Consider the following 260,888-nt stretch of genomic DNA (forward strand, 5'->3'; position numbering starts at 1 on the left):
CTGATGGTGTTATGTAATAAATATTTTTTCAGATTACTTCGAAAACGTGTGCAGACTAAATCAGATACTGGTTCTTAGTCAGCAGTTGCAAGGCGATGTATATCAACTCAATAGGCATAAATATATCGCACATCGCATCGCCGTTCTCTATGTAAGTATGAAAAGCAACTCCCTACATTTTACAGGGTTGTGGTTTAATGAGGTTGAAATGGTCTCGTTTTTAAAAGAAATATAAATATATTCGTCTGTATGCACAAAAAAGACATGGAACAATTGAATAAAACCAATTCATATGTTGACAAAACCTGTATAAGATTGTGTGCATAATAATTGATTATATATATTCGTAAATGTTTTATGCGCACAGTTCACGAGAGATTTTTAATGCACCAGAATAGCAAACAGAAATGAGTTTTGAATCGTTTTAAAGTGGGACAATTCATCAAATCTCTAGGGGAGAAGGGGGTGCACAGCACATTGCATTCCTTCATTTATCTTGGAGTAGCTATTCAGATCAGTAGGGAAATACGTTGTAAGGTAGCACTCATTACACACAAAGTGCTTGCCACAAATGAACCACAATACATTGCTGATCTCGTAGAAGGAGCATACGCCATCACTTGAACTCCGGTCATCCTCGCAGCAGCGGGTTTTGGCGTACCATTGAACGAAGACGGTTACCGCATCGCGCGCTTCCAGACCCGCTTCTGCGGCCGTCTGGAACGCTCTTCAGATATTAGGAAGCCACTGGAGCTGTGCACTTTGAAATTTGGATTGAAAATGTATTTCTTTTAGAACGGCATTTTGTGTTTAGTTGTTCTTCACACCGATGAGCACGGTTGGCTACATATGGTGCGAAAGAAGTGAAACATCCATGCATGCTGTTTAAAATCCAAGCATTTAGGTCAGGCATTTTACATCAACTCCACGCACGTGCATGTGCTACCGATACGCATGGCTGCATTTTATAGTTCACATAAATTTATATATATAAAAATAACAGTACGGAATGATCAATAAATGTGTCCGTGCTTTTCAGCGAGCGATGCACCAGATGGGAGACGTCGCCCTCCTGGCTGCCTACAGGAGAGACGTGGAAGCTCGCTTCCCCAGAATTAAAGCTTGCCTCAGTGTGGAGGAGCCCGGGGAAGGCCCACCACCGACGCTCCCAGACCACCACGCCAAATGGTACGTCGCGCTGTTAAGGTGAAACGGTTGAACTTTTCTGCGCAAGAGTGAGTGTTGGGATCGGGGATCAGAATCTTGATTTAGACTCGGGGAGGAATGCGATGAGCTATGAAGCTACTTTTCACAGGTGTCCAGTATGGGCGAGTCATCAGGTTACAACAACAAACAATACAGGAGTGCACAATAGAGAACATGATAAGCATATTCTTGGTTCTTTCGGTAAAGTCACGTAGAAGGGAAACAAAATAATAAAAATATAAAACAATAAAATTCTCACGACGTTTCGATTGCAACACAAGCAATCATCAGCAGGTGGTTGCTTGTGTTGCAATCGAAACGTGAGAATTTTATTGTTTTATATTTTTATTATTTTATTGTTTCTCTTCTACGTGACTTTACCGAAAGAACCAAGAATATGAATCCCTGCAGTCACGAAAGCTTTAAATCAAAACATAAGCAATTAACTAAATCTAAATGAATAATAGATACATTAATTACACGAACAAAGTACCACATTTTTATAAAAGATATTTAATAAATTATTTATTTATACAAGTCCGATTTATCAAGATTGGGCAAGGCAGCAAAAACAACAACAAAACGGTCCCAGGCCACACCAAGATAACACCACACAGCAGGAGCCCCTCAATGAAATGGCACACGAATGGCCGTGCACACCAGGTGCTCTCTGCTGGAGAACCTCGTGTGTGGCGGAGGCCGAGCGCCCGGGTCGAGCTCAGGGCCACACGGCTGCGTCAGATTCCACCGATGCTGTCGAGACTTGGGGATGGCAAGGCGGGGCTCGCTTGGGAGCCGTGCCATAATGATCCCCAGGGGTTGGCACCAGAGGGTGGGTGTTACTGAGCGCCGTCTCGGCATACGCTTCCACACTTGGCTTTCCTGAATGTAACTTTGTTGTACTCTCAAAATGTTGAACATTCCGTCGATCATAAACTCTGCTGTTTGTTGCTGCTGTTTTGCAAGCCGGTTGCTCATGAATGGCCCATTCAGTAGAGGCTAGGAGGCCCTGCTCTGTCATTGTGCCTGTGTGGCCCAGCCCAAAGGATGTTCACCGAGCTTGGGAGGGATCTTGGAAAGGAAGTGCACGTGTTTAACACCTTCATCTACCTGCTGATAGTTGATAAGACATCTCGAGTGAGACCCGAGGAGATCGATGATTGATGTTGGGTCGCCGCGTCGGTGGCATCCGCCGCGATTTCTCACTCAGCTGAGCGAGCTGCGTGAAGGTTGCCATCTTCCACACCGTTGTTTCTTGAGTTAGAATATTATTTTAAAATATTATTGTATTTTTTTCATCACAATTTTTAAAGTACAAAGAGGCGTTGTGATTTATTTATTTATTTTATTATAATTTTTTACCGACGTGACTTTACCGAAAAAAACTAAAAGTATAGGCATCGTCATTTTTATTTTATTTTACTTTTATTAATTTTCATTTTTTTACCTACGTGACTTTACCGAAAAACCTAAGAATATCGTCATGTTTGTATTGCAGGCTGTTGCAGCTGACAAGTGGGCTGGTGAAGAGTCTCCTGTCCCTGCCCTACGAGCTCTCTGAGGGGCTCTCTCCAGCAATGGCTCTGCTCTCCCACACCTCCTGATGGTTCAACATTGGTTTTCTGGCTGCTGCAGTGGTGGCTGCCCGTTGTGCAATGCGAGACACCGGGTCTTATGCTTGTGAGAGGTAGAAGCAACACAAATGATAATGCCACTGCCCTCTGATGGACATTCACACTGCAAGTAGACAAATATGCATGAGATGAACACAACAAGCCACACAATTTATTTGTAAAATGGCTATGAAATTATTAATTGCTTGTCTTCAAATGGGGAAAAAGCCTCACCACTCATACTTGCAAACATAATGTTGGCATTGACATTGATAACACTGGGCAACAAAAAAAAAAATTCTGGCCTGGACTTTTGCAGCTGTGTTAGACTAATTTCAGGGTGCTGATTCCAAATCTGTTCTCAGATTTGCTCTATCACATAATTTTTATGCTATCGGCATACCCCATTGTCATTGATTTTACCCGAAATTAACTCTGTCACTTATGATTGAAAGTTGTTGCGAGTCAGTGACTGCTTTAGTGTTAAAATATGGTGCTGTATTTTTAGGATAGTTTGGTTATAATATCATTTTATGTAGATATCCACATTTATTTAATATTTTTCTTCTGCAGTTTGTATTGAAAATGCAATATTTGATATCTCAAAAACCTGACAGATTTGGAATCAGCACCCCAAAATTACCTTAAAACCGTTGGAATACCTTATGCCAGAAAAAGTGTGTTGACCAGTGTATAATTTGTCATTGTGGTCCTTTCACCACTTAGCGGGATTTATTTAAAACAAATGTGCGTGAAAGTGCTACCTCTAGGCCATGTAATACAGATTAGTGAGAGGAGATATGTATGAGCGTAGCCAGCAACTCCGTGCAGTTGCGCAGTCACTGCACGTTGCTGTGTTATTGTAAGTATAACATTTCCGAATTATAATGTAGTACAATGAGTTGCAGTACAAAAGCAAGTTTTAGATTGTGAGTTCAACTAGTTTTGCTAACGTTCCTTGACCGGTGTGTTGTGTGTGAAGGACTGGGTGTTTCTGTGTGAGTTTAGTTTCTTGTACAGTTGATAGAGTGCAGATCTGGCAGATTGAGAGAGTGGGGATTTGCCACTTAAAGAGGGTGCAGGTTAGACCTCTTAAAAGGGAACTGCACTGCATTAGTGTTGACAAAACCTCGACTTTAAAAAACGAGGGGCAATTGTGCATTACTTGAGGATAGTTAAATATATGCTTTGAATTCATTAAAAAGCATATTTTACAAATCCTGCCAACGTGTTAATAATGGTTTGTTATTTAGTATAGTTTAGTATATACGAATACACGATTTCGTCGTCAAAATTGGTGTATTTTTGTTCTTATAAAGGCCTACACGCACTGAATTTTAAACGAAATCTAAGGAATATAATCCTGTCACCAGTAGTCATTTGCACCAGAATTTAAGTAGATGGGATCCATCATCAGACCCCAGTACGTGCATGTGCACAGTAGCCGCAGTGTAAAATTGTTCCACTAGAGGGCAGCGTGGTGTTACATTGTTGCTATTTTTCTTAGGTTTTTTCGGTAAAGTCACGTAGGTAAAAAATAAAAATTAATAAAAGTATCAAGTGATACAGCTATCGTGCTGTGACTGTTCCACCTGAAGACGGAAGCTTGTGTTGCCTCCGAAACGTCGTGATTTTTATTTTTATTTAACTTTTATTAATTTTTATTTTTTACCTACGTTACTTTACCGAAAAAACCTAAGAATATGAATCCTTGCAGTCACGAAAGCTTCAAATCTAGAATTGTTGTTGCTCTCACAGTCGTATGTGGCCATTGGTTTTAAAGCTGTGAATGCACGTGCTCTGGGTGCTGGAAATTTCACCCCACATTTGAGAAATAATAAATTTGAGATAATGCAATGTTGAGGTGCAAGCTCCATGCACTGTCAGGCTTAAAGAGAGGGATGTGTGTAAAACTCTGTTCATGGAAAATAATGTTCCGTGCAATTTTGAGAAAATAACATTCTCCGACACTGATTTGTTAGCACTGATGGGGCTTTGTGTCTTACATTGATTGCACGGTATGACGCTTGTCATTTCCTTACAGGAGTGTTCTTCGGCTATGTTTTTTTGTGGGCCACTTAATAATATTAGCATGTGCTGGCGATGTCTCGCACAGGCATGACATCGTACAGTGTCGTGATGGACTGACATCCGTATGTGTGACTTCTAATCTGTCTTATCTCCAGGACTCGGCTCACTCGTTTATCTCGCTTTCGTCTCATCTTCATCTCTTGTCTACAACTCTATTGTCTCTTATCTCTCGTTTATCTCCTTCACCTAACTCATCTGTATTTCATCTCACTCGCTAATCTGCATGACACTGCTACGCGGTAGCATGTTTCTCGCCACTTCTTGCAGATGTTCGCGGCTCGGTTCCAGTGGCCGCCCTGATAAACACATTCCTGCGGAGGGAGCTGGTAGGAACGTTGGGTTAATCACCCAATGGTCAAGGTCAACGGCGGCGTGGCCTATTCCGCAAATATGCCCGACTGTGAGGGCGGGCACAAGCCGGCGTGAGTAGGTTAAACGTTGAGTTTTATAAGGGCACCACGGGGTGACCAGCCCCTCCCCACCCAGCCCCTCCCCACCCTCCCCACCCAGCCCCTCCCCACCCAGCCCAACCCTCCCCACCCAGCCCCTCCCTCTTCCCCCAGCCCCAACCCCTCCCATTTTTGGATGCAGGACGGACGGACAGAATAATCCCCTGTGGGCTGGTGTAACCAGGAGGTTCCTACCAGTGTCACTGTGGGTGTCATTACCGTGATGTCGCTTTACTCCGTCAGCGCAGTGGACGTTAGAGAGATCCCCCCACGTCATGCGCAAGAGTAGGTCATTATGTCAATTACCTGCAGATCGTCCAATTGGGATTGTACGTAACAATTGTTGCCCTCTTCTGGAACACTGTCCCAGGATACTCTTGCAATTGAGACTATCCTGGTTACTCTCTTCGAGTCCTCACCTGGTGAACAAAATTTACTTGAAATGTAACTTTGTCTTGGTGAGCGAAATCTCTCGCTGGGCCAGCCCACAGGCCACCATTTCGAGAATATTGCCTTATGCAACATTCACAAGTATTTTATCATCATATCAAAATGTCTTAAACTGCACTTGCAAATATGCAAACTGTATACTGTAATGTACGTATATTCCTAAACGTTGATAAGCTTAATGTAAACATCGTTGTAAACATTCATGTGTATATTTAATAAAATGTTTTATTATTATTATTATTGCCCGTCTGTTAGTGGCGCACAATCACGCTCATGAAGTTCAATTACAAATTAAAATTACCATAAAGTTGTGTTGCTCTTAGGGACTTGCCCAATAGTAAACTGGCCATTTGATGGTAGGTTTGCCCAAAACGTACAGGCAGCCCAGAGTACCAAGGATAACATATATTTGCAAATGTCAAAATGCATTTTGCCCTGACAGCAGGCCCCGTTGGCTTCCATCCTGCTAATTCAACATTTCTGAGAACCAACCCACTTGGGAAAGTGTTTCAGAATCCATTCATATGCATGAGATTTCTTCCTTGTTTTTGTTGAAAGGTAATATTGATTGAGCAGCCTTCAAACAACGTTCAAAAAATGCGCGGCAATTTCTAATTTTATGCTATCACTGTTGTGGGCCAAGTGCAGGTCTCATCCCAAGGCAATGCATTGACTGTAAAAAAAATATACAATCACTTAAAGTTACTGAATTATTTAATTCTTACACCTCGAGCAGTCAGAATCTGCCCATAGGTTTACAATGTCTCCCCCAATGTTCTACAAAAACGATAATATGAATGCTCTAGATAATTCCAACATTTTTTCTTATTAATGCTCCTTTGACCTGACCAACGTAATCATTGAGTTAAAATAAAAAGATTCACGCCATTAAATGTCTGAAAAACAATATGCACCAAAATATGATAATATATAACAAAAAAAATTATTGGAAATATAAATGTGACCTTTGCATGTGGAGCTACTGGGAATTTATTTGATTTTTAATACCATTTGACGACTCCCAAATCGCAGTCCTCATGCCCCCTTATCACCAACCACGCACGAGCCAAGAACCTCTTCGTTTGCTCCCTCCCACCACTGCCAATCTCACTGCTCGCACTCACCAATCTCATCATTTCATCTCGCCACTCGCTCGCCAATCTTAATTACCCTCTCAGTACTCACAAATCTCACCCCATGCATCTTCTCACCACTCGCCAATCTCGTCAATACCCTGTCATCACTCGCTAATCTCGTCACACCCTCTCCCATCACTTACTCTGACCCTCTCACCACTCATTCGCCAACCTAATAACTCACCACTTACAAATATCACCGTGCACCAATCTTGTCCATACCCTGCCACAGTTCACGACTAATCACACCCTCTCTGCACTCATCAATCTAGTTGCTCGCTCTCAACTCGCCCATCTGCACCACTCATCTCTGCGCACTTGCCAAGCTCACAACTTGCGTGGAGGCAGGAAATCGTGGAGTGGCTCCTTCACAACCTCAGCTCCGGTTTGGGACTCGGGAGTGTACCGAGTGACCCCAGCTGAGCGAGAATGACCCCAGCTCCACTCCAGTTGTAAAAACTCCACTTGCACCTCCAGGGCATCGGAGTCAGAGCTGGAATCTGTCTGCCCATCCCAAATGTGAACCAATTAGATACAAACAACGTACACGAATAGAAATAAGACTAGATTCTGACACGCAAAATGTGATGCATTTATCGTGAACGAGAAGAATCTGTGTTGATGAAGAATCGACGCTGATGTTACACATGTAGTGTTAATGTTATGCGGTACGGTACAAAACTGAGAGACTGGGTTTTTTCCCATCAAGAAATAAAATAGAGAACATCGTGTCTTCTTGGTTCTTTCGGTAAAGTCACGTAGAAGGGAAATAATAAAATAATAATAAACATAATAAAATACAATTCTCACGACGTTTCGGCCACAATGCAAGCAGCCGTCCTCAGGTGAAGAACAGGGCTGTTGGAAAGACAGCGTCCGAATGAGACGGACGCTGTCTTTCCGACAGCCCTGTTCCGAATTAGACGGACGCTGTCTTTCCGACAGCCCTGTTCTTCACCTGAGGACGGCTGCTTGCGTTGTGGCCGAAACGTCGTGAGAATTGTATTTTATGTTTTATTTTTATTATTTTATTATTTCCCTTCTACGTGACTTTACCGAAAGAACCAAAAAGATGAATCCCTGCAGTTACAAAAGCTTTAAATCAAAATCGTTACTTCTCTAAATGTGGAGTCGTGTTTTGACAACACTGGGCAACTATCATTTTCAAAGTCATTACACGTATCAAATTCACATCGCAACGGAAAAGAATAATGTTCCAGACAAACGTGGAGTTAAATCGAATGTGACAACCCGTAACCTCGTTTAGCAGTCCATTACATTTGTATTATTGTCATTGTATTACACATTTATATATTACACATACTTTTAATATCGTTGAATGGTCGGTGTGAAATCTTTCCACTAACAGCCAAAATCCGGGTATCGGATCTCAGCGCCTGGAAGCGTTAACGATAATATTTGCAGTGGCATTGAACACTCGTCCTGTGCAAGCAAAGAAGCCAACCCTTGGTCATTTGCCGACTTAAGTTTTTGGCCAGACGGTGACTGAGCCTTCGTTTAAATTAAACGCTCCCAAGTAATATGTACTAAACATACACCAAACGTAATAATGTGCTGCTTTACCACGAGACTTTCTTACGTGTTTTTTTTAAATTTTGCTCTTACTTTAACCGCTCACTCTCTTGTCCTAAACACGAGTGAGCCTATTCCATCGTCGTGTTATAGCTTTGCCTCTGAGCAAGTCGCCTTGTCAGCGCCCCATCTTGTCAGACCTCAGAAGCGAATCAGGATTTTTGAGCTCGCCTCGTGCTTGGATGGGCGACCACTACGCGTGGACAGGCGTGATGGGCTGTTGCCCCGTGGATCGAAGAGGACCGTGGAACAAAACACGTTGCAATGCACATCTATGTTCCCACATCTGCACCGGCCCACCTTTACCAACCTGCATTGGCCAGCACGGTGAAATATGGTCAAACAGCCCTCCAGACCAGCAAGGTGTACGGGGAGGGGGGTCAAAGGGCTGAACTGTACACTGTTTAAACCTTTAAGCAAGTGTGTCCTCCATCTACTTTGAAGAGTGCACCTTTATATTGACGCGATCTAACCCAACAAAAACCTATTATGGATAACACTTGCCCGCTTCACATACAGTCTTTGTTATTTATATTTCTCCGTGAAATCCCCGCTATAGACGTGGTTAAAAAAAATAAAGGCAGCTCTGAAGAAATCAGTCACCAGTGTCAGGATGATTTTTTTGTTGAAGTCAAATTGCGTCGTGAATGCGAGTAATGGCCCTGCTACTCGTGTACAATATTTATTTTCCTGAATTTGCCACAACGACGTATCGCAGTTCGTATCCTATGAACAATTGTGACAACTTTACGAATCTAAGTAACGTTCACAAATGGGTGGAAATTGCTCTGGCGTGTTATACGCAGCCGGTGCTAAGTGGTCACGTGTTGCGAAGGCTCTCGGGTTGAGCCCAGAGACCGCCCCGATTAATGCTGCGACCGAATTAACCGTGAATAGACTACGCGCCGTCTGCTCCACGACGGATGTTAACGATCATGTGGCGTTATTTGAAAAGGAGTAGGCCGTCTGTTTGCTGAGTCATCGTCTAAAATCAGTGGTTCTTAACCTTTACTGCAGCTTTGCGCCCGTTTGGTTCACAATCTTTAAAAAAAGATGTATAATGTTGTTAAATACATAGGTTTGATGAAACAAAGTAGTTGTACTTACGTGCTTAATTTGTCTTTCGATGATTTACCTTCAAAAAAAATCTGGCATTTCTGCGTGATGCACCCCAGGTTAAGAACCAGTGATCTAAATTTACCAAATTAAACAGCAATATATATGCAATTAATTGGGTGAAAATACGAAGCAATTTCGTTCCCGAGCCAACATTGTACTCATCTGTGAAACATATCATCTTCGTGATAGCCCCCTGCGCTAAGAATGGCACGAATACCAAATATGTGAATCACAATAAACGTCTCTTCTTGTACCAGGCCACCTTGCAAATTCCAGAGGCTTGAAATGAAATTGCATTCGAAACTTTATAATTGCAGATTTTATTGCATTCAACTTTTTTCCAAACAGTCTGCGCTGACCGCTACAGAAGCCTTCTCACAATAGAGCCATTCATAGACTACATTTAGAAGCATTAAATAGGCAAATTGTATTTCACGCAGAACATCGACCATTGACATCCCTGCACAAAGGGAACCAATTTTTCCCCCGGTAGCGATAATCATCGGTGGCTTCTCTTAGTCGAGACTGTCAGCCCGTGTTCCCATCACCATGCACAGGATATATGATGGACTTTGACGGGATAATTGCATATTCGCTGAGGAGCCGTGACTGTTCTTCACTCGGCCGTGAGTGGCACTGACTGAGCTCAATAAAAAAAATATACATTTTACGGTAACTTAATAGGAATGTAGTTACTCGAAGCCAGAATCTGTTGTGGCAACATTGAGTTTCATTCCTTTGCCCAGGTTTTTTTTTGCGGTTGTGCGGCGCAGTTCTCCGATGTGTTGACGCCGGCGTCGTACGGCACGGTGTGTGTGTGTCACGTGTGGCAGCAGCGCGTGTTGGGAGCTTCTTCAGGAACTGACATTAAAAACCGACACTCGAGAGACTCCCTCTCAGAAGGTGCAGCAGCAAAAACGTCGGACATTGTGCCAACCGAACCCGGTCCAACCGGAATACACATCGGAAAGCGATTGAGATTCATTCAGCAGTGGACGGAACATGACCCGTGATCAATAAAATACAAGTGACCTCGGATAGTGTCTGTAGCACGAAGCTACACGTGTACCAATATGTGGATATAGATGTCTCCCGGCCATATGAATGTGGAATTTTCACCCAACGGTTTCAGGGCTGCCAAGAGAGAGAGATCAGCGCTGCCCCGTTCCTCACCTCGGCAAGGCAAGGCTCTTCGACTTATTCAAATTGGCTGTTGGAAACAAAAACAAACGCGAAACGAAAGAATACATTCAGCGACGCTTGGAGGAAGCGACAATGCCTGCAGATGTTTGGTTAATGCACGGCAATGCAAGGGCTCTTGCGGCTGAGTGCTGGTCACCTGATCCAAAAACAACTCTGCTGAGAATCCAGTGTCGACAAACTTGCGGGGGGGGGGGGGGTAGCGGTTAGCGCGCTGCGCTACAACCCCGGAGACCCGAGTTCGATTCCCGCTCACGGCCAAACCAGTGACGGTTATCTGAACCGGTCCTGGGCCTCCCCTAGGTCTACTCAGCCTCAAATGAAAACCTGGTGCGGTGTGTAAAAACATCGCCACTGGGGAGACAAAGGCGGCCGGGCGTGGTGCTGGCCACCCACCCCCTCGTGTGCAGCTCCGGCCTTCATAGGTGCTCGCAAACAGCACTTGACCCAACAGTCTGTGAAAGCTACACAGGGGATCTTTGTCTTTTGAGTGCACTTACATGGGACACTACACAAAGTCATCATCACCGACATCTAATAATTATAATAATAATAATTATTATTGTTTAACGCATTCCATTATTAGTTGTAGCAATGCAAATCGGCCCGTGCGGAGATCGATGCTCAAGGTGAATTGTTTCACTGCAGGATCGCGAGAAATCGCTTCGCCTTAAGTCGGCCTTCATTCAGCAGTGGATTGACCAGAGCTGCTGCTGCTGATGATGATGACGATGATTATTAATCATTGGAATTTTTACAAAGTCATACATCTAGTGCACAAATACCTAAAGCATCTCGAGGCAATCTTATCAAGCAAATAGCGCGTTCAGGGCAAAATTAAACAATCCAAAATATCGATAAACAAAAGGAGTTGGGCAGATTTAGCAGCGGCACGATACTGGGACACAAATCAAAATCGGCTATCGGCAACCCCACCGAGACGATGATGACATTAAATATATTGGCCGGATGAAGAGCAACGTTTCAGTCTGTATCCAGATTCATTTAGCAAGAAAAATGGCTTCGGTTGTGCGGTGGATTGCTTCAATGCCTCCGTTGATTTTTTCGAGTTCAGAGCAGTTCATTGCCATTCATGCGGTGGATGGTCCGCTCAGTGTTTCCACAATGCCGTTGTGGTCCGTATGAATGCACTGTGATGTGTGTGTATGTATGCTAAACCTCTCTCGTACCGTACGAAGCCAACCGTGCTAAGAAATGAACTTTCAATATAGATCATGTAAAAGTGCACGTAGCTCCAGTGGCTTCCTAATATCGGAAGGGGAGAGCGTTCCAGACGGCCGCAGAAGCGCATCTGGAAGCGGTGACCGCGTCTTTGTTCGATGGCCAGCCACAAGCCGCTGCTGCGAGGATGACCGGAGTTCACGTGATGGTCGATGCTCCTTGACGTGATCATCGAGGGGTGCAACAACGGAGGCAACAACGCCTCTAAGTTATGTAGCCAGGGTGAGAGTAACGGTGGGGGGGGGGGTGCGTTGGACGGAGACGGAAGGGCAAAGGCTTGGGGTGAAACTCGGGAGCTATTGATAGCTAACTACTCAACAACGGCGGAAGAGGAGACAATGGATGGAGGCCTTGGGTCTGGTTGTGGAGAGGAGAAAAGATTCAGCGTTGGGGATAACCAGGAACTGGGGGGGGGGAGTGCATTCCATGCATCATGGGCAGCAGAGGACGTAGTTCAGGCTCGGTAAATACACATTTATACTATGAGATCTCTTTTACCAGTGGCAAAATATAATGGTAGGTTTTTACCCTTTTAACTGGTACAAAACTGACACCTTTATTCAAGGCATCATGTTTGCAATGACCACAACACAAGTAGTCAATAAAGCAAACAAAAAGAAGCAACTCTGATAAGGATAATAATGTGCACTGTCATTGAAGTTGATTGGCCCACACCCGAGACGGCTTTCTTTAGAGCATAGTCCCCATTGGTGTAGGGCCAGATGACACCAGAAGGCGTACAACTCAAAAACAGTGCAATATCAGAGTATTGAGAGTTCGGGGTAAACATTTACACTATGAGATCTCTTTTACCAGTGGCAAAATATAATGGTAGGTTTTTACCCTTTTAACTGGTACAAAACTGACACCTTTATTCAAGGCATCATGTTTGCAATGACCACAACACAAGTAGTCAACAAAGCAACCAAAAAGAAGCAACTCTGATAAGGATAATAATATGCACTGTCATTGAAGTTGATTGGCCCACACCCGAGACGGCTTTCTTTAGAGCCTAGTCCCCATTGGTGTAGGGCCAGATGACACCAGAAGGCGTACAACTCAAAAACCTACCATTATATTTTGCCACTGGTAAAAGAGATCTCATAATGTAAATGTTTACCCCGACCTCTCAATACTCTGATATTGCACTGTTTTTGAGTTGTACGCCTTCTGGTGTCATCTGGCCCTACACCAATGGGGACTAGGCTCTAAAGAAAGCCGTCTCGGGTGTGGGCCAATCAACTTCAATGACAGTGCATATTATTATCCTTATCAGAGTTGCTTCTTTTTGTTTGCTTTATTGACTACTTGTGTTGTGGTCATTGCAAACATAATGCCTTGAATAAAGGTGTCAGTTTTGTACCAGTTAAAAGGGTAAAAACCTACCATTATATTTTGCCACTGGTAAAAGAGATCTCATAGTGTAAATGTTTACCCCGAACTCTCAATACTCTGATATTGCACTGTTTTTGAGTTGTACGCCTTCTGGTGTCATCTGGCCCTACACCAATGGGGACTAGGCTCTAAAGAAAGCCGTCTCGGGTGTGGGCCAATCAACTTCAATGACAGTGCATATTATTATCCTTATCAGAGTTGCTTCTTTTTGTTTGCTTTATTGACTACTTGTGTTGTGGTCATTGCAAACATGATGCCTTGAATAAAGGTGTCAGTTTTGTACCAGTTAAAAGGGTAAAAACCTACCATTACACATTTATACTTACGCGATCTAACCTAAAACCCTTTATAATGAACTAGCGGCAAGTACCCGACTTACACACAGACATCGACCCACACACATAGAAACACATCGACTTACACGTACACACGCACATCTGGACTCACACAGACAGACATATAATGAATAGGTAAATACATAACGCCTTTCTTAGTTGTTCATGATATTCTACGCACATCTCAACACGGCCAGTTAACTTTGAGCTGATGCGGCTGTCTCTGTGCATGCTTTTAACTTAACTCGTCCAGAACATGCCCCCCCGATCTCATCAGATCGCAGAAGCTAAGCAGAGTTGAGCCTGGATAGAGCTTGGATGGGAAACCGCCGTGCATGGAACAGGAATAAGAGGCTGCGGTGGACCTACATCGTGGGGAGCAGAGGAAAGTTCGGTGACACGTGTTGTTGTGTCGTACTTATATGCTCCGGCGGCTCCATATGCTCTATATCTTTAGCGTGGAGAAGTTTGGTCCAATTAATTAATGTAACCGGCGTGGAGTGGGGAGGCCCTCATCCAGCAGTGGATTGACATCCCTGTATAGATATAAATATTGTTATTGGTCCTGAATTGTAATCGAGAAAAGCCCATCGTAACAGAAGGTGAGTGCCGCTGCTGCCGCGGGAAGTTCATGGACTCAGCTGCCTCGGCTACAGAGGCAGGATGAGGATCAGGAGGCGGTCCCGGTGACGATGAACATCAGGTGCAGATCCAAGCAATTGAGAACAAAACGAAGAAGCATGGCGAGGAATACGACTCCTAGGCCGCGATCATTTCGACACCATACGCTCGACCAGGACTCGTCAACACGCGGTTCCGGAGGCGAGGCGGCTCTTTCAGGGATTGCTTCGTGACGTTCATTAAGGACCCATCGTCTCGTATTCATCGCATGCATTGGAGCTTTTGAAATATTGAGGTGTTGTTTTATTTTTACCGAATTCGGAAGTCAAATGGCTCTGATTGTTATTTTTGTTGCCGAGCCCTGCGCTAGACAGACACGTAGCAATATAGACACGGCAGACAGCAGATATACATATATATATAAAACAATATGAAGTAATTTAAAACCCTGTGGTTTCTTTGAGGACCTCGGTTCTGGCCACCACGTGTGTGTGTGTTACCGAGAAGCTTTTGGCGCAGACCGTAGATTAAAGTGGGAAATCGATGACCCCAGGATGGAAGGGGGATCCGTCCCAGCATCGCGCGCACACGGATGAAGGATTTCTACGGTGTGTGTGCGTTAAGGATTAAAAACTCATTACGCGCATAATCACGGCTTAGGCACGTGGAGTCTGCGGTAGGGGGAGAGTCGGGGGGGGGGGGTGTGGAGACGGAAGCACGGGTGAACATTTAAGGAAAAGTAGAGAAGAAATTTAATGGTCCGATTAAGGCCAGACATTTTTAGAAATTTAAAACGGCGCGTGGAAGCTTCTGAGAGACGTGTTACTCGTTAGGGAGCGGTGCGCGTGTGCGCGTGCGCTTAGATGAGTGGACGAGGCCCTCTCGGTCATAGATTGTTACGTTTCATTTGTGCTCGAAAAGTCGCACTCAGTAGCATCACGTAACCTCGAGTGGAGGAAAACTGAGACGTGAGTGGTATCGGGATATAAAAAAAATGAATGGAATTTCGCCTTTTAAAATGTAAACTGTTAGCAGCGTTGGCACGCCGTGATTGTTGCCGCACTCGGCTTGCAATCCAGAGGTTGCTGGTTCGAATTTCTGCATGCATGTTGAACTTCTTTCGCGCCGTACGCAGACGACCGCGCTAAATTCTCCGCCCACCCAGCAGTAAGAAATGGGTGGGTGCACCGCAGTCGATGGGCAGAGCGCATGAGAGGGTACTCTCACCTCTTACAAGACGTCTGGCCTGGCTGGAAACGTCGGCCAATTGTTTGTACGTATGTATGTTGAACTTCTTTTGCACCGTACGTTGCCAACCGTGCTAATGGGTTTGTCCGAAATACCGTCTAGATCAGGGGTGGGGAACCTTTTTTCTGCCAAGGGCCATTTGGATATTTATAACATCATTCGCGGGCCATACAAAATTATCAACTTAAAAATGTGCCTGTTATTTTTTGTCAAACATTTAATTAACTCACCCCTAATATGATTGCTGGAACTGCTTCTCTTTGGTGAGGTGTGTGATGTTAGCTGGTATTGATGATGTTGCTACTCGCAACTGCTTTTCCAGGTTTGCTCCTAGATTTATTGAATTTCAAGTCCCACCTGCGGTTGCCTTGGCAGGGCCACACCAAATGATTTCGCGGGCCTCATACGGCCCGCGGGCCAGACGTTCCCCACCCCTAGTCTAGATAGAGGGGGTCTCTTCGACCTCCCCCTAATGGGGGACCATCCCACCAGCAGTGGCGTGAGCAGGGAATTGCAGGAGCTGCGCCTTTACCTTGTAGGTGACAAGATCATTATTGGCCCCCGCCCCCTTCCAACATAACACACCATCCCCCACCCACCCACCCACCCGCGCCCATCCGGCGGCGTGCTTTGTAAACATCTCGCAGCATTCATTAACAGATGACAGTGGCATCCGATCCTCCAAACCCCCCTTTGTAATTTGCCACCTCGGCGATAAAACGGCGTGACCCTTCAGGGCCCCAGACAAACCCCCCACCCCCCTTCTACCGTGGCTGTCGTCTTTTCAGGTGATGGAGACGACGATGGGGGTGGAGAGAATCCCACAAGACAATGGCATGAGCTCATCTCTTTTCTCATAAAATACCCAGATGTCAACGTTCGATCTTAAGCCTCCGCTTTAAAAAAACAAAACCTAAAAAATCTAAAACACACAGCAATCACGTTTCGTCGGCTTGACCTCCTGTGTTTTGATTTAGTGTGCTGATCTTAAAGGTGCATTGAAAAATTATAATACTCCGATTGATGCTCCTGCTGTTGTGGAGTGACTCATGCAGCCAGCTATGGCTGCAGGGTTTGGTGGTACATGTTGTTTATATCGTTTAATGTGAAAATTCCGTCACAGTTCCTATGATCACTGTTTCATTGCTTTCATGGCTTTATTTTGGTGATTTCGAAAAGTTTATTCGTTTAGCCATGTTTGTTTGTTGTAGTACGGAGTAAGACTGATGGCCTTAATCTAAGTTGTCTTGTGGTTGTTGTTGTTGTTTGACTTGCATCCCACTGGGATTTTTGCACACAACGTTGGTGTACAGTGCTTTTTCTGCAATATTTTGCTGTCTTTTCTTGTATTTTCTGTTTGCACTTAGTCACAAATTCACTTTAAGATGTTTTCTTTTTCATGTTTTTTTTTGTTTGTTGCGGTTGCACCCGATTCAAGAGCCGAATGGCTCACAGGGCTATACCTAATACATGAACTTGAACTTGAACCTCAAACGTCGCAACGCAGCGTCAGCTCGGACGCGAGTCGAACGGCGGCTGCAAATTTGCTCCAAATTTCGCGGTCGTCAGTCGGGGTGGATCCCTGTGCCCGCCGAAGCGACGGGCATCAAATGTCACGTGGAGTGGGGCCCGCGGTGGAGAGAGCGTCGGGTTTACCGGCCCCGTCGAAATGCGGCTCAACAGAGGTGCTGCCCCCATTCTGCCAGTGATGGCGGAACACGCGTGAAGCAGTAGGTCACGTGGGTTCGTAACAAGGCTGTAATTAATATATATTGGGGACATCCTCCCCCAATATATTGCTATAAAATAAATGTCTGTTTATATGATTGTGGTTATGGTTGTACTTTATTAATCCCTAATCTCTGCCATTACATACAATGAAACAAGAAAAGGTAAAAAAAGAATAAACAGAGCAATGTAATACAATACACTATTAGACATTATTGTAAAAAATTAAAATTAAGTCCATCCTATGTGTTAGTTATTTTTTTAATATTTTAGGTAGGAAATGGCAGGAAATTCGTTTTCAAATTTAGATTATTTTCTGGGGGGGGACCCCCACACCCCCTGGAACAATTGGTCCCTCCCAATGTTGACTCCAAGGCTCCGGCCTTGGTTCGTAACGTGTTTGTTTGGCGGACCTTCTGCAGCGTGTGTGTATGTACCTATGCTGAACTTCTTTCGCACCGTACGTAGCCAACCGTGCTACTTGGAGCCTGGCATCACCTCTGCGCGCACGGGATCTGTTTGCACCGCGTACGCGCGAGCGAGGGAGCTTGAACGCGAATCGACGACGTCTGCACAACACGCCCTTCATCGAACGCCAGCAGCAGCGGCAGCAGCATGCGGGCAACCTCGCACGGTCGAGGGAGAACGTGAGCTGCTCCATTCTCAGATCCTGAAGTGGCTCCTAGCGTGTGGAGAGCGAAACGTCGGACCTCGTGCCCAACGGCAGGCGGTCACCATCATCATGATCACGACCCATGGACAGAAAGCCCGTAGGTGTTTACTGCATACTTCGTCATTTTCTTGGTTCTTTCGGTAAAGTCACGTAGAAGGGAAATAAGAAAGCAATATTTATTTATTTGTTTTATTTCATTATGTTTCATTTTTATTATTTTATTATTTCCCTTTTATGTGACTTTACCGAAAGAACCAAGAAGATGAATCCCTGCAGTCACGAAAGCTTTAAATCGAAACTTAGTCATTTGTTTTCACTTTCCTCTCCGTCTTGTGTCAAAACGCTCAAGTAGCGGCCACATCTTTCTGGCCCCAATCTCTCACGTCGTCCTCACGCCATTCTCTGTTAGGTCTTCCTCTCCTCCCGGTCCCTTCCATGTTTTCTTTTTCCCCAAACAACACTTTGAACATTTTCCTGTCGTGGCCCATCCTAAAGCACGTGGCCAAACGGCGACGACACGCGGCACAACACGAAAACGCATCAGGGGAGTCCATTTTTGTTTTTGCCTTGAATTAATCTGCCGCACATCTTGCGGGGTTCCTGTGAAGTCAGCGACAGCAGCACCCCCTGGGGGCCACGTGAGGGCCACGTGGGGGCCTCGTGGGCCACGTGGGCCCCCACGTGCCCAGCGGAGCGGCGGTGGCCTCCACGAGACGCAGCGGCTGCATTTCTCTCGTGCCCGCTGCTGGATTGATGGGTCCCACGTCACCGAGACGAGGCCAACATCTCGACCGGGCTAATGGGATGGTGAAAATAAAATAGACCAAAGTCAACTAGAAAACGATATTTTATTTCATCAGGTAATGTCGGCTGAGCTGCTGGATGGCTCTCTTTCAGAAGCGACCTGGCTTTCACAAATGATTGCCCAGCGAGGTGGCTTATCACGTGGAAATTTAGAGCAGCCAAAATCCTCGAGACGCGTGTTTCATGAGGTCAAACGCGCATTCATTCAGTTGGTCAAACATCCCGATGCATGGCCAACCAGAAACAAGGTTCTTGAGATTAATTCGACGAGTCTTTCCTGGTTAAAGAAATACAAATAAGGATAGCCCACCATCCTACGCAGTTAGAGATGTGTTCTCCTCACTCCTATAACGTTTATCCGCAAACGCTGGTAGCGAGGAGTTGAAAAAGATCCTAAATGGCAAAGGTCAAAGCTGGAACTCCTTCATTCCAACGAACGCTTAGGACCTTACATTGAATTACAGCAGCTAGAAAGGGAGCTGGGGGAAGCAGAGCGCCACGCGCACACACACGTGCGCCCCTGTTGTACGTGTATACACCTACTACAAAGATCCCCCGTATAGCCTTAGCATGCTGTTGGGGCAAGTGCTGTTAGCGAATACCTATGAAGGCCGGCACGGCACACGAGAGGGTGGGTGGTCAGCACCACGCCCGACCGCTTTTGTCTCCCCAGTGGTACTCATTTGAGGCTGAGGCGACCTAGAGAACGCCCACGACCGGTTCATAAAAATCGTCGCTGGTGTTGCCCGTGAGCGGGAATCGAACTCGGGTGATCGGGTTCGTAGTGCAGCGTGCAAACCACTACACTACGGCTCCCCACACACACACACACACACGTGTACACATGCTGTATGTGAACACACACACGTGCACCCATGCTGTATGTGAACACACACACGTGCACCCATGCTGTATGTGAACACACACACGTGCACCCATGCTGTATGTGAACACACACACACACACGTGCACCCATGCTGTATGTGAACAGACACACACACGTGTACACATGCTGTATGTGAACACACACACACACGTGTACACATGCTGTATGTGAACACACACACACACGTGTACACATGCTGTATGTGAACACACACACACGTGTACACATGCTGTATGTGAACACACACACACACGTGCACCCATGCTGTATGTGAACACACACACACACGTGTACACATGCTGTATGTGAACACACACACACACGTGTACACATGCTGTATGTGAACACACACACACACGTGTACACATGCTGTATGTGAACACACACACACACACACACGTGCACCCATGTTGTATGTGAACACACACACACACACGTGCACCCATGCTGTATGTGAACACACACACACACACACACGTGCACCCATGTTGTATGTGAACACACACACACACGTGCACCCATGTTGTATGTGAACACACACACACATTACACGTGTACACATGCTGTATGTGAACACACACACACGTGCACCCATGCTGTATGTGAACACACACACACGTATACCCATGCTGTATGTGAACACACACACACGTGTACACATGCTGTATGTGAACACACACACACGTATACCCATGCTGTATGTGAACACACACACACGTGTACACATGCTGTATGTGAACACACACACACGTGCTCCCATGCTGTATGTGAACACACACACACGTGTACACATGCTGTATGTGAACACACACACACACACACACGTGCACCCATGCTGTATGTGAACACACACACACAACACGTGTACCCATGCTGTATGTGAACACACACACACACGTGTACACATGCTGTATGTGAACACACACACACAACACGTGTACCCATGCTGTATGTGAACACACACACACACGTGTACCCATGCTGTATGTGAACACACACACACATTACACGTGTACACATGCTGTATGTGAACACACACACACGTGCACCCATGCTGTATGTGAACACACACACACGTATACCCATGCTGTATGTGAACACACACCCACGTGTACACATGCTGTATGTGAACACACACACACGTATACCCATGCTGTATGTGAACACACACACACGTGTACACATGCTGTATGTGAACACACACACACGTGCTCCCATGCTGTATGTGAACACACACACACGTGTACACATGCTGTATGTGAACACACACACACACACACACGTGCACCCATGCTGTATGTGAACACACACACACAACACGTGTACCCATGCTGTATGTGAACACACACACACACGTGTACACATGCTGTATGTGAACACACACACACAACACGTGTACCCATGCTGTATGTGAACACACACACACACGTGTACCCATGCTGTATGTGAACACACACACACATTACACGTGTACACATGCTGTATGTGAACACACACACGTGCACCCATGCTGTATGTGAACACACACACACACGTGCTCCCATGCTGTATGTTAACACACACACACAACACGTGCACCCATGCTGTATGTGAACACACACACACACACACGTGTACACATGCTGTATGTGAACACACACACACACACGTGTACCCATGCTGTATGTGAACACACACACACGTGTACCCATGCTGTATGTGAACACACACACACGTGCTCCCATGCTGTATGTTAACACACACACACACACACGTGCGCCCATGCTGTATGTGAACACACACACACACACGTGTACCCATGCTGTATGTGAACACACACACACAACACACGTGTCTCCCGTGTGGGTGAGTCCTGCACCGTGAATGCGAGCCAGTGTTTAACCAGTGCGAGGAGGTGGTGGCGGCGACTGGTTTCCAACACGTTTAATTGAGGTGGATGCCGCCTGCACGGAGGGCTGTATGTCTGCACGATGGCTCGATCCCACGTGTATAATTACCCCGAGCCGTGCCGCTCGAGTTATTAACGATCGCTGGAGAGCGGCGATGCAACTGGGGGGTAGAAAATAAATCCAAACGAAACCTCCGTCCCAGCGATTTCCCAGCCTGATTGTACGAACGATTAAAATATTTTACTTTTGCACGATGAAACGTTTGCATCATTATTACAAAAAGAAATATTAATAACACAAAATAGGTTGATTGATTTGGGAGCAACTGCAAACCTCTTTTTTACATTTGAAATTGACATTTCACGCACATTTGGCTGCACAAGAAAGACATTTTTCGTAAAGAAAATGCTATTTTTTTTGTAACTGCGAGTTTCAAAACTCAGCACTCGGTAATGCTTCATTCAACACAATGGGTCTCACGGAGCGCCAAGGGAGTTTCTCTCCATCAGCAGTGGTAATGAATTTTTTTTGCTAATTTGCTGAATGCCACGGATAAAGCGTAACAGGTAATGATATATCCAGAAAAGCCTCAACCAATCCTCAAGGCTTTTTATTGCCAGGAGGCTCTTGCTTGCGGCATTTGGTCAATACCTTACTCATGAAGCATCTTTACACGTGGACATCGACACCACAGCGCCGAATTTACAAAGGCAACGAGCCCCCCTTATAGCCTTAACAACCCTTTGGGGCAAGTGCTTTTAGCGAGACTCGAAGACTCACACTCTAGACCGGGCTACAGGAGTACTGCTAAGTTATTGGCAAAAACCCTCCATCTAAACGACGGGGCTCTATCCAACGCGCGCAGAAATATTGGATGGAAAAAAATGAATCTTGGTTTTTGTGGAGAGATATGGTAAAAGCCGATCGAGTGTGAGCAGATACCCACACTTTACCCCACACTGCAAGGTAATGGTGAAATGTGTCCCGTATTTCAGCCACCACGAGTGCATGGGCGATAGCAGGAATTGGTACTATCAGCACAACTTTCATAGTATCACTTGTACTAACTGTATAGGACAAGGAAGAGTTAACTCTTTGACAACCTCACTCATTCCAAACGATCAACACACAATTCACAATTCTTGGCCACGTAAGGAAATTGAAACCGCTAAAGTTGGATCATCTCAGGTGGTACCGGGACGAGTCGAATGCCCCGGCTCTGGGCTCATCGACTCCACATGGTGGGATGTTGAATCCAGTGGCTCAGTGCGGTGTTTGCACCGCGGACACAATGACCTCGGTGTTTGGTGCAGTGAGACGGCTATCGTTCTTTGCAAACGCGTCCGCAGACGCCTGGCATCTTGGTGCCACTGCGAATGGACAATGAGGTGGACTGGGGTCCCGTGAGGACACGGGGCAGGCGGGGTTAAAGGTCGAAGGGCAGAGAGCAGGGAGCAGTGGGCAGAGGTGAAGGAATGGAGTAGAGCCAGGGGTAGTCTGTATCTTCTGGAATTTTTGGAAAATATGTTGAACGTTACTTTTATTATTGTTGTTGTGACTAAAAAAGACTGCCACGGACTAGAATGAATGTCTAGCGCAAACCAGACCCGTACGTTTCACAAATCACTGAAACAATCAAACATTGTATCTATAACAACAATAAAATATTAATAAAGAAAACTCACTTTTTTAAGACACACCTACACAAAGATCCCCCGTATAGTTTAAGCAGAATGTTAGGGCAAGTGCTGTTAGCGAGCACCTATGAAGGCCGGCACGGCACTCGAGGGGATGGGTGGCCAGCACCACGCCCGACCGCCTTTATCTCCCTAGTGGCAATGTTTACACACTGCACTAAATACTCATTTGAGGCTGAGTCGACCGAGGGGAGGCCTGGGACCAGTTCAGAAAAATTGTCACTGGTGTTGGCCGTGAGCGGGAATCGAACTCGGGTCACCGGGTTTGTAGCGCAGCGCGCTAACCGCTACACTACCGCTCCCTCCACGCACACATACACATACACGCACACCGGATGAATCAAATCTGTAAATGATGAGAAATCCCGTCACAACGGAAAAATCTACGCAGGCCGGAAAACCACAAGTCAATCGGTGTCATCATTTGCCAAAATTTATTGTTATGCTGTTCTTCAGAAACTGCTGATTGTCTATTGTATAAAGTAGCTAAGGCTGAGTGCTTTTCGTACACGTTTCTGTGAGTTGTTTGAAACCTACCGGATTAAGAAACGCGCCCCCTTGTCAAACAGTTTGCATTCATAGGCAGTGGGGGGCGTGGGGGGGGGCAGGGGGGGAATGCGTCTTATAACGGCAGAGAATAAGATAATCAGTTTGATTCAAAGTCTTCCACCTGAACAGAAACACATGCGACGAAAGAACTTCAGCCATTTGTGAAACAAAAGCGAAGGGCCGCCCCCCATGGGCCACGCGAAAATGTTAAATCCCTTCGGGGACCTTAAATGATTTCTTTGATACACACATAGGATTTAATTTAATTTCATCAGCGGTGTTTTTTTAAGTGGAATGTCCTGCAGGAGTGAGTCTCCTCCCATCGTAAAAGAAGCAGACGACTTCACAAGAAAGAAAACACTGCGGGGAAAAAGGCTCCACCGTTGCTTCCACCGAACATTGTCGAGGTTTTGGAATTGCAAATATGCTTCCGTTCAACAAAACAAAAAGACCTGCGAAAGAAAAATATCATTCGTAGGTCAGTAATCAATCATCATTATCAACCATCAATCATTATCCAGTTCAAATGCCGTTCAGGGAATCCCACTTTCGGTGTGGGCGCGACCGGCAGGGCACGTGTTTGTGTAGCTGATTTTGTTCTGAGCGGAGCCCAAATATCAAATTACATTTGCCCTGCGAGTTAACCGCATGTCAAACCACAGGCTAGAGATAACTTATCACGCGTACTGACATCTGCGTGCCTGACCAGGGCGCAGGGCTCCCGTCTTGCTCTGTGGCACGAGGTGGTCTGCCACAGCACCGCCAACACCACGGCACATCGCACGGCATGAGATCGGACAGTTTTTAAAATGTTTATGAAATAACAACAATTAAAGTTGACAATCGTTGTTGCCAGGCTCACGGCTACTGCTGTTGACAATCTAAATGGCTGTTGGGGTTTTTTTTCGGCGCAAAAAAATGTTCGTGACCTTTACTGCCAGGGTGTGCAGATTATTATTTATTTTGATCACGGAAAGGTCACGAAATAAGGTGGGAGCATTGCCACGCCGACAAATCAGATTAATTTATTTAAAGAAAAAAACATTTGGAAAATCCGTTTCATAACCGTTTTGTACGTAAATATTTAAATTAGTACAAACATAGAGAACAAGCAGATGGGTTCTTATACTTTTTTGCCATTTCGAATCGACTTGGATAGAACCGATTAAAAAATAATCTACAACGTAGGCGCCTTCCTCCCCGCCCACCTCATAGCCTCACACCACACGTGGAATATTACAAGTCTGTATTTTCAGCGCATTGTTTAACGAAACTAACTAAAGTAAATGCCTCATCGAATGTGTTTCACCAGCCGTGTCCAAGATTTCACGGACCCCGTTCCAACTCTCGCTTTGTGTGACCGTTGTGGCCTCGCTGCCGACATCGCAGCCTTGCCTGCCTCTGTCACCGTGAAGAGAAGCTAAGGGCCCCCCCCCCCCCCGTGTTTCCACTCAATCGTCCATCGGCGCCAGACGAGATACTTCTCTTTGGCGGTTCCAATGTCTTGATGTGGTGGCCAATAACGTATGTACTGTAAGCATGTATGTATGTATGTTGAACCTCCTTCGCACAGTGCGTAGCCAAGGGGTGTATGATGGCAGTGAATTACGTGATGAGTGAGTTCTCAAGTAATTCACTCTGATTAGCCGTATAAATATATGGGCGCCACTAAAGTGGTCGACCAATTTCTGCTCTGGCCCATGGATGATAGGCAGGTCTGGCTTTGTGCCCTCTAAAATGCCAGGCCATCCGTCGAGAAACGCTGTTCCGTGTGTGCCTGTCTCAAATCACTCGGCGCGTACGGGGGTGGTTCTGTTCGAGGTGCTGCGTTATGGTGGAACCCGGCAGACGTGGTGGAAAATTAAGACGATTGGACATTGCTACTGCACGCTGCTACTCGTCGAGCGGGAGGGGGGTAGCTGTGGGGTGGAAGGTGGAGGGGGTGGCCCTGGGAATTGAAACTCAGCACCGTATGAGCCCGCTGTGACTCTCCCTCTGCAGAAGAAAGCATCTGTGGCCTTGTTCAGCGGTTCGGGACTTTAAAGTCGTTGCTAGGCGGCAGTCCGACAGCATTGGCATCCAAAAAAACAAAGCGTTCGTTTAGGAGCAGAAAAAAATGTCCCGCTCGTGTTTAATCAGCTGCTGCTGCTGCTGCAGCAAGCCGAGCGAATTTATCAGCCTTTGGGGGCCCTAAGCAGAACACTCGTTTTGGGCCCTACGCTTCCCTCTTTTACGAGATGCGAGTAGATGGCAGAAGAGATATCTACAAGAGACAGAGGTCTGATTAGATGAGTGAAGGGACATTCATACGAGACAGAGGCAAGGGAGAATTTAATCTTGATTTGAAGCTTTCGTGACTGCAGGAATCCATACTCTTTGGTTCTTTCGGTAAAGTCACGTAGGTAGAAAAAAAATCAAAGATCACGACGTTTCGATCGCAACACAACGTCGTGATCTTTAATTATGTTTTCTACCTACGTGACTACTTTACCGAAAAAACCAAAGAGCAAGGGAGAATGTTTATTTTATTTTAATTGGCCTGCTATGTTTATTGTAATCTTCGGTCAGTTTCTTTTTTTGGGGCGAGGACCATTGAGCCAAGACGCGTGCACGTTTCTTAATTCGAGTCGACATTCGGTGCATCCTCATTACTATCCATGATTCTGGAGGGGGCCTTGAGCCCTCTTTCGGTCCTAATCTAATCTTGGCTCGTGCCCTGCTGCCACCACTGCCGCCACATCCGCCGTGATATGTAAAGGAACCAGGGACCCGCAAGTTGGAGGCAGAGGACGGCAGAGAGGGTTTGGGGCTACGTTAATCCCCAAACTCTCTCTCAGCAGCTCCCCTTTCCCAGCAGCCGCTGTTGAATTCACACACGTGTCGGGTAGTCCGCCCCCCACCCCCCCCCCACGAGCAACCCGATAGGCGGCTGGGGATTTTTTTCTTCCAGCAGATGTCTTCTCGTGCCGCCGCGAACAGACGAGTCGAGGCTTCCACAACCCGCTCCGGGGCGTGTACGATCGACCGCGACCCCGCGGCCTACGCGGCTTAGCTCGGGGCATGTGTTGCCGGAGTTGTTTTTTTTCACTACAAGCCATCTTACACGCCTTCCCATAACTCCCGTGGCAAAGGTGGGACACCTTTTATGTGGCGGTTCGGGGGGAGGCTCCCGGGGTCTTTCCCCGGGGAGGCCACGGTACCACCACCCCGCTGCGGCTTCACGTCTTCGGAGGTCAGGTGAAGCAGCGTCCGACCCCGGCTGATGTTCGCCACCGATGGCTGCCGGGGATGAAGCGAGTTGAGGTGGCCGCGGTGGCTCAGAGGTCAGAGCGCTCAGCCTGGTTTCGAATCTGAGCTTGAAGCTGCCCAGCCGTGGTTAAACCGGGGTTTCAAGACCAGCGAGTTGACGGTTTCTAATGACCACACAAACAAGGCATCACAGTATATAGTTTTTTTCTCTGAATGTGGCGAAATTGCAGCGCTGAGAATTAAGAATAATGGGTTGACTGCCGCGCAACAAACAATCTCAAAGCAGAGTGCGTTTGTGTGGGTGTGTACACGAGTGTGTGTACACGTGTGTGTGTGTAGTCAATGTGTGTGTGTGTGTGGGGGGAGCGGTAGTGTAGCGGTTAGCGCGCAGCGCTACGAACCCGGCCACCCGAGTTCGACTCCCGCTCACGGCTAGCACCAGTGACGAATACCTGAATTGGTCCTGGGCTTCCCCTAGGTCGACTCAACCTTAAATGAGTACCTGGAGCGGTGTGTAAACATCACCACTGCGGGGAGACAAAGGCGGCCGGAGCATGGTGTTGGCCACCCACCCCCTCGTGTGCCGTGCCGTGCCTCGCTAACAGCACTTGCCCCTACAGTCTGCTAAGGCTATACGGGGGAATCTTTGTCTTTGATCTTGGTGACACAAGATGAAACCGCTAACACCCCGGTCTCACTCGTGAATCGATGCATCGTTGCTCGCCTTACTCACGAGGCGCGCGCGCTCTCTCCTGTGTAAGGAGCAATGCGAATTAAAGGACACCGATACATCAATTAATCCCACAACAGCGCGAGAGAGGGCACGGAGCCGTGAAAGCTTCCAGCTTGTTCACAGCCGCGGTGTCAAGCCGACGTTCAGGCTGCTGTCCGAACAGTTGTTAAGATCCCATCCCACGTCTGTCTTCGGTAACAGGAGAGGACGTTAATTGTTGAGTTCCAGATGAAATTCCACTTCAGCTCAGTGAGATCTCTGGCGTGGAACAGCCAATTCATGAACATGTTGTCTTCTCTGTCGGGGTTGGATGTGCCTGTAAATGATATGCATGCGCCTCCATGGGTATTTCCAGTGCAGTTTGTGTTTTGATTCCAGTAATGAGCTCCATGCGGCTTTACACTCATTACCCCCCATCCCCCAATCCGCTTTGTTAGAATTCGATTACTCCTCGTGGGTTTAGCTACTGGAAAATCCTGCAGGGCAGCCCCTGTCTCATCGCTTCTCGGAAACTTGGCAGGATTGAGCCCTCGGATGGGTGACCTCCAGAACGTACCATCTGTAATCGGCGCGGGGCTGCAAGGTGGCCAGCAGATGGCAGCACAACAATGGATCATTAAATGTATCTGTGCGACGTTTTTCGAGTGTTATCCCATCTTTAGCATGCGATGCGATTGCAACGGTCAGCCCACCGGACTTGCAACCCAGAGGTCACCGGTTCAATCGCTCTGGCGCGGTAGTTGAAGAAACGGGTGGAAGTCTTTTTTTAAATCCTTTATATTAAGTTCGCTTGCTTGCTTAGGACCGTGCAAATCTTTCGGTCGTTTTTTAACCCACTTCCCGTGATCCAATCGAGCTGACATTTTCCACACAGACTCGTTGTGCGTGACAATTAATGTTCGTAAAAATGTTTTTCCAAAATTTTACACTTTTTAGGACAAAAATATTATATTTAATTACCAATTGCTTAATGGTGCTATGCAATCATCTGACCCATAGGTGGCAGTCATCTCAAGTCAGAGGACGAGAGGACTCTAGCCGCCACGCATATAAAGGATTTATAGTGAAAAACTTTGTTTTTACGGGTTATACTTGTTAAACCTCCCTGACTCTTTATCCGGCCAGCAGCGTACGTGGGTAACATCACAGTCAGTCGATTGCGAGGCCGCGCGTGGTGGGGAAAAGTGTGGGTCCTGTGGCCTCTTCCATCTGGGCCAGTGGAAAAGTAGGCCAAAATTACCCTTCAGAGGGACATCTTATCGATCCCTCTAGAGCAATGGTTCTCAAACTCGTTTGTCTACTTACCAAGTTGTTGAATTTTGTTTCAACCGAGTAACCCCCCCTTCTTGCCTTGCCTAATCCAACATGGCTCTGAGAAATAAATGTATGAAAAATGAACGTCAATATTTGAACCAATTGTCCATTTTTGTGAGGTATCATCCTAACTAGCTAAATACATAACGTCAAGCGAATAAAACTAAAATCAACGGAAGCACTGCAAGCATCACGTGATGTGTTCGCGCTCGCTGGTTACCCTTGTAAACCAACATTGTTGACGATCAATGACTTTAGAAAGGTCTTTTACATTGTTATCGGTTACCACACGGATTTAAATATGATCCTCGTCATTTTATATTGGCAGATGCATACGCGATTATTCACAAACGACTCTCTCGCGTACGAAATAATTTCAAACATTCTATAAATCACCTCGTGTAACCACCCCCCTGGGACATTGCCCCCACGTGGAATATCCCCCGGGGGTCCAGGTACCCCCGGTTGAGACCCACTGCTCTAGAGACTGTGTGGATTTACTTTAGAACACTGACTTAATATGTGCCTAGTGCGGCATTGTGTGTGTGTGGCGGTTACATCGTCCTCGGGCCACCGTACGGATTTACATCGTATCGTAGTTATTTTATATTGGCAGATTCATGCAGGACGTGATTATTCACCAGCGTCTCTCTCGTGCACGATATAATTTCACACGTTTATAAATCAGCTCGCGTAACCCTCCCTGGGACATTGCCCACGTGTACCCGCGCCTACCCCCGGCTGAGTTCCACCTCGAACACCCCTCCCGCTCCTAGTCGGGTGAGCGAATAATCGCGGCTCTGCAGATTTTACCTTCAAAAGTATTCTATAAATCATTTTCTACAGAACGTATATAATGTTCTTGCCGAGGCTGCAAGAGTTCAACGAACAAAAGAGAGAGAGAGAGAGAAAAAAAGACAAACGGTGATAATAATTTCAAGATGAGCGCGAGAGATTTACAGTTCTCAGCGCGAACTTTATTTTCCACGAGCCCCACATATGTACACACAGTTGAAGAGTGAAGGGGAGAGATAATAAATAATTGGGCACATCTGCTGCAAAGCGTATCCTGCAGTGGGAAAACCCCCACATCATTCAATCCGCCGCAAGCCACAGCCTCTGTTGTACAGCAGCAGCACCCCCTTTGCCTTACGCACAGCGACAGAGAATATCCCGTACAAGCGCTAATCCAACATGAGAAGTCGTGTCTTTATTTTTTAAACGATATGTGAGACACGCGATGAGTTGTTTGGTGATACTCCGTTGGCAGGGGTGCACAAGTTATACAAATAAACTCAACACATTCGTCAATAACGCTGCCTTAGACGATGATAGCAATGCCCCTTCGGCTAGAACGGCAAAAACACAAAAGACAAAGACCCCCCCATTCCCCCGTGTAGCCTTAACAGACAATTCGGGCAAGTGCTGTCAGCGAGCAGCACCTATGAATGCCGGCACGGTGGCGCACGAGGTGGTCGGTGGGCAGCACCACGCCCGGCCGCCTTTGTCTCCCCGCAGTGGTGATGTTTACACACCGCACCAGGTACTCATTTGAGGCCGAGTCGACCTAGGGGAAGCCCAGGACCAATTCAGGTGTTCGTCACTGGTGCTGGCCGTGAGCGGGAGTCGAACTCGGGTGGCCGAGTTCGTAGCGCGGCACGCTAACCATGACACTACCACCGTGGCGGCATCCACTTGCATCAACATGCTCGAGAAAGTCAATGGCCTTATGAGAATGTAACACCGTTATACATATAGATGTATTCATCTTTTAACGCCACAATGTTATCGACGAATGCGTTGCGTTTTTTTTAGATGCTGTATACACTGCGAGTGAGCAATGCGGGCGAGTTGTAACGCACGGCCACGGACACCGGGATCTCGAGTTCGACTCACAGCCACGCCGAGTGACGAGTCACGAGCGATGATGACTCATTCAGCAGCCTGATGAAGTGTGGTCAAACAACCTTCCACGACCCACAGAGGCGCGGGGCAGGCCTTCAGCCAGCAGCGGATTGACAAAGCGCTGTCAATTATTCGCTCTTGTTCAGCTGCGGTTGGGGGGATTTGATGGACCCTTGCCCGTTAACTGGGTAACTTCTTCGTCCTGTGGAAATCTTTTGCACAAGGACGGGCCTCTGTGAAGCGTTACAAGCGGGGACGCCTGTCACGAGATAATCTAATAATAAAGCGCGCGGATGGATTTCTTCAAATTTCGAATTAGAGTCAAAATCTTGCAGGGGAACCAAGAATTCATTCACGAACGTTGAACAGACACCCGGCGATACAATAAAGACGTTACACAACGAGGGCTATTCATTCATTCACACGTTCCAGACCGGCCCCGGGTTTAATCCAGGTCTCCTCCTCATGCGTGGCTGCCTGTAGAATCAACACCACATCTTGTACTCCAGAGTCGGACCCCCCCCCCCCAACTGGGCAAGGTTTTGTTCTCAAGCCAAGCTCAAGGAGCAGTATCGGCGGAACCCCTCTGCCAAAGTCTACAGCGGCGTTAACCGGCTGTGTGTGTGTGTGAGGGGGATTAAAAGTCAAAACCATGGGGGTGGAGTGGTGGTGCAGCAGAATCGTGCGCTGTGTTATGAACCTCATGACCTGAGTTGGGTTCCTCCTGGCCATGAGTAACGTGAAGTTGACCGGCGTGGTGAAGTATGGTCAAACAACCCCCCCCCCCCATGACAGAAAGGTGTCCAGAGGCCTAAGCCATGCATTGATAAATGCCCGCAAAATTGAATTAATGAGGAAAATGGTCAGTACACAGGACTTGAAATCCAGACAGCACAAGTTCAATATCCTGGCACGGCAAGTTTCTTAAATCCCCCCCCCCCCCACTTCTATCCAGTCCACCCAGCCGTATACATTGGATGCACCATAGTATGATGATCGGCAAGTCGTGTGCGGCGGGGTAAAGTGTGGGTAATTCCAACTTCAAGATGTCTGGCCAGCGTGCAAGTGTGGGTCACGTGACCTCTCTTAGAGGGGACCGTCTAGAGCTCCCTTTCACGAAGGCCGTTCCGCCAGCAGGAGCGTGAGCGAGCAGTTGCAGGGCTGCGCCTTGACCTTTTATATAAGTTATCTTGTGATCAGCTTAAGCCACGGTGCGTTCAATGCAGACAATACGTCATCATGTTTCGTACCATTTGTGACATTTTCCAGCGTGACGCTTCGATGTCTTGCGTTTGATTGAGAGCTGAACGATTAATCAGTAAAACAATAATAATCATGTAAAACGGGTTTAAAATAGATCAGCAACAGTACCAATTTTAAATAATAATAAAAATTAATAGCAACAACTCCCATTTAAGAAATGTCTAATCTACTGGTAGCATTTAAATAAAGTTTTAAGCATATACAAATGAGAAATAAATGCATAATGCGTACAATTTAGTTTTTTTTCAGTTTCAAAGGTCGCAGCAATTAGTAAATATGCTTGTACGTGCAATTATCTGTAATTATTTCACAATAAACTAGACGAACCCTAACAACTACGCCAGACATTCTTCTACAAAACACGAATGCTTATCTTTCAAAGTGATTTTTGTTTAGTTTTTATGACTTTCATATTCTAATAATATTATAATTGCTCTTAATTACATCCGGCTGTTTCTATTATTTTAGCCGGAAAGCAATGTCTCTAGACTCGATAGCTATCATTACTTTTAAGTTACTAGCAGACTAATGCTGGCTCTGCAGGCCTGGGGTGCTTAGCCACTTTGTGTCACCACAGGGACAGATGCCACTGGGGATGCCCGTTTGGATGTTTTGAAATGCGACGTGAGGCGCTTGTTGAAAGTAAAGCACTCCCCTTCTCTCTCTGAGACTCATCAGCTCTATCAAAACGAATCGTTCTTATCCATAAATGCACACTTACAAATTTTTTTTTTCTGTGAGCTTCAAATAACATAGTAATATTATACCGTGTGTTTCCCCCGGAATTCTGTTTTAATAAAGTAAAAAAAAAACTCCCCCATTAAAGTACGGGTAAAATATGAAACGTAAATTCAATAATCCAAGAGGCTTGGTGAATCGCAAAAAATATTGCGAAAATCCTTTCCTGAGAGCATCGAGGTGCCATACCCTGGCTCTCCAGGGGCAGGAGGTACAGCAAAATGCAGACGAAAATAATATGCGTGGAATAGTGTTCTCAATTCACTCTGAGGAGTGGGGGTTTTCTCCAGGTGCTCCGGCTTCTTTCCCACACGCATTCATTGGCCGAACGCACATCTTAACACATTCCTGCGGAGCGAGCTGGTAGGAACGTTGGGTTGCTCGGTCAATGGCCAGGGTCAACGGCGGCGTGGTGTATTCCGCAAATATGGTCGACTGTGAGGGAGGGGCACAAGCCGGCGTGAGTAGGTTAAACGTTGAGTTTTATAAGGACACCACGGGGTGACCAGCCCCTCCCCACCCAGCCCCTCCCCACCCTCCCCACCCAGCCCCAACCCTCCCATTTTTGGATGCACGACGGACGGACACAATAATCCCCTGTGGGCTGGTGTAACCAGGAGGTTCCTACCAGTATAAGACTGCAGACCTTGGACAATTGTTGTTGGCACTGGCTCACTATCTGACGACTGCCTTGCAGCTTGTCGATGCTTCCTCAGCGATCGCCAGATGCGATGTGCACAAATGACGGCGCTACATATAAAACGAAACATTGTTGCGATTGTGAACCAAATCCAAAACACTGACGGGGGAAACTTTTTTCCAGAGGATGTTTTGGTGGTTGGGCATCACTGCTCATGGGCACCGAGTCCATCGCGAGCAGGCAGAGAAACGTCGGAGAAAACGAGGGGGACGCATGGAGCCGCACGCTCGATATTGCCATGGCTTTTGCAGTTCAATCACGTGGCGCCTTATCTGCACCGCAAATGACCCACAACACCCCTTACAAGACACCCCTTCACCCCCCCCCAACCCCTGTGCACCGACTCTCAATGGGTTGAGTGTGAGCCGCTCCGGCAATGCGCCTCGGGGCTTCGCGAGTGAACCTTTGCGAGTTCACGCAACTTATCGCGTCGCCCGTCGCGCGCGTAACGCGAGGCCGCTCACGAGGGAGGACGACATCGCTTAAGCACTCACAATTGGCTGCAGGATTTTAAGCCTAAGACGTTGGCTGCAGAGAATCATTAGTTGCTCTCTGGGATTATCTTTTGACCAACAGCCCCCTCGCCCTCTCCCCCCCCACCCTGGCGCCACTTTGTGGTGGGTCAACAACAGTCGCACACATGTAGAAAATAGCCCCAGCCATGGGAACGTGGAATTTCCACCGCGAGCTCGAGGCTGCCGGCGGAGCTAAGCGCGAGCCCACGGCTCGTTGGAGTGAGCCGGCGGACGCTGCCCTGAACAACCATCAACTCGTGCTGGCTCTGTCAGGGGCCAAGCTCACGCTGCCGCTGGCTACACTCGACTGCCGGTCAGCCACGAGGATGCCACGCCGCTGACGACGCCGCCGCTTACCGCACTGCTCGAGGTGATGCGACTGGCACAGCTTACCTCACCGACTTATCCCGTCACCAAATCGTCTCGAAGTGCCCGATCTCATCCAATCGGGCAAACCAAACAGGGTTTTAGCTTGGAGAGTGATTATATTATTCGTCATCACGAAGCATGAGACGATAGCCCGTGGGTGTCGACTGCACGTCTCGTCATTTGTTTACACTTTCTTCTCTGCCTTGTGCCAATATGTTCAAGTAGTGGCCACGTCTTTCTGGCACCAATCGCTCATGTCGTCATCAAGCCATTCTCTGTGAGGTCTTCCTCTCTTTCCGGTACCTTACATTTTTTCTGAACAACAACAACACTTTAAATGTTCCTATTGTTGTCCATCCTACATGCGTCATTATTGCTGATTAATGGATTCCTGCGAACCCAATATTACAATGCTCATCTATTCCATGGTGATGTATGGAACCAATATATCCGATTATCCACATTATCACCCACGATTTTTCTCCCGTTATCCGTGGGGGCGAATTTTTCTTACAAATTGCGGATAATAGGAAGAATGGGATTGCTGGTATTTAGGAGGTTTCTCGGACTTTATAGCTTCGGCGGATAGCCGGAGTCACGGGTAATAGGGTCGTGGATTGGAGGAGCTCTGAAGAATATCTACTCAGGAGTGCAGATTTATTACAGCAAGTTAAAGGTGAAACAATAACTTTTTGAATGCTACCAATACGTCACGATGAAATGAAGAAGGTAAATGTCTAACTCGTGAGGCTGTGTATACATATAATACTATTTTTTTAATGTATTAGCCTATAGCGTGCGTGCAGTGTAACACACCGAGCTGTAGCACCGGCAAGTGAACATGCAGGCATGACATCTGTATAATCAGAAGTCTACGTTTCACCAGTCACCTTTTGCAAAGGCGTCCAATTATACGCAAAGTAGATTACAAACACACAAAACATAACCGCTCGCTTATCGTAATCCCTTCATATTCCAGTTGATAGAAACTTAACGCAAGGTTGAGGCACGTGGAATGTCTTTGGCCAAATCTGATTCTTGTGCGTATTTGGCATTTAAACATGAATATTATTCGGTTATTAACTTAAAACGAATAGTTAATCAGTACTAGTGTATCACTGTTGCTCACTTTCGTGAGTCTCCTTTAAAAGGATAGCGTATAGAATATATATTGTGTCCCGTGGTCAATGACGGAATTACACTTTAACTTTTGTGCATAGAACACATGTAAAAAAATATGTTGTCATGCTTAGAAATATGTTTTTGTTCAGACACAAAAATAAAACGTGCAATTCACGAGCGTTATAAATTGAGGAGGGCCATTTCCGACCTCGTCTGAATTATCCATCAGCCTCAACAACAAACATCCTGTTGCTTACATTTAGTTTCGAAAGCACATATTGAGAGTTGACACGTGAAAGATGGGTTTGATAAGAGAAAAAACATTCCTTTTCAAATATATTGCCCAAAAGTGGCCATTTTAATTGATCTCTTTTGTTATTTATTCTCCAATTAAATTCACTAAGGCATGCTGTATCGAGATATTTATTTTGTTTACCTGTCTACGAGGGAGAAACCACTACTTCATAAAAACAGACTAATTACGAATACCATCACATTATATGTTATACAATAGAGCCAGTAAAAGCCTCTAAGCCCCCCCCCTCCCCGCAAGAACATCTGCAAATTTAATCTTACGTCCCCCCCCCCTTATTTTCAGCATCAAAGGACTTCAGCCGCATTCATCAGTGACGTATTTTCTCTTCAAATAATTTATTTCGGAGCGCTAACCGACCCAGGCCGCCACCACCGCCGCCACACCTAACGCTGTCCGGTAGCCCCGCTCACCGCGGCAGACCTGTGCCTGTCGCGGCGATTCCTGCTCTTGATCTCTCTCTGCTTCGTCTTGCCGGCGCTGTCTCCGTCGAAGGCGTCGCCGGTCACCCCCGTCGGCCCTCCTCCTCCTCCGCCGCCGCCCCCCCCCACCGCCGCCCCGACGGGCCTCCCCTTGACCGAGCGCTTGCGCCACAGCTGCTCGCAGTAGCCGTCGGGGCCCAGCGAGGACGGCGCCCCCAGGAGCCTCATCACGTCCTTGTACCGCGCGCGCAACGGCGGCTTGCGCTGCGGCGGCGGCGGTCCGTCGCGCCGACCTTTGACCCGACCCCCGAGCTCGTCGGGGGAGTCCGAGAGGTCGCCGGGCAGGACGCGCAGGGCGACGCGCGTCACCGTCTGCGAGAAGGACTTCTCGCGAGCGCGGCAGTAGTACTTGCCGGCGTCGCGGCGGTGCAGGCGGCGGATGAGCAGGCCGTGCTCCGTCTTGGCGACGCGGTCGTCGGACTTGACCTGCACGGCGGCGCCGTGACGACGGGAGGAGAGGGAGGAGGGAGACCGATCGCTGGGTGACCGAGAACGGCCCCGTCGTAGACGATACAAGCGACGATAATAATAAATAAGCCTCCTATGAGAATAGGGTTTACCCTTTCTGGCAATAAAACACGTGCTAAGATGTTAAAACACCAAACTGAAACCTTTTTGCAAGGAGCCATGTCTGCATTAAGCCTCAAATAAGCCTCCTTTCATTACCTGTTCCACGCCTCCCCCATATGAAGTATAAATATATTTCAATATAAATCACATCGGCCATGCGACCTGCTGATGAGACAGTGAAATGTCGAAACTGGTCCAGCATTTTCTTACATTTTCTACTTGGAATGACAGATATGAGAAGAAAGGAGTATTGTCTGCTGGTTTATTTTGTTAATTTGCCCTCTCCACAATACGAATTATACTCTCCACGATGACATCAATGGTTATTTTCGTACACAGGCGCGCACTTTTTTCCACGCTTTCCAACATGCGTTTGTCCGCCAAAGTGTTTGGTTAGCGATAGTAAACTGCAACGCTTGCGCCAGCCACGGGAAGCTTCGCCCCCCTCCCTTAGGCCGCCACGAGACAACGGGGAGCCAGGGTAGCGGCTCCACTGAGTGAGGCACGGCGGGTAAACACTCGGATCCACGTAGCCAGAGGCTCCGTCGGCTTAGTCCCTCATAGTTGAGATGATGCTTCCGGCCATGTCGGATCTCCTTTACGGGAGTTATTGTGCCCCTTTCATACAGACGGACGGACGGACCGAGATGCGTAAACGCTTTTAACTTTAACTCGAATTGGCGCCGATTTTAATCAAATCGGCGCCAATTTTAATAAAATCGGCGCCATTTTTTGCGCAGTCTGTCACGCCGCTGCTCGATCTGCCCAACTCACCCTTTGTTTTTCTTTGGTTTGATTATTTACGTTGCCTGCATGTATATATATATACAGTATATACTGTGTGTACGAACTCCTTGAGTTCACATGGCGAATTTGTACAGCCTCTAATACTATAACAGGATGCTGGCAAGACGGTTAGCGCACTGGAACTGAAATCCAGAGGGCACCGGTTCGATCTTCCAGCGGCGGCAATCATTTTGAAGTTTCTTAAATCCCCCACCCAGCAGTACGAGCGGATGCCTCACAGTTAGTCGGAAGGTCCCGTGGCCAGTGAGGAAGAGTAGGCCAAAAATTCCCTCTATAGGAGCTTTCAAGAGGTCCCTCTAGTTTCGGTCTATTCTGCCAACAGTGCCGTGAGCAAGCATTGCAGGGCTGCACCTTTAACACAAAGAACGTTCTAATTATTATTATTATTTCTGGCCATGCAGGATGTGTTCGTAAGGAACATCTGCTGAACTGTGCTGTAAGCATTACGTGTTCCCCAGGGGTACAGGTCCCTCGGGAGCGCGGGTTTCTTGCAACGTAGCGTTTGGAAGACACTTTTCAAGCAAGACGCTGATCTTGCTCTGCTAATTTGCTCATTTATGTGCCCATTACAGCCACTTTTATTATTATTATTAGAATTATTGTTGCGTGAGTACTTAACTATTGTTAGAGATAGTCCAAGTGTGTTCATTTCAGGTCGCGTTGCAGGTTGAGCACTTCTACTCTCAAGAGGTCAACTCGTGGAGGGTGCACAGGCCCAGTCGGTAGTGCGTCGCGAAAGCCGGAGATTCTCAAGACGACGCAGCCCAACCCGGATATCCACACTTGGATTACAAGCGGCTACAGAAACTTACGCGTTAAATCGTTATAGATGGTTACATAAACATTGGATTGTAATGATGTCACGTCAAACTAAACAATGTTTATGTCACCAGGTAAGGCCCACTGAGCTATGTAGCTCTTTTTCAGAAGCGACCTGGCCACAAATGATAGCTCAACGAAGTAGCTTATCATTGTGTGGAAATGTATAGCAGCCAAATATTGTAAACGCACGTCAATTCTAAACGTGGAGGGAAAACTGGAGGACCCGGAGAAAATTCAGAGGGAGAGATAACACGCAAACTCCAAATATACAACAGGCGTCAGGGTCAGGATCCAACCCACGACCTCCTGCATACCAGGCGAGGTAATTAACATCTCGCCACAGTGGCACCCACATATTCTTTAAAAGGAATAATATATTATTAAGATAAATTATTCCTTTTGAAGCCACAGGGTTATTGATGAGCGTGCTGGGTCCTTGTTGCTGTGGTTCGTGCTTTCTCGATGACCTCACCTCTTCCCACACCTCTTCACGCGGGTGCTGGACGAGCCAAGTGGTGGACGCTTGCCGGGATTTTGGCCGGCACTCCAGGAACGTGGCGTTGCTCTCTACCCCAAACACCACTTTTTCCTCCACGTGTTCTCCCTCTGTGGATGAAGCGGAGGATTTAAAAAAAGAAAAAAAGTTTATTTTACGTCTCCCTTTGTCTCTGTATCATCCGGCTGGCGATGTGGTTTTGAGCTGTGATTAGAGGGCTTAACTCACTATTGGATAACATAAAATAAACTTCACACACACACAGACTGCTGTGTGTTATTGCGCACAAAAGAATACATGGTGACGGTATTAATCATAATCATCATAATAATGCCGTTTACTTTGAATGTAAATGAAAGGTCTACAGTTCACATAACGATCAAGAATCAACCCAGCCCAATCAGCCTACCTATCCACGCCGCCAACGTCAAAACACACACACGAGTGCCACTTTGTGCAACATCAACAACAACTGCCCCCCTCCCCCCCGTAGTAGCGTGGAATTACCACCGCTCCTGCCTCTGATCGCTCCAATGGAGATTCGCGCGCCACCAGCCCAGCGCTCGCTATGAGCTAGGGGACGCATTCGGTTGTTTAACACGAATGCCCTCGGGGTTGGAGACGCCCGGCAGGAGATGGAGCAACGAAATCAGCTTACGCGTAGCAGCTGCGATGGATTTGTTCCATCGCGAGATCCTGAGAGACAGCAATGGCTCGGAGAAGCCTTTATCCAGCAGTGGTTTGATCTTAGCTGCTGCTGATGATGAGGAAGTCCCAGTCGGTAGTCATTCGAACTAATCTGGATGGATATTGTACTGGGTCGACCCCAGAATGGGACTTGAAACACCTATGCTGTTGGTCATGAATCAACCCCACTCGAATCGCGGTGATTTTCGAACAGATTTCTCCCTTGCAATCGGTATTTACACCTGAAACTCATTAATTTTTTTGGGGGGGACACTAAACCAAATAAATAAATAAATTGCCAACTATTAAATGTTATAGACTTCAGTTTTGTTGAAATTCCAGTCTGATTGTGCAGGAATTCGCACACATTTTTTTTTCACGCCACGCTTTTAACATTCGGTAGGATTCCTTTGGATTTTAGGAAGAGGATTGTCCTCCGCGATTGTGCTGTGCTCCTGCCCAAGGGGTTGCTAATTGTGAATCATGGCAATGTGATTGCACCGTAATTTCTTAACAAAAGCGTTCCACGGCTTCCCCCGAGGAATAGGCGCGGAGTCCCGCGCGCGCGCATACCATCGGCGTATTTTCACCATTACTCATTTTCATGCAAAAGTTGCAAGACTGTGCTTGGAAAACACTTCCACTGTATAGGAAACATTTCCAGTGAAAAAAGTGTCGGGAAAAAAAAGAGGTATTTAAAGTATGCGCAGACCCACCAACGTATTTCCTTATTTATCGTAATTGCAAACAAAAACTCAACACATTCATCAATATTACTGTGACCTTAAAGGAAATAGAGCATATATACCAGGTGACGTTTTGGGCTATGGCCCTTCTTCATAACACATTGACGTTGCTATTCTTTAAGAGTTTTCGGCTGCTGTACATTCCACATAAATCTTGATGTGAAGCTTTCGTGACTGCAGGAATCCATACTCTTTGCTTCTTTCGGTACAGTCACGTAGGTAGACAAATAAAATAAATCACAACGTTTCGGGCACAACACAAGCGTCCATCATCAGGTACTTTCCCACCTGATGATGGACGCTTGTGTTGCATCCGAAACGTCGTGATTTATTTGATTTTATACCTACGTGACTTTACCGAAAGAACCAAAGAGTATGGATTCCACATAAAGCCACTTCGTTGAGCTATCATTTGTGATGGGAAGGTCACTTCTGAAAAAGCGCTACATAGTAGCTCAGTGGAGCCTTACCTGGCAAAATAAATGTAAAACAAAAGTTGATGGATGTGTTGCGTTGCGTTGTTAATCGTGATTGTGCACCACTGCCAACGCAGCACGCCCAATGAATGTGTTTAATATGTAAATAGCAGCGCCGTAAAAATGCATTTGTTGTGGGGGAGTGGTGGCGCAGTGCTTAGCGCACTTTAAGGAGCTTCATTTGGTGCCAGTCCAAGGTGACCTCATGACTCAAATGAGCTGCGAATCCTGTTTACAGCCCTGGGCCAGTGGTGAAAATTCTACATTCCTATGATGGGCGGCGGGGCAAGTAATATACCCACAGGACAACCACTGTTAACTTCCCCACAAAGAGGTCCTCGTTTTATCCATCCTGGAGAGATGATGGGTTGAGTCAACCCCACAACCCGGATTTGAACTCACAGCCTTCTAGTTGCGAGGCTCTCGCTCTACCCGGTCCGTTCATGAATTCTATTCATGTGGGGGTAGAGTGGTGGTGCAGTGGCTATCAAACCCAGCGACTTGAGTTTGAATTCCTAGCCATGGTGCTGTCTAAACTATTTTTTCTATTTAAACAATGTTTTATTTTAGCAGGTAAGGCCGACTGAGCTACATAGCTCTTTTTCAAAAACGACCTGGCCACAAATGATAGCTCATCGAAGTGGGTGGAAATTTATAGCAGCTAAATACTGTGAACGGCCTGGTTTTGATTCTAAATGTGGAGGGAAATACCCGGAGGACCCGGAGAAAAATCCACGCGACCACGGGGAGAGAGACGCGCAAAACTTGAAATACACGGTGTTTGAAAGAGATGGACCAGATTTGAAATCGCTATATCTCTGCAACCACGAACCGCCCATGAATGAAACTCTTACCACTAAAGAGGGCGGGGCATAGAGAGGGCGGGGCATAGAGAGGGCGGGGCATAGAGAGGGCGGGGCATAGAGAGGGCGGGGCATAGAGAGGGCGGGGCATAGAGTTTAAAATGATTACCGCTCGATGCCTCTCCCAGCGCACAAACAGCCGCTAGCCTCAGTCATTCACAAGACGCGCTGCCTCAACGTTGGATAGGTCGCACGGGACCCCAAGACTTGGCGCTACACTCTTGGCCCCCAAGATCCCCAGACATCACCACACCCTGCGACTTTTTGTTGTGGGGATACGTCAAAGACCCGTGGTGTTTTTGTGCCACCATTAGCGACTAATCTGGATGAACTCAAAAACAGAATCACGGCAGCGGTGACTTCAGTGGAAGAAGACACATTGAGAGGCGTTTGGGACGAATTCAACTATCGTCTCGATGTTGTCCGTAAAGGTGGAGGGCAAATAAAGCATTTATAAAATGGTTAGTAAAATTTGATAACTCATTAAACCATATGTAACTTTTTGTGTAATTGTAATATGTTGCCATCGTGAAATATACTGCTTTGAAATTGGGTCAATCTGTTTAAAACACCCTGTATACAGCAGGCATGAGGGTCACGATCAAACCGACAACCTCCTGTATACCAGGCGAGGTAGTTAACATCTCGCCACCGACCCCTGCCCTCACCAACCGCAACCCACACCGACCAGGGCGGTGAAGTATGGTTAAAAAATCCCATTGATCCCAGCATGGGGAGGCCTTCACGACGAAAGGCTGACCATTGCTCTGTCAACAATTCAGACCAAAAACTCTTTGACTTTGTCCGAGTTATAAATATACTGCAATTGGTAATGTTTAAATAATAGATGAAAGTAGATTCCGACAAAATCTAAGTTTGCAAAAATATCCTGTAGGATCTATATAATGTAATTTACGATTATCAACAGCGTCGTAGTTGTTTTAACAAGAAAGAGTAAAATGTGTGTTTTTTTTTATTTCGCTGGAAATGGAAGCTTTATGTATACTTCACAAGTTGTGTATTTCTTTCCGCTAGAAGAATAGTTCTCTCTAAAGTCAACATCGTCGATTGGGGGGGGGGGTCGGTGCAGGCGGGTAACACCCCCACTCCACTCGCAGCATTTGATATAAACAGCGGCGCAAGTATAAACGTAAGTATAAACAGTGCCTCAAGTATAAAATAGTTCTCATTCAAGGCTGCGGTGGCCACACAACGAGTCGCAGTGTTTGCCCTTTCCGAGGGGGCGGGGGGGGGCATTTCGTTGACATTTCGTTGCCTTTCGGTGTATTAACGGACGAGACCACGTGGCCAGTCTGCAGAGAGTGAGACGGAGGGAGAGAATCTGGCAGCCGTTCAGCAAAATATCAACGGCCACGCGCCTCGCTCCAACGCCGCCGCATTTACGGGGACACATTTACTGGGGGGGCCAAAGACGAAAAACGAAATAAAAAAAAAGGCACCTGATAAATAATTCACGGTAAAAAAGAAGGCGCAGCCCCTGCAATAGCTGGCTCGCGTGACCCGCTGGCGGAACGTGCCTCCGCTCGAGGCAGCTCCAGACAGCCCCGTCTCGGAGGGTACCCTCTGCCCACTCTTGCAGGCCGGCCAGACGCCTTGGAAGAGATGTGAGCACCCACGCGTTGGGCCACCGCACGCGCTCAACCTAATTGTGGTGAACCAATTGATGTCGCTGGGTGCATAGAGGCAGCAGGGTTGGTAGAGGGGGGTGGTGGTTTATAAAATCTGCTCCAATGGTTCAACCAGGGAGTCGCACCAATAGATTGTCAGGAGGTCGTGGGTTCGATCGCGACCTTGACTGCCTGCATACTTGGAATTTGCGTGTCTTTCTCCCCCGTGGTTGTGTGGATGTTTTCCCGGCTCCTCCTGGTTTTTCCCTTCAAATTTTGAAAGATGTGTTTAGAGTATTTTAGCTGCTGTTGATTTCCACGTGATAAGCCACTTCATTGAGCCATCATTTGTGGCCAGGTCGCTTCTCTAACAGAGCTGCATAGCTCAGTGGGCATTACCTGGACAAATAAAAAAAAACGTTTTTTATTTACTCTAAAAATATTTTAGTTTACTCTAAAAATATTTTCCAGCCAATCAAACCATTAAACATTCGCAAACCTGGACAAAATAACTCAAGACAAACCTATAATCATGCTTTGAGACAATTGATCAAATGTTACACGGAGTAACGCACTCAATGATTGTTTAATCGAACAATCTAATTGTATATCTATAGAGTGCCTCCACTCAAAGGCGCTTCACATAGTTTCAAAAATGATGACAGAATTTAATTATTTAGATGGCAGGGGCGTACGAGGTACAATGTATCCAGTTCATCAAATATGTGCGCGTAATAATCGTTTATTATTAATACAAAGATCTTTGTTTGTGGTGGAAAATACAAAATTGACGTGTTTTCCACATTGGAGATATTCTGTTTTTAGGGGAACTCGAAAAAGTCGCCAGATTTGGCGACAAACACTTCTGAGTTGGCAGCGCTGCAGAGAGACCCTGGGTGGTGGTGAATGTGTGTGTGTGTGGTGTATGTGTGTGTAGTGCAGTGTGTGGTGAATGTGTGTGTGGTGCAGTGTGTGGTGAATGTGTGTGTGGTGCAGTGTGTGGTGAATGTGTGTGTGGTGAATGTGTGTGTGGTGTAGTGTGTGGTGAATGTGTGTGTATGTGGAGTAGTGTGTGGTGAATGTGTGTGTGTGTGGTATAGTGTGTGGTGAATGTGTGTGTGTGGTGCAGTGTGGTGAATGTGTGTGTGTGTGGTGCAGTGTGTGGTGAATGTGTGGTGCTGTGTGTGTGTGATGCAGTGTGTGTAGGACGCACCGTTGAGATCCCAGCAGTGTGTGGCGGGGTTACCGTGACGCACGTCCTGCCTGCGTGCCCGCCTGCCCATCCACACGCACACACGCGGTCAGTCACGAGATCATCAATTACAGGAGTATGAACAGCGCACGTGTGTATGTGTGTGCCTTTGTGTGTCGTGGGGGACAAAGATAAGAGGAGTGGTCAGCGTGTTGCGCTACGAACCCGGCGACCCGAGTTCGATTCCCGCTCACGGCCAACACCAGTGACGATTGTCTGAACCAGTCTTGGGCCTCCCCTAGGTCGGCTCAGCCTTAAATGAGTCCCATCGGTTTGTAAAAATCGCCACTAGGAAGACAATGGTGTGCCTGCACGTGGTGCTCACCACCCACTCCCTCGTGTGCCATATCGGCCTTCATAGGTGCTCACTAACAGCACTTGCTCCAAATGTCTGTGAAGGCTATATGGGGGACCTTTGTCTTTGTTGGTGGTGGTGGGTAGCAAAATGCACTAAGATCCTAGTGAAGTGGGCTCAATTCCCAGCTGTGCATGACAACATTGGCGTTGATATATGGGTCTTCCCGCAAGTTCTCGCAGCCTGAAATAAGAACCCGGTGTGGTGTATCCAGTTTGGCAATGCAGATATGGAAAACACTATTTCTGTACTTTAAGAGAAAAACACACAAAAACAATATCAATACATGGGAGCACTGGAAAAACGTGTCCGTTGAAGTTGCCTTAACGACACGTGCTCCGCTAGAATCTGCATAAAGCATCATATCCATGTTCTCGTGTCTGTTGAGCTGGTGAATTTTCGGGCTTAGGACTTGGTGAAGGCTGTTTTAGTCTACGTTGATTTCGTTTCCCTTTGTAAAGTGCGAAACGGCTGGTTTAGTTTGGTATGGCTTTATCTTGACTGTTTGTGATCGTGTTTGGTCTGATCAACTCTGGCCTGTCCTGAGAAAATCTGATCCAGTTTGGTCTGGTCCTATCTCGTCTGTACTGTTCTGGTCTGGGCTCATGTGGTCTCAGCTGATTTTGCCTTATTGTTGATATAATGTCGGCTGTTCTGGGCTGAGCTAGTCTGATCTAGCCTGCTTTGGTTAGATCTGCTTTTCTCTGGTTTGATCCCATCTGTTCTGTGTAGATTTGGTTTTCTCTGGTCTAATCCAGCCTGTTCTTGTTAGATTTGGTTTTCTCTGGTCTATTCCAGCCTGTTCTGGTTTGATCTGGTTTTCTCTGGTTTGATCCTGCATGTTCTGGTTTGATCTGGTTTGATCTGGTTTTCTCTGGTCTGATCCAGCCTGCTCTTGTTAAATCTGGTTTTCTCTGGTTTGATCCAGCCTGCTCTTGTTAAATTTGGTTTTCTCTGGTTTGATCCAGCCTGCTCTGGTTAGATCTGGTTTTCTCTGGTCTGATCCAGCATACTCTTGTTAAATCTGGTTTTCTCTGGTCTGATCCTCCGTTAGTTCTGCACCACTCGTGGCTGGACTTACCGCTTAGCGGTGGGGAAGTATCGCGTGCAGGCGCTGCCGTCCCACGCGCAGTAGGGGTCGCGTGCCAGGCAGCACTCGGAGCAAGCACGCCCGTAGCTGGAGCAGCGATGCAGGGACAGCTGCGCCACGCCGGTGCGGGAACCCACGTACAGCTGCTGCTGCGCTCGAGACATGATGTAACGCTCGGTTAACCGCTCGAAGCAGGGTACACGCAGTAGCAGTGGCGGTTCGTGGTTGCAGGTTAAAGAGGGCGACAAAGTCCACCTCGGGGTGCTTCCGGTCTTGGGAGATGATGCGTGCACGTGGATTCGCTAAGCAACTGGATTGAGATGGCAGCAGCTTTGCAATCAGTGTTTACTCACGCAGAGACCCACAGACTGACATAGTGACCCATAGACTCGCATAGAGACCCATAGACTCGCACAGAGACCCATAGACTATCGTAGAGATCTATAGACTCACATAGAGACTCATAGACTCGCACAGAGACCCATAGACTCGCGTAGACACACATATGGACCCACTAAGAAACTAGAATGTGATGTCAGTGGATTTGTCATGGGCGTTTTCTCGCACAGAGACCCATAGACTCACACGCAGCGTCCCCACAGACTAACGCCGCGGTAGCGCCTTTGCCCGCTTGCCGCAGAGATTGTTACAGAAGAGCCCACCGGTCGCCCCGGTTAATACCGCGGGTACACTGACCATGCAATAACCATACATTGACCATACATTGACCATGCATTAACCATACATTGACCATACATTGACCATACATTAACCATACATTAACCATACAATAACCATACATTTTACCATACATTAACCATACATTGACCATACATTAACCATACATTGACCATGCAATAACCATACATTGACCATACATTAACCATACATTGACCATGCAATAACCATACATTGACCATACATTAACCATACATTGACCATGCAATAACCATACATTGACCATACATTAACCATACATTGACAATGCAATAACCATACATTGACCATACATTAACCATACATTGACCATGCAATAACCATACATTGACCATACATTAACCATACATTGACCATGCAATAACCATACATTGACCATACATTAACCATACATTGACCATGCAATAACCATACATTGACCATACATTAACCATACATTGACCATGCAATAACCATACATTGACCATACATTAACCATACATTGGCCATGCAATAACCATACATTGACCAAACATTAACCATACATTGACCATGCAATAACCATACATTGACCATACATTAACCATACATTGACCATGCAATAACCATACATTGACCATACATTAACTATACATTGACCATGCAATAACCATACATTGACCATACATTAACCATACATTGACCATGCAATAACCGTACATTGACCATACATTAACCATACATTGACCATGCAATAACCATACATTGACCATACATTAACCATACATTGACCATGCAATAACCATACATTGACCATACATTAACCATACATTGACCATGCAATAACCATACATTGACCATACATTAACCATACATTGACAATGCAATAACCATACATTGACCATACATTAACCATACATTGACCATGCAATAACCATACATTGACCATACATTAACCATACATTGGCCATGCAATAACCATACATTGACCATACATTAGCCATACATTGACCATGCAATAACCATACATTGACCATACATTAACCATACATTGACCATGCAATAACCATACATTGACCATACATTAACCATACATTGACCATGCAATAACCATACATTGACCATGCATTAACCATACATTGACCGTGCAATAACCATACATTGACCATGCAATACGCGATGCCGCCGCATGCTTCACAGCAGGCGCTCAAAATCCCGCGACGTCATTGGGCCGCGTGTGTAAGCGTCATTGGGCCACAGTTGAAAATTCTTTGCAGATCGCAATGATTGGCGAAGACCACGCACGGTAACCAACATTGCCTCCTCCGTCCGTGAAACACGGCGACTCCGTTATAGCCTTGCGCTACACGAATGGTGCGAATGGGAAATGTGCTCATGATTTTATTTGATCGACTTTTCCACCTTTACATGCACGGAGCTTTGAGATCCACTTTTTACGGGTGCCTTACACATCTAAATGAGTATTTATTAGTGGAGCGCTGACTGTTCAATACAATGGCCAAATCCTTGCTGCATCCCTTGACCGTCACGGTTATTGCGAATAAAAATAAGTTGATTACCGTGTTCCGGTTAAGGGATACAGAATAAATATTTTATTCTGTGCTAAAATGTTATCTTTTAGGGCTGAAAGCGAAATTATAAATACATATGGCACTTGCTTTTCTTGCTGCCTCTTAGGCATAAATGTGTCTGTTTTAAAAACGTAACCAAACGTTGAATTTTCACAGCATGAAATGTCTCAAGTGATGACAGATATTATTTGAGACAATACAATGCTCTTTCGACAGGGCTTCTTGTGAAAGCCGCCGAATAACACGATTCACATCCTGTTAACATTATCTTCATTTTAACATTACTGGAGACATCTAAAGCCCCAGTCGTGCTTTGGAAAATAACTCGGTTACATGACAATACTCTGCGTAAAACAGATCTCGCAGACGAGAGCATTATCATTCACTGCACTGAAATGTCTCACAATTTTTTTTACAACTACACATGAAGGATATTTATCATATTTGTCGCCTATTTTATTTTTTAAATGAGCTGCCCCTTGCTTCTGAACGGCACGTACGTCCAAGCAGTGCAGCCAAAAAACTGTTTTTCGTCAAGAGTGAAGGCCCTCAACAAATGTACGTGTTTAGCTAATCAAGCAGCCAACTACCGGCATGAATACAGCTCCAGCAACACCACGCACGAGAGCTCAGCCGTCGTGGATTGCTTTGCTTTAGGACGACAAAAACAGGCCCTGGCGTCCATTAAACCAATAATTGACACGCGGGGATTTGACACGTGACACCAGGGTGACTGTACTAATGTCTAGTGTCACGTGACCAGGGCGACTGTGCTACTGTCTAGAGTCACGTGACCAGGGTGACTGTGCTACTGTCTAGTGACACGTGACCAGGGTGACTGTACTACTGTCTAGTCACGTGACCAGGGTGACTGTACTACTGTCTAGTGTACGTCACCAAGGTGACTGTACTACTGTCTAGTCACGTGACCAGAGTGACTGTACTACTGTCTAGAGTCACGTGACCAGGGTGACTGCTACTGTCTAGTCACGTGACCAGGGTGACTGTACTACTGTCTAGAGTCACGTGACCAGGGTGAATGCTTGTTACTGTCTAGTGATGCTGGTGGTGGCGCTTGTGGAACTCACCCGCTTAGGCGATATTTTCAGAGACAAGATCGGAGTTGGCTCCTGCAATGTGTGCGCAACAAGAGGGGTTATGGAATAACAACAACAATAACAACAAAAACAACAACAACACATCGTCATACTGTATTAAAGCTGTGTTCGTGACTGTTTTGCCCCAATTGTTTGTTTTAATGTCTTGTCGGCTTGATGTCATGGGCAGTGGCTACTTCTTCCAAGTGTTGAGGCTCCGCAAACCCTTGCAGGACCAGCTACCTCCCCCCTCTCCCGACGATGTTGTTTGGGCTGAGGGGTTCTCGGTCCCAAAATACCTGATCCTGGGGGGTTGGATACCAGATGCCCATTCTTTCCTTTAAGGAGGTAAAAGGGCTTATACTGCTGCAAGCTACAAATTTGATCATATTGAAAGGCTGATTTAAGATGTGTGGTCTGCGGAGGCACTTTCTATCTCCTAAACAGCACGTGACCACCACTCATGAAACGCTTGGGTGTTACCTGACATGCTTCCAGAGAGGCCAGGATGGTGTAGGGGTGTCAGGGGAAGGATTCCCACCAATAGGAGGGTTAGTGTGAGGGGTAATCGAGGAGATAGAAGGGGAGAACGGACGGGAAGTAGGGGCCTTTGGCGGGAACGAGATTGGGACGGCTGGGGACAGGTGTGGATGGGAGAAAAGGATTAAAAGACGAACCCCCTGCAACCTTGTGTCGGCTCTCCTTTACAATGGTACTGATTCAGCTCCTGACAGTGGAATGGCAGCCTATCATCTCCAGCGATCACTTTCATGTTCTACGTGGACAACTCCACAGCGATCGCCTCGTGTGTCCGCGTTGAGGGGAGGGAGGGTCGGTCAGTCTTCTTCCTTTACCAAAATGGCCTTGGTCAGAGGAGGTCATAGATGGCTCCCCCATGGGACCTCCAGCACTTGATTATTTTAGTTTAGTTAAATGAAAGCGTGTAAATAAAAAAGAAGATGCACAGGATGATCCGTTTATAAATAGCCGACTAAATAGCTTTAATTATTTTCAATTTATAATTTATTAATAATTTTATCTTAAATTTTATTATTTTTATTTTTTGTTTTCTATCTACGTTACTTTACCGAAAGAACCAAGCAAATAGGTACTCTTTGGTTCTTTCGGTAAAGTCACGTAGGTATAAAATAAAATAAATCACGACATTTCGGGCGCAACACAAGCATCCATCATCAGGTGCAAAAGCCAAGAATATGAACCGAAAATATGAATTCCTGCAGTCACGAAAGTTTTAATTCAAAATTTATAATGGCCCCCTTTGAATACTGTAAGCAAATTGGGCTGGCTTTTGTTGGACAGAGTGTATTAAACGACTGAGATACAGATTTAAGGGATAGAATGTATGTATTTAGATTGTCGAGGGCATTGAAAGATTATTGGAAAAATAAGAATAGGTTTTACCCTTTCTGGCAATACTGCAGGTGTTAAGATGTTCAAACACCAAGTACCTTTTGCAAGGAATTCAGTCTGCATTAACTACACGTACACGTGGGTGAAAATGCAAACAAACACGCTCTGATAATTAAATATCCATTGTCTTTGAAACTGATTTGCCCATAGAAATATAATTTCTCTACCTTATTTTAGTGAAGTATCTATAAACGTATCACCCTCCACACTCACACGGATGAGTTCACACCGTAGTCACGCAGGCTACACACCTTGAAGACTCGCAGCTCTTCCAGGATGACCTCCTCCGCCTCCCAGCTGCTCTTACTGATGCTGATCGCCTTGAGCACCGTGCCAGCATCTTATACCAGGAAAGACGAAGACAAAGATCCCCCGTATAACTTGAACAGACTGTTGGGGCAAGTGCTGTTAGCGAGCACCGATGAAGGCCGGCATGGCGCACGAGGGGGTGGTGACCAGCAGAATGCCCGGCCGCCTTTGTCTCTCCAGTGGCGATGTTTACACACGCACACCAGATACTCATTTGAGGCTGAGTCGACCTAGGGGAGGCCCATGACCAGTACAGATAATCATCAATGGTGTTGGCCGTGAGCGTGAATTAAACCCGGGTGGCCAGGTTCGTAGCGTAGCGCACTGACCGCTACATGACCGCTCCCCGCACAGAGACACGCGCACACACAGGAAATATTTAACTACATTTAAAATGCGCACTTTATTTTCCATTCTTCTGCCCTATGGCAATATGAAGTTAGCAACTTTATATAGGTGTGGATATGGTCCGTGAATGGGAAGTGCAGGGGGCAGTGCTGGATCCATGGTCTGGCTACGCTTACTGCAGTCAATTTTTTGTATAAATACGAACATACACGCACAAAGCGAATGGCTACAATGTGCAAATGCAAGAGCTGAGTGAGAGAGACCCTTTCCTAACAGCCGCCTCTCTCATTTCCCCCACCCCCTTTGACCTTCCCTCTCTGTCCTAATAATCGCCCCCTCTCCCCGCCCTTCTTCCCCGTGTTGTATACAAGCGGACACGATGTCGCCCTCAATCGCTGTGCATCGCAGCCCCGATGACTCAGCGTCTCCATGGGGGTCACGGCGGTTCGGGACGGCGCGCCGCTGCTCAATCTGCCCGACTCGCCACCGTGGGCGCCGCGGTGGCTAGGAGATGTTAACTAGCTCGCCTGGTGTACAGGAGGACATGGGTTCGATCTCGACCCTGACGCCTGCCGTATATTTGGGGTTTGCGTGTCTCTCTCATCATCATCATCATCATCACGGTGGCTAGGAGATGTTAACTACCTCGCCTCGTATACAGGAGGTCATGGGTTCGATCCCGACCCTGACGGATGGATATTTGGAGTTTGCGGGTCTCTCTTTACCAGTGGTCTTGTGGATATATCTCCGGATCCTCCGGGTTTCCCTCCATGTTTCGAATTGACATGTGCTTACAGTATTTGGCTGCTATAAATTTCCACGTGATAAGCCACATCGTAGAGCTATTACTTGTGGCCTGGTCTTTTTTGAGGCTTTGTGGCCAAAGCCTCACAGAGTCTCAAAACTCTGTTTTCAAGAGGGTCCTGCCAAGTCTCCGCAGTAGGTGCGACGTTGTAATGTATAATGTTGCATACATTTCAAAACACTACCATTTGACACACAAACTATTTATTATACTGTACTGTCCTGATTATTAGTTTCTTTTTATGTCAAATTGTAAATTGCTTAAACTGACAAAATACCTCACCTAATGCCAGTCGTTAAATATAACTCTTTCTATGTTTTTGAAATAATGTAAATGTCACTGTGACAGAGAGGAGACCTTCATCCAGAGCAAGTGGATTCACCATGGCTGCTGCTGCTGCTGATGATGAACTCCTGAGAAATTCGTCATCATCATCATCACGATCCATGGGCAGATAGCCCCGTAGGTGTCCACTGCACATTCCGTCATTTGTTTCCGCGTTCCTCTCCGTCTTGTGCCAAGCAGTGGTCACATCTTTCTGGCACAAGCCTCTTACGTCCGTCGTCGAGCTGATTCTCTGTTCGGCCTTTGTCCGACACAACAAAAAATCGTATCCAACTAAAATGAACGCGGCCGACTCCGGCATTGCGCTCGAGCCAACTGCGACTTAAACACCGACGTGACCTCACTTGACCGCGCTGGAGTCGGTGCCAAATTCTGGCGCGCTGTCTGCATTGGCAGCCAGAAACCGCCGTCCCCTGCCGTGCGGCACGGAGGCAAAATCAACACGCGTCTCTGCGTGGTGGGGGGGCTGGGGGGCTGGGAGGGGGGGGCAGCAGAGGAGACACCGGGGCTGCAGACGGCACGGAGGGGCCCAGCGGAGAGAGCAACTCATTCATAGCTCCTCAACGGAACCAGTGTGGGCCCGAAGGAGGGGGGGGGGTCTGCCCAGTGCAATGTGAAAGCAGCAATCAAGATCGCGGACGCTTGGCCCGCCAACCCATTCATGAGATCGCTTGGCTGCACGTAAAGTGTAGCTGAATAATTCTAGGTAGAAAATATATACTCTTAGGTTTTTTCGGTAAAGTCACGTAGGTAAAAAATGAATAATAAAAATATCTAATAATAAATAATAGAAAAATAATAGAAATAAAATAATAAATCACGACGTTTCGGAGGCAACACAAGCTTCCGTCTTCAGGTGGAACCGTCACAGCACAATTGCTGTATCAAGTGAAGAGAAGTCCCAAGAGACCCGACCTTGTATATATACTGGTTGAGGGGGGAGGAGCCAGGATGGGCCGCGGGAGAGGAGTTGATGTGAGATGGTTAGTACGGCTGCTGCTGCTGGAACTGAGCCTTTGTAATGTAGATGGCAGAAGCAGATAAGCAAGTCAGGACTAAGCAGTCCCTTGCTATGCTGCTGGGTGGGTAAAACTCAAGGCAGGCCACCAGCGTGTGAAAAAAGAAGCTAAACATGATGAAACAAAACTGGCTGTCAATCAGTAAACTGTACGGTAACTAACGAATAGTACCTGTCAAATAAGATGGTCCAAATATGTGTAGTTAAATCTACGTGACTTTACCGAAAAAACCTAAGAGTATGAATCCTTGCAGTCATGAAAGCTTCAAATCTAGAATAGAAAATATATGTTTGAGGGATACGCTCCCAATTTTCCAGATTAATCCAACGTGAGGCTTAGATAGGAAATTTCGGACGACCCGAATTGTTTTTGTGCACGGGAGCAAAACCCACGACCTCCTGTGTACCAGGCGAGGCAGTCAACATCTCCTGGCCACGCGGCGACTGCTCCCCGCGTACCCGTGCCGAGGAAGAAGACGCTGTAGGGGCCGTCGTCGGCCTCCACGCGGTCCACGGCGATGGCGGTGACGCGGGCGGCCCCGGCGAGCGTGAAGGCCGGGCGGCCACGCGAGGGCCTCACGGCGTCGTGCAGGAGGGGGTGGGAGCGGGCGAAGGCCAGCATCTCGTCGGGGAAGTCGCGCGTCGAACGCAGCTGCGGCTCGTACGTGCGGCTCGGGCACTGGTGGAGGAGGGGCGCGCGCGGATGAGTGGAAACTGTTTTTATTGTGAACTGCTACGTTTGTTAATTAAGTACCGGCTTTAATTTGTGCGTGTGGATGCGGCCATGGTGTAAGTGGCCAGCAGCGCACATTGGATTTAAAACTATTAACTATTTTTGTTTTTCCAGGTGAGGTCCACTGAGCTGTACAGCTCTATTTCAGAAGCGACCTGGCCGCAAATGATAGCTCAACGAAGTGGATTATGATAATTGTTTTTTTACCCTTTTATCTGGAAACAAAACTGACACCTTTTTTACAAGGAGTCATGTTTGCATTGACCACAATACCTGATGTCGGAATGCAAACAAAAAACACAACTCTGATAATGTATGCACTGTCCTTGAAATTGATTGGTCCACACCCGAGACAGCTTTCCTTAGAGCCTAGTCTTACATGGTGTTGGACCAGATGACGCCCAAAGGCGCACAACTCAAAGACAATGCACCATCAGAGTTTGAGACTAGGCTCTAAGGAAAGCTGTCTCGAGTGTGGACCAATCAATTTCAAGGACAGTGCATACATTATCAGAGTTGTGTTTTTTGTTTGCATTCCGACCGCAGGTATTGTGGCCAAAGCAAACATGACTCCTTGTAAAAAAGGTGTCAGTTTTGTTGCCAGAAAAAAGGGTAAAAAACCAAATATCATATTTTGCTACTGGCAAAGGAGGTTCCAATGGTGAAGTGGCTTATCATCACGTGGAAATTGACAGCAGAAGCCAAATACTCTAAACGTGTGATGTTGATTAACTATATTATCAATGTGGAGGGAAAAACCAGAGGACCCGGGGAAAAATCCACACGAACACGGGGAGAGAGAGAGAGATGCAAACTCCATGTTTACAGCATGCGTCAGGGTCGGGATCGAACCCAAGACCTCCTGTATACCAGGCGAGGTAGCTAACATTTCGCTGCCACGGTGACTTGCAATGCAGAGGTCGCCGATTCGGCTTGACTCGATCTCCCGGCGCGGCAGCGGCAGTAGAAACGACGGTGCAAGATTCATCCCCCTGCCTCTGTGTCCACCCATCAGCATATTTAGGATAGTCGCATTTAGTCGATGGCCATGTGTGGTGGGGTAAAGTGTGGGTGCTCCAAGCCCCTTCTAAAGTTTTCTGGGCACGTGGGAAGCGACACGTCAGGCATGGTGCTGAACAACACGCTGTACAACCTGACCATGCAGCGGAGAGTGACTATCGGGACGAGATATAAACAAAAACTGTGCACTTTGTGTTGGCATTGTCCACTCTGAACCAAACCCATGCTCGCTGACAAATATTCCATCCACACATCAACACGCACATTACATTAAGCACGATTAAATTGCCTCGTAGCAGCTTTTGGCTGACCATCGAACAAAGACAGTCACTGCATCGCGCGCTTTCAGACGCGCTTCTTGCAGCAGTCTGGAACGCTCTTCCGCCCAATATTAGGACGCCACTGGAGCTATCCACTAAAAAATCTAGATTGACAACTAATTTCTTTTTGTATTTAGTTTGATGTCCTTCCCCCACACCTCCGATTAGCACAATTGGCTACATACGGTGCGAAAAAAGTAAAAAAAAAACATTCATACACACATACATGAACTCGCTAAGTCAGTCGTGATACATGTGTAGGGGTGTCAGAGGAAGGATTCCCACCAATAGGAGGGTTAGTGGGACGCTGACAGGAGAAGGGGGAGGAGTAAGCGAGGAGACATAAGGGGAGAACGGGCAGGAAGAAGGGGAACTTTGGCGTGAACGAGATTGAGACGGCTGGGGACAGGTGTGGATGGGAAAAAAGGATTAAAAGACGAACCCCTTGCAACTTTGTGTCGGCTCTCCTTTGCACATGCTTGTAATGCTCACCATGCCAGGCCTCGGGTAAGGAATCTTGCCCTGGTATTTAAGCCACTGGTGGTCTGCGCCCTCCCGATGAGAGAAGGGCCCGTTGAATACGGCGCGGATGTCAGGCATGGTGTATTCGCACACTGCTGATCCGCGGAAAACAGAGCTGTATGTAACCCACACACACACAAACACACAGACACACACAATCTCTTGTATCCTGAAACGACGAATCATGCCGGCATCAGAAAGGCTAGATTTTGTTGTTTAAATGTTCTGGATCATGCTCGGCTCATGAGAAAGTTAAAGGGCTCGGGCTACCTGTGTAGTGGGCGGAGCTACCTGAGTGGTGGCCGGAGCTACCTGAGTAGTGGGCGGAGCTACCTGAGTGGTGGGCGGAGCTACCTGAGTAGTGTAGTGGGCGGAGTTACGTGAATGGTGGGCGGAGTTACCTGAGTAGTGGGCGGAGCTACCTGGGTGGTGGGCGGAGTTACCTGAGTAGTGGGCAGGGCTACAGGAGTCATGGTCAGGGTTGGCATAGGAGTGGGGAGAATTGGCATTGGAGTGGGCAGGACAATGAGTAGTAGGTGGGGCCATTGTCACTAGTGGCCCAGTGAGTGTAGCTTTATAAAAGTGATTTGAAGCTTTCGTTACTGCAGGAATTACTCTTTGGTTCTTTCGGTAAAGCCACGTATAAAGAAAATAAATTAAATAATAGAGTACGACGTTTCGATTGCAACACAAGCAACCGTCATCAGGTAGAACTAAATTCGAGAGAGAGACAAAACACAGACACGGAGACCCACAGGCAGACACACAAGCAGAGAGAGACAACACAGACACACACAGAGTGTCTATGTTGTGTGTCTCTCTGTGTGTCTCTCTCTCTGCTTGTGTGTCTGTCTGTGTGTCTCCGTGTCTGTGTTTTGTCTCTCTCTCAAATTTAGTTCAACCTGATGACGGTTGCTTGTGTTGCAATCGAAACGTCGTACTCTATTATTAATTTATTTTCTTTCTACGTGACTTTACCGAAAGAACCAAAGAGTTTATAAAAGTGGGTGGAGATGACAGAGGGGAGAGCTAAACAACTATATATTTTATAGTAATAGGTTTTTACCCTTTCAACTGGTACAACAACTGACACCTTTATACAAGGGATCATGTTTGCAATAACCACAACACAAGCAGTCAAAATGCAAACAAAAAGAAACAACTCTGATAATGATATGCACTGTCCTTGAAGTTGATTGGTCCACACCCGAGACAACTTTTCATTATCATTATCAGAGTTGTTTCTTTTTTTTCATTTTGACTGCTTGTGTTGTGGTTATTGCAAACATGATCCCTTGTATAAGGTTTCAGTTTTTGTACCAGTTGAAAGGGTAAAAACCTATTACTATATTTTGCCACTGGTAAAGGAGGTCTCACAGTATATATTATTTTTATTTTACCAGGTAAGGCCCGCTGAGCAAGATAGCTCTTTTTCAGAAGCGACTTATACAACGATGGATGCATCTTTTTGTTTTTTACCACGGTGTCATATTTGTGCAGATGCAGAAATGTTCTTGGGAATCCCACGAGTGGATATCGAGCATTTTGCATCAAGTTCACTTTGGAATTCCCTCCCGTCATTACTCTTTTCGGAATGTCTCCTTCTTTCGTATGGCATGGGGGGGGGGGGAGCAAAAGTTTGTGTAGATACTGTCATCGTTGAATGTTAAGGTCCTTCAACTAATTCAAGGCGGCAGTAGACGCTGCACGGATTGCAGCGATACCGCCAGGGTGTGTGTGGATGCCGCAATTTCATATAGCCCTGCTTAATAAAAAAAAGTTACATTTCTTATCTTTTACAATTTTTATCGCGCTCTTTGATGCTGCCGTTTAATGTTTTGGGGTCTTTGGGCCTGTGTTCAGCAATGTGTGTCAAGTAACCAAAATGAAAACCGTCTCCGACTCGGCGAATCAAACTGTGGGTCACCAGGTTCATGGTGCAGTGCACTACCCACAATGCCACCAACTCGTCCGAATCCCTAAATCACAGGGTTACTTTTACAGATGAAGAATTGACCAAATCCCCCATTTCACGGGGTCCCGTGTCTCGTCAGCCTTACCTTGACGTGGTAAAGACTCCGTACAGAATGGGGGATTTCTCATCCTTCGTTTGAAGCAGAAATACGTCTTCTGCAACAACAACACCACCACCAAACCGATGAATAAAGAAACGGAGTAAAGCGTTACAGAAAGAAAAACCTCGCGTCGTTTCTCTCCCCGTTTAGTCGGCGCAGAGCCCGCGCCGTGGCAGGTCTCGACGGTCGTCAAGTTGTGAGTTTGACACGCGGTCGGTCGTCGACTCCGCCATTCACACCGTTAGGGATCGACACAATGAGCACTGCTTGTGTGTGGGGGGTACGGCTGGCGGGTGCTTTTGTGGGCAAGTCATCAGCAGCTATGGAAATATCGTTCCATAGGAACGTGGAATTTCCACCACTCGCTCATTGCCGTAGACGTGACACGAGCGTGGTCCCACGCGAAACCGAATTTCGGCTTCACTTTATTTTTTTTTAACGAGAAACGAAGCCGTTGACATTGGAAGCCCGTAATGGCAAACGCCCGACTTTTATTATCCCACACGGGGATTGCAAATTGGAACGTTGCACGACGCGCGGAGGCAGCGTTCACCCTGGGTGGTGTCAATCCTCTTTGGGGGGCGTGGGCGCTGAACAAAGCAGTGGGGTGGAGAGGGCTCATGTAAATGTTTAAGTAATTGTCTGTTTTCAACATTAAGTCCCCAACTAAAAAAAACGAGAGCGTCCCTCTCATTCGATGTGTTTCCCTCTGGCTCGTATTTTGCCTCCTGATCCTTTCTTTAACGTCTCGGTCCATTTCGTGCACACGGCAGTGACGGCACCTTGACACTTCTTCGTTTTGTGAAAGGTGCCGAATAAAGTTCCGATTATTTAATCATTGTTACATGATGTGTGAGAGAGAGCACAAGGTTGCTTGTAGTAGCGGGAGCTGTAAGTGACATAAAGACACAGACAAAGATCCCCCATATAACCTCAGCATACTTTTGGGGCAAGTGCTGTAAGCGACACACAGACAAAGACCCCCATATAACCTTAGTAGACTTTTTGGGCAAGTGCTGTCGGTGACACAAAGACAAATATCCCCCACATGTAGCCTCAACATGCTTTTTGGGCAAGTGCTGTCGGTGACACAAATACACAGACAAAGATCCCCCGTATAGCCTCAACATGCTTTTGGGGCAAGTGCTGCAAGCGACAGGCGTACGCACGCGCTCACTGCTGGACTCACGCAGCTCGTCGAAGTGCGTGTCGATGCCGTTCAGCCCCGGCACGGAGCACACGATCCGGGCCTTGAGGAACGTGGTCCACTTGTTGACGAGGCTTCGCTGCCCACCCACGTCGTTCTGCACGGAAGCGTAGCAGCACTTTGTTAAGGCACGGGAGCGTGGGCTCCGTGTTAACACGTGGCAGGGGAGAGTGGGCACCGTGTTAACACGTGTGATGAGAGTGTAGGCACCGTGGTAACACGTGGCAGGGGAGTGGGCACCGTGTTAACACGTGGCAGGGGTTCGTAGGCACCGTGTGAACACGTGACACTTAACACGTGGCACGGGACCGTGAGCTACAAAGTTATTTTTGCACAGACGTCCAGTAGAGCACGGGGCAGAGGGGAGGGGGAGGTCAGCGACAAACGCTCGCGAGAGCCCTCGAGTGACGTGCGCGGGGTCGTCACCTTGCACACGCGAGCCACGCGCGTGTAGATCGCCTTGTCCTTGCCCCCCGTCTCCACGGCGACCTCGCGGAAGAAGAAGTACACCTTGTCGTCGTCGGGGCTGCTCGTCTCGGGGATGGCGAACGCTCCCACGAACTTGGGCTCTAACCGGCGCGGAACACCCCGAGCCGCGGATTGAGACGACGAGGCACAAGCGCTGCGATCGACGCGCAAGGATCTCGGCGAGAGGGGATTCCGGCGAGCCCCTCTACGGGGTGTTTTTGGCCTACTCTTCCACGCTGGCCGGACGTCGTGGAAGAGGTGGGGGTAGCAGCACTTTAACCCACGGGCCGATCGTTGGTGTCCCGATGTACACTGCTGGTTCGGGCACAGGCGTTGTTTTAGCTGCCGCGCCTGGAGATCGAACAGGCGACCTCGCGGCTGCAAGTCCAGCGGTGCTGACCCCAAGGGGTCGGCAACCAAAACAACAACAAGAACCATTTGTGTTTTCCAATTGGGTAAAAAAATCAACCCTCAATATTTCAAGAGCCACAATGTTTTTGTTTTCTTCCCACGTGAACGCGAGACGGTGGCCCTGAATAAAATAACGTCACGAGGCAGTCGTCAAAGAGCCGCTGGTTGCCGAGCCCCTGTCCTGACCGATACACAGAGGCACCAACCAAATAATCGGCACTTAAGGGACACAATTGTCTCACGTCAGGCTTGGATGCAGATTGTCATTCTGGTGAGGGGGGGGGGGGATGGGGTGGAGGCGAGAGGGATGAACCCTCTCCTCCATTCCACTCCCAGAGACCCTGAAAATTGGTATTTTATGGATATTCACCATAGCAAATATGACGATCATATTGTTGCTGTGGTTGTTGTTGTTTTTGTTAATCTCGGGCCCTGTTTAGAAGTTTTAAATGTCGGCACCACCCCACAGGGGTTTACGTACGGTGCGAAAGAAGTCCAACGTACGTACGTACATGCATGCATAGCCCTTTCTCAATCCACTGCTAGATGATGGCCTCCCCGACCTGTGCGAGTCGTGGGAGTCTTTTGACCATCATCACGATTGTTGTAAACGTATTATTATTTATCTACACCGCGTTCCACACAGTTTTCAATCTTGATTTGAAGCTTTCGTGACTGCAGGAATCCATCCTCTTTGGCTCTTTCGGTAAAGTCACGTAGGTAGACTTTACCGACAGAACCAAAGAGTACAGTTTGAAATGCCCAGCGTGGCAACAAACAACCAAGCACTGACCGGAGGGTCACAGCTCGTGCATCCGGACAAATGACGGCTTACCCAACAACACAGGCCCTCCTTGACAATGATGCACTCCTAACAACAATGACAATCGCTGCGAAAACAAAGTTGACCTCAGCGAGGCTCGCACGAAGGTCAATCGTCGGGTCATGTTTTTGTTGCAAACATCCCCCCGGGAAACTGTTTTACATTTTTTTAGCCCGGGATTGCATCATCTAACCCAAACATACATTAAAAATAATACAACAACTAAACTCCCTTCCCTGCCTATGATTGGAGGGGAAAATTGTCAGCGGTGGGGGGTGGGGGTAGGGGGGGATGGGGGGTGATGGAGAGGACATAGCAGAGCAGCCAAACACCATGGAGTCGTTCGGCTCTTAAAGCGTGGCTTTAAAAATATACCAAGAACGGGCCCGGCACGGCCTGAGTCTGAGTTCAAATGTGCCATGAGAACGCCGCGCAAAAGTCTCCATCGTGACAGGCAACACCAGAGCAGGGATAGGGACGGGGGTTGAACGTTTCCTCTCGCGCTCCTGACCGTTGAGCCAAAGTTTCTCGTGCTGCTCCGTGCGGATGGCCGAGCGGTCCGGCCACTGGCTGAGAAATCTGGCGAAGGCGACGTCCTTCCCCATGAAGTCCCACGCGGCCGCAGAGAAGAGCTTCTCGTCTGCGGAGAATCACGCACGTGCACGCACACGCGCACACGAACACACACACGCACGCACACACGCACGCGCACACACACGCGTACACACACACATGCACGCACACACGCACGCGCACACGCACACACACACGCACGCACACACGCACGCACACACACACGCATGCACACACACACGGATCTCGCGGTCTGCCGTCTTGGATTGCAAAAACGCACGCATGGGGGCATTGAACGCTGAGTCAATGGGCATGCAGGCACAAGGGATTATTATTTCAGCAGGGGTCTCATCCACTTAACAGTTTGTAAAGGTTACATGGGGATCTTTGTACGTGCACTTATACATACAGATGGTTGACGGGAGCGGGCAGCATCTGTTCGGATATGACTCTCTGCTGACGTTAGCCGAGGACTGGGTGGGTGGTTGACCATACTTCGCCATGTTGGCCAGTACAGATTGGTGAAGGCGAGGTCAAAATCTGGTTCAGATATCCCTCACCAGGCCCGGGAATCGAACTCAGGTGGGCGGCTTCACATCGCAGTGCGACAACCGCTGCGCCACCACTCCGCCGCACGAATGAGCGGCTCGAACCGCGCGCATTTGTGAGCGGTCCCCACCGGCCATGATGGAAGCTGAGGGCTGGAGGGGGTCGAAGGGACACTTCCCCAGGCCAGGCTCCAGGCTGTGCGGCTCCAGTCGGAACACGGGATCCTGGGAGGAGGGGGGAGGGGGGAGGGGGGGTTTATGTTGGGTTAATATGGGAGGTGGATGGGTGGCTCAGGCAGACGCTGCTGTTAAGTATGGCACGGTGTGCTCATTGTCATCATCGACATTATCGTTGTCTTCATAGTAATCATTTTCGTTGTCATTTGTCGTTGTCGTCATCATTATTATTATCATCATCACTGCCATTAGCAACATCATTATCATCACTCCCGGTTGCGTTAACATCATCATCACTACCATTCGTGTCATCATCATCATTATCATCATCATCACTGCCACTAGTCTCATCATTATCATGAACACTGTCACAAGTATGGTCTTTATCATGATCACTGCCACTAGTCTCATCATCATCATCATTATTATCGTTGTATTCGACATCATCATCGTCTTCGTCATATTTATCAACAATCGTTAAACGTTCCCAAAACACAGCCCCTCGGAGCACGTTTGGAGGGGTCCGCCGTGAACCGGTGATGTGAGCTGTGCGAGAGTAAAAATGTGTCAAAAGAAAAAGCAGAACGGAAATGTTTCGCTCTAAAATAAACGTAAAGAGATCATCTGAATAACAAAGAATCAGGAGCAGTGAAATAAGGATGAACTTGTTAAAACAAAAAAAAATGGCATTAGGTTTCAGGCAACATTTTAAATAGTTAATGACAAGAAGTAACCGGGTCGATCAGGGGTCAGAACGCTGAGCCGTTACCTCTGAGAAATCTGGGCAGCCACCCGCGATGAAACCGTGTTCTCAAGCGGACTGCGTTCATGGTCTCAAGCCGTCAACTATTTGATTGCACCAAACTAATATAATTACATTAATATTTGTTCACCTAATCCGGCTTTTTACATCTCTGAGAATGAGCAAACTGATTGCAGCGCTCAGGAGACTGTGGCCCTCGTGTGGATACTCTCACTTCTATGCCTCTTTCCAGGCTGCACCGCGCGTCATTTGGCACGATGTCCAACGTTCCGCTCCACATCCTGGGAGCTTCTTCAGCAACCTAAGAATTCGTGTTGTTTTATTACCACCCCAGCACGTGGAAGGAAACGTCGAACAACTGCGCGGTACAATCCTAAGACAGAGCGGAGAGCTATGTAGCTATGTACGTACATATGTTGAACTTCTTTCGCACCGTACCTAGCCAACAGCGTTAATCGGAGGTGCGGGTGGAGGACAACAAACCAGACACACAAAGCGGTTCTCAGGAATTGAGTTTTCATTTCAAAATAAAAGTCCCCTTGTCGTATTGCGCTGCCCCGGTTGCTGTACCTCCACCTTCTGCCCGAGGTTGACGTAGGCGCAGATGGGATTGTACGCCCCGGTGCCGCACACGTACAGGTGCGTGCGGTTGTACGGCTGCAGGACGCGTACGAAGTTTGCACACTCCGTCTGAAATGGGAACCATTTTACACGCGCGATGTTGAGCGCGTTGCCGTATGCGAGCAGCAAAGTGGGTGGGTGCGTGGTGAATCGCTATCTTTTCCCTTGGGTTCAATGACTCTAAATGCGCCTTATCTTGTCGGCTGTCAGAATTCTAAGCAAGGTTGAGCCAAGTTGGCGCTTGGGTTGGGTGACCACCGCCCGGGTTTTTGCCAGGTTTGGTAAGCCACGAGGTGTGGTCACAATATGTTGGGAGCCGAATGCCACCCCCCCCCCCGTAAGTTTGTGAATTCTCTGTGGCTACTCCGGCTTCCTACCACATGCCCAACACGTGTGAATGGAATTTGGCCAAAGATCCGAATTCAGCACGTGCTTGAAAAAAAACAACAGTTCTGAGACTCTGGAAGGATTTTCTGGGAAAATAAATGGCATTAAATTTAATTACTTGGATATGCTAGGTTATTTCTGTAGCACAAACATAAAACAAAAACATTTAATATTTGTAAGATTGTACATCGGCATGTATATTTATTTGATTCATTAGCTAATAAAATAACAGCATGTTCGCTCTAATAAAAACAACTCAAACCTTTGCACATTATATCAGACTTTAATCTCCCAATGTTACCCGGTAATTTATTTGCAGGAGGTTGACATTTCTTCTGAGCTTTCATTTTAGATTTTAAGTTTCCCCGGTGAAGCAACTCACAAAGGGGTTCTTGCCAGCGTGGCGACACATCTCAGACTTGTCTCTTGAAGGTGGCCAATAAATCTGGAAGAAATGAAACGCATTTTATTTTGCACGCCATCGGCCTGCAACGTGAAGCAAGGCGATCTAAAGTTGATAATCGAGTATTCGGCACTGCGCAATTATCCGGCTTCTTCCAACGTTATCCTGTGGTCTTGAGCAGATCCGGCAAAACCGCTACAAAGGCTGAAACCACTCCGACGATCGGCATAACGTGCGTTACTAAAAAACGTAGCTATGCTTGATTTAATAGTGTATACGCTACATTATACACTACATACAACTTATACAATGAAGCACATGCATCACCCTATGCAGAGTCTGCAAGATTGGAGTGGTAAGTACGGTAAACACAGTACCTTTTTTAAGGAGGATTTACATTTTTGCCTATTTGTATGCTTATTTATGCCAATTTCATATCGTAAACAAATTGAAAACGCTAAACAAATAACAACACCTTAAAACATAATGTCATGCATAGAATGTGAAAAAATAAGCAATTTTAAATAACGTTGATGAGTGATAATCGATGACCTACTGTTGATAATAGATGATCGACTGTATGTTGAAAATCGATGATATACTGCAGTGACCATTGTGTTTACACGGAGCGGGTGTACATTTGCCAGTGTGAATTTGTTCATCATTGTCAACTGGTCCACAGAAACATGTTCGACTGTAATATTTCACTTCGTCGTAAAATACAAATTGACCAGCACGTTTTATGAAAGATCGCCAGCGTCCATTTAGCCAGCATCTTATTTTGTAAGAATGTAGTAAGCAAAAGGGGGGTGGGGTTTGCACACGCTGAACAATTTTCAAACGCGCACACAGCAGCACACATTTATCCTCAAACAAATCAACTTCAGTGAATATTTTAGAAACTTTAGAAACTCCTTTTTAGTTTTCTACACAATGTACTAGCTTGATACAAGGTGGTTTGGGCTGTTGCAGTTCTTTATTATTAAAATTTCCCTCCCTTTATTACTGCTAATCCTACATAATACACTAGCATAATATGACTTTGAGACCCCCACCCCCTACACATTTCACAAGGAGTGACTAATCCCATATCTGCATTTGTCATCAACATGCTAAATTCCTTTGTTGATGTGTAAACTCCTTTGTCAAGGCGCTCTCCTCCTCTCACCCAGCTTAAAATACGCTGCCAAGCTTAGCAGTGTTCATTGGGACGGTGTCTTTCCGACAGCTCTGTTACTTCACCTGAGGACGGCTGCTTGCGTTGTGGCCGAAACGTCGTGAGAATTATATTTAATAATGTTTTACTTTTATTATTTTATTATTTCCCTTCTACGTGACTTTACCAAAAGAACCAATAATATGAATCCCTGCAGTCACGAAAGCTTTAAATCGAAACTTCAGTGAACGTACATCAATCTCAAAATTATTTTTGGAATTTACGCAGTTTCACGGTTTTGCGATTGTATCATATGGCCGCCTGCAGTGAACGCGCGATACAATGAAAAAAAACGGACGCTCAATTATGTACGTGTTGACTTTGCAAACAAAAATAACTGAGCTCATTTTTACCGAGGGGCTGTGCCACGTCAAATTGTGCAAACAAAGAAGAATTTCTGGGGCGATTTCATAAAAAACAAACCAAGCACTACCCCCCCCTCTCTCTCTCACAAAAAATGACAAAGAGACTCCGTACAGCCTGAACAGACTGTTGGGGCAAGCGCTGTTCGCGAATAGCACCGATGAAGGCTACAGGCACTGTGACACACGAGTGGTCAACACCACGCCCCGGCCGTCTTTGTCTCCCCAATGGCAACGTTTACACACCGCACTCATTTGAGGCTGAGCCGACTTAGGGGAATGCCCAGGACCGGTTCAGATAATCGTCACTGGGTGTTGGTGGCCGTGAGCGGGAATCGAATTCGGGTGGCCACACGAGACACGCGCACACGAGACGCACACTTTTAGCGGTAATAAAAAAAACACATCTTGCTGGGCGCTGCCAAGTTTGAGCAGGGAGAGGCATCGTCGCACGCGGGGGGCAGGGGCGGTCACGACGATGCATGCAGCTCCCTTTTCACACCGGAATATTTCACACCGGAATATTCACACCGCTGGAGAGAGAAGTTCGCTCCGTGATGGCGCGGGGCGGGGGGGGCTGACCGACGGTGAAATTTGACGGCGTAAAGATGGCCCAGCCACACACACACATCTCTCTCTCACTACGAAGTTCATCGGGGTCTCGTAATCGCAGCCACGGCGAGGCCTGCGCTTTAACAATTAGCCGCGTCGATCTGCTCCCAGGCTCGAGGGCTCGTTATAGTTCGAGGGAGGAGAACCACACACACGCAAAAAAACCCAAACATGTTTTGGGAATGTGGCGTCCGAAGCCATTAGTGCATACCAGTAGTGTCCGTCCGTACGTGCGTGTGTGTGTGTTAGAGTGTTTAAGACTCGTGCGAATGCGTGTGTGAAGTGAATGTTCTAAAATAAACACACGTGCGCACGCATCTACGTGAGCGCGCGTCCGATTCGATTCTGTGTGCCCGGTTAAGACGTTTTTGTGTGTGTCCGTGTCCAGAGCAAGGGTCATTGTTGTGGTTGTCTTAATTAGGCCGTGCTTCGCTGATTGGGCTGTGTAGACAGGGCCGCATTGACTCAGGGGCTTCATGGGCTGCAGATCGGAGACTCCGTTCGGCTTTGTAACTATCGAAGCGCAAGTCTGCGGCGCGACAACACGTCCTGAGAGGGCCACTTGTGGCAATTTAAACATCCGTGGCGTCGCGACGCGCGCTACTACCTCGAGTTGCGTGCCGAAATGACAACAGTGGCGCCCGCTTTAATCGTTCGATCGGGGATTGTGCAGTTTCGCGTAACGCATTTCAGAACGCCTGACGCACAGCACGAGATTAACAGCGACTGCAAGCGTTTGGCTTCGGGTACGGGTGGTGGTAAAAAACGTTTTTAAGTGAAGGAAATTAATATCCCCCAAATACAAAAGAGGGAGCGACACCCCTCCCCCCCGACCCCCAATCCCATAACAGCCCCGCACCCCCCATCATCGAACTGAACCGGGCCCTGTTGTCTAGACTCGAGACGCCGTTCGCCTACCAGCCCACGGCGTGCAGTGACTCCGCCTGCACGTGTGGAGGTTTACTCTGGGATCTCTGGCTCCCCCCCCCCCCCCACGTGCAAATTTACCTCGGACGACCAAAAAACATCCCCAAGCAAGAGCAGCCCGGGCCTGCCCCCAGCCCCGCACGAGTCTTGAGTGTTCGTCGTCCGAGGCTTTTTCCTCTGGGCAAACAAACTAATCACATCAACTCATTCTCGTTACGTCGTGAGAACATTCGAATAGCCACTGTGGCACAGAGGTGTACACATCCACCCCCACCACCACCACCCTCACTCTTGTAACGCGCCACGGAAGGTATCCGCAGACCGTGCGGAACTTGCGGGGCTTGCGGGGCTTGCTCTCCCCACACGCCTGGTGAACATCGGATGGATCCCGCGCCAATGTGTACGTTGAAAATACGAACATCGCCCCCCCCCCTACCTCCTCTGCCGCGATGCGCGTTGTGACGAGCCTAGTGGATTGTTTCATTTCAAATAAAAAATAAAAAATGTTGCCACTATGGCAATCGCAATGGCCCAGCTGGGATGGGCACGCTGGTCAGATTGTTCTTCTGGTAATCACCTCGGCCCATCATCAATGCCCATCATCAATGCCCATCATCAATGCCCATCATCAATGGGCATTGGGATCCTAGGATGGAATGCGAATTATAAATTTGAATTATTATATTACGAAATAGGTGCCACTTTGTGTATGTCAAATGTGGGGCCTGTCCCCCCATCATACGCATGTGTATTGGACTGACCCTTATCAATTTACCACTGGATTTAGTTAAACCCGCGACTCTCATCCCGAGGGGTTTGTTTGACCATACTTCACCGCGCCAGTCGGTGATTGGTTGATGAAGGGTAGATCGATTGCTGGTTCACATATGGCTCATCGATGGGTGTTGGCCGTGGCCAGGAATCACAACTAACCACTGTGTCGCCCCTTCCCTGACACCACCCCCGTCACAGGAATGTGGAATTCCCTCCGCTGTCTGAGGGTCACCGGGAGAGGCACCACAGCTCAGTTGCAAACCGCCACGATCATAAAGACGGTGAGCTGCCATCACCGCCACTCAGAGCCACATTCAGTTCCAGGGGGCCCAGGGCTGTTATAGTTTAGGGGGCCCCAATTTTGTACATCGATTTCTGTCCCTTGACTGTTTCACCACCAACAAACACTCCGTTGTTGTTCACCCCTTGGCTGTTTCACATGAGCACGGTTCGCTACATACGGTGTGAAAGAAGTTCAAACGCACGTATATGAAGTGTGATAAGCGAATTGCAAAACGTAACTCAGAGTTAAAAGGAATTTAACTGGTCGTGACACACGTGGTCATGCTACGGCTTTAATGATCAAATTACACTATAGGATGCGTCACCGCTGCTCATTATAATCGTCATGATCCATGGGCAGATAGCCCCGTAAATGCCCACTGCATATATCATTTGTTTCCAATTTGCGATATGTCTTATGTCAACGTGCTCAAGTAGTGGCCACGCCTTTCTGGCACCAATCTCTTCTGTCGTCGTCGTCAAGCCATTCTCTGTTGCGTCTTTCCGGTTCCTTAACATTTTTCCGAACAACACACATGTTTAATTGTCGTGTTGTTGTCCATCCTCGATATATGTGTCCAAACAGTGCCTCATCACTGCAACATTTGGCCAAGACATTATGAAGCAATATATATAAACTATTTAAATTGAGGGACCTTGCAGCCACGGCCTTACTGGACATGTGTCAAAAAGAGCTTCAGAGCTCATCGGATTCCTCCTCCGGCAGTCGAGATAAAGATTGTGATTCTGAGCCGTGCACACAACGGTGGCATTTCAACAATAATCATCATCATTGTCGCCGCCATCGTCATCATCATCATCATCGTCCGGCCGGGGTGGTTGGCACCTTCTTAGGCGCGCGGTTGAGGTTGTCCAGCTGGAGCATGTAGAGGTGGTCCCGCGCGCCCACAAACAGCCGCCCCCGGTCCTCGTCCACAACCATCTCGCGGAACTCGGAGCTTTCCATCGCCAGGGCCAGCACCAGCGAGCTGTTGGTCGCCTGCAGCTCTGCGTCGTTGAGGTGGTGGGGCAGGGGGCGATTGAGTGGCGGAGGGGGGCGAGGGGGAGAGGGGGGTCATAAATATCGTCCAGCATTGATGGCACATAAACATCAAAGAGAAGCGTGGAGAAATACAGATCACCACCACACCTATCCCAAAACGCTCGCCACCCTCCCCCAGGTCCTGCAGACATGCGACCTCCAAGATCTACCGTGACAGCCTCCCACCATCTGGCCCCCAGTCTTCACCTTGGTGACCACTGCCTGGGTAAGCGGACCTCCTCCTGCCTGCGTGCGTGTCCTGCCCAACACATGCATCTTCTCTTTTTTGTTACTCTCCAAATAATGCCGATTTACAAGCGTGGACAGATGCGTGCTTTGAATTGCATTCCCAAGTGTTTGTAACCTTGGTCCAAAAAAGAAAGGACCGTGTCACTCTGCGTCTGTGTGCCGCCACCCCACCGGTCGATAAATTAATCTTAACGATTAGCATCGCCCGTTCCGGCCCACGGAGCGTGATGCAGGAGATGGAGCAATGGCATGGGCTCGCTCGCGATATGCCTGGTGGATCGCTACATTGCAGAACTGAAGGAGGCATGGGTGGTCGGCTTGGGGAATGATTCGTCCAGCAGTGGGTTGATCACGGCTGATGCTGATGGGGTTGAATATGGGCAATCAACCGCGATGATCCTGGGCTCTCAATTTGTCGAGGGGTGATGGTCTCAGCCCAGTCGTCTTTGACTATGTGTAATTATAAAATTGCCAGAGAGGGTAAAACTTGATCTTAATTTTGATACTGGCAAAAAATAGGTCCCGTGATATAAACGCATTACTTTACGGGGTTGTTTTTACTTGAGCAAACTCCAGCACTGCGGGCTATTTTCTCTCTCAAGTTCATTGCCATATGGGGAGATACGACTCCCAGTATGGATAATGGGTAATTGAAGGGACTTTATAATTGGTTTGTGTCATGTCAACATCCAAAAAAAACAAATTCTCTCACATGGGGTGGGTGCGGTGTTTTTCGTGGCATTTCTGAATGGAAATGTCTTGCGTTGCTTGAATGGTTCATGATATGGCACGGGTGGTACAACTGGAATATAATTGTTTTTTTTAAATGCAAGATACAACAATAAAATCACTCTGATCAGTGACACTGTTGTCAAAAAATTCACATGATCGATAATTTCGGGTGAAATTCCAAGATATTTCCTTGAAGCACTCTTTAAAACATTCTCAGCCCTTCTAAAAATGTACGTCCGCTCGCTTTTAAGCGGAAGTCAGCGCGGGGTTTGTTTCCTATAAAAGAGGGAACTAAAACAAAACTGCTGTCTGACATACCAGCCATGACTGACGGAATATAGATCAAGAATAGAAAGAGCGATTAATCCAAGGATAAAAACAACAAAGATCGGAACGAAATAAAACGAAGGGTTGATCTACGCCCGACCGCTGCCACGAATCTGTCCTCAGAACATGAGGGCCCTGAAATTAACGGCGAGGGGAAATACGCGGCCTTGCAGACGTTGATAAAGAACAGATCCCCGTGGGTGTGTGTGGGGTTGCCATGTGCCATGCTGCTCTCTTGAGATCAAAGGACGAGGAGGGAGGAGGAGGAGGAAGAGGAGGGAAAGACGGGGAAGGAAACCTCCTCTACATCACGGGGCTCGTCCCCTGCATGAGCCTGGGAGTCGCATACGTGTCGAGCGGAGAATAGGAGACGGAGAATGGAAAACAAAAAATATGAGACGGAAAATATGGAATAGAGAATGTGAGACAGATAATAGGAAATGAAGAAGAGGAGACAGAGAATAGGAAATAGAGAATTGGAAACAGAATAGCATTTGTTATAGAGGGGCCCTAAATAAAACAAACGCATATTTTAACACACAATGTGTAACTTGCATAGTAAAGTAATTGTATTTGTTCATTTGTTATACAGCCAGATAATATGGCAAATCGCTAACCTTGAACACCCAGTCGTTCATAAAAGTTGAAGGCGGTATAGTACTATTGTAATAGAGCAAGTGCAGAATCACTGAACCGGAATTGATAGCTTGAAAGCGTTTAGCGCGGGGCCCTTGGAAGTGCGGGGCCCGTAGCATTTGCAGCTACTTCTGCTACTGCGATGATCCGGCACTGCCCACCCACCCCACCGCCTCCTTCGCCGTACCAGCGAGAAGAAGCCTGCGGCTGTGTGAACGGACGGCGGTGCAAATTGCAGCGGTGGTTGGGGAGCAAAAAAAAATACAAAGAGAGACGTGACATGGGACAGGCGGGGGCGCGGGCGGGAGGGGCGGTCTGTTGAGGTCTTCCTCTCCTTCTTCTTTCGTGCGGCTGCTGATGTTGTAGATGAGCAGCCGACGGCTGCAATTGTCGCCCTGAGGTGGCCGGAGCGGCGGGCGTTGTCTCGCCGCGACGTCTCCTTTCCCCGTATTTGTGGATCGGGGGGGGGGGGGCATTGCGTTGTGTTACGGTTTCTGCTGGATGACCACAGTCGCACACCGCCCGGAGAGTTTGTTTATTTGTTGTCCACATTGAGGCATCAGGGTATCCGCATCTACTTGCCGATATGGTTTTGTGCGGTGGATGCGATTTTGGGTGGACCATGATGTCGTTGAGTGATTATTTAAGGGCCCTTTATACATTTAAACGATGACATTAATCACGCGGCTTCTGGGGTGGGGGGGAGGGGGAATGGCCTCGAATAGGGTGAAGGTATTTTTTGGCCTACTCTTCCACGCTGGCCGGACGTCTTGTAGGAAGTGGGAATACTCGTGGGAGTACCCAAACTTTACCCCAACACACGCGACCTGTCAGATCGACTGCGGTGCACCAATGTGTTATCCTGCTGGGTGGACTGAGGCAAGGGGATTTCAACTAAAGCTAAACATTGTTTATCTTAATTTTACCAGGTAAGGCCCACTGAGCGGTCTGGCCACAAATGATAGCTCAATAAAGTGGCTTATCACGTGGACATTTATAGCAGTACCCAAATGCTCTAGACACGCGTTTCTAAATGTGCAGGGAAAAACCGGAGGACCCGCAGAAAAACCACGCAATCACGGGGAGAGACACGCAAACTCCAAATATACAGCAGGCGTCAGGCTTGGGATCGAACCCCCGATCTACTGTATACTTGGCAAGGTAGTTAAAATCTCGTCATTATGGCGCCATAATTGAGGAAAGCTGCATCAATGTTTCAACTGCCACACCAGGAGATCACAGCGGCGGCGGCGAGGGTTGTCCGTTTAGTTGACAAAATAAAATCCCACGAATCGACGGACCTTCTTCAACGAAATATTTTCTGAGGAGGGGAAAAAACCCTAGACCGGTTTAGACCTCTCTGAGTGCCATCAGCAGGGTGTGTGAACCGCTTAGCAAATGCATGCTGCCAGGGTCACGTGATGTTCTAGGGAAGAGCCATCAGTGAGGGGGTCATTCAGTGCAGTCCAGAAAAAATACCATTACAAAATCTGTCTACACTGCCTTGCCAGACGGTGGGTTTATACATTATCCAATTAAACACACAAACAAGCATGAACATGATTACGCAGACAAAATAAACAACTCGATCCTGCTTGTTTTGATTCTGTTCGGGACAATTGGCCAAGGCGGCCACGTCACGATGTTGTGCTCTGTGATTGCTGTTGTTATTGTCTGAGCCTCCCCCCATGTCAACTTGGTCTGAAATGAGATACGTGGTGCGCGTGTAAGCGTCAGCACTGGGGAAACAAAGGTGGGCGAGCGAGCGTGGCGTGCTGTTAGGTGCTCATGAACAGCACTTGCCCCCAATGGTCTGAACGAGGCTATACGGGTGCTCTTTGTCTCTGTAATGAAGAGTGGCCCAGAAACTCCATTCACTCGATCCCTCCTTCCCCCCTTGCCTCCTCAGGGAGGTAACGCAAGCCTTTTTAAGTCGTTACCTTAATTTGATCAGAATATTTCGTGGGTTTTTTTTTGCTGTTGAGTGTTTCGTTATTTGATTGAAAATGGTAATTCCATTAAGGATGACGGTGATAATGATTCATATCAACAAGAGCCTTTATTTACCCAGCAAAGCACGGCCGAGTCTCAAGACGGGTCCTTAGGATGATTCTACGTTGGGATTGTATATATATTTTTTATAACTTCATTACCGTCTTAGGATTCAGGTGACAGGAAACTAAGTTAGTGGAGGAAAATCCACCGTGTATGTTGAACTTATTTCGCACCGTACGTAGCCAAGAGTGCTAATCGGAGGGTGGCCACGCAAAACTCCACACAGATGCATTAAATAATGCGTTGTTAATCTGTCATCCCATTGGTCAGCTCACAGCATAAGCCTACAACAGCTGACGTTTGCAGGTAGTCCAATCAAAGTATTAACTGGGCTCAACCCTGGTTCGACAATATCTATCATCATAGATTCTCAAATTATTTCATCTTGATAATTGGTTTTTTTACCCTTCTATCTGGCAACAAAACTGACACCTATTTTACAAGGAGTCATGTTTACATAGACCACAATACCTGCAGCCAAAAGGCGTCATCTGGTCCAACCCATGTGAGACTAGGCTCGAAGGAAAGCTGTCTCGGGTGTGGACCAATCAACTTCAAGGACAGTGAACATTATCAGAGTTATGTTTTTTTGTTTGCATTATGACTGCAGGTATTTTGGTCTAAGTAAATATGACTCCTTGTAAAAAAGGTGTCAGTTTTGTTGCCAGATAGAAGGGTAAAAAACCAATTATCATATTTTTACTGGCAAATGAGGTTCCAATGGTGTAAATGCTTATTTCATCTTGTAAGCACATAGATGATGATGATTTCGTATTGCCACTCAAGAGCAACTCATTAGAGATCCAATTCTGGTATGAATATTGACATATATATATACAAGTGGATAGACACAAAGGTGAAATCATAAATATACAGGCCTCTATTTAGTCAGAAAAGCTTCACTTCGCCCCAATAATGGTTTTCAAGAGAGTCACGCTGTTGAGCGTTTGGCAATTTCCTCTTTTAAGGAGTGCTGCTTGAACATTGCTGCATGAGTGAATCTCCATTATATGGGGCAGTGTACAGCATCATTGAGTGAGTGGGCAGCACCACACCTGCCCATCATGTGGAACTTTATCGCAGGCAAATACTCGAAAATATAAATACGTACTTAAAGCAGCCAAATACACTCCGCACAATGTACTCATTTAAGGCTGAGTCAACCTAGGGGAGGCCCAGGAATGGTACAAATAATCGCCACTGTTACTGGTGATTTGAACTCGGGTCGCCAAGGTTCATAGCACAGTGCGCAAACAACTCCGTTACGACTCCCGAAGACAAATACAAAGACAAAGATCCCCCGTATAGCCTTAACAGACTGTAGGGGCAAGTGCTGTTAGCGAGTAGCACCTCTGAAGATCGACACGGCACACGAGGAAGTGGGTGGCCAGCACCACACCCGGCCGCCTTTGTCTCCCAAGTGACGATGTTTGACACACCGCACCAGCTACTAATTTGAGGCTGAGTCGACCTGGGAGAGGCCCAGGAACGGTTCAAATAATCGTCACTGGAGTTGGCCGTGAGCGGGAAGCGAACTTGGGTCGCTAACACACACACATACACGCGCTAAAATCACATGAAGTCATGTTCCCTTTCAAGTCCTGCACTTAACGATCCCTGGATGTGTGACTGAACCCCCCTACAAGTCAAGCATCATTCCCATGTGTGGAGATCTCTGAGTGTCTCACTACTCCCAGCTTCGAGAAAGTCAATGCTCCAGGGTTGTCAGCGAATTCTACGATAAATCATTCCGTGGCAGAGTTGAGTAACGCAAAACAAGAGCGCATTAGCAGGGTGGCGAGCCTGGGTTCCATTCCTGACTCGGGCACCTTTTCTCTGCGGAGTTTTGTACATTCTGCCCCTGTTCTGCATGGATTCCCGCTGGGTTTTCTGGTTTCCTCCAACAGCTAAAGAGCAGACAACTTTGTTGTACACGATGCACAACCACGCTATACACTACTACACTACTACACACTACTACACTATACACTACACTATACACTACACTATACACTACTACGCTATACACTACTACACTATACTGTACACTATTACACTATACACTACACGATACACTACTACACTATACACTACTACACTATACACTACTACACACTACTACACGATACACTACTACACTATACACGACTACGCTATGCACTACACTACACTATACACTACACTATACACTACTACACGATACACTATACACAATACACTATACACTACACTACTATACTATACACTACACACTACTACACGATACACTACTACACGATACACACTGCATTACTATACACTACTACGCTATACACTACTACACTACTACAAACTACTACACGATACACTACTACACGATACACACTGCATTACTATACACTACTATACACTACTACACTATACACTATTATACTATACACTACTATACACGATACACTACTACACTATACACTACACTAAACACTACTATGCGATACACTATACACTACTACACTACACTATACACTACTACACGATACACTACTACACTATACGCTATTACACAATACACTACTATACTACACACTACTACACGATACACACTGCATTACTATACACTACTACACGATACACTACTACACTATACACTACTACACTATACACTACACACTACTAGACACGGATTCTAGCTCTCCCAGGGGAATTCCCAGGCGTCCCCGTGCCAGCCGTGCGACATCGTCCCGCCAGCGTGTCCCGGGCAGGCCCCGGAGTGTTCGCCCAGCAATTGATTTTTAGAGTCGCAGTGTTGAGAAAAACACGTGACGGGTTTATGTCCACGAGTGAACTGCAGTCGATTCACGTTCAAGCAAATCTGAAACTGAGATCGCGTTGAACGTCGAATGGCGATGGTCAATATCGTATCGTCAGAAAATAACCTTCGCGAGAATCCTACCCGAGTCTATGCAATTAACATGTTCAGGAGGTGAGTATGGCAATGTCACTCCTATGAGCAACTGTAACCTCTGGTTGCCCGCCTTGCAGGCCCTTGGCCACAAAACACGTGGCAGGGCCTTGGTGGTCCCTCTGCCAAGTACAGGCCGGGCTCAGGCTTGCTTAGCATCCAAAACTTGAGAAGATCAGGTGCGTGTAGGTCGACTGTTGGGCTCAGTTGAACTCTGTGGGTCGCATACATTAATCAAGCAATTAAGTAATCGACTAGTTGATTTCTTAATTAATTGATTAATTAACTCGTGTGTGAGCGCGAATTTCTGTCTCGCCGTGTTACTCGATTTGGGGCCATGCCTACGGCAGATTGTTAGCTGTGGATTTAAAAAAGGGAAATATAATTGCAACGATAAAATTGTCATTGGTTTACCCTCGCGTGCAATTTGCGTAGGTTTCAGGCTTCAAGGGCGCAACGCGCGGAGTTTTAAACACCGCGCGTTAAAAACCTTGAGCTTCACGACCCACAGCGGCGCGTCTGAATTAAAATGTTGCATTTATTGATTTTTACAACAAATACAAAAAATAAGATTCAGCGGCTCTGCGTTTGTGCCATAACGTACACGGAGGTGCGTCACGTGCTCTCAGTGTGCGGCTGCGAAACGATGAAATTATGGCCTTTGCTGCGGACTTCATTCCACATGCGTTTGCGTGTGACTTCATTGAGTTCACAACTTCGTAAGGTAAGAGGGCTTTTGGCTTTACGCTTCAAGAAGCGCCTCACCTGTGAAGCTACGCAGGACCGGTGCCGCGTTTGCTACCGCTAAGTTACAACAAAGAAGCCCTTTCTTGGCGTGCCAAAGAATTCCGTGCGACCCTCCACCCACCCACCCACCCACACCTCCCACCCCCCACACCACACACACACTGTTTGAATTAGTCAACAAAAAACACGCATCCCCATCGCGCGTGCCGCTTACATCATAATTGTCTGACCCCGTGTCGCGCGTCTGAAAAACACAACAACAACAACAGCGAAAACGAAAAGCGTGCAAAATGAGCGTGGAGATTGACGCGAGCGTGACTTTTACAATGAGATGCGGTAAGAGGAACTCACGGATAAGGGAACGCGCGCACAGGTTAAATTTGCATGCTCTCAAACACTGTGAAGAAAAGCCAAAGTGGACTTGGGTCGGAGCGAGAACGTCTGCGGAGGAGATGGAGCGACGACGACGAGGAGATATATTCTCGCGAGAAGCAGCTGGATGAGAAGGCCTCCCCTCAACGCGGCCGTCATCTCTCGCGATCCTCGCCATTCAACAATCCACCCAGCACGCAGCTACTGCTGCTGCTTCCAAGTCGATATCTCGTCATCGTCGTCAATCCATCTCCTCGTGAGCAGCAGCAGCAGCACGGGGTGGATTGCGGCCGTTTTTGGGGGACGCCTTCTCATCCAGCAGTGGACTGACCAAGGATGATGATGATGATGATGACGATGACCTCATACGGACACAAATCTCTGGACACTGCGCGCACACGTGCCTTGCTGCTGATCGTCAATGACACTGTGGCCTTTAATATAATTAATGATAACCGACGTTTCGGGCAATGGCCCTTCTTCACAGCACGGTAATGAAGAAGGTGCCATTGGCTGAAACGTCACCTATTATTTGGTGCGGTCAATTGCCTCTTTGTTGTTGCAGTTAATTGTATTTCTGCACCACTGCCGATGCAGCAGTAGCAATCATGATTAGTTTTTACTTCAACTAACCAAACGTAACGCAACTGCTGAAAAATGAAACAAAAACATCTGTGGTGGGGGGTGGGGTGGCGGGGGGGCTGCAACAACTCATATTTTTACAATGAGAGCCGCAAAATTCCTGACAAATGCTGTTGATGGCATCGCTCGCATTTCAACGGTGGCTATTGCTGCTGCGGCTGCTGCTGCTGCTGCAGAGTTTAATTTTCGGGCTGTGTTTCCCCCCTTCCGTGCTCCATGCATCCCACGGAGCGAGTCGCGCATGCGAGACCGAGACGTGCGTGTGGACGCGCGCGCGCGCTCGCAAAATAATATCCACTCGCTTGGACAATCTTGCCCGCCGTTAATTACTCGCCGCCAGATTAGTAACATAAGCTGCGGTAGAAAATGTGTCTTTTTTTTGTTGTCGCTAATTTCCGAACAAGAGAAATATTCTCCCAATGTGCTTTACTCGTGCAAGTAAAATATTTACGTTGCAGTTATTTATTTTCCTCCCCCTGCAGCGAATTAACTCATACGTTTACGTACTTATTATATACGTGAACACACTTATACGTGAATATACTTAAATATACGCAAACTGTCATACGAACATAGTAGTAGGTTTTTACCCTTTTAAACTGGTACAAAACTGACACCTTGTGTCAGTTTTGTACCAGTTTAAAAGGGCAAAAACTGACACCTTGTGTCAGTTTTGTACCAGTTTAAAAGGGTAAAAACCTACTACTATATTTTGCCACTGGTAAAAGAGATATCATAGTGTCATACGGACAATTACTGGCACCGGATGTTGCTGTCTTCCCGCTCTGCCTGTGGCTTCAATTTACGTGAGTTACACTCCGTAAAATAAAATAGCAATTATAATAATTACCTGCAATGCTTCATGATGCATTAACGCGCAATGGGGTTGGTTGTCCCCTCCCCCCGCTGACCAGATACATACAATGAGCCACAATGAGCACGATTGGCCACATTCACACTCGCTGTGCCGCACGAGCGCCACGATCCGTCGAGAGGATCGTGGCCCCACAACTTTCCCCCGGCCATTCATCATTGCTCGATTATTCGTGCAGTCATTCACGCTTGCTCGCACCTCATTACTCAGAGTAAATTGTCGGTGTTCCGAGACTTATTTTTTTGTAATGTAATGGCGGTGGCGTGGCTTTTTGTGAATAAAAGCTGTTTGTTGGAAAAGGTCCCCAAAGAAGTAGGTGATGTTATTTATTAATTTACTTTCGCTTTCTTTAAATATTTCAGCAGGATTTGAGTTTCATTCCCATGAAAATTACCCAGCTGTTTTATCTCATGGCTTGGCTTATTTAGCCTTCAAGTTACAGGTAATCACAGTATTGATACATCGATGTGTGGCAGTTGTGTATATTATATATATGAAACCATGGCAAATGTACACAACACACTTGTTATTCTTAAATCATATTCCATGTGGATGGTGAGTGGATGGTGCAGCAGGAATGATGTCAGTGTGCAGAGCCTTGAGCCAGCCCCACTGAGATCCTGGGTTTCATATCTGAGCAGCCACCCGTGGCTAAGCCGGGTGCTCTTCAAGTCTAACGAGGTTGATGGCCTTGGTCTAGAAAACCACTGTGGTGTTCCACTTCATTCAGCCGACCACCACAGTGCAGGGGAACCTGCCTTTAGAGAGCAGGGGACATGCACTGCCCGGGTGTGGAATGAGACAACCCGATTCAAATGACACCCAGCAGCGCTGACGATCTGCAGTTTGAAACTTCAGGGGGTAGTTTCACAACCTGTTGGGATCCTCCGCTGATGGGAGAAGTTCTAAAAGTAAATTTCTTTGCCTCGTAACACGACTCTGTTCAAATTGTATCTGGTGATATACGGGCAGTCCTTGACTTACAGACAGGTTTCGTTCGTGGGACTTGTTGGACTTTAATATCTCAGGAACTGCCGGTACATGGGGGGAGTGGGAGGAGGGGCAGTGGTTATCTCAAAGTGCCATGAACCCGGCAATCTGAGTTCGATTCTCGGACACAGCGAACGGCCAACATTGGCGAGGGCATCGCACCCGAACCGACCCGGGGCCTCCCCTAACCCCAACCTTCGCTGACCCAGCGCGGTAACGTACTGACAAGTCTCTCCCCTGGCCGGCACACGCCATGGGAAGCGCTTTGGAGGGAAGGGTCGGTGGATCACGCAGATTTGTGAAACTCTCAAAACTTTCCGGGATGTGAGGTGGACAGGTGATGGCAGTAGAGAAAATGTTTTTTTGTGTGTCAAATCCATCTCTGCGGATCTTTGCGCATTATTGCTTTATTTTCACGGGTGGAGGTTTTTTCCGGCTACTACAGTTTCCTCCTACAGGAAGAGACGCACTCGTGACAGCACGAGTTGGTAAATCACAAGCATCTGAAATTTGTCTAAAACCCTCCAAGGTGGCAGCAGCAGGACGCTCTGGAAAAATGTATTTGAGACCAAGTGAAACCCATTTCAGGATACATAGGTAATTTTTTTTAAAAACACGCTTTAATGGAATGTACCGTGCTAGTAATGGAAGAACTCCACGATTCCAGGAAGTGGCCCCGAAGCTTGCCATAACGTAAGGGACCGTGGTCAATTATAGCCAACGTCAGTTTACCGTGGACAATTAGACCCAAGCCGAAACATAACATTTAAAAAATAATGTTTTAAAATATGTTATTTTTATTTTTTATGATAGAATATAGTATTGTCATCAGCATGACATAAGTATACCAAGTTTGCAGTCAATACCACATTGGGAAGTGGGTTAAAATTGAGTTACAAGATTTGAGGACACAACAACAACGACAACAGCAACGACAACAGACAGAGTGAGTTAAATAAAAGCGTGTAATAAAAGGGAAGTATTCGCATTGCACTTCTACAAGGAGGGAGCAGCCTGAACGGTGGCCGAGAGTTTTCTCATCGTTCCGACCGCTGCTTGCCGAATGTACAACGACTCGTGGTGGGATAATATGTGGCCTGTCCACTTGCGTGTCTTCGCAGAAATCCGTCCAACGCGGCGGAAACCACGGCAGTGCTTCTCGTAACCCCGCGACAGCTGGAAGCACTGCGCCTGGGGTTCACGTAACAAGTGCAAAGTGAAGTCCCCCACCGCCTTTCCCCCTGCGAGTTCGTCTTAATGAGTGGCTGCGGGAGACATGTAATCTGCAGTCGTGCGCGCGGGCACGTGGGTTTTTTTTTGTTAAATCAAAATCATCGCGTGCCGTTTCTTGTCTCTGCACGCCCGGGCGGGGCCCCCTTCGGCTTCTGTTTTCTGTCGTGCTCTGTTACTTCGCCGCTATGGATGGAGGGGGCGGTGGGCACTTGAAACCCCCAATGTCGTTGCGCTGAATGAGGAGCAGCGCTTCAACAAACACATCGGCACGCTCATTCCTGTGACCCGCGTATTGTGCAAGCGGGTTGTACGTTATTCCACGGGCATTGTGTAATCGCGCACGCACGCACGCACACATGCGTGCACGTGCACACAGACAAAGATCCCATACCCCCGTATAGCCTTAGCAGACTGTTGGGGCAAGAGCTGTTAGCGAGCACCTATGAAGGCCGGCACGGCACACGAGCGGGTGGGTGGCCAGCACCACGCCCGGCAGCCTTTGCTTCCCCAGTGGCAATGTTTACACACCGTACCAGCTTCTCATTTGAGGCTGAGTCGACCTAGGGGAGGCGCAGGGCCGGTTCAGATAGTCGTCACATGGTGTTGGCCGTGAGTGGGATTTTAACTCGGGTCACCGGGTCTCCACCGCTGCGACCACACGTGCACGCACGCACGCGCCCCTTTCGTGAGTAATGTCCCCCATGGTGTCAAGGGAGCGTGCAGGTATTTGCAACCGCAAAGACTCTACGAGAATCGAGTCTGAGACCACGACCACCGCTGCCACCGCCGCGGAGACCTCACCACTCGGCGGCATTCCCTGGGCCCAGCCGAAAACATCGCACGGGAGGGATATAAAGGAGCGCAGACGGGGACAGGGAGGGGACCGCAGATCGTGACTGAAGGAAGCCCTCCGTGCAGCCTTCGCGAGAAGAAAAAATGAAGCCACGAACGGGGGACCAAGCGTGGCGTCTCGCGTGTCGAGGCAAGACGAGCAATAAATAAATAAAGTCCCCACTCGGCACGAGAAGTTGACTAATGTCCAGGGTGACGAGGTTAAACCGACTGCCGTCCCGCCCCCCCGGCCACACAGCTGTTAACGCAATACGGGGCCCGGGGGCTTGGCATGCTGGCATACCTTTGTAGGAGAGTTTGATTCGAGGGATGGGCGGCTTGAGGGAGCTTCCTCCGCCCAGCAGCAGCAGCAGCAGGAGGAGGACGGGGAGCAGCAACGAGGCGTGAAGCGTCGGGCAGGACCTGGGCCCACAGCTCCGGCGAGGCGTGGCCATTGTGCGAGAGGCTTCAGCCCCTTCGGCTGAAGGACAAAACGTGCAACATCGTCGGCTTATTAGTTGTTGTTGTTGTTGTCGTTTTTATTGTTTACCCGGCAGCTCTGCGATGTGTTTTAAAGTTGTGCCGGTGATGTTTCACGCCCCCCGGCTTGAGGTGCGAAACGTCGGACCTCACGCGGCTAAAGCCGAAAGTGCACGGGAGAGCTTCTTCAGCACATTCTGTTCCTAACTTGTGTTCTGACTGTGCTACGTCTATCGTGTCATAAGACAACAACAAAAATACACTCGGATATCTTGCAGAACGGTGCGAAATCAGTTCAACGTACATACACACAGAGCAGTGCGACCAGAAGTGGACATCACAGAACTACCCCTGATATCCCTTCAAGCTACCGCTGGTCCGCACGGTCGAGGGCAACGCTTTTCTACCCGCTCAGAGGGACGTCCGTCGCATGGGCAGTCAAACCCGACAATTTCAACGCTCGGAGATGGATTTTAGGCAACATTAAGTGCAGGAAGCAGATGTAACGTGGCGCGGTGTTTCAAGGCCGTAATTATAATATATATTGCGGGGGACACATCCCCCCCAATATTGAAGTATGCTCAAAATGTCCCCCCCAATATATTGCTATAAAAAATAATTGCTATGCTTTGCAAATAAAAACAACAATTTGCTAAACTTTGGCCACAATATCTGGACTTGTCTTCGTTTTAATCAATGCATAGATTTCTGTTTATCTGATTGTGGTTATGGTTGTACTTTATTAATCCCTAATCTCTGCCATTACATACAATGAAACAAGAAATGGTAAAAAAGTTAAAACAGAGCAATGTAATACAATACACTATTAGACATTATTGTAAAAAAATCAATGAAAAGTCCATCCCATGTGTTAGTGAATTATTTTAATATTCTTGGCAGGAAATGACTTTTCAAATTTAGATATTTTTCTGGGTTGGGACCCCCAGACAACCTGGAAGATTTGGTCCCCCCCAATGTTGACTCCATGGCTAGGGCCTTGCAGTGTTTGCTTGCGGTCACCGGTGACGGGACTGAGAGAATCCGGTTCGATTGCAGGCGGCTGAAACCTGGATTCAAACCCAGGTTCTCAGAAGTTCCGGCTCGGCGCTTCTGACCCCGGAGTCACACGGTCACCTCAATTTCTGTTCTCTCGTTAGCGTATTATTATTTCAAGACGAGCATGGGCAATTGTGATCAGCAATACAATTCTCACATATCTCGCATGCCACGTGACATTGTTAATCTCCAGTGAGTACCAAAGCAAACTTTATCCTACGAAGATTTAAGGTCCACGTATCCTGGGTAACATTTCGTAGTCTAACTCTACTCGGGAGTGACTGCGTGTGTGACGTCGCCATCAGTTGATGCTAAAGTCGCCCACCTTCCACTCGGCCTCATCACCCACAGAGGGGAAACCTCATCAACACGAGGTCCCCCTTGGCCTGAAGAAGCCTTACGTACATCTGGAGCTATGCACTTTCAAATCATCTAGATTGAAAACCTAATTTCTTTAGATCTGCTTTTTGTCTTTAGTTTGTTGTCCTTCCCCCGCACCTCCGATTAACGCGATTGGCTACGTACGGTGCGAAAGAAGTTCAACATACATACACCTACATCAGGCGAATCTGATGGCAGACGAGGCTTCACGGACCATGCTGCTGCTCTTACTGCTGCAGGACATTCTGCTGCTGCTGCTGCTGCCGTGCCAGCTGCAGCTGCAGCTGCTGTTACTGTTGCTGCTGCTGCGTATTAGTTGCTGCTGCTACACAAGCCCCCTGAGTCTGCATTAAAGTTGTTGGTGCCCAGTCACAGTCTGCGTGTATTAGATGTACCATCATCCTGTTACTCCTAATTCTACGCTGATCGGGTCGGGGAGGTGAGCGGAATTACGCCGCGACTGGCAAAGATGACGCACGCGCAGACACACCAGAATGAAGTTAAAATAAACTATTAAAACAAAAACATTTCATTACGTAAGGTTCTTTTTCAGAAGCGGCCTGGCTGTCACAAACGATAGCTCAACGAAGTGGCTTATCACGTGGAAATGTCTAGCAGCCAAATACTCGAAGCACATGTTGATTCTAAATTTGAGGGGAAAAAACGGAGGACCCTGAGGGAAATCCACGCGAACTCCAAATATACAACAGGATTTAGCGTCGGGTTGGAAACCACAGCCTCTTGTATACTAGGCGAGGTAGTTGACATCTCTCCATCGTAGCGCCTTAGATTATAATTCAACGTTGAACTTTTTTCGCACCGTACGTAGCCAACCGTGCTAATCGGAGGCGCGCAACTGAAATAAACTTGGACACACTTATCGGTGTTTTTTGTTTGTTTGATACCTCAAACGCCCCAAACACAGCACAATATTGGCTCCCGTGATAACAGCAGAACAGCTGAGCGACGGCACACATGGCGGAGGGAAGGAGGGGGGGTGTTTATATACACCACGTATGTTTGTTTTGCTTTGTTTCTGACACATTCAGGGCGGCCCCCAACTAAATAAGTTGACAGATTGCAGAGGCGCTGCTGGCTGGCTGTTTTTTTTCTTGTTGGGGGAAATTTGCAGAATCAGGGGTGTGGGGAGAGTGGTATTGTGGTAATGAGCGTAGATCGGCGAAGTAGTTCGTTGCGGGGGGGGGGGGGCGAATGTGGTTCTGGGCTGCTATTCTGGCAGCAGTGGTCATGGTTCTGACGAGAGGGTTTACCAGGGGTTAACGCTACACTGCGCCACGAACCCGGGGCGCCGAGTTCGATTCCCGCTCACGGCCAACGCCAGTGACGATTATCTGAACCGGTCTTGGGCCTCCCCTAAGTCGACCCTGTCTCAAATGAGTACCTGGTGAGATGTGTAAACATCGCCACTCGGGAGACAAAGGCGGCCGGGCGTGGTGCTGGCCACCCATCCCCCACGTGTGCCGTGCCGGCCTTTATAGGTGCTCGCTAACAGCATTTTCCCCAGCCCGTTCGGGGGGATCTTTGTCTTAATTGTGGTAATGAGCATGGGGCGCCGAGGTGGTGGGAGCGAATGTGGTCCTGGGTGGGTATTTTGCCAGCAGTGGTCACACTAATGGCGAGAGGTCTAACAACTGTTTCCAGGAAGAAAAAAAGCCATTTTAACCGAGCTCCAAAAACATTTTTTTTGCAAGCCCAGCATGGGGTCCCAGTGCTTTGAAACGTAACAGTTGCAGTCTTCACACATCTGCACAATAGAGTGAGCAAGTCAACGTGAGACGGCACGGTGTCTTCCCCCGCTCCGGTGAGCAATGTGATGAAGGTATCTTCAGGAAGTGAGGAAGAATAAGAAGCTCCCACCCAGCATGCGGAGCGAAACGTCGGACATTACGCACAAACAAGGCACCCGGTACAGCCTACAGAGCCATCAGGGAGCAATGTAGCACGAAGATAAAGATCCCCTTCTAGCTTGAAACAGACTTTTTGTGGAAGTGCTGTTAGCGAGCACCTATGAAGGCCGGCACGGCACACGAGGGGGTGAGTGGCCAGAACCACACCCGGCCACCTTTGTCTCCCCAGTGGCGATGTTTGCTACACACTGACCCAGGTACTCATTTGGGGCTGAGTCGACCTAGGGTAAGCCCAGGACCGGTTCAGATAATCATCACCGGTGTTGGCGGCCGTGAGCGGGGAATCGAACTCGGGTCGCCGGGTTCGTAGCGCAGCGCGTTAACCACAGCACCACCGCTCCCCACATAACTGTGACCACACACGCAGTTGGGAGCTTAAATCTCTTCATCGGCCAGTACACTTCAAGAGCCGTTGTAGAGAGATAATTTTTCTCGAAAATGTTTCTCTTGTCTCAATTTTTAAGAGAAGGAAAGTATATATCTACGTGCAATTCCATCACATCTGCCGAGCGCCGAAGTGTTTAATTATAAGGGGAATTAAATATCCTTGAGTTTATTATCTTGGCGTTTTTCCCTGCACACCTGCCACAAGACCGTAGCCCAGCCTCTGTAATACGTTTTTTTTATTATAGAGGTTTTCAACTGCGAGGGGCAATGCAGCCAAACCCAGCAGTTCATTTTTTCCAAATTCCCAAGCTTTCTGGGTGTTTCACATCCAGCCATCCGCATCGACAATAATCACCGAAATAAGCACAGCAGCTCATAGACGCTCACGACCACGCAACTCAGTCTCTATCCATCCGCCACGGAGCCCGTGTCTGATGTCGGCGTCGGGCACCCACGATGGCCCAACGGTTATGCCGGTTCGCGGAATGTCCCGTCGGTTTAAAACCTGCGCCGCCACACCAACAATGAATGTGCACAACAAAAATGTCAACTCATCGAAGACGCCTTCGTGTCTCTCTGCATACAAATTCGCACCCACCGATTGTACGTGTGCGAGTCGACATTGCCGAAAAAACGGTGATCTTTTTTCGTTGTTGCCAGGGCTCAGGCTCAATGCTTGAAACTTCGTGCAGCTTCTTCGCCCTGGTGGCAGGCTGCGCCGCGCTTTGTTCGGCACGACGCACGACGTATCGCTCCACGTGCCGGGAGCTTCTTCGGCTCCTGGACGGCGAAACGTCGGACATCATGCTGAGCTAAAGAGCACAGCTGCGACAACACCCACCCAGTCGTTACGGCCGCACTTTCCAACAGAGGGGACGGCTGAGTAAGAAAATACAACTGTGAACGATTTTTTAAATATTCTACCAGGTCAGGCCCACTGAGAAACATATATTTCTTTCAGAAGTGGCTTGGCCACAAATCATAGGTCAACGAAAGTGGACTTATCGTGTGGACATTTATTTCAGCCAAATACTCTGAATGCATATTGATTCTAAATGTGGTGGGGAAAAGCGGAGGACCCGCAGAAAAATCCACGCAGTCACCGAGGCAGAGATACGCAGACTCCAAATATACAGCAGCTGGCGTCAGCTTCGAGATTGAACCCACGACCTCCTGCATACCAGGTGAGGTCGTTAACATCTCTTAGCCACCGTGGCACAACGCTGAGAAACTGAGATCATGGTTGCCACAGCTTTCAGTGCTACTTTCCCATCAAACACTTAAACATTCACGTGCCAATTCTGCACAAGCACACCCTCATTATAATTCTGTTCTGAAACTGCTCACGTGTTAATAATCAGACGCCAAACTACGACTCCTCATCCTCAAATTTGTGTAATTGTAAGTAAGGCACACACACACACATTTAATATAATGACGAGCTATCATTATGCGCACCAGAGTGACACAGTAATGCCTGCAAAGTAAAATAATTGCTCTGCATACCCCCCAAGTCACCCGCTCGCAAAGTAGGTCCACTTCCCCCAAACATCGGTCCACTCTCGAGGAAAAGGTGAGGTAGAGACGCAGCCCTGCAACCGCTCGCTCACGCCAACTGCTGGCAGAAGGGCCTCTACTCGAGGGAGCTCTGGAGAGGCCCTCTAGAGGTGATTTGGCCTACTCCTCCACGCCCCGACCTGCCGATCGATGGGCTGTTTCCGCTTTGATCCGTTTGGGCCTCTCCCAAGACATCTGGGCCAGCGTGGAAGACTAGGCCAAAGTCACCAATCTAGAGCGGTGGTTCTTCACCTTTACTGCCGCCTGCACCCCTTTGGTTCTCAATCGTAATACAAAACAATGTTCATAAATACATCGGTTTGATGAAACAATGCAGTTGTACTCAGGTGCCAGTGCTTCATTTGTGTTGTCGATGATTTACCTTCTAAAAAAAAGACCTGACCGTGTCTCGCACCCCCAGAAAGGGCATCTCACACCCCCAGGGGGTGCGTGCACCCCCCAGGTTAAGATCCTCTACTTTCGATAATGACCCTCGTGGGTATGTTGTGTGGAGGAGGAACGCTAAGTGCCTTCTCCGGGCAAGGAGATAATGCTCCGCTGTGCTACACACAGGCCCGATGCGATGTACTTCCTTGTGAGACGTTGTTGCATGAAGATGCAATATGGATCCAAACTGCGTTGTATCGTACAAGCAATGCATTTCAAGGGCGCAGGTGACGCGGTGGTAACACCCGTGCCCCACAGCAAGAAATAGCTGGGTTCGATTCCTGACTCGGGTGTCTTTCTGCGTGGAGTTTGGCATGTCTCGACCTCCGTTCTGCAATGGGTTTCCTCCAGCCTCTTCGGTTCCCTCTCATGCACTAAGTACACACACACGCACGTGCTGGGCAATTATCTCCAAATTACTTAATTGGGATTACACACGGCAGCAATATCGCCTCGTTATGTGAAGAGCTTAGCAGGACCCTCCTGGTGAGCCTTTCCTCGTTAGACGAGCCTAAAATATATATATATACAAATATTGTAGAATATTGGCTGTCTAATTGCCTCTTGGAAACGAGTTCCCATCCGAACATCTGCACCTGAAATGATTGCTTGGAAAACAGAGGTTGCTTTTGCATCGTAATGCCAATTTCACCGGAGCACACGTCCAATAAGCACGGAGTTGAGCTCCATTAGGGATATACAGCGACACCAAGATGATGGTATTGATAACAATAATTACTTACAGAGCCTTTCAGCAGTCCATCCAGAGTTGGACAAAGGCCTCCCCATGGCATGCCAAGTCAGTGGTTTTTTTTGGCCATACTTCGCCATGTCGGTGATTGCAGTTTTGTTGAGGGGTAGGGGCACCCACAGGGACCACGTTGGATATCACTCACGACTGACCTTAGCCACGGTCAGCAATTAAACCCAGACCGTCGGGTTCTCATCCCGCAGCGCACTAACTACCGCTGCACTACTGCTCCCTCCCTCCCTTCATTGCAAAAAATTAAGGAAATTGATTTTTTTGTCAAGGCCCAATTACGTGCAGCAGGCCACACGCAATAGAAAACGACAAGGCCGGTGAATGTTCAAATACTTCCCCCTTTATATTCGGGGCAAAGCTACCTCAGCCTGGGGCTTCCATCTCAAGAGACTGAAACGGTTTCTAATGCAGCACTAATTAGTTTAATTAGTTTGGCTCGACTCTATAAAACAATATATATCGTTTGGTTTCAGGCAGCTGCGATGTTGATTGAGTTAACGCGAATCGGACATGTGACTATTTGGCCAAATGTACACAAACAGAAATCCCGCTTACTAATTTCGGAGCAAATTTGTATTCCCTGTCCGGGGAAACGCGGGTATTACGTCGTCACGCCACGAACGAACTATTACGGAGTCCGCTTTATGCCCTCGACTTTTTTCTCCGGGACCCGCTTACGTCGTAATTTAATTCATGAACAAAAAAAGTCGACCTTTTTTCTGGGGCCTCTCCGAGACAAATACTCGAACACGATTCAATTTCGCTCAGAATCCGACCGCTCTTATTTAATTGAAATATCGCGACCGTTTATTGTGGCGGGGGCAAAGTTATTCGCAATTCGACTCTTTTCAAAATGTTTACGCAGAATATGAAAACACGTTGCATGATACGCACACACACACAGCGACTGCTCACACTCTACAACGCACGCGCCAGACTCTTTTACCATTTTCGTTTTTATACCTTTTTTGCAATATGTTCTTGCATCACAATCCTCACTTTAGTTCCATATTTTAAAGATAATTTAGTTATATACTCGACATGATGTGATTCGCTGCGTTTGCTTTCATTAATTATCTATTTATTTTTGTTTAAAAGTTTCACCTTTGCTATGTTTGCCAAGGAACCGATGCTTTTGTTGATGAAACCCGATTCAAGAGCTTCTTAGCTCACAGGGTGCTTCAAAATAAACTGAAAGTAAACTGCAGAAAAGTGGTGCCAGTCGAGGTTTTGAGAAAAGGGTGAAACTGTAACTTGGATGAACCAAAAATCACACCTCGGATTCGTCTTTTTAAATCCTCTGAATAATAAAAGAAAACATAAAATGCCTACACAACTCGCCACCACGTGTCACTCACACTGCCTTATAACAGAAAAAAAAACCACGAGATTGACGTTTCAAGCAATGGCCCTTCTTCAGAGCGGCCAGAGAGAGGGGGTAGAAAGATCGACTGACTTACAGCGCGAGAGTGCATGGGGTTGCCTTGGTTTTAAATTTCACGATGCCACTCTCCCTGAAATATGTTAACGTATGTTGCTTTATATGGTGACAGTGGCTTGTAGGATTGTATTTATATAAATTGTCATGATAAAATAATGAATTTCACGATATTGATTATCGCAATATCAACTTCACTTACTTTTGGAATTACATTTGGCATTAACTAACATTCTGGATTTGTGCCTTGCTGTGCTTCCAACCACACATAAAGATTAGTCAACTGCAGTTCACTCAACATAAGCCTTGCCAGACTAGTCATCTAGTCATCGCAACTTTCCAACCTAAAACGCCGTTTTAAAGCGCGCATGCTGTCAGAAATGCATGGCGTCACAGATATAACCATATACTGTATAATCAATTTATCCATAAATAGTTTTACAAAGCACTGATTCAATGAGTGATACATATATATTTACCTATATAACTTGAATTTTGTCAAATATAACTCTTGTTATTGCGTTCAAATTTTCAACAGGAAATGAAAATAAACGAGACAAAATAGCAACAATTATCTCGATATGACAATATCATACTTTACTGACGCTTATCGTGGTTCTTATATCGTACAACGAATCGTATCGCCCTGTAGTGGCAACGCTACTGTGTCTATTAAATAATAAGCAAAGGCTCTATTATGTATTTTGTGTAATATCATCATCCGCTGCTGAATGAAGCCACCCGGCACCTGCCACTCCCTCATTATCCTTTTGCTATCGGCCGTAATCGCGTCGAGCATTGCGTTGCGTTCTGCCCCCCCAAGTCCAATTCCCAAATCCACGCCTCGTGCCTCTCTGCGTCTCTCAACGTTAATCCGCGCCCGCATCTCTCCGCGGCGATCGTGTTTCTCTTGGAAATAAATTTGGGCCTGGGGCTTGCGGGGGAGCGGTCTCTCCCCGATCAAGTCTCGACTGTAAACGCGAAAATGAAACCGAGATGTAAAACGTGGTTTTTAAACTAAACAAAAAAAAAGACTTTGCCGTTTAAAAAAAATGCAACAATTGGTACAATTGTAAAGGGCACAGAATTGCAGGAACACCGGTTCATTTCACGCGTAATCGAATGCTAATGGTCTGCAGTCACGTATGATTTCCCCGAAGAAATCGCTCATGGCCCAGTAACTTGGATTCGTTTTTTTTTGTTATGGCCATTGTGCAGTTTTACATTAACATTTAACAACAAAAAACGCCTTCACGTTTGTCAATATCACTGTGGCCGTTAAAGAAAAAAGTCTACGTAACGTGACTTTTGGCACAATTACCCTTTCTTCATTTGCACACAGAGGCGCCAGAGACATGGAGAAACTTAGGGTTTGAGACGATCTAACACTACAGGGCTTGTGATGAAAATTACATTCTCAAATGTTCCCTGATGACCAGTTTAAAAAAAACAGACACGTGACTAGTCACACTATTAGTAGCTATTGAGTAACAGACACACTCCTTCAATAGTCAACAAGTATGACGAAATAGACCAATTTATAATGAAAGTCAAATTATATCCACATTTGCTCATTTAACCTCGAGCTAGAATCACTGGAGGTGTATTTGTCTTACTTTCTAAGACAGTTCACAATCAAGGTTTGTGGGTTAGGTCGTGTAAGTATGGGGCCGTCCATAAATGACGTCACACGGCGTCACAAAAAGTCAGACCCCCCCCTCAAATATGACTTCACAAAGCTCTGCCCCCCCCCCTAAAAAAAAAAACATGCTTCAAATCGCTTTAAACTATTGTCATTGTAGTGCGTATTTAATGTACCGATGTACTCTGATGTTGTAGGAGAAAACATTTATTTAAAAAGTCTATTTAATTAAGTAGAACGTGTTGTCTATATTTATTTAAAGTGGCGCATGTTTTGATGTGACGTCACGCCACTTATGGACGGCCTCTATAAATGCGTCGTAACCCTCCACCACCCGACACGGCCAGCAAGGTTTGCCACGTAAACAACGCGCTGATTAGTTACTACTTCAGCCCACCGGTGTGTTGGAGAGTAAATCCACAACATTTAATCGCTGCGTTGTTGACGTGACAAACCTGACTGGCTCTGTCGGGTGGTGGAGGGTTACGACACATTTATACTTACGCGATCTAACCCAAAAATCTTTATTATTAATAGTATTGGTCGCGAAAGCCTGCTACGTGTTAAACTGTATAAGATAGTGTTTGCTACTCAATGTTTACTAATATAAAACTGCTGGTGCATTAACTCCAAACTTTGATCAACTTCTTTTTTTAAATGTCTCAGTTTTCCCAGTGTGCAGTGCGATCCCTGCTATTAAAAAAGGCCATTGATTGAAACGTCAGCCTTCGATCTATTTTGCTATTGTAAAGCATGTTAATAACCAATGTAGTGCATTTAGATATCATGTATACAATGTAAATGTTTAGTTTTTCAGACGGCCGTAATAATTGAATTTGTATAACAAAATTATCCTGAGGTAAATTCATTTGGGGGAAAAGAAATACAAATCACATAAATAATTATTTTCCACAGCCCTTTTGTCAATCTTCTTCTGTGTGAAGGCCTCTCTATGCTGTCGGTCTTGGGGGGTTTTATTGGCCATACTTCACCAGGCTGGTCAGTGCAGATTGGTGAAGAAAGGGGTCCACTCGAGCAGGCATCACTCGCCACCGATGCTAATAGCCGTGGTCAGGAATTCCACTCAGGTCACCCGACTCGCAATGTCACTTGCACAACAGCGCACTCGATCAGCGTCAAAGCCAGCGGATGTCACCGCAACATTGCAGCAGTAAAAAAAAATTTAATCGTGGAAGAAAAAAAAACACGTACTTAAAAAATAGTAACAGATGCGGCCGAGCCCGTGTGTACCTTTAATATCCTGTTCTCAAAAGTTTTTTGACCCAGCCCTATGTAAACACAGCGCCCTGTATGCGTTACAATGAAAACAAGCAAGCTCCCGTCGTTACGTCTCGCGCGGGAGAGAGCTCGCGGGCCACAGCAGCAGTAGAGGTAATAATCACGCGACGTGGACGACACGAGGTGGGTGCTGGTGAAAGTTGTTTCTGGGGCCACACGGCACGGGTACCCCCCCCCCCTACTGGGTGAAGGAGTCCCACAAAGGAGCCTTGGCACGGAGCCCAGATTGTGCCGGGCTCGTCAGCAGCATCAGTTAGCCCAATTCTCTCTGTCTCTCACACACACGCACACACACGCGCGTTCGCTCTCCACCCCATCTCTCTCTCTCGATCTCTCACGCTAACGGTGCACGTGCACGCCTCTCTCACTCTGCAAAGCTGCACTGGCTCGTCTTCGTTCCTCACACCTGTACCACCTTTACGGATGTTTGTTGTGCGTGTCGCTGTCTGTGTGGGCGGTGGTGTAGCGGTTAGCGCGCTGCGCTACGAACCCGGCGACCCGGGGTTCGATTCCCGCTCACGGTCAATACCCGTGACGATTATATGAAATGGTCCTGGGCCTCCCATAGGTCGACTCAGCCTCAAATGAGTAAAAATATATAAATGTGTCGTTAAACCCGCCACCACCCGACACATGCGATTAGTAAGGGTTGTCACGTAAGCAAAACGACACATATATATTTGCGCGATATAACCCAAATCACCCCATAATATTTAAACTTCCTAGATGTGACTCGCTAACAGCACACTACGTGTGTATAATAATAATACATCACTGCCATGTGTCAATCACAACCGTGTTGTTCATAGGGGTTGTTCGTCCGCTGGTCATTGCAACTTGGTAAAGGACCGTTTCATATGTCACTTACTAGTTGATGTTCACCGTGACCGGGGATAGACCTCGGGTTGCTGGGTTCATAGCACAGTGCGCTAACCACTGTGCCCACCACTCCACCCCTATGTGCACGTGTGCCATTGTATGCACGTGTTTTTGTGCACGTGTCTAGGATTTACTTTGCATATACGTGATTCTGCATGTCTTCTTTTTAACACACATGTGGTTATATTCGCGTGGATGAACATGTGTTCGCATGTATATCCTTACGTGGTGTGCAAGTTTCCCCTTGCAGCTCGTTGTACGATGTGCACGCACACACGTATTGGTTGTATATGCACGCGTGGACATGAGCAAAACGGTGAGCATATTGCCTTGCGCGCAGTCACGCTTTTCCCAGCGTCAGCGCACGTGTGTAACGTACGAATGGGTCTAAGTTTCATTCTTTGTTTTATTATTAACAATTTACGATGACGGGATTGTGCTGACCCATTGGGGCCCGGAGCACAGCTACCACATCGCGCACAACTGAAGTCGTAACTCTCAGCTGTCTGCCCGTGCTCCTGCAGGGAGAGAGAGCAAACCGTGAGTGCTGACGGGAGACAGCGTCTCGGGCCTGCTGTGGATTCATTCGTCGGGTTTGATGAAACACCTCATTGAGTTTAAGAGGTTTCAATTGTGTTGTTTATCTAACCCATTATGCACTTTACAATGACGTTATATATATGCATGTATGCACTCCAAACTAGCATTCACGTGCACATCATAATACCGTTGAGTAGGGGTGGGATCATTCACCCCCCCCCCCGCACACCCCCCACCGACTCCGTGGCGCGTCGTGTGCAGGCGGTGTAACTGCGCCATGGCCCACGAGTCGGTCGGGGCCCAGTGGCTGGGCTATGAAGAGGCATTGGAAGGAGGGGCCCCATTTTAGCATCAGAATATAGATTCTCTACTGGAGGAATCCGATGAGCTATAAAGTTATTTTCTCACAGATGTCATTCCTTGCGCCAGGGTCCCCGGGCCCATACACTTGGGAAATTGTTGCGATTGAGAAATGCGATTAACGAGTCAATTACTAAATACATGTTGTTGTTGTTTTACATTGCGGTAGATGGTAGCGCCTCTCGTGGCAGCAGTGGTGATATGAACCCATGACGTACCACATGTGTGATTTGAAAATAACAACAACCATTTTTACAAACACAAGTCCATGCATGTGTCATGAATTTCATCGATATCCATCGATGACTTGATGCATTGTCTCACCTCAAGGATCAATGATGTAAAAGCTTGTTTAACACGAAGGCGTTCGCGACCAATATCACCCATTATATAGGTTTTTTGGTTAGATCGCATAGATATAAATTCGTCGCTAAACCCGCCACCACCCGGCACGGCCAATTAGTAAGGTCTATTACGTAAAGAGGACATGCCAATCCGTTACGAGTACAGCACACCGGTGTGTTGGACAGTGAACCCACAACTACATTTACAATCCGAGTGCCATGACGTTTTGCCGGTAATTACAACCAGCATCATCAGGCGACAGCCAGAGCTGTGGAGAAATCCTCCTGTTTCGGTCTTACATAGACGGGGGATAAATGTGATGTCGTCGCTGGAAGGCAAAGTGCCTCCCCTCAATTGGGTCAGCGTTCGTCTATGCTTTCAGCACTGAGCCAGTGGTGGTAATTCCACATTACTTTGGTGGAGGCCAGTCAGACCGTAGCAGGACTACGATTACAAAACATTACGCTAATGTGCGTGTTTAAAATGTTGTTAAATGCACTTGTACCAGAAGTTGTTATTCAGATAACGAATACAAAAATATAGAGAACAAAAACACTACGAAAAGATGAATAATAAATAAAATGTTGCCTAATATGAAAACTAAAAAGCTAATGAAAGATACATAATCGTGTCCAGTGTGTTATATTCGACTTACAAGCTTAATCTCTTAAATATAAATGTATAATTATGCCAATTTGTGAATACTCATACATGATTCTGTTAAACACAATATGTAAAATAACGTATACATTAACAGATTAACATCGATACTTACTAATTTTGCGTGGAAGAATAGACATAAAAAAAAATTATATACATCTCGTATATCATAGGCTCATGGGATCACTAAATCCAATCGCGGAGCCCCTCATTCATGAAGAATCTAAATAAACCAATCCATTCTCGAAACGGAATTGAACCCCAAATAGCGAAAATTCGTCCCACATCGCCTCCACGCGTTTCTATATCCACGGACAGCTGATACATTTTCACGATACGTACAAAGCACATTTTACGTATGCACTTTAGCAAACGTTTGGTACGATGCGCGTACGTATCTTCAACGCAGCAAGTGGCACATTGTACGGTGACAGGTTGACATCATCAGAACCATGCCAAGCTGCCTTTTACAAATGCCAGCACCGTGACAGATGAGTGCATTGTTATATTCGTGCTTAAGAGCGGGAGGGAAGTTTTTTTTTCGAGGTAGAAAGTTAAGAAATAGAAAATATATAATAAGATTAATACAAAGCAATTCATAAGTCTTTAACGAGCCTTGCTTCCACTGCCGGCTAAGCACATGCTGCGTGCCGTAAGACGGGCCCCTTCAAGCCTTGAGCCTGCCTCTCGCGTCACGGCCAACATTGCAATCAAGAAAGTGCGATGCCAGCCAGGGCCTCGTCCTTGCACCCTGTGGAGCGAAACCACGACCAGCTGTTTGGACGGACTGGCTGCAGACCAAGGAAGCTGATAGCACGCAGGGCACCCCGTCTCTCCCCCACCACCCACTCTCGCTCTTCCCACTATTGTGGTGCCATCACGGCCGTTGTTTCTTCACTCACTCATGTCGACACCCAGGATGAACGAGAGCTGCAAAGGGAAAGCTGAGTTTTGTTTTGGCGTTCTTCCGTGGGTGCGATGAAGTTTTATTGCCGTGTAGACTTTCGGAACGTCAGCCACGCGATGGCGAGATGTTAACTCCCTCGCCTGGTATACAGGAGGTCATGGGTTCGATCTCGATCCTGACGGCTGCTTATGTATATTTGGAGTTTGTGTGTGTCTCTCTCTCCCCGTGGTCACGTGGATTTTTCTCCGGGTCTTCCGGTTTTTCTCTCCAAATTTAGACTCAACAACACGCGTTCAGAGTATATTAACTTGCAAACATTTATTCAGTTTTATATGATATATTTTTTTAATGCTAGCTGACAAAATGCATCTCTAAATGGGCCAGCGTTTCATAAAAAAGACTTGCCTGGATTATCTACTCAGTGTCAGCTTCGTTAAACCCCAACCATTCCCGCCCCACAGCAGCAAAGCCACGGAACGCAAGGTGCGTTATTATTATTACTTCAACGTTTTCAACCAACACCTCGAGCGCACGGTCAAAGAAGTACGCAGTAAAAAAAACAGACTACCTCGTGGCCGCCGAGGGAGCGACGCACCCCAGGCTTTCGGAAATATCTCGGGGGCGACTCCGAGCCCAAAAATATGCCCGTCTGAGGTCCGTGTTGCTTGCCAAGAAGGCACTTGAATGATAAGGGTAACGTTACAGAGCAAGGGTAACTTTACAGAGGAAACAGAGGGAGGGTAACGTTGCAGAGAAACAGAGCAAGGATAACGTCACAGAGCAAGGGTAACTTTACAGAGGAAACAGAGGGAGGGTAACGTTGCAGAGCGAGAGTGGGGTACGAGTGGAAAGTGAAGGTATGGAAGGCGAGGGATGCTTCGTGTCAATGGGGCTTAGAGTTTGAGACATTTTATGGAAATATTTATCCTGCGTACTGCTTAACATCGCAAAGTTATATTTGTTTTCTGTGCGCAACGTTTCACCAACGCAGCAGTGAAGTCAGCTCGCGTGCGGGTCCTGGGTCGGTCGTGGGAGATGGCGATGATGGGTGGGTGGGGGGGGAGGGGCGGCCTTCATCCAGCAGTGGATTTGTGATGGCTTCTAACGATGACGTTGATGTTGGGGAGCGGTGGTGCAGTGGTTAGCACACTGCACTACGAACGTGGCAGCCCAAGTTTGATTCCTGGACAATGCCAACGTTCAGGGGTGAGTTATATATCTGAGCCCAGTACCCAGGTGCTCTCAACTTCACTAACCCACACTGACCAGCGTGGTGAAGTATGGCTAATGGGTTTCATCCACCAGTGGCTTGGCAAAGAACTGAACATTATCACATTTTGTTATACATTGATATACATAGACAGTAGCATGTTTATTGTTTCATTATTGTTGACCCAGCTACATCTAATGTGTTAGAAAAAACGTAGTGTTTTATTTATACTGCAGTGGAAAAAGTAGCCCCACAATAGCGGCTGAATCTACACGCTATGGATTGAAAATGAAAAGGCTTCAAGAAATAGCAACACAATGATGGCGATTATGATCACTACCTCGTTGGGATAAATGACCATCCAGCAACTTGTTTTGTTATATGTGTAGTGGTGATACGCGCTGGGTGTATATGTCGTGTGCCAGCGCGTATGTACGGGTGTGTGTGTGGTGACGCGCGCTGACGGGGAGGAGCAGGCGTCAGTGCGCGGGTGGGGGTAGTGCTGCTGATTGGCTGTGTGCCGGTGACGCGCCCAGAGGGAGTGATCGGGTAGCAGCGCGGTGTGATTGGTCGGGGAGTGGAAACACGCGCTGAGCGGAACCGGATCGTAGGGATAGCGCGTGGGGATTGGGTAACTGAGGAGCGGTGCCGACGTTGAGGTCCGCATCCGCTCCGTCTCCCGGGAAGAAGGGGTATATAAGGTGATGCACAGAGGAGCAGGGGCAGAAGTGGAACCATCTAAGAATGAAGACGAAGGTGCAGAGATAGAGCCCGGAGAGGAGAGTAATGGAGAGTAATGGAGAGTAGAGGAGAGTAAGGTATAAGTGTGTAGCCAGCGAGAGAGAACGGTCTACACGAGCTGAGTAATGTATAGTGTGTAGCCAGCGAGAGAGAACGGTCTACACGAGCTGAGTAATGTATAGTGTGTAGCCAGCGAGAGAGAACGGTCTACACGAGCCGAGTATGCATACGGTGTAGCCAGAGAGAGAGGAAGGTCTACACGAGCCGAGTATGCATACGGTGTAGCCAGAGAGAGAGATGCAAAGTCTACACGAGGTGAGTGGAGAGTGTAGCAGAGGCGCAGAGTCTACACGAGGCGAGAGAGGAGTGTAGCCGAGGCGCGGAGTCTACACGAGGCACAGAGAGCCAGCAGCACAGAATCCAGAGTCAAGAGAAGCGCATTGTGAAGAAGAGAGGCCACGCGTTGTATTGTTACAAGTCAAGATTTAATAAAAGAAGTGTGTTCCCGTCAAGGAGTTTCCTGCCGTCATTTTCCAATACTTCATCTGGCGTCAGAAGTGAAACGGGCTTCCAAGTATGGAGACGAGGAAGACCCGTAGGACCCACGGGATTGACCGCGAGGAAGACCTGGACGACTCGGGGCCGCTGGTGGCGGGGGGTGAGGAAGAGGACTTGCCCACGCTGCAGGGTCCGTCGACGGCGCCGGCCGAGCGACCGGGGACAGACGCCGGGCTTCGTGAGGCGCACTCCCGACTGGCGGAGCTGCTGCTCGCCGCCGCGTCCATCTTGGCGGAGATCAGCTCGTCGGGAGGAGCGGGGACGGTGGGGGACATTTTACAAGGTCGCCCCGCAGATTCCCGCCAAAACGAATGGGGGATTCCCGCCATTGCGCCTGGGCCTACTTTTGGCGGGAACGGCGAGCGCCACGTGGTGGTGGGTTCCCAAGCGCGCGCATCGACGTCATCAGCGCGCGAGGGGGTCCGCCATCTTACGTCTGCTGCTGGAGCCGCCATCTTAGACACCGACGGACAGGCGGAGAGGAACCACGAGGCGGATGACTTCATTTTTCAGCAGCGCCTGCCCACGTTGTCAGCCTTCAAGGCGGAAGGCGGAGACTGGGGCCAATTTCAGCGAAGGTTTTTGGCGCATCAAGAGATGTCAGCGTGGTCCGATGCTACGGCGCTGCGGGCATTGCCCGCCATGCTGGACGACGATGCGCTCGCGGCCTTCAGGGCTGCACGGAAGTCGGACCGCTCCACGCTGAAGGATGCGCTGGGTTTGTTGGCCAGGGTCTACGGGCCTCCCTCTACGTGCCGCCATCAGTTCTACGCAAGACGGAAAGCGGCCACGGAGACCGCGCTGGCCTATCGCACGGCGTTGCTGGCTCTTGCTGATGCTGCGTTCCCTCGGATGGACGAGGAGGGCCAAGACGCGATGGTTTTGGAGCAGCTGCTCAAGTTGGCGCAGGACCTGGGGGTCCCTATCAACACAGCTGACGAGATTGATATTTCTTCTTTGAGAGTCGCCACGAGTATTCAAGCGCACGAGGCCCTACAACGGAAGCAAGGCGTTGGTTGCAACGCTGCTGTCGTCGCAGCCCCGGGTTTGGTGGTCGCCGAACCCCAAGTCGTCAGCCCACGAGAGGAGGCGTTCGCCACGGGACGACCAGGGGACTGGAGGCCGGGGGCCCGGTCGCCTCTGCGATCGGGCCGAAAGTCGGAGCAACCAAGATCTACTCTGACCCTCGTCACGTGCTATAACTGCGGCCTCCGGGGCCACGTGGCGTCCGGGTGCCGCGCTCCGCGGCAGCGCGCCATGGGAGCTCGGCTGGACGACGACCGAGAGCCCAAGTCATCTCTACAATCCCCGGCAAGTCGCGGCACCTCACACGCTCGGCCTGTTTATTCGGCACACATGGGACGCCGCGTTGCGGCGGAGGAGGGCCGGTTAAGGTTCGGGGATTCGGTTCGGCGAGGGGGGTTCGGCCGGGACCAGGGAGACATTAAATGGGCGGAATTGGGGCATAGAATTGTGGCTGCTTCGGCGGGTTCGTCCGTTGTTACGGGATCTATTGATGGGGTTGAGATTAGGGTGTTAGTGGACACGGGGGCATCGGCAACTATTATATCGGACCTCATTTATAATATTCTTCCGGTCCAATGTCGTCCGCTGCTTCCAGTGGATGTGCCATTTTACGCCGCTAATGGGGGATCGTTGGGCATTATCGGTCAGGTTAGGGCGTCCATTTGCATTGGAGATATCAAATTGTCGGGACTCGTTTTCGTTTCGTCTTCTTTGGCAGTTCCGTGTCTTTTGGGCACTGACTTTTTGGCTAAAATGCCCATTAAAATTCTTATCGATCAACGATGCATTGAACTGCCATCGGGTCGCCGGATTTCATTTTTGACGGGCCCTACTGACATTCGGACGGCGTGCGCTACGATACAAGCGGTGGCGACGCAGACAGTGCAAGTGCCCCCGGGTTCACAGATGTTGATTCCCCTCCGGTTGCGGAAACCATGGGTGAGGGAGGCTTCGGGACAGAGTATGCTTTTGGGTCCTTCTAACAAGGCTGTTGGGGGTCTTGATTTATCGGTGGCTCACACTTTGGTGCGGGCTGATAGGGATCCGTTTGTGATGGTTTTGAACGCGGGGTCGCGACCAGCTGTCATTCCGCAGGGCACCGTGCTGGCTCACGCGGCGCAGGTCCCTGGGGATGATGGGTTGGTTGCGCAGGTGGGCTCGAGCCCCGCGCGGAACGTTGAGCCAAGGGAAGACCTTGAGTGGGTCCATTCGTTATGTGCCGCCTCGGACGATTTGTCGGCGGCGCAGTTGGGTGCGCTGCGCGAGTTGCTCATTGAATTCTCTGATGTATTCAGTAAACATAAGTATGACATTGGGTGCACGGATTTGTTGCACCATCACATTGAAACGGGCGATGCGGCGCCGGTCAGGCTAAATCCCTTCCGACTGAGTCCCGTGGAGAAGGAACATGTTCAGTCGGCTGTTAACGATATGCTAGAAGCCGATATTATTTCGCCCTCCTCTAGCCCGTGGGGAGCGCCTATTGTGCTGGTTAAGAAGCAGGACGGATCCCTGCGATTCTGCGTTGATTTCCGTCGCCTGAATAAGATCTCTGTGGCTGACGCGTATCCGCTCCCCAGGATGGATGAGTCCCTCGATGCATTGTCTGGTGCGCGATATTTTTCGACTCTTGATTTGTTATCGGGGTTTTGGCAGTTGCCGCTCGACGAAGAGTCGAAACCTAAGACAGCATTTCGGACTCCAGGGGGGCTGTTCCAGTTTAACCGGTTACCCATGGGACTTCACTCCTCTCCAGCGACGTTTCAGCGACTTATGGAGCTGGTTTTGTCGGGCTTGCAGTGGGATACATGCTTGATTTATATGGACGATGTCATTGTTTTCAGTAAAACGTTTGAGGAACACCTCCGGCGATTGAGAGGGGTGTTCTTGCGAATGCGATCGGCTAAGTTGAAATTTAAACCGGCCAAATGTCACCTCCTTCATAGGTCCGTTAGATACTTGGGTCACATTGTCGATTCTTCGGGGATCTCCACCGATCCCGCGAAGACGGATTGTGTCGGTTCGTGGCCGACACCTACGTCCGTTTCCGACGTGCGTAGTTTCATCGGGTTTGCTTCTTATTATCGGCGGTTCGTTGAGCACTTCGCCACTATTGCAAAACCCTTGCACGCTCTAACGGCGAAGGGAGTGAAGTTCAAATGGGGACCGGAGGAGGAGGCCGCGTTTCGCTCCCTCCGGGACGCCTTGGTGGGTGCCCCACCCTTGTGTTATCCCGATTTTGCCAGTCCCTTTTTGCTGGACACGGATGCTAGCAACACGGGCATTGGGGGGGTGCTATCCCAAGTCGTTGGGGGTGTCGAAAGAGTTGTCGCCTACGGTAGTAGGGTGTTGTCTCCGGCGGAGCAGCGCTACTGTGTCACCCGTCGCGAGCTGCTTGCCATTGTTTTTTTTGTGCAGCAGTTTAGGCCATATCTTTATGGTCGTCACTTTACAGTCCGAACGGACCACGCGGCGCTACAGTATTCATTGAGGGTCGCCCAGCCCTCGGGCCAGTTGTCGCGTTGGTTGGAAGTCCTCCAGGACTATCAGTTTACGACTACGTACCGTAAGGGGTTGCGACACACGAATGCCGATTGCTTGTCGCGGTTGTTGCCTTGTGATGAATGCGCGTGTTTGTCGGGATCGGCGCGCTGTAAACCGACGCTTGCGGGGGAGATGGGGGCACTGGCTGCGACAGCGGGCGCACCGATCGGGGATGATTCCACTGCCTCTCAGGGTCGGGACTCGCTGCTCTCGCTGTCGCTCAGCGAATGGGGCCGCCTCCAGATGGCGGACAGCTCGCTGCTAGCATTGCGCCGCAAGGTTGGGGGTCCCGAGGGGGACCAGGAGCGTACCGGCTCCTATGTACTTGAGCAGGGCGTGTTATTGAAATGGGACAGTTTGTCCCGGCGGAACGCACTCGTGGTGCCTTCCGCTGTGAGGGGGAGGGTTGTCTTGGCGGCACACGAACGCCTCTTGCACTTGGGAGTTAACAAGACGCTTGCCCTGCTTCAGCGTGACTATTACTGGCCGGGAATGGGAAGTGATGTGGTGCATATTCTGAAGGGGTGCGTTGAGTGCGCCAGGCGTAAACCACCGGCCGTGGCAGCTAATCCACCGCTGCAATCTATTCAGGTCTCGCGTACCAACGAGCTCGTTGCACTCGATATTTTGGGGCCCTTCCCAGTCACGCCGAGAGGGAATAAATATTTGTTAGTGGGGGTCGAATACTTTACCCGATGGCCTATGGCGTGGCCTCTCGCTAACCAGTCGGCAGCGGCTGTGACGGATGCCTTCGTCCAGGGCTATGTCCTGGACAAGGGGGCTCCCGAACGCCTGCTGACCGACCAAGGTAAACATTTTTTGAGTAAATTGTTGCAAGAGGTGTGCGATCTGTTGGGTACCAAGAAGGTGCGTACCTCCCCGTACCACCCGCAGACTGACGGGATGGTGGAGAGACTCCACAAAACCTTGACTTCCATGCTGTGCCAGCAGGTGTGCGAGGCACATGTAGATTGGGACCTGCAGGTCCCGGGAGTCCTTGCCGCGTATAGAATGGCCCCCCATGCAGCTACGGGGTTTTCCCCATTCTATTTGATGTACGGTCGGGAAGCTGACCCGCCAATAGAAACGCAACTTGGCCTGTCCGCTCCACGAACTAATTCTAATTTGGCAGAACATATTAAGTTTAATATTCACAAGCTGACAGAGGCGAGGGAGGCCGCGCGGCTTAATTCGCGGGCTCGCCAAATTGCTAATGAACGGTTGCGGGCACGGAAGGTGTCCATGCACGAATGGAAACCAGGTGACAGGGCCTGGCTGCATTGCCCTCAGGCACCCTTGGCTACGTCGCCTAAATTGTTGAGACCGTGGAGGGGACCCGTGGAGGTCGTGCGCGTTGCACGGCCCCAGTGCGTTCAGATAAAGTGGGGAAAGCGCCGTTGGTACGTTCACCCCTCCCGACTGAAACCGTTCTCGCCTCCATATGGCCTCCCCTTGTGTCGTGATGGCCGGGCGTGTGACGTGACCGGCGACCCAGAGGGGGAAATGTCTCTGCCTGATCCACACGTATTTTCGCCTGATCTGCTCCCAGGTGTCTCGGAACTGACAGCTGCCGATCACCGGCGGCCGGATCTCCGCGGCGGGGCCGGCCCTTTCAGGCCCGTTCCGCGCCGTCTGGAGCAGCCGGAACCGCCGGACGGTCGTCAGTGTCCCGCCCCATACGATGGACCAGCCAGACGGACTCGCGCCAGGTCGTGCTACTTTGCATGACCTGCCTCGTGAGGAGTCGGGGCAGTTGGAGCGCCTCGTCACTGCGTGTAGTCGCAGGGACGTGGGGCGCGTTCGTTTCGAATTTGCTCGTATCGTGTTATTGTTGACTTTTCGGGTTCATTGTCAATCTGTACATAGTTATTCTTGTTGTTGTTGTTGTTGTTGTGTTATGTTACGGTGCACACTCGGGGGGTTACGGGGTTTTTTTTGTTGGTTGTCGTTTTATCGTCGCGGTTGGTTGTTGTTAGCAGCCGGGCCGGCTGCGAGCTATGTGGGAGGGGGTGATGTAGTGGTGATACGCGCTGGGTGTATATGTCGTGTGCCAGCGCGTATGTACGGGTGTGTGTGTGGTGACGCGCGCTGACGGGGAGGAGCAGGCGTCAGTGCGCGGGTGGGGGTAGTGCTGCTGATTGGCTGTGTGCCGGTGACGCGCCCAGAGGGAGTGATCGGGTAGCAGCGCGGTGTGATTGGTCGGGGAGTGGAAACACGCGCTGAGCGGAACCGGATCGTAGGGATAGCGCGTGGGGATTGGGTAACTGAGGAGCGGTGCCGACGTTGAGGTCCGCATCTGCTCCGTCTCCCGGGAAGAAGGGGTATATAAGGTGATGCACAGAGGAGCAGGGGCAGAAGTGGAACCATCTAAGAATGAAGACGAAGGTGCAGAGATAGAGCCCGGAGAGGAGAGTAATGGAGAGTAATGGAGAGTAGAGGAGAGTAAGGTATAAGTGTGTAGCCAGCGAGAGAGAACGGTCTACACGAGCTGAGTAATGTATAGTGTGTAGCCAGCGAGAGAGAACGGTCTACACGAGCTGAGTAATGTATAGTGTGTAGCCAGCGAGAGAGAACGGTCTACACGAGCTGAGTAATGTATAGTGTGTAGCCAGCGAGAGAGAACGGTCTACACGAGCCGAGTATGCATACGGTGTAGCCAGAGAGAGAGGAAGGTCTACACGAGCCGAGTATGCATACGGTGTAGCCAGAGAGAGAGATGCAAAGTCTACACGAGGCGAGTGGAGAGTGTAGCAGAGGCGCAGAGTCTACACGAGGCGAGAGAGGAGTGTAGCCGAGGCGCGGAGTCTACACGAGGCACAGAGAGCCAGCAGCACAGAATCCAGAGTCAAGAGAAGCGCATTGTGAAGAAGAGAGGCCACGCGTTGTATTGTTACAAGTCAAGATTTAATAAAAGAAGTGTGTTCCCGTCAAGGAGTTTCCTGCCGTCATTTTCCAATACTTCATATGTAAACATTACTTTTGTTTGTTATTTCAATTTAGGCCGTGTAAATTTATAAAATTGGTTATTTGTGTTCTCAATTCCCAGAAATGTGTTTGTTCCCTCCTTGTCTCTAAAATGTAAGTGCATTGAAGCGAACACTCGTCTTAAAAATCAGTTTGGCAGGTACGACGCTTCGATTTACCTACTTGAGCATTCGCTCGTGTTTAATTAAAATGAAAATAAAAGGTAAAATCTAATTTCACGCTCGACTGAGCGCGCACTTCGAAAGGCAATCGAGATGCAAAGTAGGAACTTTGTGATGTCGAGCCGACTTTCAAAGAGGGAGGCACCCTTTCAAAATAATCGTCTGGGCAAGGTGCCTTACAATTTCCGTTGGAATGCCACATTTAAGGGCTCCTGTACAACCAACGCGGCGCGGCTCCAACATTGGACTTTAAGGAGCCTATTGGCTGAAAGGGACTTTCACACAGAGGCGCCCAATTTTGACTTTAAAACCCAGAGAGGCTCCAGCACTGGCATAGACTCTCACAACAGGGAGCCTGGGGCTTGACGACTATGGTTACCCCCGTGGTAAAGACTTGGGTGAGTAAAGTTTTGTTTAAGTGGACTAAAATATAATCCTCTCCACCCCCACTCCAAGCGTGCGCTCTCAAGAATTTTCGCCAGGCTTATGTCCCACCTTTCACCACGTGTGCAGTGTTCAAAATATATATTGAAAGTTTGGGCAAACAACAACAACAACAATGTTGCTATCTAAAATTAAAACAACCACGACTCTTCCCCTCGACGTTTTCAAACAAAGACGCGTTGTTAAGCCACCGCCTACTAAACTGTTGCACCTGAAGCGTCTTTGTGTGACTGCAGTGGCACGCGTTCAAAGGGGCCACAACCTCCTCCGAGCCGCTTGCGTGCGCACTCTCAACGCCGTTCACGTGGGGCAGAGAGGGCTCGTTTCTATCCTCAGTGTGGATGCACGGGCGGACCGGCCTATGGCTCGATCGTTCAGCCGCAAATGTGGACGGGGTTGTCGGTGCCGATGAAAAGCATTGCACAGATAACCGACTGCGCTTGACTGCAAAGACACACAGTGCAGACGTGAGGCTCCTTTTGTGGCGTGTTACATAAAAAAAATCACGGTACACCAGTATACAACCTAACGTGTGTGTATGCCTTCTATTTTCCCAACAAATTAACTGTGGAAATAATTGTCTACTCAGGGAAGCCTCACTGAGTCCCAATGCTCATATTCAGGAGGATCCTGACTCGGGAGGTGTGGCCAGTCTTCTCAGTGGTAGCGCCACGGTGGCTAGGAGATGTCAACTACCTCGCCTGGTATACAGGAGATCGTGGGTTTGATCCCGACCCTGACGCCTGTATTTTTGGAATTTGCATGTATCTATCTATTTGGCTGCTATGCATTTCCACGTGATTTGAGCTATCATTTGTGGCCAGGTCGCATATGAAAAGGAACTACGTAGCTCAGTGGACCTCACCTGGTAAAAAAAAACGAGTGAAAGTTAGTTATAGTTAAAGTGGAGGGAAACCAAAGTGCTCGGAAATAGCGCGTGCATGTGTCAGGGATGTTGTGGGAAGGGGGGGACACTAAAAAATCCGCACAGATAGCTTCAAGTCACAGAAAGGCCAATTGCGTTTCGTCCATGTGTGCTGCCGCTTCCTGGCAATTCCTGGTGTGCCTACAGCGCCTGGTGTGCCTACAGCGCCTGGTGTGCCTACAGCGCCTGGTGTGCCTACAGCACCTGGTGTGCCTACAGCGCCTGGTGTGCCTACAGCACCTGGTGTGCCTACAGCACCTGGTGTGCCTACAGCGCCAGGTGTGCCTACAGCGCCAGGTGTGCCTACAGCACCTGGTGTGCCTACAGCGCCAGGTGTGCCTACAGCACCTGGTGTGCCTACAGCGCCAGGTGTGCCTACAGCACCTGGTGTGCCTACAGCGCCAGGTGTGCCTATAGCACCTGGTGTGCCTACAGCACCTGGTGTGTCTACAGCACCTGGTGTGCCTACAGCGCCAGGTGTGCCTACAGCGCCTGGTGTGCCTACAGCGCCAGGTGTGCCTACAGCGCCAGGTGTGCCTACAGCGCCTGGTGTGCCTACAGCGCCTGGTGTGCCTACAGCACCTGGTGTGCCTACAGCACCTGGTGTGCCTACAGCGCCTGGTGTGCCTACAGCGCCTGGTGTGCCTACAGCGCCTGGTGTGCCTACAGCACCTGGTGTGCCTACAGCGCCTGGTGTGCCTACAGCGCCTAGGTGTGCCTACAGCGCCTGGTGGTCAAGGCACTAACCAGGCTCAGGCCTTGCTTTGCTCACGACATCCGATGGGGTCGGGCACACTCAGGAGTAGTTTAGCCATAGACAACCAATAATTACGAACTTTTATATTTGTCTATTTAGTGCGCTTTGTGTTTGATATATCATTTGGCACAATGAGGTTAACTTTATAACAACAAGGGTGAGAGTTAAGAATGATACACGATGATTTGACCGTTTCAGATTTCGTCAAAGAAACTCCCGTGAGAGGTTTGCGTGTACAATTAAAGAAACTCCCGTGAAAGATTTGCGTGTACAATTAAAGAAACTCCCGTGAAAAGGTTTTGTATGCAATTAAATCAACTCTCGTCTGGGTATACAAATGCACAAGTGAATTTTATGGAGCCAGAATGTTCCACTGCTTCGAAGAAGATGATTTGGCTCTTCGTCGAACTATCCATCTCATTCAATTATTCCCAGAGCTACACGTTACATTCACTTCCTGTACCACTTCATTAGTCTGGAGCTCTCCGAGCTTTAATACGTCTTTAAGCAGAAATCATTGTGAGCACCCTCCTTTAATATATCTTTCTGGGAAGTTTTTGCAATATCTCCAAACTTATAATAAATCAGTAAAGTATTGAATCCAAGCCAACTGAAATGCCAGGAAATTCAATTTGAGGTCTCGGCTATAAAATAAATCAAATGTACCAGTTTAATAATCTTTGATGAAAGTCCATTAAAAGTTAGAGTTTTTTTCTAATCTACTTCATCATTTAGTCGTACACTCAGGAGAATAATAAATTGATTTACCACTTAAAAGTGTTTCCATAAGCATAAATCTCATAGCAAAGCACAGTTAAAAAAAACAACTTTTGTGCACCGACTCTCGAAAATTGAATACAGTCCCGCCGTGAAACCCCGAGGCATTATTTGTGTCCTTGTTTGTGGTGGCGACTCCACACATGCCTGTGGCCTCGTCAGGTGGCACTGTGGGTGCCGTGGGGGTTCCGGACAACCACCAACTTTGTCGGGCAGATAACGAGACAACCCCCCCCCCCCCACAACATTTTGGGGGCAAAAAACGTCAAGGCATTTTTGAGTCGGCGTTCTTTCTTCCCCCAGCACCACCCCCCCCCTCATTGAACAAGGCGACGCCAATGCCGACCAGGCTGACGACGGAGCCCCACGTACACAGTAGCGCCATGGCAGCAGGGATCACTGGCGACGCGTGGGACAGGATCCGGGGCCCACGCTTGCTTTGTTGACTCACTTCCAACCCAACTCGTTTCTCCATTGTGACCACTTTGCTCTCTTGTCCTTTCCTCTCTTGCTACTGTCTCCCGTGCCCCCCCCGCCCCCATCTCTTGCTTGGCTCTCCTCGAGCTCTTCCTTCAACCTCCTCCTCCATCGTGGCCAAGGGACTGCAGCAGAATCTCATTCGTCCTTTATGTACGTGTGTGTTTTTATCTTCTTTAGCACCGTACGTAGACAACCGTGCTAATCGGTGGTGCGGGGGAAGGACAAAAAAATAAACAAAAGTAGTTGTAAGTAAATTCGTTTTCAATCTAGATTTTTGGAAAGTGCATAGCGCGAGTGGCTTCCTAATATCGAAAGGAAGAGCGTTCCAGACAGCCACGGGAGCGCATCTGAAAGCGCGCGATGCGATGACCGACCTTGTTCGATGGCCAGCCACAAGGATGACCGCAGTACGCGTGATAGTTTATTAATTAAAAAGGTTTTTTGGGTTAGATCGCGTAAGTATAAATGTGTCGAATCCCTCCACTACCCGACAAAGCCAATTAGTAAGGGATTTGTCACGTAAACATAACGCCAAATAGTTACTAGTATAGTGTAGTGTGTAATGTAGTGTATAGTGTAGTGTATAGTGTAGTGTACTACTTGAGCCCACCGGTGTGTTGGAGAGTAAATCCACAACATTTACAATTTGAGTACGACATACTCTTTGGTTCTTTCGGTAAATAAATCAAATCAAGATGAGTACGACGTTTCGCTGGTAATTGCATCCAGTATCATCGGGCGATTTGCCAGAATAGTCACTGTTTATGCTCCTTGTGCTAATGCACGTCGCAGTCCTTGGTGTGATTGTGTTGCTGAGAAGCCTACGTACATTATGTATAAACATTAATACCAATACTATGATTAATACGCTTGTTTTTCCCCCAGGACAGACTCACTGAGTCTATTTCAGGAGGGTCCTTCTCAGTTTTCGCAGGGGGCTGGGAGGGCAGTGTGATGATTGCTACGGTCCACTCTTGCGAATGACGGCACGGGATATTTAAAGTCCATCGTGAAGCAGACGGCGCGTCGTCTTTGCCAGTTAATTCTCCCGGAGTAATGTGTGTATGTACGTTGCACTCATTTCGCATCGCGTGTAGCCAACCGTGCTGGCTGGGGCGGCCACTGGATCAAAACGTGATGGAGATAATGATACTAATAACAACAAAAATACTACACAGTAGCCGCACAAACAGCTGGCTCAGTACCCAGTCAATCGGCCAGTATTTGCGTAGATTTAACATCGTAGCAGCGTAGTAGATCCCTTATCTGTAACAATGTAGGGTGGGCGGCAAACGCCGCAGGAAATAACTCGACTGTGATTGCACCCAACATCCGTGGCCAGAACACTGGCATGCGATGCCCATTCGCAGTTCAGGTGGCGAGTCGCCTCGTGCCACACTGGCACGGCTGTTACCTGGGGGTGCTCCCTTCAAATGCGTTGTGAGACGTGACGATGAGACGGCCCCGGTGATTAGAAGGATGGTGGCACTCTACAAAACAAAGCATGACGGTTATCCAATCTGTAATGTCACTTGCAACCAGCAGGAAACTGCTCACTAGCGCAGTGAGCCTCACTCATTATCAGAAGGGAGAGAGGGAGCGCGGGCACTTTCCCCGATACGACATCATCAGTGTGTGAGGTCCGTCACACATTTGAAACCATTGGAGGTTTGGCAGCAGCACAATGATGATGATGAAGGGGGGGAGGGGGGTGTTTTCACTTGTTGTGTATTGTCGGGGGCCGCACTTCAGTGGCCCGCGGGCCTTGCCATGAAGAACGCTGCGCTCGCAGAATAACAAAGCAAGACAAAGATCCCCCGTATAGCCTCAACCGACTGGTGGGGCAAGTGCTGCTAGCGAGCACCTGTGAAGGCCGGCACGGCACACGAGGGGGTGGGTGGCCTTTGTCTCCTAAAGAGCGATATTTTACACACCGCACCAGGTACTCCTTGGAGGCTGAGTCGACTTAGGAGATGCACACGACCGCTTCAAATAATCGTCACTGGTGTTGCCGTGAGCGCGAGAATTGGACTCTGTTCGCCGTGTTGGTAGCGCAGCGTGACCCCTCCCCCAATGAACAACACAACTGAACGCGTGCGTCAGCATTCCGCACCTTCGTAGCGCGCGTCAATCGAGACACCAGAAAGACCGAGTTGGTTCGTTCGGGTTGGAGACCGCCCCGAACACCACCACGCGGCACGATGAGAATTACGCTTTTCAACAAATGTCTTCTTCTGATGACCGATTTTTTTTATTAGGCCGACGAAAAGCTAACTGACAGCGGATATTGAGTGACGGACAAACCCCTTTCGTATGCCAAAAAAAACCTCAATAAACGCATTTATATCAAGAATAAAATTCAGATTTTAAAAATTACGTGGCAAGATGCCCCCCCCACACACACACACCGCCTCCTCTCACCGCGGCCTCCCCCCGGCTCTAGACGCGAACAGCGGCCTCGAAGTCTTCTCGAGAAGTCGTGCCGCCGGATTTAATCACGAACCCGCATCATCGGCCGTCCGCCGCTTGGAGCGAATATTATTTGATAAGCCGCGGGTCCGGCAGCGCACAGCCCGATCGCGTCGATGAACTCAAGGGCGGTGGATCTTTCCACACCCCCCCCGCCCCCGTGTGAAATATCCAGGGCGGCCAGCTGAACGCGACCCACCAGCGCAACAAAATAAAATAAACTCAAAACTTCACACACGCCGAATCCCCGCCGGCGCGGGCGCGCGAGCGAGCGGGCACCCCCCGCCTCGCACCGCACGCGGAGCGGTTAAAGCAACGCGACTCGACTCTGTCAGGGCAGAGGAGTGGCGGCGGAGGAGAGCAAAGTGCAGGTTGATCGTGGCGGTGGCGGTGGGGGAGCGGTGGTGTAGCGGTTAGCGCCACGCTGCGCTAAGAAACGCGCCGACCGACCCGAGTTTGATTTGCTGCTCACGGCACAAACACCAGCGACGATTATTTGAACCGGTTATGGGCATCCCCTAGGTCGACTCAACATCAAATTGGTAGCCTGAGTGCGATGTGTAAACATCGCCGCTAGGGAGACAAAGGCGGCCGGGCGTGGTGTTGGCCACACACCCGCGCGTGTGCTGTGCCGGCCTTTATAGGTGCTCGCTAACAGCACTTGCCCCAACAGTCTGTTATGTGGATGTTTGTTCGTGTGGGGAGTGCAGTGGTTAGCTCCCTGTGCTACGGGGGAGGGGGGGCGATAACATAGGTACCGCTTTGTAGGGAAGTAAACAGCAGTTGCCCTACGAGGAGACTCGCCCTCGCCATAGGATCGTGGAAATTCCAGCACTCACTCAAAAGAGAGAGAGATGAGAGCCGCCTCAATTCTCACTTGACCAGGAATCACTTCGACCCGCTTGCTGTACTGGTACTACCCGACTCAGCAGCCACCACAATCGATCTCGCCATACATTTCCTCTTGCCTCTGATAATAAGCTATGAACTATTTGTATTTTACCAGGTAAAGCCCCCACTGAGCTGTATAGCTCCTTTTCAGAAGCTGCCTGGCTTTCACAATGATAGCGCAACGAGGTGGCTTCATCACCATCATCATCACGTGGACATTGATACAGCAGCCAAATGCTCTCAGCGCGTGATGCTGATTCTAAACGTGGAGGGGAAAACCGGAGGACCCGGAGAAAATCCACACGACCACGGGGAGAGAGAGAGACACGCAAACTCCAAATATACAGCAGCAGGCATCGTCAGGGTCGGGATCGAACCCACGACCTCCTGTATACCAAACATGATTCTGTGGAACCCACGGGTCTCCGTGTCGCATGACGCGTTTATAAGAAAAGTCTCTTTGTACAAACGTGCAGCTTTAAACACTTATAAAACATTTTTGACACCTCCCCCCTCACAAATAAAACACCTGTACACACACTGCGTGCTGTTTAATACGAGGTGGGGGGAGAAGGGCAGGCTGGCGATATTAACAAGGAAATTAAATAAGGCATCTGGTTAGCTGTATCAAACACAGTGCCTTTGTCAACTCGTGCTCATGAGATTGTGTGTGTAGTGTGTATAGTGTGTGTGTGGTGTGTGTAGTGTGCGTGTGTAGTGTGTGTAGTGTGTGTGTAGTGTGTGTGTGTAGTGTGTGGGTAGTCTGTGTGTGTGAGATTGTGTGTGTAGTGTGTGTGTAGTGTGTGTGAGGTTGTGTGTGTAGTGTGTGTGTGTAGTGTGTGTGTAGTGTGTGTGTGTGAGATTGTGTGTGTAGTGTGTGTGTGTAGTGTGTGTAGTGTAGTGTGTGTAGTGTGTGTGTGAGGTTGTGTGTGTAGTGTGTGTGTGTAGTGTGTGTGTGTTTGTGTCTGTGTGTAGTGTGTGTAGTGTGTGTGTGTGAGATTGTGTGTGTAGTGTGTGTGTGTAGTGTGTGTGTCTGTGTTGTGTGTGTAGTGTGTGTGTGTGAGATTGTGTGTGTAGTGTGTGTGTGTAGTGTGTGTGTGTCTGTGTGTTGTGTGTGTAGTGTGTGTGTGTGTGAGATTGTGTGTGTAGTGTGTGTGTGTAGTGTGTGTAGTGTGTGTAGTGTAGTGTGTGTAGTGTGTGTGTGAGGTTGTGTGTGTAGTGTGTGTGTGTAGTGTGTGTGTGTGTCTGTGTGTTGTGTGTGTAGTGTGTGTGTGTAGTGTGTGTGTGTGTCTGTGTGTTGTGTGTGTAGTGTGTGTAGTGTAGTGTGTGTGTGAGGTTGTGTGTGTAGTGTGTAGTGTGTGTGTGAAGTGTGTGTGTGTGTCTGTGTGTAGTGTGTGTAGTGTGTGTGTGTGAGATTGTGTGTGTAGTGTGTGTGTGTAGTGTGTGTGTAGTGTGTGTGTGTGAGATTGTGTGTGTAGTGTAGTGTGTGTAGTGTGTGTGTGTGAGATTGTGTGTGTAGTGTGTGTGTGTAGTGTGTAGTGTGTGTGTGTGAGATTGTGTGTGTAGTGTGTGTGTGTAGTGTGTGTGTGTCTGTGTGTAGTGTGTGTGTGTGTGAGATTGTGTGTGTAGTGGGTGTGTGTAGTGTGTGTAGTGTGTGTGTGTGAGGTTGTGTGTGTGTAGTGTGTGTGTGTAGTGTGTGTGTGTGTGTCTGTGTGTAGTGTGTGTGTGTGAGATTGTGTGTGTAGTGTGTGTAGTGTGTGTGTGTGTCTGTGTGTAGTGTAGTGTGTGTGTGTAGTGTAGTGTGTGTAGTGTGTGTAGTGTGTGTAGTGTGTGTGTGTGAGATTGTGTGTGTAGTGTGTGTAGTGTGTGTGTGTGTGTGTGTGTCTGTGTGTGTGTAGTGTGTGTAGTGTGTGTGTGTCTGTGTGTAGTGTGTGTAGTGTAGTGTGTGTAGTGTGTGTGTGAGATTGTGTGTGTGTAGTGTGTGTGTGTGTGTCTGTGTGTAGTGTGTGTGTGTAGTGTGTGTGTGAGATTGTGTGTGTAGTGTGTGTGTGTGTAGTGTGTGTGTGTGAGATTGTGTGTGTAGTGTGTGTAGTGTGTGTGTGTAGTGTGTGTAGTGTGTGTGTGTGAGATTGTGTGTGTGTAGTGTGTGTGTGTAGTGTGTGTGTGTGAGGTTGTGTGTGTGTGTAGTGTGTGTAGTGTGTGTAGTGTGTGTAGTGTAGTGTGTGTAGTGTGTGTGTGTGAGATTGTGTGTGTAGTGTGTGTGTAGTGTGTGTGTGTAGTGTGTGTGTGTAGTGTGTGTGTGTGTGTGTGAGTGTGTGTGTAGTGTGTGTAGTGTGTGTGTGTGAGATTGTGTGTGTGTAGTGTGTGTAGTGTGTGTGTGTCTGTGTGTAGTGTGTGTAGTGTAGTGTGTGTAGTGTGTGTGTGAGATTGTGTGTGTGTAGTGTGTGTGTGTGTGTCTGTGTGTAGTGTGTGTGTGTAGTGTGTGTAGTGTGTGTGTGAGATTGTGTGTGTAGTGTGTGTGTGTAGTGTGTGTGTGTGAGATTGTGTGTGTAGTGTGTGTAGTGTGTGTGTGTAGTGTGTGTAGTGTGTGTGTGTGAGATTGTGTGTGTGTAGTGTGTGTGTGTAGTGTGTGTGTGTAGTGTGTGTAGTGTGTGTGTGTGAGATTGTGTGTGTGTAGTGTGTGTAGTGTGTGTGTGTCTGTGTGTAGTGTGTGTAGTGTAGTGTGTGTAGTGTGTGTGTGTAGTGTGTGTGTGTGTGAGATTGTGTGTGTAGTGTGTGTAGTGTGTGTGTGTAGTGTGTGTAGTGTGTGTGTGTGAGATTGTGTGTGTGTAGTGTGTGTGTGTAGTGTGTGTGTGTGTGTGAGATTGTGTGTGTAGTGTGTGTAGTGTGTGTGTGTAGTGTGTGTAGTGTGTGTGTGTGAGATTGTGTGTGTGTAGTGTGTGTGTGTAGTGTGTGTGTGTGTGTGAGATTGTGTGTGTAGTGTGTGTGTGTCTGTGTGTAGTGTGTGTGTGTGTGTAGTGTGTGTGTGTAGTGTGTGTGTGTAGTGTGTGTGTGTGAGATTGTGTGTGTAGTGTGTGTGTGTAGTGTGTGTGTGTGTAGTGTGTGTAGTGTGTGTGTGTGAGATTGTGTGTGTGTAGTGTGTGTGTGTAGTGTGTGTGTGTCTGTGTGTAGTGTGTGTGTGTGAGATTGTGTGTAGTGTGTGTGTGTGTAGTGTGTGTGTGTGAGATTGTGTGTAGTGTGTGTGTGTCTGTGTGTAGTGTGTGTAGTGTGTGTAGTGTGTGTGTGTGTCTGTGTGTAGTGTGTGTAGTGTGTGTAGTGTGTGTGTGTGTCTGTGTGTAGTGTGTGTGTGTGTGTGAGATTGTGTGTAGTGTGTGTGTGTGTCTGTGTGTAGTGTGTGTAGTGTGTGTAGTGTGTGTGTGTGTCTGTGTGTAGTGTGTGTAGTGTGTGTAGTGTGTGTAGTGTGTGTGTGTGTAGTGTGTGTAGTGTGTGTGTGTAGTGTATGTGTGTGTGTGTGTGAGATAGTGTGTGTAGTGTGTGTAGTGTGTGTGTGTGAGATTGTGTGTGTAGTGTGTGTGTGTTGTGTGTGTAGTGTGTGTGTGTGAGATTGTGTGTAGTGTGTGTGTGTGTGTCTGTGTGTAGTGTGTGTAGTGTGTGTAGTGTGTGTCTGTGTGTAGTGTGTGTAGTGTGTGTAGTGTGTGTGTGTGTCTGTGTGTAGTGTGTGTTTGTGAGATTGTGTGTAGTGTGTGTGTGTGTCTGTGTGTAGTGTGTGTAGTGTGTGTAGTGTGTGTGTGTGTCTGTGTGTAGTGTGTGTAGTGTGTGTAGTGTGTGTGTAGTGTGTGTGTGTAGTGTATGTGTGTGTGTGTGAGATAGTGTGTGTAGTGTGTGTAGTGTGTGTAGTGTGTGTGTGTGAGATTGTGTGTGTAGTGTGTGTGTGTTGGGTGTGTAGTGTGTGTGTGTGAGATTGTGTGTGTAGTGTGTGTGTGTTGTGTGTGTAGTGTGTGTGTGTGAGATTGTGTGTGTGAGATTGTGTGTGTAGTGTGTGTGTGTTGTGTGTGTAGTGTGTGTGTGTGTGAGATTGTGTGTGTAGTGTGTGTGTGTTGTGTGTGTAGTGTGTGTGTGTGAGATTGTGTGTGTAGTGGGGAGCGGCAGTGTAGCGGTTAGCGCTACGCTGCGCTATGAACCCGGCGACCCGAGTTCGATTCCCGCTCACGACCAACACCAGTGACGATTATCTGAGACGGTCTTGGGCCTCCCCTCGGTCGACTCAGCCTCAAATGAGTACCTGGCGTGGTGTGTAAACTTCACCACTGGGGAGACAAAGGCGGCCGGACGTGGTGTTGGCCACCCACTCCCTCGTGTGCCGTGTCGGCCTTCATAGGTGCTCGCTAACAGCACTTGCTCCAACAGTCTGTCCAGGCTATACGGGGGATCTTTGTCTTTGTGTGTAGTGTGCTTGCGCGCGTGTTTGAAAGTTGATACGCCTGTAAGTCTGCCTCTACCGTTTGCTGCTGCAAGCAATTTGGATCAATTATTTAAAGAAAACTAAATTAAGACGAACAAAAATAAAATAATACTTCTCAAATCAGTGGGGAAGGTCTTGATTCCCTTTGAGTTGCTAACTTGCCTCTAAATTGGGCTCAAGAATTGACTTTTTGTGGTAGAAATTTTTACCTGCTTGTTGCTTGGTTGTATTGACACAATTACATACAGCAATGTAATGTGCCAGAGCATATCAGCATACAAGCGAATGTGCCGAGCATGTTTTGTGTTTAATCCGTGCGTATTCCCTTACCAATGAAGTACGGACCAAAACGTGGATACTGACAGAGAACATTTTAAGAAAAGTTCAAAAGTACGCAACGATGCATGGGAAGGTGCGTACTCGGAATTACGCTGAGATGCAATGGAAGTAAGACAAAACGTCGTTTGGTGGTGTTTTTCAAAGTATCGACACTAATTATAATAACAACAGGCCACGGTGTAACATCCAACATAAAAAAAATAAAATTATTTCCAATTAAATGACCAAATTACAGCTCATAATCCTTCATGGCTCAATATCACTTGAAGAGAAATACTGGCACTTGTCATGGGAACGCGGAATTTCCACCACTGACTCAGAGTCGTATCCCGCCCCTTTGCTGAGCAACGAGAGGGGGCGGTGTGAATGTGCGCCCCTCGGCCACAAGTGGAGGCAGTCGGCAATGACGGCTGCACCTTGCTGATGATTGCCAACAAGGTTGGATCTGGTCTACGGTTTGCATTGATGTCCTTCTACTGTACACGCTTAAACAAAACAACTATCTAAACCCACAACCTCGGCAGCTCTCTTCAGCTGGTGGGTCATCACCAGGCCAGGAGCAAAATTTGTTCATGTAAACGGTGGTTTTGCTTTGATATGCAACAAATGATGAGATCCCCGTTCAATCTTGCTTGATGAAGATGCCTGCACGCAGGCATTGTTAGTACTGTGTGTTGAAAGCCTCCACGCAAATGTTTTCATGATCGTTGAATTACTTATTCATGTTGAGGAAAATGCTGAAATTAACTTTTGTCCATTCCCTTGTTGAAACGTGACAGTACGAAAGAGGAATATCATTCAATAGACGTGTGGGTACGTGTACAAAGGAAGTATTGCAATGCTGCGTTGCTGCTTCCAGCTTAAATACTTCATGCTAACAACAATAATAAATCAATGGTGACCGTATTATTGTTTTCAAGATGACTACATCGTTCCCACAATGAGCACAGTTGGCTACGTAGGGTGCGAAAGAAGTTCAACATGACATACACCACGACTTGGGGGGAGGGGGCGGACAGCCCCGTGTCACTCAGACCAGGACAGAAACCCAACCAAACGAAACGCTCGTCATGAGAACTCTGTGGATCATTGCGCCGAATGACCACGCTCAAATGAGTCGTGACGAGCCGCGCAGGTAAGTAGCCAGCTGAGACAAAGGCTGCATTTGCACCGTGACATTTTACGAGCCACTACGCAAACAATGGAGTTGGTTTTCCCGGGTGGGCCCAGTGAAGCGGGCTCGGGGGACGGGGCATCGCCAGATCGCCCACCCTGTACCCCAACGGCACCTTGAATATTCCGTCCGTTCGTCCAGGAACAACGAATGGGGTTGAACTCAGCGACCCACGCCGAGGAGGTCACAGCAGGCGGACCGCTCAGCGATCGGGAACGCCCACTAACTCATGAGCTTAGAGTCAGCCAGACTCAACTATTTAAGATTAAGCTGCAATTGAAATTGAAGCTGCAATTTAGATTAAAGCTGTAATTTAAGACGCCTTCAAAGTGTGGTCGGTTGACCGTAGCCAGACGTCCTTTGATGTGTTCATTACAAATTCCACTTATTTAATTAGTGTCTATTGTTGGGGTTTTTTTTTCTTCCCCTTGAACGGAACAGCAGGCTGTTAATGTCATTGAGGTAGGAAATAGAGTTCGGTGCAAAAGGTGAAATATTGTAACCTGTGTGCTATTTCGCTTAGCTCCTTGGTACCACATCTGCTCCGTATAAACGTCTGCGGGTTGCAGCGGAGTCAATTGGGACGCAGTCAATTGGGACGTATTCATCGCCGCTCCTAACTGGGTTATTTGAGCGATTTCCTTTGTGAGCGGCGCGTAACGCGTCCGGATTCCACAACGGACTCGATATGCTGCAATAAAAATGAAGCGTGATCATCATCATCATTGTTGTTATTATATTCGGGTGAGTGGGGGGTTGTCGGGGTGCGCGCACTGCACTGTGAACCCTGCGACCTGAACTCTGTGGTGAGTTCCCCCCCCCCTCCCGTCACTTCCACCTCACGCCCTCCTTTCACCAACCTGCATTGACCTGCGTGGTGAAGTATGGTCAAACAACAACTATGACTGGAACAATGGGGGGGGGGGGGGTCTATCCAGTAGTGAATGAATAAAGATTTGAAAATACGTATTATTACTATGTAAAGTAATATTACAATGTTTGCTAGTATTGCATACACATGAATACATCCTATATATATAAAACATATAAAAATATCACGTGAATTTAATTAACGTACTATATTCTTCCGTAAAATGTAGTTATGTTTCAAAGTACTTCAATGAAACATGATTTCTTTTGTTTGTTATAATTACACAAATGGGAGAACAAGCACAAATAACATTATAATAAACATCTAAAGGGTTCAGATACAGTTCAGCGAGCGCAGAGAGCAGCAACGGCTACTTTTATAACAACGGCAATACTTTTCGATGGCTTTTCAATGGGTATTTTTTCCCCCAGCATTATAGTTGCGGGTACAAAACTCATTGAAATAGTTCTAGATTTGAAGCTGTCGTGACTGCAAGGATTCATACACTTAGGTTTTTCGGTAAAGTCACGTAGGTAAAAAATATAATTGAAATAATAATATAAATAAAATAATAAATCACGACGTTTCGGAGGCAACACAAGTCTCCGTCATCAGGTGGGACCGTCACAGCTAAATGTACTGTCTCAAGTGAGGCAAAATTCCAAGAGTCAAGCTTGAAAGCGATGGGTATTACCTTGTTATCGCGACATCTCTTGAAGAAGGCCAGCGTCTCGAGAAGCTGTGACTTCTTGTCTCGTTGTCTGTTAAAACTCTAACAGAGAGGTGAAATTCCTCTCCGTAGTGGGTGTTAATTCTAGATTTGAAGCTTTCGTGACTGCAAGGATTCATACTCTTAGGTTTTTCGGTAAAGTCACGTAGGTAAAAAAATACATAATAAATAATATAATTGAAATAATAATAGTAATAATAGAAATAAATCACGTCGTGATTTATTATTTTATTTATATTATTATTTCTATTTTTTATTTTAAATAGAGCAACTGCAGATTAGAGCTGGCCGAGAAGACTACTGAGAGTGTGGAGACGACGCACAGCAAGACACGGGAGGATTTGAGAACGTCTGAGACAAGGAGTGAAAGAGCGAGGATCCGAGAGAGAGCGGTGGTTGAGACGCGCGCGGTGGTTCAGATGACACGTGCAGAGTTTCAGACACACGCAGTGGTTCAGACACACGCAGTGGTTCAGACACACGCAGTGGTTCAGACGACACGTGCAGAGTTTCAGACACACGCAGAATTTCAGACACACGCAGAGTTTTAGACACACGCAGTGGTTCAGACACACGCAGTGGTTCAGACACACGCAGTGGTTCAGACACACGCAGTGGTTCAGACACACGCAGTGGTTCAGACACACGCAGTGGTTCAGACACACGCAGTGGTTCAGACACACGCAGTGGTTCAGACGACACGTGCAGAGTTTTAGACACACGCAGTGGTTCAGACACACGCAGTGGTTCAGACACACACGGTGGCTCAGACGACACGTGCAGAGTTTTAGACACACGCAGTGGTTCAGACACACGCAGTGGTTCAGACACACGCAGTGGTTCAGACACACGCAGTGGTTCAGACACACGCAGTGGTTCAGACGACACGTGCAGAGTTTTAGACACACGCAGTGGTTCAGACACACGCAGTGGTTCAGACACACGCAGTGGTTCAGACACACGCAGTGGTTCAGACACACGCAGTGGTTCAGACACACGCAGTGGTTCAGACACACGCAGTGGTTCAGACGACACGTGCAGAGTTTTAGACACACGCAGTGGTTCAGACACACGCAGTGGTTCAGACACACGCAGTGGTTCAGACACACGCAGTGGTTCAGACACACGCAGTGGTTCAGACACACGCAGTGGTTCAGACACACGCAGTGGTTCAGACACACGCAGTGGTTCAGACGACACGTGCAGAGTTTTAGACACACGCAGTGGTTCAGACACACGCAGTGGTTCAGACACACACGGTGGCTCAGACGACACGTGCAGAGTTTTAGACACACGCAGTGGTTCAGACACACGCAGTGGTTCAGACACACGCAGTGGTTCAGACACACGCAGTGGTTCAGACACACGCAGTGGTTCAGACGACACGTGCAGAGTTTTAGACACACGCAGTGGTTCAGACACACGCAGTGGTTCAGACACACGCAGTGGTTCAGACACACGCAGTGGTTCAGACACACGCAGTGGTTCAGACGACACGTGCAGAGTTTTAGACACACGCAGTGGTTCAGACACACGCAGTGGTTCAGACACACACGGTGGCTCAGACGACACGTGCAGAGTTTTAGACACACGCAGTGGTTCAGACACACGCAGTGGTTCAGACACACGCAGTGGTTCAGACACACGCAGTGGTTCAGACACACGCAGTGGTTCAGACACACGCAGTGGTTCAGACACACACGGTGGTTCAGACGACACGTGCAGAGTTTTAGACACACGCAGTGGTTCAGACACACGCAGTGGTTCAGACACACGCAGTGGTTCAGACACACACGGTGGCTCAGACGACACGTGCAGAGTTTTAGACACACGCAGTGGTTCAGACACACGCAGTGGTTCAGACACACGCGGTGGTTCAGACACACGCAGTGGTTCAGACACACGCGGTGGTTCAGACACACGCAGTGGTTCAGACACACGCGGTGGTTCAGACACACGCAGTGGTTCAGACACACGCGGTGGTTCAGACACACACGGTGGCTCAGACGACACGTGCAGTGGTTCAGACACACACGGTGGCTCAGACGACACGTGCAGTGGTTCAGACACACGCAGTGGTTCAGACGCGCGTCTCAAATGGATCCGGAGGGATACCGAATGTGACGTCACACGCGCACGGAGCAAGAACCAAGAGGAAGGACAGCGATGTGCTGGATTGTCGCGGGGAATGCTCTTCTCAATGTGCTGTGCAGTAGGTCCATTGGCCGAAACGTCGCCTACTGCTGCGTATACTCTTTCTTCTTTGACGAATGTGTTGAGGGTTTTTTTGTTGTGGCGTATTTCAGTTCGGCAAACGTAGGGTCAAATTCCAGCAGTTCCATCATCCCTTGAGGGTTGATAAAAAAAAATGAGTACCACCTGCAGAGAGGCTACACCGCTTGTTGGACTTGAACAATGATTGTCCTGTCCTCGGCCGTCAACGCCATCATCGACAGCAGCAGCAGCCGTGGTCAATCGACTGCTGGGATTGAGGCCTCCCCAAGCCTTCACCATCTCCCATGGCTCCACGGCGCAACGATCCGTGGAGCTCCTGTCCACGAGCTCACGCCACCGCTCCATCTCCGCGGCAGACGTGCTCGCGGGCCGCGTTCGCTCCGCTGGCTCCCGCTCCGTCGCTCCTTCTTTGCAAAGCGTCCCAGCGCAAGCCCCTTGGCAAGTGTTCTCTTCGCAGAACGAGACGAGACGTCTCGAGCGAGGTTGCAAGTTCTCGAATCGGCGCGTTTTTCTTCGCGTCTCTCGGTGCCATTCCGAAGCGGTCACCCACCCGGGCTTCTTTTGCGAACGTTCTAGCCTTTATAGTCTTTGGGTCTTTCGGTAAAGCCACGTAGATAGAAAAACAATAAAAACAAGAAAAAAATCACAATATCAGCAGCTCTCACCTGATGACGATTGCGTGTGTTGCGATCGAAACGTCGTGATATTGTGATTATTTTTTTTATTATTTTTTATTGTTTTACTATCTACGTGGCTTTACCGACAGACCCACAGAAAATGAATTCCTGCAGTCACGAAAGCTTTAGGTCAAGATTTTTCCAGCCTTTGTTTCATTTTGTATTCCCGACCCATATGTCGTAGCAGGAAAAATTAGCTCGCTAAACATGCGCTTCGTACGTATGTATTTACGTACCGTATATTGAACTTCTTACGCACCGTACGTAGCCAACCGTGCTCGTCGGAGGTGCGGCCCGTTGGGATGTTTTTTTGTAATGATTTCGTTCATTTGTCATCAACATGATCCATGGGCAGATAGCCCCCGTAGGTATCCACTGCACATGTCGTCATGTCTTTCCACTCGCCTCTCTGTTTTGGGCCAATGTGCTCGAGCGGTGTGCCTCGTCGTTCTGGCACCAACCTCTTACTTCGTCGTCAAGCCATTCTCTGTGAAGTCTTCCTCTATTTCCGGGTTTCCTTCACAATTTTCCGAACAACAACAACACTTTTCATTTTCCTCTTGTCGTGTGTCCAAAAAAGTGGCAGTCTCCTTCTCATCACTGCCCGCATCATCATCATCATCAGGTCTTCTTCTACGTGAAACCTTATGCTTACTTTCTCATAAAGATGTGGAATGTTTGCCCCTGGCCAAGGCCCACCAGCATTCAGCACAATTAATACAATGACGTGGAGTAAAAATGTATGTTTTTTAACAGTGATCGACGACTGAGTCATTCGTTGCTTGAAGGCCTGGCTGTGTTGCAGCGCGCTGTCTCCACACCGCGCCGGAACTGCGTACCTCCGATGAGCACGGCTGGCTACGTATGGTGCGGAAGAAGTTCAACATTTATACAAAGAAAAGGACAAACATCTCCTCCCCCCACAACTGGTGGGGCAAGTGCTGTTAGTGAGTAGCACCTGTGAAGGCCGGAATAGTACTCGAGGGGGTGGCCAGCACCACGCCCGACCACCTTTGTCTCCCCAGTGGCGATGTTTACTACACACCGCACCAGGTACTCATTTGAGGCGGAGTCGACCTAGGGGAGGCCCAGGACCGGTTCAGAGAATCGTCACCGGTGTTGGCCGTGAGCGGGAATCGACCTCGGGTCGCCGGGTTCGTAGCGCAGCGTAGCGCTAACTGTTACGCCACCATTGTTCCAGCCATGGTTGTTGTTGTTGTTCTACATGTATGTTGATTCGTATACATGAAATACCTCTTGCTTGAGACCGCTTTACGTGGGATTCAGATTCGCAAGAGTCTCACCGCGTGAGTTTGGGCAACAGCTTTAACCGCGGATTGAACCTTGTTAGCGAGGGTCACGTTTACGCACAGCAGGACTTAGAGCCTCAAAGACGTGCATCATTTGTTTCGCTGCGGCCGAAATGCAGACCTTGAGAAAGAGTTGAAGGGCTGCGATAACATGTTTCTCGCTTGAAGCTCCGCCATCGAAGCCAAAGGCCTGCGCACAATCCATGTCTGTCAGCAATAAATTCTGTCCACGTGTTTCCGTCGTTCGTAAAATTATATACAACTCGTGGGGCGTATTGACCAAGAGGGTAAGATAATGTTTAAGTACGCCAATAAAGTAATCGTGAATTGTGTGTATTGTAAAACTGCAGCCTTGTGTAATGAATGGGTTATATGCTATGTAACACTGTGTAACACGATTTTTGTTCCTGGGTACTAAGTGTTATTAATTGATAGCTTATGCCTCAAAAGTATATAAAATGGCTATTGTTCCCCACAAACTGTACTTTTGTGACCAGGACTTTACGTGAAGGAATGACACAAATGCACACCACGTTTTCTCATTGAAAATAGGTAAATTTCAAAATATCAATGTCCTCGTCACAAAAGCAAAGTTTGTGGGGAATAATAGCCATTTTATGTACTTTTGAGGCATAACCAATTAGAAAATAACACTTACTACCCAGGAACAAACATTTTTTGTGACAGTGTTATCCATGCGTGGTATGCGCTAGCGCGTCTTCTTCTTCTGTGTGACCGGTGTGGATTCACAAGCAACATCTCCAATCTCACACACAGGCGGTCGTGTCGGACCACCGCGTCGCGAGCCACAGATCGGTGTATCGCCGCTGCGGTGTCTCCTTCGCGTCTGTGCGGCTCGGGCTTTGCCTCGCGACCTGTTGCGCAGTCGCTTCTGGATGACCGCTAGTCGCTGATCGGGTTGGAATACATTGCCTGCGCGGTGGGTGAGCGCGCTGGACTTGCAATCAAGAGCTCCATCACTTGTCACCCCTGTCCACCCGGCAGTATGGATGGGTACACGCGGTGACGTTATTATGCTCGTAGAAACTGGGTCGGGGGGCGGCACATTTTAATTGCTCGCACCAGGGCACGTTCCAACTTCGCTACGCTGCCGCTAAGTGGGGCAAAGACGATGGAGACGGTGGGACCTGATAACCGCGAACACGACGAGACGCAGCACAGAGCAGCTGCGAGATTTGTTTGTATTCACATTGTGTTTAAACACCACGAAAGGGTTTTGTTGTTGTTGTTGTTGTGTACGGTGCTGTATGCAGTGTGACGATATCCATGATGAGCAAGGAGATTAGCATCAGACTGGGGGTCGTCAAACTTGCCAGGGGGCAAAGGGGGTGGCTGGCACCAGAGCCGGATTATATCCTCGTAGCAAAAGTAGCTACACATGTAGTAGCTACATGTGTATTAGTAGCTCCACACATGTAGTAGCTACATATGTAGTAGCTACTACATGTGTAGTAACTACGGGTCCCGCACTTTAAAGGGCTCCGCGCTAAATGCTTTCAAGCTATCGATTTCGGTTAAGTGATTCTGCACTTGCTCTATTACTATAGTACTATACCGCCTCCAACTTTTATGAACGACTGGGTGTTTAAGTTCAGCGATTTGTCGTATTTTCTGGCTGTATAGCAAATTTAAAAAATACAATTAGTTTACTGTGCAAGTATAACATTTGTGTTTTTAAATGTACGTATTTTTTTTTAGTTAGGCCCCCTCATAACATATGCTGCAGGCCCCGCACTAGCTTAATCTGGCACTGGGACCACGGCAATTAGTGAAATCGGCAGTGTCGCGTGTGGTGGGGTAAAGTGTGGGTACTCCCCCCTGGCCCAGCGTGACGGACTAGACACTAGACCAACGAACCCCTCTCTCGGAGTCTAGAGCGGCTCCTCTCTAAGAGCTCCGTCGAATCAAACCCTTCCACAAGCAGCAGCGCGAGCAGGCAGTTTCAGGGGCTGCCGCTTTACCTCGTGCTGCAGAAACGCGTACGCTAGCTCCACTTATTTGTTCTGTTTACAATTGATGTGCTGCGCTATTATATCGTGGGTGGTGTTGCGCGGATGAGCATTTGATATCGTTGCCTGCAGCTGCGTAGGATTTGAATTCGCAGTGACATCAGCGGAGGAGAATCACAGGCGAGCAGTCGGCTCAGGACGGGCTTCTAAATCTGCAAGCCGTCCGTGTGAACATCAGCTAATCTGACCTTTGTTTAATCGGGTGAATGCCCACTGAGACACGACGTCTCCTTGCTGAGAGACGAACATGAGTGCTGTATATTCAAGAAAACAACCGGATACTTTGAGCGCCACGGTGGCGAGATGTCAACTACCTCGCCTGGTCTACAGGAGGTCGTGAGTTCTGACGCTGACGCCTGCTGCTGTATATTTGGAGTTTGCGTGTCTCTCTCCCCGTGGTCGCGTGGATTTTTCTCCGAGTCCTCCGGTTTCCCCCTCCACATTTATAATGAACAGGCGTTTAGGGTATTAGGCTGCTATCAATTTCCAGAAGATAAACCACTTATTTGAGCTACTATGTTGTGGCCAGGTCGCTTCTGAAAAAGAGCGATATAGCTCAGTGGGCCTTACCTGGTATAGCAACTGAGCTGGGAAATATATTCAAATCCCATGTATATCTGCATGTTGACCTTTCAGATTCACTCCTGCGGGTCGTCTTGAATGCTCAATTAATCGACTACAGCGCAAACCGTTTTAAAGTTGGGACATCGTTTTGCAACACCTCAGACGTCGGAGGATACGCGCGACATCAAGAGCAGACCGCTGCGCGTCAAAAGGTCGCATTTGTGAACACATGTGTTCAATGCCAACGGAGACCAAGCTCAAATACTGCACGAGGTTCGGGTGGTGAATGGTCAGGGCAGATATACTATTCGGAGTCTAACTTGATATAAATAGTCAAGATGGCCCAGCTCCACTAATCATTGACTGCATTCAAACACTGAAACATTTTTGTTATTTTAAAAATTTTAAATAGTGCAAAATTCCCAAGCAGCGCTCCCGTATATATATAAAAACATATTCTTGGCTTACACAAAGAGACGTATTCATTTGGGTCACGACAAGCCACAACCTCGACGCAAGCAAGCGGCACTTTTGTTGTTGTTGTTTACTGCTGCTGCTGCTGTCACGGTGACTCAGAAGCACGCCCCTTGCCGAGTGGTGCCGACGTTCAAATCCACGGCACGGATTTGACTCCGTCCCTCCCTCCATACTCACTCCCTCCATACTCACTCACTCCCTCCATACTCACTCCCTCCCTCCATACTCACTCCCTCCCTCCATACTCACTCACTCCCTCCACACTCACTCACTCCCTCCCTCCATACTCACTCCCTCCCTCCATACTCACTCACTCCCTCCATACTCACTCCCTCCCTCCCTCCATACTCACTCCCTCCCTCCATACTCACTCACTCCCTCCCTCCATACTCACTCCCTCCCTCCATACTCACTCCCTCCCTCCACACTCACTCACTCACTCCCTCCATACTCACTCCCTCCCTCCATACTCACTCACTCACTCCCTCCATACTCACTCCCTCCCTCCATACTCACTCACTCACTCCCTCCATACTCACTCCCTCCCTCCATACTCACTCACTCCCTCCCTCCATACTCACTCCCTCCCTCCATACTCACTCCCTCCCTCCATACTCACTCCCTCCCTCCATACTCACTCCCTCCCTCCATACTCACTCCCTCCCTCCATACTCACTCCCTCCCTCCATACTCCCTCCCTCCCTCCACACTCACTCCCTCCCTCCATACTCACTCCCTCCCTCCATACTCACTCACTCCCTCCCTCCATACTCACTCACTCCCTCCCTCCATACTCACTCACTCCCTCCCTCCATACTCACTCCCTCCCTCCATACTCACTCCCTCCCTCCCTCCACACTCACTCCCTCCCTCCACACTCACTCCCTCCCTCCACACTCACTCCCTCCCTCCCTCCACACTCACTCCCTCCCTCCACACTCACTCCCTCCCTCCATACTCACTCACTCCCTCCCTCCACACTCACTCCCTCCCTCCCTCCACACTCACTCCCTCCCTCCACACTCACTCCCTCCCTCCATACTCACTCACTCCCTCCCTCCACACTCACTCCCTCCCTCCATACTCACTCCCTCCCTCCATACTCACTCCCTCCCTCCACACTCACTCCCTCCCTCCATACTCACTCACTCCCTCCCTCCATACTCACTCCCTCCCTCCACACTCACTCCCTCCCTCCATACTCACTCACTCCCTCCACACTCACTCCCTCCCTCCATACTCACTCACTCCCTCCCTCCATACTCACTCCCTCCCTCCACACTCACTCCCTCCCTCCATACTCACTCCCTCCATACTCACTCACTCCATACTCACTCCCTCCCTCCACACTCACTCCCTCCCTCCACACTCCCTCCCTCCCTCCACACTCACTCCCTCCCTCCATACTCACTCACTCCCTCCCTCCATACTCACTCCCTCCCTCCATACTCACTCACTCCCTCCCTCCATACTCACTCACTCCCTCCCTCCATACTCACTCACTCCCTCCCTCCATACTCACTCCCTCCCTCCATACTCACTCCCTCCCTCCATACTCCCTCCACACTCACTCCCTCCCTCCATACTCACTCACTCCCTCCCTCCATACTCACTCCCTCCCTCCATACTCACTCACTCCCTCCCTCCATACTCACTCACTCCCTCCCTCCATACTCACTCACTCCCTCCCTCCATACTCACTCCCTCCCTCCATACTCACTCCCTCCCTCCCTCCACACTCACTCCCTCCCTCCACACTCACTCCCTCCCTCCACACTCACTCCCTCCCTCCCTCCACACTCACTCCCTCCCTCCACACTCACTCCCTCCCTCCATACTCACTCACTCCCTCCCTCCACACTCACTCCCTCCCTCCCTCCACACTCACTCCCTCCCTCCACACTCACTCCCTCCCTCCATACTCACTCACTCCCTCCCTCCACACTCACTCCCTCCCTCCATACTCACTCCCTCCCTCCATACTCACTCCCTCCCTCCACACTCACTCCCTCCCTCCATACTCACTCACTCCCTCCCTCCATACTCACTCCCTCCCTCCACACTCACTCCCTCCCTCCATACTCACTCACTCCCTCCACACTCACTCCCTCCCTCCATACTCACTCACTCCCTCCCTCCATACTCACTCCCTCCCTCCACACTCACTCCCTCCCTCCATACTCACTCCCTCCATACTCACTCACTCCATACTCACTCCCTCCCTCCACACTCACTCCCTCCCTCCACACTCCCTCCCTCCCTCCACACTCACTCCCTCCCTCCATACTCACTCACTCCCTCCCTCCATACTCACTCCCTCCCTCCATACTCACTCACTCCCTCCCTCCATACTCACTCACTCCCTCCCTCCATACTCACTCACTCCCTCCCTCCATACTCACTCCCTCCCTCCACACTCACTCCCTCCCTCCACACTCACTCCCTCCCTCCCTCCACACTCACTCCCTCCCTCCACACTCACTCCCTCCCTCCATACTCACTCACTCCCTCCCTCCACACTCACTCCCTCCCTCCCTCCACACTCACTCCCTCCCTCCACACTCACTCCCTCCCTCCATACTCACTCACTCCCTCCCTCCACACTCACTCCCTCCCTCCATACTCACTCCCTCCCTCCATACTCACTCCCTCCCTCCACACTCACTCCCTCCCTCCATACTCACTCACTCCCTCCCTCCATACTCACTCCCTCCCTCCACACTCACTCCCTCCCTCCATACTCACTCACTCCCTCCCTCCATACTCACTCCCTCCCTCCACACTCACTCCCTCCCTCCATACTCACTCCCTCCATACTCACTCACTCCATACTCACTCCCTCCCTCCACACTCACTCCCTCCCTCCATACTCACTCCCTCCCTCCATACTCACTCCCTCCATACTCACTCCCTCCCTCCATACTCACTCCCTCCCTCCATACTCACTCCCTCCCTCCAAACTCACTCCCTCCCTCCATACTCACTCCCTCCCTCCACACTCACTCCCTCCCTCCATACTCACTCCCTCCCTCCAAACTCACTCCCTCCCTCCAAACTCACTCCCTCCCTCCATACTCACTCACTCCATACTCACTCCCTCCCTCCACACTCACTCCCTCCCTCCATACTCACTCCCTCCCTCCACACTCACTCCCTCCCTCCATACTCACTCACTCCCTCCCTCCATACTCACTCCCTCCCTCCACACTCACTCCCTCCCTCCATACTCACTCACTCCCTCCCTCCATACTCACTCCCTCCCTCCAAACTCACTCCCTCCCTCCATACTCACTCACTCCATACTCACTCCCTCCCTCCAAACTCACTCCCTCCCTCCATACTCACTCCCTCCCTCCATACTCACTCCCTCCATACTCACTCACTCCATACTCACTCACTCCATACTCACTCCCTCCCTCCACACTCACTCCCTCCCTCCAAACTCACTCCCTCCCTCCAAACTCACTCCCTCCCTCCATACTCACTCACTCCATACTCACTCCCTCCCTCCACACTCACTCCCTCCCTCCATACTCACTCCCTCCCTCCATACTCACTCCCTCCCTCCACACTCACTCCCTCCCTCCATACTCACTCCCTCCATACTCACTCCCTCCCTCCATACTCACTCCCTCCCTCCATACTCACTCCCTCCCTCCATACTCACTCCCTCCCTCCAAACTCACTCCCTCCCTCCATACTCACTCCCTCCCTCCACACTCACTCCCTCCCTCCATACTCACTCCCTCCCTCCCTCCACACTCACTCCCTCCATACTCACTCACTCACTCCCTCCATACTCACTCCCTCCCTCCAAACTCACTCCCTCCCTCCATACTCACTCCCTCCCTCCAAACTCACTCCCTCCCTCCATACTCACTCCCTCCCTCCAAACTCACTCCCTCCCTCCATACTCACTCCCTCCCTCCCTCCACACTCACTCCCTCCCTCCACACTCACTCCCTCCCTCCATACTCACTCCCACCCTCCCTCCACACTCACTCCCTCCCTCCACACTCACTCCCTCCCTCCCTCCACACTCACTCCCTCCCTCCATACTCACTCCCTCCCTCCATACTCACTCCCTCCCTCCATACTCACTCACTCACTCCCTCCACACTCACTCCCTCCCTCCATACTCACTCCCTCCCTCCACACTCACTCACTCCCTCCACACTCACTCCCTCCCTCCATACTCACTCCCTCCCTCCACACTCACTCCCTCCCTCCACACTCACTCCCTCCCTCCACACTCACTCCCTCCCTCCACACTCACTCCCTCCCTCCATACTCACTCCCTCCCTCCACACTCACTCCCTCCCTCCACACTCACTCCCTCCCTCCACACTCACTCCCTCCCTCCATACTCACTCCCTCCCTCCATACTCACTCCCTCCCTCCACACTCACTCCCTCCCTCCACACTCACTCCCTCCCTCCACACTCACTCCCTCCCTCCATACTCACTCCCTCCCTCCATACTCACTCCCTCCCTCCACACTCACTCCCTCCCTCCACACTCACTCCCTCCCTCCACACTCACTCCCTCCCTCCATACTCACTCACTCCCTCCCTCCATACTCACTCCCTCCCTCCATACTCACTCCCTCCCTCCACACTCACTCCCTCCCTCCATACTCACTCCCTCCCTCCATACTCACTCCCTCCCTCCACACTCACTCCCTCCCTCCACACTCACTCACTCCCTCCATACTCACTCCCTCCCTCCACACTCACTCCCTCCCTCCACACTCACTCCCTCCCTCCACACTCACTCCCTCCCTCCATACTCACTCCCTCCCTCCACACTCACTCCCTCCCTCCACACTCACTCCCTCCCTCCACACTCACTCCCTCCCTCCATACTCACTCCCTCCCTCCACACTCACTCCCTCCCTCCACACTCACTCCCTCCCTCCATACTCACTCACTGCCTCCATACTCACTCACTCCCTCCCTCCACACTCACTCCCTCCCTCCACACTCACTCACTCCCTCCATACTCACTCCCTCCCTCCACACTCACTCACTCCCTCCATACTCACTCACTCCCTCCACACTCACTCCCTCCCTCCATACTCACTCCCTCCCTCCACACTCACTCCCTCCCTCCACACTCACTCCCTCCCTCCATACTCACTCCCTCCCTCCATACTCACTCCCTCCCTCCATACTCACTCCCTCCCTCCACACTCACTCACTCCCTCCCTCCACACTCACTCCCTCCCTCCACACTCACTCACTCCCTCCATACTCACTCACTCCCTCCACACTCACTCCCTCCCTCCATACTCACTCCCTCCCTCCATACTCACTCCCTCCCTCCATACTCACTCCCTCCCTCCATACTCACTCCCTCCACACTCACTCCCTCCCTCCACACTCACTCCTTCCCTCCATACTCACTCCCTCCCTCCATACTCACTCCCTCCACACTCACTCACTCCCTCCACACTCACTCCCTCCCTCCACACTCACTCCCTCCCTCCATACTCACTCCCTCCCTCCATACTCACTCCCTCCCTCCAAACTCACTCCCTCCCTCCATACTCACTCCCTCCCTCCATACTCACTCCCTCCCTCCATACTCACTCCCTCCCTCCATACTCACTCCCTCCCTCCACACTCACTCCCTCCCTCCATACTCACTCCCTCCCTCCACACTCACTCCCTCCCTCCATACTCACTCCCTCCCTCCACACTCACTCCCTCCCTCCACACTCACTCCCTCCCTCCACACTCACTCCCTCCCTCCACACTCACTCCCTCCCTCCATACTCACTCCCTCCCTCCATACTCACTCCCTCCCTCCAAACTCACTCCCTCCCTCCATACTCACTCCCTCCCACCATACTCACTCCCTCCCTCCATACTCACTCCCTCCCTCCAAACTCACTCCCTCCCTCCATACTCACTCCCTCCCTCCATACTCACTCCCTCCCTCCACACTCACTCCCTCCCTCCATACTCACTCCCTCCCTCCACACTCACTCCCTCCCTCCATACTCACTCCCTCCCTCCACACTCACTCCCTCCCTCCACACTCACTCCCTCCCTCCATACTCACTCCCTCCCTCCACACTCACTCCCTCCCTCCATACTCACTCCCTCTCTCCCTCCATACTCACTCCCTCCCTCCCTCCATACTCACTCACTCCCTCCCTCCACACTCACTCCCTCCCTCCACACTCACTCCCTCCCTCCATACTCACTCCCTCCCTCCATACTCACTCCCTCCCTCCACACTCACTCCCTCCCTCCACACTCACTCCCTCCCTCCACACTCACTCCCTCCCTCCACACTCACTCCCTCCCTCCACACTCACTCCCTCCCTCCATACTCACTCCCTCCCTCCATACTCACTCCCTCCCTCCACACTCACTCCCTCCCTCCACACTCACTCCCTCCTTCCACACTCACTCCCTCCCTCCACACTCACTCCCTCCCTCCATACTCACTCCCTCCCTCCACACTCACTCCCTCCCTCCACACTCACTCCCTCCCTCCATACTCACTCCCTCCCTCCACACTCACTCCCTCCCTCCATACTCACTCCCTCCCTCCACACTCACTCCCTCCCTCCACACTCACTCCCTCCCTCCACACTCACTCCCTCCCTCCACACTCACTCCCTCCCTCCACACTCACTTCCTCCCTCCACACTCACTCCCTCCATACTCACTCACTCACTCCCTCCATACTCACTCCCTCCCTCCACACTCACTCCCTCCCTCCATACTCACTCCCTCCCTCCCTCCATACTCACTCCCTCCCTCCATACTCACTCCCTCCCTCCATACTCACTCCCTCCCTCCATACTCACTCACTCACTCCCTCCACACTCACTCCCTCCCTCCACACTCACTCACTCCCTCCCTCCACACTCCCTCCCTCCATACTCACTCACTCACTCCCTCCACACTCACTCCCTCCCTCCACACTCACTCACTCCCTCCACACTCACTCCCTCCATACTCACTCCCTCCCTCCCTCCACACTCCCTCCCTCCATACTCACTCCCTCCCTCCCTCCACACTCCCTCCCTCCATACTCACTCCCTCCCTCCATACTCACTCACTCCCTCCCTCCACACTCCCTCCCTCCATACTCACTCACTCACTCCCTCCACACTCACTCCCTCCCTCCACACTCACTCACTCCCTCCACACTCACTCCCTCCCTCCATACTCACTCACTCACTCCCTCCACACTCACTCCCTCCCTCCATACTCACTCCCTCCCTCCATACTCACTCCCTCCCTCCATACTCACTCCCTCCCTCCATACTCACTCACTCACTCCCTCCACACTCACTCCCTCCCTCCATACTCACTCCCTCCCTCCATACTCACTCACTCACTCCCTCCACACTCACTCACTCCCTCCATACTCACTCCCTCCCTCCATACTCACTCCCTCCCTCCATACTCACTCCCTCCCTCCATACTCACTCCCTCCCTCCATACTCACTCCCTCCCTCCACACTCACTCCCTCCCTCCATACTCACTCCCTCCCTCCACACTCACTCCCTCCCTCCATACTCACTCACTCACTCCCTCCATACTCACTCCCTCCCTCCATACTCACTCCCTCCCTCCACACTCACTCCCTCCCTGCCTCTCTTGGCTCGAGAGCGCGCGCGCATTCCAAGCCGTCTCCGCTCTCACTCCGTCTCATCGGCTTATTAAATCTGCCGCGTCGATTCCTCCGCCACTTGCGCCGCTGGCGAGCCCTCAAGGGTCCCTCGGTGAAGCGTGAGGCCCTCGAGCAGCTGAGGAGGGCGCGGTGAGAAAGACGCCGCCCCGCGCTCGCGCCCTCCCCCCACCCCACCTGGACCACCCCGAACAAACAAGCGCAGAGACAGGGACTCACGCGTAGACACGGACGCATGCGGAGAGCTGGGCAGGTGGACATAGGTAAGTAGGCGCACAAAAGTGGGTGCTCAAATAGATGGGGCGGGCATGCGCGTGTGCACTAGCAGACAGGCGAGTGGATCGACACGCTCCAGCGCAAATAAATGGGCTGACGGAGAGACGCAGCACAAACACAAACTGACGCGTGGATATTTATGCAGCGCCGATGGGTAGACGTGTGGGCAGCCTTTTCGCACGCGGAAAATCACAATCTCGCTCGCGTACACACACACACAAACAAAACAAAGATACCTGTATAGCCTGAACAGACTGTTGGGGCAAGTGCTGTTAGCGAGCACCTATGAAGGCCGCAACGGCACACGAGAGGGTGGGTGGCCAGCACCACGCCCGGTCGCCTTTGTCTCCCCAGTGGTGAAGTTTACACACAGCACCAGGTACTCATTTGAGGCCGAGTCGACCTAGAGGAGGACCATGACCGGTTCAGGTAATCGTCACTGGTGCTGGCCGTGAGCAGGAATCGAACTCCGGTCGCCGCGTTCGTAGCGCGTACTCGCGCACACAAAGACAAAGATCCCCCGTATAGTCTGAACAGACTGTAGGGGCAAGTGCTGTTAGCGAGCACCTATGAAGGTCGCCACGGCACACGAGGGGGTGGGTGGCCAGCACCACGCCCGACCGCCTTTGTCTCCCCAGTGGCGATGTTTACACACCGCACCAGGTACTCATTAATGAAGAACATCAGGACCCCGGCTAATAAGCGCCCGCTGCCTACAGAAACAAGCCTTAACAGGCGCCAACGCGCGGTGATTTACTGCGGAATAACAGCCGCACATAATTCCCGGTGCCACCGCAAGGCCCATTGCACTACAATATCTGGGCCGTACATCACGGCGAAGACGTCGGTGCTGCGTGCGTCGTCCGGAGGCCGCCGGCGGTGGGGCTGGCGATCGCCGGTGGCCACCCCCCATCCATCAGGGGGCCACTAAAAGCCACGGGGAGCCTGCCCCGAAATCCTCCCAGCGCTGAGGTTCTGGCAAAGCGACGGCCCGCGTCTAAAGCGGTTTGCGCTGCGAGTCGATGAATTGAGCGTTCCAGACGAGACACAGAAGTGCGCCTGGAAGCTCAACGTGGCATTTGAAAATGACTCCTGCAAGAATTGCCCAGATCAGTTGCTATAATCTACAACACTTTTTTTTATAAACATTTTTTTTTTGACCAGTTAAGGCCCACTGATATATGTGGCTCATTTTTTAAGAAGCCACCTGGCCACAAATGGTTAGCTCAACCAAACGGCTTACCACGTGGAAATATATAGTGGCTAAATACTATGTGTGTATATGTATGTTTAACTTCTTTCACAAAGTACATAGCCAACCGCGCTCATCGATGAATAAGTGTCTTCCCTTGTGGTGAAGGGCATGTGAATTTAAATAGTTTGTATGTGGTGGAGTATGCATGCCAGTAATATCGTGTATCCATGCCCAGTAACCATGTATATATCTGTGTGTAAGCAAAGGTTGCGCTGTGGGGAGCGGTAGTGTAGCGGTTAGCGTGCTGTGCTACGAACCCGGCGACACGGGTTCGGGTCCCGTTCGCAATCGAAAGATCCCGGGCCTTCCCTAGGTCGACTCAGGCTCGAATGAGTACCTGGTACGGTGTGTAGTAAACATCGCCACTCGGGAGGCAAAGGCGGCCGGCGCGTTTTGTTGGCCACCTTGTGTGCCGTGCTGGCCTTCGCTGGCGTCTCGGTTAACAGCACTTGCCCCAACAGTCTGTTAAAGGCTATACGGGGGATCTTTGTCTCTCGTCTTTCCAGGGTTGTACTGGGGGCGGTAATGGGTAGGAGTGGGGGGGGGGATGCAGGACTCAGGGGCCCTCACGTGGCCTCCAGCAACCTCTTGGCAGCCCTCTGCGTGTAAGTCACAACTGTTTTACAATAGCATGAATATAGTGATATTCACGGTTCCCACTGAAACTCATTTTCCAGATTGAAAACGCGTGTCTTTATAACTTATTTTTTGTGTGTTAGTTTGTTGTCCTTACCCCCCGCTACGTACAGTGCGAAATAAGTTCAACGTGCATACGTACGTACGCACCCCACTTGGCAGTACATTGAATTGTGGAGATTCAGGGTGTGCGATTCTATGCCCTTAATTGTTCTTCTGTTTAACGTCTAACATCGTCAAACGTCGCCGTTCTGACGTTTCCCACCCGTGCCGTGATGCCGATGGCGCAATCAGTCCCGTGCGCACGTCAGCAGGCCTTGATGTTCATTCCATAATTAAGTAATAGTCCTTGAAACCACAATATTTTTTTTTTAATTGATACCCCATGTGTATTATTGGGACAATTTAGATTGTCATTTTGAGGAAGGGCCATCATGATAAATTAATTGCTGCGTTATTAATGACGTATTTACGATACGGCTTTTCAAATTCTCCACTTGTTGGTAAATCTTTAGAGATAAAAACAATTTCAGCCATTGGAGGAGGTCTTTGAAATGCCAGGGGTCTCTCAAATCTTTTTTTTTCTTTTCTTCCAATGGGCAACACTTACCAGCAAATGACCTGCACACCCTTCGTAGGAAAAAGGGGAAGACAATCACCGCCGCCCCTCCTCCCCCTAATCTAAAGCACACATTCTCGCAGGCAGAAACCAGATGATTTGTGGTCAATTGATGGAACTCTGCACGTAAATCCAGGCACCGCCGCCTTCAATGGCACATGGGAGGACAACCTTTGAACTTTCGCTGCCACTTTCACGCTGGCGGCGCTGGCTGCAGATGTCGCAATGAAAATGTCGCTCTTTAATTGATGTTTTTTCTCTCCTCTATCTTCTGTTCCCTCCTCGTGCCCTCTCCCCCACTAAGCAGAGGCCCAGATGCTTTGTCATTCCGCACGCAAAACTGAAAACAAATCGCATTAAGAAGTCCATTTAAGGTCTCGGAGGAATTACAAAAAAAGCTACTCCGAATCGCCAGGGGGCATTTGTTGAGGTCCTGCGGGGCGCGATAGCGTTACGGCGTAAAGATTTGCCAAGTGGATGTCGCGTCACCGAGGAGGTTCACAGCTGGGGGTGCGAGAAACGTAGAAGCGTGCGCACTCCGGTGGCGTCGATGTTGACCCCTCGTGAACATTCCTGACGTCATTCGCAATGAACGGGCTTTCAAACAAAGCTTTCAATTTGCCGTAACATTAATCACTCAGACAAAAAGTAAACACTCCCGACTGCCCAAATTAAACATAACGCACGTATCAATTCGTCGATATTAATCGATTATCGCGTGCGTGGTAGGTGCGTCGAATTGTGCGTGAATGAACAAAATCAGAGTACGTGCAAACGATTTGCAAAATGTACACATCCGTGTCACATTGCGGGTACTCAAGTGAATAAGAATCGACACAACAACTGTGGGTAGCACGAAGGAGAGGCAATTCAAACGAGACGACCAAACAGAGACAACAGCAAAATAATACTGTTGTATCAAATTGTAATGCAGGATAATGACAATGTATAGATTCGCTGAGACTGTGCATTGGAGGCGCGGTATGAATAGTGAATGGTACCAACGCATATTTTTTGCTCATACAAAAAACAACATGAACTGGTAAAAAAAAGTATTTAGCTAATTATTCGCATCAATGATTTAGCTGTCACGGCATGAACAACAACAACAACTCATTTCCGTACGCCTTATTACTTCACACAATAAAAAACGGATTCAAGTCCCAAATGGCCTTGCAATGCAATGCTCACAAGACACTGGTCCAACATAGCATGTGCTTCTCATTACGACGACGGAGTGGCTAACGATTTTTCCAGAGTAAATCGTCCCAGGCTTAAGGAAATTGCGCTCTTGCGATGCCCAACCACCGTTAGAACTGAGCCCGACGACGCAAGTGCCGTCCGTGTAAATCAGCGCAAGCGATGCGTCTTTAATCGGACGTCTCCCCACGTCGAGGCGAAGCGGTGGGTGGTGGTGAAACCAAACGACGCAGGCGACGCACGCCACAGCGAGTTATCGTCGTGAGACGCCGTCGATCGCTCGGACTGACACGCGCGCACCGTCGCCCTCGATCGCAATCCCAAAGCATTCTCGATGCACGGTTTAGTGGTAGTAAAACAAGCAAAAATAATCTTGATTTGAAGCTTTCGTGACTGCAGGAATCCATACTCTTTGGTTCTTTCGGTAAAGTCACGTAGATATAAAATAAAATAAATCACGACGTTTCGGGCGCAACACAAGCATCCGTCATCAGGTGGACCAGCTTTTACTACGAAACCATGACGGACGCTTGTGTTGCGCCCGAAACGTCGCGATTTATTTTATTTAATACCCACGTGACTTTACCGAACAAACAAAAATTAGGGTATTCTATTTAATCTAGACCTTAGCTCGGCGGAATTTTATTTTGCACGCGAAATTGCTGTTGTGCTTAGACTTGATTTGCTACACTTAAAATATGTGTGTGTTTTTTTCATGGATATTCTGTGAACATAAAATTCTGTGAACATAAAATGGTTTGATGTGAGCCAAGGTAGCGCTTGTAAAAAAGAGGCGATGGTGTGTCACGTGTGTCATGGCTTTATTTCATCTGCCGGTTAAATAAAGGAGAGCCGACTCACTGGCGGGCAGTAGCACTGGATATTGTAATGATCTCTAAACAAGTCCACTGCAGTGCTTTACTAAATTAACATTCTTACAAAGTAAAAAGGCTCCATTATCTTCCTGCATATGCCAATGCGGCTAAAGGGATAAACATCAATGTCGAGGTCTGCTACGTGCGACGAGAGGGCTTCGGGAGACAGTCCGTGTCGTTTTGCTATTCCTCCTCCTTAGAAGGAGCTTTAGAGAATCTCTTTAAATTTCGATTTATAGCTTTCGTGACTGCAGGGAATCATATTCTTGGTTCTTTCGGTAAAGTCACGCAGAAGGGAAATAATAAAATATTAATAATAAAACTATTTTTATAGTTTTAATAAAACTATTTTTATTGTTTTATTTTTAGTATTGTATTATTTCCCTTCTTTGTGATATTTTTATGTTAATAATTTCCCTTCTGCGTGACTTTACCGAAAGAACCAAGAATAAGAATCGATTTAAATAAAACGTCCAGCCAAGAGATGGCATTTCCCTAGGTGGGCAAAACATTTTTTAGTTTCGTATGGTTTGGTACGTATTTTGAACAACCGTAAATATTGTTACATGAAGCAACCTGTTTTTAGTTAACTGCATTACGTTTATATACATACACTGTAAAATAAAAAGTAATGATATAGCAGTAGCAACACTATAAATGGACCATCAGGTTTATAGCTTTTATGCGATAGTATAAACAAGTTGTGTGCCAAAGCTATGCTCGCCAATTGGTGGTTGTAAATTTCAATCGATTATCCTCCTAAAAATAAAGTCGGTAGATGACCTCCTTTTAAAATCATATATGGAAGAAAATATTAATTCGAAAAACTGCCCACTGCTCTCTACACACATATATACAAACAAATATTGGACCATGGCCCAAATTTGGTCCATCAACCCATGAATCACTCGATTGGGATCAACCACGCAGCAGCAACAATCATGAAGAAGCAAAGTGCAAGCCGGTAAGACTGGCATGCGTAACTAAATAAATGTATGTCTGTATGTTGAACTTCTTTCGCACCGTACGTAGCCAACCCTGCTAATTGGAGGTGCGGGGCAGCACAGCAAACTAAACACCAAAGCAATTGTAAACAAATCAACATGATCATCAACTGCATTTCTCGTGAATGGATTTGGGCACGTGCAGAGTACGAGGGCTCCCTTGCTGTGCAAGTGGCTTCAGTCATGGTGGAGTGGCCTCACTAACACAAGCGGTGATCACGCTTCAACGGCTGCGATTATTTCAGAGGCATAGTCCAGCCAGACGAGTGCTCCTCACACAACAAGCGACGTGTCGGCAGGAGGGTGACTTGCCTCTTTTTTTCACGTCGGCGAGGAGTATTAACAGAACCGCTCACCCACGGGACAACGGCTAAGGAAGCGAGCGAGTGAACGAGTCAATGAGCGAGCAAAGTAACACACCGGTAAGTGAGCAAACAGGCAAACGAACGATCGAGCGAGTAAGCGAGCAAATTAACGAATGAGTGAGCGAGCGAGCGAGAAATGGAACAAGGGAGCGAGTAAGTGAACAAGTGGATGAGCAAGCGAACGAGCGCGTGAAAGCAAATGAGCAATTGCACGAGAGAGAGCGAGCAAGGCGAGCGGGCAATCGAAGGAAGCGGTGAGCGAGTGAGACTAGTTCTGGCGACCTGGCCACATACAGACCCTGCCACCCTCTACGCCTGCATCCATCACCGCTCATCCGGGAGTTTTGACAGCGGAGACATTCCCTCCACGCGCGTGCAACCGACGTTGAGTCAACACGGGGGCACCCTGCAAGCGCCTGCCATCAGCATCAACACTTGCCATTAATATTATTTGGGTCTTTGTGTAAAGTCACGTAGATCGGTTCAAAGAAAATAACCAAAAAATTACCAAAAATTACAAAAAACTACGACGTTTCGATCGCAACACAAGCGTTCGTCATCAGGAAAAAAACAGAGGCATTAATTAATACGGGCATTAATACGGGCAGAGAGCTGGTGTTGAGCTCTTCTTAAGCCCAGTGCTCAACAACCCCATGCAGCTCTAATCAATCACCCGCACTAGCAAGCTGTGCCTTACATATACAATATAAAAAGCAAGCTCCTAATTGTGTTTTCATTTCATCGCTGAGCGCCGGTGCTCAGCAGCATTATTCATCCGCCGCAGACGAACTGGGTACCCCCCTCACTGCCACCACTGCCGCCCCCTACTTCAGGGAAGAGGTCGCGTCGTGCGAGCGGTTCCACGACGCTCGCGCCACGCGCGGCATCAATCACGACGGACGGACGGACGACTCTGGAACAACGAGGCCCTTTCTTCTCGCCGAACCGGCGCGGCGCCGGCCATCGTGAGCTCAGCGCACCACGTCACCGCGAACTTCAATTCGCAGCCGCGTCGGAGTCAGGCTGGGTTAACTTAAACGGTTGAGCGGGCAAGCGTTGCCACTTGCACTTAAGTGGTTTTGTGAGCCCGTAAGGATGGCTGTCAGTTGTTTTTTGTTGGAGGGATGGGGGGTTTCAACGATAGTACGGGGGCAATAGAACCTGGGCAGTAACATTGTCCAAGAATGCTGACGCACGCGCACAGAATCTGAGTTTTCTCCCATTGTGATCTAGGAGATGTATGTGATGGATCGACGACAAGAGGGAGAAGGATAGTAGAAGTGGAGGAGGGGGAAAGAAAAAAAAGGATGAGATGGCGGGAATAAATCACGTACCGAGGAAAAAGTCAGATAAGGAATTAATCAACAGCAGGGGAGTGGGTACCCCGCTAAGCCACAAGTGGTCCTTGCATGAAGAGCCACTCGGTGTTCAATGTCGGCTGTGGTGATGTTGTGGCTTGTCACGGAGTTGTGTCACTGAAACCCTCTTTCCAATTCAATGACATCTACGTCATATGCTTTTTCTTCTTCCTATTTTGCTCTGATTACGTACTGCTCGAATGACGTATTGCTGGTACATCGTCTGAACGGAACCGAAAGAAAAAATGAAGTAAAATAGCTTGCGCACAATCGCTCCATTGTGTTGGCGTGTGCAGTAATTGGCCGCTTGCGCACAAGCGCTTCCACGTCCATCGCCCACCCTTTTGGCCTCGCCCCCCCTCCCTCCCGATACGTTCCTTTCATTGGCTACCATAGTCTGATGAGCTCCCCCCTCCCTCTCCCTCCCCCCTCAACTCGCTTTTAAGGGATTACGTCTTGAATCATTGCCTCACTTGATACAGCTAATCTGGCTGTGACGGTCCCACCTGATGACGGAGACTTGTGTTGCCTCCGAAACGTCGTGATTTTTGTTTTTATTTTATTTTACTTTCTACGTGACTTTACCGAAAAAACCTAAGAAGATAACTTTTATCGGTACTGGGGTTCCCGCAAGGCCATGCGGGAGGGTGTGTGGCACGGTTTAGCGCCAGCTCTCATACAGTGCGGATGAGTACAATGTCGTTAAAAACAATGGCGCTATTACGCCTCTCTAAATAAAATCAATACAGAGCCGCTTGCGCATTGTGAGATTCAGCGGTGAACGGGACACCCACCCTGCAACTTGCAGACGTCGTGGAACGGGAGAGGGTTCGTGTCATCATCCCTCACGGCACTCTTCGTCGTCACGAGGGGTGATCACAATAATGCCTGCGGAATCTTGACGACGACGACGCGATTGAAACTGCGGAGCAATTTCCAACGTAAACATACCGACTGTGCTGGACGTGGACGATTACGCCTGCGGTTTATTTTCATTTTATTTTAAACAGCATTCATAAAATGTACTGTTGAATGAAGGCCTCCGCGCACTTTCGGTAACGGGGCGTTGTTTGAGCGTCAACTCGGTCACGCTGCTGGTCCCTTCACTGGCCACAGGTGGCAGCAGTTTAGATAGCGCTCACCACGACATGTTAAACGTGACTGGGACTCAAGCTCATATCGCCAAGTGTATAGCCCAGGGGTCTGCAACCTTTAAGACATAAAGAGCCACTTGGACCCGTTTCCGAAGGAAAAAATAAACTGGGAGCCGCAAAACCATTGCAACATTTAAAACAAATATAACACTGCATATATTGTTTCTTACCTTATTGCTATATACAGCACCGTGCAGTCAGCTGTCAATCTGAATAAAAAAAGGACTTTTTCACTTAACAATGTAAAATATATTTTTGTAAATTAATAGCTAAATTACCTGGTTAATGGGATTTTTGCTCCTGAACCTCAGTGCACAGTGTCTGCACATCAGGGCTGTAAGACGTCACCTTCATTTTCACACAGGCTTGCAAGCTGTCATCTGTGAGGCGTGATCGATGTTTGTTTTTAATATAGTTCATGTTGGAGAAGACCTGCTCACATACATATGTGGAGCCGAAGATCGACAGGACTCCAAATGCATACTTTTTCATATTTATATAAGTGTTGGGGATGGCATTCCATGTTTCGAATACAAGTTTGTCCTGTTTGGGAAGGTTTTCAATATCACTCCATTTATGATTCTGAGCCAGAATGGCCTTCTGACGGGCAACATCCTCAAGAGTAGCGGTCAAGCATTTGAACTTGGACACCCATATATCTTTGTCGGCTATATCGGCCAGTTCCATCTCAAGATCAGGTTGACTTACACCTGCAAATGCAGTCATATTCAATAGGGATGGATCGATCGCCAGGGGAGTGACAGGGAAGGATAATGTCGTTTTTTCCTCTCTGAACTCACAGAATCGTTTCCCAAACGAACTTTGCATTGTGGTGATTGCAGACTTAAAATATTCCAAATTTATCGTATCATGACTTTGTTTGAACTCTCTCAAAGAGGGAAAGTGAGACAGTGTACCTCTCTGTAAATCTTTGACAAACACTGTCAACTTGCGCTCGAATGCCAAAACCTCCTCCAGCATGTGCAGGGATGTGCCTCCTTTCCCCTGAAGGGTTGTATTTAGCGTGTTCAGATGTGCTGTCATGTCTACCATAAAATGTAATTTTTCCAGCCACTCTGGCTGTTCCAGCTCAGCAAAGGTGAGCTCTTTGCTGCCCAGGAAGGTTTTTACTTCTTCCAAACATGTGACAAAGCAACGGCAACGTTATTGCCTGTCACCGGGCGGGCAGTGTGGAGCGGAGCGGCGACCTGTCAGCAGCGGCAACGCCAGAGCAGGTGTCACAGTGCGCCTCCTCCCCTCGCTAGCATCCGCCCCGGAGCCGCGGTCAAGGTTCAAAAGAGCCGCATGCGGCTCCGGAGCCGCAGGTTGCCGACCCCTGGTATAGCCTAATGCACTCAACCCTGCACGACCGCTCCCATCCCCACATCCTACACATAAAGATGAGTTCAATGAAATTGTGTTATTTTTACACAAAGTCACCGCGCCGTTGTGCTACGCGCGGTGCGCACAGTAGCATCCTGCAGCTAGTTTACCACTGCAGCCAATTTACCACTGCACCAGTTTACCACTGCAGCCAGTTTACCACTGCAGCCAGTTTACCACTGCACCAGTTTACCACTGCACCAGTTTACCACTGCAGCCAGTTTACCACTGCACCAGTTTACCACTGCAGCCAGTTTACCACTGCAGCTAGTTTACCACTGCAGCCAGTTTACCACTGCACCAGTTTACCACTGCAGCCAGTTTACCACTGCACCAGTTTACCACTGCAGCCAGTTTACCACTGCACCAGTTTACCACTGCACCAGTTTACCACTGCAGCCAGTTTACCACTGCACCAGTTTACCACTGCAGCCAGTTTACCACTGCACCAGTTTACCACTGCAGCCAATTTACCACTGCACCAGTTTACCACTGCAGCCAGTTTACCACTGCACCAGTTTACCACTGCAGCCAGTTTACCACTGCACCAGTTTACCACTGCAGCCAATTTACCACTGCACCAGTTTACCACTGCAGCCAGTTTACCACTGCACCAGTTTACCACTGCAGCCAGTTTACCACTGCACCAGTTTACCACTGCAGCCAGTTTACCACTGCACCAGTTTACCACTGCACCAGTTTACCACTGCACCAGTTTACCACTGCAGCCAGTTTACCACTGCACCAGTTTACCACTGCAGCCAGTTTACCACTGCACCAGTTTACCACTGCAGCCAGTTTACCACTGCACCAGTTTACCACTGCAGCCAGTTTACCACTGCACCAGTTTACCACTGCAGCCAGTTTACCACTGCACCAGTTTACCACTGCAGCCAGTTTACCACTGCACCAGTTTACCACTGCAGCCAGTTTACCACTGCACCAGTTTACCACTGCAGCCAGTTTACCACTGCACCAGTTTACCACTGCAGCCAGTTTACCACTGCACCTCAGAGACGCGTGAAGAGGCGTCGTCCGCTCGCGCTGCATGTGGCACCGTGCTAATCGCGAGGCTTTTTAAAATCAAATTTCCAAGGGGGATTCTGCGGTCAACTCATTATTTGTAAGCAACAACAAAGAGGTAAAGGTGCAGCTCTGCAATTGATCACTCAACGCCACTGTTGGCGGAAGCCCCACCCCACGAGAGGGAGCTCTGGAGAGGCCCCCCACGAGAGGGAGCACACTTCACCCCACCGCACGCGACCTCCCGATCGGCTGTGCTGCACTGACGCCTACTTCTGAGTAGACATCGTGGGTGGGTGGACACGGGTGGGTGGACAAGTGGGTGGGTTAGGTGGGTGGGTTAGGTGGGTGGGTTAGGTGGGTGGGATGGGGGGGGGGATTTAAGAAACTTGCCCCATGGTTTCTTCTACTGCCAGGAATTGGTGACCTCTGGATAGCAATTCCAGTGTGCCAACCATTACACCATGGTTGCACCAAGATGTTTTAGCACGTTAACATAAAATACGTAATTTTATTATGCATTATTATTATTTCTTATTTCTTATAATTTTTCATAAATAACTCATAATTCTTAAGAAATATTTATAATAAATAATAATACAATTACGTGTTTTTGTTTTAATGGGGCTTTTTAATCAAATTGGATTTTTCCTCAACATTTACATATTTCATAATACAAAATTATCATTGCGTGTTGTTTTGCTTTTCTTCTTATTCGCTAAAAAATATTTGTTTTTGCCGCAAGGCACATTCACCAACCCCAATGGCGAGTTTGCCTCATAAACGTGTCAGCGGTCACGTGTGCGGTGCTGGGGCACGCCACACCGGCGGTCGAACAAATCATGATCTCCTCCTCGATCTCATTCTTCCGCGACCTTTGTTGCGTGAGGCAGCCAGCAATCACTTACCCGGGTCACAACCTCCGAACCGTCGCCGGTAAACACGCGCGGTGCATTCCTACGCTGTTATTTTGGCAAATTATCAAAACCTCCCAGCCTGCAGACATTCTGGCTTCTTTATATCAAGTTGCGGGGTATTTTTTTGTGTTCGGGAGGTATCTTGGCAAATGTTCAATTTCGATTTTGTTCGTTTTTTTTGGGGGGGCACATGAAATATTATAACGTACATTTGAACTCAATTTCAAGTCACCCCCCCCACCCATTCATATCATCTTCTGATTCCCCCGTGATAAAAAACGACTTAAAGTTTGTTTCGCGGTATATCCTCTGCCAATTGTTAATTGTAATTGGTTGTCGGAATATTTAATTAGCTAAATGTAGTTTGTCATTCCTTACAGTTTAAAAACAAGAAAACCGACAAAAACCTCGCCAAATTCACCAAATATTATTATTAAACTAGGAAATGCCGCTATGAATGATGGGGTATTGTTGACCTATAACAAGCCCCAAAATGCCCAAGTCTGCCTCTCGTTGTAAGGGGCCGTCCATAAATGACGTCACGCGATTTTGGACGATTTTTGACCCCCCCTTCGTCACACGGCGTCACAAAAAGTCAGACCCCCCCCCCTAAAATATGACGTCTCAAAGCTCTGCCCCTCCCCCCCCCAAAAAAGAAAACATGCTTCAAATCGCTTTAAACTATTGTCATTGTAGTGCGTATTTAATGTGGCGCTGCACTCTGATGTTGTAGGAGAAAACATTTATTAAAAAGTATATTTAATTAAGTAGAACGCGTTGTCTATATTTATTTAAAGTTGCACATTTTGATGTGACGTCACATTTATCAAACCCCCCCCTCGTCACCCATCGTCACAAATGTCTGACCTCCCCCCCCCTAGGTGCGTGACGTCATTTATGGACGCCCCCTAAGTGTATGTTAAGTATACACAGAGTATGGTACACTGCTTGTATATGCAGTTGACGGCTCATATCCACCACACTTGTTTATGGAGAATGTAACAGACAAACAACTTTACATCTCAGCGGTTTGAGCAGGACCGCCTCAACCCACTAAATGCACAGCACACACACAGCCACCGACGGATCGCAGGACTGATTAGCGTCATCTCGAATCTTTACTATTTTTTCTACTGCTATAATCACGTTGCCGCGTGTGTTGTTGCTGGCACACCGATGTCATTTTCATTCTAGTTCGTAACAAATCTCTCAACACATTTGTTCATAGCGCTGCCTTTAAAAAGGTAAAGTGACGTTTGAAGTGATTTATGTATATAAAAAAATACCGGATTAGCAAAGTCCAACTCATCCACCAGAGCTCTCTGGCCTCTCCCTTCATGGGATCTGAAGAAGGACCGTTGCCTGAAACGTCAATCTTTTATATTTTTTCTTCTAAGGCCACAATGGTATTGACGAATGTGTTGCATATGTTTTAGATATTTGTGCTTGTGCACCGCTGCCAATGTAGCATCACCAAATAAACGTTTTAACTCAGAACATATCGCGTAACGCTGTGTTTACCGTTGTCGCTGTTATGGCTATGCATACAAAGATGCATATTTAATGCGTTCCAGTGAAAGTTGAAAGTGTTTACGCATTGACTCTGCCCGTCTGTCCATCCTTAAAGGAGGGGGCCACTCTGGCTCTCATGGACATGATGCATTTTCAATTAAACTAAAGTTTAAAGTTGTGTTGCTATCAGGGACTAACGCTATAAAAAAAACTGCCATATTGAATATTCGGCTTTTTCAAATATTGAGACTCAATCCAGAGCACAACGTCTCCTTTATATGCAAATATCCAGATGAGTTGTACCCTGACGGATGCCCATCAGCTCCCGCGCTGCTAAAATCCTTACAAAGGCAAACGCGTGTTGGAAAGAGTTACGCAATCAATGCATAGGCACGATTCTTTCCAGCCTCCTGTTTAAATATTACTTGCGCTAAGATTGGGACTCTTACCGCTTCATCTAAGAAACACAAACGGTATTTTACGTGCTCAACTACACTACGGGAGGGACACGTGTTGACAGTTTGTTTAACACGAAGTAGTCGGCTTTCGCGACCAATATTATCCAAAATAGTTTTTGTTGGGTTCGATCCCGTGAATGTAAATGTGCCCGTGAAACCCGCCACCACCCGGCACAGCCAATTAGTAAGGTGTGTCACGTGAACAAAACCTGCCAATTCGTTACTAGCACAAACACGCCGCAATCTTGGAGAGCAAACCCACAGCATTTACATTTCGAGTACGGACGTTTCGCCGGTAATTACACCACCAACAACAACAACCAGCTTCATGTTGACGATTTGTTTGTGACTTGAGGGCGGTGGGCAGATTGGATAAACAAAACTTGAACGTCAATAAATACTAATAACGGCGGGAATTAGAGCAGGAGAGAAACATTGCAAAATACCTCGACCCATTTCCCAATGGCCAAATGGCCAAATAAATGGCACACGGACCACCTCCTTGAAAAACTGCACGCAAAGACAAAGATTCCCCGTATAGCCTTAACAGACTGTAGGGGCAAGTGCTGTTAGCGAGCACCTAAGAAGTCTGGAACGGTACACGAGCGGGTGGATGACCAGCGCCACGCCTGACCGCCTTTGTCTCCCGAGTGGCGATGTTTACACACCGCACCAGGTATTTATTTGAAGCTGAGTCGACCTAGGGGAGGCTCAGGACCGGTTCAGATAATCGTCACTGGTGTTGGCCGTGAGCGGGATACGAACCCGGGTCGTCCGGGTTCGTAGCGTAGCGCGCTAACCGCTACACTACACACACACATCGGGCGTAAGGGGCATTTAGAAGGAAGCAAACGCACGGTTGTGCTGGTGGTGCCGAGACCCACGAGGTGTGTAAGAGAGCCCCCGCGTGTTTGTGATTATGGGGGGGGGGGGTGGGGGTGGCGCGAGACACGGGGGTCTGCGAGTGCGGGACAATGGCCAGGCAAGACTCCTCCCCGGGCGGGTCTGGGATCCGGGCTCAGACGCATCGCCCCTCTCACCTCCATCCGCGGGGCACAGCCAACACCGCAGATGCGCGCCTCCCATTGTGGGAACTCTTCTACGTAAATAAATAAATAAACATTGACAAACGTGGGGGGGGGGGGGTGTCCTTTTTTGTTTTTTGCGAACGCGGAAATATTTTTTGTGAAAAAAAAATACATCACCGTAGGTTTGCCTGAAGTATTAACAGACTTTTCTTTTTTTTTCCAGCAAGGTTTTTACGCTCATTCATTAGCGACGGCGTCAAATGTAGTTTGGGGAAAATTCTCTCACTTTCCCACTCTTGAGGCGAAGCTCGCCAACAGAAAGAGGTCACATTCTTCGATGAAATATCGTCTCGTGGTATCGTTTAATCTCACTCTGTGCACTTCCCCGTCGGTGGACAGGAAAAAACAAATCACATCGCCCACGTTGCACTTTCATAGCACCGGAGCTAAGTGCTTCGTGATGATTAAGACGGGGATGGATCGTGCGAAAACTCATTTGGAAGCAAGAGAGAGAGAGAGAGAAAAGCAAAGCAGCGAGCGGCCGACTCAGATTTCGTGGCGTCTCTTTGCGTAGAGTTCTGCCCATTCGTGTTCACTCTGGGGTAAAAGTTAAAGAAGCAACCCTCCACTTATTGGCTCATGGCACGGGTGGAAGATAGTCCTTCACGAGAGGGAGCTCAAAAGGGCCCCGTTAGATGGTGTCTGACCCACTCTGCCTTGCTGGCCAGACATCTTGGAAGGGGTTTTGTTTTTGCTTGATTTTGTTGGACAACTCCGAGATGACTTTACTGGTGTTCAAGAGCAATAGCTCATTTGAAAGGTCTCGTTCTCATTAAAAGGTGCGTACTGAGCGAGTATTTTACCGCTCCTTTGATTTGTGTTCAAAGGAAGATTTAAAAAAAAAATCCACGAGCTGTCTGGGTCACTCAGAGGTCAAATCACTGAGCCATCACCGCTGGGATGCTGAGTTCAGGTCTGGGCAGCCGCGCGTGATTATTCCGGGTTCTCGAGTGTGGACATCGGTGGAGAAGAGCTTCATAGCCCATCGGATTCATCCACTATAAATACATATTCTTGGTTCTTTCGGTAAAGTCACATAGAGAGAAAACAAAAATTTAAATTAAAAGCAAAAAACCCACGACGTTTCGATCGCAACACAAGCGGTCTTCTTTAGGTGGAGAGAAAAGAGGGGGCAAGCTTCCAAATGCAGCTGCTTATAAGGGATATACATACATATCGTGATCCTGAGTGGATGGTGCTCGGCCCGGTCACCAACGACTGCACACAACGGATGGTTTTTCGACTTAGCTTTACAACAAATTCCAGCTCTCAAAATGGAAATATTAGTTTGACTGCCAGACGACAGCGGAGAGTGTGGACAAAGCCTGAGAAAAACTAGATTCGAAGCTTTCGTGACCGCAGGAATTACTCTTTGGTTCTGTCGGTAGAGTCACGTAGAAAATAAAATAAAATTATAATAGAATACGACGTTTCGGTTGCAACACAAGCAGCCAGCATCAGGAAAAAATGAATGATAAAACACAGACACGGAAGCCTCGGCGTGAGTGATTTTCCCCACAGGGTGGGAAAAAAACCCGACGAAAGCTCAAGACGCAACGTAGCGCTGATCCCTACGACGCAGTGACCGAACTGCCCGACAGAGCAACTTTATCTCACGGGTGCGCGTGCAGCCATGATTTTGATTCACTCGGGCGGTGGATGGGGGGCGGGTGATCGCCGATTCCCTCGTTTTTCTTTGGCTCCACTCTTCGTGCTTTATTTGAGAAGGCGTGACATCTCAAATACAAAGAGGCGATAGACCGCTTTGTTTATTAAATTTCGAAGAGCCGAGCGCGTTGCGCTCACGTCAACCCAAATGTAGTGACTGCACCATCAACTGTTGAAACCCAAGTAGCTCTACCTTTCAAAAGCATCATGAATCCCATTGCACTCTGACTCGATTAAGCAAATAACACGTTACGATAATATGATAACAACAACAATAAAAGTGTCATTCATTTACCCGGCAAAGTTGAATCACAAGACTCCGAAACGCATGACGTCTCAAGACACTTCTTCAAGTTGGGTGCTGCACAGAGATTGTTGGATTGATTCCTCATTGAGAGGTTTTCATAGCGGGTACTATCAGGAGAGCATTTGCATGGTGGGTTTGGCGCTGTGCTACGAAACCAGCTACCTGAGTTCATATCCTAGCTGCGGTCAACATGGCATAGGACGTTTGGCATGGACCCTGGGCCCCCTCCTAAATTTTACCCCCCCCCCCCCCTCTTTACAGCCCAGTGCATGAGCTCCTCCAGCCCCGTGGCCCATTGTGCAGTTACACCACCTGCACACTCGATCGCTAAAACCATTCATACAAATCCAGGCTGCGGCATGCTGCGATGTGCGATTTATTCCGCCGTAGTTGGGAGGTGTTCAGCCTTCGTGTGGCTATGCGAGCCCCAGCCGTTTCAACCAATTGCCAAGCATGCCCGAGCATTGCGTCTTAAATGCCTCTGCTCCGGTGTGGGTGACTGCGAGTGGGATAATAAAAAAAAAGTGTGGGCATAGAGCCAGAGAAAATCACCGTGACCATAAGAGAGGCGATGTGGAGGGGGGGGACATTCCATTTGTTACGCCGGCTTTGCTCGCCGCTCCTAAGCGCTCTTCCAGGCGTCGCTCGCGTCTCCGTGAGTGAGAGGTGTGCCGGAGATGGGCAGGGAGATGCCGTGGGTGGAACTCTGCCCTGCAGGCGCCACCTTTCACTAGCTGCACGGGGCCTTTTCTTTTTTAAACGAAAGCGTTGAGAATCCAGCCGCGGATTGACAAATGCATTTGAGCTATCATTTGTGGCCAGATCGCTTCTGAAAAAGAGCTACATTGCTCAGTGGACCTTACTTGGTAAAATAAAAAAATAGATATTTTATTAGTTTTACATGTGGAGTTTAAACCCAGTTCCTGTTTTAGTTTGTACCTGGGAAGTTAATGTTCGTGGGGATAATTAACTACAACGTTGCATTCATAGCACCTCACAGGATAGCCACCCACGTAGCTCGGCAGTAGAGCAAGTGGCTAGCATTTGGAAAGTTTCTAGTTCCGATTGTGGTTGGGGATTGACTCAGCCAATCATCATTCCTCACAGGGTCCATTACATAAAACCCCCCACAGATTTTCAGGGCCCTCAAAATCCGTGGCCCCAGGCTGCAGCCCCCTAAAGCCACCCCGCCCCCCCACGGCGTTAATACGGCGCTGCCCACAACGGCGAGTGTGGGCAGAGTACGGGTGCGTTCGGAACGGCGAGTCCACGAGTCGGGTTGCATCACCGCCTGCACGGACGGCCGCTCCGTTTGAAGGCGCCGGGTTTGCTCCCTCGACTGCGCCGCGCCTCTCTCTGTTGCGGTTGTTGTTGCTTGTCGAGGAGGACGCGTGACGAGCTTAACGGAGCGTGCAGCAGCGGTGAGGTGGGGGGGGGGCTCCCTGGATCGCGTGACTTCGCACGCCTCGTGGTGCCGGGCGATCGCCGGCTCCTCTCGGTGGCACCGACCCAGCCGCGCTCGACACGGTTCGGTCGCGTCTCGGGTTTTAGCACGAGAATGGGTGACCGTATCTGTCCAGGCATCTGCTCGTCTTCGGTGAAAACATTCGCAGAAGAGCCGCAACTTGCTGCTCGCTGAGATGGCACTCGCAGATTATGAAGCTGATGATTTGCATGTTTGTTTGTACGGTGTCGAACTTCTTTCGCACCGTGCGTAGCCAACTGTGCTAATTGGAGGTGCGGGGGAAGGACAGCATAGAAATGTACAATGTTGCGCCCAGTTCTTCATATCAAATCAAACGTTGTACCGCGAATTATAATGACACGCTACATCTATCTTGTGATTATTGTATCCTCATAATTTGTGTAAAGCTGTTCCTCGGATTATAGGAACACAGTATACGGTGGTTCAATACTATAGGAGGATTATGGGTAGGCGTACTTTGTACACAGTTGGTTTGCTGCCTTACGCCAATGACCCCTACGCCAAGCCACCCCAGTCAGTGAAGCGACTCATCTGAAGTGAGCCTGATCTCGTGAAGCTAAGCAGGGCTGAGCCCTAGACAGTGCTTGGATGGGCAAACACCTTACTTGGGACAGTTGCTATAGGCTGCTGCGGGGCTGTGTGAAGCGGATATGGCTAACATCAGTGGCGAGTGATGTGAACAATTCACCAACCCACGCTGACCATCGTGGTGAATTATGGGCAAAATAACCCCCCCCGACCCACTCGCTACGGGGAGTCCCGCATCCAGCCCAGGTTTGACAAAAAGGGCTGGTACACGTACCATCACATTATGATTGTTATTATTTCTGCCGAAACATTTTGTTGCGTGCACAATCTAAGAAGAGAATCAAGCTACAGCTGGTACTTACACAGTCGCTATCTTCACGGGGTGGGCGGTGGGGGGTTTAGAAGCGCTACCCGTAACGAGCGTGGGTCTGTCTCGGGTTACAGAAACCTCCTCCGTCAGTCGGGTAGCAGCAGCAGCAGCAACAACAACAGCAACACAAACCGAAAAGCCACTTAGAAGGAGCTCACCGTCGTGTGAGGACGTTCGGAAACGACGGCGACAGTCGGGGGGGGGGGGGTTGTAGGGACCCTATCGGTTGCACGGGAGACTGAGCGGAGAATGTCAATCCCGTTTCGCCCGAGGTCCCCTGGCCGGCTACCGGAGTGGAATGGATTTTAATCGGTCCATCTGATGGCCAGACGTGAACCCGAGATGGCCAAGCCGGCGGGCGGTGGGTGTCCTCGGAGTGAGATCGCCCAAAGGCAACGGCGAGCCAGCGGCTCGCAGCACTGCCGCCGGAAGGGCCTCCACTTAAGAGGCAGCTCTGGAGAGCCCGCATATGGAGGTGTTTTGGCCTACTCTTTCATGCTGGCCCAATGCCTCGGAACAGGTGGGAGTAAACCCAAAACGAATTTCTCTGGAGCTGCTCTTTCTTTCAGATGCTGCGTCAGTAGCCGATGGGTGTGTTATAATGTAACTTTGGAGCGGTAGAACTGCTGTTATCCGCGAATATTAAATCAAGATATTTGGTGACATTTGATTGGCAGGCGGTACACGAGAATACATAACGACTAAAAAACTCAACACACCTGTCAATAACACCGCGGTGGTAAAAGGAAATATATACAACATGCAACGTTTTGGGCAATGGGCCTTAGTCATTGCACATGGATCCGATTTTGTTTTACGCAATAACGTTTCTACGATTTAAAACGAAACTAAACTATTTTTTATTTTACCAGGTGAGGTCCACTGAGCTACGTAGCTCTTTTTTAGAAGCGACCTGGCCACAAATGATAGCTCAGCGAAGTTGCTCATCACGTGGAAATGTAGAGCAGCCAAAATACTCTGAATGCATCTTTCTAAAATGTGGAGGGAAAACCGGAGGACCCGGAGAAAAATCCACGCGACCACGAGGAGAGAGAGAGACACACGCAAACTCCAAATATACGTCAGGCGTCAGGGATGGGATCGAAGCCACGATCTCCCGTATACCAGGCGAGGCGGTTAACATCTCGCCACCGTGCCAGGAACCACCAGAAACCATTCGCTCGGAGTCCGTCCGTCCATCCCAGCGCCCGTTCGTCGTGGACACGAGAGGCTGCGTGAACGCTGTCCGTCCCAGCGTCAGTCCCAGCGGCCTGAACCCGACACGTCTCCCCTCATTGTGATTTGTGTGTGTGTGGCTTTTTTTGCGTGCGCACGTTTTTTTGGTATTTTCCTGCCGTGGCATTTTTTTAACGAACCTCGCAGTTTAACTGTCGGTAGCGGCGGCGGCATAAAAAGAGAGCCGGAGGAATTTATAACGCCGCCTCGTAGCCGACGAAGTAAAGGTGCAGCCCTGCAATTGTCTTGTTCACGTCACTGCTCTAGAGACCCCCTTCCCTCCCCTCTTCTACGTATGTATGTTAAGACTTATTTCGCACTGTACGTAGCCGACCGCGCTAATCTAGAGGGTTTTGTAACTTACTCTTCCATAGCGGCCCGGCATCTTGAAAGAGGTGGGAGTACGAAGGCAGACTGTTGGAACAAGTGCTATAAGAGAGTAGCACTTACAACAACAAGAGCAGCCGCCATTCGCCAGTAAGTGGCGGTGACGTTCATCACGGTGTCTGTGCCAGGCTAGGTGCACTTTGAGGCCACGTGAAGTGTTGAAGGCTCGCTGACAGATCACGGGACATACCCAGGTGTAATGGTTTGGCTGACTGAGATGACTGGCTGATGCACCACCTGTGCCCACTACTGTGTCAACTTTCTGCACTATAGCCGCCTGGGCCTCCGCTCGTTGCTGTGAGCGTCATTCCTCTGCCCTCCGTTGTTGTTGGAGAGCGACTGCCTCCAACGGCCCAGTAGTAGCAGCGTCCTTCACGAGCTTCCCCCATAGCGGCCGATCTTGACACCGCTGGTATCGGTATTTGGCAAGTCCACTGAGCTCCACATCGTTTTGTACCGCATCAGCTCCATCTCTTTTCCAGCCCGTGTCGTGCCCATTTATCCCCCTCTATTCAGCCAAACAGAAGCTGCCTGGGCATGCGGTTGCTGGGCATGCGTTCTACATAACCCAGCCAACGCAGCCTTGCCCACCGGAGGTGCTCACTCATGGGGCTGTGTCCAGATCTACCTACGCTGTACCTCTCATACCCGACCTGCCGATCGACTCGCCGTGGTGAACCCATTTATAGCCCCCGTGTGGACAGAGGCGAAAGGGGAATTTAAGAAACGGACGCCGAGGTTTCAGCTGTCACATCGCGAGGTACAACTCGCAACCTCTGGATGGCAAGTCCAGTTGTGCAAACCATTGCACCAGAGCAGCGTCCCGTAGTAAATATACACACCATTACAATAGATGACTGCACGTGTTTTTACAACCCTTGATTATCGCTGGATGAAGGCCAGGTTGGCACCGAGGAGTTGTATGACCATACTTCACCACGCCGGTCAGTGAGTGTGCTGGTGAAGTCGGTGGAGCCCAGGTCGGGGGCAGACATTCACTCGCCACGCATGTCGCAAACGGTTGGGGTTCATGGCACACTGCGCTAACCACTGCGCCACCATTCCCCCCCCCCCCCCGCCGCACTTTCCACGAATAAAAGTCCAGCTTGGTAAAGCCTTGCTCACCCCGTAGGTGCTCCGCTAGGGGGAGCTCCAGACAGCCCCTCTACAGGGTGTTTTGTCTGACACAAGCACTGGCATTTATATTCATAAAAAAAAAATTTGGAATATGTCCAATTAACAAATTGACAAACATTTTGAACTAATACTTGGTTGAAATTGTTGCCTTGGGGCATACCACAAACGGCAACAGCCAGTATCCTAGGCCCGCTGGGGGGACATTACCCATCCATCGGTCATTTTAATGAATCACAGCTACGAGCACAACCCCGAAGCCGCGGACCCATCATAAATCCCGGCACGCCATCGCCACGACTCACCCTGGTCATCACTCCGAGGCTCATCGGGGGCTGAGTCTGGTTAGCGTTGAATGGGCGCAGTGGTGCTGCTGCCCCGTGTGGGGGGCCCGAAGCAGAAATGTGTGTTTGAACGCCCGACCGTTTAAGGTATAAATTCCGAGTGAGATGATATATATATACAAAATATGCACAAGAGACAACTGCCGATCGAGCGACATGAGAGAAATCTCGACAAAAATTAGAGCTGTATATTTAGTCGGGAGAAAAAATTAGAGAGATGGCAGACAAGATGGAGAGGAGAGATATTAATTGGCGTGTTTGTGTTAATTAGCTCGGTACATTCACGAGGATCTCAATAGTGAGCTGACATTTTATTCGCTATTATAAATGTTGACTTGAGGCTTTCGTGACTGCAGGAATTCACGTAGATCTACGTGACTTTACCGAAAGACCCAAAGAGTATTATATATTTATTTTTATCTCTTTATCAATCCAGGGACCCCCGCCCGATTGAGCGGATTGGGTTCCTGAGCTTTTGTGTGGTTTGTTTGGGGCCAAGCGCCTCCACTGAATGGGTGACCGCTGCAGAAAGGCACTCGCTCAGGGGGCGAGGGAGTGCCCCCCCCCCTCTCTCTCCCGGGTCGAGTTCAACCGATTTATCGACTTCCACCGAAGAGGGCCCCCGTGATGTGCGAGGCGCTACCTTTGACACGAGACTTTAAATCTCAGTCGCCGTCAGGAACTCCGAGATTTGCGTTCGTCTGATAAGAACAGAGGGCACCGACCTCGGCGTTCTCCCACCCCGCCCATTCAAACGTCACCGCGGTTCAACTTGCCTCGCCTCTCCTCCCCAATGCAGAGCTCACAGTGAGCGCATTGTTGGCGCCACGGTGGCGAGATGTGAACCACCTCGCCTGGTACGCAGGACGTCGTGGGTTCAATCCAGACGCTGACACCTGCATATTTGGAGTGTGTGTTTTCTCTCCGTGGTCGCGTCGATTTTTCTCCGGGTCTTCAGGTTTTCCCTCCACATTTAGAATAATGCGAATTAAGAGTCTTTAGGCTGATATAAATGTCCACGTGATAAGCCACTTCGTTGAACTATCGTTTGTGATCGCCAGGTCGCTTCTGAAAGAGGGCTACGTAGCTCAGTGGGCCTTACCTGGTAAAAAAAATTGTTTAAACAAAAAAAATTGGAGAGAGATCCCTACCTCCCCGCTTGTGATGTTTCTCTGTGAATGGGCGCACACGCAGCTTCATGGATGTGGTCTGGCGCAGCAATGAAATGAAATTGAATGGATAGAATAACATCGCGAATTATTTTCAGCTCTGGCGGTAAAATTAGCAGCGGCGCGTTAACCGCAGGTACCTTGGACACAAGAGACACTGAATACGAGTGAAATGAATAAAACGCAGGCCATTACAGAATTATGTTACGCAGTATGAGCCAAAGCATGATAAGTGATTCGCATGTTTAAGGAACATTGATGGCGCTTCGAGATGTTCCTGCATAAAGGTAAAAAATACAATCAGATGTCTCTATGCTCAAATAAGTGGTGTGTGTGTGCATGTTGAATCTCTTTCACAACCGGACGTGTTTCTTGGGAAACGTTGTGTTTTACCACTGGCACTATTCATGACTAGCATTGCACTTTTTATCATTCCTTACTTAGCTCAAAACTTTTCAAAGATACAAATTATATTTGAAATAATATAACTTCTTACCTTTTTTACATTTTTGCTTTGAATTATTCATGTATTCTTCTCTATTGTGTCTGCCATGGGAACGGGTGTTTTTTTCATTGATGAGCCCCAGCCTTTGAGCTGCTTAGCACATCAGGGCACTTCAAAATAAACGGAATAATCGACAGCCACGGTCAATTCACTGTTGGATGAAGGCCTCCCCAAATCAGTTGCCACGTATCGTCAGTAACCCCCCATCCCCCACCCGAAGATTCGCGTGAAGACGATACAATCGCTCCATCTCCACAATGGACGTTCTCTCGGGGGCGTTGGCTCCTTGGGCTGCCACTCCGGTGTCAGGTTCGCCCACGTGGCTATAATGGCCCCTTCAAGAGACGTGTCTTGCTCAAGACCACTCACTTTTTTATTTTTTAACCGTCAACATATTTACTTTAGACTGGAGGAATCCGATGAGCTATGAAGCTCTTTATTCACAGACGTAGGTAGAACCAAGGGTATGGATCCTTGCAGTCACGAAAACTTCAAGTCTAGAAAGATGTAGTTATGTATGTTGAACTTCTTTCATGTGCTACGGAGCCAACCGTACTAGTCGGAGGTGCGGGGGGGAAGGACAACAGCAGATGTCCCATAGGGGCAGGTGACAAAGTTACGGCAGCAGTACTAAAACAAGAGGAGTGTAGGAAAGGTAAGCGAGTCACGAGATAAACTTGCTCGCGACTGATGCCTGCCATGGCTGGGAATGCATCTAAGGGTCGCCGAGGTTCAAAGCACAGTTGCGCTAACCACAGCACCACCACTCCCACCCTAGGGCATCATAATTATTATTATTTTTTTATCGAAGAAATGTGGTTTGTTATACGGTGGCTGCTTGCAATGAGACGTTAAAACGATCAATCACTGCCGTTAATTGCTGCTGCCCACATTAAAGTGTCTCTCGGTGTACGTTTGTTTAAGCAGCCGGAGTAATGAGTTTATTACCACCCAAGGACTCTGACGTTCTCAGTTTGGCATTGACTAGGGCCCCGCCAATCCAAACGAAAGCAGTTTAACACGTGGTAGCCTTTCGCGGCCAATATCATCCATAAACCAAGGGGGTTTTGGGTTAGACCGCGTAAATATATAAATATGTCGTTAAACCAGCCAGATTTGGCTGTCGCCTGATGAAGCTAGTTGTGATTACTGGCGAAACTTCGTACTCAGATTGTAAATGTTGTGGATTTTCTCTCCAACACACCGGTGTGCTGTACTAGCAACAAATTGGCATGCTCTATTTACGTGACAAACCTTACTAATTGTCTGTGTCGGGTGGTGGCGGGTTTAACGGCACATTTACATATTTACGTGATCTAACCCAAAAAAACTTGCATTACAAACGAAAGCATTCATCATCAGAACATTTCGTGACATACGGGGGGTGGGGGCGAGGGAGCGGGGGGAGTATGCTGAACTTCTTTCGCACCGTACGTAGCCAACCGTGCCAATCGGAGGTGCAAATGGTTCGTCGTGCAGTCGAGAGAGAAATACGTACCGGGGGGAGGGTGGTCTACAAATAATCACAAATTGCATCGCATGACCATGCGTGCGACCTTCACAAACCTGTTCAAATTCTACATTTCACTTTGCGCACCCTAAAACCGGCACAAAAAAAGTGAAAACATGTTTACATCACGTTCGAGTTGAGAGTGCACGGAGCACAATTGAGACTGACGGTTTGCTGAAAGCGTTTTCGAGTCCCGCGCGTTGAATCCCGAGGTGGTTTGAAGTCACGCACCATATGTCGTCTGCACGATCATCTGGCCGATATTTGCAGTGCAGTCGACAGAGAAATGCATACAGATGCACTTCAAGATAGACACGCTGCGAGAGAGACAACCTCAAACAATCGTATGCCGAGAGGGACTGCTTTTTTTTTTAATATGATAAATCAACAACCAACGCAGAGTAATTGTGGACACAGAGACCTCGGGGATTCCGCTGCAGGGGTTAAAGGTCAGCGCCCCGAACGTGAAATCCAGAAGTCACCGGTTATGTTCCAATGGTCGCGACTTCCTTAAAACTCCGAACCCCCCCCCCCATCCAGCGGTATAATTGTGGTGGGGGTACACCCACGGTATATAGGATTTGGGGGGTGGTGGTGGATGGTTGGGGGGTGTAAATGTGTGAGTAATCCCACCTCGTCGCGAAGATGTCTGGCTTAACGTGGACAAGAGTCGGACAAAATCACTTCTCCAGGGGTTCTAACGAACTCCGTCTAGCGGGGGGGGGGGGTGCACCCTTCCGCCAGCAGTGGGATGGGTGGCCAAGTGAGATCGGAGAGGAATGCTCTCGCCAAATTTACCTAAATCAACAACAGCCACTGGATACAACAGGGACGCCGAACAAGCCAAGAACTTACGGTGGTGTCCTTTTCGATTTCAAAAAGCACATTTCCACTGTAAAAAATATATATTACCGTATAACAATTTGTGCACTTCCAATGGAGTGCATATGCTCTCTGCGTATCACACACATCTATTGCTGCTGTTATCTATAATAGTAAAGCTAAAAACGGAACTCATATTTTGGTTCTTTCGGTAAAGTCACGTAGATAGAAAATTAAATAAAAAGAAAAAAAATTCACGACGTTTTTTTTTCTTTCTCTCTGCCTGATGACGACCGCTTGTGTTGCGATCGAAACGTCGTGAGTTTTTTTTATTTGTTTAAATGTTTTATTTATTTTCTATCTACGTGGCTTTACCAAAAAGAACCAAATAATATGAATTCCTGCAGTCACGAAAGTTTTAAGTCAAAATTTTAAAACGGAAATATTTTTTTCATTTATGAGGTAAGGCCCACTGAGCTATGTAGCTCTTTTTTCAGAAGCGACCTGGCAACAAACGATAGATCAACGAAGTGGCTATTCGCGTGGAAATTTATCGCAGCCAAATACTCGACACGAGTATAGTTGTTTCTAAATGTGGAGAGGAAAACAGATAACCCGGAAAAAAAATCCATGCGACCACGGGGAAAGAGACACGCAAAATCCAAATATACAGCAGCAGGCGTCAGGTTCGGGATCGAACTCACGACCTCTTGTATACCAGGCGAGGTAGTTAACATTTCCTAACCACCATGGTGATGATGATGAGAGAGAGAGAGAGGCACGCAAACTCCAAATATACAGCAGCAGGCGTCAGGTTCGGATCGAACTCACGACCTCTTGTATACCAGGCGAGGTAGTTAACATTTCCTAACCACCATGATGATGATGAGAGAGAGAGAGAGACACAAACTCCAAATGTACAGCAGCAGGCGTCAGGTTCGGGATCGAACTCACGACCTCTTGTATACCAGGCGAGGTAGTTAACATTTCCTAGCCACTGTGATGATGAGAGAGAGAGACCGCAAACTCCAAATATACAGCAGCAGGCGTCAGGTTCGGGATCGAACTCACGACCTCTTGTATACCAGGCGAGGTAGTTAACATTTCCTAGCCACCGTGGTGATGATGATGAGAGAGAGAGAGAGGCACGCAAACTCCAAATATATAGCAGCAGGCGTCAGGTTCGGATCGAACTCACGACCTCTTGTATACCAGGCGAGGTAGTTAACATTTCCTAACCACCATGATGATGATGAGAGAGAGAGAGAGACGCAAACTCCAAATGTACAGCAGCAGGCGTCAGGTTCGGGATCGAACTCACGACCTCTTGTATACCAGGCGAGGTAGTTAACATTTCCTAGCCACTGTGATGATGAGAGAGAGAGACCGCAAACTCCAAATATACAGCAGCAGGCGTCAGGTTCGGGATCGAACTCACGACCTCTTGTATACCAGGCGAGGTAGTTAACATTTCCTAGCCACTGTGATGATGAGAGAGAGAGAGACACGCAAACTCCAAATATACAGCAGCAGGCGTCAGGTTCGGGATCGAACTCACGACCTCTTGTATACCAGGCGAGGTAGTTAACATTTCCTAGCCACTGTGATGATGAGAGAGAGAGAGAGAGACACGAAAACTCCAAATATACAGCAGCAGGCGTCAGGTTCGGGATCGAACTCACGACCTCCTGTACACCAGGCGAGGCGGTTCACATTTCGCCACCGTGGTGTCCATAATGGGCAGCATTGGTGTACCGAAGCTCAGTGAAGTTCACAAGTTCACTTCCCGAGTAAAGCCCATTGAGCTCGACAGTTCTTCTTCTTTCTTTTATTATTATCAAGGGCGACTGAGCCAGCGACAACGAGCGGCAGCAAAGCGCTACGAACAAGAGTGAATCCACCGTCCGCGCGCGCTGGGAACTCCGTTCGCACCGTGCGTGGCCAACCGCGCCCGACGGAGCTGCGTCTGTCCCACCCCTCGGTCTGTTACAGAGAGCACAGAGGCAATGGTCGAGCGAGACACTTTGAGACAGCCACGCGAATAGGGCCCTCGCATATTTATTATTTTGATCTTTGGTTCACAACCGAAAGGGCAGTGTCGGTGTAGAATTACATCACGTTCAACCCCGGTTCTGCGACCGCCCGCGTGTACTGCGACGGCGGATAACCGAAACATTCCTTTCATCCGAGGTCCGATAAAAAAGTGCACATACCGTGTAATTGTACCATAATTAGACAACCCTCCTGCCCCCCAGCTAAGCCCAAATACAACATCACATATCTGGAATTGTTACAATTCCTGGTTTTAAGTGGAAATAATCAGGGGCTCAGGAGAAAACGCAGCAGTTATAAACAGGAGGGCGGAGGAAATGTCAAAACGCTGCGTTACAAAGCCGATGGACTCTAAGCCCAGACGTGCTATCCAAATGTTACATCCAATTCCCCCCCCATAAATGAGGACTTTCCATTCCACTAAGCCTCAATGTGACAGTTGTTACCAAACTGTATACATAAAATCATCCTACGTTTATATTCATACGCACAGACAAAAATATATATTGCAGTAATCGTATAGGAGCCTAAACAATTATGATGTCTACATGAGAACTTTGGAGGAGGAGAAAAAACCCTCCTGTCATACGTTGGCATGTGTTTGCAGAAGAGCAAACGTATCCTGCATGTGAATTATCATTCTTTTAAGATATATGAAAATAGAGGCATTTCAGCAAAGTGTCAGCGCACGCGCGCGTGTTTTTTGTTCATCTCGAATTGAGCACACGCAGTACAACAAAACAGTAGCAGAGCGCGCAGCGTGTAACTTCTCTCTCGAGCCACCTCAGGGTAATAAAATGATCCAAACTTCCAACAAGCCATCGCGATATCACCCGGCCGCCAACACACACCACGATGCCATCCACAACCGCGGTCCAACGAAGTTGTCCTTACCACGTGTCTCAACTGCTCACACCTTCTCTTCAGAGGAGCGCCGTGCCGCCACTGCTTCAAGGCACCATCGGAGTACTTTTGCTTCTGTGGGTTTTATTTCTGTATTCTTATTATTAGTATATCCCCCAGCCCCCTCTCAACCCCGCAGCACCCTCCCTCCCCCACCCCCCGTTTCCCTACCGCTACACAACTCTCATCACCACTGTGGAATTGACGCTCGAGCCGTCCTATCGCGGCTCGCCGCAGCCTCGGTTATCGATGGATCCGCGGGTGGGTGGAGGTGCTGCTCGCTTGCGTTGGCGGCTCACGCACGCGCACACACGCGCGCACACACGCACACACGCGCGCAACCCCTTGTGCCGGCTTGCCGGTTCGGCGCTCGCGACTTTTTAAAGAGTGGAGCCAGAAAGCGCGTGGACGTCAGTGACGGCGTGGATTGCAAAGGGTGTGTTCGGGGCTTCTGGCGATGCTCGTGTGGGTGGGTGGGGTGGGGGTTGCGTGGCTGCTGGCTGGGTGGGTGGCTGGCTGGCTGGCCGGGTGGGTGGGTGAGCGAGTTCAGGCGTGTGCGTGACTCGTCGTGTTTACGAACTTTCGTGAGCGGTTGGCTACGTACGGTGCGAAATGCGTCCTACGTACGTGTGCGTGCGAGTTGCGTGACAGCATCTTGAGCAGTGGCCAGTGATCGATGCCACTGCTCAATGGACACAGCGACCTGAGTTCAACTTCCAGTCGTGCCTTGCCATGAGTGGCGAGTTTGTAACCCTTGGCAGACTGGTGGGGAAAAGTTCTGTTAGCGAGCACCTATTAAAGCGGAGGTGGATTGTGTGGCTTGCGCCATGTGTGCCTGCCTTTGTCGCCCCAGTAATGCTGTTTAACACATTGCAACTGGGTATACTCGCTTCAGGCTGAATCAACCTAGGGGAAGACCAATACATATTCTGATTCCAATTATCACTGACATTAGTCACGGCTGGAAATGTAACTCAGATCACTGGATTCAAAGTGCAATGTGCACACCACTGCATCACCACTACCCACGCATACATACTTAAACCTACACGTGTACTGATATAGATCTCTGCTGGTTTAGATAACATAGTTAAACATTTTAAGGTGTAACAATAGTGAAATGGATAAAGTATGAGGTTATGGATTTTTGGGATTGGATATATTCAAGCCGTACAGTCATCATAATGCTAGACGCATCAATAATAAGTGCTATTTAAAAATACTTTTTTAAAAACACGCTTTAATGAAATGTACCGAACGAGTAATGGCAGAACTCCACGACTCCAGGAAGTGGCCCCGAAGCTTGCCACAACGTAAGGGACCATGGCCAATTACAGCCAACGTGAGTTGACCGTGGACAATTAGACCCAAGCCGAAACATAAGATATAAAAAAAGATTGCTTAAAAATATCTATTGTTCATTTTTAACGATAGAATATAGTATTGTCATCAGTATGACATACGTATACCAAGTTTGCAGTCGATACGACATTGGGAAGTGGGTTAAAATTGAGTTACAAGATTTGAAAATACGACAACAGACAGAGTGAGTTAAATAAAAGCGTGTAAAAAGAGGAGTCTCTTTAATGCTTTTAAACAAACCCACGAATGCTTCATAACCCCCACAGCGTGGCCAAATATTAAAGACAGATAAAGTAGTGTACCTACAAGACGCACACAAAGGCCACACTGCACAACTTGAGGGGCATTGAAATTCCATAAACAATTCACACGCATGCACAGCGCTCGGCATGCACGTTTTTGTAACATCATCATTGGAAGCATGTACACGGTGAGTTAATACCTGAAGAAGATATTGTTTGCAAAACAAGGCGACCGTTGGCGCAGGTATTTCCACACAGTTGCCATTTTTTTCTCTTCTTCTCCAAGGTCCATATCATAATACCTCCGGCTGGGGCTACGACAAACCCTGACACGGAGCGATGGCACGCGTGCAATTCCGCGCAATCAAAACATTTGCCAAATCGCTGGGGGTTATATGCAAGGAAAATATATCAAATGAAATGCCACGGGCTCGATAAAAAAAAAGTACGTGAAAAAACATTTTAGATAAGAAGCAAAAAAAAAACCCACACCCACGCTCCCACACACATTGCAGCACAAAAACCATGAGATTAGAAACACTTTACTGACACGCAGCGTCGGTTTTTTTGGGTTTAAAATTTTTATTTTAACGACAAAAAACTATTTAAACAAGTTTTGCTCACTGAGTTTCTGTCTTTCAAAGCTCAGACTGCGGATGCGATCGCCCCCTCCACCCTCCGCTTCGATTGCCATTAAAGACTTCAGGAGAACTCTGCAATCAAAACCAGCTCCGCGTATTTTCATCAGAGAAAATAACCGCCCCTTTGTTTTTCTGAGACATTTTTAATCATTAATCACCGTTTCTCTTCAACGATTAACCGAATGTATTCGAAGAAGCGCATTACGTTCGATTATTAAACCACGGATACGCATTTGTTTGCGGAGGCATGACGTTTCTTTTTGAGAAATTATAGATTGTAACAAAAAATAAACATCTTAAAGTGGTTATGGTTACTGGAATCGAAACCCGCTTAAAATGAAACCGGGCCTCTTTGGAGAGGTCTTGTTGGCTCAGATTCTAGACGCATAAATATAAAACGCAATTGCTAAAATTGTTTAAAAAAGGCAATGAAAAGAAATAATAAATACTCTGCAATGCATATATATGCCCACTGCGCACGTTCATAGTTACTTAAGTAGATATGCCACGTATGTAGCAACATATACACATGCCACGTGTATCCACAGGCCCACAGTAAGTTCGGTAACGTAGCGAGCGGTCGTGAAGAGGCTCACATTCTGTTTCAGTTTCAGTTTTTCAGTTTAATTTATTTGGTATAGCCCTGTGAGCCATTCGGCTCTCGAATCGGGTGCAACCGCAACAAACAAAAAACAAAAACATGAACAAGAAAACATCTTAAAGTGACTATGCGCAAACAGAAAAATCCAGGAAAAAACTGCAAAGTCTTCCAGAAAAAAAGCACCGTACACCAACGCAGTGCAAAAATCCCAGTGGGATGCAAGTCAAACAACAACCACAAGACAACTTAGATTAAAGCCATCATTGTATTTCCGTACTACAACAAACATGGCCAAACCACAAACCGTTTTCGAAATCACCAAAACAAAGCCAATAAGCAATGTAACAGTGATCACAGTGAGCGCAACCTTCTTCTATACGACAGGAAACACAACTTTGATGATTATTTTTGTATTTTATTTTACCAGGTAAAGGCCCACTGAGCTATGTAGCTCTTTTTCAGTAGCGACCCGGCCACAATTAGTGACTTATCACCGTGTGGAAATGTAGGGCAGTTAAATACTCTAAACGCGTGTTTCTAAATGTTGATAGAAAAACCGGAGGACCCAGAGAAAAATTCACACGACCACAGGGAGAGAGACACGCAAACTCCAAATATACAGCAGCAGGCGTCAGGTTCGGGATCGAACCCACGACCTCCTGTATACCAGGCGAAGTAGTTAACATCTCCTAGCCACCGTGGCGTCTCCAGACCAGACTACACAACCGTTTTCAATCTTGATTACGGTGGGGTTGGCACGAGAATGACTGCACGCAAGCTATATCTCTCTCTCTGTCTCTCTCTGTCTCTCTCTCTGTCTCTCTCTCTGTCTCTCTATCTCTCTGTCTCACTCTGTCTCTCTCTGTCTCTCTATCTCTGTCTCTCTCTCTCTGTCTCTCTCTCTCTGTCTCTCTATCTCTCTGTCTCTCATTGTCTCTCTCTCTCTGTCTCTGTCTCTCTGTCTCTCTCTCTCTCTCTGAACGGCACAGATCAAAATAAAGTGCCCTGACATCCTGAGCCAGGCAGAATTCAAGCTTAGGTACGATATATATGTGTGTGCGTGTGGGTTATTATGTTCATTTGAACAAATCACATATGACTATTGCTTTTATTTTTACAAATGTTCAAACTGACTCTCATTAACGTTAATGCACGCATTACTTTTCTTTTGAAGTGAATTTAGGACTTTTTTCATTAAAGATTACAGCTGTGTAATATTTGAACGTTAATAAACAATGCTTGTTATCTCGATTAATGAAGGGCTCTTGGTCGAGTTTTGTAACACGGCAGATTTACGGTGACCCCGCAAGAATAAGAAGAAAATGTTATTTTCTTAACGACAATAGATAAAATATTAACTTCAAGAATGAACAATTAAAATGTTTTAAAGCCGGTGGTTAAATAAATTAAAGAACCCTATGTGTCCTGACTTTTGTGCCACCTTGTACATGAGGCAAAAAAAAAAACCGGACCCACGTGCGTTGAGATGTTTAATGAAAGCCCCTGTGCTGGATGATACGAGAAGGTTCCACATCTAGTATCCATGTCACGTTCATCAATTTGTCAACTAAAACCGATTCTTGAGCTGGCTGGGTGGCTCAGCACTGAGCTGGCCACCACCAAGAATCTGGGTTCAAATCCAGGTTGCTGCCTCTGAATAAACCGATTTTTCAAGCGCATCTTGGAACATCTGCCAAATTAGCTTGAAGCAATGCCGTTCTTATATTCAAACGAAACGTCGCGCACTCATTCTGCTGTTGTTCCATAACATGTATAAATGCCTCAGCCAGATTCGAAGACGCCTATTAAGAAGGAAAGGCAAAAGCTCGCTGGCGAATATCCCATTTGCGCAGCAACATGCGCATTACAACGAGCACGACTAAGTTGGTGGTCGCGTGGCTCAGAAGTTAGCAGCACTGAGCTCGTACCGCTGGCATTCTGGGCCCGAATCCAGGCGCCCACCTATGGATAAAGCAGGTTCTGACGTGCAGTTGGTCCACCACGTGACCACACGCAACAAGAAAACACCATCGCATTAGATGTTTTTCAGTTTCATTTGTTTAGAAATAGCCCTGTGAGCCATTCGGCTCTTGAATCGGGTGCAACCGCAAAAAAACAAAAAACTAAAACATGAACAAGAAAACATCTTAAAGTGACTATGCGCAAACAGAAAAATCCAGGAAAAAACTGCAAAGTCTTCCAAAAACAAGTAAACCCGTAAAAACAACGTTTTTCACTCTAAATCCTTTATATGCGTGGCGGCTAGAGTCCTCTCGTCCTCTGGCTTGAGATGGCTGCAATATATGGGTCAGATGATTGTCTGCCAGTATTAAGCAATTGGTAATTAAATATTTAATTTGTTTTCCCTAAACAGTGTAAAATTTTGGAAAAAAATTTTCACAAAAATTAATTGTCACACACAACGAGTCTGTGTAGAAAATGTCAGCTCGATTGGATCACGGGAAGTGGGTTAAAAAACGAGCGAAAGATTTGCACGGTCCTAAGCAAGCAAGCGAACTTAATATAAAGGATTTAAAATATATTCGCCTGTGGAGGACGCGGGGATCTATCCCGCGACCTTTGGCATGGGAAGCGAGGGCGCTACCAACTGCGCTACTCCGCCACGGCCTGTGGAGGGGTTACGCTCTGGGCTCTTATACTGTGACGTTCAGCCAAAGCGATGAATGAGTTCTATTTGAATATATGTAAAATAAACATTAATTGTCTGGCACAACGAGTCTGTGTGGAAAATGTCAGCTCGATTGGATCACGGGAAGTGGGTTAAAAAACGATCGAAAGATTTGCACGGTCATAAGCAAGCAAGCAAGCACGCAAGCAAGCACGCAAGCAAGCGAACTTAATATAAAGGATTTAAAAAAGCACCGTACACCAACGCTATGCAAAAATCCCAGTGGGATGCAAGTCAAACAACAACAACAACAACAACCACAATACAACTTAGATTAAAGCCATCATTCTAACTCCGTACTACAACAAACCAAAAAACGTTTTCGAGATCACCAAAATAAAGCCATAATCAATGTAACAGTGATCATAGGAACTGTGAGATGTGGTTCTGCACTTAATGTGGTTACATTATGTTACATTATATCTCTGAGAATGAAAACGTTGGTCTGATTGTCATGCGACGAACAATAGTCTCATACGCAGAGCGGGTGGGCAAGTGCTGCCCTCTGCTGTTATGTGGACCAGAGGTCACTTGAAAGGCTCTCAGATGTAGCTCTGTGATGTCCACTTCCGTGGGCCGTTATCTAACGTGAAGGGGTCGCACCACTCTGCGAGAGATCCGAATGGATTCTTCGGCTCATGATAGCACATCGGGATGAAATTTGGGGAAACCTTTTTGTCATCTTGTTTTTGTGCCCACGATACAAACACAGTAATTATATTTTATGCATCCAGGAAAGACTCACCGCGTGTAGAAGTTGACTACGGTCTATACAAATAATATGCGAATGTAACCTTTAGGATAATGCAATAGACGAGACGGAACAAACAACACGAGATGGGCATGACAACGGAGACAATCCTGAAGTGAACTCGGAACTCCCAGTGGTGGTAACTCATTTCACGGAGAGCTACTTTTTTAATTGCTAGTATCTAAAACCGAAGACACCAAGATTAGAAATATGCCCTCAAGAATCAACTTATACCATTATCACACGCCCCAGAAACTGCCATTATTGCTTATTGTGCAGGGAGAATTCCTCAATATGGGAAAGCCCCTGGACTGGGCAATACCGAGGGATTGCTGTTTCATTGAAATGCAGTTCTGTATTGAGGTACTCTGACGCGGTTCTGTGGCGAGGGGAGGCTTTTAGCGGAGCAACGCCATCGCACCCCCCGATCTCGTTTTTAGTTTTGACATCAGATTCCTTGAAAATGTTTAAATCGTGAGCAGGCCCATTAAAAAAAAGAAGCAGAGAAGGACGCAACACACCTCAGAATCATAATGGTTCAGAATAAAAAAAAATCCGTATCCATCCAGGAAAAATCCGATGAGCTATGAAGCTTTTTTCACAGATGTCCAGGGAGGAATGATGTTCTGGAAGAGAGGTAAAGGGTGTCCCTTCTTCATGGTCACACTGACTCCACAGACAGTGGTCCAATGAAAAGCTCAAAATTAACCCCCAAAAAACCCGAGTGTCCAACACAACAAAGGCTCTTTTGCAGCACCCTCCTTTTTTCACACGTTTTTATTGGCACCCTTCGACCCAACCCAGTTCCTCGCGGATGCTTAACGGATGTCCCTTCACCACCTTTGATGGCACGGCGACGGCTGGGTGAGTGGGTAGGGGCGGGGGGGGGCAAAGGTCACGCTGACAGCTCCCACGACCCTCGTGACCCCCCCCGCCCGTCACCCCCCGTGGTGTCAGCCACACGCTGGACCTTCCCATCGCGTCTCTCGCAACGCGGTCAGTAGCCGCCGCTGCGGGCTGCCGATCCGGCCGGCGCCGGACGCAGAGCGACGGCCGAAGCGAGTGAGACGCAATCCGAGCCGTGGGATGTTGCCGGGTCTGCTGCGAGGGAAGGAATCGATCAATCGCTGTCGTTTTTATTTAGCCAGGTGAGAGGCTCTTGAGATTATTTGGAGCCTGGGGTTTGGAAATGATAGCAGCGCACAGTGAATCTTGACCATCTGTTGTAATGAACATGAGTAGGTGGCACACTTTGGTTAATGCCCTAAATACATGGCTGCATTGTGGAGGAAAGCCCATGATTGCTTCCATGTGCACCTGCTCAGAGACGGTTGTAATGACCGCTATACCACCAGCCTACTGCTGTGGTTAGGTATTTTAAGACTCTATTATATATCACTATTTTATAAACGTAATGACAATTACGTTTTTAGCCGGAAGTATGAAATATTTTTAAGCGTTGTTGTCATATTCAATTCGATTTGTAAAATGTCCACACATATTTTTTTAACATTATTTTACAAGTCACAATTTGGTGATGATACCAGTAAATGCTTTCCTAATTTTTGTTAATTAAATCTGCACGGTGGTGGTGGTAGTCGTTGTTGCGGTGATTGTGGTTCACATTTGAGTGGCTGATGTGCGCTCCTGGTAACCCAAGTGAGAACAGTTCCGTGTCTATTAATGTCTCTACTTGGTCCGTCGCTTATGTACAAACATCCCGAATGAACGTGTTGTTAGTGTTGTTGTTTTTACCAGAGAAAAAAAGCTCAGTACTCATTGAACATTAAATGTATCGTCTTCCTTTAACCCTGAGATCTTCAATATTGCTGGGCAGGAAAAGTCACGGGTGCTTTTCCGAGGCGGCTGAGTTTAAGTTGCTATTCGCAGCCTTGACACTTTACAGCTCACTGGTGACGGAGATGTCGACAGAGGCAGCCACTATATTTGTCAACGCAGACTGTTTGTCAATGCGTCGTATTCGTCCCTTCTGTGGTGTCTAACCGGCCACATGGCTGCAGCTGTAATGCTGCACAGCAACAGCAACAACATCAAATGTCAAGGTAATTAATTGCTCAAATAGGGGGATGAGGCGGCCCCCATCTCCCCTGGTGGATAATTGCACATTCCTATGGACGGGGGGGTCAAGTTTATCGATAGGAGAACTGCCATTGACTTGCCCACACTGTTGACTTCTCCAGTAAAAGGTGCACTCGTTTTATCCACCCACGGGGGGATGATGTGCCGAGGTGGATGTGAGCTCGCAACCTTCCACATGCGTGCCGCTTGCTCTTCCACTGAGCCACCTGGCCAATATTTAGCGCAAGAGCTGGAAAATATTACTTGAGATTTATGCCGTATTAAAACTCGGCAAGGTTACGATTTCATTATTATATAACAAGGAGAAAAAAATACGCACACTTAAATATGTTCCGTGTTGTTATTTAAGTTGACAGAGACATTCTGAAATCGCCAGCCTAAACGAAATTTTAAAACCCAAAACTCCGTGCCAAAAACAATTTTATGATTTTTTTGGCAGTGTCATCATTTAGACTCGCGCTGGATTTACGTACCATGATATCTGTGCAGTTCAATTTTAAAACCACGCTGGTCCCCAACATGCAGCAAGTTAAGCACGTAAAACCGTCGCTTGACAATGCCAAGTCTTTGAGGAGATCCTCTGCTGGACAAAAGAACGTTAGAAAATATCTCGTGGTCAGAGACAGAGGTCGGCAAGCAGTAAAAGTAGCGATGGAAATTCCGACCACCGGCTCAAGTTTCCATGGACGCAAAATTCTTAAACCTCTTTTGTGAAACTAGAACTTAAGGGGGAAAAAAAAGAAAATTAAAAACCTGACACCATAAAATGAGGGGCATGGGGGGGGGTGAGAGGGAGGGGGGAGGTAACGCGTGCTTCTTATTTTTGCAGACGGACAACTCACGCTGTGCATATCGCTCGTGTCTCAAACGTTTCTGAAATATTATACAGATGGCTGAATTGCATGACGGAGCCGATGATGACGACGAAGATTATTATTTATAATAATAATAACCGCGGTGATGATTTCATTGACTTGTGACACGCGCCGCGGGTGATGTCATCCGGCCATCAACAATGAGCGCGCTGTGTTTCGCCCACAGAACGCACGGCCGAATTTTTTCTTTCTTTCTAATCGATGACGGCCGCGCGATCATTTCTGATGGATCTTTTAAGGGTGTCACTTGCCTCGACGATAATTACGGTGACAGCCGCAACATCTGCAAATGATTCCATCTCTCCCCCCCTCCTGCCCCCCACCTCCTCCCTCCCCCATCATTCGCGACGTGTTTCACGGGGCGCTACTGAAGTCACAGCAGCAGCGGCGGCGGCGGCGAGGACAACGCGGAGGGAGCTCCCCTTCCAACTCGACGTGGTTTGCGAACCGGCGTGCCACGGTTACCTCGCTCACTCGCTCCATCGCTCGCTCGCTCGCTCAACCGGTCCCGCGAAAGGAATGCGATGGAAATAAAGACGCGAGCCAAGTTTAATTTTTTCAGAGTGGCCAGGCGGCCGCCGCTTGCTTGATCTTCGAGATTCGTAATTAACCGCGACGCGACCTGGCTTTGACCGGCCCAGGTATTCCTGTGAACGAGCGAACGAACGCCTTCTCACCAATATTGCCAATGCGCCGTTTGTGCGTTTTGCATGTGAATGTCTCGGGTTTTTTTTTCGCATGTTGCCTGATCCGAGTTCAATTAGCGCTCACGGCCAACACCAAGTGACTATTATCTGAACCGGTCCCGGGCAACCCCTAGGTCGACTCAGCCCCAAATGAGTACCTGGTGCGGTGTGTAAGCATCACCACTCCCTCGTGTGCCGTGCCGGCCTTCATAGGTGCTCGCTAACAGCACTTGCCCCAAGGGTCTGTCACAAGCTATTCGGGGGATCATTGGTGTGTTGTGGGGGAAACGGGGGACGGTGGTGAGGTGCTTATCGCACATCACGCTGCGAACCTGGCAGCCTGGGCTCGATTCCCAGGCATGGCGAGCATCGGCGGCGAATGGAATTTTCGCGTGTCTTGGACCTCCACCCCCTCCCCCCCAGGTCGACTGATTGATTACTTGGTGCGGGGGGTCTGTGTGTGACCGTCAGCGCTGGGGAGACAAAAACGGCCGGGCGTGGTCGTAGCCGCAGAGCCTCCTCGTGTGTCGTTCCAGCCTCGGCAATAGGTGCTCGCTAACATATTGACGACGGTGCTTTTTTAATCGTCACAATAAGTGGGACATCTGGGGTTTATCTGAAAACAAACCAATTGCGCACATTGTACTACAGTTCATGAGAAGACAACACAACCAGAATGTACTCATTTCAACTCACACGTAACACAGCCTCCCACTTTCAATTTAAAAAACCTTTCCTAAAAAAAAAACGCGGTTTAAATGTACGAGCCATAGACACGTGTCTCGACCCTCGAGGTCTATCAGCATGGCGTAGATCAGTTCTTAATGTCATCGCAAATACATTGATCATATTGTCAGGGCAAGTGTTGTTTAATAAAAAAAATTACGTCTCCTTTCCCAATTTGTCACGACAACAGAGCATCCATTCAGACCGCTTGCAGGCTATGACATCAGCCCATGTCAGTGGTCTTCATTGCAAGGCCCTAGGGCCACTGGCGGCCCTTCAGTTGCGTCTCCCCATCATCATCATCGTGCTGCTGTCAAACCCCAACAATGGTTTCAAATGTGTGACGACCCTCACACACCGATGATGTCTCATCGGCGAAAGTTGCCACCCCCCCCCCCTCTGAAAATGTAGTGAAGAACACTGCCCCATATGTTAGAGCTGGGGTCCCCAACCCCAGGGCCGCGGACCGGTCCGTGGCCTGTTAGGAACCGGTCCGCACAGCAGCAGGAGATGAGAGCGGTGAGTCCGCGCGTGGAACCCGCCCCCATTATTGTATTATTCACCACTTCCGTCCGCGCCTCTCTCCCGCACTGCGCACTTGTCTCAGTCACGGTGTTGGTGAGCCCACAAGCTCTAACTCCTAGTAGCCACAATGAGTAAAAAAACAAACATCGCTGGAGAGCTTCTATACAAAGGGGGAAAGACCCAATGATGACCCCCCCCCCCCACTCCGGTCCGTGAAAAAAGTGTCTTCCACGGAACCGGCCCCTGGTGCCAAAAAGGTTGGGGACCGCTGTGTTAGAGAACAGCCCGCGGAAGCTGATATCACAGAACTACTTTCAAGATCATCTCGTCAAGGTTGTCGCGTGTGGCAGTCAAAGTTTTACAAGATGAAAAAAAAACCCAAAGCAGGAGTTAATTGGTCAGGGGTTTTGACTGTAGAATATAATACCGGGGTTGAAAACTAATTTAGGGCTAATTTGTGTATATTTTATTTACAATTGATTTATTTTGACCCAAAAAGTGAGGGTAGTTTGACCATGATCTTAAACATAGATGGAGATACTCGTAAAGATATTTACCGGAAATGTTCTGAATTAAGTGAAATTGTAAAGGTGATTTTATGCCAGGGTGACATTGCCTCCAATTGGAAAATAGAAATAGTGACGTTACCAGTGTAACCAGGATGAGAACCAGGTTATTTATCATGACGGTGATGTGGGCATGGGGCTTCATCTAACAAGGACGAATGGTCATGAATGTTTCATGAGCATGTTTCTCCCTCCCCCCCCCCCAATGGAGAAGTTAACGTTTTGTGAGCATGAGTTTTTATTGTTATTGGTTTATGGCGAGCATGCTTTTTCCAATTTGGAGAAAAAGTAGACATAGCTGCACCTCAATTATTCCCTCGGTCTGTATATAAGCAGGCCAGGTAGCGCGGACAAAAACACAGCCGCGAGCATGTGCAGGGGTCAAGACGAGATCACTGGCATGACTTGAGAGAATCAGGTGGTTGACCCTTGAGGTGGCTGGCCCTTGAGGGGAGCTGGACCTTCAGGGTGGCTGGCCCTTGACGTGGCTGGCCCGTCAGGTGTGAGAGCTACGGGCTTCTCAAGAGCAAGTGGACACAACGCCAGTGAGGGGACCGCTTGGGGTGCCGGGCGTGAACACTACGGGCATTGGGCATGGTGGGGGCATGGTGTGGGCATTGTGTGGGCATGGTGGGGGCATGGTGTGAGCATGGTGTGTGCATGGTGTGAGCATGGTGTGAGCATGGTGTGGGCATGGTGTGAGCATGGCGTGGGCATGGTGTGGGCATGGTGTGGGCATGGTGTGAGCATGGTGTGAGCATGGTGTGGGCATGGTGTGAGCATGGCGTGGGCATGGTGTGAGCATGGCGTGGGCATGGTGTGGGCATGGTGTGAGCATGGCGTGGGCATGGTGTGGGCATGGTGTGGGCATGGTGTGAGCATGGTGTGGGCATGGTGTGAGCATGGCGTGGGCATGGTGTGGGCATGGTGTGGGCATGGTGGGGGCATGGTGTGAGCATGGTGTGAGCATGGTGTGGGCATGGTGTGAGCATGGCGTGGGCATGGCGTGGGCATGGTGTGGGCATGGTGTGGGCATGGTGTGGGCATGGTGTGAGCATGGTGTGGGCATGGTGTGAGCATGGTGTGGGCATGGTGTGGGCCTGGTGTGGGCATGGTGTGGGCATGGTGTGGGCATGATGTGAGCATGGTGTGGGCATGGTGTGAGCATGGTGTGGGCATTGTGTGGGCATGGTGGGGGCATGGTGTGAGCATGGTGTGGGCATGGTGTGAGCATGGTGTGAGCATGGTGTGAGCATGGTGTGGGCATGGTGTGAGCATGGCGTGGGCATGGCGTGGGCATGGTGTGGGCATGGTGTGAGCATGGTGTGAGCATGGTGTGGGCATGGTGTGAGCATGGCGTGAGCATGGTGTGAGCATGGCGTGGGCATGGTGTGGGCATAGTGTGGGCATGGTGTGGGCATGGTGTGAGCATGGTGTGGGTATGGTGTGAGCATGGTGTGGGCATGGTGTGGGCCTGGTGTGGGCATGGTGTGGGCATGGTGTTAGCATGGTGTGGGCATGGTGTGGGCATGGTGGGGGCATGGTGTGAGCATGGTGTGGGCATGGTGTGGGCATGGTGTGGGCATGGTGGGGGCATGGTGTGGGCATGGTGTGAGCATGTTGTGGGCATGGTGTGGGCATGGTGGGGGCATGGTGTGGGCATGGTGTGAGCATAGTGTGGGCATGGTGGGGGCATGGTGTGAGCATGGTGTGGGCATGGTGTGGGCATGGTGTGAGCATAGTGTGGGCATGGTGGGGGCATGGTGTGAGCATAGTGTGGGCATGGTGGGGGCATGGTGTGGGCATGGTGTGGGCATGGTGTGAGCATGGTGTGGGCATGGTGTGGGCATGGTGTGGGCATGGTGGGGGCATGGTGTGAGCATGGTGTGAGCATAGTGTGGGCATGGTGGGGGCATGGTGTGAGCATAGTGTGGGCATGGTGGGGGCATGGTGTGGGCATGGTGTGGGCATGGTGTGAGCATGGTGTGGGCATGGTGTGGGCATGGTGTGGGCATGGTGTGGGCATGGTGGGGGCATGGTGTGAGCATGGTGTGGGCATGATAGGGGCATGGTGTGAGCATGGTGTGAGCATGGTAGGGGCATGGTGTGGGCATGGTGTGGGCATGGTGGGGGCATGGTGTGTGCATGGTGTGAGCATGGTGTGGGCATGGTGTGGGCATGGTGTGGGCATGGTGTTAGCATGGTGTGAGCATGGTGTGGGCATGGTGTTAGCATGGTGTGGGCATGGTGTGGGCATGGTGTGGGCATGGTGGGGGCATGGTGTGGGCATGGTGTGGGCATGGTGTTAGTATGGTGTGGGCATGGTGTGGGCATGGTGGGGGCATGGTGTGAGCATGGTGTTAGCATGGTGTGGGCATGGTGTGGGCATGGTGGGGGCATGGTGTGAGCATGGTGTGGGCATGGTAGGGGCATGGTGTGAGCATGGTGTGAGCATGGTAGGGGCATGGTGTGGGCATGGTGTGGGCATGGTGTGGGCATGGTGGGGTCATGGTGTGGGCATGGTGTGAGCATGTTGTGGGCATGGTGTGGGCATGGTGGGGGCATGGTGTGGGCATGGTGTGAGCATAGTGTGGGCATGGTGGGGGCATGGTGTGGGCATGGGGTGGGCATGGTGTGAGCATGGTGTGGGCATGGTGTGGGCATGGTGTGGGCATGGTGTGGGCATGGTGGGGGCATGGTGTGAGCATGGTGTGGGCATGGTGTTAGCATGGTGTGGGCATGGTGTGGGCATGGTGTGAGCATGGTAGGGGCATGGTGTGGGCATGGTGTGGGCATGGTGTGGGCATGGTGGGGGCATGGTGTGAGCATGGTAGGGGCATGGTGTGGGCATGGTGTGGGCATGGTGGGAACATGGTGTGGGCATGGTGTGAGCATGGTGTGAGCATGGTAGTGGCATGGTGTGGGCATGGTGTGGGCATGGTGTGGGCATGGTGGGGGCATGGTGTGGGCATGGTGTGGGCATGGTGTGGGCATGGTGTGGGCATGGTGTGAGCATGGTGTAGGCATGGTGTGGGCATGGTGTGAGCATGGTGTGGGCATGGTGTGGGCATGGTGTGGGCATGGTGTGGGCATGGTGTGAGCATGGTGTGGGCATGGTGTGGGCATGGTGTGAGCATGGTGTGGGCATGGTGTGGGCATGGTGTGGGCATGGTGTGAGCATGGTGTGGGCATGGTGTGGGCATGGTGTGAGCATGGTGTGGGCATTGTGTGGGCATGGTGTGAGCATGGTGTGGGCATGGTGTGGGCATGGTGTGGGCATGGTGTGGGCATGGTGTGGGCATGGTGGGGGCATGGTGTGGGCATGGTGTGGGCATGGTGTGGGCATGGTGTGGGCATGGTGGGGGCATGGTATTGGACAGCTTAACGGCAGCAAGTGGAGGACGGGGGCGCGGCTGCCACCACGTTCTCTGTTGACTGATCATCAACTTGGTGGCGGTGGATTGTGGCACGAGACGGGTGAAGCGGGCTGCTGGTGCAGGTCGTCCTTGATAGGGGGGGGGGGTGGCAGAGGGCGAGACCCTTGCTCCTCTTCACAGGTGCGTGCCTTGTGGGAGCGGTGGTGCAGCGATTGCTGCACTGCGCACTGAACACATCGACCGTAGTTCGATTCCTGCCCGCGGGCGATATCAGTGGCGTATATCTGAACAAGTCTTGGTCCTCCCCTAGGTTGATTCTGCCTTAAATCAGTCCTTGGTGTAGTGTGTAAAACATCAGCACCTGGGAGACAAAGGTGGTTAAGTGTGATGTTGACCACCTAACCCCGATGTGCAGTGCCAACATCCATAAGCGCTTGCTAACATCACTCACCCCAAGAGTTTGCTTAAAGGCTATATGGATGCGGGAGCTTTATCTTTGTATGCAGATACACAATTGTCGGCAGCAGTTGTGGCTTTAATTTAAACATCCAGAATCAATGCTTCCCATTCTCGGTCTGTGTCCGTGACGGACAAATATCGCCCACGTTGCATTTACAGGCTGTTGGGGGCAAGGTGTTGTTGGCTAGCACCTCATACGGCATAGAAGGTGGTGGTGTGGCCGGAACTCCTGACTGACCACCTTTGTCTCACCAGTGCTGGCAGTATACACGCCGCACCAGGCACTCATTTTAAGGGTGCTCTGGCTCGCCTCTTACGTTCGCACCTCCGATTAACACGGTTGGCTACTTACGGTGCGAAAGCAGCTCAACATACATACATCTTGACTTAAAGCTTTCGTGACTGCAGGGATTCAACACGTACATACAGAATTAATTGAATACATACATACAAAATAAACCAATGTTGGCCACGACTGGGAAACCCGGTCCAGGATTCTAAAATGCATCAAGTGCAATGCGCTGACTCCCACTTACCAATTTTCTGCACTCGCACACAACACGCACGCGCGCACACACAACACGCACACGCGCACACACAAGTGCCCTGTGTCTCCGTGACCCTTGGCGTGCTTCAGTTCCTCGCCCCTCTTGCCCTCTCTTCCCTCCACTGCCGAGCGGTGCCGTGACGAACCAACCGCGCGCGCGGTGCCCTTAGAAGGCGTCAATCCCCGGCTCTCCATCGCGCGCAGCTTCAGGCGGCTGCCGGGATCTGCGCTCGGCGCGCCTCCGCTGTCTCGACAGGCGAAATCCACGGAAGCGGCTCCGAATTTATTATTTTTTGTTCTGTTTTGGTTTCCCGCGTTTTTTGTAAGAAAGAAAAATGCACTTTGAGATGCTGTGGCATTTCAAGCATTAACTGCAGACACAATCCTTACCCACGTGTCCCTGCGGTTGTCATTAGGATTATTTCACTTTTTCCAAGACTTCATTGTCTGCTCTTGTGATTGTAGATGGTGTTCTTATCTTTCGTGCCACAATTTAGCAAATACAGTAACGCCATTCCAATGTTTTTTTGTAGTAACTCTTGCTTACGCATGGTAAACACGATGGTAGTATGCTGCATTATACTGGTATGTACCTCCTGGTTACACCAGCCCACAGGGGGTTATTGTGTCCGTCCGTCCGTCGTGCATCCAAAAATAGGAGGGGTGGGGCTGGGTGGAGAGGGGAGGGTGGGGAGGGAAGGGTTGGGAGGGGCTGGGTGTGGAGGGTGGGGCTGGGTGGGGGTGGGATGGGTGGGGCTGGGTGGGGAGGGGCTGGTCACCCCGTGGTGCCCTTATAAAACTCAACGTTTAACCTACTCACGCCGGCTTGTGCCCGCCCTTACAGTCGGCCATATTTGCGGAATACACCACGCCACCGTTGACCCTGGCCATTGACCGAGCAACCCAACGTTGCTACCAGCTCCCTCCGCAGGAATGTGTTGTAATGTCCGCAACACTGTTGCTGTTGCCAGTTCTTACCCTGCCGAAGTTTCCATCTGGGACAAGGCTGAGACACAACCATTTCCTCGAGATGTCCAAAATAGATTTAATTTATTTTCTTGGTAGACGACTGCACATCAACAACACTCACCTCGGTCACTTCTGTTACCGCAACGGGTCCTCGCGGTGACGAAAGTGCCCAAGCGCCCCAACGATAACAACAAGTGGTGGTGGTAGTGGTGGTGGTGGTGGCGGCAAAAGTGACCAACCGCGCAGACGCTAATGCGTGGTGGTGGTGGTGGTGTGCCCGGGTTGAAAGTGTCTTCCACACCCCCTCTAGAAACCGATTGGTGCCGCTGAGATGCTTTCCGTGAAAAACAAATATTATTTGCAGGCCATTTCATAGTGGGTTGGTAGGCTCTCGACTGGCCATGGGCTGTATGAAATTACGTGTCAAGCTGTATCCCACTTATCCTTATTTGGGGGTGCAGTGGTGTGCATTGGACCCAAGTTTGATTTCCGACCCCTACTAACATCACTGGCGTATACTTGAAACATGATTGGTGATAGCATGCGCCTGAGTGTTACTTCATTTATGATCTGTGTGTGTGTGTCTCTCAAGGGGAGCGGTGGCACAGTGTTTAGCGCACCGTGCCATAAATATGGCCACGCGCGTTCGATTCCCGCTCGTGACCTATAAACAGTGGCAACTATTTGAACCTGGTTCCGTAGCCTCCCCTAGGTCAAGTCGGACGTAAAGTGAGTACCTTGTGCGGTGTGTAAACATCAACACTGGGGAGACAAAGGCGACCGGGTGCAGCGTCGGCCACCCACTTCCTCTTGTGCTATGCCGGCGTTCACAGCTCGCTAACAACACTTGCTCCAAATAGTTTGTCAAGGGCTACGCGGGGAATCTTTGTCAGTATTACATCTCGTGGCCTCTATGGAATGCAAAGCTTTTGCGGATTTCCACGGTGCGTGATAATGCGTCCGAGCCGTACGGGTTTGAACCCGCAGCCCGTTTGTTTGAGTGCAGCTCCCGTTTGGGTTACGTTTGAGTGATGCCTCCCGGTAGTCACGAATCCCCTTAGGAATTCATGCTCCTATTGACCTTCGTGATGCCTCCTCCTCCTCCTCCAGAGAAGGGGCTGAAAAACAAGATGTGAAAAATATTCACCTTTTTTGTTTGGGCGGTGTCTAGCTCTCTCTCTCTCACACTTTGCTGTGGTCGCTGATATAGTATCAGTGTGGCTCATTTACTTTCGTACTGATTAAAGGTTTTAGGGGAAACATGACCCCAAACAAAACAAATGGCTCTTATCTCAAAGATACGAACCCCGGGGTTGTGTATCCCGTGCCGTCCAGCGTGAGTGTCCGTAATAGACTTTAAAATCATGGTCAGGTGTTTTGTCCGTGGTGGTCTAATGATGTCCCTGCGTTGATTCGTTAAATCGCATGCGAGTATCACAGGAGTGCTGTGTTCGCTCTGAAGACCGGGGAGATCGATGTTCGGTCGCCGCGTTTGATGACATTCGTCGTGATTTCTCACTCAACAGAGTTGAAGGCTGCTGCCAACGTCCATTACCAGCAGTGCTGGAATGAAGTGCCCTGCCCGACAATTTATATATATATGTTAAAGAGTCTTGAAATACTATGAGATCTCTTTTACCAGTGGCAAAATATAGTAGTAGGTTTTTACCCTTTTAAACTGGTACAAAACTGACACCTTTATTCAAGGAATCATGTTTGCAATAACCACAACACAAGTAGTCAAAAAAGCAAACAAAAAAAAGCAACTCTGATAATGATAATAATATGCACTGTCCTTGAAGTTGATTGGTCCACACACGAGACGGCTTTCTTTAGAGCCTAGTCCCCATTGGTGTTGGACCAGATGACACCAGAAGTCGTACAACTCAGACACAGTGCAATATCAGAGTATTGAGAGCTCGGGGTAAGCATTTACACTATGAGATCTCTTTTACCAGTGGCAAAATATAGTAGTAGGTTTTTACCCTTTTAAACTATCAACTTCAAGGACAGTGCATATTATTATCATTATCAGAGTTGTTTCTTTTTGTTTGCTTTTAAGACTACTTGTGTTGTGGTTATTGCAAACATGATTCCTTGAATAAAGGTGTCAGTTTTGTACCAGTTTAAAAGGGTAAAAACCTACTACTACGAGTCTTGAAATGTTGGTTCCTGAAATTTTCAGCGTCGAAGTTGAGATTGGATTCACTTATAGGGCTGGTACAGCCTAAAGTTCCCCCACGTTGCTTCAAAGTCTCATGCCAAGCGCTTAGAAATATAATCCCTATCGGTGAACCTAGTAATTTGCCAACTGGTCGTGAGTGATGCGAAAGCGAACATAAAATGGGCAAAGACCGACTGTCATTTACCAGGAAACGACACTCGGACAATATTCGTAGAATTCTGCACTTGTTCGAACAAATATCCCGTGGATATAAAGACCAGAAAATGACTCCCAATTATGATGGAATGTCTTTCATGCTGCCAAGCTACCATTTAAGTCCGCTTTATTGCACGACTCAATACCACCGGAAAAAAAGACAATCTGAATCATTTACTGAGGGTTTTTTGTTTTTGGGTTCTCGAAGGCCTTGGGTTTTATTGCCACGTGTTTCTTGGCTCGAGACACAATCGCCGCCGTTGTGCCGGCAAGCCCCAGGTAGACTGCGGTGTTTATGAACCATGTCGAGGCGGCCAGGTAGGGTGACGGAGGGCACACACAGGAAGAAAGGTGAGGGGGGGAGGGGGGGAATAATAAAACTCCAGTAAACGTTAACAAGCTCATTAGTGCCAGCTACAGCTCCCTGCAACGAGCTCAAAGTCCACAATGTAGTAATCGTCGTCGTCCACCGTGTAAATCTACCGCGGTGCGTCACGTGTGTGACTTAGAACCTCCGATTAAACGCGGTTGGGGGCTACGTACGGCGCGAAAGAAGTTCCACATACATACGTAGAACGGTGAGGTAGGCGCGAGCGAGCTATGGGTGCAATGGTTTGGCAAAACCGCGCTGTAAACCTGGCCACCTCGGTTTGATTCCAGGCCGTGGCTAAAGTTGGTGGCGAGCAATATCTCTCTCGCAGTCCCGGGGTGTCTCTCCTCGCCCAGCTGACGCTCACCAACGCGGTGGTGGTGGTGGTGGTGGCGGCGGTGGTGGTGGTGGTGGTGAAAGTCGTCGGGTCAAGCGAACCCCGTAACCGGCATGCTGTGAGGTGGTCCTCGTCCAGCACGGGATTCTGATTCGGAGGCTGTTATTTCGTTACTTGGGTTTCGTGCAAAGAACATTGCCATGTGTTGCTGTTTAGACTGTGACCAGTAGCCTTCCGACCCACCCACCTCCCTCCATACAAGAATGAGAGGCAATTCGGGAGCTGTGTTTTTATGGACACTCCGTGTACCTTGTGAGTGGGTGGCAGTAGTGGCACCTAGGTATTCAGTAAGCCCAAGCTAAAGCTCGAGGTCCCAAGAGGCTAAAGGGGTCCCGGATTCAGGAAAAATAGGGGTGTATTAAATATCAGCTCACATTGTAATCCTAATGTAGCAAGTCAGTTCACGTAACAGTAACATAAAATACACCGTATAATCACTTTTACCACATTTATTCTCGTCCGCTGAGACTTTTTTACATTTAAAGCCTTGCCCATTACCCACACATTACCCCACTCCCAAAAATCACATTTTGATTTGCCGTATTGCATTTCTTTCGTCACCACGGCCTTTATGCAAAAGGGGCATTCTAACGGCAATCGTTGCCAGAAATTGGCACTCGCAACGCGGCGCCTCAATGGAATATAATTATTTTAAAAACTTTTATTGCCGCCAGCAGCAACAGCACTGGAGGCGATTCCGATATAAAACACACAAAGCCACCAGCAACACAAATGACAATGAACGCTATAAATCCACGCGCTGTGGCGCTAAATGCACAGCGCACAACACGAAAGAAAAGTCACGTGGTGGTGTTGGTGGTGGTGGTGGTAATCGCACACGCCACGGTGACGAGCGAGTGCCACATAAGGTGAACACGAGGGTGCCGTCCACGCTGGTACAGAGGGCTTCTCCGGCTCCCCAGCGTTCGAAGAAGACGTGCACATCACCGACACGTGTGTGGTATGCGTGCTCCAGAATAGAGGGCGACGGCGATTCTGCTCGCCAATGGTGAAGACCGATGAACAAATCAATTGGCCGACAGAGCGCACACAACGTCGGGCCGTCGTGTGACCTCGGTCTGTGATCGAATTGGAAGTTGCCATCCAAGTTTCCCACGCAAGGGAGCAGCGATCCACACTTCGGTAAGACGATGGTGCGGCAAATGTTGCCCGTGACAATTGCTGGCAGAGATCGCCATGAGCGTTAACCTCAGCGCTCGCGTGCGGTGAGGTGGTTGCGTGACTGACGCGGCGTTGAACTTGCACGGCCGAGATCCTGGGTTTGAGTTCAAGCAGCCTCCTGAGGTGAAACAAAAACTCGGTTCTCAGGTGCAGTGAATCGATGGTCTCATCTCATTCACCAAAGGTGAAGCTCTGTAGAATTAAAATAGTGCAACAAAAATGACCCTCATATTCCGAGCAGGTGTACGTATGTTGAACTTCTTTCGCACCCTACAAAGCCAACCGTGCTAATCGGCGGTGTGGGGGGGGGGGGGCAATACGAAAAGTGAGGGACTGTGTTGCCATCTACTGTGTGGAGCATCGGTCGCTTGAAGGGATCTACGAGGTAGCTCTGTGATGGCTGCTTCCGCGGGCTGTTCTCTCGCCGTGTTCCACTGCTCCGTGAGGGCTGTGAATGAATGCTTCAATTCATGGCTTCACTGCGAAAGCGCAAACCGGGATAAAATCGGGAGGGGAAGTGACCAAATTAATGTTTATAAATGAGAAAAACCGAGAACGCCCCCGAGAATGATGGCATTTCACGGAGGCAACGGTTTGCAGAAGTAACCGTACAAAAGAGACCTTTGTGTTGATGGTCTTTCACGGGCTTCTAAGAAAGCTAATGTACTGTACAAGCAACGTACATATGGATTCGACCGACGAGATTTACCCCCGAGGTTAAATTGCTCCAACAACACGAAACCGTTTTTAATGAGTAGACAAATTGTTCCGTAATTTTATCGTGTTAGCGCGGTTTGTTATTTTAAAATTATTTGCCTGGACAAAGCCGCCGTTTAAGTCCAGTAGAGGTGGTGCGCCCCTTATTAATGAGGTCAGAGCGATTACAACTTCAAAAGTTACGTGGGTCTGTGAGAAAAAACAAAAGTGTTACCCGCCCTCAGCTGTTTATCCGCAGCTTACGCATATTAGAGTGGCGATCGAATCGTTAGAGTAATTGCACTCTTCCTTTCATTCGCTCGGGCGGTCATTGGTGCGTTCGCTTCATCTTTGCAGCGCCAAATCCTCCTCGCATAATGCCGACCAGCAGGAATAACAAAGCAGGGGGATTCTAATATTTCGGACATTCGAGTGTTTGTTTAACCCTGCAAGACACTCTCTGTGTTTTCCATGGCACGACAAACGGCCAGTGGCTAATGTGCTCGTAATTCCCCTTTAAAAGAAACATTTATTGGGCAGACGTTCAGGCTAGAAGCTTTACTTTTGGCTCTGGTTTGAACATTTTGCAACAAAAAAACTCTTCTTGGCTCCAATTTCAAATCTCGGCATCGAGAGTCTTGAAGCCGACGAGGCTTTTCTGTGCGACAAAACTGCTGCCTCGCTTGCGAATGGACATCTCAGGCGTGTCTGCCTCGCTTCACTCTACCATGCACATTTATACGTAATCATCCCATCATCTGCATGCCCAATTATGACTCTACGGGAAGTTTTGACCGAAACAAGATCCTTTTGTAGTTCGGTGCGGGAGCACTTTACCCCTGTCAGGCAAGCAAAGGAACATGTCGTGATGACACGGTAGTTATTCTTGTCGTCATTCAGCAATTCTGGGTAGTTGGATAAGTTTGAGTCCATACACCGCTGCACAATGAACCTTCTTGTGATTAACTAAGCAGATGGGCAGACAACGTATCTCCTTCAGATATCTCCATCGCCACGTAAAATAATTCAATTATTTATTTCGCAACTCATCGGCCACAATGGCCTTCTGGGAGTGGATAGTTTCAGCAGCGTTGGTTCAAGACGAGAAAAACTCTGGACCAGTTTTGACATTGAGTGTCTCGTAAGCAGAGGCATATTTGCGCGCATCAATGCTGGTGAAAAGCCTGTCTTACAGGCAAGGACCCTCTCTTATGGTCGTTGTCACAGGGTCCTTGTTGTGTCACGTGGCGTGCTAACGCATCATCGTGTTATATCACGTGGTGTGCTAATGCCACATCGTGTTGTGTTACGCGCCGCGTTGTACGTCTGGTGAGACGACCTGCTCAGGTGCTGCAGTGAGACACCCGCTGCTGCTGAATGCCAAACGCTCGGCAGTAGGGGCAGCTCCCATGCCTGGGCCATGGCTCGATCGTCTCTCTTGATACTGCAGTGTCGCATTGTGTCTTGGAATATGATCAGATCGCCAAAAATATAGCCAATCTTAGAAGCTAAGCAGGTTGAGACTGGTCATTGATTGGATGGTTGACCATCTTCCAGGTTCAATCTTGATTTGAAGCTTTCGTGACTGCAGAAATCCATACTCTTTGGTTCTTTCGGTAAAGTCACGTAGGTAAAAAAATAATAGATCACTACGTTTTGATCGCAACACAAGCAATCGTCATCAGGTGGGACAACCACAGCAAGAACAAAGCCATCAGGTGGTTGTCCCACCTGACGACGATTGCTTGTGTTGCGATCGAAACGTCGTGATCTATTATTTTTCTACCCACGTGACTTTACCGAAATAGCCAAAAAGTATCTTCCAGGTGTTTTTAAATGCCGTGCCCTGCTCTCCAACGTACCCTGTGTGCTGAAGCACACCCGATATGTATGTTGAACCTCTTTCGCAAAACACGTAGCCAATCGTGCTAACCGGAGGTGCCTTTATGAAGTAAGAGCATTGATAGTGGTGACGCCACCAAATGTACATGTGGTGAAACGTACAAACATGGTTTGCTAATGTCTGCAGTGCCCTTGAAACTGATTGGCCTACACCAGAGACGGCTTCCGCTTTCTTTTTTTGCATGCAGAGTGGCGCTTGCTTAAACGTCTCAACTAGACGCGCCTTCCGTATCCCATCTCAATAATTCCAGTGCCCTGCTGCAGTCTAGCCAAGGGGACCCCCCCCCCCCATATGGCAGCTGTACGAGGTGCATGCAGCAGCTGCCTGCAAATGGATGGAGTCTGCCAGTAGGGGGGCAATGTTGCTCTGCGGGTTTTCCAGTTTAAGCAAATTCAGACATTTTTCAAATGTAGCAGATTTTTTCCATAGAGTTTAACACGTAGCCTGTCGCGACCAATACCATCCGTAATAGAGGGGGCGGGGGGGGTAGATCTTGCGAATATAAATGTGTCGTTAAACTCACCACTACCCGACGCAGCCAATTAGTAAGGTTTGTCACGTCAACAAAACATGCCAATTCGTTCGTATTTCAGCACACCGGTGTGTCGGAGAGTGAACCCACAACATTTACGATTCGAGCACGACGTTTTGTCGATAACTACAACCAGCCCCATCAGGCGACAGCCAGAGTTGTGGCGAAATCCTCCTCCTGTTTCGGTCTTGAGAGAACATGACCTCCTCCTCCTCCTCGTCGTCGTCTTTTGAGTGTCACGGGATCTTTATCGTCCACTGAGAAGCAGACGGGTGCATATTTATAGCTAATACACTCGCAATATTAACCAGGGTGGCCACTTGGTTTGACCCTACGAGCTTCTGGAAAAGTAGTCCCACTCAGCCGATCTTCTGGCACACACACACACACAGCTTCTATATAATATATTCGAATGAAATGTAGGGTGAAAATACAAAAAAACACCCTTAGAGATAAACTGCCAATTGTGTTGTTGTTGGACTTGGTGTAGATATTTTACTTCACACGGAGGAAACGCACGCACACACACGAAGGCGAATCCGTCCAGACTTCCCACAAATAAAAAAAAACGGTCCGCTTGAAAATAAAATTGAGATTAAGTTTTGTTTTGTCATCCAGAGCAACATGTTGCCCAAGCTGTTCTTGGCTTGCAAAAGCATTCTCAGAAACATCGGGTTCACACTCGCGCGCAGATCCTGCAGATGTCTGGGTGACACTTTTGGAAATACTGCCATCCTTGTTTTGTTCGTTGCATTAGGACGGAAAGCTAAAAAAAAGGTTTTTCATTTCTGAAACGGATAAGTAATTGTAAAAAAAGAGATAAAGGTGCAGCCCTGCAATTGCTTGCTTGCACTACTGCTGGTGGAAAGGTCTTCCATAAAGAGAGCTGCAGGGATAGTCCCACTAGAAAGGGGCCACCGCGGTGGCGAGATGTTAACTCCCTCGCCTGGTGTGCAGGAGGTGGTGGGTCCGATTCCGACCCTGACGCCTGCTCTAAATTTGGAGTTTGCGTGTCTCTCTCCCCGTGGTCGCGTGGATTGTTCTCCAGGTCCTCCGGTTTTCCCCTCCACATTTATAAACACGCCTTTAGAGTATTTGGCAATGATACATTTCCACGTGATAAGCCACTTCGTTGAGCTGTCATTAGTAATAGCCAGGTCGCTCCTGAAAAAGAGCTATATAGCTCAGTGGGCCTTACCTGCTAAAATAAAAAAAATTGTTTAGTTCATTTAAAATATATATTTGTGCCTTCTCTTACACACTGACTATATGTCTTCTTTATCTATAAGATGGGCGTTCCCCACACTTTACCCCACAGAACGCGACTTGCCGCCTGACATACTGAAGTTTTAACCACTTGTACTGCTGGGTGGAAACGGGCAGGAGGAAAAAAAGAAAAACTCGCCAGGAGAAGGAATCTAACTGATGACCTCCTGTATTGCAAGCCCAGCGTTCTCACCGCTACATCACGGCATCACCCCACTGTGTGTATGCCTGTGTAGGAGTTATTCTGTCACGTGACTTTGTGACCTGTGCTGTGGTCATTGACAAGCCCATGGGGGGGGGGGGGTGTGCGATTCCCCCAAACAGAGCGGTTGGTTCGTGCTGTAGTTTACGAAGCCAAAACAAAGTTTAAACCAAGGTTTTTTAGTTTCCCTAGAATTATTTTTAACATTTTTTCTATTGTTTAGTTAAGGCGAAATGTGGCAATTTTCATGTCATTTATATTTCCCCTCCCACATGATTTACAATCATATCCCCGGCACCTATCAAAGGCAGTCTCCCAGTTACATTTTCACACTGTTAAAAAAGTGCCGTTAATGCCAGAATGCGAGTGTGTGGTGTGGCAATAATGCATCAATGAATTGACTTTTAATATATATTGTAAATCTCACAAACTCACGCATCGAATACATCTGTAAATAACTGATGTTTTTCCATTTCTTTACTTTATATGTATTTATTGGAATTATACAGAGGCAGAAAGAGGAGCATATGGTTGAGAGAACATATGCAAATAAGACTATTTAATTAGAATAAGAGTGGTTGGGCAGGGTTCTTCGTGAGTATGTATGCATGTTGAACGTCGTTCACGCCGTACGTAGCCAAGAGCGTTCCAGACGGCCGCAGAAGCGCATCTGGAAGCGCCGCGCGATGCAGTGAGCGTCTAACCGGATGATGATTGCCGGTGGTTGAGATTAGTAATGCAGTCGCAGCCAAAGGAGAAGACATCCACTGTGGAAATGGAACAATTAGACCAGCTTGTTGCGAGATGGATAGTTACTTGCGAGGGACCACCGCAAGACCAGGCAACAGATTGGCGAGGCTCTCATCACAGCAGTGGCTAGATCGTGGCGGATGATGATGATGATGATGGTGGTGGTGGTGGTGCTTTGTATGTAATGGGTTTGTGTGACCTCTACAACCACTAGTGGCCCTGAGTGTGTGACCAAGCTGGGCAGGAGGTGGGTTATTTACGCCTCCTAATGAACACCCAGCCACGTGTCTCACCCCTGTGGTAATGTTTAACATGCTGCACCAGGTATTAGGCTGAGTAAGTCTAACAGGACCAGGTTCATGGATCAATTGTCAATGGGAATGAGCACGGACTGCTGAGTACCTATCTCAACAAAAAAAACACTAAACTTAGTCTTTTATTTTACCAGGTAAGGCCCACTAAGCTATATAGTTCTTTTTCAGAAGTGACCTGGCCACAAATGATAGCTCAACGAAGTGGCTTATCATCGTGTGGAAATTGATAGCAGCCAAATACTCTAAACGCGTGTTTCTAAATGTGGAGGGAAAAACCGGAGGACCCGGAGAAAAATCCACGCGACCACTGTGAGAGAGATATGCAAACTCCAAATATACAGGCCTACGGGTCGGGATCGAACCCACGACCTCCTGTATACCAGGCAAGGTAGTTAACGTATCTACACCGTGGCACCCTCTATTGAAGCCAAAACCAAAATCGGACAGAGCAGCGACTCTCAACCCAATCAGTGGTGACCCAGACTGCGCCATGGATACAGTGCAGGAGAAGTCGCCAATGAAGGGATCCGCAGCCTCTTGGAGGCTCATGGTGTGTCACCACACTACCTCCTACACTGGGTGAAGATCGAGCCACATTGCGGAGTCCATCAGGGGACATCCCGACGCGTGCAGCAGTTTCCTTGCGCCGGCCTGCGCCGCGACTGGCTGCAACGCCATTTCGAGACTTTCCAATGATGCCCGCGGCAACTGCCACCGTCGGTCGTTTCAACACGCGTTGGCTCTCGGCCATCGCTGCCTGCAAGCAAATAGCTGGCACAGAGGTTGCCTCCTTTCAAACGTTAAGGGCCCGCCGTCGGGGCGGTCGTAAACCAGCATGCGGCTTGACTATCGGCCGAACGACGCTAATTGGTGCGTTCAGTTGGAAACGGAGGGAAAGGGCCAAGAGGAAAATGGCAATAGAGGCGGAAAAACAATGTTAACGGAGGGCCTCGGAAAAATGACTGGCCTGACATAGTCACGGAGACAGACTGAGTGGCACCAGAGAAATGCATGGAGGGAGACCGTCACACAGCGGTGTGTTCACAAAGGGCTGTGCGTGCACGTTATACCCAGAATGAGTTGCACTGCTTGGGATTTTTCGCTTTTTCCTACTGTGTCAATGTTGGGGCTGCAGACGCGCGATGAACCAGCCAAGGCCCCCTTCCTCCCCCCACCCTGATGATGCAGGCGGTGGGGGTGCTTGCCTGGCTGTGATTCTGTGTGCTTGAGCTTGTGTGTAGGGAGCAGTGGTGCAGCGGTTAGCGCGCTGCGCTACGAACCCGGCGACTCGAGTTGGATTCCCCCTCCACGGCCAACATGATCTGAACCTGTCCTGGGCCTCCCTAAGGTCGACTCGGCCTCAAATTATTACCTAGTGCGCTATGTAGACATCGCCGCCAGGGAGATAAATGCGGCCAGACGTGGTGCTGGCCACCCAACCCCTCGTTTGCCGTGGCGGCCTTCATAGGTGCTACTCCGCTCACAGCACTTGCTCCAACAGTATGATGAGGCTACACGGGGGATCTTTGTTTTTGCATGTCTTTGAGCCTCTCAAAGCCTCGCTCGTTCCGCAGGGACACGCCGGAGCCTCTTGCCAAGTCCCGTCGTGCGGCGTCGATCATCTGCCACGGATTCTCTGCGCGACTCAAACTGACGTTGCGATAAGTCCGCTTCCACGACGTGTTAAGCCGTTTCCCCAACGCCGTCCCAAGCACAACAAACATTTTTTTTGTAATTATAATAATAATAGTAGTGGTGGTATTAGTAATACAAGTGGATATGCGTACCCAAAAGTGTAACGGAATGTTTTTTAGTGATGCATCGGTGGCGATCGACTTTCTTTTTATTTGCGGGTGGAGGAAAATTTCGATAAATAACAAAACAAAAAAATGCACTCACGAAAATAATTTAGAACAGTTTCTGCCATTTGTCAGGGTTTGATTTGTAACCACGCGCACCGCGCGACGACAACATCGAGTGACCCGTCTCACGGACTGCAGTTGTTGTTGTTGTTGTCACTGGCGGAGCCAGTGGGGGGGGTGGCACGTGCCCCCCCAATGATCCGATCGAAATCCCTAATTTCGATCGGATCATTGGGGTTTATTCGTAATAAATCGGCATTTTGCGACCCCCACTGCCACGGTGTAGCATATTATTACGTGCCAGGGACTCTATGAGATGGTAGGACAATAGTCTAAGTCCATAATTGGCAATAAGTAACGGCAACGCAGTTAAAAGTGACTCAGAATTGTGCGCAGTTACGTGTATCCAGCACACGACTTCCCTGAAGGCATCAACACCTTCAGCGAGCGCGATGCCGATCACACAGCGTGGTTCGCATTCGACCCTCGATCGATGGCTAGGCCATCGCCGCACACGCGTCGAATAAAAAGTAAGGGACAAGTCCTTACTTACTAACAACTCCTTACTTACTAACAACTCCTCTATCATTTTTCATTGCTGGAGGGGTTGCCCCCCCTATCTGAGAATCCTGGCTCCGCCATTGTCATGGAGTGGCAGTTGCTACAATGGCCAAATCCCAGCCTCTGTCCACCCGGCAGCATGAATGGCTCCACAGTTCATCGGTATGTCACCTGTGGTGGGAAGGGTTCGTTGCCGCTACTTCCCCACCTCCTTCCAAGCTACTTGACCAGCGTGGAAGAGTAGGCCAAAGGCCTGCTTGAGCTCACCTCTGCTGGGAGCCCTTCCACTAGCAGTGACGTGAGCGGGAAATCCCATTGCTGCAGTTTTACATTGCACGAATATCCACCACGCAGTCTTGGGAGAGAAGTGCTGTTTGCAAGCGCCTATTATTATGATAATTATTGACGCTGGCAGGGTACACACGGTAGCGACGTCACCAGCCACAGTTTGTCTCCCCAGTGCATGCAATGTGTGCTTTTATATTGCGACTATACCGAGTACTCATTTCAGGCCAAGTTGAACTGGGATAAGCCCAGGACGGGTTCAGATATAAAGTGCCACCGGTGTTGTGGAAGTTTCAACGCTTGTGTTTGAGTAAAATTCATCAAAAAAGTGGGGGGGGAAGCGGATGTCTCGCGACTTGCGATCAGACCCTCCACTATTTCACGTCGTCTCTAATCATGAGGGATTTAATATCACGAGGCACTCGCTCGGCCCCCCGGGCATAGTTTCCCAAGATGTGGACATTCTTGCAGAAAGAAGAGAAAATGACGAATGTGCATCCATGCCGCTGGATTCCTGTATAAATGTATGACTGTAACTGCAAAATGCAATAACCTATTCTAAACGTGTCCCTACAAATTTACTTTATGCAGCACATATGTGCAGACTGTAGAAATAAAATGCGGGCTGCATTGCGATATTCCATGAAATGTATGAGCCGTATATCGTGTTCGTTTTACGTGTGCATATGTGTGTATGTGAATATATATACGATATATACACACACAACACCAATGACAATTATCTGAACCGGTCCTGGGCCTCCCCTAGGTCGACTCAGCCTCAAAATGAGTACCTGCTGTGTAGTGTCAACATCGCCACTTGGGATACAAAGGCGGTCGGGCGTGTTGCTGGCCACCTACCCCCTCGTATATTGTTCCGGCGTTTGTAGGTGCTCATTAACAGCACTTGCCCTAACAGTGTGTTAAAGGCTATACGGGGGATATTTGTCTATGTATATATATGATGGGGGACGGTAGTGGTTAGCACATTGGCAAAATGACCCCATAGTTAAAACCGCTTAACCTGAGTTGTTAATGCTTTGTTTGCGTTGTCTTTATACTGTGCACCGTTTGGCAGCCTTAGTTCTAGCAATGAGACACATCCATAAACGGCTCTCTGGTGTAGGCCAATCAGTTCCAAGGATGGTGCATGCTTGATCAAACAATATTTGTTTTCATTTTTTACCAGAAGTATGTGTGGTTAGTGCAGGCAAGATGCCTTGCAATAGGTGTGTATTTCGTGTGTAAACACCTGTATTTATGCCAGAAAGGCTAAAGCATGTTTTAGTCTGAAGGCGATATGGGTGATCTTTGCCTTTTATATAAATGTATAAACAAACAGGCATCTTCATCATCACACTGCATGTTTTTCTTATCCACGCTATGAACCTTGTGGACCAATGTTTGCAGCAGCAGGCAAAGACTTGACTTTCCTCCAGAATGTTCCCCCAAGGATGAAATATTCTTCTTCTTCCATGCGTTTCTTCCACTCACGTGGGGGCCGCTGTTCTTGCCAACCTTCTCCGCCCCTCGTACCACCATGTCCCATCGGAACAACATCGCCCCCCCCCCCCCACCTCTTTTTCTGCCTTCCTCTTGATCTCTTTCCTTCCACTTGCACCTTCTGACCCACATCATTGCCCTGTCGTCTCTCAACATGACCGAACAAGGATGAAATATTCATTATGCCAAAGCACAAATATTTAGGAATAATATCAGTTCCCATTCCAAATATTTGAATCCCCAAATTTTTTTTACAATTAACTCAAAACAAATATATTCACTGTTTGGAAAAAAATAATTGTTACCCTGAAGGTACAAATGACTCACCAAATATCTATAAAGGGAAACAAATATCCAGGGTAATCAATATTCCCTTACAATGGTTTTGACTGGTAGTCTCGTCGGCAGTCAGCCCTGTTGAGAAAATGCTCCAGGGTCACGTGATGATATTTACATTGTAAGAGTCTCGTCTGTTTATTTAGGAATTCACTGCCTATAAATCTGAGACTTCCAGCCAGTCGGCGTGGAAGACGAGGCCAACATAATCTCCAGGGGCACTCTCTTAACGCTTCCTCAAGTGGATGGCCTTCTGCCAGCAGCGGCACGAACGGGGTATTTCAGAGCTACCCCTCTACCCACCATTTTTATCTACAACACAACATCATTTTTGTAACAACAACAACAATTAGCTTTTGCGTTGGGCAGATCCTCCGTGTTCGCCTTATTTCTAACATTATGTAACCCAGCAGCGTTTTTGTTTCGCAGGCTGCGCCTCCTGATGAGACACTGGAGGTCAAAGCCAGCCCAGAGTTTTGTCAGTTTGAACAAATGCTGATGGGAAACACTGGTCCGGAAAGTCCCGGAGACTGATGAACAAAAACGCTATTTATTCCAGCCTTTGTTTTGGCGGGACACTCGCCTGTTTATTCAGTGATTCATCACCCACAATCGAACATGACATCACACAATGAGTTTTATGTACATCTCAGTTTCAGATTTTGTGGTGTGTCTGTGTGTGTGTGTGGGGAGCGGTGGTGTAGCGGTTAGCGCGCTGCGCTACGAACTCGGCGATCCGAGTTTGATTCCCGCTCACGGCCAACACCAGTGACGATAATTATCTGAACCGGTCCTAGGCCTCCCTCTAGATCGACTCAGCCTCAAATGAGCACCTTGTGCGGTGTGTAAACATTGCCACTAGGGAGACAAAGGCGGTCGGACGTGGTGCTGGTCACCCACCCCCTCGTGTATTGTTCCGGCCTTCATAGGTGCTCGCTAACAGCACTTGCCCCTACAGTCTGTTAAAGCTATATAGGGGATCTTTGTCTTTGTATATATACTAGCGGTGGTGGATCGGTTAGCGCGCTGCGCTACGAACCCTGCTGTGTCATGGGGTCGCAGTTGTGGGTTGATTGAGGGGGGATCCAATGCAGTGTGATGAACTATTTACAAGAATCAATTTTACCCTTGCTGGCAATAAAACAGGAGGTGTTAAGATGTCAAAACACCAAACTCTAACCTTTTGCAAGGAATGATGTCTGAATTAACCACATATACTTGTGGCGAACATGCCACACGAATATGTGGTTAAATCGAGACTAGGCTCTAAAGAAAGCTGTCTCTGGTGTGGACCAGTCGATTTCAAAGACAATGCATTTGCTATCAGAGTATGTTTTTCTTTGTTTGCATGTTCACCACAAGTATGTGTAGTTAATGCAGACATGATTGGTGCTTTAACATCTTAAAACCTGTTTTATTGCCAGCAAGGGTAAATCCTATTCTCATATTTTGATGCTGGCAAGGGAGGTCCCATGATGATGAACTATTTACTGACTATTTTTATTTTACCAGGTAAGGCCCACTAATCTATATATACCTACTCGACCACGGGGAGTTAGAACATTCAAACTCTCTCTATATATATACAGGTGTCAGGGTCGGGATCGAACCCACGCCAAGTAGTTAACATCTAACAACATTAAAGGAAGGGGACCCAGGACGCGTTCAGTTGTCACTTGCCACTCATGTTCGCCGTGTCCCAGAGTCGAACTCATGTGGTCAGGTTCATAGTGCGCTGTTGCACCACCACCGAGCCCACTGCTTCTATTCAATCCCATTCATATACAATTCGTTTATAAGTATGCGAGAGCAAAGCAACATTATTTTTTCAAAGCAGACCTGGAATTTGGAAGGCAAGGAGGATACATTAAAGGGTCCAGGATTAGAGGAGTGAGACGACGACTGTGCAAAAAATAAGAGAGGACATCACAAACACATCCTTGCGAGAAAGAACCTTTTCATTATCTCTATAGGGAGCTATGAGAAGCCACATCATATCCTATATATATAAATTATTCCACAAAATCCCGCAAGATTTCCCACTTCAAAGAACGCAAGCATAATGTATATAAATTCAGCCGCTCTTAAGGCTTTTTGAAGTTTTTGCTCGCGCCTTTTGAAGTTTCTCCATGTGCTTCTTGGTCGGTGTTTTTTTTTCTCTCTCAGTTCCTTCACATTGCCGTTGTGGCTTCTCCCCTCGCGTCCCTCGGTCACGACGCGTGCACTTGATGCAGCCAGCGTCAACATCAGTCGGTTGGGTGGTGGTGCTGGTGGTGCTGGTGGTGCTGGTGGTGCTGGTGGTGGTGGTGCTGGTGGTGGTGCTGGTGGTGGTGGTGCTGGTGGTGGTGCTGGTGGTGGTGCTGGTGGTGGTGGTGCTGGTGGTGGTGCTGGTGGTGCTCGCTATTCCACAACTCGGCTGCGTCCCGTGCTAACCTTAATAGGTGCTCCCTAACTTCTCTCATTACCGACATGCATGTACGCTGTCCGCGTTCAAGATTTAGCGCTGCTCCAACCTTCTTTTTAAAGTAATTTGATATTAATAATAAAATAATAATCAGAATTGCGGAATTCTGTTGACAACACGGTTTTATGTTTGTCAACAATTTTTGCACTTCGGATGCAATTTCAGTTTTTTAGGCAGTAAACGAGGAGGAATGTAACAGTTAAATTGTTGATGCAGTGGGCATCACTCTGTTTCGTAGAGATAATTGTATTTAGTCGATTTATTTTCAATCAATCTTTATTTAAAAGTGCCAATATCGCCCTCAACAAAGTAGGCATCGGTGCACATTACATTCCGTGGTAAAATGGAACCCATGGTAAACTGAACTCCAAATCAAATAAAAATCCCCAAACATGGGGGTTGACGAGATTTATCATAGGAACGTATTTTAGATGTGTTTTTCTGGTTAGCTCAAAGGAAGGTAACCAACGCTTCAAACTCTCCTCAATAATTGGTGTTCTAAGCTAGCGACGTTTGCTAGCGCCAGATATTGCCCACAACCCAATACACGCGAAAGCACCCGACCTTGACAGAGCTTGGAAGATGAGCAGGGCTGAGTGTGCTTAGTGCTTTGGGTGCGGAGTCTGTCAGGGACAAACCAGGTGTTGTATGCTTTGGCCTGCAGGGTGGCAAAGCAGGTGACGGCTCAGCAATGTAGTATTAATCGGGTTGCTTGTCCACACAATGCTTTTTATCCAGCGTGAAGCGAAACCAACTCATAACCGATTTGGTCAAAACGCTACGAACGGAATATACAGTCAATCAGCTCGAGCCTCGCGTAAATCACGTGACTTCTGTGTGGCCACCCCCACTCTGAGCCCCTCCCCCCCATCCCCGCCCACTGTGAAAACAGACGCCGCTCTTCCGCGCCGCAGCAGCAGCGTCTCGGCCTTCCTGTAGCCTCCTTCTCTCTCTCTCTCCTCATCTCTCCTCACCCTTTACTTAAATCGTTCTGTTCCTTTTCCATCCCTGTTCCTTTTAATTGTCCATTCTCTCTCTCTGATCTGTTCCCTCTCCTGTTGACTTGTTTTTCCCATCCACTTAATCATTGACTCTCCTCCCCCTTTCCGTGCCGTGCTCACGAGTTCAACGCATTGATTCATTCCAATGAAGGAGCCTCTTGTAAAAAAGCCGTACTACTCGGCGAGGCTTTTGTAGGTACAAATAAGGCCATTATTATGATCATGTTTTATTATTTTCTTTGTGTAAATGCAGTCCATCCAATCTGATTGCCAGCACTTCCTGCGATGCTTTTAAAGAGGCAAGGACCCTTCTGTGGTAACAGCTTCAAGCTGTCTGACCCACGTAATGAAGAACACCGTTCCACTGCAATATTCTCCCTTTCCCTCCCTCAAGGCGGGTGGCAATCAGACCTCCAGTTTCAATGATTTCCACCCATAAACACAAATTAAATTTGCTGCTGATTGCGAACCACAAATTGCTGCTAAGGGGGGGGGGTGGGGGGGCCTGGCTCGCAGCGAGTCGACATCTTGAGGCTGATTAAAGGATGGCCACTCTGGCAGAGGGCGGAATGTGAGCCATCAAAACATCCTCGCTGACATTGTACTCCTCGAACTAAAACACGGCAGTGGCGGCGGCGGCTAATCGGGGGGCCCTGTGCAGAGGCTATCTTTGGAGACCCCCCTCCCCCGACTTTTCCCTGTGAGATAACAGATGATAGAGATGTAGCGGTGAGAAAAGAGCGATTGCAAACAAGATGGGAAAAATAGCTTAATTTGATTATTTTGTATTGTTTTATCTATCTCAGTGACTTTACCGAAAGAACCAGAGAGTATGACAAGGAGTTGTTTATTTGAAATTGATGCTTTGATTTTCTTTGGTTCTTTCGGTAAATTCACGTAGAAAGTAAAATAAAATAAAAACAAAAATCACGACGTTTCGGAGGCAACACAAGTCTCCGTCATCAGGTGGGACCGTCACAGCCAGATTAGCTGTATCAAAGTCCCACCTGATGACGGAGACTTGTGTTGCCTCCGAAACGTCGTGATTTTTGTTTTTATTTTATTTTACTTTCTACGTGACTTTACCGAAAAAACCTAAGAAGATGATTCCTTGCAGTCACGAAAGCTTCAAATCTAGAAGGAGTTGTTTATTTGAAATTGATGGTTTGATATTCTTTGGTTCTTTCGGTAAAGTCACGTAGATAGAAGTAATAATAATAATGAAGATGAAGTGAATAAAAACACCACGACGTTTCGATCGCCAACACAAGCGGTCGTCATCAGGAACACAACACAAGCGGTCGTCACCCCGTTTCCTGATGACGACCGCTTGGTTTGCGATGGAAACGTCGCGGTATTTTTATTCACTTTATCTTCATTATTATTTTTCGATCTACGTGACTTTTACCGAAAGAGCCAAATAATATGAATTCCTGCAGACACGAAAGTTGAAATGTCATGATTTGAGTTTGAGATGATAGTTGATTCACCCCCCCCCCCCAAAGATTCCGGTGCCCCTTGAGTCTCTTGGGTCCCGACACGACCGCTTGGTTGACTGACGCCTCACCCCAGGGGCCGGCAACGTAAAGACCAAGGAGAGAGACGTCTTTTTTCGGTTGTTTCAAATTCGCTAAGAAAGTCAACGCTTCGAGAAAACCGCCGCAATGCACGCGATGAGTCGCGAGACGGCGGCTCCTGAATCAAGTGACGTCGCGAAGCGGTGCCGATATATATATCGAGAGCCGCGCAACGCGGCTCTCGATATATATATCGGCTGCACGCTGCCGACCGACCGGTCGTCTCGAGCCAACCCCCTCCCTCCGTAGCGCGTGCGTGTCGCAGACAGAGCCGCGCGCGCAAGACGACGAGAAAACAGCCCGGAATCCGTCGAAGTGTCGTGATGCTCCTCGTGCTCGGACGACTCCTCGTCTGCTCTCGAGGCGTCAAGACGAAAACGCCGCGCGACATTTCGTCGACTGCTCGTCTTCCGGCCGCGACCAACGTCGGTGGCAAATGATAACCGTGCCGCTGGTTGTGCGGGCAAGCCGTACGCACCGGCGTGGGGAAGTATGGTTAAAACAACCCCAATGACCGACACTGCAAAGGGGAGGGTGGCCGTAATCTGTAAGTGAACAGATGAACACGAGTACATTAAATTTTCGTTGTTGTGGTACATTCCACAACGACACGCCCATGCAGAATACAACATTTTGCTGGCGTGTATAAAGGTCATCGTGATCCTAATGTATGGTCACCACATGATCACCACACCTGTTCTTGCATCCTTTTTTCATTTCATATAACGAGAGTCCGGCAACGAATGCATAGGAGGCGAACCCCAGTCTCCCGAGGTCTGCTCATGATCAGCGGCTGGATGAAGGGCCTCTCCTCTCCCGCAAGCCTTCGCCACATCTCACGACTGCCAAGGTCCCACTCTCGCGGTGTCCCCCCACCATCCCGACCTTGACGACGCCTGCTGTGTATTTGGAATTTGCGTGTCTCTCTCTCTCCACGTGGTCGCGTGGATTTTTCTCCGGGTCCACCGGTATTTTTCCCCCTCCACATTTAGAAACATGCGATTGGAGTATTTGGCTGCTATAAATTTCCACGTGCTGAGCTACTTCGTTGAGTTGTCATTTGTGGCCAGCTCGCTTCTGAAAATGAGCTGTATAGCTCAGTGGGCCTTACCTGGTAAAATAAAAAGTTGTATGGTTTATCTGGTGTTATGTAGCTCCCTCGCTTTGGTGTCTGTCCTTGCCGTGTGTCTCTACATTCGCTATCCCCTGGTTAATGAAAATTGTGTTACAAAGTGCACCTGGGCGACCGGGACATTCCACAGGTATATTCATAATAATAATAATAATTCGTCTGCGTTTTCAGGCTCTTGAATAACAGCATAATCATGGAAGCGATATCTCGGAGTTGTTCCCAAATGGAATTGAAATTCAAATGAATGAAAATGTATTAAATGTAACTCTGCAGCACACGTGGCCTTTTGATATTTTAGATTCCACTTACCTGCAACACGTGCAATTTTGGAGGAATCCCACGGTGTTATGCCGTGATTGGTATTGCCCTTGTATGAATATCAACTATCTAATTTTAATAACGGCAATGTAATAAACAGCACGTAACTTATACAAACATATAGAATATATTTTTGTTTCAGTATTTGCCTGTATCCACTGCTTGATGAAGGCATCCCCGCGGCGTGTCGATCAAGAGTGGGTTGTTTGACCATACTTCACCGCGCTGGTCCGTGCAGGTTGGCCAAGGCGGTGAGGGCCAGAAACGGTTCACTGACCGTCGCTCTTTCTGACAATCAAACTTGGGATGCTACTTTCATCGGCGCAGTGCGTTAAACACCGCACCTCTGCTCCATCGCCAACCCCTTCCGTATAGCAACCAGGGCTGTCAAGAACCTACACCGGTAAACGCCTTCACGCACCGGTGACCGATTCCAATGGAATGTTAGCAACGAATGGCACCGATTGCCACGCGCACATTGCATTAACTGCACTGCGGCCCGAGTCACGAGTCGTGCATTTGCCCCAATTCCTCCGTGACCAGGTTAACGGTGCAAGCCCTGCAATTGCACACGCCGCCGACGCTGCCACCTGCTGCTGATGGTAGAAGTGGCTTCCACTCGAGAGAGTTCCACAGGGTATTATTTCGGTGCTCTATTTCATGCCGACCAGATGTCTCGGTGCACCCCCACACTTTGCCCCGCCACGCGAGACCTGGCGATCCGCCGTGGTGCGACCGTTTACACCGCTGGGGCGATGGATGGAAGTGCGTGGTGATTTTAAGAAACCTGCAGAATTGTTTCAACGACCGCACCATAAAATGGAATCGAACCGCGATGTGCGTCCGTGTGTTGGACTTCTTTCGCACCGTACGTAGCCAACCGTGCTCATCGGAGGTACGCTTAACCACTACACCACGGCAGATCCATTTGTTACAGCCCCATTAAACAGGTAAACGTGTGAAGTTTATTGCGAGACAGTGGTTTATGCGCGGCAAACCGGGAACGTCGTTCATTGCTCCTGTATTGTGCTGTTATCGGTAATAATGCAAACAAAACCGTCTTAACAGTGTAACTGGAAGCAACGTTTTTGTGCTGCTTATTGGCTCCAGCATAGCACTTCTCAGCAGGTTAATTATTTGGTTCACCGATTATGTGGATTTTTTTAATGAATTATTTTGCACAAGATGTAAAGCAATGCACAACTTTATTTTGACCATTCCTGCGCCTAAAACCAATCCACTTACACGCCGCAATGTTTTGGAGTGGATCCAATATTTGAAAATTAATGTTGTGGATTTTTTCTTTTTTTTATATTCAGTTAAAAGCCTAGCCCACAACGATACTTGTGCCAGTTTTCACATTTCCATTCCTCTCCCGGAGCATAACCAGAATGTGCATCACCCACTCGCTCAATCATCTGCGTACGAATACATTTCACGGAGTGGAGCGGTGGCACAGTGGTTGGCGCACCGCACGAAGAAGCCGGGCTACCCAGTGTTAAATCCCTGGCAAGGGCTCTCATAGGCGGTGCAAGCGACATCTCAGCTGATCCTAGGGCGCGCTCCCTGCAGAGAAACCCGCACTGCACAACACGGTGAAGCATGGTCACGTAACCCACTTGACCGACATGCCGTGGGAGGCCTTTGTCTACCAGGTGGATCAACCAAAGGACCGAGCATTCTAATTGTGCTCATTTCACACACGCACACACGCACGTCGTACGCGCAATGCTGTTGGTGCATTCACAATGAGGCTCGACAAGCTGAGGTACACGGTAACTTTAAACTGCTGGCGCACGAAGAATGGCGGGCCTCAGAGGCAGGAATGAAAGCCGTATCACCGGGATGGAGCGCAGAACCCCGGCGATTAACGCACAGCCCCTCAACGCAAATTTCGCCACATCGCGCCAAGACAAACAAAGTGCACCCACTTGAATCCTGAACGCGCGAATACTAGCAATGCTCCAGCAGTGACTCATAGCTGCTCACGGCAGTCCGATGCAGGTTTTCAGTATAAATTACGTCTCCCCCACCAACCCCCCCAGCCAATTTCATCCCCATTTGTGCTGCTATCGCTGTCGCGCCTTAAGACGGAGAATCCATTCTGGTCTCGCGCAGAGCCGCGCAACGGGGCCCGCAGAAGCGAGTATCGCAAACCACCTCCTGGGACCCCCCTTCAGAATTGAGCTCTCATGGTCCCCGTGGCAAGGGACGGCACTGTTCCCGCTCGCTCTGCATATGAGGATTGCATTTGTCGCAGGTCAGTCGGACCGATTTATTTAGTGGGAATTTAGCCGAATTAAGTGCAGAACCAATGTTCATTTGATGGTGGCGCTGTTATTGATGGCTGAGCTGACACCATCGACTCACTGCACTTGAGAATTATATTTGATTCCGGCTGGTTGTCTAAATTTAAATCCAGGATCTTGGCGGTGCCAGTTCAGCGTTTTGACCTTTTATGGACTACCGCTCGCCTTCCCCAGCGCACGGTGCGAAATAAGTTCTGTGTGTCTATGTTGTGTGTCTCTCTCTGTGTGTCTCTGTGTTGTCTCTCTCTGCTTGTGTGTCTGTCTCCGTGTCTGTGTTTTGTCTCTCTCTCAAATTTGAAGTTCACTAGGTTTGTTTTCTACCTGATGACGATTGCTTGTGTTGCAATCGAAACGTCGTATTCTATTATTTAATTTTGTTTCTACGTAACTTTACCGAAAGAACCAAAGAGTAAGTTCAAATACGTACACTGGGTAAAAAAGAAAACTCTTGGTGATGAATTCTCGTCTGCCCGTGCGCTAATAAAATATCACCTGTTCTTGGAATATATATGTTTTAAATCGTGTTGGCAGTCATAATTGGACGGGTGGCTCGGAGGTCAGCACGTTGAGCAGCGACTGACGACATCCTTCCTCGGTTCAAATCCGGGTTACGGTCGCCTTTGATTATCCCCGGGTTCTCGGTGTGAGCGTTGTTGCTCTCAGCTTGGCTACCAGTGACTGCATGACAGAGCTACTTAATCAATTTGGTTTTGCATTTTATTTGGCTCCAAAAGCCCCACCTGATAATAATGATAAAATAAAAACATCTTAATGCATTGGGTTTTATTGTTATGTGACAAACAATCTTAGAGCTTGGAAGAAAGTGTCCCATCACGATTTGGCCTCTTGAAAAACATCTTCTGGGACCATTCTTTGACACATGTGGAACACTGCTCTTCATGATTTCCCAATTGATAATTTGTTTAACGGCATTAAGCCGTTAGCACGATACAGCATAATTTGTAAAAACTATTTTGTTTTTTTATTGCGGGTCCAGTAACACATTCCTGCGGAGGGAGCTGGTAGGAACGTTGGGTTGCTCGGTCAATGGCCAGGGTCAACGGCAGCGTGGTGTATTCCGCAAATATGCCCGACTGTGAGGGCGGGCACATGCCGGCGTGAGTAGGTTAAACGTTGAGTTTTATAAGGGCACCACGGGGTGATCAGCCCTTCCCCACCCAGCCCCACCCCTCCCACCCCCCACCCAGCCCCACCCTCTCCACCCAGCCCCTCCCCACCCTCCCCTCCCCACCCAGCCCCTCCCCACACTCCCCTCCCCACCCAGCCCCTCCCCACCCTCCCCTCTCCACCCAGCCCCACCCCTCCCATTTTTGAATGCACGACGGACGGACGGACACAATAATCCCCTGTGGGCTGATGGAACCAGGTGGTTCCTACCAGTAATATTGTGATTTTAGGTGGCATTGTGTTTAGAGGGAAACTTGCAATAATAGAGTTGTGAGTTAAAATCCTGGTCAGAAACCACTCGGCCCCATCATCCCTCCGTTGGTACCACATTATAGGGAGTTAAAAGTGTCAGAGCCGAAAAGAGATTGAGAGACTGGTTCCTGACATGGTAATGTGGAATTCCTGCCACTGACTCGGCTGTCAATAGAGATCAGAGCTGCCCAAGCTGATACGTTGCCTTGACTTGAAAGTGTGCGTTTTGTTTTTATTGCCCAGGCTTCGTAACGATCAGCGGACCTTGCCTTGTGACTCGCATCCATTCCTCAATAACATACAAAGTTTTCAGAAAAAAATAATATCGAACAAACTTCAACGTAAACCAGTAGAGAACTCATCATTTACAAGAGCCACGGTCATCATTTACATCCTCCAACCATCCTCAGTCTCTTTGTGGTAACAGTAAAAAAGTAATGCCCGTGTAAACTCGAACCTTCGATCACCGTTAGAATTCCTCAGTAATTTAGTACTGAAAATGAGTACTCAATGTGATTGCCGAGTGCTAAATACAATTCAAGTCTAACCAACGCGGTGTCGATCTTAAGAGATGCCATTGTGCCTGGACAAATCTCTTTATGCTGATCAGTATGCTCGCGATGCTGGATCCACCGCGTTTGTTGGCCTCGATTCGCGTCGCGATCTCCGCGGAATTTCGGGCGCCTGTCTCGCCGTGCGGGTTTTCCCCCACGTTTGAATCATTTTTTTCCATTACTTGAACAATGCCCCACGTGTCTGATCCATTTTGTCATCGAGAGCAATGCAAATTGTTTCAAGCATTGGTCTATGAGCGCGTTTGTACACGTGTGCAATTGTACAAGTATGGGCACGACATGGAAATTGGAGACCTCGTATTGGCTGTTAATAAAAGACTGGCCTTGGAGGATGTCTGGTGATTAAGAATCTTCGTCACTGCCCATCTTATGAGGCGATGACAGCTCCATCTTTGACCAGTGTGACCGGTTTAGATTATATTTTGGCACAGGTAAAACCAATTTTGGCAATTGATGCAAGTTTTCCATGGAAACCTGGTGACACCGTCATGGCGCTAACGCTGATGGCCGAGCAGCCAGATCCTCCCAAGACTCACGAGGAATGCGGGAACGCACCCAAGAGGACCGCCACTGTGGAGGTAGAGTAATATGATCAGCTTGTGCGCAATAGCTTAAATGGATTGTTTCGTGGTGAGACTGAGGTATGGCGATGGCTCTGTGAAGCCTTCGTCTAGCAGTGGAAAGATCACGGCGGCTGCTGGTGGTGACGGTCGTCTGTCATTCGTTTCTGCGCGAAGCCCCGCTGATGCCACATTCACTTCGATGTAAAATAAATTGAAAGTTGTCGAGTCAATGCACAAAACCCGGACAACGGATCCACTCCTGCGGGGTGGTGAATAATTCACACTCCTGATCGATGCACTCGGCCAACGGTGAAAAACGTGATCTTGGTGAAAGCAAAGCAATCATTAAGAGTCCGCTTAACACGTAGGCTTTCGCGACCAATATCATCCATAACATAGGTGTTTGGGTTAGGGGTCAGATTAATTTTTGGTCAGATTGTTAATGTTGTGGCTTGGCTCTCCAACACACCGGCGTGCTGTACTAGTGACGAATTGGGACGTTCTGTTTACGTGACAACCCTTACTAGTTGGCTGTGTCGGGTGGTGGCGGGTTTTAAACGACACATTTATATATTTATGCGATCTAACCCAAAAACCTCTACTATGGATAGGTAAGAGTCAGTAAGAACATTTCTTATTGCGCACTCTTATGCGTGTGGTCCATCACGAATGCGCATCGGATCCCGAACGTGAGCCGGCAGCGTGTTCCAGTGTCTTTGTGCCGGAGACGCCTCAAACCGCGCTGTTCCGTGTCGCGCGCGGGGTTTACACGGGCACAGCAGCAGCAGCGAGACGCGGATCGTGTAGTCGGAGTCGATGTGGCTCTGTTGAAGCTGGTACGCACAGATCGGCGAGACGGGACGGCGCAGATTGATGGGGAGTCTTGAAGGAGAGTTGGCACAATGTTCCACAAAAGCGAACAGATGGGAGCCCGGGCTTTCTGAGCGGATGTGTTGCGGTGTGGACGCAGCGTTAAAGCAACGACGGCAACGCGCCACACAACGAGTCCACGGGTACACGCCCCCCCCTTCACCCCCCCTCTACACCCCCTCAACCCCCCTCTCCATCCCCTCGACCCCCTTGCACCCCCCCCCTCCCTCCCGCGGGTCGTTTCGTGTTTTGGATGATGGAGAATCCGGTGCGATTTTCTTTTGCTACTTTCTTTCAAAACCGCGCTCTTTGATTCTTACCTTCGTCGGCCCGGAGTTTCGGTAGCCATTAAGGCTGGCCCCATTAGTGGGGGATCAGACGCGAGACCCGGGACGATGTTTCTAGCCGGGAGTAGACCAATTTCTCGCTTTTGTTCCCCCGGGAATGAGACTTCGTTGGTGTAGGTTCAGGAAAAATCGGCTTGCAAATTGTTCCCAGACTCAGGTCGGCTGCTTTTTTCTTTTTGTTGCGGCCACTTCTCCCTCCTTCTTGAAATGCACAAAATATTAAAAAACAAATCGGCCCACGCGTTTCGCGGAGATCTCTGCCGTTGTGACTGAAAAGTGAACGACAATTTGCACTCAGAGTACAAATAACAAAAGGTTCAACTCGTTCGTCCACGAAGCTGTCAAAAACAAGATGGGCGGGGAGAGGGGGCTATATACACGTCATGGGCGATGTGCTAAAAGACAATTGCTCTTCTTTATAGCAGCCAGATCGAGGTCAGGATGAGTGATGACTTTGCCTGTGTTTACAAGACGGGGTTTGTCATTTCTGGATCCCCCCACCTACCCACCACCCCCGCCAGAGTTTAAGAATGTGACTTTGAACTTCCTGTCACTGCTTTGGACTCTTTTTTCAGAACTCGTGTCTGCAGGGGCACAAACAGCATTGTGTTTTGTAGACAGGCCTGTATTGAACTGCGAAGTATGGCTCGAAAGTGAGATGGACGTGCACGCAGCGGCATACGGGTGAATATAATTCGGTTCCATTATGGTCCACGGCTGCCTGCGTGCCGTCAAGCAGATTACCGTGAATGTGCCCGATCTCGGAAGCTAGGCAGGTGTGAGACCGGGTTGGTACTCAACTGCGGGAGACTGCCTGTGATACTGAGTTACTGTATCATGCGTTTGGGCGGCGAGGCGGCTCGAGAAGGTGCCAGTCGGGACATGGATTGAATCCATCTGTGCAGAACTGCTGAGTTACTCCCTCCTTCGACACTCACAACTGAACACCCCAGTACAAGACTGCTCCTGAAGAAGTCGTGAATGTCATTTGAGGTTTTCCCACTGTTGGCTGAAGGGCCTCCACCTAAAGGGAGCCATCTAGGGTGCCCCTCTCGAGGGTCTTCGACCTACTCTTCCACGCTCGCCAGACGTCTTGAGAGCAATGGGAGTGCCCACACTTTACCCCACCGCGCGCGCGAACCTGCCGCCAATGTCTTCTTTCGTACGGTTGCTGATGTAGATGCAGAACAACGACTCCGATTTCACATCGAGGTGGTCAACACAGACAACCGCGTCAGGTGTGGCGGAGAAGTGTATCGCCGTGACGTCTCCTTCGTATTCGTGGATCGGGGCATTGCGTCGTTACACGTTGCCCGTTCTGGATGACCCACAGTCGCACAACACTCATGGAGAGTTTTTAATTTTCCATTTGTGCGCCGTCAGGTATCTGCATCTGCTGCCATGGTGTTGTGTAGTGAATGCGGTTTAGGGTGCGACCGTGAGCTTCGTGGACGACCAAACCCCCAGGCATCGTCTTGATCGAGTAACTGTGCTTTCACCCGCCTATACTTGTGGGTGGACAGAGGCGGGTAGGGGGAGGGATTTAATGAACTTGTCCCGTTGGTTCAACTGCCGCACCAAAGCGGGCGACACCTGGATTGCAAATTCTAGGGTCATAACCACGACACCACGGATGGTTGTGAGGGCTGGGGACGTGGACGATATCACTGGCGACTTGGAATGATATTGAGATAGTCGGATATAGGGATTTATTTTGGTGGGGGGGGGGGGGCGGGAGATGACTGATACCCAGACCCCGCGTGATGCTTTTGCCCACAAAGTGCAATCATCGCATTTGTTGCTGGTGAACAGTCCCCCAACTAATTTTCATTATTATGTTGGGTTCTCTAGGGAATTGGGGAGAGAGGGGGAGGGATTGTCAAATGCCTTCTGTGTGCTGCGGAGTGCGGGTTTAGAACCCTGTGGATTCATTAGAAAGAGTAGATTATGGTGTGTAGCGGGTAATTGGATAAAATGGCTCTTCGTGGAGTGTGCGTGTAACGAAAGCGACCCAACCGCACGCTCTCTCTCTCTCTCGGCTTAACGTGTCGTCTATCTCAGTGGTAGAGGTGAAGTGACACCATCGATCTATTGATTCCAAATCGATTCTCGCTCATGATGCATGTAATCTTATTGTTTTCAATTCGCATGTGGTTTGTAATTGAAAAAAAAACTCAACACGATCATGATTAACACCGGTCTGAGGAAGAAAAATGTATAAAGTAATTAGCAACGTTTTGGACAATTGCCCTTAATAGCCTGGTATGCAGGAGGTCATGGGTTCGATCCCGACCCTGACGCCTGTATATTTGGAGCTTTCGTGTTCTCTCTCCCCGTGGTTTGCTTGGTTTTTTTGTGGTCCTCCGGTTTTTTCCTGCACATTTAGAAACGTGCGTTTAGAATATTTGTATGCTATACATGTCCACATAAGCCACTTTGTTGAGCTATGATTTGTGGTAGCCATGCCGCTTCTGAAAAAAGCAGCTATAGAGCTCAGGTGACCTTACCTGGTAACATAAAAAACATTGTTTAGTTTTTGCGTATATATATATAATTTGACCAAAATGTCGCCTATGAGATATTTCTTTCTTTGAGGACCACAGTGTTACTGACGAATGACATTTTTTTTTGTGAATTGTGAATGTCTGCCAATGCAGCAGCAGCACCAGTACATTGTTTTACCTCCCCTTTTGCAGAGCGTTCAAGTTTGAGAAATCTCTTCCAGATGCAATTTTTCTGCCTCGGATCACTCGAGGTTGGTGGGGGGGGGTAGGTGCGCCTTGGGCCACGTGGAGGACTGCGGCTGGCCCCGTGTCGTCGTCCTCCTCCGTCTCGGCGTCGCACCGAAGGTGACCTCGAGCCAACATTGGCGTCTCCTCCCCCCCCCCTAACGACGCGGAGGTCTACCCCCTTTCAACTTGCCCAGCTCCACGCGTTGCCATTGACAGCGGCCGGCAGATTCGCCGTTGATTCCTATTTTCCATGCCAGAATCGCGATTCGATGTACGATTCCTAACGGGATGTATCCAGAGTCCCATGGAGTTGGTGGGTATTTTGTTCGGGTACAAGCAAACTCTGGGTTCGGTTGTCACGTGCGTGTGTATCTTGAACTTGTTTCGCACCGCACGAGCCAAGCCCTCTAATCGGAGGTGCGACATTGCATCTCATCAGCACAGTCGGGCTTTGTTTGAATCAATGCTCGTGGAATGTCAGATGTTTGTAGGCAAGGACCTTCTCAAGATATGTCTAGCTCAAAGCAGAATTATATGATACATAACACAAAATAAATTGTCCTTCTGAAATAGTGCGCTCCCATAAGGTCGTGTAGGATTATGATATGCTTATCTATGTTGCAATATAGAGTTAATCAATGGACAAAACGCATCCCTTACATGCCGAGTATTTCTACAGGGAATTACCAAAGTGTGCCCTCTAGTGGCGATAAATTGAATCGCCAAAAAACACATTCCTGCGGAGGGAGCTGGTAGGAACGTTGAGTTGCTCGGTCAATGGCCAGGGTCAACGGCGGCGTGGTGTATTCCGCAAATATGGCCGACTGTGAGGGCGGGCACAAGCCGGCGTGAGTAGTTTAAACGTTGAGTTTTATAAGGGCACCACGGGGTGACCAGCCCCTCCCCACCCAGCCCCACTCCTCCCACCCCCCACCCAGCCCCACCCTACCCACCCAGCCGCTCCCCACCCTCTCCACCCAGCCCCTCCCCACCCTTCCCTTCCCTCCCCACCCAGCCCCACCCTCCCCACCCAGCCCCTCCCCACCCTCCCCTCCCCACCCAGCCCCTCCCTCCCCACCCAGCCCGTCTCACCCTCCCCTCTCCACCCAGCCCCACCCCTCCCATTTTTGGATGCACGACGGACGGACGGACACAATAATCCCCTGTGGGTTGGTGGAACCAGGAGGTTCCTACCAGTAATATTTTGGATGATACAGAGAGTGTTAGAGGCATCCCATTGGGATGAATCGCCAGTGAAACAAATGGAGATTCCGTGGCCGCTCAGAAATTGACCATAGAAACCCAACTCATTGCGGTGTCAATTTTTTCATCTCCGTGAACATGAGTGGAATGATCATGGCGATTCTAAGTATCGCCACTCGCTGGTACGTCAGCTGTCCAGAATCCCATTCTCGTGAACGGGGATTTTTTATTTGGGAATTTCCCACGGAAGAATCGTGGTTACTGCTGATATAATGCGTCGTGGGATTTCAGGATTCGAGTGCGATTTCTGCAGAAGTTGCCAAGCATTGACCTCTGACCCCATAATAACAATAATATAAATTGTCACTGCAGCCCGGATGTTTCACCGACAGCTGCGCTTCACTCCGCCTGTCTCTGCAACATATTATACTTCCTTCATTAAAAGGGAAGTCTTTTGGACCAGATGGAGTCACTGTGGACATCCTCAAAGACGGTGCAGGGACCAGCTGTCGGATCAAAATAGCGGACCGCTTCACTTTGTGTTGACACAGGAATGAAATGCCTCAATCGTGGAACGATGCCCGCTATAATTTCCGATGTATAATTCTGACTTAAAATCTGGGATTTTAAATGCGTGTGGTTTCTGGGGTTGGAGCGCTGAGCCGACACAGCTGAGATCTTTGGTCTAAATCCGGGCTTCAGTCGCCCCGTGATAAAACAGGGTTCTCAAATGTAGCGAGATGATGGGTCTCAGCCCAGTTTCCAATCACGGCACACACGCACACACATAAGCCCCCATCATATTAAATTAGATTTTCACTTAATATAACTTATTCCAGCTTTAAGACTTAAAAAAATATATTAGATTTGGTTTTAACTTAATTAGGCTTTTTTGAGCCTTGATGCTTAAAATTGTCGGTTTGATTGACACGTTACAATAATTATTTTGCAGGGCATGCAAAGGTGTGCACCCCTTATGTGGACAAAGAGACTTATTGAAGCGATTGTCAGACGTAGTTCTGTGGTGTCACCTTCTGGAATGACTCTGGAATGCACTTCTCAATGGCAGCAGTTCTGAAAATCGATGTGCACATCGAATGACACCGACGGCAAAGGCACAACACAAGTATGAAATAGCAACAACAACATACCACTCGCAAGTATGTTGAACTACACTGAACTACACTGCTGTATAGCAATGGAGTTATCAATAAGCATTAATCACTCTCTTAGACACCTAATAGGTGTATCCTTGCATAGATAAAGAGCCCTTTTGCTGTGATTCCAATCGTAGTTTTGTGATTTCATATCCTAAGACTATTCTATAACAAAGGGAAATCCCCCGCAAGCTGCAGAATTGCAAATGGAAATGTATCTGCCTCGATGGTTATTATTACGACGGCACCGTGACAATAATAATTTGTGAGAGAGGTGGAGGGGGGGGGTGGAGGAATCCGTGAAATTCAGAGTTCTCATGGCCACATGAAGTTCATTCCAAACATTTTGGAGCTTCTTTTCAAAAAAGTCCTCGAACCAAATCTCTTCTGCGGGTGCTTGGGCAATGGGGGGTGACCCCGGCGCGTGGCTGAGGACAATGCGCTGCTTGTGTTGGGGAAGCCAGCGGCGGGGGGAAATCGTCGGGAAGTCTGCGCTGCACCGCCCCCCCCACCGGTCCTCTCGAAGAGATGGGAGTCACACCATTGTGCACCTGCCACGTAATGGGTAATCTGATGCTGGGTGCGTGCCAAGGTAAACCCCACGTTAGACACGTATTCGTGGGAGCAGATCATTACACACACACAGAGAGAGAGCAAAACTATGCAGAAATATACTGCAACACATTCACCACCTTCATTATTAACACTGCCTTATAACAGAATATATACACACACCGAGATTTTTGAATAACTCTTTTTCAGACGAGAGGGGTAGGATGCGCTGATTGACTGGCTCGTGGTTGAAGAATGGGCCCATTTCCCAAGAATGTCGCTTGCTGCAACACTACATGCGTGCATGTACAGACGCCAATTTGAGCACTACCCAGTCACAAAAATCCCGCTTCGCTTGAGATCTGACAAGGTTGGCCACATTCCGTGTGATTGGGCCGTAGGCTGTGGCAAGACTCTAAAATAATGAGAATATTCAACCCATTGTCAATGCACTGCTGGATGAAGGCCTATCCGTGCAAACCACTGTTGTTGGATGAAGGCCTCCATGGACAAGGGCCTCGTAGGGATAGTGAATTGTCTACATGTGGCCGCGTGTCAGGGCGCTGTTCACATAGAGGGAACGGTGGCCATCCAGAGCGTTTGCAGAGGCTGCTTTGCCCCCAGTTTTTAAAAGCGGTGAATGACAGATGGAAGTCGAGAGACCAGAGCAAGAATTGAGAGGTCATTAAGGTAGACGTGTGTGTGTGTGTGTAATGTATTGTATTTAATGCTGAACTTGTTTCGCACCGTACATAGCCAATCGTGGTCATCGGAGGTGCGGGGGGTTGCATTTTATGGAGGCACAATCTCTTCTTAAAACAGGGCGAGGGCCTAATGGCACGGTTGCTTGGTCCCCAATGCCAACACGATCTCTTGTGCCGATTAATTAGATGGCGACATGGACTGTGCCGCAGGTGACAGACGCTCGGCCAGGCTTGGTGGCACGTGGCTGTGGACCAGAGCTTCGGAAGATACGGATGGTGGATCACACAGATTTGTGAAACTCCCAAATGCGCCGGGCTGCGATGTGGCCCGTAGATGACAGTGCAACAAGTGGGTTAGTGAACTGTCTGTGCGGATGTGTGTGTGTGTGTTCACCGCCTTTGAGCGCCCTCGGGTTTCTCCGGTTTTATCCCACAAACAAAACACTCCTTGAAAATGGAATTGGCCGAACGTCCCAAACGGCAGGGATGCAATTGGTGATCGCACTGGACTTGCAATCGAGAGGTCAACGGTTAAATCACCAAGCACGGAATTTGAACAATCCTTTTTATCCGTGGGTGTTAGCTGACCAGAATTGACAAAGAATCCGTTTTTTCGAAACCACGTCGTTCTTAATAATATCTGCATCTTTGTGTTAAAGTAATGGTTCAAGTTTTCTCCACCTCTATCCACCCAGCAATATAAATGGGTCCGCTACAGGTCGTCGATCGCCTGGCCACGTGTGGTCGGGATAAAGTGTGGGTACTCCCATGTCTTCCAAGATGTCTGGCCAGTGTGGAAGAGTAGGCCAAGTACCCACAGAGAGGCCTCCCTGGTGATCCCTCCAGTGCTGGGGGCCCTTTCCCCAGCAGTGGTGTGAGTAAACACGTCCAGGGCTGCACCCAGACCTTTAAAGCTCATCGGATTCCTCTAGCATTAATAAAGATTCAGATTTCACCCAACACAGGATCCGCTTCTTGCAAGGCATTCATGAATAAAGTAATTTTTGGTTTGTTATGTATCCTGGCAGCATTTGCCTGCCCCATTACGACACGGATCTGTTTTCTGCGAACACGGTTGCTCGTGTGTGCGCGTGTGTCATTTTGTTAACTGAGAGCATTTGATCGAGATCAGAATCGTGGAATTGGCCACAGCCTCGCTGGTTCGTTGGCAGTCTCCCACTCTTGCGTCAACGGAGCCTTTTTACTCGCGGTCGCTGCGACGAATTGCCCTCGTCAAAGTCATTTCTCTGCCGAGAAATAAGTTAACAGTTGTCAGCTCAATACGCTGTGCACCACGCCCCGGCATCAGATAGCCAAGGGCAAAATTGTGTTCCCATTATTATTTGAGCATTGACTTTCGTGCTAAGAGAAGTCCGCCCAAAAGAAAGTGTTTTTGTTTGAATGATTCGATTATAAATTTGGTCGCTCGAATAAGTTTGGATTTTGTTTATATTTGAAAATCATTCCACACTTTTAATTTATATTTAATGCTTTATCTATACTTATTACATATGTATGTTGGAATTCTTTCGCAACCTTACGTAGCCAACCGTGCTAATCGGAGGTGCGGGGGAAGGACCACAAGCTTAACACAAAAATCAGTTCAAAAGAAATGAGTTTTCAATCTCGATCTGAAAGTGCATAGCTCCAGTGGCTTGCTAATATCGGAAGAAAGAGCGTTCCAGACGGCCGCAGAAGTGCATCTGAAAATGCCGCGCGATGCGGTGACCGTCTTTGTCCGATGGCGAGCCAAAAATAATGGCGATGAAATGGAAATGAATGTTACAAATTAATTGTAATTGATACATTTCAGCAAATTATTGTTAATGTCGGGACGTAATCAATCTGTACACGCATGGAGAATGCGCGGAGAGTGAAACTCCAGAATCCAGGTGGTTGGTCAATGCATCGTTACACCGCCACCACTTGGCGTAGAGAGACCTCTGTAGGTGCTCTCTGTAACAACAATGGAAGAAATTCTAGATTTGAAGCTTTCGTGACTGCAATGATTCATATTCTCAGGTTTTTTCGGTAAAGTCACGTAGGTAAAAAACATTAAAATTAATGAAAGTAAAATAAAACAAAACAAAATAAAATTCACGACGTTTCGGAGGCAACACAAGTCTCCGTCATCAGGTGGGACCGTCACAGCCGAATTAGCTGCATCAAGTGAAGCAATGATTCAAGATGTAATCCCTTATAAGCAAGTTGAAGGGAGGTGGAGAGGGGGGGAGAGCTTATCAGGCTGTGGTAGCCAATGAATGGAAACGTATCGGGAGGGAGGAGGAGCGGTGATCAAAGACTGCACGCAGTGCTCAACACAATGAATGGAGACGTGTCGGGACGGAGGGCGAGCGGCGATCAAAGACTGCACGCAGTGCTCAACACAATGAATGGAGACGCGCCGGGACGGAGGGCGAGCGGTGATCAAAGACATCACGTAGTGCTCAACACAATGAATGGAAACGTGGCGAGCGGTGATCAAAGAACAATGAAGAGATTACTGTTAAACACTGTGGATGTTAACACTCGGTGAAGTAAATTAAAATAGTGCCTGTCAGATAAGATGGTCCAAAAAGTGTAATTAAGTCTTTTTTGCGTGGTTAATAACATCTTTCCAGTGATTACTGAGTTTGTACCCATCATCACGGTTGAAATTATGTCTGTGTTTGTATATTTGTATGGCTTCGTGTACAAACCTTTGATGGTAGCCCGGAGGTTTGCAGAGAACCTTGGTCTCGGAAAAGACAATTTCATGAGAGCCCGCCGAGTTGTAGCAATGATCGGCAACGGCCGAAGAATCAGTTCTGCCGTGTTTCAGATCTGACTTGTGCTCGCGGACACGATCAGCAACATGACGTTTTGTTTCTCCAATGTAGCAATCACCACAAATGCAACTCAATTTGTAGACTCCAGGATACTGTAAGTCAGGAACGACATCCTTCACAGATGGAATCAGATCACGGATTTTATGCACTGTACTGAATCGGACTTGGATCTTATGTTTGTTTAGAATTTTGGAGATCTTTTCGGTCACGCCTGCTATGTATGGTAACGTGATAGTTTTGGTCAGAGTTTCATGTGGTTGTTTCTGTGTGATGGGAGAGACAGCTTGGCGGATAGTGCGGTCAGAGTATCCGTTCATCCTGAGGGCCCGATGTACATGTCTTAATTCATCAGTCAGGTGGTGTTGGTCAGAAATGCCATGGGCTCTGTGGTATAGCGTTTTGATGAGAGAATTCTTTTGAGATGGGTGGTGGTGGGAATCCGGTTTCAAGTAGGAATTTGTGTGGGTGGCTTTCCTGTAGACAGAATGTCCCAAGGATCCGTCAAGCCTCCTCTTAAACAGAATATCCAAGAATGGTAGTTTACCGTCTTTCTCCACTTCCATGGTGAATCTGATAGATGGGTGTCTAGAATTGATGTGGTCCAAGAAGTGGTTCAATGCTGGGAGGCCATGTGGCCAGATGACGAAAGTGTCATCCACATATCTCTTCCACAGGGAAGGACGCAGGGTGGATGTCTGGATGGCGTCTGATTCAAACTTTTCCATGAACATGTTGGCTATAACTGGTGACAAGGGGGAGCCCATAGGGGTACCCTCATTCTGTTTGTAGAAGGTGCCATTCCAGGTAAAATAGGTGTTGGTGAGGCAATGCCTAACCAGCGCAGGTACATCAGAATTCAATCCATGTTGGACTAAGTCCTCAATTATTGTTAGGGTGTCCGGTACTGGGACTTTGGTAAACAAAGATACTACATCAAAGCTGACGAGGATGTCATCAGGAGATAGTACCATGTCCTTAACCATAGAGACTAATTGGGTTGAGTTGAGTACTGCCGAAGAGGTCTTGCCTGTGAAGGGGAGCAGAGTATCTGATAGAAAACGGGCTAGTTTGTACGTCGGAGAGTTTATCGTCGACACGATGGGTCGTAGCGGGGTGCCTTCTTTATGGATTTTGGGAAGACCATAGAGTCTGGGAGGTCTTGCCGCCGATGGTTTTAGAGAGGGACGTTTGCTTGGTTCGATTAGGGAAGTCGAACTCGTGATGATACTGTTGGTTTTTGTCGTTAGGCTTTTAGTGGGATCGTTTTTAATTTTGGAGTAACTCCCATCATTAAGCAGGTCCAGGATTTTGTTGTTGTATGAATCTTTATCCATGATGACCGTGGCATTGCCCTTGTCTGCCGAGAGGATGACTATATCATCTCTCTTTTTTAAATTCGCGAGTTCAGAGCGTTCGTTTTTGCTGATGTTACTAGTGGGTTTCTTAGCATTCTTAAGAATAGTAGCTATTTCAGCTCTTGCTACATCCGCATGGATGTGTCCTATGCCTCTGAGGGCTACATCAATCTGAGAAATCATATCCTCTACTGGTATATATTTAGGGGTGACGGCGAAATTTAGTCCTTTGGCCAGTACCGTTTTTAGATTGTCAGAAATTGGAATGTTACTCTGATTAATCACGGTCTTGTTAACATCCAGCTTTGCGATGTGTGGCTCTGGTTTCTTTTTAGATAGGAGGTTGAATTTAGAAATCAGGTTAGCTTTGCATTTGGCTGACATTGAGTCAGCAGAAGCAGAAGTCATGTTATCAACGTGGTTCCAATCAGAAGGTGACATTTTTTGTGTTAACATTAGATGTGTTTGTAAGAGAGTCTTGTCTAAATTATCGAGTTCAGATCGGAGTAACCTTATTCTCTCCGAGATTAGTGATAGGCTAGCTTTAAATAAGATCTGTTTGGAGTTCGGTGAGGACACAGCAGCGGATGTGAGTGTGAAAGCGATGGGTATTACCTTGTTATCGCGGCATCTCTTGAGGAAGGCCAGCGTCTCGAGAAGCTGTGACTTCTTGTCTCGTTGTCTGTTAAAAACTCTAACAGATAGGTGGAATTCCTCCCCGTAGAGGGCATTAATTCTAGATTTGAAGCTTTCGTGACTGCAATGATTCATATTCTCAGGTTTTTTCGGTAAAGTCACGTAGGTAAAAAACATTAAAATTAATGAAAGTAAAATAAAACAAAACAAAATAAAATTCACGACGTTTCGGAGGCAACACAAGTCTCCGTCATCAGGTGGGACCGTCACAGCCGAATTAGCTGCATCAAGTGAAGCAATGATTCAAGATGTAATCCCTTATAAGCAAGTTGAAGGGAGGTGGAGAGGGGGGGAGAGCTTATCAGGCTGTGGTAGCCAATGAATGGAAACGTATCGGGAGGGAGGAGGAGCGGTGATCAAAGACTGCACGCAGTGCTCAACACAATGAATGGAGACGTGTCGGGACGGAGGGCGAGCGGCGATCAAAGACTGCACGCAGTGCTCAACACAATGAATGGAGACGCGCCGGGACGGAGGGCGAGCGGATTCCCACCACCACCCATCTCAAAAGAATTCTCTCATCAAAACGCTATACCACAGAGCCCATGGCATTTCTGACCAACACCACCTGACTGATGAATTAAGACATGTACATCGGGCCCTCAGGATGAACGGATACTCTGACCGCACTATCCGCCAAGCTGTCTCTCCCATCACACAGAAACAACCACATGAAACTCTGACCAAAACTATCACGTTACCATACATAGCAGGCGTGACCAAAAAGATCTCCAAAATTCTAAACAAACATAAGATCCAAGTCCGATTCAGTACAGTGCATAAAATCCGTGATCTGATTCCATCTGTGAAGGATGTCGTTCCTGACTTACAGTATCCTGGAGTCTACAAATTGAGTTGCATTTGTGGTGATTGCTACATTGGAGAAACAAAACGTCATGTTGCTGATCGTGTCCGCGAGCACAAGTCAGATCTGAAACACGGCAGAACTGATTCTTCGGCCGTTGCCGATCATTGCTACAACTCGGCGGGCTCTCATGAAATTGTCTTTTCCGAGACCAAGGTTCTCTGCAAACCTCCGGGCTACCATCAAAGGTTTGTACACGAAGCCATACAAATATACAAACACAGACATAATTTCAACCGTGATGATGGGTACAAACTCAGTAATCACTGGAAAGATGTTATTAACCACGCAAAAAAGACTTAATTACACTTTTTGGACCATCTTATCTGACAGGCACTATTTTAATTTACTTCACCGAGTGTTAACATCCACAGTGTTTAACAGTAATCTCTTCATTGTTCTTTGATCACCGCTCGCCACGTTTCCATTCATTGTGTTGAGCACTACGTGATGTCTTTGATCACCGCTCGCCCTCCGTCCCGGCGCGTCTCCATTCATTGTGTTGAGCACTGCGTGCAGTCTTTGATCGCCGCTCGCCCTCCGTCCCGACACGTCTCCATTCATTGTGTTGAGCACTGCGTGCAGTCTTTGATCACCGCTCCTCCTCCCTCCCGATACGTTTCCATTCATTGGCTACCACAGCCTGATAAGCTCCCCCCCCCCCCTCTCCACCTCCCTTCAACTTGCTTATAAGGGATTACATCTTGAATCATTGCTTCACTTGATGCAGCTAATTCGGCTGTGACGGTCCCACCTGATGACGGAGACTTGTGTTGCCTCCGAAACGTCGTGAATTTTATTTTGTTTTGTTTTATTTTACTTTCATTAATTTTAATGTTTTTTACCTACGTGACTTTACCGAAAAAACCTGAGAATAACAATGGAAGAACTTTGCCTTTACGCATCTATAATATAAAGGTGCAGCCCTGCAATTGCTTGTCCTTCCCACTGCCGGCAGAAGGACCTCCGCTCTAGGGACCTCCGGAGAGGCCCTTCTAGAGGAGGAGGCTATTTTGGCCTACTCTTCCATGCTGGCCTGACACCTTGGAAGAGGTGGGCGTAACTACACTTCACTGCGAACACGGACGACTTGGCGATCGACCACCGTGTGGGTGTTGCCCGTTTACCCTGCCGGATGGACAGAGACTGGAGTCAAGAAACGTTTCCCATCGTTGTGACTGCTACGCCCGAAAAAAATAACCTGGTCCATTGCGCTGACCATTACATGGTGGCAGTATCGCTTTCTGTATGCGCGTGTGAGTCTCTCTCTACATATATACACACAGCATGTGTACACAGAAAAATACATAACAGATTAATGAAGTAGTTCATTTGCAGCCAAAAGATCGGTCCGTATGCCAAAGTTTGAGGTGTTGTTTCCGAAATTGGGAAACGGAAAAACATAACCCGAGCAAGATTTCTCGGGGTTTATAAACTTTTGACGGGTTGACGTCTCCAAACGCGGCGGCCAACGTTACTCCCCCCCCCCCCCACTTCTAGCCCCCCACTAACCGTCCCCCCCCCCCACTTCTAGCCCCCCACTAATCCCCCACCCACTCGAGACTCTCGTCCCTCCGCCTGAAGTTCATCATCGTGCTTCGCCTGACTCCCTCTCCAGTGTCTACCTGTCCAACATCCATCTCCGGCTGCCGAAAAACAGAGCGCAGTTTCGCCGCGGCGCCAGGCTCCTGCTTATTCTCACCATTTCTATTCATAGAAAGTCGCCTCTCTTTCTTGCGGCGGTGGGGAGCCTCGCGGGGAAAAAAATATTACGGGAGGTAGGAGGCTATCGATGTTTTAACCGGAACGCCAGTTTCCGCGCGCGTGTTTTTTTTAATTCAAATTGTTTTTGAGTTCTCGTTAAAATAAATGCGGCGTATGCTGTGATTATTTTGGGTCGGTCAGTTTATTTCGGGTCAGGTCCCCTTGAGCTGCTTTCGTTTTTTATGCCCCAATGGCGACCCGGCCAAAAGGGGCTGACGCGACGGTAGCGAGTGCACTGGGAAGGGACTCGGGAGAACAAAACGCAGGGATATTTTATAAACATGACGAACACGTAATTATGATGATGATAATAAACAAACCATAACTGTGTACGGTGGAAATGTAGTCTGCGGTCCAATATAACATTACGCATGGAACCTCGTTGGGTGGAACTCGCATATGGAATAAAAAAGAAATGGCATTTCGAACGGCACGGATTGCAATTGAGCTTCCCGTTTTGAATAGGAAGTGCAATTTGGTAGCCTGAATTAATTGTTAGCAGGTTGAGAAATACCTCCGTAGACGAGCATTGATGGTTCTACTTGACAAACGTCTAACATTGGGCATTGCTTCTGATTGAAATGTCACCCAAACCGTGATGTAGTTTTGAAGTTGGTGCAGAGTAAAGTTTTAGTTTTTTAATGTTGAACACATTTTTTTTGCAGGTGCACATTCATCTCTGTGTTCAAATACGGCCTGTTTGGCAATCCACTGCTGGATGAGGGGCCCTCCCCGTGCTGTTCAGGAAATAAGTGTTTTGACCATACTTCACCGCTCTGGTCAGTGTGGCTTGGTGAAGGGTTTTTTTCCTAATGCCCACAACACCCATCTTATGCCGAACGGAGGTCACCCATCCAAGCACCGTCCAGTATCAAACCTGCTTAGCTTGGAAGCTCTGATGGAATCCGGCACATTCTGGGTGACATTGTCGCAGGCGAATCGAATTGTTCCAACCAATGTTTCATCGTTGGTGAATAATTGCGTTGAATTAGGCGCAGACAATGGCAATGAATGAGGCTCTACTGTACTGTATGTACAGTATGTTGAACTTCTTTGACACCGCACGTAGCCAACCGTGCTAATCGCCGGTGCGGAGGATGCACAACAAACACTCGCACACACACAAAGACAACCAGAAAGGCATCAAAGTCCAGTTCCAGGTGCCTACACTCTGGCCGGGGACTTAAACAGAAGTGAGTTCGTCAACGGCTGTGACATCGGCGTCGCCTGGACACTTCCACCGGCGCGCGGCGCGTTCCTTTGTCGGCCGCTTCGCTGGCGCCGGGTCGTCTCACGTGGGGCGCAGGTCAAGCCGCACAGCGGAGCAGAGCGAGGCTGTGCGGACAACGGCGCTGACGTTAATGCGCTTGAAGTGCGGGTTTCTTTTATTCAAATGGGACCCATTACGTTATTTTTTTTATAATACAATAATGATGTTGTTTGGTGATGCTGCCGTTGGCAGCGGTGCACAAGCAGCAACACAAACTCTCGGCGTATCTGTCGTTGCCCTTAAAAGGGGGTAAAAATATATAATTGAGAAATGTTTCGGGCAATGACCCTTTTCATTCGTGTGTTATATAACGTTGCCTTTTATATATTTTTTCTTTCTAAGATCAATGTTGAATAAAGTGAGTTTTTTTTTCTATATACATAATTTAGATAATTAATGGGAAAGGTAGGTCTGGACCACCCTACTCAACACGCTGCCGCCGTGACCCTCACCAGGACAAGCGGATTGAGAAACGAACTAAAGAACGAATCAACGAATTGATGGACTATTGTCAATACCCTGTTGGATGATGGCCTGCACACACTAACAGTCATGGGGATTGTTTGACCATACTTCACCATGCTTGTCAGTCTTCGTTGGTGGCCCTAGACCCGTTCAGATATCACCACTGAATTTAGCTGTGGACAGGTATCAAACGTAATTAGCCGGGTTTATAGCGATGTGTGTGAATCACTGTGCCAATGCTTAAATTGCTCCTCACTAAAATAGTTCAGCTTCCAGGACTGTTGTGCTCTGTTATATAAAACAACGCAATGCAGGAAGCCTTGATTTCTACTGGCATACTTTACCATTCTGGTCAGCGTGGGTTGGTGAAGTGTCGGGTTCTGGGGTTGAGGGGGCTCCTTGGTTGGGAATCGAACTCGGTAACTGGCTTCATAGTGCAGTGTTGCTAAACACCGCGCCCACTGTTCCACGTTGCTTTCACATATTACGCAATTATAATTTTGTGAAGGACGATAGAACGTGTTGACCTTCCGTTGTGTGACCACGTCAAGAAGACTCGACGCTTCCCATTGATGGAATTGGCTCCGTCCTGTCAGATTCCCCTGCTCTGAGACTCGGCCACTGTTGACAACGTCTATCTGCCCATCACGTGCACCCACTGTGTGTCCTCGAAACGACCGCTTGCTCTGCTTTTGAAGAAGGCCAGTTGGCGTTTCCTTTCTTCTCTGTGATGGCAAAAAAATGCTCTCGCTTGCAGTTTGACTGAACCTCTTAGTTAATACGCGCGCGTGTTGGTGTATTCGTGCAGATGTGGGGAGCGGTGGCGCAGCGGTTAACACTGCACTGCACTACGATCCTGGCGACCCGCCTTCTATTCCCACTCACGGCCAACACCAGTGACAATTATCTGAACCGGTCATGGGCCTCCCCTAGGTCGACTCGGTCTCAAATGAGTTCCTGGTGCGGTGGGTAAACTTCGCCACTGGGAAGAGAGAGGCGGTCAGGCGTGGTCGTACCGGCCTTCATAGGTGCTCGCTAACAGCACTTGCCCCAAAAGTCTATTGAAGGTTATACGGGGGGGGGGGGGTCTTTGTCTTTTGTTTGTGTGGGCAGGTGTGATGTATGATTGTTGTTCTCCGTGTCGATGTTGAGCCTCGCTGAAGTTGGCTCGACTTTAAATGCGTACCTGATGCGATACGGTGCGTAAACATGGGGAGACAAAGGTGGCCGGGCATGATGCGATCACCGCACAGGCCCTAAATCGGTGCTCGCTAACAGCACTTGCTCCGACAGTGTTAATGGCTACATGGGGCACCTTTACCTTTGTCCGTGCGCGTAGAAACGTCGGTGGATATTTGCGTGTGTGGGATTCGTCTGCAGTCCAGGGACAAAGGAAACTGCAGACCCTAATGAGCCTCATTCCTCCTGGTCGCACTTTGAAGGGAGACTTCGTCTGTTGCCGACCCCAGCCAAAGGCAATGAATAAATGTAACGTGAAGACCTAATAGTCCTCGCCTGCTTTTCATTACCGAGCTACAAGAACAATGTTTCGAATTTTTTTTTTGAACGGTGGGAAACGAGCGAACGGTCATGCCTTCGCGCGGAACTAATTAATTAGCGAGGCGTCTTGGGACGTCTTAATGAGATAATTGCTCGCGGAGCAGTTTCATTGCGGCCGATTTGGGTTTTAATTGGGTGATATGCGCGCGCTACAAGAGAGCGCAGGCGCTGAGTCTTGCCGTGATAATAACAACGCCCGCGTTAAAGAGCCGACAACGTGGCACCACCGCTGCCCAGGGCTCGCGGAAGAGGGCCTCTCCACGGCCTGAGCCTTGCCAGATTTGAGACGCTCGCGGCAAAACGAAGCGTGGCACCACGACGCGGCCAGAGCACGCAACGTGGTCCACAGCGGACTCACGTGGCCCTTGAGGAGCCCTCCGTTGTGAGCGTGGGGAAATCGGTTGCAACCAAAAAAAAAAACGCCGTTCGCGTTTGCGGGGAACGTTGACGTCTCCAGCTCGGTGAAAGTTAGCGGAAAGCGAGGCTTAAGCGGTGCTCGCGCGCAAGGGCGTCACGTTTGAAAGCGTAACTATGGATAATGTTCTCGTGATGCTCTCGTTAACGGCTAAATGATTTTTTAAAATATGTATTGGGTGGGAGGGAGGGGGTAAATATTGGGAATGCTGGTTATCACTCTGGACTTGTAATCCGGAGCTCCCCGATGCGCCAGTTGATACAATGGACACGTTTCTTCAATCTGCCCGTCTCTATCCCGTCGGCAGCATGCATTGGTGGACCACAGTTGGATCTGTAGGTCGTGTGCGGTGGGGTAAAATGTGGGGGTTCCCACCTCTTCGAAGATATCTGGCCAGCATGGCAGAGAAGGCCAAGAAGGCCATTGTAAAGTGGCTTCCAGAGCTCGGAAGGCCCTTCTGCCGGCGGTGTTGTGAGCAGGCAATTGCAGGGGTGCACCATTGCCTCTCTCACATGCGGATTCAGTGGTGGCCCAGTGCTTCGCACACCACACTAGGAAGCCAGCCACCTGAGTTTGTTTCGCGCCACGACTAACATCAGTGGCGAGTGGTGCCTGAACCGGTACTGACTCCCCCCGATCCTAACCCGACCTTTAGCAACCCGCTCTGACCAGTGTGGTGAAGTATGGTCAAATAACCCCCCGTGACTTACACGGCGCGGGGAGGCCCTAATCCACCAGTGGATTGATCACGGCTGGCGATTATGAAGAGGCTGACGCAGCTAAGGAGCAGTAGTTTGGACTTCCTAAGGTAGCTAAACTTTAGCAGTACCATTTTATTTCATGTCACTTAATACCTGTTAATTACTTCATAATCCACTCGCGTCTCATGGTTAAATCACATGATTCGATGGTTTTGGCCACAACGAAATTGGAATTGCAACAGAAGTGCCACCATAGGCGGTATGAACAAGTCAGACATGATACTGGACATCTGTGAACAAAAGAGCTTTATAGCTAATCGAATTCCTCCCAGTATAAAATACACATTTTTATTCTGATCTGGGCTTACGGACTACGCGGATGGTTTGCTCCGTTTTGACCAAGTCGTTCGAGCAAACTATTTATACATTTTAAAAAACCACATCCCGAGCGCGCTGGCTGGCGCGTATGAATAACTCTGCCAGAATACGCTCGGCATGATCAGGGATTCCTTCCCCTGGGTCACAGTAATGCAAACGTCTGCTTGGCGTGCACCCTTCGCGCTCAGTGAGTGACACCTTGTCAAGACTCGGCTCTGCCGACTAAGCCGGGGGCAAATGTAGGGGCGGGGGGGGGGGTGTGCGGTGTGGGGGGGCAGTCCACGCTGATGATGACCGTGACTTTTGTTTTTTGCTCATATTCACATTGGGCCCAACTTTGCAGCCTTTTTATGAAACAACAAAAATGTTTTAAGTTAATTAGTCGTTTCCCGTCGTTCATTTCCATTAGCTGGGAGCAGAACTCGACACTGCCATTAAGGCTCCTGAACATTTTGCCACGCGCAATAATAGAACAGCTGTTAAAATTACCGTCATCAGCAAACTCTGAGATTGCTAACATTTTCTATATTCGCGTTTAACCATTTGCACCTCCAATCCAATGTTTGCAAGACTTTGAAATGTCTCCGTGAATAGCTGTTGGCGAAGTGTCTCCTTGTCTATATGTTGTTGCCTTTTTCCCCACGTAGCCTATGATGGCGATGACGAAGATCGTGAGAGCATCTCCTCGTTGCAGTCGAAGCCTCTCCCTTGTTAAATAAAAGACTGACGCGACCCAGCTTCTTATCGTGAGTTGTTCGTATTACCAGCTGTCCATGGTGCTTTAAAACATTTGTTTTATTATTTTCGTAGCTTGTAATACGGCACACAATGCCATTCGTGGCCATTGACGTGAGACGCTGCGGCAAAATGAATCAATAACCTTGGTGCTTCATTCACACACATGTGTGTGAATGCGCGCGCGTGCGCTTGTGTGTGCACAGAATTAAATGCCTTTTCGATTTAATTTGTTTTATCAACGGCCAGTCCTCCGCCAAGCTAAACACGGCCAAAGGCGCATGACCATGCTCACGTGCGCCCCATTGCAATGAAACATCAAAACCAGTTTTTCTCAATTTTGGGGGGGGTCAGGGTTTTTTTCCTCTCTCTCTCTCTATTTCTGGTGGACTGTCTAATGCGGGACATCCGGCTCGTCATCTGCGTTTAATTATCCCTTGATTGGACGTCGGCAATCTGATGGCGTCGAGCCTCGGGGAGGAGCCCGAGTGAAATTGGACGGTCACCCAGCAGTGACCTCGAGGCTCCGTGCGGCGCGAAGTGGCCCCGACGGTGCTCCACTGCCGGAGTTGTTCGCTGAGCGGCGTCGACGGTGGCAGCTGTCCGCGCCGATCGGCCTGTTGGGCGGTTGCTGCAGCGTGCAGCGTCGAGAGTGGCCGAACGGAGCTACCGTCACGCTCGTGGGGTGTGCTCTAGAGCAGGGGTCCCCAACCCCAGGGCCGCTACCGGTCCGTGGCCTGTTAGGAACAGGCCACGGACCGGTAGCGGCAGGAGGTGAGAGCGGTGAGTCCGCGCGTGGAACCCGCCCCCATTGTTGTATTATTCACCACTTCCGTCCGCGCCTCTCTCCCGCACTGCGTACTCGTCTCAGTCACGGTGTTGGTGAGCCCACAAGCTCTAGCCCCTAGTAGCCACAATGAGTCAAACACAAACGTCGCTGGAGAGCTTCTTTGAAAAGGGGGAAAGACCCAATGATGACCCCCCCCCGTCCGTGAAAAAAGTTGTCTTCCACGAAACGGGTCCCTGGTGCCAAAAAGGTTGGGGACTGCTGCTCTAGACCAGGGGGGGGGGGGGTCGGGGGGGGGTCGGGAACCTGCGTCTCTGGAACCGCATGCGGCTCTTCAAGGAACCGCTTCGTGACGTCTTGTCACGTGCAGCGGCGGCGCTTGAAATGTTGCGGGGGTGTTTTTTATTTAAACCGAATTATAAAACTAATGTTGCCTTACTCTTTGGTTCTTTCGATAAAGTCACGTAGGTAGAAAAATAATGTTGCCTTGTTGTTTTCGTTGGCGAGCCCTGCTCTGCATGGTGCTCTGCATGGTGTATCCGCAATTGTGCATAATGTCTCAGAAATAAATGTTTGTGTTTGCTGTTGTCGGCTTGGCGCGTTCCCTGCCTGCGATGTCATGTATCTGACGCTACTGCTCGACCAGTCGTGCGCTTGTGGTCGGTTGCGTAGCTCAGTGGGCCTCGCCAGGCGAAGAAGTCCCGAGTCTGAGTCTGGAGGGGACATGGAGAAAGATGCACGCGCTTGTCCAGAGCCCGTGTCACTCCACTGCTGGACCAGTCACTCTTCACGCCATGTGAATGATGGGGGGGTTTTCTTTCTTGCTGCTCTGTTCTTCCACATTACCATGGTGGGGGAGGGGGGGCATTCTGTCCTTATTAAAGTTGTTTTTGGATTAAGATCGCGTAAATATAATTGCGTCGTTAAACCAGCCACCAGCGAACACAGCCACTTAGGTTTGTCACGTAAACAAAACGTGCCAATTATTTACAAGTACAGCACAACGGTGTGTTGGTGAGTAAACCCACGACATTCAAAAACATCCTGTCCATTCGGACAATCGTTAAGTGGTAATCAAGTACCACTACCATCATCATCAGTGTAATCAGCCATGGTCAATCCACCGCTGGACGAAGTCTTCCCCACGCCGCCGCCGCCGCAGCAGCAGCCACCTCCCGCGCTCTCGCGATTGTAGCTACCCTCGCGAGCGAGTCGATTCGCCGTCGACGGCTCCGTCTCTCCCGAGGGCCCCTCCAGCCATCGCCGTTGTGCTGGGTCACGTGGCGGCCCGGCTTCACGGTGACTCACAGAATTCTGCGCCTTTCGCTACCGAGCAGAGTGGGATATTTCGGACGGGTGATGGCTGTGAACTTCCCGCAGTTAAACGGACACACGAGCCCCGGGGGTGGTGGGAGGCGGGCGGGCGGGCGAGGAGCTCCGAGGCAGTCTTAATCTCACAGCTGTGACCTCGCAGACAGAGGTCAAGTCTCACGCACTGCAGCAACTGGTCCAACGTCGCACGGACCCGGGCGGAGTGTTTCATTCGGCGGTTCCTTCGTCTTGGCCGTTCACCCGTCCGTTCGTCGATTTGTTTGCTTACAGCCGAGGGTGGAAACAGGAGGAGGTTTTCGCCGCAATTCTGGCTCTCGCCTAATGAGGCTGGTTGTTGTCATTGCCGGCAAGACGTCGTACTCGAACTGTAAATGCTGTGGGTTTACTCTCCAACACGCCGGTGTGCTGAACTAGTAACCCATTGGCATGTTATGCTTACGTGACATCCTTTACTAATTGGATGTGTCGGCCGGTGGCGGGTTTCACGTCACGTTTATATTTACGCGATCTAACCAAAAAATACACCTCTGTGGATAATATTAGTCGCAAAAGCCTACGTGTCAAACTTATTAGAGAGTACAGCTATTCAAAATGTCGCATCGTTCCCCTATGCCCTGCTGTGCCACGGGAAATGATCATTTCATTGAAGTGTAACGTGAATGTACAGTGACTCCTCTACTTACGAACGAGTTAGATTCCAGAGTTCTGTTCGGAGGTCAAATTGTTCGCCAACTTTACTCCTGTCGATTCCAAACACGTACGGCATTTACACTAAACACAGGGGAATGGCTTTGGTTCCTCATTTTCTGCAGATGTAGACGCCACTGGTTCTTCATGCTCTCCAGATGTCGATGCTAATTTATTTTGGTGCTCACGTTTCCTCTCTACTCTCTTGAAAAAAAAACTCACCAAGAGATGTCTGCACAGTTGCTTTCTTCTTCTCTTCATCAATCAACTTGTAAGAGGCAACAGCGTCGTGAACAGCCGCCGACACCTTAGTAAACCTGGCAGTGTTTGGGTCCTGGGACTCAAAACAAGCCACTGCTTGGCACCGAACAACCACCGCCATCTCTTTCGCCGCGGTTGAACTTACGACTCTCGGTCCGAACAGGCCACTGGATATACGGACAGGTTTGCTCGTATTTCTGAAAGATCGTAAGTCTAATTTTCGTAAGTAGATGAGTCCTTGTGTGTATACGTGAGCGGTATCATTAACATAGTCATGCCATTTAGAGCCCCCCCTGTCAATGCATTGCTGGACGCAGGCCATGGCGATCATTTGACCATCCTTGACCAAGTTGGTCGGTGTTGGTTGGTGAAGGTGGGTAAAGTACACGTGGGAGCAGACCCATAGACGCACACAGAGACCCATAGACGCACATAGAGATCCATAGACGCACATAGAGACCCACAGACTCACATAGAGACCCACAGACTCATATAGAGACCCACAGACTCACATAGAGACCCACATACTCACATAGAGACCCACAGACTCACATGGAGACCCATAGATTCACATAGAGACCCACAGACTCACATGGAGACCCATAGATTCACATAGAGACCCACAGACGCACATAGAGACCCACAGACTCACATGGAGACCCATAGACTCACATAGAGACCCACAGACTCACATAGAGACCCATAGATTCACATAGAGTCCCACAGACTCACATAGAGACCCACAGACTCACATAGAGACCCACAGACTCACATAGAGACCCATAGACTCACATAGAGACCCATAGACGCACATAGATACCCATAGACTCACATAGAGACCCACAGACTCACATAGAGACCCATAGACTCACATAGAGACCCATAGACTCACATAGAGACCCACAGACTCACATAGAGACCCACATACTCACATAGAGACCCATAGACTCACATAGAGACCCACAGACTCACATAGAGACCCACAGACTCACATAGAGACCCACAGACTCACATAGAGACCCCACTGAGGTACGAGAATTCGCTGGCAGTGGCTTCATCATCAGCGGATTCTCCGGCAGGCGGGCGCACGCAGCCCAAGCAGCGTCGCAGGGGAACCGGTCTGGTGTAGCCCAGCACTGGTGCAGCACCATCACTACCCTGGTGCAGCACCATCACCACCAATGAGTCCACCTCCACGCGTCACCACCCGAGACTGGACACCCAGGGACAGACTCTGCAGTCCCCCGGGTATTGTAGCCAGGACGCCAACGCTGCGTTCGAGAATGACACGTCACCGTTGTCAACATCCATTGAGCCCTTCGAATAACTTAACATTCGGATGCACCGTTATTGTTCATGGGCCCTCTCCGTTATAATTGCGTTTGCTGAACACCGAACCGCAGAGGTGGTCACATTTCGCAGATGCGACAGTGCTCGCTGCGTTGGCACTAATGTGGATCGATGTCGAATCGAGCCGGACGGAATTAGACGGATCGCACAAATTGGTAACGAGTAAACCCTTCGCCCCTTCTGCTCCTCGACCGCCGTCAGTGATTGGGGAGCTTTGCAGAGATTTGCGAGGGATTAGGACACGCCGGGGGAGCGGCGAGCATTTACTGGGGCAAGCGCGATTGGACACTGCTGCAAAGCCGTGGTTACAAGCGATCGCAAGAGACGATGCTGGTGACGATGCTGGTGACATCATCACTTACCACTCAATCCTTTGACAGGACGCTTCATTTATTTCAATATGAACGTCATTTTTGAAAGATTTTTTTTTACATTTTCAAGGCCCCATAATTCCGTTTGCACCTCCCTTGGGGGGGGCGAGGGGTGGACAAAGCCCCCGGGTTTTCTTCGTAAGCGGCTGGCTTGCATCCCGGAAAAGACGCGGAAAATCTCACAATTCTCTGGCTTGGCGAAGCTCAATCAAGATGAACATCGGACTTCAAGTCCCGGTCATTCTGAAATAGATTTTTTTTTTAGATTGTGTTTTCGCAGCAAATGTCTACATTAAAATTGGCATTTCTTTAAACAGTGTGTGGTCTCTTCTGGTTTGCATCACTCAACGCCGGACATGAGCCAAGCGTTTTCTGAAAACAGGTGTAAAAGTCGTAATGCTGAACTTGAAACACAATTGCCCCCCCCGCCACACACACAGACTCCGGAAGGCTTATTTACAAATCGCGACAAAAACAGCTCTGGTTAGGCTGAAAGCCAATTAAAATGAATGACAGCGTTTACAAAACAGGACTCTGGTTGGGCAGCAGGTTGTGCATGGATGACGATACTTTTTGAAGGATTCTTTTTAAGTGGTCCCTCTGTAAAAAAATGCTAAAAAATCCCTTAAAATGTCAAGTTAAAGTCATTACCTGCTCAATTGAGTGTTGAGGCAATGCCCCATCTACCGTTTTACAGCCCGGTCCCAGTGGTGTAAATTCCATATTACTATGGCAGGGGGCGACGCAATCCACAAGGACAAGCGCTGCTGACGTCTCCACCAGCTGGTACTCATTTTACGGACCCCCCCGGAGGGATGATGGGCTGAGTCAACCTCGCAACCAGCACTCGAACTCGCCACCTTCCGAATGCGAGCCGGCTCGAAAACAATTCTGAGAGTCAACATTTGTTTAAATGTCTGCTTTAGTTTGTCCGTCCTGTCACGTGACATTTTTGCCAGTACCAAAAATAAGAAGTTTTTTTTCTGAAGCTTTCGGGCGCAACACAAGCATCCTTCTTCAGGTGGGGACAACGTAGCGAAAGCACAACCGCAAAAGTGTGTCAGACACACCTAAAGAAGGACGCTTGTGTTGCGCCCGAAACGTCGTGATTTAATTTAGTTGTTTTCATTCATTTTATTTTTTACCTACGTGACTTGACCGAAAAAAACAAAGAGTAAAAATTGTTTTTACTCCTTTCTGTCAATAAAAAGGTGTAAGATGTTCTAACCCCAAATATATACATTTTGCAAGGAATCAAGCCTGCATTAAGTACAACTACTTGTAGTGAGCATGCAAACAAACATGCTCTGATAAATCATATATGCACTAGCTTTGAAACATATTGGCCGACAACAAAGACAGCTTCTTTATGGCCTAGTCTCACTAGTGCCAGACCATAGCATTGTCTTTGTTACTGATCGCCTTTTGGCGTTCTCTGATCTGACACTGCTGAGACTTGGCCATAAAGAAGCTGTCTCTGGCGTAGGCCAATCAGTTTAAAAGACAATGCATCTATAATTACCAGAGCATGTTTTGTTTGCATGTTCACCACAAGTACGTGGAGTTAATGCAGACAGGATTCTTTGCAAATGGTATCTTATTTGGTGCTTGAACATCTTAACACAATTTCGATTTAAAGCTTTCGTGACTGCAGGGATTCATCTTCTTGGTTCTTTCGGTAAAGTCACGTAGAAGGGAAATAATTAAATAATAAAAATAAAACATTCTCACAAGTGAGAATTTAATTTTATTATGTTTTATTATTTTATTATTTTATTATTTCCCTTCTACGTGACTTTACCGAAAGAACCAAGAAGATCTTAACACAACTCACTTTTTTTATTTCCAGAAAGGGTTAAACCTATTTTAGTTTTTCATATTTTGATGCTGACAAAAATATCCCGTGATATAATGCTTTACAATTGTTATTTCATTCCTCGTATCTTTTTTTCTTGAAGCCAGAATTTCGCCATAGGTGACATAACTAAAGTACCGATTCATTAAAATGGTTAATACAATTGTGTACGATGTGAAAACATCCTGTATCATTATTTTTTGTGACCACTCCGAGTGATGACACACATTCATTGCCGTGCCCCCCCCCCTCGCCCCCCCCGTCGTCCCCCTGTCGCCCCCACTGAGGTTTTCTATGCCCCAACTTTGAGTGAGGTCACCATACGGGGTTGGGTGCCTACACGGGGATCTTGCCATGTGCACTGTGTGAGCGGAACAAATTATTTAAAATGTCAAGCAAAGGAAAGTTTGCCTGCGCTTCATGCGTAAGTCTTAGGGTTACCCAAAACAGAGGAACATTTGTGAATGTTGTATGTAGTTTGATCATTTAAATAGCAGGTAATTTTCTATTTTTGTATATCGCTTATGTTTTCCAGCGCTATGGGGGCCCCGGTGAAGTTAACATGGAATATGTAATCGGCCAGCGGTGGATTTTGCCGAAATTCTGAAACAGGAGTCAAATACAATGAAAGTAAAAACAGTCAACATCGTTATGAATAACACACATCATACAGGGGGAATTCACTTCAATAAAGGCACTGCTAAATGGTTTATATTGCGTGACTCAGGAAAGTCTTGTGATTGCAGAACGTGCACTGGAGCCTGAGTGATGGATTGTAAATAAATAAAACTTGTAAATTTGTGTTGGTGTTTTAAATACATTGTGCACAACAAATACATTCTGTTCTTCCTAGAAGTTGTATGTGACTAAAGTTAATAGCAATAGCACACGCACCTGATTGCTCCTCTGTGTATACACGATGCATTCATTACATTGCAGTCAGTTGTAAGAAATTACTCGTTGTTGGTATAATGTATTTTATTTACCACGTTTAAAAAAATGCTAAATATTCGTTGAGCGCGGCTGTGCTTTATTTTGCTCGGTCGATGTTCGCCGCTGATGTCGCGACGACTTACTTTCATTCCTATTTTTGTTCATATTCCTGTACCGTTCCCGGTCTGCTGTAAATCTATATTGAAAACTTATTTCTTTAAAACTGCTTTTTGTCTTAAGTTTGTTGTCCTTCTCCCGCACCTCCAATTAGCATGGTTGGCTACGTATGGTGCAAAAGAAGTTCAATGCACATGCGAAAAAATGTGCAACGATGCCAACATTATTGAGAGCGATATTGGCACTTAAAATAAATATTGATTGGTTGAGTAGAATTATTATTTCTGAGTGAACACCATACCTAAGCCTGTTCCTCGCAATCGCTCATTACAAGTGGTGCACACGTGTAGTGGCGTAACGCGCGGGGTTAGCAAAGGGTGATGTGAGGTGACACTGGAGTGGCGTGGCAGCAATTAGGGGGCGAAGCAGGGATGGAGAGAGCGCGACTGAGGTCGTGCAGGTGCAAGCGTGGGGACGTGCATTAGGCACCAGAGAGGCGGTGGCAATTAGGGGGCGAAGCATCGACTGAGCGGGTGCACCTGGGGACGAGCAGGTGTGAGCGTTGGGGCACGGGGTAGGCACCAGAGAGGCGGGAGATGGAGGCGATAATTGTGGGATAGCGCGTGCAGGAGACGCCGTGGAGGCGGTTGCTTAAAGGGGGATAAGTGAGGACTCCAAATGAGGAGGGATATATAACAAGAGTCGGGGAGAAGACGCTTAGGACTTCGCGCTCCTCACCTCGTCCTCCCCAGCAGTGTTGGCTGATCCCCTGCTGGGGGCAGGGACGAGGGCGGAAGTGTGAGGGAAGCAGGACAGGGTAGCGGAGTATAGAGTGAGAGAGAGAGCGGGGGAGACAGGGTGGTTACCGCGCACGTTGTGCGCGGAGGTGAGTGGGGGGAAGTCGGGGAGTACGGAACAAGGGTGTGTGTGTTAGTGGAAGTGAGGAGCATCTACACTGGATGCAAGGTAAGTAAAGTGAAACAGGTAAAAAGTTGAGTATCCATGTGAGTACAACACTACATTTGGTGTCGGAAGTGGTCAAGAACCTACGTTGCCCTCATGTCAAAGAAAGCGGCTAAGAAAATAAACCTACCCATCGACTTCTCCGATGACAAAAATGATGGAGACATCGTTCTCGCCATGGCCCCCGAACCTGCAGATCAGCTGGTGGGCCTGAAGGACCTGCTGCCACCGGCGCAATGAGAGAGTGCGCGGGGTAAGTCCAGTCCACCAGCTAACGAAGGGTTGGTGGGACGTCACTGCCCATCTGGAGAGGATACTGTCGGTGTTTACTTACCTGTTCAACATGCTGACGATGGCAACTCAGGCGACAACTTCGGCAGTGGCGCTGGTGGATGCGCCGACTCTTCCCGCCATTTCAACGACGGCGATCGTGCAGGAAGCCGCCGCCATTACACAAGCGGAAGTGGCTCCAACCACTTCAGCGACCGCGCCAGATTTGACGGCTGCTTCGCCTGCTGTGCAGCCATCTGCGATGCACTGGTTACCTCCAGTCCGCGCTTTCTCCGCGGCTGCGGGCGATTGGACAACGTTCCGCCGTCGCTCCGAGGCGGCATATCATTCAGTTGACTGGTCTGCAGACGAGGCTCTACAGGCCTTGCCGATGGCCCTAGATGATGATTCTTTGGCCGCCTTCTACTCTATCTCCGAGGCTGATCGTTCTTCATTCACCGACGCCTGCTCAGCAATGGCAGCAAACTTTGACTCACCATCGAACATCCACGTAAGATTCCTGCTCAGGAAACGGAGGGACACTGAGACGGCCCTGGTGTTCCGCAGCACTCTCTTGGCCGTCGGACAAGCAGCCTACCCCTCCATGGATCGAGTAGCCCTCAATTCGCTCACCCTGGAGCGGCTCTTGGCACTGGCGAGGGAGCTGGGTATTTTCCTCACGATCGCTGTCGACCTCATGTCCATAGAAGTCGCTCGAAATATACAGGCTCACCTGAGCCTCAGGGGATGGCCTGCAGCGATGGCGTGCACTGACGAAAAGGGGACTCGGAGTTCAGCGATGGCAGTTCAGCGTATGCATCCTTGACCCAAGATCGATGGCGCGAAGAAATGCGAGGAGGCCAGCCGCCGGTCCAGTGGACACCAAGGAGTGCCCCGCTGACTTGGCTCTCTTCGCGAACCTGCTTCAACTGTGGGCGGATAGGACACATCACCAGGAATTGTCGTCTGTGCTTCGGTGATTTGCCCAGGCCCCCTCAATCTCCAGCGTCAGTACCTCCTCTTCCCAAGGGCCATAGGCGAGTCGCGACGCACCATACACATGGCCGTTTTCCTCCCTTCACTCACCGACATTGCACCTCGCATCCGTTCACCCTGTTATAATTCATTCCGTCATGTCGGAAGCTCGCCGTGTTGGGTCATTGGTTGCGGGACTGCGGGACATTGAGCAGTGGTGTACATTGGCCTATTGAGTGGTCAGTGCCGCGGCGGGATCATCGGATGTAATGGGCCTTATCCAGGGGGTGTAGGTCCGGGTGTTGATCGATACAGGTGCCTTGGCCACCTTTATTTCGTTGCCTACTTTCCGTTCGTTGCCGGTGTCACCTTGCCCTCTGGAGCAGTTTGACGGGCCATCTGTGGCGGAAAATGGGGGGAGTTTGGGGAGAGTGGGTCGCATGATCACAACGATGCAAATAAGGGAAGTGGTAATGGATGGCCCTTCGTTGATTTTGAAAACACTGGCAGTGCCCTGCTTGTTGGGCACAGATTTTTTTCTGCAGGATGCCTCTCAAAATAATGGTGGACCAGGGGTATATCGAGATGTTGTCGGGGCAGCGCCTGTATTTTTTAAAATCCCCCACAACATTTGCATTGGTTAATGCGATTGTGCAGGCTGCAGTTAGCCAGACAGTGCGCGCTCCGCCAACCACGCAGATGCTTGTGCCATTGCGGTTGCGTAAGAGCTTGGCCCTGCCAAATTCCGGAGGAGGGGATTCTCTTAACCCCCTCTAACGTGGTATCGGGAACACCCTTCTTGGTGGGGGCACTGACTGTCGTGCCGGCAAACCGCGATCCCTTCCTCCAAGTGCTTAATGTGGGCCACTCACCGGTATTTATCCAGGCAAGCACCGTATTGCCACACGCGACGACAGCTCCATGCACAGAGCGAAATAGCGTGCATGTCAGGTGTTGTGGAGAATGTCTTGCCTGCTAGCGACGTCGAACTCGCGTGGATGCAGAGGTTGTGTCAGGAAAACGGATTTATTGACAGAGCAGCGAGCGCGGCTTTACCGACTTTTTCACGAATTCCGGGACCACCCTGTTGCAGCACTATATTGATACGGCGAACTCGCCTCCCATTTGATAAAAATCTCACAGAATGAGCCCCCATGAAAAGGAATGTGTTCGTCAGGCTGTGGATGAGAAGTTGGCTGCTGACATTGTCTCTCCCTCCACCAGCCCTTGGAGGCGCCCATTGTATTGGTCAAAAAACGTGATGGCTCTTTGCGATTTTGCGTTGACTTCCGTAAGCTCAACAAAATTTATTTAGCAGATGCATACCCGCTTCCCCGTATGGACGATTCCTTGGATGCTCTTCTCAACTCTCGATTTGCTGTCAAGATTTTGGCAACTGCCTTTGGACGCAGAATCTAGACCTAAAACGGAATTTCCGGACACCACAGGGATTGTTTCATTTCAATTGTCTCCCGATGGGGCTTCACTCTGCGCTGGCCACATTTCAGTGTCTCATGGAATTAGTTCTATCTGGTTTGCAATGGGAATCGTGCCTTATTTATCTAGATGATAGCATTGTCTTCGGTCGCACTTTCAATGAGCACTTGCAGCGGCTGCGCTCTGTTTTCTATCGAGTGTGTGATACAAACTTGAAATTTAAGCTGCAAAAATGTAATTTGTTGCAAACTTCGGTGAAGTGTTTGGACCATGTCATCAGAGCATCAGGGGTCGCTACCGACCCGGATAAGACAGCCTACGTGCTCAAGTGGCCAACCCCCAAATCGGTGGCAAAGGTCCGCAAGCTTTGTGGGTTTTGCCTCGTACTATCGCTGGTTTGAAAAATGTTTCGCGACAATTGCCAAACCACTCCATGCTCTAACAGCCAAGGTGCAGATGATTAATTGGTAGAAGTATTCTTTGGCAGCGCTTCGTGATGCTCTGGCCAGTGCACCTCCACTCATTTATCCAGATTTTGCCAAGCCCTTTATCCTGGACACTGACGCCAGTGAAACAGGCATAGGCGCTGTCTTGCCCAGGTCGTCAACAGGGTAGAGAGGGTTGTGGCGTACGGTAGCCACGTTTTGTCTCCCGCTGAGCAGTGGTATTGCATCACACGTAGGGAGCGGCTTGCCATGGTCCATTTCATACAGTTGTACCGCCCATTCTTGTACGGCAGGAACTTCCTTGTTCGTACCGACCACGCAGCACTCCGATACTCCCTGTGTGTGGACCAACCCTCTGGCCAAATGGCCCGTTGGATTGAAATCCTCCAGGGATTCTCCTTTACTGTGCTGTATATGAAGGGGGCATGCAACGTGAATGCGGATGCGCTGTCCCGGCTGCCGCCACCCGGCTCATGCAGGTGCGTGATGGGCTCGCCCGAGATGGTCGCCGCAGTTGACTTGGTCCCGGCCAGTGATGCGCAAGAGCCGGCCGACTGCATATTAGGCCTGAACCACAGCGAGTAGGGACGACTCCAGGTTGAGGATGCCTCCCTGCTGAAATTGTGATGCCGTGCCTCCCGACAACCGAGTGCTGCGGGGCACCCTTTTCTGCAGCTCAGTGAGGGGCTTCTCCTACGATGGAATGTAAAGCTCAAACTTTTTGTCTAGTGGAGCCCACGAGCCTATGAGACAGACTTACGGACGCGGTGCACTAAAAATGTATACATTTCGGTGTCAAGGAAACGCTCTCAACCTTAAAGATGAATTTCTATTGGGCAGGGATGGACAATGACATGTTTCTGTTAGTTAAGGCTTGTTCAGAGTGCGCGCATCGGAAGTCACCTGCGCAACCACACAGGGTGCCACTACAATCCATAATGGAGTCTCGCGTGAACGAATTGGTGGCATTGGACATTTTGGGACCATTTCCTGTTACCCAGAGGGGTCACAAATATTTGCTGGTCAGAGTTGAGTATCTCACGCGCTGGCCAATGGCGTGGCCTTTGTCTGATCAGTCAGCTGCGTCCATAACTGAGGCCTTTTTGCAGAGGTATGTGCTTGATAAAGATGCCCTGGAAAATCTGCTCACTGACCAGGGTAAAAAAAATCCTCAAAGCTACTGAAGGAGGTGTGTGACTCTCTGGGCACTAAAAGATTCGGACTTCCCCCTACCACCCACAAACAGATGTAATGGTTGAGCGATTTCACCGGACCTTGACATCCATGTTGAAAATGCAGCTCATTCCGATTGGGACATCCCGGATGTCTTTGCCGCCTATAGGCTGGCCCCCCATGCCTCGACGGGGTTTTTCGCCCTTTTATTGAATGTATGGTAGGGAACCCGAACTCCCCATGCTGGTACAATTGGACGTGCGTCCACCGGGCAAGGCATCCACTGTGCTAGTTCCCATGCAGGTGACCCTCAACCGGCTGAGAGAGGCTCGAAAGGCCGCCATGAATAACTCGGCCCAGCGAGGTACACAACCGCCACGTGACCCATGGTGGGTAGGGTATATTGCTTCATTGCCCTCAGGTGCCCGTGGGCACGTCGCCCAAGCTACATCGCCCGTGGCAGGGTCCCATTGAGGTCGTAAATGTTGGACAACCCCAGTGTGTTCGCATTCAAGTCGGGCGACGTAGTTGGTTCATACACCCATCACGCCTCAAAAGATTTGTACCGCCACGTCTCGATGCATCATGGAAGAGACATTGCTCCTCGTCCAGTTCTGGTCCTTCTCCTCCTCCGGCCGTGCTGAACCCAGTTCGTGGGGACCGGCCAACCACAGGAACCCGCACTTGGAGAGTTACATTCCGCTTAGGAACTTGGGATCGACAGCGCCACGGACCGCTGCGCCGTGCTATCCTCCTTTACACCCCCACAAATAGTTTTTATTGTTCCCCTATTGTGTTTTTTTTGTATTCAGGGTTCTTGTTGTATCCTGTGTCATGGGTTCGCGTGTTACTTAAGTTGTATATGAGGTCAGCCGGGACAGCTGGTTTTTCATCACGAGGGGGTGGGAGGTAATGTAGTGGCGTAACGCGCGGGGTTAGCAAAGGGTGATGTGGGGTGACACTAGAGTGGCATGGCAAAAATTAGGGGGCGAAGCAGGGATGGAGAGAGTGCAACTGAGGTCGCGCAGGTGCAAGCGTGGGGACATGGATTATGCGCCGGAGAGGCGGCGGCAATTAGGGTGCAAAGCATCGACTGAGCGGGTGCATTTGGGGACGAGCAGGTGCTAGCGTTTGGGCACGGGGTAGGCGTCAGAGAGGCGGGAGATGGAGCGATAATTGTGGTATAGCGCGTGCAGGAGACACCGTGGAGACGCCAGCTTAACGGGGGGTAAGTGAAGACCCCAAATTAGGAGGGATATATAGAAGGGAGTGTGCGGAGCAACACGGGGTCTGTGGTCAAGGGATGAAGAACACAAGAGTCAGGGAGAAGACGCCTGGGACCTCGCGCTCCCCACCTCGTCCTCCCCAGCAGTGTTGGCTGATCCCCTGCTGGGGGCAGGAATCAGGGCGGAGGTGTGGGGGAAGCAGGACAGGGTAGCGGAGTATAGAGTGAGACAGCAGAGCATAGAAAGAGAGAGAGCGGGGGAGATGGGGTGGTTACCACGCACGTTGTGCGCGGAGGTGAGTAGGGGTAAGTCGGTTAGTTCGGAACAAGGCTGTGTGTGTTAGTGTAAGTGAGGAGCATCCACGTTGGATGCAAGGTAAATAAAGTGACACAGGTGAAAAGTTAAGAGTGTCCGTGTGAGTACAACACTACACAAGTATCAGCCAATTGTGAGAGATAACAAATAACATTTATATGACTGCTCCTATCTTCCAAGAAAACCACAAACTTCGGTATTTCAACAACCTCTTCGACCCCGTCAAGCCCCTCTATGCAGGCCGCTGGGTCCACGAAGTTGCAGCAGCAGCAGCAGCAGCAATAATGCCATCTGTAGCTGTGCGCATGTTGAACTTCTTTCGCACCGTACGTAGCCCGCCGTGCTAATCGCACGTGCGGGGTGTTCCCATGTTTCTTCTCGCCGTTGTCATGCCTCCTCCTCCACCAGTCCGTCTCTTTCTCAAAAATCCTTCGCCACTCTTGCCTTCCGCTACCGGTTATGTTGCCGGATTCCGTTCTCCAACAACCTGGTCGCAATAAAATACACGCACAACTTAGCATTTAGAATTACAATCGTTTACAGTCCTTTGACTGGATTTGAAAGCTTCCCCGCATACCGTTTTGGTCACGGTGAATATGTGCTTTTCATCATATTTCACCACACTGCCAGGACAGGTTGGCGAAGGCAGGGAGGGCCCACGACTGGTTCAGATATAATTGACTACTGATGTTTGCCGGAGCTGGGATAAGAAACTCTGCTCGCTGGGTTCACAGCGCAATACGCCTAACCAACCCAACACGCGCCGTCACCCCAACACCGTCTCCTAAATGATATTATTGTAATGATTACTTTAAATTGTCACCATATGCAGTGACATCACGTGTTCACATCTTACTAAAGCGCGCTTTAATAGAGCCGTGCAATCTGATACGAAACAAAACAATAGCACCGCTTAACCGTTTCTCTCTTCATGTGAATTTAATAATCGAGCGTTGGGCACAAGTTTAATTTTTTTTCCAGACAATTCGCACTAAGTCAATAAATCCAATTCCTGTATTATTTCCCGTAAAATTTTACTTTTTTGTGAAATTTAATATCAATGCCAATGTAAACACTCAACATCCAGAAATAATTATAGATGTTTTTCTTTGTGAGGTTGAAATATAAGAGCAGATTTTTTTTTTGGTCGTTGTAACTTTTCAAATTGGCACAGAGGTTGCGATGCACACTGGCACTTTCACGATGTGCACTCTCAATTTTACTTGGCATTCACATGTACTCGACGTGATTTTTTTGCTTCAAGAAACAAAATAAATCTGTTGTCAAACTCTTGTAGTTTCAAAGTTTAATTACATTTTGCAATGCTTTTGTTTGTTTTGAGTCCACTTCTTTGCGTGTGTATGTGTGTGTTTCACTACCGTGTGGCACATTTTCATGACTAACGACGTAAATTAAAAAATGTCATGCAACCTGGCCCTTTACCATTCATCTCATCGTGCTGCTGCGTCACATCCAGTTTAGCTTGGCATTTACGAATGAAAATTCAATTGACGTTACAAACTGCGTTTGTAGGTTAACCTCATTATCATGTTACTTGCGTCGACTTAAAGTTGTAATTGAAAGTAAGAATGTGTCTACAAGGGGGCTTTGGTTTAGGAAACATGCCTTGAAAGAAACACAGTTTGATTTGATGTGAGTGTTAATTTGGTTAACAGCATTTGTGTAAAAAAAAAAACATTCAACAATGTTTTTTTTTTTAACGTTATATCAGTCAATGACGGCCGTGAGTGGAATAAAAATGAAAATTCAATTGACGTTACAAACTGCGTTTGTAGGTTAACCTCATTATCATGTTACTTGCGTCGACTTAAAGTTGTAATTGAAAGTAAGAATGTGTCTACAAGGGGGCTTTGGTTTAGGAAACATGCCTTGAAAGAAACACAGTTTGATTTGATGTGAGTGTTAATTTGGTTAACAGCATTTGTGTAAAAAAAAAAACATTCAACAATGTTTTTTTTTTAACGTTATATCAGTCAATGACGGCCGTGAGTGGAATAAAAACCACAACCGCCAACCAGAGCCCTGCACGTGCCTCACTGTAACGAGATTAAATCAACGCGTCCAATTTAAGATGCAGCCTAAGATAATTTACGAACGTTATTAGAGGCAGTACGACTGTGTAGTGCACAGAGGAAGACCCCCAAATCACAATTGTCATTGGATGATATTGTGTACCGTAGAGATATATATACTAAGTTCAAGGTTTAAAGCTTTTTATTTGAAATGTAATATCACGCCCACATTTATTTAGAACGATTTTTTGTCTTTAATTTATTATAATTCCCCCGCACTTCTGAATAACACAGTCGGCTACGTCCGGTGCCAAAGAAGTTCAACATGAATACCTACATCGTCAATATTGGTCAGCCCAAATTTCAGTCCCTTCAACATTTGCCAGTTCACGATGTACGGGCGGCTACGTACGGTGCGAAAGAAGTTCAACATTAATACGTATCAAAACATTGTGCAATCAATTCACTGACTGGCTGACCTCGTAATATGGGGAGGGTGGGTAGGGTAATTACTCGCCGCTCACACCAATATTCAACAACTCAGGACTGCTTGACGAAATGATTGCGCCGACTAGACTAAGAGATTGACCAAACAAAATCTGCGGGTGACGACTTGACAGGCGGTCTTCGAGACTGTCGTCACTATCTTGAGGACGATTCCAACTCTCCTTCATTGCGTTATTACTGAGGTCCCTTTGAATTCAGTTGGCGACGTGAGCCTTTGTCGTTCCCATTGAGGTCGTAGAATTATATAGATGGCACCCACAAAAACCATTCCAGAGGCGAAGACGTTTTTATAAAAAGGAATGTTGTTAATTATTTAAAGAACAGAACGGTGCTTTTGCTAGATCTTATTTCAGGAACTCGTACAGCAGGGGCTTTCTGTCGATGTGTAATAAACACTCTCCTTACAACTCGGAAACCTGTGGAATGTTGTTAAAGGAAATAAATGCAAGGCCAAAATAAGAATTGACTCTGGTGATGAACGGCACCGTGCCGAGCGGGTGTACAAGGCCAAAGGAGTCTTGCACACTGCGATGTTGCTTTAAGTTTACAGAGCGCAGAGGGAGGTGACCGGGTGGGCTCGGAATGCGAAGTGCAGAGCTGGCACCACTTGAGTGCCTGGGTTAGAATCCAGTCAGGTGCCTCTGATTAAACCGAATCCTCGAGTGCGTTGAGTTGACGGCCGGAGCCCCCCGTCATCAAATATCGCATTAAATGCGAGTCTGCACTTAAAGTTTTGGCGCAATTCCACCACTGATGTTTAAAATATTTGTGTGACTGCCATACGACGGACATGATTGTCTGTAACAGGGCCAGTGAAAACGTGCTGCCCAGCACTGTGTGGGCCACAGGTCTCAAAAGTAGTTCTGTGGTATCCATTTCCATGATCACGCAAGGATGCACATCTCTGGGAGAGATCCGAATGGATAATTACTCATGTCATGACGTGACGGCACCAAAAAAAGGAAGCGTTCTGTTTGGTGTCGGTGGTGGCAGCAGAGCATTGGTGACAAGACGAATGTTTCTTTATATTCAAAAACTAAAAAACAATGGTCGATGCGTTTTGTGGGCTCACCCGATAAAGGGATTTCCACTATTCATCTCCGATGGAAAATCTCTAAAAACACCTTTGGTGGAGGATTTTTGAGGGCACATGTTGCATGTGCCCTCAAAAGAAGGGCAAACGTGTCGGGGCTGGAGAACACGGCCGCAGCGAACTTACAACCTCACTCACCTTCGCTAACATTTCTCACCAAAGCTCTAGGCAAGCCCACGGCCAAAGCCGATAAATATTTGAAACGTAAGGGAGCAAAAAAAACACCGTGTAAGATGTTTTGTATAATCTGCAAATGGATATCTGTTGACTGTACAGCTTTGGCAGGTGGATTTTTTTGTCCGAACTCAATGAAAGCACAGCTATGAAGTTAAAAGCGGCGGGTTTTTAAATGTTCCTCTCGATTTCCTCTTTCATCTGCTATTGTTATTTCATGGCGTGAGGGCGGCTAAGTGGTACATTTCTTTGCCATCAAAAACGGTCAATTGACTCGGCGGCAAGTCGTCGCACTCGTCCCAACAGGCTGCGATGTCTTCTCGCTCTCACGCTGTCTCTCTCTACACAAGGAATGGGTAAAGGCGGAGCCCTGCAATTACTCGCTCACGCCACTTGTGGCGGAAGGGCCTCCAACGAGATCGTGAGCCCCCTTCCAGACTCGACACCTGCGGTGGGCAAACCTGCGGCCCCAGGGCCTCGTCTCGGTGTGCTCTTAGGGGCCATCCATTTAGTACGGGGAGGGGGGGTTAACCCAAATGTGTAGCTTGGGTATGGGGTCTACTGACAATCTTGATTTGATGCTTTCGTGACTGCAGGAATCCTTAATCTTTGGTTCTTTCGGTAAAGTCACGTAGATTTAAAATAAATTAAATCACGACGTTTCGGGCGCTTGTGTTGCTTTCCCACCTGATGACGGACGCTTGTGTTGCGATAGAAACGTCGTGATTTATTTTATTTTATACCTACGTGACTTTACCGAAAGAACCAAAGAGTATAGGTCTACTGACAATGTACGTACGCATAGGAAACGGGGGGCGGGGGGGGGTGAAGCCTCGATAATAATTTGTCTACATTGGCCTTCAACTGAGTTAGATAGTCCGGCGGTGGACTATCCGTTTGCTTAAACACGTTCATATTATTAATCCTTGATCGTTTCTGCGTGGATTAAATATCGGCCGTTCTATAGGATTTGGGGGGGGGGGGCGTACGTACGCAGGTGGGGGGGGGGGTGTACAGGGAGGGGGGGGGTCAAGTTTTGACAGATTTTCGCGTGCGCACTAAACGGATGATCCCTTTGGCGTTCCCCTTGTGGGCAGCCGTTAGAAAAACGTAAATCTTAAACGTAATTTAACATAAAGATAATTTATTAAATACGTTAGGGAATGGATCACTATAGAATGCGTTTTCAGTCAAACTGTATTGTTAGATAATAACTAAAGGGGGGGGGAAACTAAATATACACAGTTTATTCTATCACTTGTTTGTTTATTTCAGTCAGAATGTGTGTTGTTGTCTTCTGCTGCACACCGGCCGTGTCTGTGTAGCTCCGCGTGTGATGCGGCTCTCGGAACTATTTTGGTGAAAGACAAAAAACAAGAATAGCTCCTCGTCTTCATCTTTGAAATGTTTCCGACTCCCGCGCTCGGGCTACGCGCGAGGTCACAGTGCTCACAGGCGAAATGTCAACCTTGCCACCCACCGAGAAGAAGGAGCCCCACTAACTCGTCTGGGCCGCCCGTCACTGCTCTAGAGCAAGGGGTCCCCCCAACCCCAGGGCCACGTACCGGCACGTGGCCTGTTAGGAACCGGGCCGCACAGCAGCAGGAGGTGACAGCGGTGAATCCGCGCGTGGAATCCGCCCCCATTGTTGTATTATTCACCACTTCCATCCGCGCCTCTCTCCCGCACTGCGCACTCGTCTCAGTCACGGTGTTGGTGAGCCCACAAGCTCTAACCCCGAGTAGCCACAATGAGTCAAACACAAACGTCGCTGGAGAGCTTCTTTGAAAAGGGGGAAAGGTCCGTGAAAAAATTGTCTTCCACGAAGCCATTCCCTGGTGCCAAAAAGGTTGGGGACCGCTGGTGTAGAGGATATTTTGGCCTACTCTTCCACGGCGGTCAGACGTCTTGGAAGATGTGGGAGTCCTCGCACGTTACCCCAACATACGCGACCGAGGTTCACTACCGTGCACCCATTTATACCGCTGGTTGAGCAGAGGCACAGAAGTAAAAAAAAGTCAAAGAAAACTCTCCCATTGTTTAAATTTCTGCGCTGGGAATCTTCTCCTGCACCGTACGTAGCCAACGGCGCTAATCGAAGGTGCGGGGGGAAGGACAACAAACTAAACACAAAAAATAAGTTCTCAAGAAATTAGCCTAAAATTTAGATGATTTAAAAGTGGGTAACTCCAATGGCTTCCTAATATCGGAAGGAAGAGCGTTTCAGACGGCCGGAGAAGCGCATCTGAAAGCGCGCGATGCGGTGACCGTCTTTGTTAGATGACCAGCCAAAAGCCGCTGCGAGGATGACCGGATTCCGCGTGATGATTTATGCTCCTTGATGAGATCAGCAAGGTTTTGTGGTTTGTTTTGTGTGTAATGAATGCGACCTTAAGGGCCGTCCATAAATGACGTCACGCACCTGGGGGGGGTGGGGGTCAGACATTTGTGACGATGTGTGACGAGGGGGCGGGGGGGTTTGAGAAATGAGACGTCACATCAAAATGCATAACTTTAAATAAAAATGGACAACACTTTCTACTTAATTAAATAGACTTTTTAATTAAAAACAATCTCTCCTACAACATCAGAGTGCAGCGCCACATTAAATACGCACTACAATGACAATAGTTTAAAGCGATTTGAAGCATGTTTTTTTTGGGGGGGCAGAGCTTTGTGACGTCATATTTGAGGGGGGGTCTGACTTTTTGTGACGCCGTATGACGAGGAAGGGGGGTTAAAATCGTCCAAAATCGCGTGACGTCATTTATGGACGGCCTCTTATAACAATATAGTCGTCCTACAACCGGAACCCAATGCAACTCGGCGAGCACTTGAGGGACAAGATCAAAACTGCTGCCTAATTATAATGCTTTAATATAATTAATGATACCTTCATCGATGCCCTGTTGTATATGCATAGACACATTTATATGCGTAAGAAAAAAAAACAGTTTCAATTTAAACTTCCAGGAATGTTAGGGCACAAGGTGTAAGCAAATATCTATTGAGGTCAGAACAGTGCATGGCCTGACCAGTACCACACACACCAGACCTTCCTTTGTGTGTGGATAGCTGCTGTCGACATACCACACTGGGTACAGCTTAAGCCTGAGTCAATATTCGAGAGACCCAGAACATGTTAGTACATTCACTGCCACTGTGTTTTGCATGGGCAGCACTCAAATCTTGGTTTACAGGGATATACTACAGTGTCCTAACCATTGCTATGCAGAGTACCCCGGAGATCGAACTAAATTCGTTCCAGAAGGCCATTCGAACACCGAATTGTTCGAACACCGAATTAATTTTCCCCATAAGAATTAATGTAAATGACATTAATTGGTTCCATACACAAGAAATCTCTCATTATGAAGCATTTTTACACGAAGTTTACAATAATTACATGTATAAAAATCATTAAAAAAACAAGAAACACAATAAATAAATGGAATAAATGAATAAATATATAAACATTGGCAGCATTCCTCCTCCTCCAATCACGGCGAGTTGAGTTGATGCCAAAGAACTCCATTTTGGTCTCATCTGACCACAACACTTTGACCCAGTTGTCCTCTGAATCATTCAGATATTAATTGGCAAACTTCAGACGGGCATGTATATGTGCTTTCTTGAGCAGGGGGACCTTGCGGGCGCTGCAGGATTTCAGTCCTTCACGGCGTAGTGTGTTACCAACTGTTTTCTTGGTGACTATGGTCCCAGCTGCCTTGAGATCATTGACAAGATCCTCCCGTGTAGTTCTGGGCTGCTTCCTCACCGTTCTCATGATCATTGCAACTCCACGAGGTGAGATCTTGCATGGAGCCCCAGGCCGAGGGAGATTGACAGTTCCTTTGTGTTTCTTCCATTTGCGAATAATCGCACCAACTGTTGTCACCTTCTCACCAAGCAGCTTGGCGATGGTCTTGTAGCCCATTTCAGCCTTGTGTAGGTCTACAATCTTGTCCCTGACATCCTTGGAGAGCTCTTTGGTCTTGGCCATGGTGGAGAGTTTGGAATATGATTGATTGATTGCTTCTGTGAACACATGTCTTTTATACAAGTAAAAAGCTGAGATTAGGAGCACTCCCTTTAAGAGTGTGCTCCTGATCTCAGCTCGTTACCTGCATAAACGACACCTGGGAGCCAGAAATGTTTTTGATTGAGAGGGGGTCAAATACTTATTTCCCTCATTAAAATGCAAATCAATTTATAACATTTTTGACATGCTTTTTTCTAGATTTTGTTGTTGTTATTCTGTCTCTCACTGTTCAAATAAACCTACCATTAAAATGATAGACTGATCATTTCTTTGTCAGTGGGCAAACATACTGTTCAAATAAACCTACCATTAAAATGATAGACTGATCATTTCTTTGTCAGTGGGCAAACATACAAAATCAGCAGGGGATCAAATACTTTTTTCCCTCACTGTACATGTACCACACAAAGTTCTCTATTTCTTGCGGTCGAATTGACCAAGGGAAGGCCCACGACAGTTGCAGACGACACTTACCATCGATGTCGGCTGTTGGCTGGAATCTAACTCAGGTGGCTGGGTTCGTAGTGCTGTGAGTGCACCACCGGTGCCCACTGTCCAGTGAAGCTCCTCTTAACCTTGGCGATGTGGGCCACACTCTGGGCCGACGCCAGCTGAGCGGGGGGGGGGGTTGAGCCCTGCATCACCAAATGCCCCTTTGACCCTTCCACCCGAGTGCATTTGAGCCGGGCTGTGGTGGCCCGCCACACGCCAACTCTACCGCCCCCCCCCACCGCTATCCGAGTGGTGCTGGAGCCGGGTCTGAGTATGCTCCGGGGCTGACCCTATTATTTGTATAAATGATTCCCGTTATCCGTGCAGCCATCCAAGTATAAACATGGCTGTTAGGATGACTTTGCTGTCGTTTCATAATTTTATGCGGTTTGGCATGGACAAGAGGATTAACTGAGTGCTTCCAAGCGACCACGTACGGGTGACTCATCCGCGGATCAATGGGGTAATTAGGGTAAATAGGATGAATGGGGTTTGGGTATATAGGATTAATTGTCTCCCTCTTCCTGGTGTCTCCTCTAAACTGCGGAGCAATACGAAGAACCAATGTGCGGACAATGACCGTTCCCCAGGATCGATCGGAGGGACACAAATAATAGGATGAGCAAATAATAGGCTTCTATATAAGAGGAGCGTAGAGCTGAGATATCCAATAGGGCGAGCGATTAAATGCTGTACCAATGTTAAGTTTGATTACTCAACTAAATCTGAAATAGTTGGGTGAAACAAAGAGCATCGCCTATGTTCACACGTGTGTGGCTGGATGGGAAGTTCGAGGCAGAGCTTAGTGAAGTCATTAGCAGCATCAGCCCACGTCACACCAGGTGGGGTGTGGGCGATCACAGTGTTAAAAACACCCCAAGCAATTGACCAAGAAAAAAAAGTAGTGGATTACAATTTTGATTCGGTTAATCGCAGAATAATTCTACACAGCACGATTAAAGTAAAGTACAGAATGCGGTGTGCATATGTTCACGTAAACATCGCCTGCGTTTTTGTGCAAGGTTTGCCCAATGCGGGGTTGAAACATCCACACGTGTGGCAAGCCTCTTGTGCAGGAAAGTGAATCCCTGCTGACTCCAAACAGTGAGCCACCCCTTGACACCGCACGGTAAGAAAACAGATCGTCGATGATTGCTCCGAAGCTCATCTCATCGCGCGGGGTTTGGGCAAAACGAGGTTTGGGAGAAGAAGAAAAAATTATCGTTCCCCCCGAGGCCGCATAGGCAAGATTCGGCTCACCGACTGTTATGATGGAAAAGCCACAAATGAGAAAAAAATTCAATTTTAGTTTTTAAATGTTTGTGTGTGTGGTTTTTTTGGTTACCTTTTTTATTTTTTTAAAGACACAGTTTGCCCGTGGCGATGACTGACGTGTAGGTGTGCCGAATTTTTTTTTCCTGCAGCTTTAACCCATGCTGAGGTTTGTTTTTATATTTCAGCGACATCAAGGTGGAAAATCTTATCTACACATGCTTAGCTCGGGCATTTTACATTAGCGTGCGCATTCCAGACCGCATTCTGTACTCTAATCATGCTGTGCAACTACGCATTCTTATATAAAAAAAAGGGAATATTATTTTTTAAAGTGGCAAAATATCAATATCCTCATGACCAATCCGGCATATGCTGTCCGGTGTACTGTACACAATTCCCCATTTGACAAGGAGAAGTATCTTCATTTGCCACCCACTGTAGGTTGGGTGATCAATGCTTCTGCCTCGGCAAATGGTGCTCAGTTTTTTCAAATCCCAGAGAGACGATGATCATGGGGTTGAGTTAACCCTGGCCAGGATTTGAACCCATGAACCCAGAAACTGAGAGGTTTGAAGCTCTAGTCACTGCTCCACATCTCAGTCATAACACACAACGAGCACACTTTTACTTTTCTTTGGCTACATCGAAACCTGATCCGTTGTCGGGTGTTTAAGACTGGCAGTCCACAATGAGTGTTGGTCAAACGTGCACCAGCTCATACCAACCAAGTCGGGACACGTTTCATTCAATACCTTTGCAATACTACTTGTGGAAGGAATCAGAAAGAGAGGAAGACCTCACAGAGAATGCATCGACAAGAGATTGGTGGCAGAAAGATGTGGCCACTACTTAAGCATGTTGGCACAAGACGGAGGAAAGTAGAAGCCAATGATGAAATGTGCAGTGGACACCTACAGGGCTATCTGCCCATGGATCGTGATGATGATGATGACTGTTTTCTTAAGCGATTAAATTGCAAAGCGGTACATTCTAGTCACATACTTTGCCATGGGATGCTGCCGTGGTGAAATGGTGAGTGCGCTGGAGTTCCAATCCGGCTGTGGTGGTCAGGTTTAGTCGATCTTCTCGCAGAGCGAATTCAACGATGGACGCGTTTCTTCAATGCCTCCACCGATATCCTCCCAGCGGTGCAAATGGGTAAAGCACAATCTTGATTTGAAGCTTTCGTGACTGCAGGAATCCATACTCTTTGGTTCTTTCGGTAAAGTCACGTAGGTATAAAATAAAATGAATCACAACGTTTCGGGCGCACACACAAGCGTCCATCATCAGGTGGGAAATCTTGGTCTGCCTCCGTGACTTTAGCGAAAGAACAAAAGGGTAAAGCACAGTTCATTGATTGGCAAGTCGCGCGCGAGTGGGGTAAAGCGTGGGTACTCTCACCCAGGGGCGGTTTCTTCATTAGGGCGATTGGGCGACGCACCACCAATGTCATTCAACCACAGAGTCACGCTAGCCGTCACTGTGCCTCTGGATATAGTCCAATCAGCGTCATGCTACGTTCTGTGGAGTACCGCCTCTTTTTGGGCGATTTCCCTCCAGCTGAGAATCGCCCCGAGTGGTCCCATAGACTTACATTCAAAGATGTTTTTTTTCGAACGGGGGCGCTGCAATGCATTCTCTATGGCTTCCGGCAGGGCTCGCCCTAACGTGCTTACGTCATCATACGTGCTTACGTCATCATACGTAAGCACGTTTCATCCAACAATATAATTTGTCGCCACCTAGTGGAATCTTTAATAAAAGAAACTTGAGTGGTTTGTTTTAATAGTGAGTATAGAAACAAACAAGATGTATTGTAAGAGTCACTTTATTTTTCATTAATATTAAAGAAGTGAAGTTGCCTTTACATTCTTAAGCTGTTAATTTATCCATTGCATGGGTGGACCTTATCCTTATCAATCATCCAGACATTTGCCCCCCCTGAGAGATTTTGCAGGAGCCGCCACTGCTCTCACCTCTTATAAGACATCTGGCCACCGTGGAAGACAACGTTCTAAACGACCTCGATAGGTGTCCCCTCGAGCTGTTCCAGCTGGGGGCCGCTTGTGCCGGCAAGGGCATGGGCCAGGGGTCGGCAACCTGTGGATCTGGAGCCGCATGCGGCTCTTTAAAGAATTCTTCATAACGCTATTTAGTAAGGGCCCAGCCGTCTCTCGCATTCACCACGCAGTGCATTGCGACTCTTGAAATCGTGAAATTTCTTACCGAATTCGTTTGCCGACCCCTGGGCATGAGCAAGCAATGTCGCGCTGCATCTTTACCTTTTTCCTTGCAATGCTATATGTTTTACTAGCTTTACTACCCGGCTTCGCCCGGGACTTGGATTCACCAACGCCCGGCCGCCTTTGTCTCCCCTGTGGCGATGATCACACACCATACCAGTTACTCGTTTGAGGCTGAGTCGACCTAGGGGAGACCCAGGACCGGTTCAAATAATCGTCACCGGTGGTGGCCGTGAGCGGGAATCAAACTCGGTAGCCGGGTTCGTAGCGCAGCGCGCTTATCACTACACTGCAATGCGTTACGCTTCCACATGCGCGGGTCACGTGACAGATGTGACGTCACAGCTCACTTGCCGTGCAAAATATATCTGCATTATTGCGCCCCCCCCCCCAAAAAAAATACAAAAGTCTATTTTTATAATTGTTGCATGGTGTACAGTCTGGAAAGTACCCACATTGCAAATTTCAAGTGTGTTGCATGTCGGGAAGTACGCTAAACATTTTGAACAAACACATTCACAAATTTCCCTTATATATAGAGAAAACGTGATGAGATTACTCTCCGGTATGTTACGAGGCGAGACGTGATGCGTCAAGTCTTGTTTGCATTGTAGCGCCGATATTGGTATGGGGGTCATTGCCATCGGAATCAACAGAAGGACTTTAAGATGTGTTACATACAAACTGCAGTTCTGCCGTCAAGCACACGACCATCATCATGGGGATTACATTACAATGTGTGTATATAACTTAGGGAGAGAAATGTGAAAAAGCAAAAACCAATTATGATTGTGGCACACACACACACAACAGCAGGTCTATTATTGAAACGTGCAATTATTCGTTATTTTAAAATATGAATACGCTGTAAATAAATGAAAGTTTATTCAAAAATAATGACGATGGTGGTGATGGTGGTGGATAACGGGGTTTTTGACAAGGTCTGACTCCAATTTAGAATTGTTTCGCTGCACAAGAGGCTGCCGCGTGGCACTGGGTTGAGGGCACGGAGCCGGAACCGCTGACATCCTGGGGTTCAATCTGCATCGCAGCCGCCGCAATTAAATCAAGTTCTCACAAGTACTCAGTTGATGGTCGCAGCCTGGTGGTCTCCCAGGGGCTGGCGCTGGAGGGCTTCTTGGGTTGGGCCCTGCACCAACTTTGGGCCACGCAAGTTCACTTTCCTGAGCGGTATTATAACGCTGGCTGTTATGGTCCCCCCCAACAAACAAACAATCGCTATTCGCCACTAAGTGGTGGTGACGTCACCACGACGCTTGTGCCAGGCCATGTGCACCTTGAGGCCACGTGAAGTGTCGAAAGCCCGCTGGTAGGAGGTCACGGGGCAGACCCAGGTGCCACGGGTCGACTGACTGAGATGACCGAGATGACTGGCTGATGCACCACCTGTGCCCCCTACTGTGCCCCCCTACACCCCCCCCACACACAGCGGTAATGTGTGTATGTTGAATTTCTTTTGCACCCTACCGAGCTGGAAACCGGTCACCAATGAATACACAAACGAAAATAATTAAAAAGTTTTTTGTATTTGATTTTAATTATTCTACCCCAGAAGGATTTAAAATGTCCAGTTTGATTAAAAGGTGTGACCCAAGTGTGGATTCGGTGGTCTATCGAAGTGACTTGAGAAGTAGTTCTGTGGTGTCATCTTCCAGGGCTGTATTTTGACACGCAGCGTGATGCACTGATAAACTGACGCCGATGTTACAATTTGCATATAATTATGAATTAAATGTCCAAATAATAAATAAAGCATTTCACTCAGGGGGATCATACTTCACCACGCTGGTCAGCGCAGATTGGTTGAGGGCATACACGTGGGAGTAGAGAACACTACACCAATGGATTTTGCTGCACCGACCTCTGCTGACAACGTAAATCCCGTGCAGACTATTCACACTGTTATGCATGATGGTTTGGGGCCGTCCATAAATGACGTCACGCGATTTTAGACGATTTTTGACCCCCCCCCCCCCCCCGTCGTCACACGGCGTTACAAAAAGTCAGACCCCCCCTCAAATATGACGTCACAAAGCTCTGCCCCCCCCCCCCAAATAAAATATGCTTCAAATCGCTTTAAACTATTGTCATTGTAGTGCGTATTTAATGTGGCGCTGCACTCTGATGTTGTAGGAGAAAACATTTATTTAAAAGTCGATTTAATTAAGTAGAACGTGTTGTCTATATTTATTTAAAGTTGCGCATTTTTATGTGACGTCACATTTCTCACCCCACCCCACCCCGTGTCACACATCGTCACAAATGTCTGACCCCCCCCCCCCCCCTAGGTGCGTGACGTCATTTATGGACGGCCCCTTTCCCATCTAAGGGCTAACCAGGCATAAAAAAGCACATGCTTAGCTTCCGAGACAGGGCATATTCAAGGTGATTTCCCCATAGGCTCGTGACATGGCAGTGTTTAATCACTGCAGGGATATGCAAAGCAGACGTACTGTTGTTACATGTGTTTTTTAATGTTTGCTCGCCCAGTGAAACACTTGCGCAGCATAGATGAACCATGCCACCTTGTGACTAAACAACCAAATTACACATTCACAAGTGACGCCCCCACCCACTCTTTTTTCTTCCTGATGACGAACGCTTCTGTTGCGATCGAAACGTCGTCGTCCTTTTGTTATTTTTTGTGATTTTCTTTGAACCTATTTGCGTGACTTTACCGAAAGACCCAAAGAATAAGTGACTACAAACTTGAAGAACTTGCATATTGCACGTCCATGTGACGTCATTTATAAGCAGTGGTGGTGTAGCTCATTGGGTGGGGTGGACCTTCGAAGAAATTGTCTTTGGCCCCCCCCCGCATCGCAATCCCAGTTAGATAACAAAATACATCACATAGACAAGAGAGATGTAGTGAGGTGAGAATTGCAGGCAAAAATTGAGATGTCCTGATGAGAGACTTGCGATCTAGACACGCTAAAGATGAGAGAGTACTTGGATTGTAGCGTTAAATGGCTTTTTGTGTTTTTACTATTATTATGACACGCTTTTATTTAACTCACTCTGTCTGTTGTCGTATCCTCAAATCTTGCAACTCAATTTTAACCCACTTCCCAATGCCGTATCGACTGCAAACTTGGCATACTTATGTCATACAGATGACAACACTATATTATATAATTAAAAATAAAAATAAAATATTTTTAAACCATCTTTTTTATATGTTATGTTTCGGCTTGGGTCTAATTGTCCACGCTCAACTGACGTTGGTTGTAAATCACCACGGCCCCTTACGTTATGGCAAGCTTCGGGGCCACTTCCTCGAGTCGTGGAGTTTTGACATTACTCGTACGGTACATTTCATTAAAGCGTGTTTTTAAAAAAAGTATTTTTAAATATCACTTATTACCAATTTGTGCTGATGTATGTGAGCAACCCAACGTTCCTACCAGCTCCCTCCGCAGGAATGTGTATAAAAAGGGAAGGGAGCAATAATAATAACCACCGCTCTCCCCCATTCAAACCATTTCAAAGAGTAATGCCATGAACATTAATTTGCAGTGGCTGTCCCTTAACAACAGTTGACATCTGTCCGTCACTGCAGAGTTCAAGAGTTCAAGCGCTTACCAGTAGTAAGCATTACGAGGCAACCTCAGCACTACTGAGCACTGAGCTGAATAGAACAGACTTCATCAATTGATTGTTACAGGCGAGATGACCACCCTTTGTTGACACATTGTTTGTAAATATGTTATGAGTCGGCTGATATTTTGTAAATGGATTTGTTAACTGCATTACTGCAAGACTATAAAATGGAGGGCCTCGGGTTATAAGGCCTCTTAAGGGTTCTGATAAGTTGATTGTGGTTATTGTAACGCAACTGTTGATTTTTGGCAAGGTTAGAATTGAGTAGAAAATACTGTTTTCACTGTTGGAGTAGGAAATCTATAATTATTAAATAATTTAACATAGGCATCTATGGGAATGTATATCCAGTATAGTAAACATATACCCAAATAGGCTTAGACCTGTGCAGAGTCGGATAGTCATTGCAAAGTGAATGTAAGCAAAACATGTGTAAAGTTATATTAAAGTATGTTGTGTTGCTAGATTAATATTTTACTGTTCTGGACATTTTTCGATTTAAAGCTTTCGTGACTGCATGTATTCATATTCTTGGTTCTTTCGGTAAAGTCACGTAGAATGTAAATAATAAAATAATAAAAATTAAACATAATAAGATAAAATTGGGTTGTGGCCGAAACGTCGTGAGAATTTTATCTTATGTTTTTTTTTCCTTCTACGTGACTTTACCGAAAGAAACAAGAATATTCAATACATGTAGGGCATTCTTGCCTTGGACCATGTATCATAATTCTAGAAATGCTACGCTTGCAAGACATTTATAATCCACCTTTTTAACTTTGACTAGCCGCATCTATAATCCATCACTCTCTCTCATCCTCAATGTGCGTATTAGAGGCATAAGAAGACATTAAACTCCAAGTGACATGGGTACAACACGCATGATGCTGTCATACTGGGATTTCTTTTTTGGGATGAGAATAACGCTTCAACAATTGCTACTGTAGAATTGGTTGAGAATGTTCAAAGGCCGAAAGAAAAAAGATATATATTATATTCCACGGTGACATAAACCGGGTTTTTTCTTCATTATTTATAATGAAGATAGTTTTAAAAACTGTACGAGATCCTGCGAGCGATGAAGAAAACATGTATGTACGTGGATATTGAATCTTTCGCAACATACGTAGCCAACCGTGCTAATGGGAGGTGTGGGAATGTATAGCAACAAATGTGATTTTAAGCACAGGAAATCATTTAGGAAATTAACAGATAAGCCTGAAACGTTGGGCTCA

General features: G+C 48.5%; 2 protein-coding genes across 4 annotated transcripts in view; one reads left to right on the plus strand and one right to left on the minus strand.

Annotated features, from left to right (window-relative positions):
• LOC144732895 (uncharacterized) overlaps positions 1-3,935 on the plus strand; it is an 8,664-nt gene extending 4,729 nt beyond the window's left edge. For all 3 annotated transcript variants that reach the window (XM_078614560.1, XM_078614558.1, XM_078614559.1), the window contains 3 exons: positions 33-151; positions 1,040-1,188; positions 2,705-3,935. In XM_078614560.1, coding sequence (XP_078470686.1) covers positions 33-151; positions 1,040-1,188; positions 2,705-2,810 — 374 coding nt within the window. In that variant the 3' untranslated portion in view covers positions 2,811-3,935. The remainder of the gene's footprint in view (positions 1-32; positions 152-1,039; positions 1,189-2,704) is intronic.
• A 32,529-nt stretch (positions 3,936-36,464) lies between these two features.
• On the minus strand, positions 36,465-166,452 carry LOC144732900 (semaphorin-3D-like). Its single transcript, XM_078614563.1, has 18 exons — positions 166,030-166,452; positions 83,239-83,415; positions 70,111-70,271; positions 65,070-65,132; positions 64,250-64,369; positions 62,871-62,964; positions 62,130-62,258; positions 60,343-60,485; positions 59,899-60,013; positions 58,695-58,764; positions 56,605-56,749; positions 54,499-54,718; positions 51,466-51,554; positions 49,775-49,816; positions 46,411-46,568; positions 44,936-44,997; positions 39,299-39,432; positions 36,465-37,053 (listed from the first exon to the last, which is right to left on the minus strand). Exons 2-18 carry the CDS (start codon positions 83,387-83,389, stop codon positions 36,532-36,534), a joined length of 2,418 nt encoding a protein of 805 aa, XP_078470689.1. The 5' UTR covers positions 83,390-83,415; positions 166,030-166,452; the 3' UTR covers positions 36,465-36,531.
• Between the last annotated feature and the right edge of the window lie 94,436 nt (positions 166,453-260,888).

The sequence above is a fragment of the Lampetra planeri genome, chromosome 44 (assembly GCF_965212315.1).
Source record: "Lampetra planeri chromosome 44, kcLamPlan1.2.h2, whole genome shotgun sequence".
Taxonomy (NCBI): domain Eukaryota; kingdom Metazoa; phylum Chordata; class Hyperoartia; order Petromyzontiformes; family Petromyzontidae; genus Lampetra; species Lampetra planeri.

Coding starts and splice junctions, on each gene's coding strand:
- LOC144732900 (XM_078614563.1), bottom strand. CDS start 83,389: ATGGCCACGCCTCGCCGGAGCTGTGGGCCCAGGTCCTGCCCGACGCTT. Junction 49,817..51,465: donor AAGAGCTGCGAGTCTTCAAG/GTGTGTAGCCTG, acceptor CACACATTGCAG/GAGCCAACTCCGATCTTGTC. Junction 46,569..49,774: donor TGAAAATATCGCCTAAGCGG/GTGAGTTCCACA, acceptor TCTCGAGCGCAG/CAGCAGCTGTACGTGGGTTC.